We start from the raw sequence: 216,088 nt of genomic DNA, 5'->3' as shown, positions 1-216,088 counted from the left end.
CACGTAACAGATAGCAGCCAACAAGCTCTAAGTGATGTCTGTTGTTAGAAGGACAAATTACTTGTTGGAAGTACTGCATTATTAATTTTAGGGCTTGACAGGCTTCAATGACCTCAGATGCAGGGGAAGGTTACCAAAAATTGGGAAGATAGTGGACACAAAGAATGCAGAATCTGTGGGCCACCAGAAAATTTGCAGAGCTGACAAGATGAGGAAAAAATTAGTTAAGACAACTGTGCTGAATCAGTTTCAGCCGGGGAAAAGGTAATTCTGGTAGTGGGAGACTGTGACCATGACTCAGGGCCCACCAACTCCCAAAGCTCACAGCTCAAGAGAAGACAATGACTGAGAATCATTAACCAATGGAAGATTAGCACCACTATATAAGGATTCCTATACTGCAATAGGTCTGGTATACAAAGGCCTGCAGGGTAGGCAAGCCCTTGCAAATTAGCCCATGAGAGCAGATAGAATTTCGATTCTATATAAGGCACAAAATCATTATTGTGCAATTTCACTGATTTGGTAATGTCTGTTGCCATGCTGATCCTGTGGCAACATTTCCACCATCAAATCCAGACGAGTACATTAATGTGATTGTTCACCGAATATGTACCTCTCATAAATCCCCTTGCCTTTAAAACCAAGCCATTTCTAAGGCTTTGCCATCTTGGTTCTGTATTTTTCTTTTGCTTGTAAGAAAGAAGTTTTTATGTAGATCTCATAAGCTTGTAAATAAAACAAGAAGTTAAAACTGATTAAGTTATTTTGAAAGCTCTTGTGCCTTCAAAAATACTTTTACTAGCATTCTTGTGCTAGTAATTAAAGAAATGAAACTCATTCCATCTTTATAGTGTTATTAAACTTGTGTGTGATTCTTTCATATGATGAAATAGACCAGTATATGGCAAAATTTATGGATGTTGCTACTGGAAAATGAGAACATATATACCTTTTTCAGCATGTCACTGGTCACTGTACCAAAAAAGACCAGAAAATGCTGCAGTTATATCAATATAACTTGACTATATACTTGAATATAACTATACTTTTTTTAAATGTGTGTGTGCACGTGTGTATGTGGCCTCTAATGCCTTCCCTGTGGAGTATTGATACAATTTCTCAAGTTTTCATTATTCTTCATGAAAAAAATAAGTAATGGATTTCATAGCACAGTCACTTCTTAATGCATGGAAACTTCACATTCTCTGCAGTATGAAATACAAAGTCTGTGTGGTCCATTAACAGTGATAATTTGGAAGCGAATGACCAATGTAGTCACTTCAATTGGAACAGGAAAAACTTCTTCATTCTGCATCCCTTCAAGATCCCAGGGTTTTAGTTAGTCTGCACCAAATGTTTTTAAATACAGGTTGACATAATTAGAACAATTCAAGCACAGATTTACCCAGGAGAGCACCAAAGCGGCTGAAGTTACCTTGCTGTCATCATCAGTGTTCTCCACTGAAGAACTCTGCAGAGCACACAGTTCTTCCTTACAGGCTTACACAGACCAGCTATTCATAAGTGGCTGGATTTGGTGCCACAATAAAGGTAGCCAGGATGTTGTGTGGATGAAAGCTAGGAATGGAACAGCAGAGCTAGTTTACAGAAGAGCTGCTTGTTTAGCAGAAAGTCTCACACCACAGGAATGGGGTAGGCTAAATAAAAGCATTCAGTTTTGCATCGTTGTTTCTAATGAATTGGTGTTGCTTCTATTTGCCCACCTACTGAAATCATCTTTTACTACCAGGTGTGCTGGAAAGAATCCTTTGCATTCAGCCACTCTGTGCTGGTGCAATTCTTTTAATTTAATTCTTTTATTAATATACAGGTTTGGTACTTCAGTTTTTAATATGTTTAAAATCCTTCCAAGCTGACCTCTTTTGCCTTTGCACCAGGGCTGTGAAACAATAGTTGTCTGGGGAACTTCTAACACACACAGTCCTCAGCAAAGAGCCTAGGAAAGGCAGCAGCCTCCTCTCCCACATTGCTTACGCAACTCCTGGTAATGTTCTGGCTTCAGAATCTCAAATGTGTTACTCAGAAGCAGATTTACAGGTCAAAACTGAAACTGAATTAGGTAACATAACTATGGAGTTTGACTCCAAGGTTTGTAAATCTCATTCAGTTGCTAAATCCTTCCTTTCACAGAGTTCTCTCTCTCTCTCCTTCTTCAAGACCTCTGCACCAGTTGCAGGTGCAAATCAATGAACAGTTAGGTATTCAGCATGACTTCATCAAGGAGAAAAGCGAATCTTCTGGCTTCATCTCTCCTATGAGTGCCAGCAAAGGCCCCTGCATCACACATCATGGTCACAGTCATGTAATGCACACCCACTGTTTCCTCAGTTCCCCACATTAAGATCAGGACTAGAACTCCACCCTGCCAACATTGTAAATTTTCAATGGTTTCATTTGCATAGCCTTTCACTTCCATCACTGATAGTAGGGCCTGGAAGTTTCTATCAGACTTTCCAACTACAACTCCATTGCACTCTGTGTTATAAACAATACAATAAGTCCATTCTTATCTGGGGCCCAGCACTGAGGAGCTCTGCAAAAGTGACAGTGCGAAGCACGTTTCAGAGTTGTCACTTAAACAGAGTGATAACATGCTGCTGCCCTTTATTTAATACACTACACATATTAATTAAAGAGTTAATAATCCCATGGAAGGAAAAAAACACATGTATTTCCTGATATTACCTGAATTAGAATTATTAAAGATATTTATCTCTAAGGATTTATCTATACTGCTTATATATTTAATTTGTAAGATGGAAGGGGAAAAAACTACTTTACAAAAAAATCTTGTTCAAAATATAACCTGTATTTATAGAATATCCTTTCACATTAAGCATTAGGTATCCATTTCTCATTGCATTTAATTAAGTATACTTGATGAGAGAGTGAACATAAATAATTGACAAGACTCATTAAATTCCCCTTAAAATATACAGCTATGGACTTCAGTGGGAGTTAAATCAAACCCTAAATTAAGATTAAATTGCTTCAAGATTAAAACAACTTGTTTCAAAGCCTGGGGACAGTTTGTTCAATTTTATACTGTATTGGTATTCTTCTTTTATTGAGTGCACAAACAGGTGGGATGGGATTCCTCTCACCTAACTTTAGATGTAAACAGTTTACAATTTGGAGCTAGTCATACCAGATTCCCTTTATACTCAATGGAGAGAAAGAGCCTCTTTTAAGGCATGATTCATCTGCCCCATTTAAATGTCTACTTTAGAATGAGATAAATTGTATACTATAACTACTTGGTCTTCTTCATTGAAAATAAAAGTAACTAGACTAATTCATTTAAAGGGAGCTGTCTGAGTACAAGTATTCATATTTAATAAAATGATTACTTTCTTTGGCAGATGGAGGTATTTAGATTCATCATCAATGTATGTAGAAGAGGATAAGCTAGTCAGCTGAACTGAACCACAGACGTATATATTACCTGCTTTTCTGATGGAACTTGCTCGCTATAAACAAAGCAAAGGTAAAATATTTTTTATTCAACAATACCCTGTATTCTTCCAACCTATCACATTCATAGCTAACCAACATCAATAGTAACTGATACTTAGAAGAAGAATGTGTATGGGCTACTCCTTCCCCAACACTGTCAAGGGTATTTATGCAAATGCAAATGTGATCCTTTTCCAATAAAAGCACTCTTGGAGTTAAGTGCTAAAAATGATCACAAATTATCTGTGATATAAGTAAGTTTAAGATTATCTGCTGCTTAGCTGGAATGAAAGGCATTTTCATTCCATAATTTGTATTTATTTCCCCTAGCATATTCACAGAGGCATTCTGATTTAGCTATATCATAATTGCTGTACCTTGTTCTCCAGAGCATGTAAATAAACCCAGAGTTTTGTCTGGGGCATTAATAATTGTACTTGCTTCAGGGTTTAAACCGAGTATGATATGGTTTTAGTTCAAAACCAATTTTAATAAAGGTATCATTAAGATTTTCTCTTATACAACTTTATTATAGATTGTGCAATTTTTTTGTTACGTTTCATTTCTTTTATTTTTCTTAACTAAATGAAAATTGAAGTAATAATTTCCATAAAATTTATTACCTTTCTTCTCCACCTAGCACTGGAAATCATTAAATTGTAAGAATACCAATCACAGTTGCTGGCAGTTACTATTTCTGATAACCTGGTTATTCGTTTCTAGTAAAAAATGACCGATCTATATGATCAAACAAACTTCCTCACAATGGGTTACGTTAACATCTGACAGTCAGTAACAGAAGCAAATTGTGTCTCTGCAAATTTTTTATTTTGAAGAGTTAAGTGTGGCACATATGCTTATAAACCACTTGGAATCACAGCAGCATAAAGTAACCTAGATGGACTCTGGGACCTTGTCAGGTTGAATCCTCTCTCAAAACAAGGCTAATTCCAATGTTAGATGCTCAGTGCCTTCCCCAATCAATATTTTACATATCTGCAACCTTCCTAGACAACAAGTTATAGTGTTGAATCAACCATGATTCCATCATAGGAAATGTTCAAAGTCAGGCAGGGTGAGGGTTTTAAGCCACTTCATCTAGTGAAATATGTCCATGCCCATGGCTGGGGGGGTTGGACCAGATGATCTTTAATAGTCCCTTTCAACCCACATAAATCAAGGATTTATTTATTTTTTAATAATGATTAATAATTTTTTTCATGCAATTTATGTCCATTATTACTTGTTCTTTTGTGTTGGACTTCCAAGGAGATCTGTAACCATCCACTAAAAAGCTTTACACAAGTAAATCCTCTTAACCTTTTCTTCAGACTGAACAAACCCATTTGTCTCAGCCTCTATTCATGTGTCACAGACTGCAGCCTGCTGGTCAGCTTTATGCTCTTCCACTGGACTTGTCCCAATATGCTAATGTTTCTTGTATTTGGGATTCTGAAACTGGATCCAAAATTCCAGATCAGTCTCTTGAGTTCACAAAGGAATTGCTTTCCATGGCCTGCTGGCTACACTGCCCAACGTGCAGTTAGGCTTTGTTGCTGCAAGGGCACATTGCTGGMTCATGTTYGGGTTGTTCACCATGACCCCCAGGTCCTTTCCCAAAAGATTGTGTCCCAGCCTGTCAAATTGTACAGAGGCATAGTACCATACAGCCTTAGATGAGGTTTTCCTTGCCTTTTTAAACTTGCTTTTTTGTTTGTTTGATGTTTTTAATTTGCCTTTTTAAACCTTGAGAAGCTTCTGTCAGGCTATTTCTCTAGCCTGTTGAGATCCCCCTGAATAACTGCCCTGCCCTGTAACATGCCATCTTCTCCCCACAATTTAGTGTCACCTGCTAATGAGGATGCATTCCATTTCATCATTCAGGTCATTAGTGAAGAAGTGAAGAAGTTAAACACCAGGGTCACAATATAATTCAGAAGGATACCACTCCTAACTGGCTGTCAGCTAGACTTTCAGCCACTGACCAGAACTCTTTGAGCCTCACGGTCCAGTCATTTGTTCCATCAGCCTCATAGTCAACACATCCTATCCATATGTCTTAAATGTGGTTACAAAGGTACAACCAAACATGGTCTTCATAGTCTTGCTAAACTCAAAATAGCCAATATCAATCACTTGCTTTTCATCCCCCAAGCAGGCATCATAGAAGGCAGCCAGATATCTGTGGTAAAGCCATGCTGGCTGCTCTAAAATTGTATTAGGGTTTTGGGTTTTTTGGTTTTTTTGGGGTTTTTTTTGTTTGTTTGTTTTGTTTTGTTTTGTTTTTGTTGTTTTGTTTTGTTGCTGTTGTTTTTTTGTTGGTTTTTTTTGTGAGAAAACAAATATATTACCCTACACAACTAGAGCAATTCCAGGATCTAAAGAAGGCTTTATGATGGTGTCCTAGTTTCACCTATCCAGCAACTAAACTGACTCCCAGAGGCACAGAATCAAAGAGTAAAAGTGAGAAAACTTGTAGGCTGAGATAGAAACAGTTTAATGGGACAGAAGAGGAAGAAAAGAATGATAATTACCATAATAATAGGAATTAGAATATACAAAACAAATGATACACAATGCAGTGGCTCACCCCTTGCCAAGTGATGCCAAACCATTTCCCAAGCAGTAACCCCATGCCAGCTTTTGCCCTAGTTTATACACAGCATCATGTCATGTGGTATGGAATATCCCTTTGGTCTTTGGGGTCAGCTGCCCTGATTCTGTTTCCTCCCAACTTCTTGTGCCTCGTCTGCCTTCTTGCGGGTGGGGCACAAAAAGCTGAAAAGTCCTTGACTTGGTAGAAACAGTACTTTGAAGCCTAAAGACATCAGTGTGTCATCAACAGGTTACCATACTAAATCCAAAGCACAAGATACCAGCTAGTAAGAAAAAAATTATCTATCTGTCCCAGCCAAAACTGGGTCAGATACAGCAGCCAGATTTGGGCTAGCTTCTAAGTAACAACACATGCAGAGGGAAGCACAGGAACATTCAGGCTATGTCTTTACTGTCATAAGAGCTTTGACCTGAATTTGCATGCCTTGCCCATGTTCCTCGTGTGCTGGTTCACATAAACCTGAATCTAGCATAAGCATGAAAGCTGGTCTGATAAGAAATTAAGGTACAACTAGAAGTTTTAATCCAATTCCTGAAAGTAGTTTTGATGAAAAAATGTACAAGTCAATAGGATTGGCCTATTCCCAATCCTATAAAGTTGTCCCATCATGAAGAGCAGCCCTATCTATCCCTCTCTATGCCCTCATATCTTGACACAGCTTTGCTTCAACTCTGACGCCCCTCTTTTAGCTGCTGCTGGAGAACTGCAAAATTTTTAAGACATCAACAGTGAAGAACATCTGATATCAAGAGGGGATCTGTTGGCTTCTAAGGAAACAAGTGAGGACAGACACTCCAACAAAATCTCATGGCAGCTGGTCATTATCACATTAGCAGAACAACTGACCAGAAGGCATAAAAGAAGAGAAATCTTCAGGAACTTCTCATCTAAGACAAGGAGCCCCCCACAGCCACATGAAACACATATTCCTGATTACAGCCATGGATCTAGCTTCTGTTAGATCAATTTGATTCTTGTACTTGAAGAAATGCCGAAGTTAATTCCTTTYCAACATTTCTATACCACATAGAAATATAGACCATATAGAACTCCATATTCTAACCCCCTCATTTCTATGGAGAATATATATGAATTTATATTCAGAATATATATTCATGAATCTATGTTCATATGATACATGCATAAGTAATATCTATGTTTCATACAGAATTCCATGTTCATATATAAGCTGTAAGAAAAGTATGGGTTTTCTTGTTATTTTCTAATAAAATGTAATAAATTGTAATAAAGTCTAATAAATTCTAATAAATTCTAATAAATTCTAATAAATTCTAATAAATTCTAATATTTGGGTTCCTTTTCTGATGTTTTTACAAGTTATGCATATCATAAAGACCTTGAGTTGAAATGGTAATAGTCAGCTCAACTTGTGAAAGCTGCTCTATGTGAAGCCAAGAATTTTTTCACCGTATTTCCTAGTCATTCTGTCTTACAAAAGCCTCTTGTGGTCCCTCACAATATGCCTTTGTCCTTATTATCCTGAATACCTTCTGTTGTGGGTTAAGGTTTCTCCTTTTGTTTCCTTTCTTGGGGAATTTTTCTTTCCCATTTTTGTTGCTGGGATACACTGATTGCCAGGTCATCCTTTTGATGGCTGGGGGATCGGTAAAGATAATAAGACCTATGCCCCACCCAAACGATCTTCCTGAGCACTGGGAGGGTGTGTGTGTGTGTGGCAGGGGGGAACTTCACTTCCTGCCCTGCTTGGCTCAGAGAAGGATGTCAGCCTGCAACCTGAGAGGGGAGAGCTCGACTGCTCTTTTCTGCAGAGCCCAGCATCTCTGCTCATCTGCTCGTTGGTTCCTGTTTGCTGCACTGTGATCTTCTGCCCCTGTGCCTTGCCTGGGACCCCTTGATATTCCAGCAGCAGTGGTTGAGTTCTGCTGCATCCTGTTTCGCAGCCGCAGAATTCTGCTCGTCTCTTTGCTCATCCAGCCATTCTGTGGTTTCTTGTTATCCAGAGGAGCACCGAGATCGGCGTTTCCGCTGTGAGTTTGCAGAGGAACTTTTTCTCCATCCACCTCTGCCGGTTTGTGTCCGCCATTGGCCACTGGGAGATCTGAACCAGCCGGGACCCGCGCCACAGCGCCCCCTGCAGCCACCGGGGAATCATCGCACCTGCCCTGCCCGGCCGGGAGCCAACAGCGCCCCTGCCGGCTAGGACTGTAACTGCACCAAAGGGGAGGGTGTGTCTGTGTGAGGCTGTCACTGGGTTTGTGGCTGGGTTGGTTGTTGCTATCGTTGTTGTTATTTGTTTCACCTTGTTATACATATTAGTAAAAACTGTTATTCCATTTTACCCATATTCTTGCCTGAAAGCCTGTGATTTTCAAAGCTGTAATAATTCAGAGGGAAGGGGGGATCATATCCACCACTCCAAGGGGGGTCCCTGCCTTCATTGGCAAACACCTGTCTTTCAAACCTTCATATCACAAATTTTCCCACCACACCAGCAAACTTGCTCACCTCACTGCTCATTTCCTTTCCAGGTCACAGAGCTTTGGGAAAATCAGCAGTTACCAGTGGTTGTGACCAGTTGTTGCCAGTGACCTTCTTCCTCTGTAATAAGTAACCTGTCCTCTTACCCTCGGTTTCTCAAGTTGTAACCTGTTATTTACCCATAAAATGACTTTATATTTAATCTCATGACTATTAAGTTTCCTTGGAAGTTGCTGATGATGGTACTGTCAAATGTTTTCAAAAGTACAAGCAAATTGCATCAACTTGTCTGTCTTTGTCCAAATATTCACTGCCATTCTWCAAAAAGAGCACGGTAAAGTAGGAGTTTCATTTTTGGAAGCCACACTGAGTCTTCCATAGTGCTTAATTTACATACCTGCCATTGGTCAGCCTTACAGACTCTGATGAACCTCTTGATGTGCTGAAGAAAGATTGAGTCCTCGTTTAGAGATCTTCAGCAAGTTGCTCGTCCCAGCTCTTTTTTTTTTTTTTTTTTAATACGTGATCAGCAAGGATTCATTAATTTTTCTGTTTTCTTTATTAGGATACGACTTCAGTGTTTTTAAGGTTGCCTTCTTGCTTCTGATGACATCTTTCCATCTTGTTTAGTCATGCCAGGTTCTTTGTATCTTAATTCAAGCCTGTCTTATTAGGTTGCATGCACTGGCATATGACCTAAAGATATTCAATGCATAATTCTGCAGTGTCCCAGGCATTGGCCTCTGGTGATTATGTTTATGCACATATTAGTTAAGGAGGAAGGGAAGGTTACTGAGTTTCTGCCAAGAGAGCAGATGTTACATGTAATACTAGCCAACTTACGGCTTTGACAGTCAAGACATCAGACCTATAATAAAGCAGAAATCCTGTATAATTTCAACCAAACATGTTCACCCTCCCATTCCAAGCAGTAGTTTTACACTCCTGAGGTACAAAGGTAACTCTCTGTTTCATATGCCTCTCCAGGCTGCAGCCCTCTGCAGCAAGCCCCCGGAATCCCGATCTGTCTTGCCCTGTGAGGAATCCTACTCACAATAATCTCTTCTCTCCAGTCCACAGAAATTGCAGTCCCAATGAGTATTACAAATGAAATTAGTGATTAACTGAATCGTAAAAATAAGGGGGGAAGAAGGACAGACAGCCARTCATAAAGAAAAAGGGAAACACAGGGGTATCATGGAGTCATTTTCCAAAGCAGCACCAAATACACAGAAAGTAATGTCATGAAGTGCCAGGGTCAGACTGCAGCCACCATTTCAGASGTCTCTCTCATGACCACCTTTCCTTGCTGCTATGCAATGCTAATATGCTTTTGGGACATCACTTTTACCTTCTGCTAGGCAAAAACCAGATAATATTTTGCTATGATACCATTATGTCATTCTAAGGGACCAACAAGTCTATTTCAGCAGAAACAACCCTGCACAGGGAAAGAATTCAGGAGTTCATATTGACAATGCATGGGGTAGGAAAGTCTTGGAGCAAGAGACAGCAGCAAGCAACAGTACTTGTAAGGTGAGGAATTGTGCTGTGTGGGCAGAGCAGCRTCTAAAGTGGAGGAAACGAACAGCCCACACTCAAGGGATGGGGAGGAAAAAGAAGCAGGTGAATGACAAACTCAGCAAGAAGTGCTTGAGGAGATTGTGAAAAGGAGCATTTGCAGCCACACAGGCTGCAAGATGTGACTTGGGAACACAGTGTACCTGGAAGACTGGCTGTCCCTGTGGGAACAGCTGYGCCACCTGTGGCATTTACAGGGTGGTCAGTGATGGCCCATGCTCCACAGCCAGCTCAGCCTGGTCTTGGCTGCCTCCTTGCCTCACAAGAGGCTGCATAGCACACCAACAGCTACAAAAACACGAACGGCAATTGGATTTTGATGTCCAGGCAATCTTCAAAGTGCAGCACTTCACAGCTGAAATGCCTGAATGAAAGTCCAAAGCTCTCTTGAAGAGGGAGTAAAGGGCCTAGTGRAAGATGCTGGAGAACACTCATTGATCAATGGAAGTGTTGACCTGTGGCAGTGGGAACCATACACTGTAAGCCTTCATGTCCCCTGAAAATTAGATGGATCTCCAGATGCTATCACACATAAATAAATACTATTAGAGCAAACRGAGATATCAATGATAGCTTGTTAAACAGAGGAGAGACACTGCTTTTGTCCTTACAAGTATTATGATCCAACTATTTTTGACCTAGCTTAGTGTTAGAAATATTTATTTCAAACACAATAAACAGATTTAGTGCATTTTAAATGAAAGATGCTTCCTATTTATTCTTTGCCTGGTCATGAAACCATTCTCACTTAATGCAGGGAGTTAATTAAACCAGCCGTCACTAATCTGGCTGACAATTTGCACAGTAATTAGCTCAACAGGAACAGACAAGCCTTTACAGTTCTTTCAAGCCTTAAGGCTGATACCAGTCTCAAGGCCAATTGCTACAAGATTTAATCAACCATTCTGCACGTTCCTCTCAATTCCCTAGGTACAGACCAACTTTTTGAATCAACCCTTCTGGTTTTCCAGAACCCTACACTTTGAATTCCTCCACTGAGAGTAAGTGGAGTTAGCACCACCCATTAGTACAGCAGTATTTGTGAAATGCAATTTTTGAAGAATTTGCCCTATAATTAAGGTATGTATGTCAGCATCCTCTTTAGTGGCATTGGTAATTAACTTACTAATGATATCTCTTGTCTGCAGCCTCTCATAGGCTATTTTGGCTCTCTGTTTCAGGTTTTTARACTGGAAAATACTACTTATTTACAAGAAACATATCTTCAGTATCTTCCTGGAACAGCTGTTAGCTAAAACRCATGCATAGTATCTTATCTTAGGTTTATGGAGCAGAAATTAAAGCACATAAGGCGCTAGAGACTTTAAACACTGGAATTCAGGCAATGCTTTCTTGCCATCATGACCCATATATGGAAGAGACATAAATTTTAAGAAAAGTGGAGTAATGAAGAGACATTTGGAAAAGTGGTTATTTTTCACAAAATAAATTTCTGATAAAAAACTCCACAGATTTCTTTCTAGTCATTGTCCAACACACATTTTCTAATGCCTATGTGACATACCATGCTGTGTAAATTAAAGGTCTTTTTTATTATACAAATGGCCAAATATCTAAATAGTCTGGATAAAACCCATTAAAATAATAATCATCATGAAGGCTTGCAGAATCCATCTCAAGCCATCAGTGTACATGCTCTTCACTCTTCTAAACAATTCCATTGGTTTGTACAGAATGAAAAACATTTCTTCCTTATTATCTGGAAGACTATACATTGCTTATACATTAAATGAACATCTTGTCCCTGCTTCCCTTTGCACTAAAAATATGCCAACAAATATTTTAATGATGGGTAGAAAGAAGCACCAATTAATCAAATTTCTAGAAATGAAGAAAAAAAATGACAGAAACTTAGAAAAACAATTCCAKTCTTGACTTACATGCAGGATAGATACAGTTATAGATAGCCACCAAATTTGTGGAGGAATGTCACCCTTTATTTGTAAGAACTGTAATACCTAACTTCCTTTGCAAACCTGTAAGAAAACGCACAACCTTCCCAYATATTGTGTATGAATGTATTTATTTTTCATCATAGAATGGTTTGGTTTGGAAGGGACTTTCAAAGGCCACCTAGTCTAATCTCCTGCAATGAGCAGGGACATCTTATAAGTTGGCATGAGAAGTTAAAAAAACACAACTCACCAATAAGATGAAACATTGTTTTTAAGACAAGTGTGGGCATTGATGAGCTTCATTCCAACGGATGTACAGAAAAAACATGTTACCATGTTCTGCCCCAGCTCTGAGAGCAGATGTAGCAYGATGCAGAAGCACAGTGAGCAACAGTTTCCCATACCCTGCAGGTCAGAAAGTGAGAGTGAGGTCTAATTCACTGCCTGGGAGAGTCCTGGGGAGAACTCCATCCACTTAGCTTCTGCTGGCAAAACTCTATGTTATGGTCAGTGCAACAGAATGGGAAGGACAGGATGTTTACTGTTACAGAGTTCTCCTACTTCACTGGAGACAGCTGTGGCTCTTGTACCTTTAGAAACAACATGCTTGGACCTTACCCAGAAGCGTTTCCCATACACTATTAAAAATAGTCTTTTCTCTGTTGGAGRCACACCCTCTCCACATCATAATTCTTCATAATTTGCTTTTTTTCATTTTCATCAATTGTCTCATACCTTGCTTTTATTTGGTCACCAGGAATCGGGTAAGTTCCTCTTTGGATCTGATAAGTAATGACAGAAGCTCCTCCAAAACAAGAAGCCTCCTGCAACCCATTATTCTCACTGTGCTCTAAGGCTTTTATTTCCACATGCACCACTCTACTTCCTAGTGGGGAAACATTCTTCCGCAGCCCCACATCAGCCTGCTGCAGGGTGGGAAGGTGACTGTGTGCATCACAGCCCAGTTCTTGCTGCACACTGCCCTGCCTTTTTCCACTGACTTGCTTTGACATAATAAAAATAGTGTTTTCTTTCACAGAATCAGCAAATATTAAAGGTTTGGAAGGAACCTTAGAAATCATCCAGTCTCAACCACCCCAGCCACAGGGAGGTACACCTTCCATTAGACCAGATTGCTTAAGGCCTTGTCCAACCTGGCCTTGAACACTGCCAGGATTGGGGCACCCACAATCTCTCTGAGCAACCTGTTCCAGTAACTCACTACTCTCACAGTATAAAAAAAATATTCCTGATATCTAACCTAAATTCCCACATCTTTCAATTTGTACACATTATTCCTTGTCCTATCACTCTAGTTCAACAGAGTCCCTCTCTGGCTTCCCTATAGGCCTCCTTCAGACATTGGAAGGTTGCTACAAAGTCTCTGCAACAAACCTTCTCTTTTCTAGGATGAACAGCCCCGACTTCCTCCTTCTGAAATAAGTCTCATTCTCCATCTGCAGTTCAGCCCTGAATAAAGCTCTCATACGATGGAAAAATTTCAAAGGACCTTCTATAAAGTATTCAACTAATACAGTGTACTTGACAGACATACTCTGGATCCAGAGACACAGCAATTTGTGATGGTTCCACCAGCACAAAGCCGCATTAGAGCCGTTAAAATGGAATCGGGATGAAATTACTTCCGAGATGTGATTTTAAGCCCCAGGTYAGGAACTTATGTTCTACTCTACTATTTCTTCAGGAAAACCTTAAAGGGTAAATAGGAAACACAGAAAACACTGTCCCGTTCTTCCCTCGTGGAAAAGCGGCCGGTTTGCATCCACTCTGCAAGACTACGGCCATGTCCTCCTGCAGCAGAAGGACGCGGCGGGCTCAGCGGAGGGGCTGCCGCGGGTCGAGCGGTGTCCGGACGGAGTGGCGGGGCGGCACTCGGGTGCGGCGGGGAGCCGGGCAGAGGCGTGACGGGGCTGCCAGCTGGGAACCGCGCCGTCGCCGCCGTGGGGGAACCGCAGCGGTCCCCCCGGGCGGGCGTGTGGTCCCTGAGCAGCGCTAAAACAAACACCGCGCCGAGGGCTCAGCGCATCTCCCCACTCAACCGCGGGCCGCYCGCGGCGGGACACAAGCACCGAGCGAGCGTGGACTCCAACGCCAGGGCTCACTCCGCTTCCGGCTCCTGGTCCAGCCCCGACGGCAGTGCCACCGCCCCTCTCCGCCCTGCCCTGCCCWGCCCTGCCCCGCCCCGCCGGGCTGCGCTGCGGTCGCTCCGGAGGGAGTTGCCCAGCCCGCGCCAGGGCGGTGCTGTACGGGCGYAGCTCCTGCTGGAGCCGTCGAGGGGGACGCTTGTCCCGCGGTGCCGGTGTGCGCGGTCCGCTCGGCGCCCGGCCATGCTGGTGTGGCTGCACGCACCGCGGGGGTCAGCGCTGCCCGCCCGCCTCCGGCCGCCCGCCCGCCGATAAGCAAAGCCATGACCGCAGCGCCCCAGAGGCCAGATCTCAGTTTTCTGAACGAGGAGGAAGCCAGGGCGATTTTCCAGGTGCTACAACGGGACGCGGAGCTCCGGCGGGCAGAGAAGGACAGAGTCAGGTACTGGCTTTCACCCTYGTCCTGTCGGTGCCCATCGCGCCCGCGGGGAGGCGGAGGGCGCGGAACGCGATTTGCGGGGGGCACRCTGCCGCAGCCCGGTAGTGCAGGGAGGCGAAGGAGCCGCGGCCGCTTCATCCCGACKGGAAGAGCGGGTGAGGGGGCGGCGGGCTGGTGCCCAGCAGGAAAAGGTCTGCGCCGGCCAAGGCGCTGCGCGGCATGGAGTACTGAGCTCCCGGCTGTCCTGCCAGGAGCTGAAGCCAGCCGGCCGGGCACCTGAAGCATTGGGACGTTTGGGAAACACGTGTTGTGACAGAGACGGCTCTGAGTCACTGCTGCGGCTCCCCGTGGCACCTCTCCTTCCCCGGGGAGGAGGAGGAGACCGCTTCTGTGCTTCACCGTGCCGCTGGCATGGGGTGTAGGCTAAACACCGGTACCCGGGAGACCACGGCGGCGGGGAAGTTGTTCCGGACCTTGCAGGGAAATGTGACAGGTCTGCGATTTTTGAGTCGATCCTGGCAGCTTTTGCAGTGAAACCAGGCACTCGCCTGCCTGAAAGGTAGTTCACAAGACTCTTGAAAGTGACTTCGTCGAATTCTCTCTGCCTTGTGATGACCTTGACCTTGCTTCTAGCTCGTATTTCTCCTTTGTGCAATCATCAAAGCTATTTGTGTTAGTAGTGAAAGCAAAGGTCGAGGAATTGAAGTTATGCTGGAAAATGAGCTGCTTATTATTAAGGGTTATCGTTTCTTCCCACAGGTGTGACTTTTGGCACATTGTGAAGTGAGAGGCAGTGTCCTCTTAGATATGCAAGTAGGCATTTTTCACAAGTAATGCTTTCGTGTGAGATGTAGAAGGAATGTTAATGAGTAACACTTGTGTCAAGTGGATTTTTATACTGTGTATTTTTATTTCAGTAAAGTGGATTTTATGATGGGCATGGCTAAATATTATGTGTCAACACTGACTTACATCTGAAACTTGTCTTAGTTTTTATGGCATGTGAACCTGGACTGAGTTAGTTTTTGCAATTTCTTTCTTCCATTATTTGGTATTAATTTTCTTTTTCTGATTAATTTCTGTCCCATGTGTTTTATTATGACTCCCCAAAAAGGAGGAATATTTTGCTGGATATGGGGCATTATGTAGCCGTAAGTTTAAAACTCTGAGTGAGACTAAAGCTGAAGCAAATGCACTGAAACTTCCAATGCTTATAGAGCCTTGTGAAGCAGTAGCCTGCTATTGAGCTTGAGGCTTTCATCTGCCCCCAAATTTGTATTTGTTTCCTCATCTGTGCACTTAGGACTTTGTCAATAGAATAKGTTATGTATGTGAAAGCTGTCAAAATAAACATGGTATAGCAAGWTGTTTCTGGTGATGCTCTACTGAGATGTAGTCTGTTTAAATCTCAGCTGAAGAGGCATTCACAATTTGAGCAGAAGGTAGGTGAAGGGTTTATGACCAAGGCGCCATACTGAAAATCTAGGCTGAGTCCAGGATCTGTCAAAGGTATGTGTCCTTGGGCAAGTTTCTTAATCTCTCTTGGACCTAACAAAAGTACTTTCTTTCTCACTCCACTTGTCTACCTGGTCTTATTTAGACTGTAAGCACTTCAGGCCAGAAGACTCCCATCAGGAGCAGACATATTCCAGTCTGTGTGGTGTTGCCTTGTGCTACTATAATCAAAGTAATGACAGTGATCACCCTGGAGGACCAAATCTTGCAGTTCCTATATGACCACAGTGAGCTGCAGAGGCTCTAACAAAATTGCATTTGTTCTTCTTTGTCCCACATGCCTGCCTTCTTGTCATTCTTATTACTATTATTTTGATAATTAACTTCATAGACCTTTTTTTTTCAGTTTAAAAGTTTAAAAATARTGCTTGAGAACTGTGGCAGCCCACTCCTGGGAAATTTTCAAAGTGTGATTTTGAAGCTTTTTTATTTATGGTGTCAATCAATTGAGGCATATAGGAGATTATGTGGATTGGAAGGAGCAATTTCATTAATACTATTCTTTCTGCACAAAGTGACTGAAGTGAGTTGCCCTTTGAATTGCTCTTGAGCATGGTTTTGGAAAAAGCTAGATGGAGCTAGGCAGGACCAGGGATCAACTCAATAACAACCAGTGGTCAATAACAAACTGGTCAAGTTTTTTCAGTGATCTTCTGTATTTACAATATAGCATGTTCCTGTGTAGACCAATCTAGACTGGATTGACAGACGGAATGGAGCATTTGCTGGCAGATCAAAGTCAGGTTCTAATGATTGCCCTGATCTTCTCCATACTGCTTGATGTCACCCAAGCAAGTACATAGTTGTCTGACATTATCTTAAAAGATCAATGAAAAGTTGAAATCCATTTCAGATATAACTCTGGAATCCAAAAAGCAGGAATAAGCTACTTTTGTTATATTGAAAAATATTAACACCAGTTAATTTTGAAAGATAACATAAGAAAAAATATCAGAAGATGGAATCTGACATTTTCTGTGGTTTATTGTGACTTCCTCAAATGTGTTGAGCTTGCAATTGTTTCCCAACAATTTTTTTTTCATTTCTTATTGCTTATCTACACTGGGCAGAACCACTGGATCTCTCTTCATCCAGACAGCCCATGCCTGTGTGAAACTGAATGCATAACGGGGATATTTTCTGGGRAAAGGTTGCTTCATGCAACCTTTCTTATCTCCCTTTCTCTTTGTAGCTTTTGTGTGCAGCAGAAACATGTGAGTTGGGTTGTCAGTTGTGTGTAGTTCTCAGCTCCACCTGGTGCTTCGTCCGCCTGTTGCTCCTGATGCGCCAGCGCACTCTCTGGGTATCGYTTCATACCTGTAAGTCTGGCCTGGGAGACCTCTCAGTACAGCTTTCGATTTTATATAGAAATGAACTGTRTGTCCTGTTGGACCTTAATTTATTCTTGCTAGGGGCACGGAGCAGAGCTCTTCTTGCACTGTCCTGGCTTGCTGGTTCCCAGGACTGCATTTTTTGGCCTGTTCTCTCCTTCCAGTGCCCTCTCGTGGCTCCTCTCAGCAGTACCTTTGAACAGCCGCCGCAAATCAGCCTTACATGCCTCCTTCTTCCTTGAAATAGAGAAGCAGCAAGTCAGCTTTGGTGTAATTCATATGGCCGTTCACTGCAACAAACGCTGAAAATAGTTCAGAAAATTATGACTCACTTATTTAATAATTTAAAATTAAACTTGGGTAACCCTCGCTTTCAGGTTTCTTTGCCCATCCAATCCAGTTTCATTCCTAATATCAATTCAAAGAAAACTTCATTCATCTGTAAGCATTAGTATGGAAGAGAGATGGATTTAGGGTCTGTATATCAATATGCATGCATTGTTCCATAATAGTATTTGCAGTATTAAGGCAAGTCCCACTCAACTCCTGAAATGCTCTTTTAATAAGCCTGGTTAATGAAACTGATGATTTTACAGATGCTCATGGAAAGAGGTTCCTTGTCACAAGTATTTCAGCTACAATTAGCTGCCCAGGAGAAGATAGGGAGTAATATAGCAGGTTCAGTGCAGTATCTTGTTCAGATAGTTCCCTAACAATTCAGTTTCCATAMGAACACAGTGAATGCTTGCCCAGTTACTAACACCACAGATCAACTTTCCATACATAATGAAATCAGCCTGAAAATCACAACAGAAAAACATTCAAGATGTTATTTGATTTATGGTTTGAAGACTTCAGGGTGCACCCAGCTCATCTTCTCAAGCTTTGTTCTGCAGCTGCTGGGGACAGAAATGAAAAAATAATTGACAGCTCATATTTGCACAGAGAGGTCCAGTTCCCAAAGGCTAAACAAACCTGTAGGTGATTCGCTTTTCTGTCTTTTATCAGTGAACAAAATGGGCCTGGTGAAGGGAGACTGACTACCTTCCATCTCCTCAGGACAGCGCTTTAGAGCCTGGCAGGTAGCAGAGGAACTGGCAGAAAGCCCTGTAGCAAGGCTCAGCAGCATYAGGGCATGCAGCTATGAGATACAGAGGTGGAGCTACTGCCTTTTATCTCCAAGGCAGCTCCTCCCTCTGCAGAGTGAGGAGAGGCAGACAGTGCCCTAGCAGGTGTCATTCCAGTCAGCTTTGAGTCTCTGATGTGTCACAGCGTCTGAGCACTGGGTGTTGAGATGCACCTCCACCTCTGGGATTGCATCAGGGGCCAGCAGCTGAGATGAGAAGAGCAAGGAGATATGGAGCCAGCTACTTAAAAGAGGCAGCAGGTACAGGATGTGGCATGGGAATAGGTAGCTGGTAARGTTGCAGGTTGTCCAAAAAATGAACAGTTGGAAGATACAGTAGAAGAGCTATGGATAAATTGAAAATGCATGTAAAAGACCTCTGTATTCTTTAATAATTAACTTTTATTTAGGAGACTTGGCTGGTTTGTATAGTGCTCCTATTATGACTGCATACAATAGCCTTGTGTTGTTTTCGTTTATGAACGTTAGAGAAAAAGGGAAATACTGTTACATTCACTTTCAAATGAGACATTGAAAATAACTGAGAGACTGAACCACAGAATGGGCAAATTAACTTATCTCCCTGAATAGCAGTTTACTTTCTCGATCATGTTTTGACAACTAAGTATGCATGCATTATGTAGGAATTTTTTTTTCAGTAGAAAGAATGGTAAAAAATTAATTGCCAGCTCTAGAACGTATCTGGCACGTGAACCACTGTGAATTGGAACTGGGAAAAAAAAGGAAGTGGAAATGGAGCTTTTGGGAGAGGAGAGCACTCATTTGGTTTGGTTTAACTTGTTTTGCTCTTTTCCAGATTGTTTTRTGTTTTTGGGGGCATGGGGGTTAGTGGATTTATTTTGCAGATGGCAGTGAGACTAGATGGCAACAAAACAAAGGTTTGYTTTAATTTATCCTCAAATTTAAAGATGAAAAGCATATTGAATTAATTGGGAGGTACAGTCAGCACCACTCAGCGCTCTACTTTTGCTGACCCATTAACATGTGAGTGTTGTGGGAAAGATGAATCCCCTCCTTAGACTGCTCTAGACAGTCTCTGCAATTAATGATTAGGATGCAGTTATTTGTTACAGGCACAGARCTGTTCTTACTGCCCCACAGCAGATCATTTACTGAGTTCATTTGTTGCGAGTAATTCCTTATTGTATTCTCTTCACATTTGCTCTCACAGGTCTGGCAATAGAAGGTGGGACTAAAATGTTGTGTTGGAAATGTATTTTTTTTTTGTTTTTTCCATACTCATAAACTTGGGAAGACATGTTGCAGAAGTGCAGACATAGTCAGTTTTGTATACATTTGAGCATATTCATACTTGGTGCTTCAATTGTATTGTCTTACTTAAGTTTGAGGGGTATGCGATTGCAGGCTTTATTTTGTCGTATTCACAAAGGTAGTCCTGTTTACCTTCTTGGAGACCAAGAATTACTTCTTGGGTCCTAGAGAGCTCCATTTGGGGCTCAACTCCTCATAATTACAAAGAATTTTTARAATCAGCTCCAAAATACATAAGCTGCATGGGTGAGGAGAGCAGGCAGGATACCAGGACAGCACTACCTGGGTATATTGTTATTCCAGTGGAGCTCCCTCCTTGAGCAAAGCATTAATAAAGAAATTCTTTCATAAGAGATACTCCACCCGGGAATGTTTCAGGGTGCAAGTGTTCTATGGTGTCTTGTTTATGGAGGAGAAACTGTCATTACTTACCACTGGTACTGTGCCACTGGCGTGTTTAGTGGTTTGTCAACACTTMCAGAAATAGGTCCTTGAAGCCCTGAAGGGCTAATATGCTAAAGATGTACAAATACAAGCAAAAATGGCAGGGCACACTGGGGTTTAAAAAGCTTTACTCTGGTAAACAATTACTATCATGAGAATCCCATTTTGGGACTTCCCTTGCTTGAGTGGGGGTACTGTAATCAAACACAATTGGTAAGTTGCATATCAAGTTTTTTCTTCACTGTGTTTTTTTAACAGTTCTATCTTGTAGTGGGGTCTGGACTCTGTGACTGGACATGGGGTGAGGAAGAGCCAGGAGAAATGGCCAGGGGCAGGTGGGCACTATGTGTGCCATTTTCTCTGTCAGTTTTTAGCTCTGTCCATCTGGGCTAACTAGCACAAAGTCTGTGGTGTAACTCCAGTTTTACAGCTGCAGAACAGGGTCTGGAYCAGCGTTGCTGCCAGCTCATTGGTCTTGTCCTTTCATARTGAACTAATTTCAGTGTYGATCCTTTCCTCCAAAGATTTGTGYTTTTTGGCRTTTGAAGGCACRGGTTTTCCTMTGGTGTGTGTGGTGGCAGARGGAAGAACCTTTTGAATTGCATTATGTTTGGCAGAGCCTGTCTGTAGGGCACTGAAGCTATTTCTTTCTCCAGGTTGCTGGGGCCATGGTGACTCCCCATGGTGGCTCTCCRTGGGGCTGGCAGGGCAGGGAATGGGCCCCACACCGACGGGCAGCCCCAGCAATGGCTGTGGTGGCATGGCAGCGCCGGGGCCTGGCTGCGGGGCTGAGTCACACCCAGGGCTGGGCTCAGGCCGGCTGAGGGCACCCMGTGCACCACAGCCCGGTGGTCATGGGGCAGAGCCAAGGGCATGTCAAGAAGTCAGGTCAGGGTCACTGGTACCAGAGAGCAGGGTCAGCCATGGCCCCATGATGGCCAGGCAGGCCAGGGCTGAGGGGGCCGGGCTTGAGGCCAAGTTGGGGTGTCAGCCCAGGGGTCTGGGCAGTGGCCGTGCACAGATGGAGCTGGGGATGTGTCTGGGGCTGGAACTGGAGCACRGCCCAGGGGGACGGCCTCYGCTGACACACAGCTCCCWTGGAAAGGAGGGCTCRCCATTGCTGRTGCCTGTGGCTGTTGTCTTCCCGACACCTTCTCCAGGGACACAGCTCTGCTCTTCCCAAGCTGGTCCAGGGTCTAGGCCGCCAAACCCACAGCAATGGGAAGAACATACTCAGGGCACTTTCACCCATGCTCATTCCAACACAGGCCTTGTGCTGGGTCTTTCAGACTGTTGTAGAGACTAATGTTTGCATTTTAAAGTGATCAAACAGTGTAAATTTTTGTGATTTTCACCAAGATTATTGTTATGATTATTGAGCTCACTTTTGTTGCCACTAGGGCTGCCTAGTGAGATTAAGCAAAGACTCACTGTTAAATCATAGGCAGACATTTTCTAAGTCCAAGCTTACTGGTAAAAGTAGAATTTATTGAACTTTGTCTATATAGATAAATTGACCAGGCTTCAGGAATAAATGGGTCGGACACAGCAGAGCAAGCAAGCACTAACTGCTGGGTAGACAGTCAATATGGGAGTCATTCTGGAATAGCTAATGCAGAACAGTCCAATTTTTTTAGGTTTTCCATGGACTTGTGACCCAATTACAGTCTCATACACCTTGTAAGAAGTCTGCGCCTTCTTCTTCTTCTTCTGACTTCCCTGGTTTGATCCATAGTAATGTCTCTGCATTCTCAATACCGTCCRTCTCCTCCACAATTCAAGTGCAGAAGTTAAATTAATAATTGGCATTAGTTGGAATTGGAAATTGCCATTAGGTGGAAGAAGACAGCTTTCCATACTAAGCGAGCAGAGTCAGAGGTGCCTATGAGGAGAAAAGAATGATTTTCCCATGCTGACAGCTTCTACACGCTGTCTGAGTTCCAACACCTTCAAGTCCTTGTATTTCAGAAATAATAAATTGGTTATGCCAGTAATTGAAAAAAGTGTTTCACAGAAAYGTGTCTGGTTCAGAATGGCTGGATATCTCCCCTCACATACTGGCACAGTTGTGCTCCGGTGTGTCCTTAGTGTGTCATGTAGATCTGTCAAATACTGCAGCACCTGCTTGCTGTGTGAAGCCCAAGGCACTGGGGTTTTGTTGGGTTAGGTCCTGATGTACTCAAAGCTCCCATCTCCATCCAGACATGCAGCGCTTGCACCTCCTGCAGACACAGCTCTCSGCAAGGCCCAGCTAATGGCTGGGAGCAAAGCCACTTAGGCTGTGGGTCAGGACTCCAGCTGGTGTTCACTGGTTTCTGTCAGCTGCTGTTCTGATGGCATTTGAAAATTGTTGTGTGTGTCCATCTCCTTTTCTTCTTTTAAATTTAGGTTTTGTCAGTRGTTTGTGTATGCTGAATTCAATTATCCTTTAAAATCTTTTTGCTCTCTGAATCAAGTTTTCAAATCAAATGGAGTTTGGCCCACTGGAGTTTTGAATTTTAGGCAGGGAAACCCCATTTTCTTCTCTGTTCCAGAAGTTTAACCCAGGAGTATATAAACTACGGTCTGACCTCAATTTGGTCTTTCCTGTACTTGTTTTATATTRAAAAATTACTTATTTCCTTGGAGCTTACCATCTGAAAAAATTCACTACTTATGTATTTCATGCAAGAAATTCATTAAAGCGGTTAGGGAAAAATGGGACTTGTTTGAGGATATATGCATCTAAATTTTCATATAAAATATATTTCTAATCTTTCTTTGCAGCCTGAATATGTCTGCATTTTCAACTCCTAATAGATACTATCTTACTTTTTCTCAGTCTTACCTCAGAAATAAGTAAATACATGTACTGGTACCATATTAACTGTGARGAAATACATCAAAACCACAAAACAAAACTAAGCATAAATGATGAAAAGTACAATCTGTTTACACTTTCTAGCACATAAATTACATAGAATTTACTTTGTTGTTGGAATAAGGAACTATTGCACTTCTGCTTGCCATGTCTTTGGATTTTTAGATCAGTAGGGGTCTGAGTGCAGAAAGGTGCAGTCAGGAACAGCTTGCAGCTCTGAGTCTGGGATGCTCTGTAGTCTTTCTGCATTGTAGACTTGTGCATTCTTAAATACATATTTATATATGTATATTTGTGCATTCTTACATACATGTAAAATTATATACATGTAAATGTCATATTTAAAAGTATTATTATGCTATAATAGTTCTTTTTCCAGTGGAAGAGTTGTGATAAATTAGGAGATTCCAAGCTACTATGGCAGAGGGTCTCTGTGTAAGTATACGTTATATACATATATATAAGCATCACATTGGCAGGTGAAAAACATCCACTGTGTCAACTTTTAAAGCTTATATTAATTCTTATGACCTCTTTCCTTAATTGAAAGCAATGTAAATGAGGCTTTTGTAGTGTTATGGTAACACATAAGCTGTGTGCAGGTACAYTCTGACCTGTCTTAACTTCTGTTGTCCAGAGCTGTAAACTCTGCTTGATGTGAGACTCTGCATAATTATCTAAGATTGCAAAGGTGTATTTTGAGAGCCCTAGACTTCAGGCCTAGCTCTGTACAAAAAAATGTCTGAGCCTGCTTGGAGCCTCTCAGTTTTAGAGCTGTGTCCAGACCCATGGGCCATCATATACAAACCTGCTTGTAAAGGTGAGAATTGCTCTTAATTTGAAATCAATTCCCCTCTTTCAGAGTTCTCACCTGACCTGTGGGTTTTTTTCTTGTTTATTGGGTTTTTTTCCTTATATTGTTTGTTAGGAAAGGTTTTGCATAAAGAAAGTCAAACAATAACATGAGGAATAGTATCTGCATTGTGWATCTTTGTAAGGCAGTTAAGTTTATAATATATGGCTAAGCTCTAAATTACTTGCAATAGATGACTGTCTCTTTGCCRTATCTGTGGTATCAATATTTATAAAAGTTGATTGCAATCAACTASCAGCTCTACCCTGGAAGAGTAAATATGTCTGCTGTTAATCATTAGCTTCGGATTTATTGAGAGACTTGATCCTCAGCCATTCAACCCATCATGTGACACACGTGATATACATCTTATATTTCCCTGTAAGATTTCTGTGACAAAAATTCGGGTGCTTAAAACTTGTTCCTGGCATGCAATGTTTTTGGACTAAGACTATGTATATGACTGCAAACAGATCAGAATCTTCACACGGAGAATTATATCCACTGCCCCTATTAGCATGTATTAATATWAATAGAAATTCCTATTAATGAAGTAATCTCATTAGAGACATTAATTACTACTTTTCAGAAGTTATGTGACACACTTWGAAGATGATAGGTGGCTTTTCTTTCCGTTGCATCATGGATTTGTTTTGTTGTTATCATATAATATGGGTAGGTAGCTTGCAAGTATTAACAGCATRGTAGAGAAACATCCTTTTTTCTTGACTCATTTGTAGCCTGTACAGAGACATTGTAACTAATTTATAAAACATTCGCAGAATAGAGCTTTCCCCTGTTTTGCACATATTGTGAATGGAATGGCAGAGAGTCAGCCCAAGCCAGAGAGTCACCAACAGMTGTGACATTCCTAGTGGTATTCCACCTCATTCACTCTTAGTGACCAGCTGCCCAAAGGACTAAAAGCTTCCATTTTCTAAGTATGTATAACCACTAAAATATATGTATTCACAGACTTTTCTTTTTGTTCCAGCAGGGYTGAAATTATGTTTTCACTGTAAACCCAAGGGTAGCTGCTAAAGAAATAGTTTCMTGTTAAAAATAATGTTTTGAGGCATTGTTACACCTTGTGGTGCATGATTAATCACCCTTAGCTCCCATTATTTCAGTTTCCAATGCTCTGTGCTTTGAAAACTTCACTTTTTAAAGACAGTCATTGAACTTCCGATTTCAGAGTTTTAACTGAGAGTTCCTGATTCCTGAGCTGCCAGAACAGAGAGGAGTTGYGTTGTCAGTGCGAGAATTAACCTTTGTTCTTGCCCTTACAACATTTCCCAGTTTTCCATTTCAAAGGAAAGTGTCATTCCATGCTCTTGCTCAGGAAGGCAGACAAAAGCTTCAAGGGGAAARGAGCGTTGGACTTGATGAAAGAAAACGGCAGCTAGTGTAAGTCAGTATATTAATGAGAAGTTATTGTTTTGGAAAGCAACAGAGGTAACTTTTGGTCACTGTACAGAGGGTGCTGAAGTTAAAGAATTGTAGACACAAAGGACATTGTGACTTACAGAGTAGAATTATTCAATGTACAGTGGGAGCCCAGTGAGAGTGTTTCATGTCGGTTCATAGTCTCACTGTCTTTGTGGATTGTGTGTAACAAATGTACACAATGCTGCTGGACTAGGCTGTCTCAAAGCAGGTGATCAGCTTTAATTTAAAAGAATAAATTTGCTGTACAAAGATAGTGCTTACAGAGATGTAATAATGTAAGGTTTTGTGATTTATTCTCCTTTGTAATTAAGGACAGGTGGAGATGGAAGGGTTTTCCTCATAAGCAGACAAGGTAGAACTTTAGTAAGGGGTGAAAAGATGTTCTGTCTTTAACTCACATATTCCCCGACTGCACCCCTGGCACACACAGCACGACTTAATGTGTGAATCTGATACCTGTACTCAGAAGAGGGTTCTAAGAACAAAATTGTATTTCTGATTGCAGATATCTGGTTATGTAACCCTACTTGCTGCTTGAAAGGATACTTCASGGCACATATCAAAATCACAGAAGTGGTATCTTTGTGGTTTAAGTTCTGCCTATTAAATGTACAGTCTGGGAGGAAAAACTAGAGAAGATTAATTCCCTTTCCACTTTCTTCCGACTTCCATCTCCTGGTTTTGCACATTTCCAGAATATAAATATTTAGGTACAATAGTGAGCTGGCAACTTCCTGTAACCAACAAAGTGGAATTGGAAACATATCCATTCAGGTCAGTGCTGGGGGCCCCTGGCCTTCCGAAAGTGCCATTYCTTGGCGCTTCCAGTTGCTCCTTTCCATGCAGGGCTGTCACCACTAGGGGACTCTCCCGCCCGCTCCTGACCTGATGCCAGTTCAGGATAGTGAAAAGTCCTTCCATTACATTTATTGGTGTTTGGGCCATGGTCAAACACTGAACCCGTACACTCTTTGTTCGTCGTTGTTGTGGTTCATCCTCTTTGCCCATGCACATCTTTAGATTTATTGGTCACATACTCTAAATACACCCAAGGGCCACATAGTGGGGTTATGGGCATTATAAAATAAATACATAAAAACAAAAATGACAGAAGGATGAGAAGGATGAAGACTTAGATAGAAAACTAGCATTTCAAGGGAAGAGAAAATTATATTTGGGTGGTTGATTGGCAACCTAGCAGGTTAGATTCAAGCATTATTGCCACCATATTTTGTTCATCAAAATAGAGACCTTGATTTTCCAGACAATTGCTGCAGAAATGCTTAATTTTACAAATATCAAATGTTTTAAAAGTGTGTTTTCAGTTAGAACTTTTCATATTGCCTTGTAGTAAGTGCAACCAAAACAGGAGAGTAATTTTTCCTCTGTGATTCACCTGCTTGTGCATAATGCTGTACATGKAATAATGAGGCTGCCTTGGTTCATTTTCATTAGCCAAACAGACAGTAGTAAGAAAGAAAAAATAAACAAAAGATRCCTTAACGTGAGTAAAAGTATACCAGCTACTAAGAATAAAGACTGCCTTAGAGAACAAACCTGTTGTGTGTCTGACGTGTTAGGAAAGAGTATGTTGACTCTGAGTATCATTGTTTTTCTTCCTGGTAGGATTAACCTGCAACAGGAGCTTCTCTGGCACCTTGGAAACCAGAATGTTGTTGTTATTGCTATTACATGTTTCTAGGAAATGATAGAAATAAATGTTTTTTCAAGTTACTTCAGCTGTGGTAGTCTTCGCCTTTGTCAGTAATACTTCTTTCCCCCTTTTTTTCCATGTAAGATGACAACTTGGAAGTATGCTTTTAAATTATTATCATAAAATTAAAAGGAATTGTAAGTAAGAAAATACTCTTGCATATGGATTTTAGAGCTTCTTGTGGCTGTGAGAACAGGGAGTTTTCTAGAAAAATAACTGATCATAGAGATGATGGAGTTGTACAGTTCACCAGTACAGCATAATGTACAAAGTAGTGGGAAGGGGATAAGTTAAAGTAAAAAATTAGGAAAGAACTTAGGTTCTTTGGGCACTGTTTTGTAACATCTTTAGCCTTTCCTTGCTGACAAAGCAAGGAATCTGAACAGAGTAAAGAGAAGATCTTGGTTTAGGTTACTGTTTTTGCAAGTTACCTGCCTGCTGTAGTTTTTATGTAGTGCTTTCAACACTGTTTTTATCTGCAATCCTTTCAACCTTGTCTTTTCAGACACTGAGAGCTTTGAATCAATGAGCAACTTGAATTGCTTATTCTTCACCTGGTGCAATTCTTCAATCTCCATAGTTGCTGTTTGTTTGTTCTCTTACAAGGTGTGTGGTAAGAGTCCTTTAGGTCCAAATCTTGCTCTGCTAAATTAAATAGGAATCATAATTTMTGCTTTAGCAAAAGTGGGATTTAGTCCTCTGTCCCCTGCAAACAGCAGAGTTCTCCCCAGGTGTCCTATTTGGCAACCCAGTTTCTACTACCTTGAACATATGTGTTCTTCTTTATATTCAGGGTGAAGATGATRAAGAAAATGCCTTTCCTCTTACAGTAACAATTAGCTCCTTATTATCCTAACAGGAAGGGCTACACACATCTATCAACAGTATTTATGACAACCCACATGAATGTCTAGTGCATACAAACATTTAGGTTAACTTTTCCCTGGTGATGTCTATAAGATATACTGGGACATCCTTGTGCCAATAAGGAAGAGATGTTTTTTTAAACAGTGCAAAGAAAWTGCTCTTGAGTGATTCATTAGTTTAGATGCTATGTAGAGTAGTAGAYGGGAAAAGATAATGAGGCTGTGAGGTCCTTTAGGATTGCTGCCTGCTCTGGTTTATGRAGTGGTGTCCTGTAAGTAATCCTGGGAATTGACTTGCCTTCAATCCCAAAACAGTTTGTAAGTACCTTTCCCAGTCACAGTGATGTTGTCTCCTCTCAAAAGATGGTGACTCCAAGTGTACAAAAGTAGCTGCTGACAAATGAGGARTAAGGATAGATGGAGCCGATGGAGWAGCTGGATTGCTACATTTGGTTTAAAGGGCAAGAGGTGTTTTGRCACTCCTCTGAAGCAGTGTCTCAATATATAATTTGTAATCCAAGTAACAATAGTGCTGCCTCAGAGGCAAATTTATTGCAATACTGAGTGCAGATAGCATCTCCTGCTGTAATTGTTTCTTGAGACGGGCYTTCCTTCTGGCTCACAACTGTCGTTCATTAGCATCATGAGGGGGCACGTAAACTTGACAGAGCAGCTTTGTAGGAAAATGATGTGGTTTGGCTGGGAGTCATCGCGAAGGAGAAGTACTTAATAGTCATGCAATACTGCAGTTACATATTGCGTATCGTATTAATGTTATTTATTACTCAAATAACTATGTATATATAGGGTTCAATATATGGGCCTGCGTGCGTKCATAAATATAAATACATACTAGCCAGTTTAAAGGATTAATTTGATGAGCTGGGGAGGACAGCACAATTCAAAAGCAGCCCGTTCACAGATAACGACTACAGATAATGCCAAGCATGTATCAGTAAAGACTTTACAGTGTTTAAGCATTAAAGTCCGTGYTTGTGCAAGACTTACTGCATTTCTCAGTGCAAGGCACGTTGGTGCAGTGCCTGGTATGGTCGATGTTAGAGTGATTACGGGGTTTTTACACGTTCCCTTTGCTCTGGAATGCGTACACGTGCAGCAAGCAGCTGCTTCTCTCTCTCCCGTCGCTTCCCGGCCGCGGGCGCTGCCCCAGGAGCGGTGCTGGGGGTGCTGCGGCCGCTGGGGGGCGCCAGGGCCCCGCCGCCGGTTCCCCGGGAAYGGCGATCCCGCTCCTTTCCGCGGGGGAAGCGCTTCGGCCCGCTGGGCTCCCAAAGCCGCGGGGATGGAGCGCAACACATGCTCTCCACTTGCAGCTCTTCGGCAGAACCGCCCAGGCATTGTTTCTCCGGCAGTCGCTGTGGCTGCGGCCTCTCCCCAAGCAGCTCATGCCTTGCTCTCTGTACTTTTACTCCTCCCAGTATCTTGGATCCCCTTTRGTAAGGCCACAGGAGTGAGGTCACGAAACTGGCTCTTGAGAGCACATTGTTCATCCCCTATTTCACATCAGTGCTAGGCTGCGTTCCAGGCTGCACAATGCATTTACRGTGTTTAGTCACTCCCATGGTGCGGTAATATCTGTGATGATTAAGGTTTTTGCCTTTGTAATAAGTTTATTTGGAATGGCTARTACTCGTGGATGTGGCTGTGTAATCTTCTTTAAGGGAAATAGTMATTTCCCAAAAATTTCTCCCTCCGGCCTTCCTCTTCATCAGATGCCACCAGATGCAGAGTAGGTGCTAATATGGACAATGCGCTTTGTATAAATTCCAGGTCAAAATACATCCATTTCCAAACTAGATATTTAATTTCAAATTTGTTAAATTATGTCTCAGAAAATATTTATTATTATCTTATTTTTWAAATTTAAATTGATAACTGAAACAAAAAAAATTGTGTTCTCTGAGAGCATCTGTGTTCCTAGACATAGGTTTTATAACTGATTAAGGAGGCAGATTTAYATGAAAGCCTTGACCAAACATTGGTATTACATCTCCAGGCTGTGCATGAAGTCTCTTATTTTTGTTAGGAAAATTAATCCACAAGCACCAGAGGTTTATGTCCAAAAAGGAGACAGAGGAGTCCCRYAACTTTATTCATGAATAAAGGGAGAGSTMATGGRCATTTCCCATGGGGTCTTTCAAATTCATAGAGAACACAGCCTTTTTTTATCCTAATTTCCCGGCTGYCATTCCCTCTCTCTTTCCCCATTGGCTGACGTACTTGAGAGGTACAGGCTCCCCRAAACGCCTGATGAACCCCCCATTTCTATCATACATTGCCCCCTTTCAATATACATCTCTGTGTCTCTGCTCTTGTAGTCCATTAACATAGTCTGGGATAAGTCAATCAAAGGAATTCCTATGGAAATCCTTCCCATTGTTTCCTTCTATCTCCCAGTATCAGCCTTATCTTACCCCCCCCCCCCCCCAGTCAGTCTGTTTATACACTCCCTTCTCATTCCTTTCATTTTGTTGCCAWCAGAGTCAGTTGGTGTGTGGATTTGCTGCATTTACATCTGTACTATAGGCATTTGTGTAATGGAATTTGAAAACAAGTAACTTTGCATGTCCCTTGCACTGTTCCCACTCCTTTGCAACTGTACCTTGYTCTTTTATGTCCAGCTAAACAAGTTATTCCTGTGACCTCTTGGTCTAAAACTTGAACTTGCTTCTAAATATGTAAAAGCCACATGTGTGTCGGTTGCTCAGGCTTCTCCTCARTGTGGTAGAACATTCATATTCATTATTGCTTGCTGCCATGCATATTGAACGCAGACAGAATCACTATGCAGCAAGGAAAGACGAAAATGTGATAAACTTGTTTAACATGTTGCATGAATATCTATTAACTGAATGCACAATTTATTGTTCTCCTTTGCATAGGAAATKTGTAGTGGACACCTCACTGTCAGGGCATCAGTGATCTTCCCCTTGAAAACAAAAATAATCTTGTTATTGCTTCTACTAAAATGAGTGAATAAATATCTCAAAAACGGCTTTGTTTAGGGTGTTATTTATTCTAATTTGATTATTGGATCAACTCAGTCTTACTTTCAATTAGTTTTAGAATGTGTATAAATTACCTTATTCTTGCAAGGAAAAAAGATGCACTTCTTCAAGGCAGAGAACAATGCGAGTATATGAGTCATCCACCTAACCTTGTCACATAATCTCATTTTTTGAACTGTAGAATGTTGCTGTCACTAAAACTTTTATGTGATTGCTGTGAATGTATTGTCTCACTGACTTTGTAAAAGTCATTATATGTAGAGATATACGCTAAATACTTTAATGAACAGCAGGTAGAGATCCTAATGATGGGCCTGTAATATCTAAAATGGCTTACAATATTTTTTTTTCCTTTTTAGCAAACTTCTGAAGAGAAAGAAGTCTGAAAAAGGGCTGCAGGGAGTGACTGGAGAATGGTTTGAAGAAATAAAAAGAAGAAAATTTCAGAATTACATTGATGTCAATAGAATGTTAAAACCACCATTAGAGCATCAGATAAGGAAGAGCAAAAACACCCGTGAGTTGTATTTGTCCATTTCCTTATCTATATAATAATGATTACCAAACCTGTGTTTTACAGTATGTCAGAGTGTAATAGTTAAGGAGTTTCAGAAATTGCACTCCGTTTCATTCTCATATTATAGTTTTACCAAAGAGATATTTTCAAAATAAGTATGCTTCTTTAAGCAGATTGTCTTAAAAGTGGAGCTGGGATTCAGAACAGAAAATTCCTGATATTGTTATGCTATAGTCAGAATCACAGTATGGCCCAGGTTGGAAGGACATCAGAAGATCTTCARGTCCAACTTTTCATAGGAAAGGAAACATGGATGAGCTTATTTAGCACCATTTGCAGTCACATCTTGTAAACYTCCAGTGATGGAGACTCTACCATRTCCCTGAGGAGGCTGTTCTAGTGATTAATTGCTCTCAYTGTAAAAACTTGATTTATTAATCAAAATGCAGTTGCTGTAATTATAGTAAATACAGTGGTAGTTTCCCAATCAAAGCAGTGATATTTGCCTTGTACAAAAAGGTTGTGGTTTAACCCAGCTGSCAGCTAARCACTACACAGCCACTCACTCACTCCCYCACAGTGGGAYGGGGGTAAGAATTGGAAGGCTAGAAGTGGATTGGGATAAAGACAGTTGATAGATRAAGCAAAAGTCRCACACACAAGCAARGCAAAGCAAGGCATTCATTCACAGCTCCCCACGGTCAGGAAGGTGTTCAGCCATCGCCAGGGCTCCATCACRTGTAACGGTGACTTGAGGAGACAAGTGTCATCACTGTGGATGTCCCCTACTTCCTTCTTCCCCTAGATTTTATATACTGAGTACGATGCCATATGGTATGGGAGATCCATTAGGTCAGCTGGGGCCAGCTGTGTCCCCCTCCTGYCTCCTTRTGCACCCCCAATCCATTCACTGKTGAGKTGGGGTGAGAGGCAGAAAAGGTCTTGGCTCTGTTGTAAGTAAGGAAAGCARTAAGGAAAACATCCCTGACTTATCAATACTGTTCTCAGCACAAATCCAGAGCATTGCCCTGTATTAGCTACGATGGACATAATTGTCACAGCCTTCTCCTTGCCCCTTCTCCATCTTGGATTTACCCATATGCYGCAGTCTCTCAGGGGTATACATGCTCCAAGTAGAACCACAGTCTCTCCAGGAATTTACTTGCTGTGGCATGGACTTATCCACAGCCCCATCTGAGGTCTTGCACCTTTTGTAGCATGGCCTCCTCCATGGGYCGCAATGCCTTCAGAAATGCACCTACTCCAACCTGGCTTTACCCATGGCTGCAGTCCCTGTAGGAGAGTACCTCCTCTGTTGTGGTCTTATCCATGGCCACACACTTTTAGGTCCTCCAGCATGACCATGTGCACAGCCACAGATATTTTGAGGTGTACCTTCTCCAGTAYGGACTTATTCTTGTCCACAGTCCCTTCAGAGGTATACCATAACCATGGCACACAACCATTCCACCACGGAGCACTAGGCTTTAATGTACAGCCTRGCAAGCAAGCCCCATGGCAAGCACAGGAGCYTGTCTRTTAATAGCTAAACAGCAAGAACAGTGATAAATTCAGCCTAGCACAATCCACTGAAATCTGTTGTTACCTTCAACATTCCGAGCCCCACACTGGGCATCATAAAGGATTCTTGTGGTTTAACCCCAGCCATCAGTGAAGTACCACTCAGAGGCTCATTCATTGGGCCCCCATCAGGATGGGCAGGAGGCTAAAAATGAGAGAACTCRTGGGTTGARATAAAGACRGTTTAATAGGTAAAGGAAAAGCCTTGCAGATGAGGAAGGAAAGCAAAGAATTAAGTTATCCAGTTCCTGTGGACAGGCAGGTGTCCAGCCGTTCCCAGGAAAGCTGGGCTCCATCACACACAATGGGTGCTTGGCAAGACACACACTATCACTCTGAATGTCTTCCCTACCTTCTTCTCCCCTCAGTTTTATATGCTGASCATGGTGCCAYATGGTCTGGAATGTCCCYTGGGTCAGCTGGGGCCAGCTGTCTCAGCTATGTCCCCTCCYAAYTCCTTGTGCACCCTGAGCCTWCTTGCTTGTAGGGTRARGTGAGAGGCAGGAAAGGCCTTAACTCTGTGTGAGCCCTGCTCAGCAGTGACTAGAGCATCCCTATGTTACCAACACTGCTTCCAGCACAAATCCAGAACTGAGGCCATGCAAGCTTCTATGGAAAAAATTAACTATACCAGCCAAAATCAGCACCAAAAAAATTGGTTTTACCTAGTTTCCTTAAAAAACTAAAAGCACCTAAATGACATTTGRAATAAGTAGATGGGTTTGAGGGAGAAAGGTTTAAATATACAAATGGAAAGTTTTTTCTGGTAACACCAGGTTAAAGGCATGCCAGTGCTTATTATCAGGGCGAGTGTCAAAGCTGTCAAAGCCTGAAATGTTGGCCTGACCAGGAAGCAATTTCTTGAGATCTCATTTCACAGGTTCTGATGCCCATCCAAAATGAATATGCACAATAAACATGGTGTCCTATAAAAAGCATGATGTTCTGTACTGTCTTTCATCTTCCATCCAGATGGTTTTCATGCATAATACATGCTTTTATTCCATTCACACTTCTACATGTTTTTCATTGAGCTCTTCCTATTTGTGCTTCATAGCAACTGGAAGCAGAGTCATGCATTTCAAAAGAAAACTCAAACCCTAAAAAATTCCCTAAAACTACAGACCTACACAGAACAGATCTCAGTCCTTCCTGACCGTTTTCCCCCCTCTAGTCCACAGCTGCCTACTATTTTTCTCTTTCAGATATGGTCTAATTGATGGRTTAGCTAACTAAACTCTGTGTAATTGTTCTCTGGTATTTAGCTTTGAAASCTCTTGTTTCTATTTCAATCTGAARAAGGGGTTGTGTGCCTCAGAGRCTTGTCTGRTATTTCCAACTGTATAAATTGCCTAAATAAAAGGTRCTACTTCTACCTGTAMGYCTTGCTGTGTCTATATCCCTAGACCATCCTGGCTATGGCAGAGTACCATTACAACTCTCCTGATGTCACCTGCATTGTCAAGTCAATGCCACCAAGAGGTTAGGCTCTGAAAGGACTAAAGAATGTGGCATTTTGAAGTACACTTGATTGCCACTAAAGGGAAACCCATATATTTCACACAAGATTTAAATCACATTGCATTAATTATTCACTTCATTTTGCATAATGTCCCAAATGGTGCCCCTTGCTATTGTTATAAATGACACTTTGCTCTAATTTCTGGGTTTACTTTCTCCTATAGTCATCAAATAAGCCATTTTCAGGCTGTTGTATTGTTTCAGGCATGTGTTGTTTTAAATGGAAAAAAATCATGTCGTGCTGAGTGAAGTCTTGTTTCCTTATATCCTCAAATTCCCTGTGGTGTGTAGCAGACCCTGCAGTTTCTTTCCCTAATCTATGAGTAATACTCATCATGCTCACCTTCACACCAGATGCCAGCTGCTTTTCCAGGCAGACGGAGTTTATGTTGCATTTGAAGACAGCAAAACTCATAACCTTCCCARATAAATCATTCACCATATCTTGCATTGAAAATACAGTTCTGATATGCAGTTTGTAGCAGAAAAAAAAAGGTACTCCAGTGGCCACAGGAATCCCATCGTAAGGAATTCTATGAYACAGAAGACATGTTAGTCTGAGTTAATGTTATGTAGTTACATTACATTACTACATTAAGTAGTTGTATGTTCTGGGTTGTCACATTTGCTCAGTGTGTCATATTTCTTAAAAACGTGAAAAGAAAGTGAGTAATGATTGTGGGTGCCTCAATTTTCAAATGTTTGATTTGCCTATACTTTAAAACAGTTACAAATTTCGAGTGATTGAGTGCTGATTGCTTTCTGAAAAGCAGCCTCGTGTATCTCACGTGCATCATCCAAAACCAATAATACCTTTTGAAACTTTAGACCTGTTTATCTTTCTGTCTTCTAGTTAGTCATTATAAACCAGCATGTCACAWAGTCTGTCCAAAAATGTCAAAACTGGATTTTCCTGACATAAAAGGTAAGCAAAAGAAAATTGTATATGAAGACAACATTTATGTATATATTTTAATACTGTATTTATTAAGAACTTGAAACTCTTTTTCATGTTTTTAGATCATAAAGAAATAAAAATGTCTTCCCGCACAAACCCTCAAACACAAAAGARCACTTCAGCCTCCTTTCTGGGGTTCAGATCACCTTTTGCTTGGCTTTCCTCCTTTAGAAAATCAAGGAAAACGCAGWCTCAGAAGCAACCACGGTGAGCTATAATCAGAACATGTATTATTTCCAGCTTTAAAAAAGTCTATGAACTGTTCTGTGTTTTGCTTAGAAAACTTCATATTATTTTTCCAGTCTCTTGCTTTTCACCTCATTGGGAGGATTGGGATTTTACTTGGTCATGTAATGGGAGATTATTTGTATTTAGTCAGAAAAAAGAGGACCAAGTCACAACCAATAGGTAGAGTCTCTTGGCTAAATCTATTTTGCTCAGGTTTTGCATAAAGGCTTAAAGTATATGAAAGACCATAGACTTAGGAGCAGCTGCATGCTSTTTTAATTCCCTCTTGAGGACACGGTGTAAGGTGCATGGTGTGATCTGGTGCCCTGTGGCTCTGATACAATAGGAAAGCTCAGCTTTCCCAAGTCATGRCAGAGAGTACCAGCCCCAGGCAGCTCTGCTGCGTCAGTTCCCACCATTTCTAGCTTAGAGGCAKCTTAAAGGCAGCCCGGCAGCTTTGGCTCCAGCCAGGCAAACTGGACGGCTCTTGGCGCTTTTGCCTTTTGTGCTTTGTCAGTGCTTCATTTTCAGCAGGATCTGAACCAAAGAAGGTCTCATACACMACTCTGGAGCTGCTGTTTGAAGAGCATCCTTCTCCTTGGCCGTCCCCAGGGTTAAAGCTGCTGTTTAGAGGGAACAGGATGGGGGGAAGCTACAGTCAGGCTAGTTAGGCTCTCTTAACTTTCAGCCTGTATGGCCATATTGTCAGCAGCACGTGAAGGAAATCTCACTGTTYTTGTGTGCATCTTAGGGTAATGCTTGGCACTGGCAATCACAGGTACAGCTGCATTGTGCAGTGTTCTGAAAGCCCAGTATAAAGGTGCAAGGTCTTTGGTACCAGACTTTGATTTTCACTTGGTGAGTCTCAGATTGGTATTCTGTCTGTGCCTGGRGCTCCCTGCTGCCATGATGGTAAGACAAGGAGCAGCTGTAATAAACAAGACAGGGAATGCAAGCCTCTAAAGAAATTATGATTAGTCTGATRTGTAGGTTTTGTAACAGAGCAGCTTGCCATTGTGGAGTGTTTGTATCAAAGCAGGAGATTTAAGGAGAGGTTTGAGTAGAGGCCATGAGGATAGCTTTGTGAATGTTCACTGGCAACAATTCCCTTACATAACAACACAACATAGAAAAAGAAAATGCAAGTGTTAACACTGCTCCATACCTGTCATCTTCTTCCTCCTTCATGTGACCTGGTAATGCCCCTCATCCTGGAACACAGAAACACTGGGCCACAGTCTTCCCTGAAGAATAAAGGGACACTTGTGTAACCGAGAATCAGATTTCAAGGGTGCTTTATCCTGGTGTACAGTGAGGTAGCCAATGCACACATGAAGGCTTTGCTGTAGAATCTCAGCACTGAAATGATTTCTTAATTTAAGAAGGCAAAAAAACCAAACYGTGCCTACTCATTACGTCAGCTTTTTTTCCTGTGTGTTTATCTGGCTTTTCCATGGAAAATCTATCGTATCTCAGGCTCAGATGCCTTTGATTTCGGACCGAGCATAACTTGAAAAATAAACAAGTCAATCCTGACGTGTAACTGAGCTGATTGCTACATTTTCTAGTCACGCCTCTCTGTTGAAAACTTCCCCCACCCTCTTCTAGGTGTTGCCGTGGCATGTGGTTTGCTTTATGCATAGGCAAAGCACTGAAATAATCTGCCTCTCACCAAGTAGAGTTATTTTGGAGAGCTAGTGAARCACTGTAGGACGCAGCACTGTAAATCCTGTAAGTAAGCCTAGCTAGCAGAAGATTTTCAATGGCTAAACATTAATGGCTGGTTAGAGGGTCCTTTCAGTTCTGGAGAGACAGTTTCATCAGCTGCGGTGGTGTTTTACTGTGAGAATAAATTATGGAGGCTGCAAGAAGGAGTGCACTTACATGGAGATACAGAAGCTGCTAATAAAAGGTTTGTAACTGTAGTCTGAAGKCAGTGAAATGTTTGATCACTTTTGGTTCAAAGGTGTTGGTGTTATTGAATTCATTCTTATTATTTTCTAATATATAAGTGTGATTAATCCCGGACAAAAATGCTGTTTAAATGTGTTYTCAGCATATGTCAGTTATGCATTTGATTTTTTAGTTGGCTTCTTATGTAGTACTGATAAGAATAGTATCGAAAAAATGGATTTTAACTACATTAGACAGCTTGGAGGTAGCCAAGGGAAGACAGGTGCCATGCCTCTGTGGAAATACTAACTCACGGAAGATTTTAATTCATGGATTTTTATTATTGTTACCAGTAGTGATAGTTATCTTTTACTTTTAATCTTACATTTGATTCTCATTAAAATGATACATATGTATGYAAATGGAAAAGTATAAAATATAAATTCTTGTTTTCCATACTGAGTAGTATTTTCCAGATGGCGAGTCTTTCTAAACCTAAGCATCWATTTAGCTTCTTTCCTGTTTATGAATAATAGAGAATATTTGCAAGTGTGTGTGCATGCATTGTGTGCAAAATAAGGTAAACACTGCTCAATATCATTAACTAAAAAAAGAAACAGAATTACTGTTTCCTAAAATTGAGCAATATTTCTCTGAAAGTAAGCAAATTTAATTTTGAAATGCTGAAAAACTTTAAACTGTTGGTAGAAAATAATGAAGCAATTTGGGAAGTGGAGAGATTGGCATAGGGAAAAGATTAAAATAATGTGTAAATAATGTCTGTATAAAGTAGCAGGGAGAAAAGTAAAGCAGGATGCAGTGACCAGTTATTTCTGAAAGAACAGTGACAATAAAGACATGGATGAATTTGGAATTTGCCAGAGGTGCAAATGAAAATTTAAATTTTGCCTAGACTAGCAGAAGACATGTATAACTGACATTTCTAACATGTCTACTTCATGTAGGTTCGTTGCAAGGAGCAATTAACACAACATTAAGTGAGGAGAGCTGTAGAGTAGCTTTGMACAGTAAAGCTGAAGAAGAAAGCTTCTAATGAAGCTTTTGTATTTTGTTTATGCATATAACTAAGGTTCCTTGCTAAGCCRCAGGATTTTACTGAACTTAATTTGCAAGAAATCATTGTAAAAACTCTGAAACCTAAGTTTCGTTCTTAATTTGTTTTAGAAGGATTAAAAACTTATTCAACTTTATTTAACTTTAAAGAAGAGCTACATTTCTGAGTTTGGTTCTGTAAACTTCAKTCAACGGGGAAAGGTAACCCACTAATTTAATGGCTGTTTTTATTGAGTGCTACAAGGAAAAATCAGGAATTTCAGATTCAGACTGTCTAGCCAAATCCTAAGCCCACTGAAGTCAACAGTCTTGTTTGGTTTCAGTTGGACCCCATGTCAGAGAGGAATCCTGGTTTTACAGWTCACAATTACAGAAGCAAAAACAAATTGCACCTTTCAACTGTTCTTCCCTGCCTGCAAGCACATTGCAAACAAATGACAAAGCACTTCAGGAGGAAAGGCTGGGCCACAAAGAACTTGCCAACAAGCCGGTTTATACTTGCTGTTGAAGCACAATAAAGTAGTCTGCCTGAGCATAAGGAGCTTTWAAGAGCCTAAGAACAAGGTCATTCAAAAAGACTTTGAGATAAACAGGACTGAGCAGAACCGTGTTTCCCTACTTCATTTTCTCTCAAGAATTAAATTCCTGGGAAAAAACAGTTTCTGAGACAAAGAAGAACTGTCAATAAGCATAGGCTGAACAACATTTCCTTCAGGGCTTTTGAAGGGACTGGGACTGCTTAGTTATAAAATAAGGATCTGCAGACTCGAATAGACTTAGTGAAGTCAAGTCCTGTTCTTGTTTCTTTAGTTTATTTTGTATTTGTCTGCAAGTCACCCCGTTGAACAAAGTACTTTTTATGTTCACRGCTTCTCGGCTTGTTCTAACCACTGCATTACTCACAGACACTCGAGCCAGTTCTCTGCCAAGCCCTTGCAGTCTTAAGTAGCTTAGGAAAGCAGATGAACCTTCTACATGTCTTAAAAACTGATAAATAAAGGCTGTTTCAGGTGAATAGCATTAAGTTCCAAAATTCACACCAAAACCAATCTGCTGTCTTTCCTCCTTTGAAGAGGCAGGGCATAGTTCTGCATCTGAGCAGGGGGAAATGGAAGAGAAAAACAGTTGAATTGCAGATGCAAATCACTCAGAGATTTACAAGTATATAACATAAGCTATGAGTAATACCTACTAAATTGTTGTTATTTGGAAAAGGAATGAATACCATCTTACCAATATGCTGTTGCAGACACTGAGATGTCAGTAGGTTGAGTTCATTTTTGGCTGTGCAGTTATGAGCAAGYTGACAAGGCCAAACTGAATGGTACRTATTCCCAGCATTTTATTTTAGCAGGATTTTTTTGGGTGGGAGGTAAGGATTAATTCTTCATAGAGCAAGTTTTCTTCAGATGCTTCTCAATAATTGTTCAAATGAGAAACTGCTGGATATTTACTACCTGACAAAATTACATCAAGTTCCTTTTCAACACAAACATTTAAATCCTTCTGCCTGCAGATATGACAGTTCKGCTAGCCCAGCCTCAAAAGTGGAAGAAATGGCAACAGTAAGTAGCTTATCAATTTATTGTCTGAAATGTTTAAATACAGATTTTTCAAAAACTAGTTCCCTTGGTTTAGGCTGCTGTTTAAATAGTATTCTGGCAGTTCTTGTTTTAAATGCTGAGTAAAATGTGTTGTGAACTTGTTGCATGCAATAGAATTAACTTTCCTATTAACTATAAAAGTCCGAAACTTCCCTAGCTAGGCCCTGAAATCTGCCAAATTTCAGTTCTCTCATATTACAGAACAATTGCATGGATCCTTTACTTGGTCAAGACTCTCACATACCTTAGCAACTGGAACCAACCTGTGAATAGATCAAAACTCACKCTGAGCAATAATCTAGTGTATTTACTTTGTTTCATTTCATTTGCACAAGGGTGAAAAAGAGTAGCTGGCCTGGGCAAGCAGTAAACTAGAACCTCTTCTGCAACATTTCCATGCACAGTTATCATGTAAATGTAAATCTTGAAGTAGGAGGGATTTGGGTTTTTGGTTTTTTTTTTAATTTTTTTTTTTGGATGGATGTTCCATTCTATAAGCACAAACTCATTTTAAGGATAAAACAAACTGTTTATTTCTGGTGTCATTTAAGTGCATGATGTTGATATAACAGATTTTCTTCCAAGGATTATATTTTCTATTTTAATTACTTTATTACCCTGTATTACTAGCATGTTTTTCCTTGTCTTCAGTTGGGTGGTATAATCACAGAAGGGACTAAGAAGGTACACAGTGTATAATCAAAGGCATCGAGGATGTAAACTGGCCACCTCCCTTCTCTCATATTTCAAAAACAAAGGGATAATCTGTATTAATATATGATTGAGCAAAGATCTTATTGGGGATTCTGCCTGTTATATAAACATATTATATAATGCTATATTATAGCTAGATTAGTAAAATAYTATGAATATTGCAAACAAAATAGTTGGGCGGGATTTTTTTTGAAAAAGAGTGGAAGAGTCTTAGCTAAAATAATTCAGCAGTTAAACAGTTGTCTGCACTTCTGCCATTTGAGACTGTGAGCTGAGAGAAATATGAGTGGGATAGAACCTCTCCAGTTTAACATGTAATCCAAACACAGATGGGGAATAGGATGACATTTTCCCCACTTTTACTACTAAGTACTGTCTTACAATAAGAAAATGGACATTTAAATTATTAAATCTCTGTTGGGAGGTTAGTGTGTGAATTTTAAAGTACACTGSTCAAGGAAGAAATGATTGGTAAAAACTAATTTGAGAGATACCATGCAATAAGGAATACAATGCAATAAGGATGCATTTGGATAAAATAAGTAAACTATGCCTTTATCCAAAAAATGGATACAGTATGAGGACAAGGTAATTCTTCATATTATATGAGTAGAAATCTATAAAATGCATGCAACTTTACAACCCTCAATTGTGTATTTTTATAATACATTATTTAACGTAAATAATGTAATGACTGACAGAACTAGGACTTGTGACACAGTTTGTGATGTGACATGGGAAATGTGATTTGAACCCACATGTAGAGCTCATGTTACCTTACTATTTTTTACAGGCTGAAATATGTAATTCCCCAATGTCAACTGAAACAAGTGCTCATTCTTTTGATACAAACCAAAATGAAACGATGGAGAAAAGTACACTGGAATGGAATGAACAGCTAGAGAAGGAGATTTTCAGTGGTAAGTGCGTGTCCTTTGTTCTCATGGTATTGCTGCCAGAAGCAACTGCGGTTTTGAAAGAATTTTCTGCAAAAGTACATTACTTTCTAGCCGAGTGGCTACTTTTTGTTGCCTTTGTCTGACAGCAGAATGTCTACTCCAACATTGACTTAAGAGTCACTCGTCACTCTTAGAATGTATTTCATCTCATATTGATAGAGTTCAGAAGAATCACATGTAAGTGTGTGCAGTTATCTCTGCTGTTTCTGTCAGCAGCCCATACTGCACCCTTTAGATGCAGACATACAGTTATGTGAGAAGAATTCTATCCCAGTTTTCTGCATGCATAATTTTGATAATGATTAATTACTGGGCCTGGTTTTATAAACTTGTAAAGCCACAAACCACAGAAGCAAAAGGCATTATGGCACTCAGTTAATTTTCTGGGAGCTTTTATAGCACCAGTCAAGAGCTGCACGTTCTTTTTTAGATTGGCTGATGTCCTCCAAATGGAAGACTCAGAAACAACTCATCTTTTTTCTTGTTCTAAGCTGAGTTTYTCAGGAGTCTTCTCTTTTGTGTGCTGAAGAGAAACTTAGAAAAATGGAGAATTTTAGTRCTTTTGGATCCCCTTTTATTCCAACTATACATATTTATCAAAGTTTTCTTAATGATTTTGTACTTTTAGCATAGATCTGTAATGACTGATTCGTAAGTCTTATTTATTTAAGTGGATTAGGAAATTCTGTAACAAAACAGTCATATCCATTAGRTATTATGTGTGGTATTTTCAAAATACCAGAATAATACAATTAGCAAAGGTATAATTGGTTTTGACAATAAAAATAACTTTAATACAGTGCTGTCACTTAGTCTTGTGACTGTATATCTTGGTTGATTGAGCTATATAGTGTTTAATTCCAGTTCATGAGGTTGCCTATATATATAAATATGTATTTGTTGTCAGATTGAATCACAGCTTCCTAACTACTTCTTTACCCTTTTTTTATCCAGAAAATGCCATTTTCAGTGCTCATTTAAAAGTAATAGACTACCATTCAGAAGAGAACTTTYATGAATGAAACAAACAGTGGACATGGCAGATTATTGAATATCCTTGTTGACGGTTTTCAGGATTCTGTTTTCTTACAGTTACATCATAACTGTCCTTTGTGAACACACAGAAAGGTCCATGTTTGCCTAGTGAATTATTTTCAGGGATTTTTTTGCTTACAAACGGTATTTGGAAGGTTTATGCATGCATATACACATACACACACACACACACACACACACACACACACACACACACAGCACACACACATATATGCAGTGTGTGAGTGAGAACTCAGACTTCAAATTGTTTTGTTCTTTTACATAGCATAAAGACTAACATTTGCATAAAGAGCAGTCATGGAGGAGAGCATTTTTTTTCTTGTAGTCATAATGGGTGAYTGCTGAAACATCCTGTGGAGGAAGAATGTGTGGTTTGGGAAAGGTTTTGAATGCTGAGAAGCTGACTCCTTTTAAAGCCGGTTCTGATTATTAATATAGTACATGAAACTTCTTAACATAAACAGTCAGAAGATCATTAAAGAAAACAAAACTAAGTATCTTTTTTTTTTTTTTTTTTCTGTGCAGTTCTAAGTGATCTGGATGACCAGCTGGCCCAGGAACAAGCCCAAGATCCTTTGGACTGGACAGTTTCTACAAGTAGTACAACATCAAATGTCCAAAGCAGTAGTGCATTCCCTACTTCAAAGAGGCAGTCTGCTAGTAGGGGGCAGCAGAGAAATGACTGGATTGACAGGCCTAGCACATTTTTCCAAGATGGGCTGAGAACGCTAAGGGCCAAAGATGAACACAAGATTTTCATCAGACCAAGGAAGTTACACAGTGCATATATAAACTGGCAGACAGCCTTTCAAGATGATTGCAATTACGGTGATGCAGTCGATGGAAATCCTCACTTGCGCCGTCGGAGGGTCTCTTCCGTTTCTTTTGGACGTTCTTCAGAAGGGAGCTTATATCCCCCTTCCGTAACACAGAACAGCGGGTTTAGGCACAAGAGTTGTATGAACAGGGATACAGCCGGCAGAAGTTACTCTGTATGTTCCCTTGGGAGATGTCCATCATCAGTATCTTCTGGTCACCTGTCAGCATCTCGTTCACAGCATCCATTGGCAAGGGAGAGCAAGAATGGTTTTGTACCAAGGTTTGGTCGACAGAACCCAAAGAGAATTCCTCTATCTTCCATTGTATGGAACAATACACCGGACTCTTCTGAACAAACAGAGAAAATGTTTAGAACTCAATCACTGATGGAGTTTCATGCTACAGACCATGGTAGATATCCCAGCTCTTTACAAGAAACCAAGAAATACCCAAGTTACCACTCAAAACACCATTACAGAAGATCTATTTCAAGCAGTAATTGCTTTAGTAGAGTTAGTTGCACTGACAAATCTAATTCTCTGTTGCCCTTTGATAACTGGGAAAACTATCCTTTATACAAATCAGAAAATAACCTTTCAAGATCCTACTATAGAGATACCTCTTCTCATGGCAAATTGTATGCAAACAAAAAAAATTCCTCTTATGGCAGAAAAGACAGCTATGCTTCTTGGGCTGATATTCCTCCGTGTTACAGTGATGAAGTGTTTATTTCCCCTGATGCCAGCTTTGAAGAATTTATGGCTAATTTAAATGACCAGCAGTGGGCACATACAAAGAATGTGAAGTTTGGTTCACAGCGCCTGCAGAATGATTTTCACGCGTTCTCTCCAGAAAATACGAGTATCAAAAGGATTACAAGAAGTGCAAACAGAACTTTTTCAGAATTCACTGAGGGCTCTCAACCTTGGGTTAGTTGTAACTCTTCAGTTTCTTCATCTCGTATCAGAACTGATGAATCAGTCTTTCCTAATTCAATGGACCTAACAAAGCCTAAAGGACTGAACAGGAATTCAGTTGTCATTACCCAAAGAAGTACTAAGGCAGACTTTACACACCTGGAAAAGGCTGAAGCTATGAAACAGCCAGATGAAGACATGCTGTTAGAGTCAGCTCCTCAACAAGCAGATAAAAGCTACATCAACGCCCGGAGTTTTTCCTCTAACAGCCCTGCTTCTGCTGTGTGGCAAAGAGATGTGTCTCTCTTTAACACAGTGGCATCAAAGAGACAAACCCAAGCCACTGCCAGAGGACGTAACACAAAAATTTATACATCAAATGGTGATAAAAGAAATGCAGAAATGAAGGAAAATGATTGCCCACCCAACAGTGTGTTCAGTCAGCCTCCCGGTGTTTTGCCAGCTGATGAGAGCAGGAAGGAACCTTTTCTTCCAAATCAGAAAGAATGGGAATATARTCTGCATTATGCAGCACAAAGAGAGAGCTTTGCAGAAGTCCTTAACCAAGCTACTCCAAAGAGACAGTCCTGTCCTCCTGAGTGTTCATCTAACTTCTCACAAAGCTCTCCACAAGCACTTTCTCATAAAGACAATTCTAAATGCTTAGGAGTACTRACTAGCTCTTCAGTAAATTGCRCAGTTACTGAAGCTCAAGCAGAAGSGGGGAAAACAGCTCAAATGAGCAGAACAGGTGTTAGCAAAGAGATTTCACAGAAAMCACTGCAAAATGCAAGCACTTTAGTTACTAAGGACTGTAATGAGCAATTCATTGCTAGTTCTCTGCAAAATGAAAATTCTGRAAATATTTCTATGCATAGCTTTGATGGAGACCCCAATACCTCTGAGAATAATTTAAGTTATTTTTGCCTTGAAAAAGGAATGGGAAAAATGATGAGTACTTCACCTTATATGAGAAGGTTTCACAAGCAAGACAGTTCACCAAGACATATGAGTAGCTGCAGTATTACTGGCTCCCCRGGCAGAAACAGCTCCAAATCTTCTGACCCCCATGTTATTTATTACACTTTGCCTAGAAAATCAGCTAGCATTGCTGGTAGTATTATGTCTGATACGCCCATCTCTTTACCTAGAGAAACTCAACATAGAGCTGACACCTTTTATTCTAATCAAAGAGATGTGTCTTGTTTAGACTCAAAATGTTCCTTTTCAACATCAGCATCATTAAATGCTGCTACAGGTAACAAAGATTATGCCAGTCCTTTAAACAAAAGTGTCAATGATTCAGTAAGTAGTAGTACATCAGTTGATCTGMCAGACAGATGTAAAAAACTAACCAGAAGGGAATCCTCTGTGTTTTCAGATTATAAGGAGGGGGGAAATTTTTTGCAGAAATATAAAACCACAAGCACATTTACAGTTTGTGTTGATGAAGATCATGTCAAGTATCATGAGTTAGTTTCCATTTATTACACGCTACCRCGGAGGCATTCAAAAACATTTTGTAGCCTCTTTAGAGATAATCCAGAGGATGCAGATTTACCTTGTCCCGAAGAAAATGCTCAGTCACCAAGGATACAGAACAAGAAAAATGATGATCCTGTGAGTTTAGCAAATAGTTTTTTCCCTACTACTTCCAAAAAAAAGGTGCCTTCATATTCTTCTGACCAAGTATCTTCAGCTCTGGTCATACCTCAGAACTTAAGAACTGCTGTTGATACTCAAGAAGAGAATTGTCACTTACCCCCTAGCTTGGAGAAGTCAGTGAGTGTGGCACCTAACAAGGAAGACAATTTAGCATCTCTTTCATTAGCAGAAAATGTGCTTTCTGATGTGGTGACAAAAGAAACTTCTTTTGGTGGTGCACAATCCACTGGAGCAGAGGCTAAGTCAGGTAAGGCCACTTCTGATGCTTCAAGCAGCCAAAAGACATACATACATCTAAAAGAAAAGAAGGAAATTTTTCAAAGAGCCACACCACTAGTGTCCATTTTATCAACCCCTCCCAAGCCAGGTAGGCACTTAGAGAATCCTTTATATTCTACTTCAACAAATAAAAATATTATACAGAAGGGAAGCTCAGAAAGTAGCTCTCAGCCCCCAAAGGTGAACAACAAGAAAAATCTGAACAGTTTACTCCTCTGCTCAGGAGAGAAGAGTTCCCTTGGAAGGAATGGTAACACTGAGCATGCTGATGTGCCACTTAGTCATGTGAAGGACATGCACAGGGATAGTACCCAAGTCAAACAGAGAGCAAATTTCCTACACCAAACCACCCCTCTGTGTAATAATAAATTTAGTGGACTGCAATTAAGRGCTGACAGTACAAGAAAAAAAGAAAATGTTTTAAACTTTTGTAGCAAAGTGCTTCCAGAGTCTCAGAGCAAAGCATCTGAGGTAAGCAAAGCTTCCATTGCTGATCCATTACTCCAGGTAGACAAAGTGGCTAGCACAGACACAAATGTAGAAAAGAATTCAAAAATTAAAAAAGAGCAAAACGCACAGAGTACTCCTATAGGTAAACTTTACAGCATTTTTCGGGAATCAGAGAGGCRCAGTGAAGGCAACCTGAACACTAAAGTCTCCAGGGTTACACAAGATGAGAAGATAACACAGAGTGCAGAAGATGAGAACAAGCTTCTCTCTGACTGCACAAGAGACAAAGTCAAAGATATAGAAAAAAGGAAAAACAGACCTTCRATTAAAAATAAACTGGCAGCTGTTTACAAAACAAGTCGCAAATTTTCTAGTAAAAATTTACCCCCCAAACCACACATAAGTAACATTTTTTCACAGAATGATGGAAGTGCCACTTTAGAGGACAATGTGTCCCTTGACTCGTTGATTTCAGTGGATTCTCACCAGCCATTCCTGCAGCWGGACAATGAAAATCAGAATCACAATCTGAACTCTGATCAGAATACGCCAAGACCAAGAGCAGCTGAGAATAAGAAAACTGAAAATCAGAATGATCCTTCTTTGCTTGTTAACACCAAAAGGAGGCCTTTTACAAGCTCATACACCCAGAAGGAAGCCATCAGGCCTCAAAAAACTGCAGTGAAAGTGGAAAATAAGCCAAGACTCACATCCCTATTTCCAGATAAAGCAGTAACCACAAGAAGTAAGAATTCCACAACCTTTGATCTTGGGTTAGAAAGCAAAAACCAGCCCATTGCTCCCAGTGCTACTACCTCATACCCACTGGATGAAGAGAAAGGAAGAGCTAGCAGTTATGCCTGCACTCCTCTCTCGCCACTTTTAACTGACAAAAACTCAAACACCTACATAAACAGCTGCTTGCAGGCAGACACATGTCCAGAGCAAAACTCACCTTCCCAGACAGTGCTTGGTCAGCATCAAAATACCTCTCAGACTCCTGGCTTAGAAAATGCTAACCTCAATGGCTATCAGTTGTGCAAGAGCCATACGAAGAGTCAGCGTGAGCGTCACTTCTCGGAGGGCATTTGTGCCCGAGACTCCCTTGAGACCTCTGCCTCAGGAAGCAATRTTCTACCCAAGGGTGGCATACATGGGAAGAGATTTAAATCTTACTCAGAGCTGCTRTCTTGTGACGAGAATGAAAATTGGGCATGCGACGATGAGAAGTGTCAAAGCACTAGGAATTTAATATATCCATCTGAGGAATTTGGTATATTTGGCAAAGAGCAACAGCTGGCTTTCCTGGAAAATATCAAGAGGTCACTCACAGAAGGTCGATTATGGAGACCGTGTCTTCTTAATAATCCTGGTGCTTTCAGAGATACAGAGAACTCTCCAACAAACAGGGCTGAGCTTCTGAGCTCAAGTTCTGCTGGGAACGAAATGTCATCAGCTGCTTCATCCCCCCAAGAGCTGACTGGTATCTACGGGGAAGACCCAGCCGCCTATTCGGACTCAGACAGTGATACCACCACCGATGATGAGTATTACCTAGATGAGATAGATAAAGAATCAGAGCTATGAAAGGACTGTGGCCTAAGAGGGCACAATAGTGCGGTAGCTTCTGGGCAGGCAAAAACATGTCAAATACGTTGAGCCCGTTCTTGTGCTGCTGTGAATTGGTACAACTTCCTTAGTTTCAAAGGAGTTAGTATGTTATATTAGCTGAGCATTTGACTTTTGTATTAAATGTGTGGCTTCACCATTCCTGTTTCTCTTAGCAGGGAAAAACAATGTTAAAAAATCCCTACCCCAAATAATAGAAAGTTAACAGCAGTGGAGGTTTGGGCAGTCTAAGTCCAGGAATGGCTTTCCTCTGAGTCAGCAAGCAGTAGTTAGGCTCCTGCCAGCTACGTAGTGCTGGAATGGATAAAATCTAGCTTGAGCTGCTTTTTCTTACAAAACTTAACAGAAAACCAAGAAGTTACCTTGCTGATAATTTGCTGTTTCTCTGATCTGCCTCATTATCAGGCATGATAATGCTAAACCATCCCACTRAACAAATATCCTCACAAAATGAAAGCTCTTAAATTTTTACAGCGCATTCTGTCYGAATGTTCTTTTTCTGCATTCCTGGGAAGCGAAGCAGCAATGTCCCTGGTGGTGTTTGTTCTGCTGTGCTGCTGAGGCAGATTCCACACCAGGACTTTTCAGCATTGCAAGAGCGGTGAGCAATGTGAGTTGCAGGAGTGTTTCTAGAGCAGGAGAAAAAGCTCAACACAGGGTACAGCACTGAAAATCTGACCAAAAGAAAGACAGCTGAGCATGGAAATCTGTTTTCCAGACATGGAAGATTCATAACTGTGCACAACTTTGGTTGCAGTTGACATGATTGGCCAGATTTCTGGTTTAGATTTAGAAACAGATTAATTTGTATTGATAATCCGACACTTTTAATAAKGCAAAATATGAAAATATTTACCTTTTTTGGTATTTTTTGCCTGTTTCTGCTGTGACCACAGTACTTTTTGTCCTCCTAACTGAATGGCTGTAAATGTGTTTCAGTGTCTCTTGTTCAGCCACACTAATGATGTACTAGTATTACTCAGTAGCCAAAACTTGTCCCTGGCCATTAAATTTCTAACTAAGCTTTGTTCTCTTTTATGAAAAATCAGAAGTGGCTCACTGAGCCAGAAGATACTATTTTAAAATAATTATACATTTTCTTCTATTTTATTCCTAATTTCATATATGGTCTGAAATGATGGTCSATATTTTTAATATGTTTTTTAATCCAATAAAATTTCTGTAGGACATAGTTATATTTTTCTAACTGGAAGGACAGTATACCAGTATTTTAAAATAATATATTTTACACAAAAGAAKCAGTGCTTGTATCACTGACTACTCCACAAGAAACTAAAAGATGAAAATATTACAGTAGGTAAGAGGTATCCTTATTTTTTCATACTGTAAACTTCGTTAAAGAAGTGGGTCTGTAGTTCAAATCTGTACTGATATATAAATATTATTACTTTATGCTGGGGTAATTTGTCTTTTGTTGTACATAGAAGGACTAACATAAACTGTGTATTTATAGCCAGAACTGATCTCTAAAACATGCCTGTTTCACAAGGATATAAGAATATACTGACACAGGCAATACTGGAAGGAAATGACTACTGTATAATTGCRGTCTTGTAAAGTGTGATATTCTAAGAAGAAATTATGTTTTTGTGTACAGGATTCTGTTGTGTAAGACAATAAAACCAGCTGAGTATCTGTGCAGAATTCCTGTTGTACATTTCTGCGAAACACATTAATACAAAATTTGGAGTACCAGCCTACATAAGGTAAAGAATAATAAATGTTTGCAAAGGAAGTAAATGGTGATACAATTTTTCTTGACTAGAGGTGGATGTTTTGGAACATTTTTATTTGTAAATATTTTTTACCCATTCAACCGTAGTTAGATTAACTTCTCACCTTGCTTGCACAAGCATTTTTCATTTATGCTGTGCATGACAGGAAGTCAGGTGGCTTGATTTAATGTAAGCAAATAAAAACTTTCTGATTGTAAATCAGTTGTGGAAGACTGCAGCTTGTTGAGAATCTGCAAACTAGAATTTACACTGAATAACAGTATTCTAACAGTTAATTGAAATACTCTTGTTATACTCCCTATGAAAACATAGGGAGAAATACCTTTTGGATAGTAATCAGTTCCATTCTGTTTAGCAGAGCCAAATTTTGACAATTCCACTGCTCCAAGATTTTCTTTGGTAAAAATATATTCCATAGATATTGATAACTTATAGGGTTTTCATATTTAAAACAATTTGTTTTAAATAAACTCTGCATTTACATGAAAAAAATGTATTGGCACTTCATTAGTTTTTCACTTGCTGTGAATGCAATACATTATTTAAAAAAATAAAAATCCACCATCTTAGTCTGGTTGCCAACATCAGCAGGGTGCAGATGGCCAACAAAGCCATGGACTGAGCAGGGCAGCCAGCCTTGGTTCATCTCTCAGTGGTAGCCAGCAGTCACATCAGCTGCTGGGTTCAGGACTGCCTCCTGCACAGGAAGGACATGTTGCCTTCTCCTGTCCCGCCAGCTGATGAGTCTCCAGCACACAAACAGTTTTGCATCAGTGGTAGAAACTTTACAGTAGACAAATATTAAGCCCTTAGAGAGCCATATGCCTACAACTTGCCTTGAGGTGCTGGTAGTCCAGGTAGGGGCCAAGGGTAGTGTTTGATGAGTRCTTTTACAAGGTGATGAGCTCCACGTGAAAACCCTTTCAGCTGTMATTAGGCCTGAGTGGAACCTGGCTGCCACGTGTGTGAGGGTGTGCGAGACTCATCAAGCAAGACTTTCAGCCTTAATTACTACAGCCAGTATCTGCGGTACCTAAGCTGAGTGACAGTCCCTCAGCCTGGCTTTAGAAGGAAACATGGTTTATGAAACAAGGTGGTTTTTCTGTCTAGACTTCTGTCTGACCAGTAGGTCATGCACATACCCAGATGATCTTTGAGCATTCTACTATCTTGATGACATTTGAAAGAAGGGACAGAAGTCCCATGGTTTCATCAAAGGATAACTCTGGGTGAGTGTGACCTCAGGAGGTCTCTGGTCCAGCCTCCTGCTCACAGCAGATTGGCTTCAAGGTCAGGGCTGGCTGCTCAAGGCTTCAATCCACCTAACACTWGAAAATCTCTAAGGATAGAAACTGGATAGCTCTCTGGTCAACCTGTGCTTCAGTCTTTAATATGGACGTGTCACAGGGTGACCATCTCTTCTTTCAACTCATGCCAGTTGTCTTTCATCCTTCTGCCCTGCACCATCTCATGATCTTCCTGGGGGCTTCTGTAAGGTCCACCCCCTCATTGAAGGYATCTCTTAACAGGCTTAACAAGTCCAGCTGCCCCAGCTTCTCCTCACAGGGCCGGTGCTCCACCTGCCATTTCAGTGTCTTCCCCTGCATTTGATCCAGTTATTGATGTCTTGTACTGGTGAGCACAAAGCTGGATGCAGGATCTAGATGTGGTCTAACAAGTACTGAGTAGAGGTGGATAATGACTGCCCTCAGCCTCTGGTTCTGCCCCTGTTCATACAGCCCAGGCTGCTGGTGGCCACGTTACTGCCAGGGCTCATGGATGGCCCATGTCCCTCTCACTGCCCACCAGGACCCCCTGGGCCATTCTCTCAGAGTGCTCCCAGCAGCTGGTCCCATTCCATTCTAGGACAGGGGTGGCTCCTTCCCAGGGACGGGGCCCAAGTGCACCATCAGGCCCTGATGCCCCCACCTCCTCAGGGCTCTCCCTGGCTCTCCCTGCCCATGGCTCAGGACACCATTTCAGCCCAGCTTGGAGCCATCATGTCGCAGAAGAGATGGACAACACAACACAAATAACGAGCAAAAGACACAGACACACAGACAGACACAGACATACCACTTTATTGTGGGGCTGAGCCCCTTTTATCTATTTAGCAACAGGTGTATACTAAGTCTTCYGCATMAATGGCAACTATTTATTSGCTAATTAGCAGCCCCTTCTCTACTCATCAGCATATGATTGGTGTGTTGCAGAAGCTGCAGTGTCGTTAATCCTCGAAATTTTGCTCTGTCTTTGGCATCTGCCCTATCTAACTTCACTCTTCAACATTCCATTTTCCTTTTCCAACAGTCAAGGCCACTCAGTCACGTTCCTTTGGTAACATCCTCCTCTGCCTTGTCCTCCTCCATCCAGACTTTCAGACTCCCTTTTGTTTTTCCAGATCTCRGGGGTACACTATTATGGTTGAATTTCACATTCAGAACCTGCAAGGCTGCAATGCCGGCTTTCAGCCTCCACACCATCAGACCATACCCCGCTGATGCTGTAGGTCACAGTCTCCACCTCTCCACTGCCCTTTCTGGCCAGCCTGGGCCCTGCTGAGTCTGGCTCTATCTGCAGGCTGCCATCCCCAGGACCAGGCAGCTATCCCAGAGCAGTGTCTGACCCTGGCTCCCCTCATGGGGACTGATCCTGATCTTCAGATTGATGTCCCCACCTGACCTCAGCCCTGCCCTGTACCCTGCAACACTATACAAGTTTTCTCTCACCTGCTGGGAGTATCACACGTGGAATGTTGGTGGAGATCTGTGGCTATCTGAGGTGAGGGAATTGAGAAGACTCAAGACAAAAGCAAGGAGGAAAACAGACTTGATAATTCCTCTTTCAAAGAACCTGTTTTTCACGGTCTGTATGCACAGAGACTTGAAGTTCATGTTATTCAAAACCAGGTGGAATTCATTTGTGCTCTCATTGCTTTGCATGTGAAAGTCCAGACTAGCCCGGAAGCTTGATTTAATTCTCCGATAGCCTTGTAAACCCTCCCATCTCCTGATACCCTGAAATACTTCCTAGTAGCAGCAAATCATAAAAACGACAAAACAACCTTAGGAAACAAATCGTTGGTGTTTTACCCTCTTTACTTGTACTCCAACATTTTAAATCCATGAAATTACTTTTTGTAATTGTTACATTTTCTAGAGGATAATACTGTGATCCCTTTTTCCCCATCCAAAGCATCACAGCCCTGAGGAAGGCTACCTGCAGCATCTCACCCACAGGGCTCAGGAGCACCTGGGCATGGCTGCGTGCCTGAACGTCCTCTCCGGGACAGGGAGCAGTGTTTCWGTGTGTCCTAACGGGGTTCCTGCTCTGTCCTTCGCTTTAAATACAGTTGCTATGGGAAATCCTAGAAACAGAGAGGAATTTTAAATTATTTTAGGGTTTGGATTTTTTCCTTTTACAGCAATCTCTGATCTTCAGCTGACACAAGGCAGTAACAATAACCTATAGAATAGCGGATTGTTTTCCTCTTTAAATTCCAGGCCAGCTGCTCAGTTGCCGTCTGAGTTGTATCCTAAACCACAGGTAACATTATTCTGGGGGTGGGGGGAGGGCGACACAGCCCCCGATCATCTGTTCTGTAGCGCGTCCCGCAAAGCGCCCATCCATAGTCAGGGAAGAAAAACCTCTCGGGACAGGCAAGCGCAGACCAGCGGATCCGAGCCCGCTCYTCGCTCTCACCGCTGCTTTGCTGTATTTTCCGCGGTTCTCGGGCAGAGCACGGCTTCGAACCGCTCCCGAGCCTGAGCCCCGCGGGCAGGGCACGGTCCTGGCGCACACGGTCTGGGCTGGGGCAGCCTGTCACCCCGCCACATCCTGGGGACATCGCGGCACGGCCCGGAGGAGGAGGAAAGGCAGCGCCGGRTTCAGGCGCCGGAGAACAGCCCGTTCCTCCCCGCGCCTCCCTCCGGCTCTGCCCGGCCCCAGCCCCAGCCCCGKCCCCGTCGGGCCGCCCCGCGGGGCGGGGAGCGGGCGGGGAGCGCAGGGCCGGAGGAGGCCCGGGCCCCATCCGAGCGGGCACGGCGGAGCTCGGTGGGGGCCGGAGGGGCGATGGGGGGCCGCGGGCTGCCGCTGCTGCTGGTGTTTTTCCTGGGCGCCGCGGGGCCGCTGCTGCTGYCGGCGGAGCCGGAGGAGCCCGTGAGCGCCGAGCGGAGCCTGGCGTGGGGCCCCGGGCTGGACGCGGGGGTCACCCTGCCCGTGCGGTATTTCTACATCCAGGCGGTCAGCGCKGCCGGACGCAACTTCTCCCGCTCCCCTCCAGGTACCGTTCGTGTGCTCGGGCACGGGCGTGGGGTGGAAACCTTGCCCCGGGCTGCGATTTTACCGCAGGAGGTGACCCGAGCTGCACACCCTTCCCCTCTTCCCCTCCTCCTTGCTTCCTTCCTTCCTTCCTTTCCCCGTTTCGTGCAGTCGCTGTGCCATCGCTGTTCCCGGGGTGCCCCCGCGCCTGGTCCCGCACGGGCCGGGACACGCAAGGTCCGATGGCGAGCGAAGCACATGGTCAGAGCYTCCTTTCTTCTGGTCCTGCCCAGTGCCCCTTCTCTCACCAGCAGCCTGCTACAAACAGTGTGGAATTTACAGCAAAGAACCAGCAAGCTCGAAATGTACCAGTGCTTCTGGAGCTAGTGGACTTAAAATCCCAGTACACCGCTGGAAAGTGGTAACGCAATCGTTTCTAATGCCGCACACACTAGTTACTTAAAACTTCTGTCTCGGTCAGCAGAGCCCTCTGGGTTCTGTTATCATACTGCTGCTCCGTTAAGGAGTAATTTTCATCTGTTGTTTACTCAGCACAAGCACAAACCATCCCATGACACTTCTCCTGAGGGTGGGAACTGGGTTTGTTCTCGCAGGCCAATGATTTGATGCCAGTCAGTTGTTTGCTGCTGCAAGTTAACTCCGCACACTCTGTATTAATAGTTTAAATGTGGAATCAAAATTACTTTTGTGTCACACATTCCATAATCAAGATAACTCTGAGACAGCCCCAGAGGAAATCATCTGTTGCTAATTTATRTAGGGTAGAAGCTGCTTTGCTGTCTGTGTATTATTTACTGTTCACAGCGATGACACTGAGAGGGCAGATACCAAGTATGCACGGCYTCTTCATGTCTTGTTAGAAAGCTGCTGCTTGCAGAATCAAAGAGTAGTTATATATTATCCAGGGTATGTCTTCAGTCTGTCAGAACCACTGCTGCTGTTGCAGCTTGGTGCTGGATTGGATGTCAGCTGGATGCAGTTTTGTAATTGCAGTTAAGAATGCAACTGCACCCTCACTGCCAGCAAAGTGGAGGCTGGTATCAGCCACACAGGTAGAGCCTTGGGTTCAAACAACAGGTTGCTAAAGGTGAAAAGGTGTGAAGTTCAGTTGGGTTCTCGTGCTAGTTTAAATCCTGCAAGACAAACTGGTAGGATATGGGTACTGAGAACCTAGTTTTGATCTCAGTGAGTTCATGTGTGTTCATATTTATGTTAATAAATTCAGTGTCCCAGGAAAATTTCCAGGTCCCATTGCCATCTGGCATGGAGTGATCTCCATTCATCCCATGACCTGCTATGGCCTCCAGTCAGAGTATGCATACTTTTGACAGGGAAGAGCTATTGGCTCAACCTGTGCTGACTGCTGTCCCATGCCAAGAATTGTTTAGGAGGGTGCAAAGGCTCCTTTTAAAAATTAGCAGTAGAGTTGATCATATTCCAGTGCATGAGCACTGTTTAATGAATTCGTAGAAACCCTGGCTATAAACTTCTGTTCTTGAATGATTTTAAATGTTCAAATTTTATCATTTAGAATTAAAATTAACAATATTTATTCAGGCAYTGCTTTCCAATATAAACTAAATATGTCTCAAAAGATCCCTAATGAGATAGCAAAAAATCCACATATTCACCTCCATTGCAAAACAGGAATGCTGTGATCATAGCAGAAGAGCTACAGTTAAGGCTTCACGTTTGTAAAATTTGTCCAAATCTATTAAATGGTGTTTTGTGTGCATTACAATTTCAGTCAAATCAGTCACTACTTACTGGGATCCATTATGAAACTTGTATGGCATCATTAGTAGATTTAAAATGCAGATTTGTTTTCTGAATGTCCAGTCTGTTCACCAGATTTGCTATGCACCATTGGACATCACACTGTAATGTCAGCCCAGAGGCTGTAACTCTTTGACCTGCCTTTGTAAGAAGATGTCAAATGATGCAGAATTCATTCTTTCCCCAGAAAAATTATTTCAAAGATTAAAAAAATCCCTGCTGAAAATACAGAACTTTCTATTAGTGTAAATGCATTTTTTTTCTTTGGATACTTGGATACACCTTATCCTTGTCTGGAAGGTTTTCCCCTGGGTTTAACAACTGCCAACTGTCTTTATATGCAWGGTGATAAAATCTGCTGTTACATGTTGCTCACATGATCTGCATACTCTGCTAACAAATATTTTTCAAGGCCTCTCAGGTATTCTTGCAGGTTTCACAGAATGCTTTCAAAGAGCAGGGCMTGCTTCCTCCAGTTCTTGTTCCAGTGCTGCTAAGCAGAATTCTGCATCTTGGTTCACTCTCCTTCATAGCTGCAGGACCTCCCTTTGAGTCTTTGGTTGTCTGTGATCCCTGGGCTTTTGTGATGGTCACACACAAGACCTGTATTTGTTTGTTCCTGGATATAAGYTCTTGCATCCTCCTCTCTTAAAGGATATGCTGATAATCCAAATGCCTCTTCAGTGACTCCATTGCTTTTGAAATTTCCATCTGCAAAATTAACCAGCAATGATTTTTGTAATACAGTTGAAGAAAATCTTCTTTTCAGATCTTTCAGTTTCTCTTCAGCATATGTGTCAGAAATAGGGTGACTAGGTTTTTTGTTCTTCTCTAGAAACTGGCCTAAATCAATATCTTGTTAACTTTTCCCTCTTTCCCTGCATTTCTTCCCTGCACTTGTTCCTCCATGCATGGAGTCCCTCTTTTGCAAGCTGCACACRAGGAAAAGAAATGCATAAAGCAAATGTCATTATCTGGATTTCTCAAAGTATCCCATTTTGACCGTGTCCATATTTTAGTCTCTTTTCAGTACTGAGAAATTATTTTTTACTTAAAATTCTGTCCCAGTTGTGTTTATGYGTTTTCAGGGTAACAGATAAATACGAGTGGTGCTGATTGAACAGGGACATATTTTTCTTTTATAATTCCTTTAGACTGAGAGAAACAAAAAACATGAGTGAAAGTGCAATGGTAACTTCTTCCAATAAAAAAAAAAATTAAAATCAGCAAAAAGTTGTTACAATTAAATACTGTGGTAGAACTTAAGAGGCCCTGGCCCCATTACAGAATGAATGTTGTAAATCATAAACAAAATCTTTTTGCCTCCAGTGAATTACTTGTACTTACATGAAATAACTCAGTCTCCTTTTTCTTCCCCTTCCCTTTCAGCGGAGTTTTTCCCTCAAAGGGCTTTGTTATGGGTGATTTCCCTTATCAGATTGTTCCTGCATCTGAAGTATCACCAACTAAAATTAATACATCCTTTGGGTAGATCCAAGGCTGCTCATGTCCAGAGCAGGACTTACACCAGCAGGGAAAGAGACACACATAGTTATTTCCTGTAGATAAGGACAAGGATATGAAATTCAGTAGTATTTGACTTGTGATTTCTCAATATTCACTCATTTTTATGACAACTGAAAACTTACTTTTTCCCACTCCAGTGGGAAATCTCTGTACTCCATGAAAATGCTGTTTAATAAAATGGGTATAAAGGGACAAAGACATGATCCCAACAGAAAACTTTTTCTCTCTGATCTTCATGACATGCTCTGGGTTTGAATACTTCTTCATCCAAATAATACTAGATGAGAGTCATAGGGAGAGGGTACTTGGTTAAAGTCAGCTACTTTGAAGCAAGTTAAGAAGGGTGATTGCGACTGACAGTGACATTTCGAGGCAGAGATGTTCATTCATTAARGAGAGTCATTTAATCTGAGTACTCTTGCACAGTAATTGACTTTAATCCAATTTCAAGATCCAGTGATCTGAGGAAGATGTGACTGATGATTAAGACTGGTACCTTCCACATAAGTGCATTTATCTGTGGATGCAAAGTATAGAATTAACTGTAACATCTCAATCATTTAGTGCTGTTGGACATTCAAATTTTAGTCACATCTTGGTTTTATCTGAATTTTTTCAGTTTCATTTATTTTTATATACTACTTGGTGGTAACATTCACTGTATTTGTATACATTTCACAGTATTTAGACTGTTACACTTTGTGAATAATTTGGCCCCCCCTTTCTTTTTACAAATAAAATTGACAATGACCACTYGTGATAGAATTAAAGAAGATAACAGATTTATGTTTATGCATACCCATATTCTCCATAAATTATTCCATATCCAGTTAAAAAATCTTAGTGCATTAATGATGAAATTATGGTGGTCTTTAAGCACAGGTTAGGCAGATGTCCAGGGCACAYCTCTACTCTCATTTTCTTATCCCTGCTTTTCAGTAGCTGGGACTTTAAATGTGCCAGACAGTCAGCAGCGCAAAACTGAACAATTTCTGTGTGACTCCTGCATGCTGCAACTGCCTTTCCACAAGCTGGCAAGTATTCTTTCCTCCTGTTACTTTAACTTGGTTTGCTATCTGTCTTACTCTAGAGGAAATTGCTGTTCTGCAGAGCACTAACTTGAAAACTTAGTATTAAACCTAATCTTAGCTTCAAAGGAATGTTAGGCTTTCCTTCTATCCTTAGTCAGATATTGAACATTTTATCTCCACCTGCAGGTTTTCCATTTAGAGGTATGTGATGACCAAGAAAATTTGGTAGGATGATATTTGACTACTGAAAATTTGTTTTACCAGCTTGGTATAATTAAAAAATTGTAGTGAAAAAGTAAATTAAATTCCATTATCTTAACCCAGTAGAGTTTAGTCTTATTTACTAGATGTGATTCTAATAGCTTAGAATGCTTTTATCTGTTTTTATTTTCCTCTTCCCAGGGAGAACACAATTTAAAGTGATAATTAAAGCACTTTCTCCAAAAGAAGCCACCAGAATTTACACCCCTCGGCCTTTGGATAGAAATGATGGTACATTTCTCATGAGGTATCGGATGTATGGAAGTGTCACAAAAGGCTTAAAAATCGAGATACTCTATGGTGATCAGCATGTGGCTCAATCACCTTACATTTTGAAAGGTAAGGTKATTTTTTGATATAATGTGTCAAAGTTCTGAATTAGGCTGTGTTTGACACTGCAGTACCTGGGCTGTGGACAGCTCAAACAGTTCTGTGTGCTTGGCAGGTTCACAGCAATGGAGCTTCATTTAGCAGAATAGTTTCACCCTGATAACACAAAGTCTAGGATTTATGAAAAGAGAAGAATGCTGCTGTTTCCTCAGTTACACTGCTAAATCCCAGAAATTATAGGAAGGACGATTTCCCAGGAAAACTTTAGAAACATGGAAGTGAAAATGTCAAGCCAGTGTAATGTATAAATTATGACAACTGTAGAATCACAGATGTAGACTCTGGGTGCTTTGTTTCCACAGACCCAGTTTATCATGAATATTGTGACTGTCCTGAAGAAGACCCTGAGGCCTGGCAGGACGTTATGTCCTGCCCATCCCAAGAACCTCAGATTACAGAGGACTTCAYTTCATTTCCCACCATTGACCTGCAGCGAATGCTTAAGGAAATCYCAGCAAAGTTTAGCCAGACAAGAGGTGCTATTGTCCATTACACTATTCTCAATAATCGCATCTACCGCCGCTCCTTAGGGAAGTACACAGACTTCAAGATGTTCTCCGATGAAATGTTCCTGTCACTGGCCAGAAAGGTATCAGTTTTTAATGTTCCTGCCACTGGCCAGAAAGGGATCAGTTTGGATGGTGTCAGACTATTAAGGCAGTATCACAGAATCACAAAGTGGTTGGGGTGGGAAGGGACTTCTGRAGAACATCTAATCTGACTCCCCTGCCAAAGCAGGTTCACCCAGAACAGGTTGCACAGGATCACCTCCAGGGTGGGTTTTGAATATCCACAGCCTGTCTGGGCAGTCTGTTCCATGGCTCTGTCATCCTCACAGTAAGGAAGGTTTTCCTCATATTCAGATAAATGCTCTTCCTGTGTTGAAATGTCGGCCTGTTTCGCCCTGTCGTGTCTCTGAGCACCACTGGGAAGAGTCTGGCCCCATTCGTCTTGATACCCACCCTAAAGATATTTGAAARCACTGATAAGATCCCCTCTCAGTCATCTCTTCTCCAGGCTAAGCATCTTTAAATATGGCAGTCCTGCACTTGTTGTATCTTCAGTAAGATTTGATCCTTGTTTTTCCATCAAGACAGCACTGTGTGATAGGGGTAATATGTGGGGCCTGACCTTGTCAGTAATGAAAATGCTCAGAAAGCTGCAGGGGCTAAGGCCTGATTGCAAACTGTTTCCTGGCTTCTGGGTGTTCCTTTCATTCTCACTTGCTGGGAAGAAACTTGGAATTCATACCTTAAGCACAGCTAAATGTGTAACTATCCAGTTGCTGTGCTGGGTCTGCATGACATGAGAGAACTGAGGAGTGTATTTAAGAGTTACAAACAGCTTCTCTCTTGGTGTTGTTACCCTTTCTTGGGTATGCATTTAGGTTCGTCTTCCTGATGTGGARTTTTATCTTAATGTTGGAGACTGGCCAGTGGAGTATCGGAAAGCTAATGACACGCCTGGTCCTGTGCCTGTCATCTCCTGGTGTGGCTCTGTGGATTCCAGAGATATCGTCCTTCCRACCTATGATGTAACCCACTCAACTCTGGAAACCCTGCGTGGAGTCACTAATGATCTSCTCTCCATTCAAGGAAATACAGGTGAATCAGAGATCGTGGATTTAAGAAAAGTTTGTGATTTCCATCAAAGAAGCAAGTTGCATTCAAATAACGTGTTTGAGTCTTCAGTTCAGAGTGCTCTAGGAGATCCCTTAATACCAGAAGCTTAGTCTTCGCAGATTGCAAACACTTTGCAACCCTGCCACTAAGGAGTGTAATTTAGAACCAAAATTTAAGAAGTCCAGTTTACACATGTGAATTTTAACTTAAAGGGGTCCAGAAGATACCTACTGTGACCCAGCAAAAGAAAACTAAATATAATTAAAAGGCCTTTCTCCTCAGTGAAGGACTCAAATCTGTTTCTTCTAATCAAATAGTAACCCTTTTCCTGACTGTATTGTGGCCCAGTGTTCTGCTTGCAAAAAATGCATATGAATCCTGAAGAAGTAAGATGATACTGTGCTGCAGCCTCTTTCAAATGAGAAAACACTGTATAAACAATACCTTGGAGCGGGATCTCTTGACTTGTTTTTCTGGCTTAGAGAGAAGAGTCAGCTTTGCTGACAGGTGTCTTCCTCCCCCCAGGAAATTAATGAATACTTAGGGATCAAACAWATGCCATAAGCAATACCTAAGGAGTAAAACTTGAGTGAGAAATTATTTATTTTTATTTAATTAGTTCTCAGTTTCTCTTTATTAGTTTTTAAAATTAAATATTTTAATTAAACTATCAATTAGAGGCATTGTGTGTTTACTGATTTAGTACAGCTGCTTTTCCAATTAGGAGAGAATAAGAGAATACTCCACTTMGTGGGTCCTTTAGGGGAATTTTCAGCAGAAAGGTGAGGAAGGACATATTTAATGTTTTTAAAAGCCATTAGTAAGCAGAGGTTAAGTCTTCCAGGCTCTTGCTATGTATCTAGAGGAGACAACATCATCATTTAATTTCTGTTTTAAGGCATCATTGAGTGATTTCACAAGGACCTGACTAAATTRCTGGGTTACAGAAGTGAATTTTGCTAAGGACATTTGGTTATTGTGGCAGGCTTTATGGATGAAGAATTACTTTAATTGTTGGTATTTTCCTTACGTATTTTATTACAATCCCTTGTGTTCCTTTCACGATAGTTGAAGTTACTTAAATACAAAAYTGTAGAGTGGAAAAGCAATTCTCTGATTTCCTTTTATGAGTGGCTCAGTTTCTCATCCCAAAATTCAAACCAGAATTGGGAGTTCAACCCCATGATTCATCAGTGATTATGGGAAGCCATGCCTGTCTTGCCATGTCTCTGAGTGTAATGCCACTGTCAAACCAAGTTCCTTATTTGCATTAAACAAATCCTGAACATTTCACTGCTCTTTGCTTTTACCTTACCACTCACTGCTCATAGGTCCCATCTGGGAAAACAAAACTGAGCGGGCTTTATTCAGAGGTCGAGACAGCCGAGAGGAACGTCTCCATCTTGTCAAGTTATCCAAGGAAAATCCACAACTATTGGATGCTGGAATAACAGGATATTTCTTCTTCAGAGAAAAAGAAAAAGAGCTGGGGAAGGCTCAGCTGATGGGCTTCTTTGACTTCTTTAAGGTAACAAGCAAATTACAGTTTTGGATTAATTTTGCTGTCAAGTTCTTCCCAACTGAAAAGGCAAGGCTTACTTGTGTTAATTCTTTTCAGTAAACAGAACAATTACACTCTTCTGGGAGCCCGGGTCCATGCAGGGTAGATAAACCACCTGTAATCCATRTCCTAATGTGACACACTTGTAAAGAAAGACCTTTAAGAGACATCTAGGCGTATTTTTTATTTTTTAATAGATTGAAAAATTGATTTCTCACCATCAGGGTTTCTTTTATTTGGGGTAAAAATGAAAACAATGGACACAACTTGTATCCGTTGCAAGTACATTATGGATGTCAGAAAAAATCCCTGTAGTAAAAAATGAGAAAAATGGATGAGTAATGTACTTTAACACACAAATTCCACTGCAATAGAGGTATAAAAAATAAATGGGATGAAGTCCTATATAAAGCAATTGTAATATATAGCAATTGAAATTCTRTTCCAGAGACTGATGTATCAGAAATGCTGTAACTGCCAAGAACATCTGCCAAAGCAGTACATTCATGKTTACTTCTAGTGTAATGTTTTAGATTATTTTATTTAATAATATACTTCAGATTATTCTACAAAATGATAYGATTTTAAATCAGAATAAATTTCCTTTTTTAAATTTAAGTATAGATCTTCCTCACTGTAGCCCTTGCACTATCCCAGGACACTTCAATAGGATACCCATCAGGCAGTTCATGTGACACAAAGGTTCTTGACTGTCAACCTGGGGTTGAAAACAAATCCTTTTTCCATTATGCTATCCAGAAGACCATGAAACTACACCTGCTTAATATTAAAAACAAATTTGAAGATGAAAATTAATAAACATGATTACATCTTGCCTGTTAAAGTAGTATTTTACACTGTCAGTTTTCCCATTCTGATACAAAACATTTCGCCTTTTTTTCCCTCTCTTCACACTACAGTACAAATACCAAGTGAATGTAGATGGCACCGTAGCAGCTTACAGGTTCCCATACCTCTTGCTGGGTGACAGCCTGGTATTGAAGCAAGATTCCCAGTACTATGAACACTTCTATATTGGATTAAAACCTTGGAAACATTATGTTCCAGTGAAGAGAAACTTAGAGGACTTGCTAGAGAAAATAAAATGGGCTAAGGTAAGTTCCATTACTGATTCAAGTTCAAAGAGGTRAACAAACATGTAAATAATTTCTCTTACTAGTCTCTTCTTTTGTATTTTGTGTTTCCACATACATATTTTGCATGAACTCTTTCAAGATCCTGTAATAAATTAAGTACATTCTGTTGTTCACATAAGGTGGGGAGGCCTTAATTGAAGTAACCATCTCTATTTAGGGCAATACTTCAGAGTCCATTTTAGGTATGGGCAGAAAAGTTCATGAGTCAGAGCCTTAGATTACTAAGGTAATGGTGAAAGAAACAACCAGATTCCTAGATACTACTTAATTAATCCAAGAGCTTTTTTAGGCTCTAGAGCAGAAGTTACTGCATGTTCTGTTTGAATGTACGAAAAATTGCTGCTCWGTAACATGCTCAGAATGAGAGGCTRGAATCCTGTAAGCAARTGGATATAACTGTGTGATTGAAAACACCATTTGTGCTTTAAACAGTGTTAGGTTAAAAAACACAGGAGCACTTTTTCTTCTGAGAGTACTGTAGTTCTGCCTAAGGAGTCAGAGGAGAATACTAGAAGCTCTGAAATCTAAACCTAAAATGCTTGGGAATAAGTACATAAATTCAATATTTTTAAAAGGAAGACATGGAATTCCATTGCATGGGGGAGAAGAACAGCTGTAGATTTGTCTTCTGTAAAACTAGGTATGTCTGGGAGAATCAGACCTTATTTTGAAGAGGATTGTGGCTTGGACGAAACCGTAGAGCAGTATTCACATGAGTTTTCAGGATTGTACTSTTAGTCATGAAAGCTGTTATTGATWGCCCTAACATACCAGTAGTGACAATAAAAGCAATCCAGTATTTTTAAACAAATCTGCGTTTTTAACCATGCCTTTGCAATCTACCTGTAATATTTGAATAGCCCATCGAATAAAACTTATAATGCTAGCCAGGTTTTCAGTAGCTCACTGATTGCTCTGTTATCCATTTGTTTCATCTGAATTTTCCAGGAAAATGATGAGAAAGCAAGACAAATTGCTAAAGAAGGACAGTTAACAGCAAGAGAATTACTTCAGCCTCACACATTTTACTGCTACTATTACAAAGTGCTCCAGGTTAGTACAAGAGATCACTTCATTACATTCCCCCCARCTGCTCCTGCTGTTGATGCTACAGATATCATATGGGGTCCTTACATAGATCAATAGCAGACATGGTACCTGTTATTCACAGGAGATCAGTGTGAAGAGCTTTGCTAAACCCTGCTTCTTCATTAAAGAAGGAACCTGACATAATAGCTGTTTTACCAAATAGGCAGCTTTTTTTTGCCCCCATCAACTCTGTTGTAGTTGTCACTTGGTATTTGGTTTCYAATCTCTGTAGGAGATAATCTGTATATCCCATTTTCTTCATTTTTCCTTACATACTTCTCACACTTACGTAATGAGCTACTTCTACCACAAAACAATGAATAYATGGAAAAGAACGTCCAGAAGTGATTAGTAGAGTGGTAGGGGGTGAAACAGGCCCAGCAGTCATTTCTTCCCTGGAAAATTCAAATGTCTAGTGTAAGAAATTTTTCCTCTCTGTAAGTCTGGATTTCTTTTTCCTTATCTGCTGTGCAGTTAGATGTCAGCTTCAGCAGCTGCGGGGTGACACAAAGCTTGGAACTGTTCACTCTACAAAAATGACATTTTTATGCATTATCTGCGTGAAGTGGCTAGGCTTAAATAATGACAGTGTTCAAGTTACCATAATAATAGACAAAAACATGAAAGGAGGTTTTCAGAGGCAATGTAGCCCATTATTAGGTGTGGTACAAAGACACCTTGTGCAGATTTTGTAAACAATGACATAAGGAGCCTGGATAAAGGCAGGCTTCTGCGTGGAAGGGAGGAGGGAAATTCTKCTGCGGGAATTATATGTTGGTGCTTATAGCATTCTTAAGTGTTGTTTACATATTTCAGAAATATGCTGAACGCCAAGCCAGCAAACCTGAAATACGGGATGGAATGGAACTTGTACCTCAGCCTGATGACATGGACTCGGTGTGCAGTTGCCACAGGAAAAAGCCTTTAAGGGAAGATCTGTAACTGTACTGGATGGAGGAAATCACCCATTTAAAATGCAGGAATAGGAATTAAGCTGTGAAATCTAAGACACTTATGCACTAGCAGACATTCTTAGTTATGTATTCTTGTATTTTCATACCCTTTTTCATGTTCACTCTGATCTACAATGCTGGTTCCCACAATTTTGGCTCCATGACCACCACCAGACAGATACTGAGCCTGCAGTGGGGAGCGTCTGGGGGAGTTTTTTGATGTACTGGATCATCAGGAAAAAGAGCACAGAGCTGCTCGYGTTTCAGATGGGACCTATTTACCCAAGTTTTATGAGGAACCACAAAAGATCTKGCCATGAATCAGTGGAGCATTTGTGATACATTAAAACAGTGTTACAATTTCTTCATAMAGTTTACCTCAATGTTAGATTGTTTCTTGTATACAAAACAATTTTGTAACTAGACAGAATGAATATTTGATATTTACAGATACCAGATCTGGTTGTGTTTTCAGATTACTTGGCCTGCGGCAGGTAACAGAACAGATAACATGGTACGATACTCATCAGTTTTAGAGAAAAATGAAGAGGAGGGAGAGAGATTAGAATAATATGTTTATAAACCTCTTGGCCGTGAGTTAGCAGAATTAAATTCTGCTTTAAAACAGACTCTTTAACTATCACAATCACAGTGTTTTGAGTGCCAGTTCACCGCTCTGAAGACCTGTTCCCTGCTAGTGACCGTATCTGTGAAGGTAGGCACAAATCCACGAAAGGAATTGGGAATTTCAGGCCGTGGGAAACACTGGTGTCTCAGTTCAGCAATGCCATCTACAGTATTCTAGGCTACTGGAAATCTGAAATTTTTTAGCAGAGTTTTAGACCCCTAGGTTTAAATTTTAGGTAATAGACTAGGGGTTAGAGTCCCTGTGAAGCAAYTGGGAAGCTGGTTGTCCTCAGTTTGATTCAAAGCCATTTTCCAGAGAGTGCCTTAGCTCCAGACTGGACAAGAGGTCTTCAGGGCTTCCACTGAAGTTCATGTGCAGCCATAAAGTGAACAGTGCAAAATTCRCAAAACCACAAGGAGCTGGTAATACCTTTGTATTGATAAACTGTGCCTTTGGGTGGGGAGGAAGAACAACCCTGGATGTGACTCCAAATTTTTACCCAAGTTTGTCTACTTCAAAATATATAAGTAGTCCTAGAAAGAGACACCAATACTGAGACCAATGCCCACAAGCACCCATTTCTGTCCTCTGTGTTTTCACCGTGGTTAATGAAGCCTGGTGAAGGCCTAATGAGGCCTAATGAAGCCTACTGAGCAGCTCCCGGCTCAGTACAGGTCAGATAAAAACTTTCGTGGGTACCAAATTCTCCCCACACTGAAAAGAAAGGAGGTACCTTAGACAGTGGACTTGTCTGATTTGATGCACAAAGCTTAGTGCTCTACACCTCAAGCAGGTTTCATTCTTGGTTCTGTGCTGCAAGTTGCRTAAAATTTGTGCATTAGAATGGGARGGAAGGAYAGATTTTTCAGTGTGMTAAATATCGAAAGAACTTCAGGTTTGTAAAGAGATTAATGCAACTGTCCATCGGTCATTTATTGCATTATGCCAGATAAGAAAAAACCTGTATCGTGCTGCTCTACCCACAATCCTCTTTGTTCTGGATCTAACATACATATGTATAATGGTTGTATTCTTATTTAGCATGACAGTCAGTCCCAGAATTTCAGCCTATAAATATATGTTCAATTCATCTGACATAAAATTTTCTACATCAAAATTCAGTAATAGGGTTCCAYTGCTGAAGCTGACACTTAAAACTGAGTATAGGCTCCTCTTTCCTTCTATGTGTACAGTCATTTTTACTGTGTTATATGATCTCACTTTGTGATGTTACCCATTATACCATGTGCTTTTTATATGCACCAGTATTTATGGGGGTGGTGTGCTCAGCAAAGGTAATTAAGCATAAYAGATGGTTGAACAGCAAAGTTTTCCACATATTTCAAATCAAGAGTCCAAAAGTGATCCATTTGTATTTTTTAAATGGGAGAGAATAGGAGGAGTCATGGCACACACTGTATGGTTCTTTGAAAATATCTGTGTAGTAAAACTTGCCTGGCTTGAAASAGAAGTCTTTTAAAATGAAAGAAGAATCAGATAAAATTTTAAATTATGGATATAAGTAAATGTGAAAATTTTATCCCTCCTTTCTTAAACAATTCTTAGCCAAAAAAAACTTCCTGCCTTTGTAATAAGTGTCACTTCAAAGCAAAGACTAGTTTGTCAACAGAGTGCCTTACAGATACTTTTATATCTTACAGACAAGAAATACCTGAAAAATATTACTACATTAATCTTCTTGCCATAATTAAAAAATAGTAGAGAAATGGTGGAATTTTTAGTACAAGTCCATAGTAATTTGAGAAAATCTGTTTCAATTTATAACTACAGGTCCTCCAAAGATAACATAAGGTAAGGCAAAATCTCTGTTATTTCCATTGGTGCTATTATATGCAATTTAAATTGCAATGAAGAACAATCGTAACTATTGCCCCACCAGGCCAGAAATATGGCAGATCTGTTTTGAGTTTGATGAGAGGATGAGACCCTTTGGCCTGGTGTGTTACAGGAATTGCTAAATATTGAGTAAAACCTGTTGTTTCGAGTGAAGTGTAATGCATATATAAAATAGAATTTTTAAGTGGCATACTTAGATTAGACTTTGCATTATTCTGTGGTAGTTCTTGAACAGCACCTGTTCAAAGRTGTAAAAATCTCTTGGTGCTGGTAATTTTGAAAAATTTTGCTATAGTAATTCCAGTTTTTAAATACAGAGAGTAAAACCTGTCCTGTTTTCATCAGTGACTTACTATTGATGACAGAGACAGGTTTATTTGCTTGAAACAGCATGTCCTAAAGCCCAAGGACAAAGTTTTCAAACACACTAACCTGCAGAGAAGGTGTCTGACTTTCAGAAACGTTGATCAGGCAGAGCCTTTATGTAAAGTTCTTTATTTTCAGATTCCTGTAACCTTTACAGTAGCTTCATACAGTGAACACTGCTTTTRTGTTATGTCATATGTGTGTCCTAATTTATTTAGGCACCCACATTTGGAAACACCCAACCTCAATTTCAGCTTGAAGTGAGAGCTAGTAAATTCTGATCTGTTGAACACAAAGGAAATACAGTTTCATATCTATTTTAGACTGTRTTTTTTGAGATTTACCTCAAGATCACCAGTATTCTGGTTTCATGACAGAATTGTGCCTGGCCCGCCTTGTAGATTCATAATTAAAGAAACCCTGTAATCAAAGCTTGTCTGATGGAATGTTAGATTTAAGCATCCATGCTGGGAAGCATACGCCCGACATTTATTACATTACAAAGTAAATTATTTAGTTAGGGAGGAGAGCTGACAGGGAAGACACCTGTTGGAGCACGTTTGAGAAGCTTGCAAAGAAATTATAATAAAGAATAGAAGCATTATATAAACCTACGATATTATCAGCTCCTTTAGTACTGCAGTTACACAAAAGTTTTCTCTGTAAGGGCAGTGATGAAGTGCAAGATTTTATATTTTAATATATTACAGGATTTAACCACTAGAATCTTTTATAGCATTTTAATGAGTACTAATACTTGAGTTTTAAGTACAGCRCTTCTGTGTTGAGTTGTTAATAAGAAAATACATACTCAGACAGTTACGGCACTAATTTTGGATTTTGCTGTGAGAATAAGGGAAAGAGGATTATTTGCATGTTTGTTTGAAGTCATTTTAGACATATGTAGCACATGACTTAAGTCCCATCCCATGAGCAGAGATAAGCAGGAGGTGAATTAGCAGGAGTGTGGCTAGCAGGTCAAGGCAGGTTTGATTTATTCTGTTTGGCAGGTGGAGACCACAGCTGGAGTGCTCTACTCAGTTTKGGACTCCCTGTACAAGAAAGACATTGACACAACGGAGCAGATCCACCATGGACCACCAGGTGATAAAGGGAATGGGGCACGTGGTGTGTGAGGAAAAGCTGAGCGAGCAGGGTTAGGTCAGCCTTAGGAAGAGAAGAAATCCTAACAACAGACACAAGTGGCATCATGGGAAATTCCAATTAGATAAGGAAAAAAATCTTAAACTGCTGTCCCCAAGGAGATGACGTTTGGTCTACGTGACCTCCAGATGTTCATTATTCTATTAATTATATTTCAGTCATACAACAAGCATTTATCTAGTCACATAGCAGAAGGATGAATCCRGCTCTTGCGTGTCTCCAAGAGGCAACGTAGCCTTTCTGTGCTGACACTTTTGACACTATTCATKTTTACGTCTCCCTTGATAATACTGACAAAAGTTTTGCACATATTTTTATGTTGGCTTATAAGGCTATGAAGTCATATATTAATATTAATTCTACATTWAATGTATAATATTAATATTAACATGTATAATGTATTAATACTATACATTACTAATATATATTATCACAATATATCCTAGTCATGCAGTACACAGAAGATTTGACAGAAGTCAGATACATTGATTTGGCATTACAGGCCTGGACTGAAAAGTGCAAGACCTGCTATTTGGAGAGGCTGAACATACCTTACAGGTATGAGACAATTGCAAAATATTTTGAGTACAGTTATGAAACGTCAAAGTAATTGATTTTAAGCAGRCAATGGGAATATTAATGTATTATATAAGTTACACAAGTGATTAAATGCCAGCATACTCTGTAGGCCACTGGTGAATGAGCATGACCTGTTCCCATCCACTCCCAACACTAAAAAAAAAATCACTCAGGACTCATCCGTACCACAGKTTCACAGTGCAGTGTAGAGAGACTCAGGACAGCTCAACAGAATGCCAGAAGGATCTACCTGATCCAGGACATGTGAAACGTGAAAACCTTCCTGCTGAGAACCCATGAAATACTTTATCCTGGATGGAACCTGTCCCAAAGACGATCAGTTCAAGCTGTACCTGTGAGACTTTAACTTCCCCTGTAGCTTACGTGACTCAAAGAGCTCATTTACCATTAGCAGATAATTTTCTGTCTTTGGGTCAACAGTAGCCACACTTTCAAATATTCTGTGTCTCCCAAAATGCTCAGCCAAACTGTTTCACCACTCCAGCTGCAGACATCTCATACCCACGATAAACCAAAATGGTTGCTACCATGGTAATAAGGCTATRAAGGCAGCTCCAACACCTGATTTCATCTTGCATGTTACTCTCACCGAATTTTTCACTCTTGCAACAGCAAGATATTTGAGCATCTTATTAACTTTAACATGGAAATCTGCTCTCAGAGTGAAAAGAGTTTAGAATGAAAACTGGGYTTTACTTCCAAATGATTTTTTTTTGTTCAGGACCATCAGCTTTCACTTCAGGAAGAAGATAGTTTTGTCAGTACAGTTCATTTCATTTAATGAATGAGAAAAAGAAACATTACTATCCCAAACCAAGAAAAACACTCTACAGGTAAAAGTTGTTACTCTTTCAAAAACAGATGCCTGTTACAGATACTTGATGTGTTCTTTGTAGTGAAGGCAAAGCATGAGCTTTATAATCAAAATAAGTTTCAAGGAATACTTCAGGAATAGGCTATCCTGTATTACTGTATGCTAATAGTGATCTCTAAGATCAGATAATTCAAAACAGTGAAAGTAAGAGCCTGGGTTATTTAGTAAGATCTTATTTGCTTAAATGTGAGATACAGAAGAATCAAGARAACATACCTCTGACATAAGCACTCAAGCAAAATCCTACAGAGAAGAGATTCAGTTCCTGCCAAGTCTCCTAAAGTTTACTTAGGCTTTTTGGCAAGGTGAGTTATTTACAAAACATCAGGAATGTATGTTACTGATAGAAGCTGCGTCTCTGCCAATAAATTCTGCTTTCTTCTGCCTTAGGAACAAAGGCATTTTAATGGGGACTAACCCTAACTCCAGCATGCCCTTTCACACTACAACCATTCCATATTATTTAGACTTTGGTATTTCCTCTACTCCCTGAAAGATTTATTTGTGTCTACAAGGTAACCAATTGTCACACTGGTTCCAAACTTCCTGTAACTGAACCTGAAATGTAGGTGTAAATTTTAAATACCTGATTTGTACTAAATTACCTTTTGACTCTTTAAAAAATTCAAGCATTTAAAGGTGGTACAGATCACGTAGATTATGACTTTCTAACGATTGTAAATATTAGGCAATACTCACATGCAAGTAGTACACACATAAGATGCAGAATAATTCTGAGTGTTTCTTGTGAAATAGTTTCGAAAGTCTGATTGCCTGCAGGAAGGTAAATTTCCCTGTGACAAAACACTGTCTCAAATCAAAATATTCCCAGAGATCCAGAAAACCTGTGACTTTTTCCTGAATAATTATAATAGTATATGTATAGTGAATTGTTCACTGGAATCATTAATGGCTAATGCTATTACATATATGTTTAGATAGATATATATTACATATATATTTCCCTCATTACAGTTCCATTGCAGTCACAGAAACACACACTCACAACTGGATCTTTTATTTCAAAATGGAGAGAGACATGGGAGAACTGACTTTCCCCTGTAAAATGTGAACCCATCAACTCAGAACAGGCCATATGAACACATAAGATGCCAATTTGAACGAGGTCTCCTCCAGGTCTCCTCTACCAYCATATGCCTGTCCTGTGAACCTGACAAAATTAAATCTTCAGGAAGCCCTTTGTGAGCACACAGCTCCGAGTGCCATTCACAAACTCGAGCATTTGCTTGAATCTGATGATGACTGAGCTACCCTCACATGCAGTGGGGGTTTTCCCCATTCCAGTCCCAAGTCACCCCAAAGCCAAACAATTCTTCTGCTCAGAAGTTATTACCTTTAACCTTCTCAAGCAACTACAGTGCACTATCAAATGTGTTTGCTATATTTAATACCAAGTTCCACCCTGCCTTGATGACATGCAGCAGTGTGTAATTGCTGTCAAACTGGATCTGTTAARTAGGTTACTGGTGCAGCTGTCACCAGTTTGTTGATGGATTATCTTGTTAAGGAGGCCATTTAAAAAAATCACTTTTGATGGGGAATACAAATTTTGTTCACATAGAAAGGCCAGATTCTGGTCCCGKTGGGGGAAACGGCACTGGATTTTTGCTGAGTGCATTCAGATTTATAACAATAGATAAGGTACTGAAGGCCACCTGATCCAATGAAAAAATTAAGGGAAAAGCACCTACTGTTTATAGACAAGTGAAAAATTAGCTTGAATATCTTTAGGGTTAGGACACAGGACATCTAAACCCAGCTAAGCAGTTTCCAATTTCTAGGAACTTGATACCTTAACAATTTGTCCCCTAAATCAATTCCCTTAAATCGYTCATCATTTGTCAAGACTAGCTGAAAACCTAAAGCAAATCAGAAATTCTATGCATAACTGGCAAAGCTACGGAGATGAAAGTTTTATSCCTTGTCAGTTAGATTTATTTCTTATGGTTACACCATCAAGTACAATTTTAACAACCTCTGCCCAGATATGAAGAGCCCAATGAATGTGGATGATAAATTGTCATTTTCAGGGCAACAGAGGCAACGTCAACACTCACTGAACTCATTAAATTGGCCCTTGAAGATTGCACCATTTCAGAATGGAGTCTCTTACTTGTTTCTGAGAGAAAAATGGTCCATTCCAAAGAAATTTTAAATTCTATAGGAAAAGAGAAAAACATGTTATGATACTGGTCACTTAAGTACCCAATTTAATAAGTAAAACAAAATTCAGACATTTTATGTGGCTTCTTWCTTAAAATGGTTTGGCTTTTACTGCAAAACTGTGTTAATTAACCATCTTGTTAATTTTCAGCTTCTTGAAGTGGATCACTATGCTACATTATCCCMAGTTAATAAATGGTTAAAATATTCCATACTCATCAATTGCATGGGAAATAAATATTTTCTGATTAAATAAATATAATCTGATAGTGCTCAAAGACTTCAAGTGGTTGCCTGAAAAGAAGACAGAATAAAACTAAGCCAAGGCTCTCTTTCCCACAAAAATATTGTGTATTGAGTCGAGTCAAAGCCTATAAAGTTTCTCTTCCTCCTCTTCTTGGAAAAAAATCATCAGTTCATGAAGAATAAGCTGTTCATTTGTTGCTGAGATAGATTTTTCTTTGGGAAAGCAAGCAAGCAAATAAATAATGAGTTACAAAATTAGTGTTTTGACTTCACAGGAACGCTTCCTTCCCATCATGGAGYCAGCAGGTATTCCCTTGGCTGGCATTTTGAGATCTGAGAGCCAAGACAGCTCTCCAGGCATTGCACCAYGATCAAGAAGAATTCACTCATGGTAAGTAAACCAGCCCCTGTATTTTCAGTTAAACCAATGCTTACTATAGGGTCCTCTTTGTTCTTCCATGGAAAAATATAAYGTATTAATAGTTAAAGCTGCCTATTTGTATAATATTGTCAGACTAATACTTGTCTGGATTTAGCTTTGCATTTTAATTTAATATTAAATTACACGTAATTGCTTTCTGTAATAAATCTTAATTTGGAGTACTGATGAGGATGAAGGCCTCTGGCAAGAGCTGGCTCTTAAAACTGGCCTGAGTAGTTCCAAAAGTTATCTTGTGAGTACAGCTGGGCCTGCTTTCAAACAAAATTCACATAACTCTTATGGTTTTGTGATCACTGTTTCAAAGGCTTTGTCTTTGAAACTGAGTTGCAATATCATCAGCAAATCTAGGGTGTGTTTTCTCTTGTGCTTTATGTCCTCTTCTTCATTCAAGGATTTTGAAACTCCTTGTTATATAAAAGGCAAGAGGTTTTGTGAAACAGTATCTCCTGGCTTAATCAGTACAGGCATTCTCCTCTTTTATTTATCTGACTTTATCTATATGGCTGATCTAACAGCACTAACCATATATGAGATATTTATTTTAAAATAAAAAACACTTTAGGGTTTTCTTTTTCCCTGTGATAAAGTAAATAATACAGAAGAATATGCTAAATGGTARGAAGGATTAAAAAATGAAAATGAAATAAAGTTTCTTCTTTCTCTGATACATTAAAAAATTCCTGTTACCTGGGGCTGGATCAGCAGTGTGAATAAGATAGTTATCTCATCTCTCACGCCTTCACATTATTGACAAGGAAAGTCAAGGTAGTACACATGCTGCTGCCATATCTACCTGGTCACAGGCTATCCAGAAATGAACGGGTGTTTTTGGTRGTCTGGTAATCTCTGATTTAAGAAACAGAGATTCTGCTTACTTACCAATATGATGGACATTACATTAAAACACAAATGGACATACATATCCATTTAAAAAATTGATCCATTGGGCGATTCAATTGCATCTCTTCAACTGTTRTTGAAATCAGTGACCAAATCTGCTTTGTTGGCAGTAGGTATTACTTCCTTCTTCTTATGTTTTTCTTTAAGTAATTGAATTTTCAGACAGGGGGGATACTCACCAAAGCTCTCCTTCCTGAATGTTCTTGATGCAACTYTAATTTAAACTCTAGAACTGTTCAGTAATAGAAGTATCATACTCAACAAATATCAAATTTTAAAAAAATGACCGAGACTCACTCCCTGGAGCAGACAGGGCTTGCTGCAGGAGTGCCAGCTCCCTGTGAGTCACCCCCTCCTCCTGGCTTGATCCTCAAAGCAAAAGGCGAGTTTCTGTGCTCATTCCCAGCTGGTGGGAAGCACATTTGTCGTGTCAGGACACGAGTCCCAGCTTATGCTGCAGCTCACACCTGCCTGTCGGGCTGAGGGGGAAACCAGCACTGTGGAAAGACACATGGACTGAGAAATCTGAATGTGGGTGGTTTTAGTGTTCAGGCACTGGGATGGTTTTCTGTGGTCTYCATGGGAGCTGCCAGTTGGAAGGGACACACMGRGATCAGGGAGTCCAGGTGCCAGYCCTGCACAGGACACCCCAAGGGTCACACCATGTGCCCAAGAGCTCGAAAGCGTGTGTATCCCAACCTCAAGGATGATTACTGAATTATTCCAAACTTTCATTGGTGTGCTGGTCAGCCTCAGATTCACCTCTCATCTCTTTTCTGCTCTCTYATGGTACCCAAGTCTGTTTTCTGGACCAGCTCTTGTGAACAGCCACTCAAATCTGCTCCTGTGTGCTTTGCCTTTTGTTATTCTTGCTTTTTTCCTTCTGTGCGTGTCCTGTTTCGTTTCTTCAGGGTCATGTACTTGCAGAGGTCATTCTTCCAGAAGTAAAGACCTGTCCTGCATGCTTACTTGTCCAACAGATGACTCTAATTCATCAATCTTATACATATCCTCTGTTATTGCTTAAAAAAGACGATGAAATTATTTCTCAAGGGTCACAAGGAGTTACTTAWGGCTAGAAAAGAATTAAAGAAAGGATATTGATATCCTATATTTTTCAGAGTATCTCTGTGAATCTAAGGTGGAGAAAAAGAGCTGAGTTTCACTCRTTGATTATTTTCAGGAAAACTTAATTTAGGGATCTAGATGCTCTATAGCAACCCACTTTCTATGCAGTGAATGCAGGACTGTAGTTTATACTGATACATACTTCTCTCTAAAAGCTTTTTCACTATTAGCTTTTTCTGATATGGAAAGAAACTATTTCTTCTAAAAATGTGTTCAATTTATCTTACATGAATAGGATTTATTAGACCATTTCAAGTTCTTAAATTCTCTAAGGTTGGAATGGGAAAATCTGTTCACAGCCTTCTTCAACTAAGTTACAGAGGTCTGTTTTTTTGTTTTTTTTTTTTGTTTATTTGCATTTCTTTACAGGATGCACACAGATTTCTTTACAACAAAGTATGCAGAGGTTTTAGAAGAACAGATCTTCCTCTTCTGGTGAAGAGCATTTAGCCTCAGGAGACAAGGGCTGTGCAAGTTATGGAGAGCAATGCTAAGTAAGATACATTTTGCTTGTTGGGTTCTATTGCTGGCTGTCTCACTGCTTAGAAATTGTGGCATAGGGTTGTAAAATAAAGCTCATTACAGCATATAAACCAGACAGTTATTTTTAATTGCCCCCAGTCTTTTCTGGGTCCCACAGTTACGGATGCAYTGTGAGACTGAAAACAAAGCTGAACATCAAAGTAAAGACAAACAAAACTAAAGGGAAGGAAGAACAGAAGAAACCAAGCACACRGAAGGTAGCTGTCTTTTAGAATTAATTATGATAGACTGGAACTCATTTCTTACAAGCCATTTGAAAGCTGCTTGATAATTATAAAAATATTTATAGGCCAAGTTGACTTCCTTTGCTTATTTTTGGGAGACTGTAGATGGTGTGTTCTTTAAGCAGCTTTGTCTGCCTGCTCGAAACCTCACTATGTTTTGCAAGTTTTCCAGTTTCTCTGCTAAAAGGCTTAAACCTGATCAAGAGCCTGTTTCTGCAAGTACTGCCAAGTAATTGAAATAGAGTATTCACAGTAATGTACTTTCTGACCTAATTTCTCTGTAGGATGCAAGCAWTACAGATTATTATCTTTCCACTTGCAGACAGAGGTGTTGCAGCAGATACTGTCATCAAAATCGGGCGAGGTACTGTAAGCACCGTTTTACCATATGGGGTATTCTCTGTGGTGTTCMTTCTGGATGCACAAAATTGCCACTGCCTGAAAGCACTAAGAACATTTGCATTCATTAAATGTGTTCAGCAAAGCCAGTCCAGGTGGATAAAACTGGATTTTAAAATCCACCACCTCTGCAGTGCTCACCACTTGTCAGTGTTACTGACACACAGATTTGGGGGTGGTGGGTTAACTCCTACTACTAAAACACAGCCTTCTTTCCAACTCRGTTTTTCTGTTGATTTCAGCTGAACCCGATTCTTATGGCAGACTTTAGWGGGCAGATTTATTCCACCTGCCTTTGGTCCCTCAGCAGAGATACATCAGCAAGGAACAGAGCTGTTCAAGGTCCCTCTGTAGAAAAGAGRAAGAAAGTGGTATCTCTGCAGGACAATTAACATCCTGGCTGCTGTAAAATTGCTCAGGAAAGTACCTTTCTAGCTCTGGTAGCTACAGTCAGCCTGTGGTGTGTAGGCTTCTGACTTGGGTGCTGCAGGGAGACTTGAAAAATGGTATGAAATGTCTAATTGTTCTTTTACTTGAAATATCTTAATGTGTGTCTGCTTTGATTTGGGCATAAAATGATTGTCTCTTGATTTCTGGTGTTTAAATAACTTAAAAAAATCACAGTCCTGTGTAAATGTCTAATGCTTTTGAGGTATTTAAATAAGTATTATGGCTACCWCTCCTGAAACTGAGGAAGGAAGTTACTTTGTTGCCCAGCTGTCTGGCATTTTTACTAAATTTCAACTTTTCTTCCATAACTATTGTGTTTCTATCCTTCTCCTCTTCCTCCTTATTTAACTTTGCCTCATGCACAAAATGTCATTAGTACACCTCAACTAAATTCTAAATGAGGATGATGAAGCATTAGGAACTGCTTGGACTTCTGTTCAAATTGTRGTGTAAAGGCCAGGGTGGAAAAGTTACTTATTTTTCCTAAGATGATCCCTTTCAGTAAGTGYTCACAAGAAGTAAGGAAAGGCTGTGTAGGTAGGAATTGCAGAGTCCTGTCATACCTTACTAGAGAAAAATGCACATACAATCTGTGCAAAGTTAGAGCTCCCAATGAAAGTGCTGTGAGAGGCAGGTATTTTGTGCCAGACTCMTCTCTGCCAACCACGATTCAGGATTCATTTCTAAAGCTCAGGGATTGTCACTCCAGACTCAGGGRAGCTCATCTTTGAGAAAGTAAGTAAATGMTYGTACTCTTGTCATGTAGGCTGACAMTGTGGAAGAAAGCTTCACTGTCYTTACACAGCAAAGTGYYATCTGCARTTATTGCCATGSACCTTCTCTACAGCAGCAGTTAGCAGGGCAGTCACTCAGCAGAATCCCAAAGCCTTAGCAGTCCATTAAAGTATGGYTTGAAATGTGCAGCTGTTGCAGTCAAGATTTCTGAGTGTTTCACCTTTACTCTTGAATTACCCTAAGGATTTAACTGGTTTTATTGTCTTTCATTCTTGGCATGTGGTTTTGTTAAGCAAGATTGCAACATCACTGCACATGCACTTAAACGTTTTAGAATTAACTTTATTTTGGTTCTGACTGTACTTTTTGAAGAGAAACAATCTCATGAATGGTTGTAAATACAGTCCTTTGCAGCATTTTCTTTCTATTTAACATTTCCAGYATTAGGAAATAGTGTCTTGTACAAAATAAAGGCCACACATCAGTACATGGGAGTGGCCTCAAGAATCTTTCAAGAAAAGCAGCTGGTTTGTATTAATCCACAAGGATAAATCACTTTCAGATCATAAAAAATTGAGCAACTCCACAATAAGGAAGCCCTAATTTTCTTYTCAGTGGACGATAAAGCATTTCCAGTAAATTCTAATTGCCTCATAGAGAGACTTGGAAGACCAATATCAAAATAATGAGTTATTCATAAAGTGGATATGTTAAATGCATTGTGACAGCCAGCAATAAAAGTAAATTACTTACTTTATATAAGGAATATAAAACATGTTCTAACAGCCTCCTCCTCCAGCTACKAAATCCATTAAAATCCTTGGTGTATAGTCAACTGGATCACTTCCTCACTGAGGTATTCATATTTTTAGTAAAGAGTAATTGTAAAATGCAGTAGGAATGTAGAAATATTTTTAATACTRTCATATTAGTTTTCTTAAAATTATTTTATAGACATGCAATTTCTTAAAGCATTATTTAACTTTAAAAGCTTCAAGCATGCCTAGAATTAATGATGAGTAATTCTTTCACACCAACAAACTACAAAAACACCCCTCAGCTACAACTGTAATGCAGATGCTGTAAAGAAACCAGAAAGCAATGAGTGAAGAAGGGGAGAGACTGAAAGCTCTGAAGGGGAAAGGCTGAAAGCTCCATTCAGTGAGGGCTTTTGAAACTAAAAAAAAAAAAAAAAAAGAACACTGTATGACCTTTATAGCCATTAGAACCAAGAAAATAGTGTGAGGAGAAGGATAGCGAGAAACTGGCAGGGAGCCCACAAGCTGACTTCCATGCTTTACATGACGTGAAACTGGTAATTTGGAACTGAAKGATGACAGGACACTTTTGCTTTAAGTAATGGTTGTATATCCTGAGGAGAAGCARAGGCTCAGAGGTCTGTGTTTATCTTTCTGTTCATAATGTCTGCTCTAACACAACACCTCGTGTATTGTCAGGGCTTTCYGAGACTTTGTGTGTAAATGACAGAATTGAGGTAAACAGATAAGAGGTAATTACAATGAGGTGTGTGTCACATGGAGGTTTGCACCCACAGTGGTTTTCACAAACCTAAGTAAATTGATTTWAAACTGGTTTTAATTACACTGGTAGGACAGCTGTGTGCTGATAGGGCATCAGTTTTAGTGTTTTGACATAGCCAAGGGGCTTTTAGAGTGTATGATCTATTTACCCATTATGCAATGCTTAGGTGTGCTAACATAATCAACTGATTAAGGCAGTGAGGCAAGTCTAAAAACCAAAACAAAATCATATAAAGAACCAGATTCTCCTCTCCTTTACACTGAGATGACTGAAATTGTTTTCTGGAATTTAGACTTGCACTGCTCTCTTGAAAAAAAATCTGCTTACAAACTTACTCAGTGAGAAATAATTTTGTATTTTAAACAATGCAACATATTAAATAAAAATTTTTAAGTGAAAAAAAGAGCAAAACCCCAGAGCACTGATATTGGATGTGTCTCATAATTGCAGAAACTGGTTTGTTAGATGTACCATCTTAGGGAAAGTTAATTTGCTTCTATCTCCATTTCTGTAGCACAAATAGAACTGTCTCTATTTGATTTTATTTGGGGTTTTTTTTAGTTTTAAGTTAGTGTTATAAGGATTTGTATCAGGTATAGATATAGAGTGATTTTAAAGATGCAAATTATATCTTTACTCACATTGCCATGCTTTTGTTTAAACTTGAAGTTTATTAARTGACAGCATGGGATTGTACAAATTGACTCTGATTCCACACCGTAACTTCAGTGGAATAGAGGCTTTTATTCCCTTTCAAGAAAGAGAAACAGATTTCATAGCAGGACCAGATGTACACCACTAAGTTCACTTTTTCTCATTTTTTTTCAGCAGTAGAAGCTGACTAAACAAGCACTGCCTGACTGAAAAAGCAAATATCAATTGCTTTATAGTGGACTGTGCTGTTTATAAACACCAATGTCAACATTCTGCTCAAAATRCATTTGCAATAACTTTGTTTTTCAGAATGCATTTCTTTTAGAGCACAACACAAGGCTTTTGCACAGTGGATTGCTGAATTAATGAATTGAATTAATGCTCAAAGTTTATACTGAAACTGAAAAAGCTGTTACAAAGCRATCCTTTATTTTTAGCTCTTATTACCAGGAATTTTAATTTTYAACCTGTTTCAGTAAAATTTATTTAGATGCCTTTTGCCTGTAAAGTAATCCCCTCTAAACTGGGATTATCCCTTCTGTCTGCCCAAGCCTGTTTGCTCTTACTTCTGGCAGTTGACAACACGAAAACTCCTCAGGAGAGGATGTTGTGAGGGACATTTTGTTGCAGTCAATATTGCTTTTAGGGAAGATGAAGCCCAACCACAGGGCCTGCCTGAAGCATTAACCCTGGGTCCTCCTAAGGAACCACATAATTCACCYTGGATTTTGCTTAACTAAAATGTCTTTGTCTTTATTGCTAAATAAAAAAAGGAGTTAGGGAACCTGAGGGCCATGGGTCAAGCAAGCTGGRTCCCTGATTGTCCACACTGCTCAGGAATCACCTACTTTTATGGGCTCCGTTTCAGGCAGCACCACTTGGCTTTTTCTCAGCTTTAGTTTGTCAGTGAGTTCATTCCAGAAACGGTGCAAAAGTGTCAGTGGATAGCATTGCATGGGATTTGGCTCAACAGGGTTTACATGTGTTGGTCTGTGGGCACAGTCAGGGAGTCTGGCGGAAAAAGGAGATGAAAATCATGTGAAGCCAAGTGAAGAGATGCTAGCAAGGTTGGTTAGACATTGCTTCATTTTTTAAATGTCTGATTAGAGTAATTGAATTAACTTTTAATTTTTGAGTAGAGTGATGTTACTTTCAAACTAAAGACTTACATAATGTGTGAGCTATTTCAGGTATCTTGGCAAACCTCGTGGAATGAAAGCCTTAAGTGAGGAGTACTGGTCTAATCCTGATGTGCCAGCTGCCTGAACACAGATCAGGACACTCCAAGAGTCTCTCCTCCAGGAAGCATTTGTTTTGGGAGCTGCCCATGGGAGTACTCATATGAGCAAAACATCTCCTCTTGGTGTTATCCAGAACTTCCTCAGCATGTTTAAGGGCTTGGAAGCAGGGCTGGAGACTTGAGGACAAAGAGTAACTCCCTGTCCAATGATGATTGATTGTGTTGATAAAATTTATGATGTGTAGGACGTAACATTCCCTTAAAGAACAGGACAGTGGGTCAGGAAGGTGTGTGAAGGAACGTGCACATCACAAGCTTCAGCTGCTSTACAGCTACGTTATTTCAGGTTTTCCTTTGGCTTGAAGGGCCCAAATCCAACAGAAGTCCAGACAAAGGTAAGCCCAGGGGTACAGTGACTGGAAGGTGTCTGGAAATTCCAGGTGAGTCATAAGAAGTACAACTGCCTTATTAGTTGTTTATTTTATATAGTCTGAACTCTGTATAGAGCACTTTCGGACAGAGTTCCCAAAGCCAGCATTCTCTCTGCGGTGGCTTGAGAAACACCTACAGCTAAACATTTGATCTTCTAGAAATCAAATGGGAAATCTCAAGGACTCCCTACCACATAGGTATTTTGGGGAAAGTGTATGTGGAGGWAATGTTAACTTTGATGAGAATCTGAAAGATCAGTTTCTAGATAAAAAAAAAAAATCCTACAAAAGCAGGATCTGCTCTCTCTTTACTGAGGACATACTGTACAAAAATACTACAATGATTAATAAGAGACAGTAATACTTTTTGGGTGCAGATAGATATGGAATACAGTAACATTATAGATCACCCCAGGACAGTCTGTGTTGAAGAAAAATAGGACTTTTTGCTTAGTCCTTTCCTACCTGACATTGCTTGGTAGGACTTTTCTCCCTTTCCTAAATGCCCTTCAAATTTCACAAAAACAGTGCACACTCTGCCAGTTAGGTTTCATTTTCAGAGAACAAACAGATCACTGTACCCTGGGTGATAGCCCCTCCGCACAAAAAAAGCCAGGATGCACTTTTGGTTCCAAGACATCAACAGAAATTTATGTCAGCTTCATGAAAACATAGTACAAAAGACTCATTTTGCTATGTAGACAATACCTTATAAAACAAAGATACAGCATAAACATTGTGGGAACAGTGTACAAAAAAAAAAACAATCTATGAAATGCTGATTGGAACAGGARTTCTTCATTTATACTGCTGCAAAAACGCATGAAATGTAAACTAAGATAATGTAAGTGTACTCCAACCTTTATTCGTATTTTTAAATATAAAGATGATTTGGCAAGATTTATTATCTATGCCAGTCAGACCATTATTTGAATGGACAATTATCCATATTCACTGACTATACAATTTCTTATTTTCAAAAAGGAGCGATGTCTTCTCTAAAACCATGTGCACTCAGAATGAGATTTTTGCACTTGAATTACAACTTYAGTGTTTCTGATAGGTGTTCATTGCTGATTCAGAATGACACTGCTTTACAGGAGTTTCTGACACGCTAAGTTTCATTGTGTAGTCAATATATTGTGCCAAGGAAGTCTGAATAACAAAAGCTTTTTTTAATTGTTTTTATACTATTAGAGTAATATAAAAATAAAGTACAAACATAATTTAATTTACAACAGAAAAAATAAGCAGCCATATTATACTTGACCTAAAGTCTATATCTACATACAGAAGTATCCAATTAACTAAGCTTAAGAACCCCCAACCCCAAGAACCTTGATTCATTGCACATGAGATTCTCTAGTTTTCTTTTCTTTCACTGTGCAATTAAAGTATACACTTTTTGTAAGTGTACTTTAACTGGCTTTATCCCGAGTCCTGTTTTTTGGATCATCCATTCTACCAAGTTATGTTACCACACCAATTACCAGAGTCCAGCATTTTAGCAGATACACAACAGTGATGAATCTCATGTTTTAAGAATACAACACCTCCAGTCTGCCCAAGCAAAGTCCTCATGGGTCACAAGGAACTCAAAGCAGTGCTTGGTGGTTTAGACTGTAGGATGAACTTAAGCAGAACAATATTTCTCAGTAACAYGTTCCTGAAAAACACCCCAAACCATCCACCAAATGCTAATATGTATAAGGCTTTATGGCTGCACCTGATATAAATTTTGATTGTACAATACCAATTTGAAATATTAAGACACTTGCTGCAAAAAAAATAGGTTTCTTGGGAAGATCCTGCATGCTTTTGCAAGTCACACCCAGGGTTTCCATCCGGGAAAGAGTCGGCTCAGATTTTTAGGGTCCATGGCCTGTTGTATGAGGAGGTTCACCTGCCCTCCCACACTGAGCACTGTTCCTTCCTCAACACCTTTCAGCTTCTCCTGAAGTCTCATCAGAACACGCTCAGCCACCTTGTTAAAACTCTGGTCATCACTGCTGGCAGAAAAGAGAAAGAAAAAGAGGAGCTCTAGGTGTGGATCCTGAACAACATAAGTGTAATGCAGTGARAAAACCACAGAGCAAGGCAATAGTGCAGCAGGAGGAGGGTAAGAAAATAATCTTGCACCTGGCTTTTCTTTTMGGTTCCTGTGGATCAGTACCAAGTGTAGAGCTCATGTCAGCCTCATCCTCTGGCCTCTGCTGCAAATACAAAGCTTTCAAAGGGTTCATGGTCCAGTCGAAAAGAGGATCATAGAGCAATACCTGCACAGTAAATAAATCTCTTTTTAGTTAAAACTGTTAATTGCAGCTAGTTCAGTGCCCTAACATGGCTGCAAATGCTCACACTAACCACAATATTAGGAGGTTGAGTGGTTTGGTTTGGTTTTTTTTAACCAGTAGAATTGGGCTACATTGCTTAGTAAATCATCCATCAACAAAACTGCCTCGGGTCACTTGCAGGTATTTGTGTTGTTCATACTTCATGAAGTTTTGCCATCAGTACCACTTTCAGCAGTGAACAGGTCATTTTCTAACACATTGCTAGGCACTAACACTAGAATAATTAGCTTTTAATGCACAGTATAAGCTGCTTTCAGAAGTTAATTTCGTTCTCTTCTTCGTGACTTATGCAAAGAGGATTTAATTCAATCAGTATTACTCCTGCTGGGAATGYTGCACTATGGCTAGAAGTATGTAGGTGTTGAAGAGGGAAAACTGCCTGAAGGAAACTGTTCCCATAGAAAATGCAAACTYGTTATAAYTTTATCAAAAATTACATGAATTAACAAATCTGACCACTGCCACTGTGTTCTAATTCAGTACAAAACACTGTAAATGGGCATTTAGTGCAGTGATGCATAGGAAGACGAAGACAAGAAACTGAAGGCATTCTAGTAGATTTCTGTCCAAAAGAATGAAGAATTGGTTACCTCTACAATAGTCAACAAAGCTTCTTGAGAATTTCTCATAACAGCCATTGTTTTCTCACAGCATCTAGAAAACATTTTACAGTATTTTAGGTTCGTTTTGGTAAAATGAAATGGTATTTTTGTAATTTAAATAAAAGATATTTGTACTCCACATAAAGTTTAATTTTTAACATAGAAGTAACCTCTCTGATATTTCCACATGAAAAAAAAAACAATTCATGTTTTTCTGTATCATGGGACAGACGTTTCAGAAGTAATACAAAACTGTACCAGGAACTACTTATTAACCTTAATTGCTGCCTTAGAAAGGCAACATCTACACTATGTAGACTTTTAAAGACATGAAATTTGGGGGTTGCAAGCATCACGTTCATGAAGAATCAAAGTCTGGAATGATGGAAATGTCCTGCATTTTAGGAAGCCCTTGGGTCATTCACAGAAGATAGGATGGAGGTTGACAGAAACTCAGCTCCTTTGGGATTTTTGTGATTTGCTGTTCAGATCAATTAAGGGATTTACATTTTGTGCTTGCAAAATGATATTAAATATATGACCCAAAAGSTGAAAAAGACTCCAAATTACTTACATAAAATGAARTATAAATTAAGAGTCAAAACAAATWGGGTCAAAGAAATTTAACAGCYCCAAATATATAGTATAGCTCTGAGAGAAATACATAGTTCTGAAGGAAAAAAMAAAACAACCTTTCTGAATCAACAGTTAGCTGTGGAGCTTTTGGAAACACTCAGCCCTCCCCAAATTCCACAAGAGGTTGACAGTAACCCATTAACTAGTAACCAACATGAAACACTGAGCAACAATAATGAACTTGCAGCTGCTTATATAGAGCATATGAGCTAAAAGGTACTTAGGTTTGGGTGTATCAGCAGAAATCTGAATGTCTTCTCAAGCATCAGAACTATTTAAGCTGTAGCAATCATAATGCTGGCAGTACTCTGCTGCCTCCTTATCCCTGCACAATGCAGGAGCACTCACCTTCTGAAGACTCCTTCCACACCAGTGATACCCATTCCGTCCACAATGTCCCTGGTCAATCTAAATGGAACAGTCTCTGGTGTGGGAAGGATTTTACCTTGCTCAAAAGCAACCCCTAAAAAAAAACATAAGAAATGTTTAAAAAAAAAGTTGAAGTAAAGAAAAATTAAGGTTCTTTTGCTGTCCCACTTACCCAGATCTATATGCACCAGTTCTGCTGTTTGTTCATCTATCAAGATATTCTGAACATGTCTGTCTCCAAGTCCAAGAATGTAGCCAACTGAAACAAAAATSTAAGTGCTGAAACCATGTCATAAAAACCAGAGAAAAGCTTAAGAAWGATTATTGGAATAATTGTAACAGGTGCAAATAAATTAAAGTGAGAATATTTCTTATCCCACATATAGATATTACCCAAGGAAAAAGCAAACGCCATTCCRAAAAAGAAATGGTTGACTGAATGARATTGCAAAAGGGTTATTCTCATACAGATAACGCATCTTTTTATCCACTCCAAAGATTTATTGCCCATTTCTATTTGTACATCAAAGTTTATCAAATAATAATTCAGCTTTAAGAAAAAATTAAAAATGCATAATAAAATCAGGTTGTTATTACTATTGTTAGCATACCTGCCTCCAACAAACCAAACAACTTTTGTCTGTCAGTTTTAAAAATCTCCATTGATCCAAATTTTAAGATCTTTCATGTAAGCCTATTTCAGTGCTTTACTGTCCTTAAATGTAGAAAAATTCCAAACTACATTTCCCTTCCTGCAATTTACACCCATTACTGTGTTCACTGAATGGTCATGGACAGCAATAGTATTTCCTACAAAAATCTTTCATCTGAGTTTTAGTGAACTCTAGATTTTCTTCATTTTTTTTCAGTAAAAGGGGGGTGCATAAACATGTTAGCATCTAGAATGGGATCTACTGCGAAGTATCAATCTACCAACAAATGCCTTCCAGAGACTCGATATGTGAGTCATCAAAAATATCCACAGTATTTACATCTAAGTACTTCTATTTCTTTATTATGACAGGAAAATCCAAGGGAAAATGCCAGAACTTAAATAACCATTTCTGCCATGGATAATAATGCCAGTACAAAGACAGTAAAAGACTGAGCTTTTCAATTCAGCTAAAACATGTGAGGCTACACATGAAATGAATAAATGCTAAATCAAAACAACAGAAATAAAGACAGGTAAAAAAAAAAAAAAAAAAAAAAAAAAAAAAAAAAAAAAAAAACCTGCCAGAATCTAAGAATATAAACCATTATATAAACAAAGAAACACAGAATTTTACTCCTCCTTCTGCAGCAAAAACGGGGGGTGGGGAGGAACAAATCAGAAATCTTAATTACAAAAATAAAGCTGATGCTCTTGCTGGCCTTTTTTGCCCCCTACTATGCCTTTTCTGAGATGTGACAAAAGCATGACAGCCACTACCTCTGAAGTGGTATAAACTCTTTGGTTTTAAAAGCCACTGTAAATAAGCCAACACAATACCTATAGAAGATGTAGCCACACTACGAGTGTAAGCCAATCGTTTTTCAAACCACACAGCTGGATCCAGGAATTTTTCCATGCAGAAATACCGGAACACAGGTTGAAAATTCTCACAGACTTCCATGAAGATTCTGTATTTCTCTTCAGCATGTTTTTTCTGAGCATCCTTTAAACACRTAAGAAATTTTTTACCCATGAATAACTGCTTTGGAAGAAAATTCTCTTTCTTTGAAAGGAACAGATTCCTCCTTTCTGCCCACTTTCCTTCCATCAAATGCTATTCTCACTTCTTTCTCTTTCTGAGCTAAGAATTACTGTCTTTTTGCAGCAATCATTAATGCAACAATCAGTTTTACTAAACAATTCTATTTTCATACACAACTCAGAAGCTAAAAAACATGGGAAAACACACACTCGTATTTCCATGGTGCAGCAGATGCACATATTTTATAGGCATGTACAGGTAAATGGATCTTGTTGGGAGACACTTTGTTCCTTTGCACTCTATTCTGGTACCTCTGCTTGTCTGATGGGTTCATGTCACGGTGAGAAAGTCACTYTCACTCGTTCCCATGCAAAAGCTGCACAAAGCCAAAATTAAATATATTTTATCCTCTTACTACTATAGCAATTTGAGAGGAAATAGCTTCTTGCACAATGATGGGTATATAAAGTAACAGGTAGACCTGTCTGAAATTTTCTAAACTTAYGGCGATGTGGTCTGTGGAACTGAACTGAAAGTCTGAATATCTATTCATTCCATGCCACTGGTCATATTCATTATTACATATGAAATCATTATATACATATACATATGTATTATTACATACTAAAAGTATAGGGTGTACTCTGTAAATTCCACCCCCCTCCAGTAAATATTATCAACCATCTATTTTTTGGGGCATTTTTTAAAGTTATTTGGACTCACCAGCATTATTTTATGACACTGATAACCCGAGTAATCCTTTGGCCTGTATCTCTTGTGAGCTCCTTCTTCAGCATTCACGAGGAACTCCCCAATGGGARTTGTTCCTGAGCACCACTCCAGAACTCCACTTCTCTGGGAAAGAGGAACCACCTGGAAAAGTGTAACCATGAGGGAAGGCTGTACACACTAAATTAGRAATACACACCTGGCGGAGAATGGGTACACATTTCCCATTTTTTCCCCAGGTTTGTTTTAAAAGACAAAGAAGGCCAAATCACGTAGTTGACCACAATGTATCTTTTAAAGACACATGCATACAAATATAAAAATMCACTCAAATTTTCTCTACCACAAAACTGCAATTTTTTTCCTGTCCCAGAGAACCTTCCACTAGATACTTCAGCACCACTTAATGATTAGCTACTGCCTGTTTCCTTTAATTTTCTTTTCTTACGAAAGTCTGTTTATCTCATAATGCAAAGCCCAGTCTACTTACCCTTCTGTCGTTCATTTTTACACACATAAAAACCTGAGTCTTAATTGAAAATTATTCAAAGAATGTGACTCTAACTCCATCTGTGAATTCTTAAAACTACACTAGCAATTCAGATAAGCATCTTTAGAAATTCCATTGTGCACATTACTCATTTGTCAAATGAGAAGCTTAACTTTGAGAGTACTTATTCAGAAGTCACCTTCACAGCTATTATTATAATCTGAAGTATATAAAAAGGAAGGAGGAATGAAAAGTTCCTGATCAAATACGTTTTATGCATTCACAATAAGAATTTATCACTGTATTCCCAATTAAAAAAAAAAMCAGTTCAAATTCAGCATGGAAGACCCTAGATGGGACTTCTGAATCCAAGTGTAAGGAATACTGAAAGATTAAAATTAATTATTAATTAAGGAATATCACAAGGCAAATTAATGAGAATTCATAAACAAACTTGCATGCTCAAGTTTAATGGCTAGCAGCTTACAATTTAATGACAGGGCATTACTTAATTTCTTTTCAATTTTACATTCATATAAAGAAAGCTTTGAAAAGTATTTAAATATATATTGGGCATCAAGAAATTTATTTTAATGATTTGAAAAAAATTAAATGGTAATAAATAAAATATGTTKTTTATCCCATACCTTAGGGAGCAGTGACTATTTTAATATCACATAAATAAAAATCTTTTTATACTGCTTTTGGCTTAAAAGAAGAGGAGAATGGGGAAATATGCTTTATTTCTCTGCTGCCATAGCTGTTCAATGTTACCTTGTATCTTCGGATGTTTAATTTCCTCTTTCGTGTTTCAGTGTTTTGCTGGAGCAATGTATTGCACATCTGGAAAACTTGTTGCATGACAGCATCTTGTCTCAGGTCATCACGCCCCTTCAGCATAAACAGAAAAAGCAATTAAAAAACACCTCTCAGCATCCATTTTATTATTCAGCAACTACAAAAATTATTTTYAAAAACTGCACATACTGTAAGTTACCTTTCCACAATAATCACTTGCAATAAAATGTAATTAACAGTTTTTCTTTTTCCTCTGGATTTGATTTTCTATTAATGCTCAGCTGCTTAAACACAACCTCATTAACTTAAATCATCACCATTCCCTTTTTATTTTGACACATGGTATATGATTCAGCTTTCAATCAACCTACGTGTCTTATGGTATTCTTTTTAAAAACAGGTGTTTCATTCACCTTTATTTAGCAACCCAGCACACAGATGAAGCAGCATCAGTTGGCACTGCACTTCTGATTACTGGATGCAGATCTAGTGATTCATGCTTCTCTTTAAAGCTTTCAAAACTAACCCATACTTRGCAGCAAAACAGAATTCTCCCAGCAACTGCTCAATGTTTACATTCAAAGAGACAATGATATCRGCTGAGTCTAAGGAAAAATAATTTTTTTTAGAGTTTTTTACTTCTATGTGCAATGCTTTTGGTTGTCTCTGATTTTTTTTTAATAAGGAAAATTTAAAAGGAGGTATTTAATGCAGTATGTTAATGGTTTTTATTTATAGTTCACTTCAGGTCACCAGCTGAGACATGACCAGGCAAGTCACAGGTCTGGTAGTTGTCAGGTTAGCTACTGGATATTAATTACATTCACTGCTGAAAAATAATTACAAACATATTTAATGTCATTACTTATTTATACTGCTTATTAATACTTTGCAATTTTGTTTATTAAAGCATTCTTCAACTGAGMAAACTGAAGCGTGAAAAGTCTGTTCATGGTAGAGAAATGATACATGAAAAAACTGATAGGAGAATTTWAAAAAAATTCCAGCATGCCAAGTCTCTGAGATGCCATTACAACTGAAAGAACCCACCTTAACCAGCTGCCTCCTTTCTTTACCATCTGATCCTACACAATCAATTATTTTAGGCAGATTCATGCCTCCTGCTAAACGAAATTCTCGCTTGAAAGAACTTATTGTGACCAAATTTTCATACTGTCCTGTGGGATCCACCTGAAATTRGAAGTAAGGTTAAAATTAATATAAATATTACCTCCATTTCACTCAAAGTGGTAATGAGTTGTTTGCAAACCTCATCAGCAAACTATATGCTAAATATTTATATGAGCACTCCATCGTCTACAAGGATAATACCACAAAGGCTACAAAAATATGCTGAGCAAAGGAGTTTTTTTAATTCCTCCTTGTTCACCTCACTTGAAGAGGGGACATGGTGCTGCAGACTTTCACTAAACAAGCTGTGACACCATGTTAGCCTGCCCCAGCTAGCACTGTCYCAGAAAATGTTCACATATGGCTGGGGAGCATTAGGCTTAGACTAGGCTGCAAATGGACCCAGTTTACAGTCCCAAAGCTGCTGCAAGGTACAGAATCTGTATTTTCAGCCCCCCTCCATATCCTCACGCCCAAAGCAACCCACTCAGTCAGCTATAAGAGAATACTGACCCAGCAGGCTACATCACAGTCCTGCAGCCATTCCAGTCTAAACTGGAGACGAAGAAAGGCAAAGAAAAGAAAAATCCAGTTGTACAAAGGGGCAAAACCTGGGGCCAACAGGAGTCCTACARACAGATGCTGTTCAGCAGGGGTGGCAACTTCTGGTCTCTGAAGTGAAGCAGCTTAAAGCATTCTTTTCACTTATTCAGCTTTATAGACATAGCCTGAGGGATTTCAACATGAGGAATCCTGGCTTTGCAACATTCAAATTTAGATGCTGGCCCAAAAAGGTGACTCTACACTCCTAATACTGCTAAGTTTCCCAGATGGAATGTGTGGCATCAAAGGGTGAGTGCCTATGCGCCCATCCAAGCAATTGCTCACAATAGTGGGAATGGATCATTCCCCATTACTGAATGACAGAAACATGGGAACAGCAGAAGAGGCATGTCTATTAATTCTCAGACCTTTTGTGACATTCAGTGCCTCCCTGAAACTCTGAKCCAGCACCTGTGATACAGGAGATTCAGGCTCCCAATCCCCTGTGTGAGTTAGGCAGCTCACCACCCCTTTTGATAACGGGAGACTACTCAGTGGTAACAGTGGCAAAGCCAAATTTGTACAATAAACCACKATCTAGCACACACAGGCTTGGGATCAAGGTCTTCCAAGGAAACCATCTCACCCTGCACCTCCCACCTGACAAGAAATTATCCCCATAGATGGACCTGTAAAAACCATGGGAATTGGATGAACAGATGTATGYCCTCACTACCAGTACAAAAGCTTGAAGATGATTCTGTTATGTGGGATTATAGTGCGTGTTTATTTCAACTTCAGTCACCTTAATCTCCATGGTAGGAACAACAACATCCTCCAAGTTCTTCAGTTTAATAATTGGCTGGTCAGMTGGAATACTTATTGCTTCTGTAATTAAAAGAAATTAATATTCTTAAATTCAGAGATATAAAAATACATCCAAATTGACAAAACCCAGCTTGCATTCCTTTTGGGACCCACAACCTCACTGCATACTTTGTTGAGCTGATGAAGATAACCATAAGTGGTGATTTCTGGAGTTTCATACTAAGAGTCTGAGCCTTACAGTGCAAGTAATTATAATGACTTTTAATCCAGGCYACATTCCATACCTATCAAAAATAGGACACAATGCTAATATAGTACCTCTTTTAATTACACACAATTATTTAGAAATACACTTTTTAATCTGAGAAAATAAAACCTATCTTCACTATTAAAACAAAAGTAGTTTACCCAAGACTTACTTCTTTCAGATTTCCATGGATTAGCATCTAAATTTGCTAATGTGATGTAGGCATCACAAAGTGCTTCGATGTCTCTAACCATGCGAGGTCTCCTTTTCCTTACGATATTAATTATAGTGCTAGCAGCCTCCATTCTATCCTAAAAAACCCAATGGAATACAAACATCAGATCTTGTAAACTGCACCTTTTCATATTACATATGCATCATAACATGCAGTCAATTAGGTACAATTGAGATATGTCCTATGAAAACAGAGCAAGCTGCAGTACTGGACAACCCTTTCATGACATGACCTGAAATAATTCGAAGAAAAATTCTCGCACTGCCTAATCTGAGATATTGAGTAATGCAAAATATTATTGGGGATGGAGAGGGAGCAAAYCCAGCCAGGTAAAGTGCAAAAATAAAGAAAAAATTCTTCAGAAAAAAGGACAGGCAGGTTTAGAACACGTTCTTCCACCATCTGCCTGCTTCTGTTATTTCCTCCCAACTGAAGAAAAAAAATCTTGTGTGCAAAAGACAGAAACCTGTCCATGCCTTCCTTCTGCGCCTGGCTCTGAGAGACTTAGTTTAGCATAATTCCACTCCTGAGGGGAAGGAGGACAAAAGGACTACAGATGTGAGAAAAAGGCAAATGAAAAACCACATAAAAATGTGGTGAAAAAATGTATCAGTGTGGGGGRTAAGAGGGCAATGACAGCCAACCATGTCGGGTCTACAATGATGGGGGAAAGAACGGATGATTCCAAAGACAGGTGGAACAAAAATTAAGCAATAACAACATGAACACGTGGCCACAGTTTAGTATTATCTATCAGAATGCTTTTAACRTATCAAGGACCAAAAGATATACTGCACAAGGCTAAATGCTTAGATGGAACACATGTTACCACTCAAGGCAGGAAAAATACCCTATTCTTTTAAAAACAAACCCACTCAAGTCCCTGCATCTAAAATGCCTTTTACAGAATRGCACATCAGGGACTTTTATCATAAAAGTCTGCAGTAATGAGGGCTATTTGTGGCACAAAACGTTTACCATATTTTATTCAACCCCGTAATTATTTCTTTCAATAATAAAATTTCTATGTATGCACAATAGGGTTTTTTAAATTATGAAAAGTAGTTTGCCTCCTACTGTTTCTTAAAAGAAGTCTGCTGATGAGTTYTGTACTAAAATGCCCCTTTACATGYATTTTTTYCATTTTTWAATAAAATTAAACRATTTAATGTGATTAATAAAGATAGAAAGTTTTGCAGTCACCACATCAAGCTGGGAGATTTCTTTTGGTGCATTTTTAATTAACTTATTTCTTCTTATTGCATCTGGTTTTATGAGGAGTTCATCTTTGTTAGCATTAGCCAAAGCTAATATTATAAACAAAGTATGATGTGGATGATCCAGTGAAATTCGAGACATTAGCTGTCAACAAAAGAAAAAGATCCCATTATTAAAAACAGTACAGGAGAAAACCAATACTTAATTATCATTATTAATTCTTTTCAACTTCTATGGTTCCTAAGACRAAATGAAAGATAATACTTAGACAGTATTTCCACAACTGAAAAAACATGCAAAATATATTCCTACAGCTTCATGAGACTGTGCTTATTCTACAAGAAAATCAATTAAACAGAAATTTAAAAAGTCCCCAATCCTCATCCCCCACTACACTGATTTGGCATCACTCATTTTTAATATACCTTTATCGCCCACATAACTGGTTTAGCTGTAATTGCTCAGAGGAAGGTGGGTATTGTTTAGAAGTAGGCACTAYAAGACAATCAAGATATCTTTAGATGAGAAAAGCAAAAATTACATTATTCAGAACTTCRTGAAATCCTAAACCACCCATCATCTTAGTTCCCATCCGAGCAGCCAGCTGGTACATCAGAGGCAAAAACTTGTATGAAGGGATCTTCTGTGCATTTTTCTGTAGTAGAGAAAATTCAGTTAGAGAGCTGTACTCAATACCTAACAAAAACTGTAATCATAAAATACAATTTTTTTAAATTAAGAAAAGTCACAGCTGTGTGATCAAACAGCAATTCAGTGATATGACATCATGTTGGCCCATGTGTCCTAAATGGTACAAGTCCTTCATAAGAGAAGTACTATTTTCTATTCTACCATTCATGGCTTTTCACCTAAAAGTATATATAATACAAACAAGAATAATGTACCTAGGGATGTTGAAGGTGGATAGATTCCAAGGAATGTGAAGAACAAGGTGACCACAGTAAAAGACCATGAGATATGCTTAATCACACAGCTTGTCAATTAAAATGCTAATTTAAGTTAAATTAAAATGCACTGTGTATTACAGGTCTCATTGATAAAAAACTAATCAATAAGCAGTAACAACTGAAAGAAGCAAGTCTTCAGGAAAAGTTAYRGCACTACATAATTCATCTTCTAGAAATACAGGAGGAGAAGAATGATGGATATTTATCAGTCAAAGCATTAGGGAAAAATGGAGCCAACACATACCTTCATCATTTCATTGACTCTATCAACTCCAGAATTTTCAAGCCACAGGGAACAGAGTCGGAATATCCACATATCATGTTCTTCTCCACTTAGTAAACAGCTGATGTAGTTTTCCACTGCTTTACACAGGAAGCGTTTACGATCTTCAGTCAGGGCTTGTATTGCACCTTCATCCAGCTCAAGCTCTCGCTGAACCTTCACTGTGTATCTATGTGAACAGATGTCATTTTTAAACAACAAATTATTTCTTAATGAACTTACAGCAAGGCTGTCCCTAACTCTCTCATTTACTAATTTAACATTTTTTAAGTTGTTTCGTATGTACAAGCACAGTAAAATAAACAACTGAATTGTGGGAGCTACTCCCTTGCTGTGCACACAGACTCACTGCTCTAAGTAAACTTTCACTCAGTGTCTTCTCCTAAATGATTAAATCTCACTACTGATATAAATGTGAATACCTAGTAAAGATGATTTGTGTAAAGACTTTGGCTTCCAGCAGCTGAAATTCATAGTTTTCTGCTTACTTACAGTTGCTCTTACTAAATCCTTAAGAATTCTGTATTGAATTTAATTCTAGTCTCTCACTAAATGTGTAATGGATACAAATTGCAACTCATTTGTTTTCACTCTGTAGTTTTGTCAAATAAATGGAACAGATCCAGGGAATAAACATGAATTCYAGGCCATGATAATCCATACTGTTTAACTGTTCTACCAGTCTTTGGCTTAATTTTGTCCCACACTGTATCACGCCCAAGCACAGTTCAGACACCATTCACAGCAAGCACTATGGATTTGGCCAYTGCTTTGTGTAGAGGGAAAAATTCAGCTGTAGAGATGTGACCCATGGCACACCTGTTGCCCAGAGAGCAGAACTGTGACAGTTCCACAGTAACCAGTGTCTCCCTTTGAGTGCTCACCTGTTGGTCTGAACTCTACGCTCCCTGATGAGACCAACCTCCTCCTTGGCCTTCTTCAGCAATGCCTGCTTATTTTCAAACTCCGAGGATTTCATGTAATTCTCAATTCGCTGGTACTGAYTATCAGAGAAACGAGCCAAGGAGAGGAAAGCCTTCATCTTTCCTTTCTTCAGCTCATCACTGCTGTCTGTACTGTGGCTTGCAGCTATTTCMACAGCCTAAAGGAGAAGTTACAATAATGGTAAGATCAATAATCAGATAACTAGTGCTGTGTAATACTTGATGAAACTCTTTTATCACAGAAAAACAGAATGGTTGAGGCTGGAAGGTTTGTCTGGACCTCATCTTATTCATCTCCCTCGCTGCTCAGGTAGGGTCATCTGATTGAATACATTAGTTAATATTGCCTGTGATGGAGTACATATGCATACAAAATAAATCTAACAGGCTGAATATTTTTCTCCTGAGTGGATTTAATATTTGAGAAATGTTTCCATGCAAACAGCCAAAAAGATGGTCCTATATGAAACWACTTTAATAACAATAAGGAATTTTCCACACTTAACTATCTTTTACAGCAATGAAGCATGACGTTTTACAATAGTCTTACAGCCTTATATCGCAAGATGGCGACAGAAAAACGGAAGATGGTGCAAAAAGTGCCAAAAGAAAAGGAAATAATACATGAAAGTCATGGATGCAAATCATCAAAGTGAAGAAAGCATATGGATAGCAACAGAGAAAGTATCACAAATTAGTGTGAAATAAAGAAGTTCAGTGTGACCAATATTAATACAAATGTTTGTTTTACTAGCTAAGCATCTATTGTATTACTACTGCAGCATCTCAGGGGTGACCTTAYCAATCTCTACAACTGCCTGAAAGGAGATTGYAGCCAGGYGAGAGTTGGTCTCTTCCTCCAGGTWACAAGAGAAAGRACAAGAGGACATAGCCTCAAGTYGCACCAGGGAAAGCTGGACATTAGGAAGAATTACTTCACAGAAAGGGTGATCAGACATTGGAATGGGCTGCCCAGGGAGGYGGTGGAGTCACCATTCCCAGARATGTTTAAGGAAAGAYTGGACGTGGCACTYAGTGCCATGGTCTGGTTGACWTGGTGGTGTTGGGTCATAGATTGGACTCAATGATCTCAGAGGTCTTTTCCAACCTSACTGACTCTGTGGTTTTGTGAAACTGAAATACAATGGCCATACTGAAAACCTGGTCAGTGAATAATCTGTCCTGAAAAGGAAGAGAGGGACAGGGAACAGGAAAGGGAAATCATTGCGCTTCTAAGCCAATATAAGATGTTTCACTGTGATTTCTACAAAGCCATATTCTGAACGTTTTGAGATCACAGTGTTACACAATACAATGTGACAGCATAATACTTATATAAGAAACCATATTTTCAATCCAGCAAAATAAAGGCTGCACTGAAAAATCTAGTAAACATTTTAACAGTATTTTAACACAGCATCATCTCAAAGATTGCACATTTCAAAGACCAGATGCACCTTTTCTAAGTATTTCTGCATGATGACTGTAGGGTTTTCCAAGCATATTTCTGCTAACCARGTTCCGCAGAGCCTCAGGCACTCTGTATAAATCAGTTTCAGGTGAGGATCATTCTCAACCTTTGAAAAAGCAAATTTTGGGAAAAAAAYCAGTGAGAGGGAGGCACCAAACAAAAATATCCTTTACATATGAGGTAGGCAATTTCTACAGCTTAGAATAGAATGAATAGAATTTAATCACTGAGGCCTGTTACACAGAATGCATCAACAGAGTAATTTTCCATCCACATCTATAGTAGTGAATAACCTTAAATCACATTCACATTCTATGCAAGACTAAAGGAGAGTGAGTATTTTAAAATACCTGATAGTTTAAACAATGAAAAGCAAAATAAACCAATGACAGAATGCAATAAAAATTTTAAAATTTCACAGCATGTTTTCAGAATTGTATTTTATAATAWCCCCTTTTAGTCTGAAGTACTGCAAATGACTCCATAGGTAACAGAAAGGAATCACAAAAGCCATATGTGATCATTAAATTCTTCAGACAGACTTCTACATGGAAACTTGATTAAAAGTGCTCTGAGAYGGAGCAGGTTTCCAAAGGACTTGTCTCCAGAGTCGGGTAAGTTTGCAAAATACTTCTAGTATAGGGTACATATTAAAGACTGTGTGACCAAGATGGCAACAGTGACTGTGAAATACATATGTAAATATCACAGGCTGTGAAAACACAAATCCTCCTTACATATATATGAAAAATGTAAGGAAGGACTAAATTTTTGGAGGGCCTTATCAACTGATACATGGAGAAAWCACAAATCAAAGAGTGGCAACTCTTGATTTTGCCCTGATATGCACAAAGAACTTGGCCCAAAGTAATCCAACTTTTCTAAAGTGTGATATTGTTTAAGAACATACATGGATTCAAAGGAAGTAGTTTTTATCCTCCGGAAACACTCAAAAAAAAGACATAAAAACATAAAGGTACGGACATAAAGGAATTTTTATCACAGTAGTACACAAAGTYAAGTTCTATTCAAGCATTTGTAGATCATATTTTAACGAACATCATCCTGAGGGATCTGGAAAGGCTGGATTAATGGGCCAAGGCCAACTCTGTGAGGTTGACAAGGCAAGTGCCAGGTCACAACAACCCCAGGCAGCATCTGGGAAGCTGCCTGATGGATAARGACCTGGRGGTGCTGGTCAACAGTGGCTGAWCAKGAWCCASTGTGTGCCCARGTGGCCAMGAAGGCCAATGGCATCCTGGCCTGGRTCAGCAATGGTGTGGCCAGCAGGACCAGGGCAGTGACCGTCCCCCTGTACTYGGCACTGGAGAGGCCACACCTCRAATCCTGTGYTCAGTTCTGGGCCCCTCASTGCTGGAAAGACATTGAGGGGCTGGAGCRTGTCCAGAGAAGGGCAGCGGAGCTGGGGAAGGGYCTGGAGCACAAGTGCTGTGAGGAGCAGCTGAGGGAGCTGGGGGTGTTTGGCCTGGAGGAAAGGAGGCTCAGGGGGACCTTACTGCTCTCTACAACTGCCTGAAAGGAGGGTGCAGCCAGGCGGGGGTCAGTCTCTTCTCTCAGGCTACAACAGGACAAGAGCAAATTGCAACAGGGGAGGTTTAGATTAAATATTAGGAAAAATTTCTCCACTGAAAGGATTGTCAAACATTGGAACAGGCTGCCCAAGGAAGCAGTGGAGTCACCATTCCTATTTAAAAGGGATTTGAAAGACATGTAGAAGTGATACTTAGGGACATGGTTTGATGGTGGACTATGAACAATGAATTCTTACATTTGCCATACTTACAGACTCACTTTGAAAACCCCTAACAGGATTTGCTAACATAGGTTTTTTTTGCTTTCAGATATTCTGAGAGTACAAACCCAATTTAGTAATACTGGAGATGGGCTTTTAGTTTTCTTCTATGGAAAAACTTCAGAAAGTGGAATTAGGAACTTAAATATTAATTCCCGTAAGTTCACACACTATGTAACACATACCTGAAACCAATCTGCATCTAATTTTTTTATCATCGTTTTAAGTATATTCAGTGCAAGACTCTCTTCTTTTTTAGCCCAGAAAACCTGAGCTTCTTCTAGTTGCCATTCAAATACTCCATATCCCTTTGGATTGTGTTGCTTGATCTGAAACATAGCTCTTTCTGGAAGCTGAAATTGAAAAAATAATCATGAACAATTCTTTAAGTTTGTTCTTTGTACTGTCTTACATACACCTGTATCTCACAAGTTTTTTTTAGACTCCACYTCCATCTTCTCTACTTGTACAGCAYAGTCTGTCCATCCAATGCTAAGAATTTATTTGCAGCAAGGATATTAAATTGTTTTTCTATATACTTTCAGAAAATCCTGATTTGCAACAAAAATAAACTGAATCAAACCTTACAAACTCTTAAATAAAGTATCTCTGTTTTAGATAAAGTATCTATTTTAAATTGGAGGTAGAGAAATTCTATAATCAGTACCTCCKGAAGTAATGGATTTACAGCTTAGCATTTATTATTACATTATTACATGTATYACAGACATTATTACACACCAGAAAAAATAATTTAAAAATGGCACCACCATACACTAATTCTTTTGCATGACTACATCTTCACACATATCCCTGGTGAAGTACCATCTTCATTACTGAGTATGTAAGACCAAACTCTGTTTTTAACCAACTCAAGGCTCTTACAGGACACTCACTACCACAGTGTTGGTGGCTAGGCAGAAAAGAGACAAAATCATCTAAAGTATTTCTCCCCAACAGCTCCAGAGGCACTGAGTATAAAGCTAGCACATTCATGAAATCAAAGACAGCTGTTCTACGGATTTCATCATTATTCATAAAAAGAGTTAGAACCTTCCTGAAATCAAAGTTAATTCAGTTTCTTGTATGTGAAGTGTTCAACACCTTTCCAGGTTCTGTATTTAGCTGGAACTATTTTCTGCAAAGGGCCTTGGAGGATATTGTTTCTCTGTAAATTCTTGTGGAGTTACTCCTCCACATGCACTACCTAGAACAAACCAAGGCTGACTATGGACCTGAAAAGCATCCACAACTGAAAAAAACATTGATATTGCAAATCCCATTAAGTCACTCACAGAAAGAGATTTGCCACAGTGCAATGGTGCTTTGAGAACATRAAACTTTGAAGACAATACTAAATATAGAGATGCAATGAAGTTCTCTGCAGTTTTACTCTGGAACACTACAACAGTATAATGCAAGTGAAAGCCAGACATATAAAACTGCACCAAAATGAGAAACAGACCTAGAAGGGCATTCTTCACTAAAAGTGTAATTTTTATATTATCTACCTCATACAGTGGCTTACACTTACAAACAAAATACAAAAAGCATGCCCATAAACACAATTTATTATTAAATTCTACATAATTTAAGTCTCAGATTAATTGATTCACTGAATAAACTTCAACTACAGTTAATCATTAGTACTGTTAAAAAATGAAGTTCTTTAATAAAGTAAAAAAGCTAAACATCTGTTCCTGATKTTTCCTGGAATTCGTTACCTGTGTATTTTTAGCAGTTCTTGACAATCTAGAGAGCTCCACTARATGTTTGGTCAGGAGGTCTTTAATACATTCTCTTTTGGTATTTTCACTCTCCTTTTCRAGCAAGATTTCCAAAATTACAGTGCGCAGAGCCATGATAGGCTCCTGGAAATGGAAGTCACTGTCTTTAAGAAGCTGGGACTGTCTCTGCCATTTCAAATAAACATCATTCAGTTGCTGAGTAGTAACAGATCTGCAATTATTACCAAAAGAAAATAGAGTTGTTATTAATTCTCACTAAATATTAGTGAAACACAAGAAGAGTAGAACGCAAACTGGTGAGAAAGTTCACAATATACACTCCAAAACCAAGAAACAGTCCATGAACCCCTACAACGGTTTCTATATGCAGACTAAACTGGCAGCCTTCCAGTGATAGGRATCACACTCAAACATAGGGCTGCTYAAAAGACYGCAGGGTGACAATTAGSTACCAAACAGAYAGAACTACAGCASAGAAAATTCATTGTTAAYAGCACTACAGAGATAAATAACTTCCTGTGATTCAAAAGCAATCTTAGGAATTTAGCAAGAATATTGATGGYAATAGAGGTCCATAAGAAAATTATTCAAATTGAAACAGCTTCCAGTAAAGATATGCGTATCATTAAGGAAATGGAAAACATTTTCAGAAAAGAAACTAAAAGAGGATAACTCAGTTACTTAAGTAAACCAGAAGCCAGAAGGCATGACTGCTACCTTGGAGTACTAGGGAACTTAATACAAAGGAAAGAAAACAATTACTTAAAACACAATATTGGCATGATAYCAAACAGCTCAAACTAGACTGCGAATAAATCCAGTCTAGAAATAAAGAGAATCTAAAATTGTCTTCATGTAGTGAAGTTAAAATCCTTGTAATTTTYAACATGAAGTTTGAGATGTTGATGAATGAAATCTGTTGAGGTAATTTTAAGTTTTTTGCTATGCTTGATTACTAAAAATCCTGAAAACAGAAAGTGGTGTGAAACAATCTTAAGAAATCACCTGGAGAACAGCAGACCTGCATTTTCCARCTCTCCAATTAGCTGTAGTCTGCAAAGGGTTGGATATAAAGAATATACAGATTCAAGACTGCCCTTGCACAGCTCTTCTACTTCATTTACTCTATGGATTTAACAGAAAAATAGTAGATTATGTTTATTTAATATCAGCAAGTAATTCCAAATAATCATAAAATAGTTTCCATACAGTGAACAGAATTTAAACAGAAAAAAACTCTTCAGTCTGCACTTATTGCATATTACCATTAAAATTCAAAAAACTTAAGTTMATCAATAAATGAAAACACAAYAAGCATACAGAAAGCCYAAAGCCTAMSTGACAGCTCAGCTAAACAAGAGCASTCAGCACCAGAATCCACTTAAGAGGACCACAAAATAAGGAATGTATACAGGAAATGTATCTTCAATTAGCACACGAATTATATATGCACAGATGACAAGTTGAAGTTAAAAAACTTAAAGTTGCAGTCTGGAAGTATTAATTTTATTCTACAGATGAGCCTTCATTTGACCCCATAAAACCCCATGATAGTCTTTCAAACATAACTCCAGACTACAAACACAGACATTCTCTCCATTTCTCTCTCTCTCTAACATCACAATATYTGCATAAAATTTGTTACCTGGCATCTTTGAGACTGTCATGGAAAGCAGAGAATTCTTTATCTCGTAAAGACTGAAGAGCATCATACAATGATTCATGGTACCCTGGACTTTCTGCTTCATCTCTAACAAATAAAAAAAAAGTAACATAGAAAAAATGAAAATCATATTTCTCTACAAAGAAGTACATTTTGTCTTTGTAATGAGTATTTTGAGTTGTACATTTTCTGGAGTTGGATAGGTTGCTGTTTAGCATGATGAAAATAATGCAAGGCTTTGCATTTTAAATTAATTTACTGTTTTATGAATTCAAGCTGTTCTTGCACCTTGCTCTAGCTCACCTACACAGTTTGTTCTGATCATGGCACTGCACAGGTCCTTCAACAGGCTGTTGGTGAACTCCTCCAGGTGTGTCCAAACTATGATCTTAAGACAGTGCAGGAGAAGAACACACCAAGACTCGAATGTTCCCCAGACCTATGCCAGTGTAAGAGTCTTAGAGGAAAACTCATCTATTCTCCTGACTATTAACAATTGATGTAGGAGGAATTACTGAAGACCCCACCATATAACTTTTTTTTCTTTTGCAAAATATAGTGAGTCTATTCCGTATTTCTAACATGTGAGATGATGCAGCTGTACTAAAAAGGGACAAAGTTCACACCAGATCCTGGTCAGTCATATCAAACAACTGYTGCCAGGCATCCAGCAGTATCCTTTCTTCAGGACATAAGTCCTTATGAGGGAGTAGCCATGAATCACTACTGGTGTTTGCTTATCCAGGACTTGATAAYCTCTTGCAGCTTACTGAGTAATATTTTCCTCATTTTTTTATCAACAATCTCTTGTGGCTGAGTAATATTTCCCCCATTTTCTTATTAGTTAGACATTAAAATCTATACCTCATTTGCACTAGGATACATCGACTGTATCAGTCAAAAAATGGAAAAATTCAGTTTAGAGTTACGAACAATCAAAAAGAATCAMCCCCTGTGTATACTTTCCCAGGAAAATGAAAAGTGATGTGCACTGAAAATAGACAAGTGTAAGTGAAAAACACTGCTTTTCAATTCAATGATTAAGACAAACTARCTGACCTGCTTCACAGAAACTATATTCTAATCTTGTCTATTTTTGTTTGGATYTGACACTGTTGCCTTTTGCTTAAAGAATTAGCAAAAAGATAAGCTGGTATTACTTGACAGAAGAGATGTGGCTCCATTGCATATTCCTCCATGCTGCTTGGTAGCGTATTTCCTGGAGTTCTGCACACCATTCAGTGTTTTCATGTTCCAGCCCTTTCAAGTACATGGAAAGAGTGTGGCAAAGCCCAAAATTCTGCAAAGCCTGGAATTAAGAAAATTACTCTAAATTGATTTGCCTCCTTTATTAAACTGAACTGGTACTTTTTTAAGGGTTTTGTTTTACTTTTGGAAAAACAAGAACACTTTGCAAGAAAGACAGGACCATAACTATTTCTAAACTCTACATGATRTAAGATGAAAACTTTTTAATAAGACTACCAATCACACTATTGATATCTGCAACTCCAGGAAAATGGTTTCATTACWACTGTGGCTGGCATTCTTTGAAATAAATTTTCACACTGTGCTTCAAATTAACTATCAGCTCCCATTTCTCCATTCCCTCATTSCTGGGTAGCAAGTCAAAATGAATTTTACTTTTTAATGAACTGTTTCTCATGATGAGAATTTGAGAAGATTTCCTACAACTCCTATCTGTATGAAGACAGTAATCTCTTGATAATAATGACCAATTAATTAGATTACATGGGAAGCCACTATGAAGGACAAACACAATGGAATTTTAACAGTGATACTAAATAATTTGKGGTAAGAAAATGAAAGTACCATAGGAAAATTAAATGAAGGGAAACACATATATCTGTGCTACATTATTATAAAACTGGCATAAACATTTTTGGGCTAAAAAGCAACACATTCTAACGGTTCAAAATAACATAAATTCTTTYTATCTACTGTATCAGAAAACACATGGTTTCAGTATGATATTTGCCATAATGGAGAGTTTTAAAGAATGAAACAGCAAAAAAACCCAATTACATTATTTGCTATAACCTGTCATTTTAGAAGCTGGCTGAAATCTGGGAAAATATTAAATATATCAGTTCCAACACTCACTTCCTCTTATAAAATAAGATTACCTCTATTATTCCTGCTTGGCGAGTAGACGGAGAGAGGCTTGTCTCAAGGTCATATGTTACAAGGGCCTTCTCCCATACTGCTTCATGCTCATATGTTCTTATCCTGTTGTAAATGAAAAAAGTTTTCAATTACAGCTCCTTATGGAAACTTCATTTACTTACTAGTAAATAAAAGAAACTACTTTAAAGAACATAAGAACATGAATAAATTATACCGTGCTAATGGCTGTAACATTCTTCCTCCACCACAGCCATAAAGACTGTCAGGCTCTCCAATGCTTCTATAGACGTCCATGAGAAGGTCCTAGAACATGCACCACCACACAAGGAATTACCTTTTTTGGAACCAGTTCAAGTTAGTTTTACATATACCACATCAGTTTATAAATGTTTTTACATGTTACATTGTTGCTTAGTTTTCCTTTATGTAGTATCTGAGCCTGCTATCATGACAGGAGAAAAAMGTTATGCAGTGTAGCAAAACTCTTCAGGACTACCTACTTTCTCTGCTAATTTATTAAAAAAATCCAGAACTCAGCTTTAGGTGGACTAGCTGCAAAAGGCAGTAGGACAGAATGAGCATCAGACATAGCAGCTATGCAATAAATCTTAAAAGTTATACGAGCACAGTTCTGGAATAATGAACTATGGAAAGAAAGAACTTTGACCAGGCTACTGCATTAGATTTGATTAACAAATAAACTTGAGGGAAATAATACTACTTTGGTTTCGATTATCACAACTCCTACATCCCTTGCTGATTTCTAATGAACATATATCTGTCACAAAACAAACTGAAAAATGTTTGGCTGACTATYATCCTGAGATCAGTTCTGGGAAAAAGAGTCTGCTCTGCTGTAATTTAAAACTTGCCAGTTAGTTACTGGTTTAGGTGATCAAACACGTGGGTGGTTTAACTTGTCTGGAAGGCCATTGAGTTCACTTTGAATGAGGAGAACTTCAGAACACATTTTTTGAATTCTACTAGATCTACCTTCTGCTCAGATGAAACTTACTGTTAATTGTAATTACTCAAGAAAGTCTGTATTCAAATTATGAGGCACACACAAGTACCTGTAAACTTATGCCAGTTTCTTCTTTACTTTTTTCATTCAAAGCAGTAATAGGTATTCTTTGACTTTCCTCTTCAAATGTCAAACTCTTAGCTGCTTTAAAAGAAGATCTAAAAGAAATGTTTCAACCAGTAAAGTTAAGTTAAATGAAATTTCATATAGAGAACTAAAGAAATTCTAAGACAACACTCAAGAAATAAGGGGCACAAACAATAAATGCCTGTCATGTCCCCAGGTTATTCAGTATGGCTCTCCATCAGAATAAGGAAGTGATCAGTTGAGCTGGGAATATCAACAGCAAGGGATTTCAACACCAAGATGGTTTTTTTTTGGAGAACACTCCCTTTTCCCAGCCCTTGCAATATCTAATTTTTTATTAAATCAAATTGTTTTTGTGAATGCCTGAAGTGTTCTTTTTTCTGGGAAAGGATAAAAGTAATCAGTTAATGTATATGCTTACAACCCAATTTTTGTTATATTTTCACTATCTTACAGTGRTTTGTCACAAAACTTAAACTAGTTCCGTATTTTGATCTTGCTAGACCAGAAAACAAAGATAATTGTCCATTATGGAAGAAAATTCCTACAAGGATCATTTAGCTCTATTCACACATAATTCTGGCCATCATTCTGGGGTTTTCTTTCTTCTCTTGATTAACTTCTGACTGTAATTTAACCAACAGCACTATGATTACAAGTCAACATGACACTATTTTGAGGCTTGGATCACATTCAAGGACTGGCAGAAATATTTTCCATGTCCATATACACACCTACCTACAGAATATTTTTAAAGCTTCCTTGACCTTTCACATAACAAAACACTGCCTGGACACACAAAACACAATCCATTTTACCAGAAATGTCAAAGATCGGCATTCCTCCTACCTCTCTTGCTGCTTGTCCCTATTTATCTTGTCTGCATAGATTTCTGCGTAGAGCAAGGCTGTGAAGTGAGCAGCACAAGACTGTGCTGCCATAGCAACCTCCAGATAATTCAGATCTAGCCAGAAGCTGTCCTCAAAAACTGTACCTGAAACAGATCTGATTAAATAAAGAATTTAATACTGCTGTAACAGACTTTTTCTCTAACATTAAATAAAATAAACCAATTTTAACTAGAAAGCTTTCCAAAGGCTAATTTTATCTTAAGCCCTGGAAAACACGTACTACAAGAAATTTATCAGAAAGTTTTTTAAAAACTCCTGTAGCATACCCTTTAATGGTAGCCATATCACTTCTGTAACAAATGCAAGATCACTACTGTATCTTTTCTTTTAACCAACATGTTCTCTACCATGTTCTTTTTCTTTAGGCTAGAGTATCAACAGATCTTTGAACAGTCACAATTAAATTCAGGTGACATTTTGAAAAGCTTGAAATTCACCTCTTTTGTCTTCTCAAGTAATCAACAACAGCAAGCATGGCTCGTCGAGATACTTTATCCAAACTTCTAGAGTTATGGGTTTCTTGCTCTGGGATRTATATTTTAAAGAAAAGAATATAATGAACTTTTGTCATAACATATCCTTTTACAAAATAAAAAGGTCTATTTTATTAGTCAAGAAAATAAACAAAATCTTCCTTGAATTGCATTTTCAAAATTAAATTAATAATTTGTCACAGAATGTATTTCTTCTCCTTACATGATGTTAGTGACATTCTAGTAGTTTATACCACAGTCTTATGAAATTATCTTTGTATTACTAGTTTATGGATTCTATTTCTTCCTACAGAATTCACAGATAAACTAATACCATTGTAAAAAGCACTGTAACAGACCTCTTCCATTAGGCTTTTGCCATAAAAAGTTATTTCAACATCACAGAAATACCTATTATTAAATTACTTCATTGCAGATTTTAGAATGTGTATGGTTACACAAAACCCCTTTCTGTCCACGTACAGGCACATACTTTCAAAAAATCTATGTTTCCATGTGTTACTTCTGGATTTATAAAAACAAATCAGAAAGCTACAGGTTGTGTTCTGGTGATTCCAGTATCTGGTAATTTTTGAATTCTGGTCATTTTGAATGTTCTGGTGACTGCAGTATCTATGGTCATTTTTGAATTATCAATTACAAGAAGCAAGAAATAGGGAACATACAAGCAAATGTTTGATTACTACTACATTACAGTAAGATGCCAAAGTAGGAATTTCCCCTAGAGAAAGCAAAAGTCATAATAAAAAAGCATCTGGGCATGTTGTGTRTTCCAACAAACAGAAATGAATGTGCTCAGAAGCATTCAACTCTTTTATGGCYAACTGCTTGTTTTTTTCCAGTTTGGATCCTGAGGGATTGGAATGAAATTTATCTAGATTTTCTAGGAAGAGTTTTCTCCTTGTTTTCATAGGGTAACAATTTCTCCTTGAAGAAAATGGTGGTTACCAAATGATTAAAATTTTTGCTTTGAATACTGATGTTTTATTACTGATACCAATTTTGGAAATAACTTATCTTTGATCTGTTGACTACTGCACCTCCAGTTTATCTGTAAACAATCACTCATACAATGAGCTGTGTGCTACTTCATGTTTGTTTTTTCTCTGGTACCAGCACAGTTTTCACCTCAAGAGCTCMATTTGAAGCCTCTGTATGTCTTCCTTTTTTGTTTTTTCATTAACTACCTCAGTCAGATCCCYTGCATAGAATTCTTCTTAGGATTAATTTTTTCAGAGAAAGGGTAATTAGACATTGGAATGGGCTGCCCAGGCAGGTGGTGGAGTCACCATCCCTGGAGGTGTTTAAGGAAAGACTGGATATGGCTCTCAGTGCCATGGTGTAGTTGATGTGGTCAAGTTCAGCCACAGGCTGGACTCRATGATCTCAGCACAATCCAAACTCAGTGACTGTGAGTCTATAAAATGAAGGAACATCCATCATTTGCTCACTGATATCACTGAACTAACTGCAAGTTTATAAAATATGGAAAAATCCCTTCATATTTTGTTTACAACATTTTGGGTTACTCCACCCATCTGAGAATAAGTTTGTGCAGTATTTTCCCTGGCTGCTTACAGCGAGGAAATAGAAAATAGTTAATCCTTCTCTATCTYACAAAGTGAAGACAATTATGTAGATATCTGAATCACAGAAACAGCTTGTCACCTGCAGAATACTGTTCTAGTTTTTCAGTCCAGACTAGTCAGCATCCATAAAACGTACCCCAAAAGACACCTAGTATTATTAGGCTTATTTACACCACTCTTAGTAAAAACCACAATACTAAGGGTTCCTTTTCCTCTCTGGCAAGCTGAAGCTTSCATGACTTGTCTGTAAAGAGGCTGCAAGACATTGTACAGACATGGTGATTTGCCACTGAATAAGGGAGTTGGAAGACACAGCACAGTAGCTACTGCACAAAAAAACCCCAATCAACCAGTATGCCTTTCTCATACTCTGCTGCAATACTTTTGATTACTTTTATTGTAACTGCTGGAATGGAACAGGGCATCTGAATGTATAGGAAGACCATTTTCAACACTAGGCAGTAGTTAAAGCAAGGGTTAGTCTTCCCCAAGAGGAAAATCCATGTGAAAACTGCTTTTATTGCTCTTGTTTGTGTAAGAGAGGATTTTAACTGCTAATCAGTAATTTTAAAAGACAGTCCATGACTCAGTCTTTCAGCACACAAAACATATAAATTCAGCAAGTACTAAACATTACCCAGTTGTGAATAAGAAAAGAAGTTAGACAGAAGAAACTTCTTGGGTACTGCCAATGAACWGCTTCAAAACCACTGGTATCTCCATTGAAAAAGATCAGTTGGGCAGAAGTTTCTAAATTCTCCCTGCCTACAAGTGCACATCATACATTTGATATAATTAGATAGATTTTTCACAACCAGAATCCCTCTTTTAGCAGAAATAAAAACACTATGGCATTACCTGAATCAGAATTTGGTGTAGATCTACTAGATGAGGGAAATTTGCAACAGGCTGTAAAAAACTTCTGGATATGAAGYGACAAAAGATTTCTCCAGGATTCATCTGAGTCATGAAGAAGGATATCATGAATCAGGTACGGAAGCAAAGTTTGACACAAGTCTGTTTTCACCTAGAAAACAGTAATGCACAGCAGCTGCTAAGAAAGAAATGATTTTTGGTTGTCTTTCTCAGGTTACAACCAAACACGACAATTACTCAAACGAACATAGAATGCTTGAGAAAGAGCACGTAAACCACTCAAGAGGGTTAAGGTGGCATTCAGTTAAAGTAGCCACATAAAGTTCACCTATGTTTGCAATTATCTTTCAAATCCTGTATTTTTTTATGAGAGTATATTTTATGAGTATCTGCAAGATATGATTACAAAGATCCTGAATCATTCAACAGCAGAAATTACTACTTGCTATCAAGATGAGTAACCACAGTTTTTGTGCATCGCAGCACACATACATGTACATATGTATTATTTAGCTCACCTCACACAGTGGCTTCATTAACTGGAGAACTTCATTTTTCACACCTCCACTATCCAGTATTGAACTAGTTAGYTGCTTGATCCAGGTCTCATGACTTTCTCCCAGAGGAATCCACAGGTTYGTGTCATCCAATTTTTCTAAAGGAGTCTCTGTATCATTAGCAGATACTACAAGAAACTAGAACAGAAATACACATATTGCAAACATTAAAAATTCTAGGTCATTTAAAAAAGCCATACTGCAATGCACACATTAAACCAAATTAATATTAGTGGTGCTTCAAATGATGAACAATATTAACTTTATTCATGCAAATGTTAAGTTTTCCAAGGAAGTCTGATAATATTAAAAATAAAATTTTATTGATAACATCAACAAGGACACATTAGGCATCACATTAAATTTACAAATAAAAAGACTGAAAATTAGGAAATATCTAATTGATGGTTAATTATGCACTTTCTTCTGACTTATTTTCCACCCCTTTTGCATCAAATAACAATGGAGTCCTGAGAAAGAATATATTACATTATTAATTAGGTAATCAAAGATTGTCTGTCTAAATGAAAGCACACAGCTTTCTGATGTCAAATGAGTAATTTCCTATGTGAAGGGAAAGCTGAACCTGGTAAAATAGGAAGGAGAAACAGATGTACAAAAGCAAATCAGATCTGCAATCATATTGATATCAAATTTGGCATTTATCAAAATCTATCTCAAATGTATTTTCAAATTCACTTTTTAAAAAAGATAGATATATTTCTTTTTTCTCTACCCCATATGCCATGTATGTAAGGTGTATCAGAAGTACCTTTTTCCTAGATGTTCTGAAAGGCTGTAGATAGATTAACATGGGATCAGCTTTACTTTTATAAACTTCCCAGAAGTCATTGCCAGACTTGGTGGCTAGTATGTTTTTCAAACAGGATACAGCAGCAGCTCTAACATCAATACTGAAAAAGTAACATACACAATATCATTACTACKTATTTCATTCAGATTTTTGATTTTCAGAATCAACCTTTATAAATACACAAGACAAATAATTATACAATCTATGTGTGYATCAAAAGAGAAATTTCTGGAGGAGGAACATACCATTGCATATTTTATTACAAAACAAAGCCTGAGTATTTACTCCACAGCACTGCTATCCTCTACAACACAGAGGAGACCCTCTGACTTGCATCCTACTACAAAGTTTCTAGGAAACATCTAAGGCTGATGGGGTAAATAGTCTGAGCCTTGGAGAAGCACATGGTCAGACACGAGCAGGTGTTAACACTTTCAGAGTTATCCGAACAACATACAACTTAATGGCTCCTATTATGTTTTGARCTAACAAAATAAAATCAGTATACTCACCAGTTATCTGTTAAAGCAGTATTTATTTGAATTAACATTATGAAGACACATTGAAGTTTTCTATCTTCAAGTAAATCCGCTGCTCTAGAATCCAGTGCATTTTCAGCATGCTGGAGAGCTATAGTGGAGAAATCCATGGGGCCTATTTCTCCCAGGCAACTTCCAACAGCCTCTGCAAATGCATGTTATGTTATAGTCKTTCTATAGTCTTATGCACACGAAAACAAGGTCTCACCCTACTTTCAGAACTGGGGTTATGGGGCAAAAAGCAGCAAATATTTATAAATAATCATTTAAGGAGCTTTATAATAAAATTACACATAAACAAACCTTGCAGCTTAACAATCATTAATATTACAGTTACGCTTTTTAACTCAGCTTTCTAGGAGTGCCTATGGCTCTAGATTTTCCAACTTATATCAGATATGTAATTTATGTTTGCCTCTGCCAGAAATTGGAAAATGCAGGTCATCCCTAAAGGGTATGGTAAATACAAGCAGTAGCCTGTGTGACCCCAAACAGTAGACTGCAAATTTAGTAAGAATTAATCTACATTTTACATAAAAATGTGTATTAATATGTCCCTCATTTGCTTTCCAAACAAAATATTTTATCAAAACACACAACTACTAAAAAAAATAAAACAAAGCTGATCTTTTAAAATAATTTTTAAAAAGGGATGTTTAATGCTCATCAGAAAGAAAACAAAATCTATTTCCCGGCTCTTTCCTTCATATTCTGCAGGTTGTGTTGAASTGGGAAGCACAGTGGGAAGTAACACTGAGAACAACCACAGTTTCAGTCTGGTGTTTGCAATGACAGCTCTAATTAGCCTGTGGGACTAATTAACTTACCCAGCACTGCCTTTTCTCCTGTACGGTTAACTGCCATCTTGGACAGCTGCAGTAAGCTCACCACCAATTTCACTACTACAGAATCTTCTGGCTTTTCTATCATTCAGAAAGAAAAAGAGATGCCAACCATGTCAGTATAGTTATAATGTAAAATTATTAGAAGAAAACACTGCTTCAGTGTCTTTTATCTACAAATGTCAGTATGCWTTATTAATGCTGAAGCAAGTTGGTGTTAAACAGTACATCAACAAAGCAATTAATTTTTCTTACTCATCATGGCTTGGAAACAAGTTTTGCATCTGAAAAAGCAAAAAAATCCCCAAACTAGAGTGCACATATGCTATTATTTTCAGGGGTTTGATGCAAAAATGATGATACATGAAATATTAGCATAAGTTTCACTATTTGAAACAGAAACAGTGAAGTCATACTACGTGGCTCCTTAAGTTAATGTCATCATCCTGTTCGGAATCTGAATCCAAGGAATAACTCAAAATTAGGCTTTCTGCCAGGACTTTCTCAGAATTAGATTAGCTTTCAATTGCCGAATTAACACTGCCAAATTATAAACTCTCAAGATGGCTATGTCCTTACATATTTGCTCCCTGTCTGAGGTATTTTTTTTAAATAAACATTCCAAACAAAATGATCTAGGGAAAAATATGATGATTTGTCACTGTAAGGAAGAAAAAGTCACCAAGAAAGCAGTACTTTTTAAAAAAGTACGACTGGAATGCAGACTTGGAATTGGACTTTATGCTTGTTGACATCTTTATAAAAACAAATACATATAATAATGCATTTTTAAGGGCTGTACAGAATTTTATTACAAGGGAAAAGAAAGGCAACAGGCCCATCAAGCTTGCCAGCCTGTCTCCAGCAAAGCAAGTACTCAGGTTTTGCCTGAGCACATCTTCATACCTAATAAATCTCTRTAAAATATGTCCAACTGCTTTTAAGGTCTGTTGTTAATCTCCACAGTAAGTAGTAGTTAATTTCCATGGTGAATATATTTTGAGAAGGTTACATGGCTTCTCTTGTATAACTACTCCCAGATAATTTAATCTGGGACTTAATTCTGTGATTTAATCCTTGCACTATGATAAAAGTGTTAAGTACTCCCTACTATGCTTCATCATTCCATTCACTAGGTCATACACCTCCCTCTATTCCTACTCAATTTCTTTTCTCAAGAGGAGAACTCACAAGGCTCTCCTCTGATGGAAGTTGCTCCACACAAGCTTGTTGCCCTTTCACTAACTCTATTCAAACAGAGTTTGGAAACTAAAATTGTAAATGATATAAASGATGTGGGGGCCAAAATGCACTTGCACCATGGCCTTACATTACAATTTTTCTTCAAATTTTATTTTGCACTTATTTACAATCAATTCCATCAGCTTTTTTCATCTTCCCATCAAACACACAAGCCGATGAAAACTTGATGTAGAGGAGAAAAATGAAATGGTCTAGCACAATTATATGAAAACCAAAACAGGAAGTAACTGAGTCTGGACTGAGRCCTAAAACTCAATCCTGATGTGTCAAAATCAAACTAAACTAAATCTTACCATTTATTATGAGAGTTTTAATTTCTAACACGCCTTTAATAAAATGAAGCTTCATTACATTTAAAAGAGTAGGGAGATCCATATACAAGAAAACTCATCAARCAACCATAAACCAATATACTTCTACATTAGCCTGGTCACATACATGCCCCATGCCAAAAGCTTGAGGGGTATTTCATCCTCTCTGGCATGTAACACATCATCTGGTATTTATAACTATCTTTCCTAAAGATAATTATGATAAAGATATTTATAAATATCTTTGCTAAAGATAGTTCTGATGTTGCATAAATCATAAATGTCATTCTCCTCTGTGTGTGAAATTATAATATGATTGCATTTTAAAACATACAAAACCAAGACGAAAAGGAAAACATTAAATGGCAAATTAGAGTACATCACTAAACACCTAAAAGCAGGTAGAAAAGAAATAAAACACATAAWCAGATATCAGTACCCTGGCAAATTTTCAGGAGATCCTTCATCTGATCTTTATATTGTTCCAACTTTTTGTGTAAATCATACAGTCCCTCGAGCCATGTTAAGGGCAGTGAATCACAAATCCCAACAGAGAGAAAGTGATTGATTTCCTGCAAAACAACATTGTATTAAGCACACATAGCATACAAGTAAAGGCCTTCAGGTAAAGAAGTGGCTCTCAGCAGTTCACAATGTGGATGCAAAGTAAAAATGAAGATCTACAACTATCTCAGTGCCTGAAACGGCCAATAGAAGGAATCCACATATCTAATTTAAACTTAAACTATAATTAGAAAGTTCTTTTTCAGTGGAAAGTTTGCATTAGAAAAATACTATGTCATGAGATGTATTTTGAAATGTAATTACCTCCAAAAGAGAATATGGTCCTTTACTGTATTTTATTTTCTGTTGAGTTGCTCGCAAATCTTTAAAAGCTGGATATTCAGGAAAAGGATCTAAGCATCTGATTGCTCGGTACAGATTTTGATTATCCTTGTTATCTATCACCAGATACTTCAACAAACTTAGGACCTGAACATTAAAAGTAAATAAAAACAAAAAAAAAAAGACAGAGGAACATTTTTGAGCCATATTTCTTATTCAGGTTGTAACATTTGCATTTCTATAAGTTCCATTAAGCTGGTAATATAATTTATTTACACTGTTAAAAGTTGTAAGATGTTTAGAGGCTTGGGGACATCACAGACATATTCTAAAATGGTGGGGCATTTTTGCTCTTCCTCCTCCCAAACAGAAATCAAATCTTGTGCTATCACAGCCTGCAGTTTTATCTGGTCTTTTGATAGAGGTGATTTCAAATGCTGGCCAACATACTCTCCATGAGTATGTTATTAAATCATTGACAATGATTTAATAACACATCAAACACAAGCAGTTCTGGTGTTACTAGGACTTTACTATTCTCACTAAAGTGCTGGTAATTTGAAATTTAGACAATGGCTCTACATCATAACTTACCACCCAAAAAATTTGTATAACAACATATCTACAACTTGAATAAATGCTTGTCAAAGAGGTACCATACTTTCTTTGGAAAAACAATGCTTTTATGCTTTACCTAAAAATCAATGCAAGTGGATATTCAATCCAAGCACCTTTGAGGAGTTTTAAATCTAAATGATGAGGGTTTTATTTGAAGATTTGTATTTACCTGCAGATTATTAACTAGCCTTCATTCAATGYTAGCAGAAAACATAAAAAGAAGAAATTGAAAAGTGATCACTAGAGGGTGGGCACCCCTGCAGGAGTATCATATTTGATATGATAGAAGAAGAAGAAGGCTGCATACTTGACATCAGTTCCATTTAAGAGAAATTTCTGTCCTCCYCTCTTTGTTCCTGCCCAGGGATGCCCTAATATGCTTCCTTTGCAGATGTGCATGTGCAACTGTTTATACACACATATCRTAAATCTGACCACAATCATTAGGCTGTGAAATGAGATTGCCAGRTTATTTTCAGGYGGATCAGCACAGCCCACCAGCTGAACTGGAAGCACAAGGATGTTGACAGTGTAGGGCTGCATTGCAACCATGCAGATACATATAGTACAGTGGAATCAGATTAAGCCATGAAGACTGAAGTGCAACAGGGAYACTCTTCTCACCTTCAGCTACTAATTATAAGTCTCTGAGTCTTCTTGTATTTTCAGTCCCAGCAGAATGCACATAAAAATCAACACCAGGAGGAAAACGATGCTTATCACACAACAGAAACTGCTTTGTTTCCCTTTTAAGGCCCATGTGCTACATTTATTTTTAATGATCGTTTGTAAAACAAATAGCTGAACTACAGTAATCTATTCTCTGCACACATTTCCTCTTTTTCCTTTAGACACCTTCTTGTACTGAAGATCATCACATTTCCCAYTAAATCATCCACAGAGTTTTCTAAGGAATTGCTTAGCCACCCAATGTACTATTTAGCAAAAGACAAATACCAAAAGTGAAGTTGCTTTTATTTTAAAAAATTGAAAGCGTACTATTACATCCCAAATAATAGTTTTTATATAAATCTCCAAAGCATAGGAAAAAGGAATTAAAATTGAACACGAGCACAGATAGAGCCTTAACAGCTTGAACTGCAAGGGTAACAGATAAGGAAGAAGCAGATACACAAAAMTACCTGTTCCTGAATTTGAGACTGGTCCATGGCAAGAGGTATTAGGGTTCCYACAATCACATGAAGGTGGGTCTCCAGAGCATCACTGCAACATGTAACTGCTGTGTGGCAAACATGATGCAGAAGATCACAGCAGAGTGAAAAGCTGCGCAGGGATATATCTCTGATTATGATGGGYCTGTCACAGGAAACAAAGTGAAATTGAAGAAATACAAATGGTCACTGTCTCAAGTATAAGAAGAGAAAAGATAAAATCAGGAGGAATTGATTTAAACTTTAAAATGTAGCAACTCAATCAATCAGCTCTAAAGACTTTTCTCAGAAGACACAGAAAAACAAAAATACTCTGAATCACTTCAAACAACGGAATAAAATCTTGTAGAAAAATATATACCAAAGACAAAAAAAAATCCAAAAAAAGTTGYTAGATGATTATTTGCCAGGAAAATCTTGAAAGAAGCAGAACAAAGTGGAAAACAAGCTCTCTGAATCCTTCTCTATATAAAATATCCACTACCTTCAAAAAATAAATTAGGTCATAAAAGCCACCTGGAGGTTGTCTAGACCTGCTTCCACTCTGAAGCAGTTCAGATTCTCAGGGCTTTGTTGAGCTGAATTCTCTCATATTCCTTGGATGGAGAACCAGTAGCTTCCCAGAGAAACTTGCTTCACAACATGACTATTCTCACTGTGAAAATCCTTTCCTTATGTCCGACCACTTTGCCAAGATAACAATTCTTACCAGGTAAGAATGGTGAGAATGAAAATGTCAACACTCTTATTAAYGTGCTCTGTGCTTACTTTGCACTTTACTCCACATTTTGAATTTTTCTTCCATATGCTTTAAATTCCTAAACACCCTGTCATCAAAATCTCCCAACACTGTTTATTTCTACAATTTGACAGCCTGTTACAGAGATAAAACCTGCAGTGTAGCAAAAACATCTAAATACAAGGCTAGCACAAAACATTCCATATTTCAGTAAGTGTTCAAAATTTAAACCGTAAAATTATAAAAGCATGGCAATTTAATTTTTAATCTTAGAAAAATTTAAATTAATTTTACAGATTAATTAACATAGGCTAGCAACATAAAAATATAAGATTATGGGAGCAAGGGAGCACAGACAGGAAGAACTAGAGATAACCACTTTGTTTACCTGCTATTGATGTGGTGAATCAGAGTGTAAATTACATCTCGGAGGACAAAAGCCCAGGCTCCTCCTAAACCATCTTTGATCTCTTTAAGTAACAGACCAACGAACAGGTGATAAATTATAAGAACTCTGTGTTTCTTATAAATGTTCTTTGCATCTGATGCATGCTTACAAAGAGCCAGAAGGATTTTCTGGAATGAATCCTAAAAATAAATAAAATATGAGTAAAAAAATTATTTATGAGTCAATACAGATATCAAGAAAAAAGATAAAAAATTTAAAACCTAACATGGGCAAAAAAAGCTTCATTTTTTCATTGCTTCAAACAAACAAAAGACCTACAGAGAAACCAATTCTCCAAACGGGACTATACGCCACATATCTTTTCTTTTTTAATCCTTCCCATATGAAAAATGTTATACACATTTTTCAGAAAGCCAAACAATTATGGCAATCTTTACCAACAGGTAAAACATCAAATAAAAACCATTAAAACATCAGGTAAAGATTCAACGTACTTTTTTTAAACATCATATTCATGCGTGCAAAATGCACTGTTTCACAGGATGCAGCATTACCGACTACACTGTTAAAACTGTAAACTTAAAAATAAAAGTAATTTATAAATACTAGGCAGGTTGTGTGACATTTTAAAAAACTTATGCCACTGGCTGGCAATATTAACTTCTCCACTCAAAAGATTTAGAAGAACACAGTCCAGGAAAAGTTTTTATTTTTACTTTTAGATTATCTTATTTTTAGATTATCTATAGGTTGGCAAAGTAAGCTGTTGACAACATATGCAACAAAACAGCATAATATTACACACATACTTTAAACAAATAAGAAATAAAGTTATTAGACAGTAATATGTTTATGATTTATAGCAAGGGCTTATACTTTCCTATGTCTTCATAATTGTCTTTGACAAGTAAAATCAAGTGTCAAAAATATCACTGACTATAAAATTACTGTCAGTAAAGGTAAACAAACTTACATTTTAATGGTAGGCTGTGTTTAGATAAAATTGCCAAAATGTAATTATTTTAGAATGTGCTTTAGATATGTGACAAATATGCCACATTCTAAATTGTGACTGATATACACAGATTTCCCCAACATTTAAAATAATTCTCTCTACTTTATATGTATTATATAATTAACACAATGATGTAAGATGTATTATATAACACATATAATAATTGATACAGTAATATCATTATACAATGCACATAACTCTGTCCCTGAATTTAGGACAACTTCCATTACAGAAGGCAAACAAATGAACAGAAAAGGGTTGTTTATTTCCCTCACACAGAAATGATGAAAATGTCTAATTTAACCAAAATTTACCCATAAGAGAAATTTTGCATTCTACAGAAAAAGAAAATCATCATTACATACTTACAGGGCTTTTAGAAAGAACTGCTACAATACTTTTTAATTTGCTTTTATGACAGTTGCTAATATAGTCCAAGGTTGCCTTAATCATGTAAGATGGAAAATGAGGAGGATTAGGAGCAGGATCCAGCTCCCTAAATGAATAAAAAAGAGATTTGTATTTTTCATCCCAAAAATCAAACCCCTTGCATTTAATACAGCAAGTCTTAATGAATAAATACATTAATTCTTAAAAAAGATTTTCGGCTTTCAGTAAGAAGCGCCAAAAGAATCCAGAAAAGTGATATGCTCCCTGTTCAGTAGCTGCTTGTTGTCCCTCTTTGGAAGCTTTTTAAACTGTACTATCTTAACATTCTCTGATTTTTTTTTAAGGACCATATTGCTAAAACCCAACACATCTGTCTCATCTAATGTACTTTGTACAAAAATCTAATTACAAGTCATGGATAAGTCTTCYGTATTTTGTAATTGTGGGAACAATTTGGTTGAGGAAAACCAGGGTAGTGAACTTTTCTGGGGCCTCAAAAAGAAAAGAAATGCATCATGGTAGTAATAAAAGTGCATAATACAAAGTTTCGTCACTCTTACTATTTCCTTCTCAGAAAGAAGAGCTTTGTTTACAAGCAGACATCTGTTAATAAACTCACTGCAAAAGWAATCTTTAAAGAATTCTTAAATCCTCAGCCATTTCACTTTTGGCGCATTTTCCCAGAAATGCTTTGGTTTCTTTCAACTTACTGGTTTTAMAATAAAGGTATCTTCTTCAACACTTAAAAAAAATACAATGTTTTTCCAAAAATTTGTACCTGAACACAAAAATCTGGAAGATTATTATGCAAATAGGGATCTTTTTAGGACAACAACAAAGACTGAAAAGCTAATAAACATGAAGCCATTTATGGCACTAGACTATTTCTATTAGTTTATTTGTCATTGGTTAAGCAATCTCCTTACCAAAAACAAGAGCTGCCACTACAAGAACTGCTAAGGAACAGCTCACTTTACCTCTCTGTGTCTTCTAGTCATTAAAGACCGTTACAAGAATCACTTCAATTTGGAGACTAAAACCTGACCAATTTTACAGAAAGGGCAGTACATTCAAATTTGAACTGATCTAAACTGGAACTACCACAATAGTCCAGTTCATCAACAAACAGCGTTCTCTTGCCCCCAGTTCATTCCTTCCATTTGCTACAGTATTACAGAGCTTTTCCTTCCTGATTTTAGGGAGTAACTACSTGAGAAAGCATGACTATGATGTATCATTACTAATGACAATAAACCCTGTCAGTTCTCAGCCTCAGGGCTCCCTCTTYTTAAGCCCAAAGGGCACATTTTAATGCACAATGTTATACAAACACACTCAGCATTTAGAAAATCTAAGGATACATACTTCATATATTTACTTAGGTAAGCCCCTTCTTCTGCTGTGGTACCAGCTGGTTCATGTAAGGTCATCAACAGTTCAACCACAATCTCTGGTAAATTACTGTGAGATAAATTGTCAATTTGCTACGAGAAGARAAATARCTTTTTAGTAGGAAAAARTATTTGAGTTAAAATTTTCTAATATTTCTTTTGCTCCTGAGAAAGCCTATTTTTTCTTGTCAAGATTCCCTATTTGTTCCATTATCCATGACATACAATTAAYTCATAAATTAAGCCTGGTTAAGCTTCTCTTAACCATGGCAGTCATGGGTAGAAAAATTTACTTTCCTACACTATACAGGGAAAAAAATACATTTCATCTTACTACTAGTTCTGAATATAGAGTCTGCCTCTGAATAAGACGGCTCCTCATAAAGCATTTACAAAATATTTTAAGAGGAAAATGTGATGGATACATGACAGAGAAACTCTGGGTTATACAATGAATATGTATTGCATTCCGAAAAAAAATTATACTTCAATCAACTGTCTGCCTGAAAGATTCTACTSAATAGCTACTTGAAATCCTTGGGATAAAAATTTGGCTAGTTTGAATTTATTAAAATACTAATTTTGTATCTGTAAGTTTGAACTGTTTAAATAATATATAAATGTTTGTGCTCTGTTCAACACCACAGATATAAATTTATTTAAATGGATACCTCTTTTCCAAGACAGTTTTCATCCTTAAGCTTGTCATAGACTTTAGAAACCATTTCTCTTTGTTCTGCTACTTCACTTTTTCCATGGCCTTGGTAGGCAAAGTATGGGAGGATATTCACAAGTAACTTTGGAAAACAGTCTGCTAGAATTTGTCTCCAGTCCTTTTCAATCTTGTTGGCAAGTGATTTCACATCTTCAAACTGATTTCTAATCACCAGGTGAGGAACCAGTACTTTGTAACAGGACCTGCACGTGGTAAATACATTTCCAAAATRTCTTTAAACTAGTTATTAAAAAAACCTTGAGCATCATGTAGTAAATACTATCCCTCTACTGTATAACTCAACAACTAGTGCTAAACAAATAAAAAAATCAAAAATCTTATCTGCATAAATACAATATACGTGATGCCTGGAATTAATTTCAAAAGTTCCCAAAAACATCTCCTTACAACAAAATCCTGAATTTAAACAATGCTTTCACATACAGAAAACTTACCTGTAGAACTCTTCAAGGCTCGTATAGTTCAGTAGAACATAAGGAAAAGTAGACAGGCTGTATCCACTGTCATTTATTTTCAGCCACTCYATCACCAAATAATCTAAATGTGATGTCATGAAGTCTTCTATACTTTTATAGCCAAAAATGTCAGATACTTTTTTCAAAACCTGAAATGCATGAATTAATATTGCAAAATAGCACAGAGAGTCCATAGTACTATGGCAAACTGACAGAGTTACACCTCCTTGAGTACCCTCCAGCCTTTCGATAAATATTTGCGCAATTCAGCTCCTGTTTAGCATTAACTATTTTATTATTTGTATTGCTGCATCTCAGAAGAGTGCAATCAAGGAACTACAACTAACCCATGTGAGTTAAGAAATAATGGCCAATATGCATTTTGCAGGGTACAGGATGCAGTGAATAGAAAGACAAGATAAAAGGAACACTTAAAAAATGACTGGTATGAAAGGCTGAAGTATAAACAGGAATCATTTCAGTACACCCTTGGGAACTTCAGAACAGAACTCCACAAGATACATACCACCTTCCAATACTTTGCATTTATTTTACATRTTTTCCACATAGGAAAACTTGCTTCCACTGGGTAGAATGATTATTTTAAGTCTGCAATATTTATAATAAATATTCTAATATTTAGATCTGTAATATTCAATGTATAAAAATGCTATTTGTATTTCAGATCTATGCTTTGAACATTATATTTATCATTAAAATTGCCTTCTATGATGTCATTATTTCTATGTAAATAATTAAATATAAATACAAATTCATTCCGTTATGTAAGTACCACGTTAATCATACCTTTACAATATTTACCAAATTTAAATACTGAAAAAAAACATTTTATAATCTTCCAGTTTTAACTGAACCTTCATTTTAACTGAACCTTCATTTAAGCTAAAGATAAAATGAAATGTAAGACTTGCCTTTTTCACAAGGTGAGGTTCTAATCCATTCTCTTTCACAGACTGACATATAGCAAACAGAGCTTGCTTTTCACAGACTGGACTGCAGCACAAAACCATGGTTATAAGCATCAGCAAAACTGATTTTCCATTACACTGTTTGTCCAAAAGATCTTCAGGACTTGAATCATCCCTGACCTTCAATAAGAAATTATTAAGAACTTGGGCAAATATTCTGCTAAAGCAATTTCCTAGTTAATAAATGAGCATAAATAACTTAAAATTAAGGGCAATGACATAAATATTGCTGACCAAGTCAAGCCTCCTTTTTTTACTCCTTGATGCATATAGGAGAGAACTGCCTTACCATTCAAATGCAGCTCTCCCCCTACTAAGGCATGGTGTTGACAACTGATGAGTTCAAATGAAAGTAACAAGAAACGGCAATGAAAGGGGAAAAGCTAACAGACACCACCAAGCTGAGGGGACAGAATAAGGAGCCAAAGCAACACAGAAATGAGATGATGACAAAAAGCTGGAGGTGACAGTACAGAGAGATGAAACAAGATGACAGAAATGAGGCCTCAGCAGCAAGCCCAGGGTACAAGAGAGAAGGCAAAGGTAACTGAGGAAAATGCAGCAGAGATGACATGCACATAGACAATGGTGAGACAGAAAAAATGGAAAATGTAGATGAAGATGATTTAGCATGATAGCAAGGAAGGAAGAAAATCGAAAGACACTAAAAGAAAAATGAATAATTAAAGAAATTCCGCATACTATACCACACCATTGTATTTCCAGTCACTGCACTGAAGTATAATTTTTCCTTCACCTCAAGATTCTTCTGAATAGTTCAACTGTTCAATTGGTTTTTAAACAAATCTCTGTTGCAAAAACCACTGCTCTAATACCACTAGAAATATGATCTTTCTACAATTCACAAATCTGGTCTTATACTATGTAAACACAAAATTTATTTTACATTGCCTCATTTATTGTTTATATTTTTTTATACATTTTATGTTTATATGTTTTTARATTATTTAGGCTATGTTTTTCTATGATTCTTAAGTGTTACAGCAACAAGAGGCATGATACAGAAGAGCAGTCTGAAACAGACAGTGAAAAAGTTTACAAACTTCCAATGCGGGCAAAATAGTGAGTGACTGGGTGCAAAAGGAATTTCCTGAGTATCACTTTGTTTCACCATCTCATATTACCAGAAGTCCAGARAAATTAAGTCTTTGGGAAAAGTAAAAATGATCATGTTAAAAGTAATTTTATTCAAAAGATGAAAACTAGGGAAAACCAATGACTAGATGTTGGTACCAGATTGCTCATTCCTTCCTGAACTCTGAGATATGCATTCTCAAAAGCCTTTTGCTGGAGCTTCAGGGGAAGAGGTCTTGACATTCCAGAAGAATCTCTCTGTTTCACATCTTGAAACAAACTTTAAAAAAAAAGAACAATAATTATTAGCATTACACTACAGAAGTACTCTATATTGTGCATATCAATWAGATTCTCCTTTTCTGAATATAATTATTTTACTGAACTATAATTGTTTAATTTTCTTATACAGATTTTTTAGAATTTTCTTATAGAGCAGTTTCTTTCTCACATCATAGAATAACTTAAATGTTGACAAGGTTTGAACACTTCAACTAAATTTGGTAAGCTTTTATATTCTGTCAAGATTTAAATTCCAGAAGTATTGAAAAGAGCAGCTATGCAGTAGCAGAAGTGACACCTAGTTAAGTAAAATTAGGCATTATTCTTATTGAAAAAAAAAATCTATATTATCACCTGGTAATTGACTTTGCAGCAAGAATGCGAACTTGATGGTGAGTGTCYGCAAGGAAATGTGGGAAAGCATCACTCACAGGTAGATCTTCATTTTTCACATTTAGGATTGCCCACTTGCAATGAGGATCAACCTGAAGAAAATTAATATTGTGATTATAATGTACAGGAGACACACTGAAATAGCAAAAGATCTTTATACACTGTTTTAAAGTACATATTAAGTAAGTATTTAGTATGCTAATGAATGACAGAAAAACTGGGATTACCTCAAGAAGGGCTTTCAAGCAGTTTAAAAGGGCTACTCTCACTGATGCTGTGCATTTCCCTCCTTGAGATAAATGCCTGAAACAAGGAATACTTGATCAAAGGAAAAGGTTGTCCATAATTTTGAGGAACAGCCTAGCAAGCTAGCTTCTGCTGCTCAAGTTGATTCTTTTGTGCTCCATAGGCATGTTTGGAAGGATTTGACATTTTTAYTGGTAATTGTAAACAGTATTTATTTTTGATTGCTGAAGTTATCACTTGCCTTAACTACTGATGCAATTCAGCATAGAATCAGTCTTAGTTTATATACAGCACTGTAGTATTTGTTATTCTAATACTATCTTAAGGATGATTTTTTTGCTACTTATGTAGCATGATACAGAAAATCTGTGAAGTTAAATGCTGGATAAAGATACCATAGTACACAAACAGCAAGATACACGAAAGCACTACAGTCTTCTTACTGATAGCAAAGATAAAAACTAAAGATCAAAAATTCTATGTCCAACAGACTTCTGCATTAAATAACATACCAAAAAGCTCCAACAACTGTCAAAAAGTGTCCTTTGGCATGCCCTGTCTCTTCAGCATGTTCATCAAACTGGGACAACCCTACTGCTACAGGGAGCAAACTATTAAGGATTACTTTACAAACTTCTTGATCTCGTCGATACAAAGAACACACAGCACTGTGAAAGAAAGAAAGAAAAAATATCTTGAAATATCCACCAAACCYCCTGGAACAGATGTAAAACATGCTGAATAGTTTCTTTCTTACGGAAGAGGCTTAAGAAGCCTATCAACATCGACTGCAGGCAAGAAGAGGTTTTCTTCAGTAGGGAGCTCCTTCAACAGGATCAAGTACTGTGGAATAAAAATAAACAAATAGAATTAAAAAAAACCAAATAGAATAAAAAACCCAGACAAAACCAAAATGGAAAACAGTACATAAGAAAATAAGTGGACAAAAAGAATAATTAGGGAACTTTCTTCTTAAGTCTTACAGAAATCTTGCAGCAAAGACACCTATTGTGTGTTAGACTCATCCTCTTCTCATGCAAACATTGTCACACAATACTACAGACCACRAAATTTTTAGTTCTGGCAGCAAAAAATATTTTCTTTGCAAACTAAACCATAGACATTATTCTACTACAGAGACTGTTTCTAGTTCTTTAACAAATAACGATAAAGGTAAGATACTTATATTTCTYTTTATTTTCTCTGGCTTACAGATTCTAACTGCTGTTTCCTGACCAAAACACACTTGAAAAACACTAAATTTAGCCATTTCAAGCCTTCCCAGGGGACTGATGACAGGAGAAAGCCAATATATTAATTGAGAAGACTGTGCAAATTTAGTAACAGCAAATTACAGAAGTGGATCAGCGGTAAAAACCCCTCACACTCACCATGTGCAGATGCAGTGGCTTAGTGCTATCAAAGATACTGCTTTCAGTCAGCATCAGCAGCCTCCTCCGTATATCAGAGGCTCGGAAGCTCACTGTCTGAACTTGGGCTGTAGTTACACAAATACACAAGAACCTCACAATTTCAAGGAGAAGTAAATCCTGCTTCATCAACTGTTCTTCAGCCAATGGGCTCAAAGCACCTGGAAATAAGAYTTTGGTGTAAGAAATGCTTCTCCAAGGACAACAGAAAAGGTGGTAACATTTCAGGTCTTTWCAAAACTAATACAAGTTTTCAAAATAGACAGAGTACAGTTCGTCTGTTCTTCAGCAGTTAGGGGATCAGGGTAAAAGCTTCTTAAGTGGGCTTCCCACTTCTACAAAGACCCTCTCCAATGCAAGGGATTTTAAACTTATGTACCCATAATCAGTTGATTTCTCCCTCAGGGTTACAATGAACTCAGCAGAACCATCTGCAACTGTGTTTTTCTCTGCTGTTAACTATAAGGATGTATCTTAAATTAGAGATTCAAGCTTCCCCAAAATCGAAATGACACCAATTCCTACTATGTTAATATCCTCATTGAAATTTCACTTATAACCTAAACAAGATAGGTACAAATGCCATTTTCCTGTTACATTTAGAATTCTAGTAACTTTCTGCAATTCCTACCTTTATTGACTAGAATTATTTATCAAATGTCTGGAGAAGATACTTCCAAAGACACTTATTCAAGCTAATGAGAAACCAGACCAGCTGCTGTTTGTGAYATTAGTATAACACCCCAATTTCCTTTTCATTCAACAATAAACAGAAAAAAGTCCTGGTTAAAGACTAAGATACATAACATTTGAAACAAGAATTTGAAACAGAAGACAGCATAACTACTTGTAGCTCCCAACAGGAATAAACAGATCCATGCTCCTGTCCTTCTGAAGTTCCAGGTATAGTGTGAAGAATTATTAATCAGGAGGAGAAAAGTTAAATACGACTATTTTAAAGAAAATTAAKCACAATCTAATGAGAGACAAGTATTCTACCAACACATTTTCTGTCTTTTCTTTGCCAAAACTTCAGCCTGACTTTGAAAACGTTAGTTAGCTTCTCTTCTTGCATTATTTTATTTATAAAATAAAAAATAAACTTCTCATTTCTAAATGAGCTAGAATACTTCATTAACATCTTTAAAACACWGATGAAAATTATTAACGCTTAGAAAGCACCTGGTTTAACCATTACCTGCTTCAATTACTAATAAAGCATAATTTTGTACCTCACTACCTTTCAAGCAAGGAGATATTTGAAAAATAAGCTTTTGGAAGYAGTTTTGGACACAGAGAAGAACTGACCTGTTACAGTTTGCATGTCACCAGAGTCATTTGTATCACTGATGTCAATCACTGAATGATCATCAAACAGATCATCAGATACCTGGTTATCTACTTCCATTATATGGTCCTCAGGATCATTCCTGGGATACACTTCTCCCAGTAYACTTGGCTTTCCAGTAACTGTCATCTGACAAAAAACACCAGAGCCTTTAAAAGCTGGCTTTTTAGGGACAGAAGAAACACCACAGACATAGCWCAAGGACAGACACCGAAGTTTCCCAGTGAACTAGAACAGGTGAAGACAGCAAGGGCTACAGGAAATTGGTTCATTTCATCCTTTCTGATAAACCTATTTTCTATACCTGTCTGAACAATTCTCTTTAGGACAGAAGCTTCCTAGACAGATACTAATGTCCACATTTTAGATTGTACCAGGGACAATGTCAGTTTTTTAAAAACAGTTCTCTCTGTAAGASTCACCAACTTCTCAACTTCAGCCTGACTACAGAACAACGTGCCCAAAATAGAAGTTTTAAGAACCGTGCTAAACACAGCAATGTGCCWCACTTCTTCTTTTCCCAGCAGGAGAGTAATTTACAGTTAGATTTACTAYCCATATAATAAACACAAGAAACCCAACCACTTTTTAAGTGCATTAAAGTTAAATGTCATGGAACTTTTTGTATATACTTCTACCATAATGAARTATTTTAAAAAATGTAAAATAGATACATGTTTTTTTAATGTGAGCTGGAATTCTAACCTTGATCACATGTTATTCAACTACTCTTTTTACCTTAAGCCTGTATTCAAATACTAAATAAAAACATTTSCAGATAGGAATTCTCTATAAAATTAAACGTATTTCAATTTATGTTTTTTGGTAATATGTATCTTGTTTAGTTTTCCTCCAGATTATACTGCTGTAAAAACATTCTCTCACAGAAGAGCATTGCATTCAGAAACAGACAGAATGTACTTACCAGATTCTTGCAAATATCTATGAGATCATTCATAAATTTTGATGTRAACAGATGCAGGAATATATTAGAGAGCATCTTACTAGCACTGTTCTGTAAGGAAGCAAGATGTACAGACAAGTTAATTAATTTTTTTCAGGAATTATAGGTATGATACTCAATTTCCTGATCTCATTAATGAAGAAAGAAATTTAAATTCCTTTATAAACTTTACCTTGGTACAATTGCACAAACATTTTGTACACTGCATTATCAAAGTCCTCAGTGTGTTGATCTGGGTATCTGCATTTAGTTTGTTTTTAGACTGAGAAATGCTTTCTCCAGCATAATGAATGAGAGCCTAGTAAAAATACAATATGGTTAGAAAACCTCAGTGAAATGCTGTTACACATTGGCAGTTACACAGCACACACATAAAGACAAAAGGATATGATTCTCATTCATACAGCTTTGATACCCATAGTGTTCATCAATGAATCCACATTTTTTTGTGATTTTTGGTTTTGCTCATTTTGCTTGAGAAGTGACAAAACCATGGCCTAGATGGGCTTGAAACATTAATAWTTTCATCATAAAAGAAAAATACAGCATATCTCCATAAAGTGTAAGTTTTGGGTTTCTGTTTAAGCAAGAAATCACCTCGGATAGTAGTAATGACAAAAGTAATAGCAATAGCAATAGCTGTCATCATACTGATTTGAACCGTCAAATTAACCYAAATTCCTGAATACAAGACCTATAAATGAAAGGACTTGTTATCGTACAAGCAGTCCTTTGTCTATATGTCCATGACCTTTATTTGTTTGAAATGTGTGACTCAGAAATGTATCAGTATTTAGAATAATCTCCATTGCAAAACTCACATACTGGTGTACTGACAAGAATTTCAGTRACTCCTCTCAGCAGCAGTAATATATTTAAACCTATCTAAGCTGTCTTTTTCCTAGCAGAAACCTGTACTTTAAAAATGTGTCAACACGAACATGATTTTATGAATTAATTTATATTCCATGGATTATTTCATTTTTAATAGTTCCCAAATGCATTCCTGCTTACCTTAGCATTCTGGAACAAYGCTGACTTACAGGCATCCTCTTCTTTAAATATACCAGTGTAACAATAGCAACCCAGAACACCAACCAAGAGACTGGCACATCGGACAAGGTGTTCAGCAGCAACAATCTTAGACTAAATCAAACACACAGTATAAATATCAGTGATTTRTCACCACAAAATACAGAATCCATATACTTTGCTTTGAAAAGACATTGTTTGGGAGCACAAATGTAAGGATGTAACAATGATTTCTAACTTACCTTAGGACCACAGCTGCTTAAAAGTTTTTCTGACATTGCTAAAAGGCAGTTCTCCAGTGTTTCCCTAAGACTTTGGTTGATGGYAAGTCTTGAACCAGTGTCATTTTTATCTGCAACATTTACTGCAAAGTTTGTGAAAATATCCATTTCATCAAACGTTGTCTGCAGGTACAGCTCTTCAACATCACAAAATTTGTTTTTTTCTTTCCCTTGCACATGTTGCTCACTTGAAGAAGAGACAGAGTTTTTACTTTAGCAGCCAGTATACAACTTACGAATCTTAAAAGCAATTACTTAAATACAAGCAATATGCAAAAGCCAAGTAAAATATTTTATCTCTTTGTGCTTCCAAACCCTGGTTGATCTTTACTTTCTGAAATAATCTTCACTGCAGAATGGTCACACACAGATCATAGCCTCTCCTGTAATTATGGAGCAGCATTTGTTTTGTGTTACAATCCCTGACCTCAGCCTGCTTTACACAGTTATGCAGAAATCCACCAAACCTCTGAAACGACTATTTTTTACTTCTCGTAGGTAAGCCTTACATTCCATCAGAACAAGTTATACACATTTCAGTTTCATTAAAAGGAAACTAGATATAGTCCAAAGGSTTGAACACATGCATTGGTGAAAGGTGAGGCAGCATTTCTACTCTAAGTATCTATAATGATTCATTTAAAAACATACCATTTAGCATCATTTTGGAAAAAGGTCATGGTAGCTCTGCAGTTCTTCATTGTGAGGCTCACAAGAATTTTTTGTAATACAAGATGAGGAAAATCACTGTAAAAAAGAACGTTGGGTTTTTTTTTACTTTATAGCAATCAGGCAAGCTCTTGGGATTCCTGAAGCACACCCAAACATTAACTAGATTAACAGTGTATCTTCAAAGAAATGTAAATTTCTACTTAAGATTTCTAATGCATAGGTCACAAATCTGCTATGATATGGACAGACAACCAAATTATATTCCCAGAATGACATTCTACAGGAAGCTTAAAAACCCTAAATACTCTACTTACGCTTTAGTGTAATAGAATTCTGCACTAATATAACATACTTTCCCTGAAGAATTTTCTGTGTTATAGGGTGAGTTTACATGTAAAATTATGCCACAAAAACTTTACCTGCAGAGCACAGGAGGCAACTCTGCACATTCTTCCATTTCTTCCTCCAAATAGCTGGACAGGAGCCATTTCATTATTGCCTCCCTTAACACAGCACCCAGATTTCTTTCAGAATTATTCCGTTCCATTCCTATGTCCAAATTTTCTGGCACTGAATAGGCAGACATCACTAATGATAAACAACATACAGCAGAACTGCAACAAAAACGTAACAGCATATTTGTGAGAAACCATGTGATACTTATTGAGCAGCACTCTAAAACAAAGCCAGTATTTCTGCATGCATAGGAAGCATCAAGTACATAAGCAAGTTAACAAGCATGCATACTGGTCAACCCCTTTATTAAAATCTTCACATTTTTATTTTTCTTGGCTATTACAGACATTTCCTATCTATCTTAAAGACTGTTTCAGAGTATTTATTTCAGAATAAAAATTTAGAAGAAAACATATTTCTTAACTTCAAAGAATCAACATATATCTATCAGTCAGATTTTAAATTTTTTAGTCCATTTTAACTTGTAGTACATTCTAAATGTGAAGATGCTTGCCTCTGCTCTTYTGCCTCTGCTTTCAGTCTGATTATGTATTTATGATCATTTCAAATGCTTAGAATACAAATCTGTACAGTTCTTGAATATTATATATAGTCACAACAACATTGAGTAACACAGTGGTTTTGGTTGCACAGCAAAGAGGAATACGAATCAGACACAAAACACGATCCTTGCTTCCATTTTACCTTGAAGGTTTACATGCAGGTCCTGAAAATACCTTCCAGAGYTCTTTATCTGTTACAACAAGGTTCCCTTGAATCATAGCTCCAAGCAGTCCAAAGCTCTCCACTTCAATTTGCTGAAGGCTTACGCTGCGAATGGTAAGAGTCCAGATCTTTGCCCAAGTTCTCTGCAGCTCCAGCTTGTGGGTGCTTTTCAAATCAGTTTTCTGGTTTTGACACAAAGCTACCTCTGTGAGACAYTTCAGCACGTATGGGGTCCTTTCYCCCCGGCGCTGCTGAGGCAGTAGCTGGTGAAGGACACTGAGTAAGGCAGGCAGCTCACTGTTAGGGAGACTCATGGGATACTTYGATATTAACTGACTTGTAATCTGTAACCTGGAAAACACAAAGTGAGGCAATTAATACCAAACATACAGAGATTTGCATTTTCAGAATTAAATGAACACACAAACAAAGCCTTCTCCACAACTGCCATTTCTCATCTATACTTCCCAGTACTGAGATTTGTTTATTATGAAAAGTTAAAGTATTTCTACCATTTTTACTTGTAAAGACTACACATSTAGGCTCACTATCACTAACATTTTCTTACACCTAATTTCACTGATTTCTGAGTTCACAGATTTCTGACTACAAGCAAAGAAAGTTTTGGGTCAAAAAAACTATTTTTCCCCTTCTTCTGGATTAGCTTGTTATAAACTGCAACCTAGAGAAGGACCTCAAAGACGAAGTTACATAAATAGGAAACATCACCRTAACATCTCAGCAGACAGGAAAATGAAAATTTATCAAGTGAAAAAAATGTTGAGCTGGGGATGGTTAAGTTGAAAGGGTTTTGCTTATAGCAATGGTTGCGACTATATAGAAAAACATGGTGGGATTCTTGGGGCTGCCCTGTGCAGGGTYAGGAGCTGAGACTTCAGTGGACCCTCTGGKTCCCCTAAACTCAAGACRTTCTATGATTCTATGAAATTACAGTACTCSCAGTATTTCTTGGTAATTGCTACCTCCACACATGTTAACTTCTCAGCTGGATCCTACACAGACACTTTGCCTCRACACTACAAGCAATAAACACACCCTCACAGAAACCTGCCACACCAGCTCAGGACCCAACTCACAAGCAGCTGCAAGCAACTTCCAAGAAAAGTCAGARAGACYGAGAGGAAGTGTAACAGCAAAAAAYATTCAGTGCAATCTATTTTAGTTACATAAAACAACATGCTTGGACTTAGAATTATAACTGGTAAGTTCTGGAAGAGTCTATCTGTAGTCTTTCAATAATAACKTGATTCCCTGCTATGCTCTCTGCTATAGAATCCTCCTGCAACAGTCAGTAAAAGAAGACATGAAACTATACCTCCAGGCCAGAAGTCCCTCAGGGCAAACAAAATACCCCTCAATCAAGGTCCGAGGTAAAAAGACAAGCCTTGCCAAAAGTTTTCATGACAGGTATTACTGAAAACTGTGTGAACTAGTCTAAAATGGCCAAATGTTTAATGGTTACTGTACTATGGCACAGCCAGTTTAAAGCAGCTTTCCAAATGCTCGGAGAATCTAAAGTAAGTGCTTACATATGTGATTACAGCATATGCCCAACGTGATATACCCAACGTGAATGCACAACATTTTCAGGACAATCTTAAATGTAAAAAGATCTCTGGAATGATACTTTCTTCATGCAAAGATGTTCTTACCAAGGTATGACATCAAAATCCTTCTGGGATCTTTGCATGTTGTCTCGAATGACTCCCCAGCCAAGCTCAATCCTCCTGCGCTTGTTTGGCACAGTGCCCTCACTGGGCTGTCTTTGTGAAACAGCATACGACTGGCTAATTTCAAGGACTTTGGTATCCTCTGTAAAAACCTTTCATAAAGAGAAATTAAAAAGTATGCAAATTAAAAGAAGAAAAAAGCAGCACTATTTATGAGAAAAGTGAAATGTCARCCTAGACTAGTTCATTTTTTACTGAGTATAAAGCCTCTTAAAAGGCAATCAGAATCCTTATTTATTATTCTTTACTACAACAAAACCCCTGCTTGTAGCCTAACAAGAAACACTWGTGAAATACAATATATTTGTAAATTGTACAGAATTAACAAAACACAACAGAACACAGACAAAAGGTATGAATATGTCAGCAAATTATTTTGAGAAAATGCTTACGTCACATTACTTTAAAAGGTAATTTTAAAACGTAAATTTAAAACATACAACTTAGTAATTACACAGTCAACATTCAAATAAAAATGTTACCTGATGACAAATATCAGCCATTAACTCAATTAAATTTTCCTTCACAGCAATATTACGTGAGCCTGAAGAATACTTCCCTCTGCTACTGATGACATTTATTTCATTCACCAGCAGATCATACAGGTTATGTAAGATGCTTTGCCACTTTGTTAAGTCATATGCACCTGTAAATACAAAAACAATTAAAAGAGAACATATATCACCCACTTGATAGAATATGTAAGCCTACTAGACAAAGCAAAATGSAGCAAAAACAGAGTAAAGCATACAAAGTCCAACAAATGCAGAGTTGCAAAGCAAATTCTGCAATGGAGAATAAATAAAATTAAAAAGTGAAAAAGTTAAGATAACTTAATCAGCATATACAAATAATTAGCATAGGAATTAAGTTTCTAATAAACAGTTCTTCATCTAACTGGAAAGAATACAGTTAAATGCATCTAACTGGAAAGAACACAGTTAAAGGTAGTGGATAAATTTCTACAAAGTATTAAAAAAATTATGCTAGAACTAAAATAGGTCATGCATGMCAGACAAAYAATTACTGAGTTATATTCTCTGAGCAGTTTTATACTTGAAGTCAAATTTAAGTGACAATGGTAATTTCTGGGCTTAAATAGACTGGGTTCAGTTTACCAATGCATTGGTATTTTACCCAATCTAAACTATTATTTCCTTTCCCCAAAGACTTTATATTTTCATTTAGCAATCAAAAATGCCTTTTGATTAAAAGCAGCCCCAGCCTTTAAAGCACTTAATGCAATTAAAATGCTCCTAGTGCATACAATTTAAAAACACTTTTTCACTCTCACTCAATATTAACCTATACATAAAACTATTGACAAATAAACATCAGTACCATTAATGTTTCCAKGACTTAGTATCAAAATTCAGAGTTRGCACAAAAAACAATCGCATGCAGCAATTTAAAAAAAAATTGTACCTCTTCCCTGAGTTTTTGCACCCTTTGGATGATGAATATGAACTTGGAAACGAAATAACTCAATCATTGATTCTTTCAGAGAATCCTTTGGTCTATACTGAGTCCATATGTAAAGCACYGTAGGCAAAATTTCTTCCCCTACTTTGCAAATCCGCATGCGACAGTTGTCAGCAAACTTGTTGCAGAAAATATTCATTGCTCCAACAATATGATCCAGGCCTGCAGTATTCTTCTCCTGCCTGTAACATAAAGCTAACAYTCAAAACTTCCAAAAGAAATAATCTTACTTATTTTCATAAGAATTGTTTAAATGTAAAGACTAGCATGTAACTACAATCAGAATAGTATTTGCCTAACAAATACAGAAATTGTTAGTATTGTAGAGATGTTATTTAATTGACATTCAAAGACAGAAGAAAATATGTCTTAGCAGTATTACCTGTTGTTACTCAAGTCTAACCCCAAATACTTAAAATAAGTTATTTTCTAGCACACAAAAGGAGCACTTGCAACATACCKTGCAGACTGTATTGCTTTTGAAAAGAAGACAAGCATATCAGAACTCAAGCCATCAGTTTGGAAGCAGTACCCCCTCGTAAGTGTGTGTATTATCCTAGCCACCAAGACTCTATTAATACTCCCAGAAGGTTTGAGGTATAATTGGCTATACAGGTTCAGCAATTCTGCAAATGGATATTAAAAAATACAAAGAAATATAAACATAGATATTACAGAGATTTACATACAAAAAATCTTCACACAAAATATTGCATTAAAGACACAGAGACCACCGCTCTGTGGTCAGCAGCTGGAATCCATGTTCTTACTTTCATCAGCAACAGATCCCCGACTTTATAAACAAAAAACTGACTCTCTATTGTACCCCGAGTACATTTTCACGTGACACTAAACAAACCAGACTGCAAAACTTCTAATATGCTACTTTTCAAAACATTTTTCTCTTATATCAGCAAATGAAAATAGGTGAGTTGAGAGTTTAGTCCATGTTAAATAATTTAGAATACATAACCACTCTTCTCCATGCTAAATAAATTAACTGTCTTGGAGTCAAATCMAATCCACTGAAAAGTTAAAAATATMTTTGCATTTCCACTCACTTYAGGCTGCGTGCTAAATCATTATTCAACTTTTACATCTATTTTTATAGATTATTTCTATTTAAATCTTAGGCTTTCCAGTTTTTCTTTACATGCAATATGTGTGTACAGAGACTCAATRGCTTTTTAGGACTTCATAAGCCAACAAAACTCAAGACAATAATACCTAGCAGTAATACATTAACTGTATCAAAAYTATACCTGTAAGTTCTTAGTAACTTGCAAACAACTGCACACCAATAYCAGTTTTACTGAGGCTTTCTCCAGCACACATATTCCATGGATTTGGTGTACATGTTAAGCCCTGAGCAGACCATGCATGCATAACCTGACTGTATATAAGGATGTTTGCTTCAGCAAGAAATAGACAAACAGTACACAGGAAAAAAACCCCAATATTCCTAATTTTCATTGTTTTGTTTATTTCAAGTGCAAGCCTTCAAGTATGACGTTGCTTTACCTGTATTTTGTGTATTATCCCACWCAACAGGGCATCAAACAAATTAAAATGCATCTAAACATGTTTCTACAAAAGGAAAATACACTTTAAAGTRGGCTTAAAAATTTTACCTGACCATTGCTGCTGGGATAGCTCACACCAGTATTTTCTTACTGAGAGGATATCCTTTAGGAGTATACTACTACAGTCAGAACCATAAGCAGCACAACTTGTTGGATCTCTTATAATTTCCATGACATAAATCAGAAGTTCCTGACATTTCAGCCTGGGTCCTCCTACATGAAGAAACAATATGAGACYGTTTAATTAACCACAATTCTACCAAATAAATACGTAATTAATTGTTTGTAAATGTTACTTAATAAAAAAAAAAAACCAAAAAACAACAGTAATACCCCAAAACCTACAGTTCTGAAACAGTCCTATTAGAAAGTACCTTCTTAAACTATTTCTAAAATATAAATTAACTATGAGAAGATATATCGGTTACAGACACACTAATTACAAAAAGACACTGTGAGCATCAACAAGGTCAGAGAGGAGCACAACACACTGATACACATTAAGATACTTAAATAGTAAACATCTAGAAGCAAGTAAGAAGAACCCTACACTGCACCTTAACTTCCAAGTAAAAATACAAAGGTGAAAAGTAAAGTACTAAACCAAACCAGTAATTCTTTGAGATAATGCACATTACTGACTTTTATTAGCACATCTGATGAAATATTTGACCAAGCTTCCAACTTCTTGCATCTTTTTCTGTCTGGCAGTTTGGGTTGAAGCAGATGCATTTGGTTTTGTCAACTGTAGGTTTTTAAGCTCTTTCTGGAAATGCTTCTGCAAGACACTTCAAAAATTAAAGAGATATTAACCAAGGATCTGCTCACATACACATAAGTAAAATAGGAAAATGTTTTAGCCTAAAATGCCAGCTCCTGTCCTTCACAATTCTAACTATCAAAGACAAAAACCAACTGAAATATATTACAGTCCAAGCATGAAGAAAACAATTCATAAAAAGAGATATAAGTTTAAAAGATAAGTCAGAAGCAACTTGGAGTAGGAACTCAACTTTCCTTTAAACTTTGCATAAAGCTAAACATACAACTTATAATAAGGAAAAAAAGCAATGCTAAGTCATTTTATTTATGCTGAAACATTACAAAACAAGATAGTAAGAAGCACTTATCATTGTTTTTATTAAGGAAAGCCATGAAGTTCTATTTCTCTATCATTCAAAGTTAATGTATAGATTATAATTCTAGTTTATGGAAAACTTTTCACTGTCTTTGTCACAGTAATTACYGTAGATTTTCTGGCCTACTATATGAAATCAGTTTGGAGTCTCTATTTTTGTATTCCTCCTGTGTATTTCTAATATATTACTGTCTCTGAAGCAACATATAAAATTTATCAAATACTTGCTATTAAACTTTTAGTACACCTGTGAAACAAAAACTGTTCCAATGCTGTCCAATTAAAAAATATAAAGGAAAGCTGACCAGACACCATTCTATGAAAAGTACTAATTCACATGAACCTTTAACATAAAATTTAACCCTGGTTGAAGCTTCTCATGCACACTKATGCTGATTCCAATCTTACAGTACACCTGAAGCAGACTGTATCAAAGCCTCTACAAACCTCAGCACATCTTTTTTACATAACATGCCATAGTCCTTCTACTTCCTCTTGAGGAATTCAGCAACACAAGAAACTTCAGCAAACCTATCTGTAATCTACATAAGAACTATACACTGATCAGATGCAAAGGATAATTCTCAATAAAAGTAAGTAACTATTATTTTTGCAAGGAAAAAYATCCACCCAATTAATGATCAGTTTCCTAGCAGTTTTCTGTAAGCGTGTGGCACTTCTGGCCATTTTACATTTACTTCCTTTAGAGACTAAGGTAAGTAATTTCTTGTTTACAAGCTGACAAGAAGTCTAAATCAATATACAGAAAGGCAAGCATTAAAATAAGCCTGACAAACGAAAGAATTATGTTCCATTAAAGAAAATTGTGATCATTCACAAATGAAAACAAGAAACTACCTAAATACAGCATCCCAGTTGAGTTGCTTTCCTTGCTTAGAATCAGAATTCYGGTCCAGCTGGAGAACCGTTTCAGAATCACGGAGAAGTCGCTTGAAATTTTCAATTTCCTTCTGAAAACGTATTTCAATAATAATAATTTTTTATGATTCCTTTCATTGCTAACTGAGGTGCCCCAAATTAATTTGGCACCCCCAAAAGAAAACTTATTACCCTTCGTTCCACAGCTTTCTCATTTTCAAGGCGACGACAACAAACAAGCAGATCGTGTAACGCAAGACTCATGGTTCAGCTTAAAGCAGAGTCATTTGTATCTGCAAACAGAAGAAACAGATAAAACAGCAATTATTTAACACACAGCCAAGTAAAAAAACTCGGATTGCAATATACTGGGATTGCAATATACTGAAAATCCAGTATCAAACAGAACCACAATGTTCAATGTTTCACTGAAAAGTTCACTTGTGTCTGGGTTAGCCTAACTGATTGCAAAACCAAAGCAGTTTTATGGCAAGAATATAATCTGTTCCCACAGACAAGTCACAGAATAACTGCAGAGCAGCACTGCCTTCCTCCTTTTTTATGAGTGCTGATTAGAGTTGGGCAGACAGCTGAGAGTGGAATTATAGTAAGAATGACACACCTGAATGAATGCATTCTGGTAAGCAACACTAACTTTTGGTACCTTTCTTAACCTGATGCTGCCAGGAGAATGCAGCACGTTGAAAATGCTCTTCCTCTTTCACTTGTWCCTAGGTGTGCACTATCTATTGACAGATCCCTGGGGACTTAACATGTCAAAGGATGACTAAATATCAGTTATAAGAAGAAACAACTTTTTCATATCGTGATCACTTAAAATTATGCTTCTTCTTTGACAGAGGTTGGAATTAGTTAGATCTTGCATTGCATAGAACTATGCTGCTGCACAGTATCATGACATTCTATTTAATTTCCATGCTTCTACTTTAACACCTTTAAAGCAGAGCCAGGAGAAACCCTGTTTGGAAAAGACAGATCACATAAATTGCAAGTAACTGTAAGCATATGCTGCTGCTGTAATAAGCAACTGAGAACAGGCATTCATCACGCACAGCACTGCCTCTTGAGTGTTTATGTGGGAATATAAAAACAGCCCTTCAGATAAGTAAAACTTTAAATAGCTACTGTCTTAGTCTGTATTTATTTCCTTTGGCTTCAGTCAAGATTAGACTTGGACTAAGTATGATCAGAGATCTGGTGACTCATAGATGTATATGAAAAAGAAACATTTTAAGTGTGAAGGATGCCTGTACTCTACAACTGAACTCATTCAAATTAAGCGCTCCTTTACCAACTTCACAGAATATCCTGAGTTGGAAGGGACACATAAGGATCCCCAAAATCCAATTCCTGGCCCTGTGCAGGACACAAGAATCACACCACGTGCCTGAAAGTGTTGCCCAAACAACTCTTGAACTCCGCCAGGTTGATGCTGTGACCACTATGGCGATGCTCAACCACCGTCTTCCCCCTGGTGGCTGCGCAATGAAAAAAAAAAAACAAACAAAACCAACCCAGCAAACTTGCTGCTTTTGCTGGAAACGAAACAGAAAGGAACTTTCTAAACACTCATGGCTTTTGAAGTGCTCGATCGAAAACTGTGGCAACAGGGAAGGTCTGCAGTAGGGCCCGGGCATTCAAAGAGAAATCAAGTTCTCTCGTTTGTACTTTTAGGTATTTCAACAGCCGTAACAAGAGCAGTGAAAATTTCCCAAGACTGAATCCAGCTACTGTTTCTCGTACTAGTTACACGTTTTTCCAGTTATGTTTTCCACATGACGGCCACCTTCACTCACTACATAAACTACACATGGGGAAGAAGGTGCACCACATAGATTGAACCACGGAGAGAAGCTGGCTACGTAAACTACACACGGGGAGGAAGGTGCCCCAAACATGAATCAGGGCGAGGAGCTGGCTAAGCCGCTGCTGTGTGCCCCGGCACAGGCGGGCACAGAGCGCCCGCAGCAGCTCCGCTCCCTGGCAACCCCGGGCCGCCGCTCCCCGCGAGCCGCCCCTCACAGCCGCAGCCGGGGCCGCGACCGCCCCGCCCGGACCTGGGCCCGGCCCCTCACCTCGGCCGGGGCGCACACAGTCCCCGCTCCCGGCGGCGCGGAGCCGAGCGGGACTCACGTGTGAAAGCAGCGGCTACGGGCGGACCTGGAAGCGGATGAGCGGCCGCGGCGGGTTCCGGCGGAAGGGGCCGGGCACGGCGCTGGCTGGCGGAGTTTCCGCGCCTTCGCYTGGGTGGCGGGGCGGCCGGCTGCGCTCCGGGAGCTGCGACCGCCCGTGCCCCGCGCCGCCTCGGGCCATGCTGCTGCCGTCCGACGTAGCCCGGCTGGTGCTGGGTGAGTGAGCCGGGGACCGAGGGACGGAGGGATGGATGGGTGGGTGGGTGAGGCGCGGACTCCCGGCCGCGCCGGGAGGGCTCTGCCCGGCATTGTCAGCCACCCGAGGCGCGGCGGGACACAGCCGGTTTCGCCCTTGACCCTCGGCCGCGTCTTTTTGTCCCCTCCAGCCTGGCATTGTCATTGTCGGGACTTACCCCGGGCCCGGCGGTCCCCGAGCTGGCCCCCGCCGCYCTCCGGCCCGGTCTCTGTCGGGAGCGAACGCAGCTCTCTCCTGAGGGATTGATGTCCCCGGGGACCAGGCCGCTCCCCGGCCGTGCCTTGGGATCGCTTTCTTCGCCAGTCCAAGGAAACGCGGTGGTCTGTGGTGCTCACCTGCAGGCTGAGAGCTGCTGAGCGGTGCTTAAACAGTTGCTGATTACAGGAGGAGTTCAAGGGTGATGCGAAATCCCAGGGAGGGTTGTGTTAAGGGTCAGATGGTTTTTCTTTCCGCCCGTATTTCGCTCACCTTTGAGGGTGCACTGAGAGTTCAGAGTAATGGGAGTCTGTGGAAAGCACAGCGTAAATGTGTTCAGGACATTTGCAGCAGACAGTGGATTTTTCAAATGACTTTATGCTTTGGTGTATTTGGATACTGTCAAAGGTGAGAACAAATGGATAGTAAGCAAAAATATGACTCGCATATTTAAGTCCCACACATAAATATCTATTAGCACAGGTTGCCAAGATTGCCTGGCAGCTTGCCCTGTGAGATTCAAYTATCAGTTRTTCATAATTTTTTTAATCCAAAGCCATTAAAGCTGAATCTCTTCTTTAGTGTTYCTYCAGCAYAATTTATTTTTAARTATTACCTGAAATGTTTYTTACTACTGTCTTGAGAAAAAGTTAGWAAGAAATGCAATTTTTTTATTACTRTGAAGTAATAGAGGATTTYTAAAAACTCCATGCACTGTAAAAGAGTATCTGAAATCATACAGAAATCACACTCTTCCAAACAGAATTGCTGAAGTTACTAATTCCCAGGTGGAATGCTTATCTTTRTGCTTACTACAGACTTGCAGACATAGAACACAATCTTGGCAGAACCCTGTGAACTGAGGATGATCCATCCTATCTTGTGTCTGTAGTGGCATGGAGGGTGTGCATCATGTCTGGAAAACCTCTGAGCAACCTAAGGTTGTAGAACAGGATATTCCTTGTGACCATTTCTCACAGGGATTCCTCGTCTATGAAGCATCTGAATTGCAGTGGATAAACACCTGTGTAGCTCTTCCATCTTGCTTCCCCGATGCCCCCAAACAAATCTTTCTGRTGCTGTCAAGGTTGATAACTGTTGGTTTAAGAAACAAAACTGAAATGATAAGCTGAGCTCACACTTAAAAAATTACATTTCTCTTTTCCTAATTGATAGAGYGAATGTGTACTATAAGTTAGACACTTCTTAAAATAGAACAAAATACTGAATAACTTCTGAACATTCAAAATGTACAACACCTTTTGTGCCTTTGATTTTATTTTGGTGACCTTAGGGACCACATACTCATGTCATTATGCAATGTGTGCACAAGCAGTTTGGGTCAGTTGTACAGGTATTTTTAGCCTTTGGAATGCTTTATTAGCAGGAAATTGGTGTATGTAAAATGTGCCTGTATGCATCAGTTATCCCTTGTGATATTGTCATCRTAGATTCAAGAAATAAAAATTGCAGCTTTTGGAGTAAAGGTTCRGGTGAGTACACMGATCAGGGCTCCACCTAGCCTAATYCCCYRTCTTCTAGCCTGGACAACAGTGAGATACAATYGTGTTTACCAGAAATATGCTTTCAGCTTCCAGCAATTTGTGGCTTGAGATTTTTCTAGAAAAACATATTTGAAAAATAAAATGTTTTATCTTTCCTTTAAAATATTCCATGTTAAGTTCTGTGGAGGGCAAGAAAGAAGAAATATTTTCTTTGTGGTTATCTGTTCTAGAATCATTCAGATTGGTGTATTTCCATGTTTTAGTGTTTAAGGTGTTTGATGATTARAGCAGGATTAAAAAGTTTGATTTAAGCAGAACATACTTGATGAGGAATGGAATTCTGGAAAACTTTTTGAGTACATTTCCTGTTAGGGTAACTCCTGAGTCTTAGTGTGTGTAGAGAGCACAAGTTGCATCTAGTACATCTATCCTAAATGAAAATTACTATAAGTTATGGGAAAAAACCTTTTTATGTTATTAATTTTTGTACAATGCCAATATTTTTAATGAACCTTATGCACTCTGACAGCAGCTGTACAGGTTTTACCTAGTTTGAAACAGTACAATGTGTGGAGCATTATTGTTACGTAGCAATGCATTTTATTAAAATATTGTAGATTTGTTTCCATTGAAGTATCAAATAGGGTGGTTTAGCGCACAGGAGGGTTTGTTTGTCAGCCTTCTGAGCCAAGAATTTTTATTTTCTTGTCTGTACCAAATATAAATTGGATTTTTTTCATATTGGCTCACTTCCAGTCTTGAATAGTTTGTAAATACAGTGTAATTCCAAAATATGTATTTTGCTCTTCTGGGTTTTAACTACTAAATACATATTAGGAACATACGTTTGGTCAAAATAATTTCAATTTCCTTTTCTTACATACAAATTTTTATTTGTATGATTTATTTGCAGATTATTTCAACACTGCATGCAACTTTGATAACATATTGAACAGAAGTAATAACTGAAATAGCAAAATTTCCCATCTGATTTTTTGCAGGCTATTTGCAACAGGAAAATCTTCAAGCTACCTGCCATCAATTTATTCTGGAAAGCTCRGATTTGAAAGAATATGCAGAGCACTGTACAGAAGATGGTTTTATTCCAGCTTGCTTGCTGGTGAGTTTTTTGCAGAGCAGAAAGTCACTTTGTTTCTTGCATCTCTGGAAAAGAATATTGGGGATTTCTCAGTGTAACAATTACTTCTCAAATGCTGTTTTAAAAGTTTGGTTTTTCATGTGAATTGTTTGGTGTTTTTTCATCCTGTGATATTAGTGGTTACTTGGTTTCTAGCATTTAATCTTACTAAAAAGCATTTAACCATGAAATATGCAAATTGGTTTCAATGTGTTATGTTTAGTCTGCCTTCCAGCTTTGAGCTTGGTTTTTAGAAGGGCGCTGTCACAAGGGTTTTATTGATTACAGGGCTGCTTTTGTAATTTACTGGAGGTCTCTTACCTATTCTAGACATGGCAACAAATAATATTCCATTTTGGGTACATATTAAATATTTAATATGTATTAAGTATTTAATAATACTTAAATACTTACTTAATACTTAAGTAAGGCACCTCAGATTTATCTAAGTCTACCAAATTTTGTTGACAAAAACTGTGTTTATCTTCCTCTCTGTTCAGTATCACCTGCATTGTTCTGGGTGAAAGGTAGAATTTCAGGTGTGTATAGTGTGTAGCCACATCTATAGAGATTGCGTAGAGCTAGAGCATAATTAGATAGTTGGCATTATTAACATACACAATATGGGATTTTTACTATATTGTGCAAATTACAGGGTTTAGATATTKCTGTGTATCAACCATTTAGCATTTACATGTGTGTCTTCTTCATGTTTCCTGTTTCTTTTAGTACATTAGTTAATTTCATGGTCTGGGATTGTGTCCACAGTATTCAAAATTTGTGGAGGTCTTTTCTGAGATCCAAGGTGCACCTTCTTGATGCACCTCTTCAAAACAAACTATTGAACTTATTTTATTTACGAGTGTTTAATGTGTACTTCGGTGGTAGAGAGTTGCAAAYCAGCTATGCTGTGGCCAGCAAAAATTAGAAAGTCCAAATGTAAATACATTATCCAGATTAATAAAGCTTTTTAATTATCATCCTTTTCTCAGTAGAACCATTTTTCTTATTATTCATGGAACAGTGATGCCATAGTATTTAAGACAAAATTCTTGATGCAGCTCAAATACTTGCAGTAAAGGGCTGTATTTGTCATACCTTGTGGAGTTCCCACTAGTGAACAAGACAGGAGGGTACAGSAAATGATAGTAGTAAACTTAAAATCTTAATTGTCTTTGTGTCACCTAAAGTAGCAGGATAAGTAAACATGGTAAGGAAGTTAATTCTGTGTGAGTGTTAAAAATTTTACTTCAGACAGAGGTTCTCTTCACGTTTGCATCTTAGTGCATGTTGTTTTCCAGCATAATACTTACTCATTAGCCTGTTACAGCTGTTCATCATTCTACTTTCATGTTTTTATTGCATAAAACAAAGGTGAGTGAAAGTCAGACAGCTCTAACTGCTACACCAGTGTTGTGCCTTGAGATCAGGTACTTCAGATTTTGGGTACATAATAGCATTTTGTTGTATTTATTGCTCTCTAACAAGTACAGTCCCTTGTGTTTAGAGTCAGCATGGTGTAGACTTCTAAGGAATATAATGTGATGCTGCAGATGAAGTAGAAGTTATTAATGAAGGTTCTAAAATAAGTATTTTTTTCCAGTCGCTGTGTGGAAAAAACTTGACAACTATTCTTAATGAATATGTAGCCATGAAAACAAAAGGTAAGCCTTCAGAATGAGGCGGTGGGTTTTTTTTATTTACCTGGTGTTTTTATTTTATTGTTGTGAACTCCTTGAGGGAGAGGTATATGGTTTTATATAAGAGTGAGTATATGTAAGAGTAATCCCCTGTTTAGGCTACAATTTGGAGGTTACCATATTACACAGGCAACAGCCATTACATCTAGTGAGCAGAAGTAATTGATTATCTTCGTTTGCATATGCCAGCACAAGTTTTCACTTCAAATGYAAGCATTTTTATATCTCAAAGCATTGAGATATAATAAAGTGTTCAAAATGTATGGGTTTATGCTTGTAAAATCATACTGCTTATTGTTTATACTGTCAATAGGAGGGGGAGGTGCTTATCCGTCTCTAATGACAATGATCTGCGATAGAATGTGAGAAAATGGAATGAAGCTGTGTCAGGGGAAGTTCGGATCAGACWTTAGAAAAGGTTCTTCACTGAAAGGGTGGTCAGTCACTGGAATGGGCTACACGAGGGAAGTGATCATGGCACTGAGCCCTGTCAGAGTTCAAGGAGGGTCTAGACAGTGCTTTTAGTCACATGATTTAGAGTTGTGTAGTCCTGTGAGGAGAAGAGAGTTGGGCTCAATGATCCTTATGGATCGCTTCCAACCGGAGGTATTTGATGGTTCTACAAGGTTCTATCAGGGGAAGTCCCATGGTAGGAGATATTTCTTGTCTTGTTTTTAAGACTAACTAAAATAGTTTCAGAATTACTTAATATTTTATATGAATATTGTAGACAGAGTTAGTGTTTGCTGGTTTTGAAAGCAGTTATGAAGCTCCTATGTGTTGCCAAGTCTTACAGATTTTTTGTATCTGTTGTATGATCAGATTTTAGTGGTGCTTGGTTCTAAAATTTGCAGTTTAAGACATACCATGTATGGAACATTTCTGAATATTCCTTTCACACTAGTTTTGATAGAAGTGGTAATGAGGACACACAATACTTACTTCAAATGCATTATACTTGGCACCTTGAAAAGTGTATTAAATTGAACAGTTTACTTATTTTTTAATTCACACTTTGAATGCTCTGTGTTTGTAAAAGACCAGATTTTTTACCTGTTTCGGTAACATCATAAAATAAACTATTACTTTTAAAGGCCTGTCTGCCAGGTAATAATTTTCAAAGGCAAGAAGTGACTTGGGAATATGAATACCATTTCCAAAGGTGAGTTGGTGGGGTTAGCATATGTTTGCTGCAGAGTCAGCACCATGTGCAAATTCCACTGAGAATTATAATCATTAATTCAGTTTAATCTAGGCTTCCAAAACAGAGCTATATCCATATCAATCAAAATTCTTTAAATTAGGAGTTAGGGCTTTCTAATTAATGGAATATTAAGAAGGCAGCTAGACACCCAAAGTTAGAYGATGTCTGAAATCCTCCATAATAATTATGTTGGCTGTGAAATTAAATTTTTTATCAACATATATCAGTTTTGGGCATCAATTTTTTTTTTATGGTTCATTTTAGAAACAACAAATGAAGTTCCAGCAATGATGTCATCTCTGTGGAAAAAATTAGACTATACACTTTCTCAGATCAGGTAATGTAGTTTTGAAATCAAGAAAGTAAAATTTCTCTGTAAGAGTGAGGCCYTATGTTGATCAATTCCCCTTACCGTTGTATGAGAATGGTTTGGCTCTCTGTTTCTTCTTGGAGATGGTGAAAAAGATAGCTGAGTAGACATTTGAAGATTTTAAGGTGAGACTAGCAGATAAGGAGGGCATTAGTGTGAGCATGTGGCCTTCCTGCAATAAAACAATATACTATGACTCATTTAGAATCTGGTACCTTTGTGGTTACTTGATTAAAAATGCAGCAGTAAGCTTTATTTGAAGAATCTGTTACCATTGTTGGGAAGAATAAAAATACAAATCAGTGGCTTTTTCTGTAGGAATGTGTGGTTAGGACCAGACCAGACTGATATGAACCACATAGGTTAATAAGTACTGTCACACCCTGTAGCTGAGTGCTTCCATTATGCTTCATTAATTTATGTCACTTGCTTTATTTTTTAGGAGTATGCAGAATTCAGATTTCAGATTTTCTTCTAATCAGAGGAGTAAGTAACAAAGTCAATTCCATGGAATCAGTAGATTTTATGTTAAAATTACCTGTTCTGGCGAAAAATGGGGGTACTGCTGCAGCAATCAGTATTGCATTTCTGTTTTCTTCTGAAAGAAAGAAGTAGTCTGTGGCTTACTGTGTTGATCAGGAAAGGGAAATTAAAGCTGAGGTTTTGCAGGGTACTTAAATTCTCTGTATATAATTTTCTCTGCTGAAAACTTTTTAGAAGTTTACATGGTTATAAGGTTTAAAAACTGCTGCTTCACTSCTGAAGCTGTTAACTTAATTCGTGTTTCATAGTGGAACTAACAATGTAGTCAGTCTAATTATAATGCAGTTTGATTTTTGTAGAAGGGGAGCATAAAAGCATTTGTCTTGTAGCATTTGTTATGAATACAAACATATATCTAATCAAAATACAAAAACATACTTGTTCTATCTAGTGTTCTTTCTTTYATTCCAGAAGCTGAAAATGAGSTCTCAACAAAGAAAAATTGTTCTASTTAAAAACTCTGTAGTGTTTTTACTGAGAAACCTGTAGAAGGGAAGACAATGTGAGATCTATATGATTGTTCTTGGATCTGAGATTCACCAGATTGGGCGGTGTTCTGTTGTTTAAATTTCTCAGTTTTCATGGGATAAATAAATGCAGACTTATATTTGTTTAGCTATTTCATATAAGCTCAATTATATGAGTAATACATTATGTAGTGAAATCTCATTTTGGTATGATTTACTCCTGTAAATATTTAAGCAGGTGTACAAAGACAGTTACAGAGTCAGTGTAAGGTGACTGTASATGAATTATTTTGTCTTAAACCTGTAACACAAAGGACAAAGTTTGGTGTTGCTTACTATTTGGGTTTSAAGATTCAGTGTCTGAAGCATAAAAAACTTTCTATGGAGCACCCTTAATTAGGTTTTGGAATATCAGCAACCTTTWAAAATTTCTTTATCATATATTTTCATCTTGGTCTTTATTTCCAGCACGTACAAGAAGCGGCATTGTAGAAATGAAAAGACAGAGAATGCTTCAGCAGTCAGCTCCTACAAACTCAGGATTGTTGTCAGTAGCCCATCAGCCAGGGGCACAGAATTCCTCTTCTGTTGTACCTCCTCATGTAATTCACAGGCCAGCATTAAATCAAAACATGCCACAGGCAAGACTGACCACACTGTTTGTGAACCAGTCACAAACTCAAGAAAACAAGGTCAACAGTAAGTTGCACATTTTCTTAAACCTTTTTTTCCTGTAAAAATCTATGGCTATAGATGGAAGTTTTCTAAAATCAGGGCTAATCATCTTCCACCAAAAAGTTCTGGAAAATTCATGCATTGTTCCCCTAGCTCTCCAGACTGGTTCGGGTGATTAAAAGAAAAGAAGTGCCCAAAAGAGAAATGGCTCTTGCATATTTACTTGCCTGTGTGAGTTCAGAGATCAGAAATGCATTAATTTGTGGTTATTCAGTTGTGTGGTCTCAGCCTCACCCAAATAACTTGATTCGTCAGATGGGGATGATCCACTTATGTGAATGTTTATTTCAGGATATGTTTRAAAGGAATGGTCCTCATTTTCATGGTAGTACCAAATTATTTTGGATGACTTTCCAAGAATTGTTTGGAACATTGTAAGTAAGGTATTGGCGTCATGACTTCTTTTTTTTTCTGATTTGTTTCCCTCTATAAAGCAGGAGGTTTCATACATATTCAAGTTCCAACAGCMCAAGAACGAAAGCTTCATTCAAACTTGCTTTCTCCAGGAAGGCGAAAAAGGTAAACAGGGGTGTGGGCTTGGTTTAGTTGATTTGTTTTTTCTTTAAAATGATTTTGAAATTACACAGTGTTCTAACCTTTMGTGTAAATTTTCTTAAATGGTGGAGTGTTTCAAATTTAAGATCCACTGAGGGAGGCCAGTGTGTGATGTTTTCACAAAGGAAAGTCAAAGAGCTTAACATTAGACTGATAGGAGGCTACTTGTGCTTCTTTGTGTAGAGTCTGTCTTTACACTACTCCAGTATTAGACATAGGCAAATAATCTTGGAGCTGAGACTTGATATTCCTTTCAAAATGTCCTTTTCTACTATGAAAATTCTCAGTATGGATAAAAGTGTGAATTTAATTTTGCAAAATGATTGAGTAAATTTTGGCAGAAAAAAAATATTTGCACTAGAAGTTGTGTAAAAAACTGTTCTTGCATTAGTTTGGCATTTTTTATACTCTGATTCAGACATCCTTTTTTTGCCAAGTCTTTCCTACTCCTTTGTGGCTTTTTTAATGTAAGTAAGTGATTTTAGTGCTACTGCTGATTGATGTTTTCAGAAGAGTCTACACTGTAGAGTCAGATAAGAACATTACTTTTCCTGTTTATTGTCTAAATTCTTACAGAGCCTAACATTTGTTTTCTTCTTTGAAAACAAGTATTCCTTGAGAGATCTTTGTTTTCAGTGGTAATGACCAAATCTGATTTTGAGTTGCAGTTAATTAGGATCCCTTAACTGSTACCACCAGTTAAAGTAACAAGTAGTGAAGGGGCAGTAAATACTGAATCATGAGCGTGGAATCCAATTTGCCATTGAGCTGTCTATATTTGTTGTAACTTCAGAAATTGGACACAGTAGATGCATAAGAGCTAATAAAACATGTACCACCTTTTATTGTATTTTCAATATRTAGTTAATTATCTGGTCATTAAGATCTTTCATTTGCTAAGAAGGAAGAGAAGCACTTGATTTACTCACCATTATGTCTACTGTTTGCAATTTTGTCATAAACTAAATCATARATTTCCTGGAATGTTTCAGTGAATCACAGAAGAGGAAAAATATTGCAACATCTGGACCTCTTTCAGCACCTAGAAGTTCTCAAGACTCTGATGAAACAGTAATAGAAAAAGAAAGTGAGCCTCTRGAAGAATTAATAGATGGTAACTTCCCAGTGAGTATATGCTTACAGCAGGTATTTACATTTAAGAAACAAATTTAGACTCCAGAGAACTTGTCTTTAACATGTTGTTCATCTTATTTATTACCAAAATTAACTTTAGAAGATAAGTGTATTGGTTTGTATTTGAACTAGCTCTTGTGTGTACTAAACTCATAACATTGGCATGGCTATGCAGAGTTCTGCTTTTCTTTATTTGCTTTGCTGAGATATCTATAGGCTGTCAGAGTTTGGTAATGCTTTTGAGAATGGAAACAAGAAGGYACAATAAGCCTTGCTGTACTTTAGAACAAGCCTTGCTGTATTTTAGGAGAGTTGAAGTACAGGAATGTTTTGGATTGATTTTCATAGAATCTCATGCAGTCGCAGATTAATTTCTCTGTTACAAAAGTCTTTCTCTTTGAATTGATTTTTTAATAAGTTTTTACCAGTCAGTCAGAAATTCATGCTCCTTTTCTAGTGATGATAAAAATAGAAACCTGACCACTTCAAAACTGTTTTCCAGCAACTGGTTATTGAAAATGCCAGAGAAAAAATCTTGAGCAACAAATCACTTCAGGAGAAGCTCGCTGAAAACATCAACAAAATCCTGGGAAGGTAATAAAAGAAACATCTTAAYTTCATATGTATTCTTATTTTATTTATTTTTGCATTTTCAACTAATGACTAATGTGTTCCAGTGATGGCAGCGTTGCTCAGGCTCCTAAACAGGTAGACAGTGGTCCCACAGAACAGGAGACTTCAATTGATGAAATCCTTGGACTTCAGGTAGGTGTAGATTTCCCTGTTATTTTWAAGCCCAGGCATGTGGGAATGATCAGTTATGGGAACTATGCTGAACCTCTAACATCTGAGGATATTCTCTCCTCTTCCTGTCCTTTCTTTTTATTAGTTTCTATTAGTAGTTTTTATTAGTTTGCCAATACAGCTGTGCCTCCCTGATGGCTCCTCTCTGTGCAGGGGAGGCTCTGCAGCTTTCCTGGCAGAGATGTAAGCTTCAATCTCATTGTGTGGTGCTGGCAGGTTTGAGGAACTGAGCTGGCAGGACTGGTGCTCTTCTGCAGGAGCGAATTCTGAGCCAGTTTAGCATTCTGAATTCATTCCCAGTGCCTCTACAAGGCAGCATAAGCATGCAGCAGGGTCGAAAGCTGAGGGAGTGGGATTGCTTCTGGCAGTAATTAGCTACACTCAGATGGGATTTAGGAACAGTCACCAGCTGCCTGCTTCTCACTCCATCTTTCATACCAGTTAATTGGATACCAGCTTCTGACTGGGGATCTAATCAATAGCCGTAGAGAAGAAAAAACAATTTAAAATACCTTGCTGTCTCCAAATATGTTTAATCTGATCCGATTCTGTGATTTGCTCCAAGATAAGCATGGATCATTTAGTATAGCAAGAGAAATTATTTTTGATGCCCAAATAATGAATGCTTTTTCTCTAAATTTAGTTTTCTTGCTTTTGGAGTGCATTCTGCTTCTACAAACATAAACATAAACAGTGTTCTCCTTTYATTCTTCAAGCCTCAAGCTGGCAATCACAGATTAAGAAGGACTTTTAATGTGGGAAATTAAAATCTTCACAGCCCTCATGAAAAGGACAGGAGAGTAGAGGCAGTTACCTGTTTATGAAGTAGGCGTATCTGGTTTATAAATGCTATTCTTCTTTTTCTTGGTGATAGGTCAGTTGTGGTCACAATGCAGAGCTGAAAAGCTGTATTCCATTTTTCTGAGCAGAAATAAAACAGCTTCTTGGTTTAGTTAGAGTAGCTGARACAAAATCAAGGATATCACATGGAATATTTACCCTTAAACCCATCATATCAATGGTGGTAGAGTGCTTAGCTGGTCTCCAGAAAGGCAGGAGAAACTTTGTATTTAATCACTTGAGTACAGTTGGATCTCCCACTTATTTTATTCCTGGTCTGCTACCAAACAAGTCAGCTTGAAACAGAAGCCTTAGAGCACTGTCCCACGTAGCTGTGCTTTCCAAATACCTTCCACCAAAAAGTATTTGGAAGCTGTATTATAGAACATGTAATGGGCATATGAAATAAAACTTCTGTTTGCTTGGTGTTGGCTTCTAGATATATTCAAACCTAAAAAACGAGGATTAATTTGGGGATTTTTTTTAACAGTGGTTTGCCTGTACGGGCTCACAGCATCCATGCCATCTGCATAAACATCCAGTGTAGCCTGAGACTTAGTCCTTCCTTTTGGTTAGTGCTGGTCATTATGTGGAGAATACTCTAATATGCRTGTGGTAGGGGTGATGTCTGACAGACATGTTAGGGTTTTGGAGAACCTTATTTCCTAAACTTCAATCAATAAGATTTTTTTAACAAACATTAAATTTGTGCCAGAAATGTTTCCTGCATTAGTCTTTGTGTGCTGAGCAAAAGTGATGGAATTTAAAACAATCTGRAAAGCAAACAATCCTTGCCTGTTTTCCTTTTAAGTGGTGGAAGTAACTGTCTGACAGTTCTGTATATSATGTCTTTTTTCAGGGTGAAATTCATATGTCAGAAGAGGCTATCCAGGACATTCTGGAGCAGACAGAATCAGATCCAGCTTTCCAGGCTCTCTTTGACTGGTTCGATTATGGTAGGCTACATTGTACTCAATTGTACTGTTTCTGTAAAGCATCATGAATGATGAGCCTTCCCAAGCATTGCTTTGCAAAGCAAAGTAACTCAGCAGGCCTCTTGCAAGAGAAATGGCATTGGTATCCCTCAATTGAGATTTAAATTCTGAGATACGTTTGTGCACAGCTATAAAGTGCAGCACTTTCCTGTGTTTGGGCAGGCTCAGTGATTGTTTTATTGCTGTTATTTTTGACTCTCCAGGTCTAAAGGATGATAGTTTATGCTTGTTTRATGTTGTAAAATTTCTGTTTGTCTGATCGGGGTATCCTCACATTAACCATAAGGAGATTTTTACACTATGATTCATTTAAAATGTAGTGATGACGTGTGTGTAAAATGACATATTTAACCATTCTTCATGCTTTATTTTGAAAATAGGAAAGAGCAAGGTAAACAAGAACTTACCTCCTGGTATTTCTGGTCGGAATGGAGTAGAAAACGAAATCCTGGTGGGTGAGGATAGCCTGGAAACATTTGAAAGTTCTTTAGGAACAGAAGAAACTAACAGATGTAGGTTTTTTATTTTTTTGCTAAGATTTCTCTGTTAACTTTTCATTATGAAAATATTTTCAGACAATTTGTGCATTTCAAAATTATCTTTTTCCACGAGTGACTTGAGCTGTTTACATGTTATGTGTGTACTTACTAGTAATGTACAATACAATATTCCAGATTATCTAGTGTGTGTAATTGTATGTTTTATATAAATACTCCACTCAACTTGAATATAAGGATGAATAACATTATTTCCATTTTGTTTTGTGTGAAACAGTTTTCCATTAAACTGATAAGTTATTTCTAAAATGCTGTAAAAGGATCTTCTGTTCTGATAATTATGGCACTAGTTTCTTCTGTGTTTTCCAGGTGATAATTCTGGGGAACCATTGTCCTGTAAAGATTTTCAATTAGGGGAATCATCGTCTGCCTTGAAGCCTGGCATTAATGATGATGATATGGCTAAGAAAAGTACAACCAGTGAACATCTGCATGGAAATTGTGGAGCGGGGACACAGACTGAAGCACTTACAACCATTACCCCTGAACATATTGGAGAGCTTGAAATTGCTTTTGACTCTGTGCCTGGTTTGACTGAACCTAACAARAGACAGAGTTCTGATAGCAACTGTAATGAGCACTGTGCAGATACTTATGTTGCAAATGAGTCATCTGCTTTAGTATCTGAAAATGAAAGTGCTATGGAAATTGAAAAAGACCCCCCAAGCCATAGTTCTCAAAGTAGTCCTAATTTAGAATATGTKCATTCTGGGAATCCGCAGATTTCTTTGATTTCGTTGGCAGAGGATACTACAAGCAGTGAAAACAAAACTGATTTTAGAAGCAAATGTCCATTATCACCAGATACATCACTGTCTGAAAAAACACTTCCAGGAGGCCCTTCTGATGGGACTCCTGGCCACAGTGCACYGCAGAGAAAAAACGACTCCTCCATTCCTAGCCCATCAGCAGATGTAGGAAAAGAACAGACTGTAACCAGTGATGCAGCTGCCTTGCCTGGTGTTTTACAGGAGARCTCTACTGCCCCCTCTAACCTTCAGGACCAGAGCACACAGTCAGACTGTGCTGCGAGATCAACGGTGGACATCACAGATCTTGACAAAACGGAGCTGCAACTTGAAGTTGTTGATACTTCTAACAAAACTTACTCAAATGATCAGCATACATTTGATAAGACTTGTAAGAAAGATTTTAACCTGCCTTCAGAACTKTCAGACTCGGAGGGTACACAAGGGGAAATGCAAGAACCTTCGTCTTCTACAAAAGTAGATACTGATAATTTATTTTTCTCTTCTGGTGATAATGCATGTACAGAAATTTCTGCAGTATCCACTGAAAGTAATCTTACTACCTCTGAAATATGCCACTCTCCTCTCCCTGAAACTGCATCCTCAACAGATGAGTCAGGTACTGAGGCCAAAAGTATAAGCAGTGTATCTTCTAGTAGTCAACCAATGGATGTTGATCCTTCTAATATAATGTCCCTGAAGATCATCATCAGTGATGATCCATTTATTTCATCAGACACAGAGTTAAACAATGCTGTTTCCAGCATCACAGGAGAWAATTTGCCTACTATAATATTGTCGTCTCCAGCCAAATCCCCAACCAAAACTGCAGGCCTGCCCACGTGTCTGACTTCAGAAGACACAGAGAAGAATGTGGATTCAGCTTTGGCAGAGCAGAATCTTCTTGTGCTTAGACCTAAGGATCCTGTGGTCACCTCGGTTAACACTCAGAACGAAGACTGCACTGGTTTTTCAGCTGCAGGTTCAACTCATCTTTCCAACGAAGGGGGATTTATACAGTTGATGCCGGCCACAAGCGCAGCTTTTGGGAATTCAAGCAACCTTTATATAGCCACATGTATGACTGATCCAACAGCTTTGGGTGCAGCTGTAACACCATCAAATGTAGTTGTACTGCCTGGCAATTCTATGCCATTGGCTTCCCAAGCTCCAGCTGTTCAACAGTTACGGACTCCTCCCAGATCCAGCAGTACATTTCCAGCAAACCAGACTGTCTCCCCAAACTTTCCACAGGGTAATCTCATTATTAGAAAATGAATGAAAATGAGGTGTTTATGCGGTGATCTTGGGGATTTTTTTCCCYTCAATGCATTAAAAGTAAACAATTTTTAAACTGCTCTGTCTGCCACCTGAAATTATCCAGGAGTTACTTTTTTTTTTTTAGTATGTTAGTTGCTAGTAGAAATGAAATAAAARCTACCAGAAGTCATTGATCAGGCTACTTTGAATGAAAAAAAGCGCCTCATATCTCAGAAACTTAAATTATATAATTTTAGCAGCATTAAATTTAGGAAGCATATTTTGGTTTACACTGGAAAGGATTCCATTATTTTSGCTAAATAAAACAAAGTTTTATTTTAATAAGATTTGTGTTGTAAGTTCAATGCTTTTTGTTTTAGGTTTTCATATTTAGTTTTGATAACTGGGTGGATATGTCTAGTCCTTCCTAAATTACTTCCTTGGTTTTGTGTCATTTTTCAAAAACTTAGCCTACATTAGAAGTACTTCTAAGTAAATATGAAAGTATAGCATTATTTCTTTCCATTATATAAAATCTGGTACAAGCATTTTTATTACTAGAGCAACAAAAATTYTGAGTGCTTTCTGAAATGTTTAAAACAGCTATAAAACTGGTTTACCAGCTGGTTAACCACAGCCGATTCACCACATTTAGATGTCTTTCAAAAACTAAAAACTTGTTGCAGTTACCTTTGAATTTCTGTGTGTAGTCATTTCATTGAGGTCAGAGACCACTGCAACAGTACATGCCAGCCTTTTCTGTCATTATGATTTCTTTATGCAAYTCTTACTTATCTTCATTGATTTTTTCATAGGGAGGAACAGTTTTCATTCACTTTTGAAAATTTTCTTCCACTTTTCAATTAATGTCTGTGATAGTTTCCATATTTTGTAATTCCTGTGCATCTGGCATAAATAGCTAAATAAGCTATTTAATGTTACTTTTACTAGTTTTTATAAATAATTTTAATTTAAAGTTTGAATCTTAAGATAGGTTTATCATACTTCAASCTTTATTTTGGGCTTTGTCTTACAGAGGAAGACAGATTTAACAAAAGAATTCTGTATAAACTAAAAATAACACTGGTACTCAGCCTGTTTTTTAGTAGTGAACTACAGCAAGGACAGTGAATTTTTTCTTAAAGTCCAGAGCTTTTCTTGCCACATGTTTGACGACACATAATTTTAAGAAATTCTGTCTTGAAGTTTTCCTTTTCACTGACSTATTTTTAGTTTCTGTACAATCTTAACACCTTGGTGTTTTTTAGGTTCTGCCATTATAATTGCATCTCCAGTGCAACCAGTTTTGCAAGGAATGGTGGGAATGATACCTCTCTCCGTAGTAGGACAAAACGGAAATATGTTCTCAGCACCTGCCTGCCAGGTAGCACATCACAAATATTTTCAGAATTAAAGCTAAGTGAGAGGAAGTGCTCTGGTAAATTGTAATAGAATATTTTCATTCTTTCAAGGTTCTGCATATGCCTGTGGCTAATCCAGTGTGCAATGGAAGTGTCCCAAAGCTTCCCATCCCTCCCAAATCACAGAAGATTCCTGGACCTAGAAACAAGGCTAATACAGGTACCTGCCTTGTTTTCTTGAGAAGGGCAGAAGAAAAGCAGGGGTTTCTAAGGACAGTTTCTAAGTCAGTTCTAAGTAAAACAGTTTTAYAAATATCTCTGCTTTTCTGCTTGGTAGTTTCTGGGATGTCTTGAGACAGCTCTGTACCTGCAGTTAGTGACTATTTGCTCAGTTTACCAARAATTTCCAGCATATAACATAATTCTAGTTTTGGGATTAAGCTTATTACAGAARTTAATGCTTCAAGGCTCTCATGCATTTTTAAAAGTTTGGTTTACTTTATGTTTYAGGTTATTTTTTATCTTGTTGGTTTTAAGTAGTTTACTGCTGCCATTGAAACCAGGCCACACAGTAATGAAGATATTATAAGAGTTGGCAGTTCTAAACACTAATTAAGGAAAATTATTTAATAGAAGTGTTGCGTGTTAATACAAAAGATGCACTCTGCTATCTGTTTTCCTTTTGCCCTTTCAGGTATATGCTTCTGTATATTCTTTTCATTGAGACCTTGCTTGTTTAAATAGGTAATTGTTACAAGAGTGGAGTTATGTTCATTTCTCAATGTTGGAAAGGGGTAAAGAAAAATAATTGAAAATAAAAACATTGAGTTATAAGGACATTTTGTGCTTTAGCCTCTATTCCTTTTTACAAAAAAGTAGGCTTACACATAGAAATGAAAATAGAATGAAATTTCAAATTAAGATATAAACTAGGATTGTATAGTAGTTTGCATTCTGGTTTGCTGATGGATAACTGAGAGTTCCTGTGTTACTTTCCTTCTACTTGAAAATGTCCACTGTGCATTTTTAAGTTCAGGATAGTTTTGTCTTGCTAGGGCTCTGCAGTATGTAAATGTAGACAGCACTTGTTTATTTCTTGTATGTTCTTAGCTGGGTATCTTTGCTAGTCTACTAACTGTAAACTTTAAAGTTACAAAAGGTGGAAGTTTGTTGCTGGGTTTTTCTTCATTGGTTCTCTGGTTAAATGTTGTTGTGTTAACAGTGAAATTATTTACCTGTCATTTATTAATACTTCATCTGTTTCAGGAAAACTGGTACCAAATGTAGCTGAGCCTTTGAACCATACAAATACTCGAACACAGAGGTCAGTAGTGCTAGGTATTGAAACTTGCTTTCTTTTTCCTGTCATGAATTTCTTCATTCAGTATTGGTGAAGAGAGGAGCTTTTTTTAATAGTGGCATAAGCAGTAACACCTTTCTTGMTGCTTGTCTGCCAAGAGTATTGATACAAATGTGTGCTGGTACTGGTGCAGCCTGTGCTAGAATTGTCTTGTTACTGTTCCTGTGTTAATTTTGTATGGCTTTGTCTTAATTTTTTCCTGTCTCAATTGTCAAATAAAAACTGTTTGAGCAGAGTCTAAGCTAGGAGAATTGCCTGTTACGTTTACTAGGAGATTTAAATGACTAAAACCTTGGTTTTTTCTATTCAGAAGAGTGGWACCCATGGTTTTGTAGTGTAGCCTCATTGCCTTTACCATTCTCTGACCCAGGTCCAACAGAGTTTATTAGATTGGGTTTTGCATCTATGTTTCAGATGTGTGGATTGGAACACTGCTTAGTCATTTAAAAAGTGAGAACTGAATGCTAAGATGGCAAGAACARCAGATGCTAACTTTATACTGATGAACGTAGTTTAATTTCTTGTTAGGGTAGGTACTAGTTTTCTGTTGGGCAAATGAGAGAAGGAAGCAAGGCTGCAGTAGTAACTTTCCTTATCATTAATGGACTTCAGAAACAAAAGGATGTTGGAACGAGCAAAAGTGTAGGAGGAGATCAGAAGTTCAATTTAAGTATTAGAGGTGAAATGATCTTTTATTGTAAAAATAGCACATAYTTTAAAAAAAATCTGCCTATTCAGAACTCAGTTAAGATGTTGGAAAAGTGGAGAGAAAACAGAAACATTAAAGTTAACTTACTATAAAACTAAACCATATTCCAAGTTGTACACTCTACATGCCTTCAAAAAGTACTGTTTCTTAAAAAACCACAGAAACAAGATCTTGGGATRATACCACTTCGATAATTCAGCTTTCTGTTAACTTTAATTGATCTCTAGGTATATATTTTGCATAGCAAAGAGTGCAAATTGTTCCCTCCAGAGAGGTGTAATTTCTTATTTTTACTTTCTATCCTCTGTCTCATCTCAAATTTTGTGGGAATAAAACTGCTACCAGTTTTAAACTGGTAAATGAACTGCTACCAGTCAGACGTTTTGTACTGTTTCAAAGGTACCATGACAAAAATTTGACTTTCCCTCTTAGAAGTAATAGAGGTTTATGTGCAGGGAGAGTCTTMCAGGCACAGATGAATGATGCAGAAGTTTCTTTTGGAAATGCAGTGTAAGCCAGGCAGAGAGCACAGACAGAACAGTGGTATGAGCTGACCGAGCAGCAGTATTTTTCATTCCACATTGCTAGAGGGCAGTGGTGGCTTTTTCATTTGAATGGTGCTGGTTGTCAGGTGGAAACCACACCCCAGGGAGTTGGATGTTGTCCAGATGCCTGCTGGAAGCTTTTTGTCTTGCTCAGTATCTCACCACCCACAGCAAATGCGCAGGGCAGAGTACAAGGCATGCACATGATTATGTTGTCCAAAGTATTCTGGCTGCCTCTTAGGAATTTCAGCTCCAAGGACTTCCAGAGCCCTAAGTAGTATTCTGGGATRGGCTGTCCTGTCATGAATGTGCTCGTTTCTTTTCAAAGTCAAATAAATTACCAGCATCCACAAAAATCCCAAGGTAAAAAATAAGTCCCAGACTGAGTTACCTGCTCRGTTACATATAGGATCCAGATCTTCTTGTTGTGTTTTGAACTCAATACCAGTTTTACGTGATGCCCATTTTTTTTGACTGGAAGATACAGGAAATAGTTTCCTTTTGGGGGGCTTTCTTTATAGACCTTTGTTGCATTTCCCCTCAGTGATGTCTTTTTCCAGGAAGAAGAGCCCCAGTCTACCTAATTGGTCAGTGTACAGACTCTCATACCTTTTTGTTAAGAAAGCCTTCTCTGAGCTTTCTGTAGGATGGAGAGAGCTTTGTTAAGGGATGGGTGGGGACTTCCAGCCAGCTGAAATTAACTTGCCTAGCAAGAATAAACATGTTGTTGAAATGTTTTCATCTTGTTTTCAGGACTGGAAATTGGGACAAGCTTACCTGTGCAGAAGTAGGAAGGAAAGCAGAAGAGAACTTACCTGTTGCACCATTAGAGAGTACAAGTTCAAATTCAAGACAGAGTGAGAGTCATAGGAGGGTGCTTTGCTTTGATAACCTCCTTCCCACTGCAGGGGTAAACACCCAAATTCAGACTAGTAAGAGTTCATTCCAGAAAGAAAGAAATGAAAGCCCTTTATTTGCTGTTGACTCTTCATCCTCCTCTGCTAAGGCACAGGTACCAAAGAGAGAGAAAGACAAAACATTGCCCAGAATTCTGTGTAAGCCCGAAGTTGGTAGCAATAGAGGYGTATCTGCAAAGGAGCCACAGCCCGAGCGGAAGGTGGCAACTGCAGGGCTTTCATTAGATCCCTTCCACAAGACTACAGCAAACAAAGAGAATGAGTTACAAAGGGACACCGATGAAAAGCAGAAGAGCCAGGACACTGCCAGACTCTCAAATGGCCAACAAAGCGTTGGTTTGTGGAATGAGAAGACAGTTCCTTCAGTACAAGAGCTGAACAAAAAGCAGGGGTCGCTGTCAAATGGGGCTGGCAACAGTAAATCATTAGTGTCCGTTTCTTTGTCCTCGAAGGAGCCGAAGCGAGAAGCTGCTAAAGCTTCCACTCAAGGCATCAGCCTGTCCAGCCCGTTCAGCAAACAGTGTGTGGAAATGCTGCAGGACATGCAGTGGCAAAGCCCCACTGGAAAGACAGCTGAAAACGGAGACTTGCCAGTACCCCGGACACCATCAGGAGTTGGGGACAGGCACACAGATGACACCACAGACAGCGTCCGAACCCCGACCTGTCGGCGCTTCAACGAGGACAGCACCACCCCCCGTATCATGGTGCCCCCRGCCACACCAGACCTGCCTGCCTGCAGCCCGGCCAGCGAGACGGGCAGCGAGAACAGCGTCAGCATGGCTGCCCACACCCTCATGATCCTGTCCCGGGCGGCCATCGCAAGGACTAGCACTGCAACCCCCCTCAAGGACAACACCCAGCAGTTCAGGGCTTTGAGGAGCACTGTAAAGAAAAGGAAACTAGAGGACTTGAATGAGGGTGAGAAAAATTCTCGTTCTGCAAATAGAAAAGACCTTCAGAGCTCTCCAACACCATCCAAGAAAAAGAAAATAAAGGCAAGTACAAGCATTTACTTCTTTTATTTTAAATTACATGCATCTACATATATACTATTTGTAATGGAATCGTTCAGAGATGCTAGTGCAAATCCCTGACATCCAATTTATATTTGTCAGTTTTTCTAAATTTGCCTCTTGAACATACTCTGAACTAAGTTTCCTTAAGATTGTTTTAAGTCCTCGGATACACACGAGTAACTCTACCAACTCTCTAAATACACACCTGTGCAGACTACATTATTTCTCTTAAAACATGAATGAGTTCCTAAATTGTAACTAAGTTTCTAGGTGCCATGTAGGAATTGGGCTAAACTCAAAGTCTACCTTACAAGAGTTTAAACTGTTCTTGCATCCTTGTTTATCACCATGACTGGTACTCCCAGTCTCTGTAGTGTGCAGCACTGTGCCTTTGACTTGAGGATTTCAGGGCAAATGGCCAAGGTTTGAGACACAAAAAGGTGATAAATGTAAATAACCAAAAAGGAGGATAACTTTGTCATTCCCATACTTAGTTCTAGCATTTTCCTGAAACACCGTAACTGAAAAACGCTCTGTTCCACAGAGGGGGTGCACACATGAAGGGCACATGGCAGTGTCTGAGTTGTGGGGAAGCTTTGTGCAGGAACACCTACAAGGTGGATGGAAGGATGAGTAAGAAAGGAATACTTACAGGGTCCTCAGTTACCCCAGATTCTTTTTATTTAACACTGTTGTTGCTTTCCTCTCCTACAGAAAAAGAAGCTCCCAAATTCTTTTCCAGCAGGAATGGATGTGGACAAGTTTTTGTTGTCTTTGCATTATGATGAATGAACAAAAAGAAGTTGAAGTGGGACCATCTGAAACTCAGTGGAGCAGTGCTGAGGTTTTGCATGGGAAGTTCACTCTAAAGGGCAAGTTGCACTTTCAGTGCACTGAAGTTTCACTTTATAGCGAAGTCGTGCTGTTTCTGAAGCAGGTTGCAAAATGTACATATCATTGAGTTGCTATATGTTTATTTTTGAAAAAGCACTTGCGTAATTATAGAGCCATTTAATTTGCAAAATTGTAAATTTGTATAAAGGAAATGTAAGAAAGATTGTACATTTTCTGTTAGACCACGTTGTCTGTGTTCTGCTGCTTTCTCTACTTACCCCTCTGAACGGCTCAGTCAGTCTGGGAAGAGGTGGTGTTTTTCACTCRCCGTTGTAAGACATGGGCAGCTACCTTGGCCATTTTTCATTGTCTTGCCAAATCTGAAAGGGACTGAAATATTCAGATCTAACTGCCTTGTACTCACACTCTTCGTCTCGTACCTGTCAAACTCACCATGTAAGGCTTTGAATGAAATAACAAAAATACCGATAGCTAAACATAAGGCAAATAAAACCTCAAAAAGCATTTTTCATCTAWTGAAGTTTTCCCAGCCAGTCATTCAGACAAGAACATTAATCTGGACAGGGCTCCGTTTTTACACTATTTGCTGCATCAGATGTTATTTGAATGCAGAAGCTGTTTTCAAGCAATGTACTTTTGTGTGGGGTCATGCATCAGTATGAATACTTTAACTGAAGCAACAGCTAAACAAGAATTAGTGTCTTCTATTGCAAAAGTCAGTTTTCTCACCTTTCATTTGTACTGCTGAAAAGTTTGTTACTATCTGTCTCCTACATTTTTAGCCAGACATGGAAAAATTTGCATCTGATTTTTCTGTTTAACATAGAGGTTGTCATAGCTATTAGACAAACTCTCTCCAAAAGGGGTGCAGGAGAAGCTCAGCCTACATTGTACTGAATGAGCACACCTAGCTCCAGAACTGCAGAAATTTCTCCGCTGGTATTTCTTCCTTTGTTCTCACATTGTTGAGGTCTTCTTAAAAAAAAAAAAAAGGCAAGTTTTCTTGTAAGAGATCTGTACAGCAACAAGGCAATGTTTCAGACAGAATACAGATTCCTAAGGAACCAAGATTATGCAGTAGATGTTTATATTAAACCCATCCARTAACTAAATACTGCATAGCATTTACAGCTTGAATAAATATTTTTGTTTYTATTAAAAGTCGTGTGTCTTGCTTAATGTTTTTAAGTGCACTAAGCAGCTTTGCAGATATTGTGTAGAAAAATCATGTTGGTCAGTTGTTTTTGAAGACAAAGAGTCCACTATTAGAGACTAAGTTCTAATAGCAGTTGCAGGGGCACTAGGGCAGGCAAGGACAAACTGCCTTAAGCATAAAGTGCTTAATAGTGATGGTGACATTTAGAAAGAATTTGCTGTTTGRGACCTAATGTAACTCTTACATGGGACATCCAATACCCACCATAAGTTGAGTCTTTCAGCTTAGGCCCRGGTCCTACTGAAGATGTGAATTATCAGTTCACTTTCATAGGAAAAACCTATCCTCAGTAGCAAGCTGCTCTCACACAGTTAATAATTTTTGGGAGAAAACAGCCATTTTCAAGTAGCAGCACTCTGTAAGTTACCAAGAGATTTCCTTTTCAAGGGCCCTGTAGAAATGACACATCAGTGATAGAGGGAGCCACAGTTAACATTCTTTATTGTCAGGTTTCAAGCCAGAATTATAATTCAACATTTTTTATTTGTACTGTATAAAAACTTGCACTGATAAAGCAATAAAAGCCCAGTTGTCTGGATCAGTAATCATGATGCTTCAGGAAATTTTAGAATAGCAGTTACATCTTACTTATCAATCAGTGGATGAATGCAGTAACAGCTACCACTCATAATTTTGATCAGAGAGCATTTAAGGCTGTGTTTCTGATGCTCCTTGGGCTACAGCTTCTGTATCAGTATTGCAGAAGCACCTCCTCCTCCATTGCAGATCCCTGCAAGACCATATTGTCCCGCTTTCAAAGCATGGGCCATGTGAACAACGATTCTTGCTCCAGACATTCTAAATACAAGGAAAAGGAAAGGACATCGCTTAGTTTAAGGGAAATTCTTAGTTTGACCCACACAGGGCAGTTGGCAGAATATAGTACCAACAAGAAGGCCCAACCCTTTCATCTACAGGCATATGTGATACAGAGGAAGTACTGGAGCTAGAGAGGAATAAACACAAAGGTTCTTAAACACCGAGTTTTGTGTATGTGTATCTAAAATTTCTTCAGGAGAAAGAAATTACCTCTGTGTCAGCGTGTATGTTACGAAGTATTTCTACATCGAGCAAAGCTCTTTCAAAGGAGGGAATACATCTCCCACAACCAAATCTATAATAATTATTAAATTCAAACATACTCCTATTTGCTTAAAGCTCTGTGCAAAGCAAAACACAGTGCTTATTTTGCTTACCCTATTGGATGTCCAAGAGAGACAGCACCTCCATTAACATTTACTTTCTGTGGATCAATGTCCAGCATTTTAATATTGGCCAGCACTACGACACTGAATGCTTCGTTAATTTCCCACATTGCAATATCTTCTTTTTTCAGGCCTGTCTGACTTAAAATCTAGAAATAACAAAAAATAATTACTACTATGAAAAAAATTAGGAAACTAATTATACAAATAATTGGTCTGTTTTGAAGTCAATAACTCAGGCTGCTCATACTCTGTTTCACAAATTCACATTTTGGAACCTCTGYCAGATGGGAAAAAGCAAAACTGAGAGACTGCAGCACAAATTTGAGTTTTCACCAAAGAAGCAGCAGAGAGTAGCCCATACCAAGGATACATTTCCATCACACACCAAGATTGCTGCTACAGTAAGTCAGTTTAAACTGACACAGTACTGCCTCACACCATATGCTTCTCTTCAGTTCCTTTTAGGACGAGTCTATCCTTGCATAACCGTATTTATTTTGCTTTTTAGCCATATAAGCTGCAAACCTTCAAAGGTGTAAACATGCCCAAAGTTGCTAAAAGCAGTATAGAATAATACTCTCTTTCAAAATAGCTGTGAGAAATGTTAGCTCTGAACATCTGCATTCCAGCCTTGATCCTCTGAAAAACATCGGTTCTTYGTATTTATGATATTATTATAATGTCAATCTTAATTCATGAAGGCCCACTGAGGGATAAACCAACAGTGGAATGCTAGGGAAGTTTTTCTTTTTTTTTTTTTAAACCCATTCAGTTTTATTCTTACCTTGGGAACAGCGTATGCAGGTGCAATTGGAAAGTCAATAGGATCGACAGCAGCATCTGCGAAAGCTGAAAAAAAATAATAAAAAGTGTTTAAAGACCTCGTGTTTTTTACCATCCATTAATTCTTTCATGCAAGCAGCAAACCCTGCCAAGATAGAAAAATTCTGAGTACCATGGTCCATGAAATAGATGCATCAAAAATTTAGTGCCCTAAAAGTAAGGACACAATAATATTTTCAGATTTTTAGTTTTACTATATATAGGAAATTCTGTTTATGGTCAAAAGTCTGCTAGTGTAACACTTGAAATTACAAGGATTGTACCGAGCAGATGCAGCATAATGTCAGGTAATGAGCCAAACAGGACTCCCAGTCTGTGAGCTCACTGGGAACATTTTCCAGGACTGTCCCAGAGATRAGAAAGATCATACCTACTATCTTAGCCAATGGTTTGACTTTCAGTCTCTTGGCTGCCTCTGTYGTCATCAGCACCAAAGCAGCTGCTCCATCATTTAGAGTACTGGCATTAGCAGCTGTAACAGTTCCTAGAAAAGGTAAAACATTCCTTAGACAGAGGTGAAAGTGTTACACAAAACAGCCTGTATTTATTCTGTTAAGGATTATTTTTCCCTGAGTTCAATGAACATGAAGTCTCAATCATATGGTGACACCTGTTGCACTGAGTCAACTAAAAATGAGGTAGTTTTTGATACCTGTTTGATTTAAACAAGCACAGCCACAGGTATTTGTATCCTTATCCCAGTGCTAATTTAGATCATGCCTTCCATGGCAGCTGCATTGCTGGCATTTTCACTGAATTCCAGCTCAGAAGGGGTTGTTTGAATTCCAGCTCAGAGGGGCAACTGTGAGTTAGCCAGGAAGGTTTATCAATTACAGATTCAGGAAGCAATGGCCACTCTAAAGGCAACATAGCTGCCACTGCAACAAGAGCCTCTACTTGCCTAAGCCAAGGGCAAAACCAGTCTGGGTCAGTCGTTTTTTAATGGATATCCCAAACAGAGGTACCCACTGGTTTAAGGTTCTTTTAATCCAATCCATGCTGTTGTACAGAATATTTCTTTATCTCAGCAGACATTTAAAAATAAAGGGTCTATTGTTGGGCATTCAAGCTCTTGTGAACAGTACACCTGACCCTGACAAAGTATCCTTGCACTTAGCAGAAAATTAAGTTCGTTTAACGATATTTACCATTTTCTTTTTGGAAAACAGTCTTCAGCTTCGGAACCTTACTGAAATCGACACGTTTGTATTCTTCATCTTCTTTCACTTCAGTATCTGGCTTTCCTGAAATTCAGATTTGGTTTGGTATTTTACAGAACATTCTTAGGACAGTCTAACAGGGTACTTTGACTAAATGCTGCCTTATATAAATAACTTACTTCAGTAAAAAAGTGCAAATGAACGTAAAATGCTCATCAAGACAGATGTTGACAAAAACTGAAAAAAAAAAACTATTCCTTAATTAAATTTACTCACAGCAAATCCATTTTTATTTCCCAGTGGCTGAACAAAAGGGACGAAGAGCATATCTTTAATGTAAATTAAAACACAGATGTCCTTAAGCTGTAACTGAATTCAATAGCTCATCTTTCACTTAGMCAAAAAAGAAAGAAGATACAGCGTGTAACATTAAGGAAAAATTGAAAAACAAAARCCAGACTACAGGTCACTGACTTCTGTTCACCAGAAAATCTGGTGAACAAAAGAAAATTCTTAGGTGATCAAAATTAACGTTCCTGAGATTTGCATGTTTAAACAACACAATTTGCACTGAACACACCTTTCCACAATACCTTTTTTGGAAATAGTGACAGGAACTATTTCATTTTTCAATACTCCTGAGTCCCAGGCTGTTTTGCTTTTGGTGTAAGATCCTATGGCGTAAATGTCTTGTTCCTCCCGGGAAATAGTGAACTTTTTTGCAGTATTCTCAGCACAGTTGCCCTTGGGGAAAACCAGGCCTGTTAGGTTTGGTATTTCTGAAGATGCAAAGCACAACTACAACAGAAAAAGACTCAACCAGCAGATTTCTAGAACTGAATRTGACTAATATTTGGTGTCCGTTTCTGATTTACACAGTCATGATCAAATAGTAACCTCTGGTTTTGAAATATCTTCAGATTTAGCAAATGTTTTCTGGATCCAGATGATCAAAGTCATAGAGGAATTTCCCTTACAAGTTTTCTCCCTTACAAGTGCTTTTCTTTTCTCCAATTAAAAAACTGCATGCAAAAGTAAGTTTTAAAGTGCTTACAGACATTGGTGACATCATTTTCCTAGTGTTTTCACTCTGTTATTACCTTGCCTATTCCAAAGATTACAAGAATAGGTCAACACACAGAGCTTAATTAGCCTTCAGAATCTATAAAAACTGTAGAAATAGAAGTATGCATCCCTTTTGCATAATAACGAATGAAATCAGTAGAATGCAATAACCRAATAATTTTATATATGGGTAAACCATGATTGTATTTATACACACACTATTCATTATCAACACTAAATATCCAATGACAACATYTTTTAAAAATAATCCCTTCTGTGTAATTATTGAATTTAAAGTCTTCCCTTCCTAGCATCAGCAACTCAAGACTATTGCAAAACACTGACAAGAGTGAGTTCCTAAGGCCATCCTATGGACTTTCTCATAGATTCTCACACGGACTGTTAAGGCTTTCTAAAAAACCTACAGGAGCTATAAGAAAGACAAAAGGCTCCAAAATACTGTCCCAGTCTACTAAAACTTTATGTATTACAACCAACTACTAAAGTTTTTCCTCACATAAGGGAACTATCAAAGCCGCCGTTTAGATTCCCATAAAATCTTCACAATTCAAAATCCATTTTAGCTGAAATGTGGGAATGAGTTTCTACCAATAGCCTAAGCACTACAGTACAAAAAGAATAGATCTGAATAAATACACACAAGTAAGGTCTGTATCAAATCTATGGGTCAAAGTAAAAATTCTTCATGACATGTTATCCTGTACCCCATCAAGAACACWAACTGATCAATCAATAATGCCCTACAGTTGTCAATTACCATTGGTAAAGGTCAGAAATATTCATAAGCTGAAAGTAGCTATTCTCTTTTCAAACTTTTCTTCCCTGGTGATTATTCTTGACTATCTTTGCATCAGTTGTTTTCTAAACCCATCCTAAGTTTGCTCTTGTCTGTGCAATTTAAGTTACCCTGCTGATGAGTAAGCACACCAGATGACTGAAATCTTCCCACAGAAGATATGAGATATGTACATTGGGGGAGGGAAAAAACATGAGCCTGCTGGATCCTACAGAGCAGGTACTCTCCAAGATGCCAAGTAACTTTAATGCTCTCTTCCTCAGATACAGCAATAGCAATCCATCAGTAGCAGAATTATTTTTTCTCTTAATCCCTGCTTTAGGATATTCAGACTTCAGAGAGAGGTAAATACTAACACACAAATTGCTGTGCTATTTTGGTGTCCAGCCCCTCCATTACAGCTACTGCAGGAAACCTGGAAATRGAAGACTTTTTCCTCCTCATTTCCAGGCTTGCTTGATGAAGCAGCTTCTTAGCAACTACAAGCAAGCTCCTCAGAGCTTCATCAGGTCTGTAGTTGATATATTGGCACTGTGCAGGAATATTTACCATATGGATATGGTTGTAAGCATCTGTCAGCCCATCTTTCACTATCAGGTCTTCCAGCTTTACTCCTCCATAAGGTGTTGCCCCTCTGCTCATCGTATAGGGAACATTAGACATGCTCTCCATTCCACCAGCAACCATGACATCCTGCCCAAAGGAAACAAGCCAAAATTAACAATCTTGCAATGTGTTTTCCAAGACTTGTAGGAAAAAATACTAGCAAAGGTTTAAGCATGGGTGTTTCATATTTCTGAGGAGTCTTAGAGAAAGGAAAAGAAACCTTTTAAGCATTTAAAAAGCTAACAGCAGGAGTAACTGAAGTTTGTAATCTACCCTGGCAGCACAAGTGGACTGCCGTGTGGTATGCAGCTGTTGAAAGCAGCAAGACCCACGTTGATCTCTTAGACTCTTATGTCAAAAGATTCAAAAGATCAAATTAGAAATTTTATTTTTATAGGTTCTTTTTTTCCTGAAAGTTTCTAATTTTTCTTCTTCATTCCAAGATCCATATCCCTTTGGAACAAACARTAGTCAGAATATGAAGAGACAGGAGATTTACAAGTACCTGCAGTCTTACATAATACTGTTTCATCTTACTATGTAAAAACAGATGTCTTACAATATGGTTTTATCATCTGAAAAGGCCACAAAAAAAAGACACATTAGTATTTAATGATTACATAACTTGAATAATTATGGGCATTTATAAGTTAYTGTACTTTTCAAGTTAAACAAAGCAAACAGAACAGTGGAAAACAGTGGAAACAGGAAAGCTATAGGGACTATAGCCACTGTTCATCAGACTATTGCCCCAAAATCCCTAGGATTTCAGGATGTGAAGAATAGACACAGTGGTRTTTAATGGCATATTTGAAATACAAATAAATATAAGAAAAATACATAGAAGTGCAAGTCCTTAAGAGTTCCACAGTGCTATTCATGTAAACTAAAAAACATTTTACACAAAACAGTAAGAAGATGAAAACTTTTTTGTTTTTTTTCAAGTTAAGACTCAGAGAAACAATGGCTTAATTCAGAACAGATTATAAACTATGTCTAGGAACAGTGATATGAAGCAATAAAGAAGAGAAAGAAGGCTGGAGACAAAACTGAAAAGCAAGATAAATTGGAAAGAACTGGAGAGGGAGCCAATACAATTGTTTATAYAGTGGTGTACACTGACTCAAGACACTGGGAACCATCACTGACTGTCATTCCACAGATACCTCACAGTTCACAGCCAGGAAAAACAAACCAATATGAACTCCCCTCCCCTAATTTATTACTCTAAGACACTAAAACTGGCTGAGTCTCTGCTTTTGCTGAGATTGGCAGCACAGCTCATATGATTAATTCAGCTGAAAACTCCAGTTCTATTCAGAGCTCATGGCCTACATCTGTCAAACCAACCTAAGGCACAACCACTCTCAGAGTCATTGGATATAAATGACTAAATCCAAATGTAGCTGTTTACAAAGACATGCTGGACCAGGTTCAAAGTCTGGTGACAAGATTTCCACCAATTTCATCAGGCCCCAGATAAAGYGCTGCTCTCTGCAGGGCAAGGCCAAAGCAATATAGCAGTTGCTTAACTCCAGTTACACTGTGATTTCCATAGAAGGGACACCAGAACCTAAATATTTTAACTTTTGCTCCAAACACACACATAAAAGTACTCCTCATTTATGAGCCACTTTGTAAGCCAAAAATATATATTGAACTGATTATATTTTCACTTCCAGAACCAAAGATGCTACCAAAATGCTTTGGGTATGGAATTAAAAACAAAACTGAAATGTCTTCCTCCACATTCACACTTCTCCCACATTCTTTGCTGCACAGTATTTAATGACTTACTGCAAATGATGCATTCTCTTATCCTCCCATCAAGTGATAGTATTTTTCCCATTGTATAGAAAATATTGGAAAAAAGTTAACAGAGATGAGCAATTCCCCTTCATCAAGCTCTTTAATGAATACTTATTCAGCAACAATAAATTCCTTTTCTTCTAAAACTATATAAAAAGCCTGAAAAATCTTTAGTGTACTTGGAAACAACATTGCTTGAACAGGTGTACTGAATTCATTTCAGTGTTAAAAGTATCTGAAAGTCAGGTCTATAAAAATTTCTTCCGATTTTCAAAACTGAAAGCTTGAAAATTCCTTTCATTATATTTTGGGGGCTGAATTGGTAGGTGGGGTGGAGGTAGAGCAGTAGAGAGATGATGTGAATACCCCCCAAAAGAATCCACCCTGTTTATCAGCTCTAAAACATATTTGACAATTTTCCARTTAGAATATGTATTTTTTCTGGTTTAAACGAAAACATACTTAAATGACTACAAAATTAGGGTTGCATAAACAAAACAAACCCTTGCTAATTATTTATTATCCCAAGCCAAAACACAATCCCAAATCAAAGAGCACAGTCATTGGTAGGACAGGATCTAGAACATTAACTGTGTGKTTTTTCCACAGAACAGCACTAAAATCCACATACCTGACTCCCACACATCAGGCTTTGTGCTGCCATCATGATGGATTTCATCCCTGAAGCACAGACTTTATTGACAGTTGTAGTAGGTGTGGCGATTGGCAGACCTGAGTCAAAGAAGTTGTTTGAACAACTGTGTTATTTAAAGGGTAGACACTTAATATTTYATTGGTGTTTCAGCAACATTTCATATGGCACCAATTTTTATCTAAGCCCAGGAYGTCCAGCTTGCACTATTTAGCCTGCCAGGGCAGTTTATCTACCCTTCTCCATAGTTACCATCCTTCTTGGAGACTCCTGTTGTTTCACGCCTTCCAGCAACTGACTTGTGATAAAGGGGAAAGCAAGGAAATGGAAAATCAAGGAAGGCACTGCAGTACTACTCCTGTTCCCAAAACCCCGATCCCTGCCTCTAAGAAGCTTCCAAGGCTGAAAAAGCATTAAGAAGCTGCAGAATTTAGCAACTGGTAACAAGACAGACCACGGACCAGGCTGGGCAGGGCTCTGAGCAACCTGATCTAGTGGAAGGTGTTCCTGCCCACAGCAGTGGACTTGGAAGTAGATCTTTAAGGTCCCTTCCAACCCAAATAACTCCACAATTCTGTGAAAGAAAAGAACCATAYTTATCACTTTGCCTTACAAGGAAGCAGTTACTTCTCCCTCAAAAATATACAGGGACAGGGCCAAGAAAGTATACAGTTCTTCCCTGACCCCATAGGCTTTTCTAGAAACATGCTTAGGTATGGAATCTCATCCTCACAGAAAACAGAAGAGTGTAATGGCATACATTGAGTTGAAGGAAACTCAGTRACTCCTTATCCAGTAAGATCTAAGAAAAATTATATACTGAACCAAAAAAAGGCTGTTTGGTAAAAGATTCAGAACAGCATACACCATTAATGTAAAGTACTGCAGAATTACCACCCTGGTCTCCARTAGTCTTCTCCAGGTTCTGCAAACACTGTAGGCAGTAGCATCCTGYTTACGTGAGAGCAGCATGCATCCTTCACCCACCACATGGAAAAAAGCGTACACACATGGTCCTGACAAGGCTGCCCACCACTCTGCTTTAACTCACAGCAAAACACACTCCAGCTACGTAAGGACAGAAAGCCTTCACCCTCAGTGTCAAGAGAATGAATACCTGCACCCAAGACTGCCTGTCTTGCTGGAGCTTGTCCTTGTCCAGCCTGCAGGACATTGCCCATATAGGCCTCTTTCACTTCCTCTGCAGGKATACCTATAAAACAAAATTGTTTTAATTCAGGATCCTTTTGACAAAGGTTCCCACAGAAGTTTTTYATCAAAGACTAGTGAAACTTGCCACATCCAACTCATGTTCTAACAGCACTCAGGCTCCTGTGGGTGCATCCCAGATCTCTACCCTCTACCCATATTCACAGAATATAGTAAACTGGCAGCCCTCAGAGAAGAGAATTTCCTTAGCACCCTGCAGAACAAGCTACAGTTAGTTCACTAAAGTCAGCGTTTCCAAGTCTCAGTAACCACTGAGAAGCTAAATTTTCATTTCATTTTAAATACACAAAACCTTTTATGTGCTTCAATTGTGTCTAAAGAGAGTTGGTCGTTTGTTTGTTTAGTAAGGGCAAGCCAAGGCCACAACAAGTTGCCACCAGAGAGAAGAGGCCTGYTCTCCTGCTGCATCTCTTGCAACACCACTGGTGTCCAAATTCTTGTGATACTAACCCTCCTCTCTCCGAAAAAGACTTTTTTGATTTCTAGATTGAAACCATCAAAAGACTCATAAGGCTGTCCTTTGAGTGCATGTGCCCACATTAAAAACGGACAGGGAAAGGAAAGGCCACTGGTCTCAACAACAAGTAGCTTTTGCATCAGCTTACACATGTCATAAAAGCTCATCCCAAAAAAACAATTAGCATRTTTCAATCATATTTGGACTAGCTCAGATATCCCTAGGTAATATTGTACACCTAGAGGCAGCACTTAATTCAGATTGAACCAAAGCCTGACAGTCAACTTTACCTGAATGACATTTGTGGATAGACTTAAAAATGCCACAGGAGAAAAAAAACACAGGACATTCTGGTTTTTTTTACATTACCAAGCAATTGAAAAAGATACAGAATAATGCTGTTCTGAGCCACTTGAGGTTTTCTTCGTCACAGGATAAAAAATGAATATACATACCTGCTCTGTCAATTGCTCCTTTAATTGCAATGGAACCAAGTTTGGCAGCTGGCAAAGATGAAAGGGATCCTTGGAAAGATCCAATTGGTGTCCTCACAGCACTTGCTATCACCACCTCCTAAGGGCAGAAGAATGGAGTAAAAGTCAGTCTCTCTCACAATTGCACACATATACCACTATTTTTTAATGTATCCACTCATTCTTTCATTGATGTCACAGCTTCTCTTTTATGCTCCAAGTGTTTCAGAGCACTCAAATCTTTATTAATGCATGCAGCATGGAGAGTAAATGTAAAATCAGTGTGCAGCCACAGCACTACAACCTCAGGATCATGGAGCTGTGGTGACATGGCTCCAATGGCTGGAGCATTGCATGCARGGATAAGGGCTTTTTAGGAAGGACAGGCCAAGATGACAAAGAAGGAGGGGAAGAGGAGGAGGCTTGCCCTTTATGTGACAGAACAGCTGRAGTRCATTGAGCTYAGCCTTGGACTCGATGATGTTTGCRAGAATCYCAARCACCCTGGAGCAAAGGGGGAAAGCTGGTTAATGTCCAAAGATTACTCCTTCCAAGCTCCAGAGCAGTCCATTSCAGCAAGCAGTTAAGTCAGGTAAAAACAGCAGGATRGACACCAAAACTCATACACAAAAATGAACCATACAGGAGATGGAAATGGGGACTGCAAATCTGGCAYATGGGCTGAGCATGCAGGGATGAGGTTATGAAAGCCAAGAATTGAATCTGGCAAKGGATGTCAAAGGCAACAGGAAGAGCTTCCATGAGCACTAAGAAGCGTGGAAAATATGAGCCTGCTGCTGAACAGAGCACAGGACATGGTGACAAAGGACAAAGCTGAAGTACTGAATGCCTTCTTTGCCTCATTCTTCAAGTACTAAGACCAGCCTTCARAAATCCCAGACCCCAGAAACTGGGGAGAGCATGGAGAAAGGAAGGTGTACGCTTAGTGGAAGAGGAACAARTCAGGGCAAACTGGACCTACATAAATCCATGGTCTCTGATCAGATTTGCCCATGAGTGCTGCAGGAGCTGGCAAGTGACTTTTTAAGGTCACTCTCAATAGTGTTGGAATGGTCACAGCAATTGTGACAGGTGTCCAAGGACTGGAGAAAAGCCAAGCAGCACTCCTATCCCCAAGGAGAGTAAGAAAAAGGACCCAGGGAACWACAGGTTAGTCAGCCTCACCCTAAGCCCTGGAAAGGTGACAAAACAACTAATAGTGAAAACCATTTTTTACATGAACACAAACAAGAAAATCATYAGGAGTCATCAGCATGGATTCACCAGGGCAGCCAGGCTCAGACAAACTACCAAACCTTCTACAGTGAAGTGACTGGTTTGGTAGATGAGGGGAGAGCAGACATTGTCTGYCTAGACCACAGTGAACCTTCACCACTGTCTCCCATAAGATTCTCACACAGAAGCCAATGAAGTATGGGCTGGATAAGCAGAGTGAGGTGGATAGAAAATGGCTGAATGGCCAGCCTGGGAGWAGTGATAGTGGCACAAAGTCTGGCTGGAGATAAGTTACCAGTGATGTGCCCCCGGGGTCAGTACTGGGCCCAGTCCTGTTTAACATCTTCATTAATGAAGCGGATGATGGTACAGAGCACCCTCAGCAGGTTTGCTGGTGACACCAAGCTGGGAGGAACAGCTGATACACCAGAGTATTGTGCTGCCACACAGAAAACTTCAACAGGGGCACCTCATCCAGGTATATGAATACTGGAGAGAGGGTGCAAAGAAGGCAGAGCCAAACTCTTTTCAGCRGTGCCAAGTGACAGGACCAGTGGGCACAAACTGATACAAAGGAGCTCCCACTGAACATAAGGAAACACTTCTCCGCTCGGAGAAGTTCCCAGGTCCCAGCAGAACAAATCAGCAGTACTTTACGACACTGTATGATGTTCAGCCCTATACTAGTAGCCCCTCARAACAAATAACTCTTAATCTCTTAGCTTTAGTGTTGCAGCCACATGTCTACTTGAGAGTGAGTAGCACAAGAACATGTCAGACCTCTGGCTGCCCCGGGCAGCAGCAATGTATTGGTTTCTCCATCTGTATTGGTTTCAGGGGAAGTTAAGCATAAAACTTTACAGGGTTTGGTCGTGAGGTTTTGTCATTTAGACAGACAGACAAAGAAAGAAAACACTAGAAAAAAAATAAACAAAGACAAATGATACTTGTTTAAAACTAAGAAGGGATGCCTATTACTGTAACACCTTCACCATGATTGACTTCAGTGAYAGTAACATACTTGCCCTCATCTTTTATGTTGTAACAGCAAGTTGCAGGGTAACACRAACAATTTCAAAGGGATCAGTTTATATCTCCWGTCTTTTCCCATTCTGGGTCCATAGTTACATGAAGCTTACGTCAGCTGACAAAATTTCTATTTTTGTCCCACACTATCAAACACTTGGCAAATGAAAATAAAAATGGCAATCTGACTTCTATTACAGTTTTCTCAGTAAAATGTGGCTTGAACACAAGTGACATTGACTTTAAAGCAGTTCTTTTGTGATTTTCTTAAAAATGTCAGTGATTAACAAACAAATTTTAAATAGCATTTTATTAGTCAGATAGTGCTTTATACTTACATTTAAAGTACGCTGTGATGCATAGCCACGGCTTGTGTATTTCAGAGCCTGAAAATAAGAAAATGCTCAGAAATTCATATGAAGAAAGCCAATGCCATGATGTTTCAGTAATGTACCATTTTCATAGAAGTCATTAATATCTAAGAAACACTGAAAAAATATTAAAAAAATCGTAACATGACTTTTAAAAGAAGTGTAGTATAATACAGTCCCACCGTAACATCTGTGATAAAATGTTTTCCGAAAAATAACCCATACTCCTTCAAAAACAAAACCCAATTCGTTCTGTCCAAGTGTGTTATCTACAGCTACAGCATATGTGASTGGTGTTATCTTGAAAAAGTTAACTAGCCCCTCTGCTTGCTTCCCTGGACTTTGGGTCATTCATTCCTGTCATTAACTCCACTGCTTTTCAAACAGTGGCAGTTTGCATCTMCAGTTTCCATTCCCTYGGTCTTCCATGAACCAAAATGASGATAATGAATTCAGAACATCACACCAAAATAGGATAATAAAACCAAGAAAAAGGGATTATTTGAGCAGTCTAATTCACCAGCTAGTAGCTCCATCTAATCAAGCAGTGCAAAGATACAAAATTATATCTGCAGGCACAGTTTCGTATATTAACAGAATGATCTTTCCATYAGTGGTTTAAACCACTTTCTTCAGCCATTTCCTCAGACAACATTCCAGCACACTGAAAACTTCTGGTCATTACTGTATTACAACTAAACAAATACTAATTAAAAACAAATGCTTAAGGACACCACAAGAACACCACCATTTTTATAAATTAGAGAATGCCTTCTGGTTGTGCCCGCAACACGAAAGTTTAGTCTGTTTCTCCTAATCATTTAACAACTTCAACTAACCAAAGACTAATTGTTGTTTGATTATTGTTTTGTTTACAGGTTTGGGGACTTTTGTTYGTCTTTTTTTTTCTCCCTAGCTCAGGTTATAATAGGCAGCAGGAAGTTTTAAATTAAACTTCTCCCTGAAAAGGAATTATGTTCCTACAGGGCTTTTGACAGCAGTGCTTTCAATAGTTARTGTCAAAAAAACATAGCCAAACAAAAACCCTGCCGAGCAAAATAAATACCTATACTACCGAAAAATACCCTTACTGCACAACGTCTGAATTTTAAACCGGGCAAACCAGATAATTGTTTACCAAGTGCAACTGGCTTAGAAGTGTTCTGCTAGGAGTGCTCATGCCCCGTTGTCGATTACAGATTACTTAAAAAAAAAAAAAAAAAAAAGTCAAAAAAAAAGCAGCAGCGCCCCATTTCTACAGCTGGTAAAATGCAACCTTCAGCTTTGCATATGGCAATTCGGATGCGATCCACCTGCCCTCCTTTTCTTCTCAGCACAGCTTTCTGCCGCCGCGTCGAACACCAGCGCCCCAGGCAAGGCAGGCACAGCCRGCAGCTGCATCCCAGCGCCCAGCTGAGAAACAATACCTACAGGTGCAATTTTATATATTTATATTGCTTAATTAGAGAACTCCAACGCGCTTCCTGTCCCGCCTGGAGACAGCTGCTGCGCATCCCTATGGCTGCAGCGAGTGCCGGATGGTCCAAGGGCGCTGGATGGGGCAGCTGACTGCGCASGAAGGCGCTGGAGCGCCGGGAGAGGGCTCGGCACTCCCGGCGCCSACAGTGGAAAAAGCCGCGCTCTGGATCGCGGATAAAGGTTCCGCCGTGCTTACTGCGGGGCCCGGGCGTGCGAGGGCGGGACAGACCGCCCTTCACCCAGCAGCGGCTTCACCTCACCCCCCACCCGGCCCGGGACCCTCTCCCTCCCCTCGGCTCCCTCCCTGGGCCGGGGGTCCCGCAAAGGTGAGGGGATGGGGCGCAGCCGGCCCATCCGCAGGGGCGGTGTGACCTTGGCGGAGCCTTTCCGACCCGGCGGCTGGGTCGGGACTGCGCAGGGAAGGAGAAGGGAAGGCCGGGGTYGCCTCACCCGCAGCAGCCCCGCGGCCGGACGCCGCCCGCAAAGCATAGCCCCCGCTGCCGCCGCCATGTTCCCGCCGGCGCCCCCGTCACCTTCACCGCCACCCCCACCACCGCCTGCAGCCGGCGGGGCCACGCCCCCTCCCCGCTGCCATTGGTCCCGCGGCCCGGGGCGGTGCCACGCCCGCCCCGCCATTGGCTGCTGCGGAAGGCGGGTGGCGGCGTCAGAGGGGCTGGGCTGGGAGGGGCGGGGGTCTGAGGGGCCGCTGCTGCCGCGAGCGCAGAACTTGCGTACCCCGGGAACCGCGTTGGACTGGACATGAGGAGGAATTTCTTCACAGGAAGGGTGATTAGACACTGCAGTAGACTGCCCAGAGAGGCGGTGGAGTCATTGTCCCTGGAGGTGTTTAAAGAAGGAGTGGGCGTGGGACGCAGTGCCATGGTCTGGTTAGAATGGCGGTGTTAGGCCACCGKTTGGACTCGATGATCCCAGAGGTCTTTTCCAACCTAAYTGATTTTGTGATTCTGTRATTCCGCAACKCCAGGCRCGTTCYTTTCGSCGGCGGTGCTGCCGCTCGAGGGCCACACGGGGCGGGGAGAGGGACAGGGGGTGCGGGGGACGGCCCCGGGGCGCGCAGCCTGGGATGCCGCTCGGAGAAGGAAAATCCCTGGTGGCGAACCGTATGGAGACAGCGTGGAAGATCCTTGCGGAAAAAGAGCCAGCCCTCGGGGGTGTGTCCTCTCCAGCATGGAGGCTGCGCTCCGCCCCTCCTCGGTCCGGCCCTCGCCCGCACACGCTGCGGGTTAAGCGGACCTGAGCCGYGGACATTTAATCCCCACGTGGAACCCGTGTCGGAAACAGCCTGCGCACGACAAGGGCGGTGGGGATGCAGGTGCCGATTATTATTGGCTGAGCCCGGGGCACTTTGTGTCTGGCGTGCCCTTGTGCTGTAGCTACGTGCTGTTTCCACGAGAGCCAGCAACTTAATTCCCTTAAACTCCTCCCTGCCTGGCCATGGCAYAAACCCGTAACACTGCTATCTCAGAATTCAAACCCGGCTGAGAACGGTCTCGGCAGCTGCCTTCACAGAACGACTGATGCCAGCTCGAGCCCAGCGTTTGAARTAGCTTCCAAATGCCTGCTCCAAGAAAGGCAGGAGGTGTGTTCTTTTCCTCGATGTCTTCAGTAGTAGAAGYCAATGATGTAGATGACAAATCCTGAGCTGTATGTACATAATATTAGACCATGGTCTTAAAAGTAGAAGAAACCCACACTGCATTCCCTTAATTTTTTCAGCACCTCTTCTCACCAAGAAAACCTATAATGTGCTAATTTCAAAGTCACTAATTTTTGTGTTCAGTGACAATTAAAAACAGTCACACTTGTGCTACTCTTCCTTAGCTCAGAAAGTGGTATTTGCTTTGGCCGTGCCCCAGATCAGCAGAGGGATGCTGCCATTCGTGCCTACAGCTGTTTTTTCTTCCAGGTGTTTCAGGTTGCATACAGGAGCTGAAGCACAGTTATCCACTTGAATTTCCATAGTGGATCTCCATCACTAAAATAAATGAGGATCAAATTCAAGACACCATGTCTACCTGGAGATTTTGACAGGTCCAGGGATAGTATCAAGAGAACAAGTCCTATGAGGACCATCTGAGGGAGCTGGGGTTGTTTAGCCTGGAGAAAAGGAGGTTCAGGGGGGATCTTATAACTCTACCTGAAAGGAGATTGTAGTCGAGAGGGGTGGGGTTGGTCTCTTCTACCAAGTAACAAAATAATGGTCTCAGGTTGTGTCAGGAAAGGTTTAAATTGGATATTAAGAATTTTTTTTTTCATGTTAAGGGTGAAATGTTTCATGAACAAGGCTGCCCAGGGCAGTGAGTCACCATCCCTGGCCTTATTTAAGAGACATGTTGTTGTGGCACTGTTGGACATGGTTTAGTGGTGCACTTGGCAGTGCTGGTTTAATGGTTGGACTTAAGGATCTTAAGGGTCTTTTCCAACCTAAAGGATTCTGTGATTCTATGTTGACAGGTAAAGCAAAGAAAATAAAACCACATTCTCACTTTATCAGAAGARTGAACCAGATTTAAAGCCTTTTGTATTTAGGTCAATAATTCTAATTAAACTGTGATTAATTTACAGTGGTAGGAGTTGATTCAGCCAAAGAACTCCTGTGATAACTACTTTTTAGAGAACTCCTCCTGGAAAACCATTATGAAAGACTTTGTTGCCCTAACAAAGGGAAAAAAGTTTGGAAATAATGGCAACCTGCCACCAAGKTTCTGCCTGCAAGAACTGCCAATTGCCATGTGTAGTACTGAACAGTCACCCAAACACAGCTGTTCATTCCACACAAATAGTTCAAAACACAGTATGTACCAGAAAGCACAAAACACTGAKGTTAGCTGGTGAGCCTAAAGAAAGGAGCTGGAATGTAAAAAGAGATACACATTAAAAGGCAAAGACAACCAGAGAGGGAAAGCTATTACATTAAAAGCACTCCTTCAGGCAAGCAACTGTTCCCACATGACAGGATCCCACATCACATTTACTGCAGGATCAGCTACCTGAAGGTCCCAACTATCTAGTGGCAACACCAATAACTTTCAGTGGCATACAAGTTACTGTAAATAACTTCAGAGAYGAATCAATCAAAATATTCAGCAATCCAAGTTCATCCCAGTAAGTTGCACAGAGACATAACCCTTTTTACAAATGCCATAAACCAAGTCAGGCATTCCCAGCCACTTTTGGCATGGCACATGGCTTCGATACACTGAAATTGCAAGACTACAGCTCATCTTTAAATAGAATTTGCAAGACTAAATAGCTCTACATATAACCTTAAGTACTTAAAAAATTGTAACAAGAATTGGAAGTCTCCACTTTTTTAAAGAAGTATTCTGATCTTAACAGATGTTAAGATTTGAAGTCAGGCAAATTTCATACAGTGGCATTTTTTAGGAGCAGAACCTGAATTCAACTTTTGAATTTTGCAGAGTGAGACATCAAAATACCTTGCTAAATGAGTAGTCTTTTAAATTACATTTTTATTTTGCAAGAAAATAAATTATACAACTTAAAAAATAAAATTCAAAAATTAAGCAGTACATCAAAATAGTTCAGCTGGACTGCCATACAGAAACTACCACCATTCAAAATTGTACAGCATTATTATCTTGGTAGTGGCACACATTCAAAATTGTAAATACCATACGGAGATAGTTATTACAACTCAGGAACTCGAGTTCGCTCAACACTCCAGACTACATATAGTGTGTATATGACAGGAAAGCTTTCATGTATTGTTTATTTCACGAACATGACCTCAAAGAATTACAAAGATAGCATCCCAGTCATTTAGATGAAAATAGAAAACAGTTTGAGATAGCAAATCTTTCTGTAAAACTATCAAATCTTTTTGCCAATTGTATTTTTAAAATTTGCACTTTACAGGACAATGGCATCCCAATGCAGATAAATGCAAGATGTGAACATTCAGAACATTTATATTAATTTTAAAAAGGTGAAAAAGTCACACTGTCATTTGGAAATGTATCTGCATTACAGTCGTAACAAATGAGAGATAAATGAGTAAAAATAGAAGCTAGGAACACCAACTGTGGAAAGAGGAAAATGGAAGACTTCAGAATTGAAACTGAGATTCTCATCAAGTTGTTGGGACAGAGAAAGACTTAACAGTATTTCTTAATTAAACGCATGAAAAGTGATTTTCCCCCCCGCCCCTTCTATACCAGGTTTCATTCCGTAGCTATTCACCGTGGCAGAGTGTGTGGCAACGTGTTTTTCAGATGCAGCACCTCCTTAAACTAGGTCTTTGGACATATTTATTCATAGCTAAAAATTGCAGCCTTAAAAGTGCATTGTTGCCATATTGCAAGTGAAGAATAGTTTTCATTTAGATCTGAATTTTACCCTCCCCAAAAGAACAGCTTACCCTAGGTATCTCCCTGTGCCCCAGGTGATGCTAGTTTTAAGTGCATATTGGTGAAATGACCTGATGAAGGATACTAAACGTGATTCTGCATCTTTAACAAATCTGCTGGTGTCTGTCTCAGATTTCGTAAAAAAACCAACATCTGTTTCTGGTATACATTTAAAGAAAAATGACCATGTCATAGGCACATTACCAATTCTATGTCCATCCCAGATTTTGAGAAATATACAGGTAACAATTAGGTTGTACTGCATTAGTTGAGGAAACACACAGCTCCTTAGCTTTTAGCAACTTTTCGCTTTCTGCATACACTCCAGCTTCCTAAAGTGTTGTATGTGAGACTCAGTCTCTTCAACTTCTCTCTCCAATCTAAACCAATGGCTTCAAAATTAGCATTATCCCCTTGTAGATCTTTCCACGTGACCATTTCACACCTGTTCTCTGGTTAGGRGTTGGAATTTTTCATGTTGAAGAGTGTGCTTAGACTGTCATGCTCTCCCCCATTATCCCAAGTAAGCATTTATTACTTTTAAGTTACAAAGACTGGAAGTCTTGCAGCACAAATTTTTTTTATTAGAATTTTGTTTTCTAATGTTCAAATAGTTTCATTGGTTAACTACACAGAGCACCACTTGCTTTTGATTCTGAACTGCAATACYACAGGGCCAACATAAAAGATGCAATATTTTGAAACAGCATCTACTTTTGAGTATCAATAAAAGCATGTAACACAAGCTGTAGGATTTCAATCAATTGTAATTGGCCAGGCTTTGWTTTCTCTCCATCTCTTGGTCATGAAACCCTCACTACCAAAAATTTCTTACTCAAACAGATGTCCAAGTACACACTGTTCTCAGGCAGTCACATTGGCATTCACATTAGTAACAGAGCACACAGCCTGCTTAAGGGTGCAAACAGCCATCCTTGGAGAGTTTGCTTTTAAACCACTCTTAACTGCATACTTTACTGTAACCATGTGAAAGTAAAACTTCTCCTCTTTACTTACTGGAAGGCATTCTTTTTTGATTAAAGATAATTGTATCATCTTCCCCCTTTCATCATCAAAGAAGATGAGGCCTTTAGATGTTGTAGTTCAACTGGTTAATTAAAAAAGAAACTTCGCACACTTGTGTTTTATAGAAGAAATATTCATACAGAACTGARTAAAGCGCAACTTACCTTTGTCCTAAGACAGGCACTCTGCTCCTATGACTCATGGTATCGCTCCAGTACATGCTGGGACATTTCAGAACAGCAGAGAGTAGGGCAGTGCCAAATGACTACTTCAGATGATTGAGAATGGAAGAGGTAACATTAAGAAGTCAAAATTCCTGATGTGTGTTTGGCACTCTCTCTGCATATGCTAAACAAGGTATTTTTCCTTAGAATTTTATCATTTTCGTTAGAGGTGTATTTCCTACCCTACCAGTTACCAAATAAAAAGCAGAGGATTTTTCATATAAAGATGTTGACTAGTCCAATTGGATTTACCTTGTGTGTATATAAAAGTTACCACTGAGGAAATACTACAGGGATCTTCAAGTGTTATTCTCTTTCTGGGGGAGTTGTGCATAAATTATTCTTTTAATGCAACTCGAAACATGTAGTCATACTGAAATATTTGGAATATAAATATTAAATGTACAAGAAAATACACTTAATATTTCTGTTCATATAGCAGACCCACCTATTAAAACTGCTTTTAGAGTGAAGTATCATTCAAGAAACCTTTAYCTTGTCAAAAAGGATTGTAGCAAATCATCCATCCAAATAAGGTAACAACATATCCACTTGTTTACAGGAAGCAATTAAAAAAAAATAATCTCTTGCTTAGGGAAAAATATCACCCATGACTTGGAATTCCTTTTGTGTCACTTAATGGGTCAATTATTAAAATCCAGTTACTAGATTGAAGCACTGCTCTAGCCAACAGGTTTTAACTGTAACAAATACATATCAGYTGTGATGCATGTGTTTGTGTCTCTCAAATGTTATTACATGAAAGGATCAGAGGTGGACARTACATTACTCTGTTGATCCAAAACACAAAACTGAAAGTGCTACTTCTAGTCCTAATTGCATTAAAAAAAAAAAAAACCAAAAACCAAACAAAACAAAAAACAAACCCAAAACAAAACTAATAGCAGTTCCTCAGTGCATGACTATTTGAGTATTTTTTCCTTGTGCAAGTACTGGTCATCTAAAAACCCAAACCTGTATTCTTCCTGGTGGGTGTAAATCAAATCTACTTTAAAAAGTTCACAATGGGCTCCTCATGAATGCAAGTTTCCCACAAAACAGCATGCTGTTAAAAGTGTGCAACATGAAGGGAATGCCATCATGCTAGCTGAATGAGATTGGCAAAATATAGTCCTCTGTAAGGTAAGGCAGGGATTTTAATAYGTAACGAAAGTCAAAACAAGTCCTCCTGCAGCACAAATGTTGCAGCTGTCTGTCCAAGCACCCTTCCATTTATGTTCTCTCAGCATCCTGCAGAGTCCTCCAATTATGCCATGTATATAAAGGTGTTGATATCCGATTCATCTCTTCTGATATATTTGTGCTCTATAAGCCATTCGATTTGCTCTTTTATCATTTTCTTTTGTGGTAAGAACATGTTTTTCAATATTTCTACCAGTTCAGTCTGAAGCTGGGCATTAGTAATTTTCTTCCGCATTTTCATTATTTGGATGATAGCCTCCTGGTGGGGGACAAGAAGCAAAAAAAAAATTAAATACCTGGGTGAAGTGACAAAATTAACAGAGCATTAACAGGAGGCTCCTGGTAAGGCAAGACAGCAAAGGAATCTGTATTTTTCCTTAGWAACCAGAAATATGCTGCATTTTTTAAGCCTGTGTAGATCTAGAACTGCTTTTACAAAGAAGCTGATAAAGGAAAACWATGAAGCACTAGCAAGGTGAAAGATATATGTGACAATTCCAGTCAAAGGAGCAGTTAGATCCTATACCTAGAGTGTGAATTACTCACTAAAACCAAATGTTCATTCACTCCCTGAGCAGAAGTTACAGTTCCCTATGTGACTTGTGATATATCTTGTGAATACCTCACTCATTTTGTAAGTACAACTAGGCATTAATCCTGCTGCTGCCAGTGTGATCCTGTAATATGTTACATCAAGTGGTACAATTCACCATGTGCATGGCCTGCAATCCAACCTGACTGATGGAACTGACCTGAAACTCGCAGATAAAATGGGATTTTTCAGACTCCAATGTAGGTAGTGATTCCTGATGCCAGAAAAAATCATACTTTTCTAAAACTGTCAGCTCAAAAGGTGTGACATAAGTAGTTTGACTGATGGACAATCAACCGCAAGGCAGGAAGCTGCAGTTCGTACAGCTAAGATGGACTTCAACTTTTCCTCTAAGGAGAAGACCTATCCAAAGTCATAGTGCTGTTACTACAGTGTGATCCCATCCCCGAGATTATTCTCTTCACACAGACCAGAGAGATCTCAAGATCAACAATGTTGTTTGTYCATGGTGGTAGCCAGTGTCAGTCAACTTCATCAATCTGCTACTGTCACCCACCAGCACACTTTGCCTTCACCACTTGCTCAATATCTGCTTTGTCCTCTTTGAAGATGACGACCCGGTACTTCAGAATAGGAGGCTGATAATTACAAGTGCACGAACATACATGCAAAATCAGGTATTCACAAGGATCTACACTCATATAGCAAAAGGAACTTCCAATGGGATTCAAAAACACGCATTTCATACATCAACATCCAACTGTGGATGGCACATAATTATAACACAACAAATTACAGTAATGATAATATACTGAAAGAAATAGGGGAATTTTGTATTCCTCTGGCAGGTTACTTGCCTGGGTTCGCAATATTCTTAGCTGGACTATTCCTTCATTCTCCTCTTCTCGCATTCTTTCTGTAGTAAGTTGCAATCGACCAATCAAATTTATCTTGCCCCTTTTCTGAACTTTAGCGTTTTTTCTGAAAGAAATTGTATTGCATGAAAGTGAGCAAAAAAAATACCCTTTCAATTACAGAATTCCTGTTAAATTCATATTACAGCAGCAAGAACTACAATGACAGATCAGATATTTATAGGTTATTAGCATTACAGGAGCGAGAGAGCTGACTGACAAATCAAAACTCAATGCAAACATCTCCTCACAATGAAACCTAAATAATGCTAGAAAGCATTACAAGTAAATCCAGCAGCTGAAACAATAAAATTTCAGAAAAATATATTTCAATTTAATTACATAAATGTAGGGGTCTTTGGAGGAAGTTTTTACAACAAAGTTCAGCAAATTTGACTAGTTAATATTCTATGAAAGAACTGTCTGGGACAAAACCCAGCTACTGCAACAAAAGAAGCTGATGGCATTTGTCAGTGGTCACCCACAAACTTTCTCTACAGCCTGTATCGTATGTCACATCCTCTCATCATTTCTCAAACCTCAGAATCCTGATGATAAGAATAAACATTATGACCCTGGGCAAGAAACCTAAGCCCCAAGAAAGCAGACTGGTTGCTCATCTCTTTCTTTACAGATCCTGATGTTCAGCTGCTATTGAGAATCAGGCACAGAATTTGAGGTTACTAGCAAGGAGCCAGTTCTCATCACAGTCACTGACAACATTGTCAGGCAGAAGCACAAGAAAAACGTGCTGAATGTAGTATGTACCATTATCTCTTTGTGTTATCTTGTGCTCAAATGATTTCAAAGTATCAGTAAAAGAGCACTGCAATTCTCACAGAAATAAAGACACTGTTCTCTGGTGAGAGCCACACCAAAAATCCTGGCTTTTGACAGCCCACCATACTATTAAGCAGTTTCACTTCCTTTTTTCAACTTACCACTCTGTTTTTGAAACTGTGTGTGTGTGTGATAATCTRTACAGAAGTAGTGCTCTGATTACAGCCTATCTTCCATGAAATTTTATGGACTCATTGCTAACTGGAACATAGTAAAGCCTCCAATTTTGCACCTCATCCCTAAGTGTGGGAGAAATTTAATTTCACATAAATTAGAATTACAGAAACATTTGTGTGAAGGAGTTGCTGCAGGTCATCTAGTTCAATCACCTACTTGAAGCAAGCATGACTATTGCCAAAAGTCAGTGAGGACAGGGCAGCAAAGCATGTGTCTAGCTTAATTTTGAAAACTTAAAGAACAAAGGTTAAGTTAAAGTGAACTCCTTTAGTTATGAAATAGTACATTGTCATTTTACTTTTCAAACATCATCTTACATTAAACTGAACTCCTGGTTCACCGAGAAGAGGGTTCCTTCTGTAAAGTCTTTGGGTGAATTGACTTGAGGTTCATATAATAAAACCTGACGTTTCAGCTTTGGAAATGCTACAAGAGACTACAGAGAAAAGGGGAGGGGGAGAAAGAATGAAAATAAAACACCAGATTTTCCGAATGGAAACAACTACTTTCTAAGACCATAATTCACTGCTGTGCAGACAGTGGTGAGGGACCCATATAGCCTTGTTTAGGAATAGTAAAATCTGAGAGGGGATACAGTTTACTAAATCTCCTTCCAAAATGGGTTAGCATAAGCAAAATCATACAAAGTAGTAAAGTACATAACACCACTACTGTAGCTATGAGTTTAAAGTCAGACTTTGTGATCTCTCTCTTTATTTGTGAGCTAAATACTTAGAAGTTTGCTAAAGCAAACAATGCAGTTATTTTTAAGCAARATATATTTATCAGGTGTCACTAATTTACCAGAATTAGACCAGACCCACTTGACAAAACACAATCATAACACTTTGCTTTAGGTAGCATATGGTCTAAAAATTCTTGCAGTTTCCAAAAGTTTGTGAAGTGATACTGGGTAGAGAATGTAAAGACTATGTGTGCTCAGCAATAGTGCAAGGAGTCAGCATTACAACTGATTAATCACCAAGAAAGGCGTTCATATTTCAGTGTTATCAGAAAGTGCAGAAAAATACTAATCCAGTATTTCAGAGCACAAAAATTAAAAAGTAATTTGTTTCAAGAGAAAGGGATATACCCATAAAGTCCTCCTAAGTTCTGCATCAGGGAGCTCAGTTGCCAGTTTAAGATTTTCAAAGCTGATCTTCTCTCTGGGTCTTTGGTTCCACGCAAACAGCACAGCCAACTGAAATGTTGTTACCTCCAAGTCATACTGGCCAACCTCGTTCTTAAATGTTATCTGTGAAGGGGATGAAAATTTTACTTATAAGCCTGTCTGGACAACAAGCTTTCTTATGGTTATAAACACACACGGAGTACAATCATTGAGACTGATACACCAAAAACTACACTTACAATTCCATTGGACATGAGGTGGTGCCAGTGGAGTTTTCTACCACTGTGATTCTTTTTATAAAATTCTTCGACCTCTGGGATGAGATCTTCTAATTCGGTGGGCAGCGAGACAAACACTTTTTCAGAACTTCGGGACCAGGCGCCAGCATTTAAAATTTTAATATTCACAGAGTCAGCTGTAAGATGATATTGGATTATACGAAACTCCACATATAAACGAAAATGTTTTGGGGCTTTTTCCTACTCTGAACACAATTTTGGAGGATTGAATTTTTCGAAAGTTGCAGCATGTCTACCAACTCGAACATTAAGGTAATCTATTTATGCACCGTTGGCTTTCTGCCAGCTGCACTGATTGAAACCTGTTTTTTTGGCTTGCTACTGCAGAGCTCCTTAAACTCTGGTGCAGCTTTACAGCTGATGCTTATAAGCACTCCTTAAGGTTTTCAGCAGGGGCAGGTTCAATATTTTATGTCCCTCAGCCTCTCTCATCAGTGAAACAATCTCAGAATGTGATTTAAGCTCTTCATAGCACACATCTAGCTCTCCTGCTGGCAGCTAAAGAAGGAGCACAGCTTGGAGCATTTGAAGAATGATGAGGGCATAAAAGAAGGAGGTAGCTCAGGCATTCACCTGGCTGATGCCAATTCAAGCCCCTGCTTGCAATTTGTCCACAAGAGCAGGGAATCTGTATCTACAAGATTGCTCATAAGGAAAACCCACAACAATTCAGAGAGTGATATAGCTCTAGCATCAACTGCAGGAGAAAGCAGTCTACAGACACTTCCAATCTAGGAGCAACTATACCATGAAGACTGTGTTCAACCTGCAGTTGATATAATTTTTRACTTGAGATTTAACAGAGCTACTTTTCACTAACAGAAAGGAAAAACAGCAAATAATTATAAGACAATACCTGGTAAAGCAAGTTTATTATTTTTGTGCATTTCTTTGAAGGCTTGGTTCAAGTCTTCAGATACTTTGATATCCTGAAACATTCTAGCCAGCTTGTTTACATAGTCTGCTGGCATTCCCACTTCCTACATAAACAAAGAGAACAGTAAATAWGACACATAAAACTATCAACAAAAAGCTTAATTTTTAAAATAATAAGCTCAAATAAATGAAGAGCATAAAAGTATACACAGGTATGATCACTTTACAGTAACAGTGAACCCGCAATGCAATATAAAAGGTTTTTTGCATGGATCATAAGTAGTTATCCCTTAAGGGCATATGATGATTCTTTTAAAGAAACTCAAGTGCTGAAGACCATATCATTAAGGAATCCATGAGTTCTCAGTTTTGAAGGAACGTTTAAGGCATAAAAATAATATTCTAATTTATATAAAATTGAAAAATTAGAATTCCTCTCAAATGATTGACATGCCTAAACAAGTACATTGCATTTAACTCATTTGCATATGGAATCTGTGAAGCCTTTAGATAATTGTATGTGAAACATTTTAAAATCTATCACTTCCACTATAGAGAAGAGCTCAACTGTTTTACATTAATGAAGTACTGTGATAGAAGGGAAGTATAAGATGCYCTGAGTTGCCTGCTATTTAAGATAWAACTCACCCAAGCAAGAATGATATTTAAGTTCAAGAGTGGAATATTAATTAACCACAAGCATGAGGCACAAGCAAGAAAGATGTGACGCTACTTACTCTGAGCCATTCCACCATATTCTCTTCAATTTCACTATCAGCTGATATATCCAATATCAGACGTCTTGTTAAGTGAGCTTTGTGATATCGCATGAAAACATCTTTATTCTGTACATATTTAAGTACCAAAAGCTGTCACAAATAGAGTATAATATATTTATTTGCATTGTCAACCAAGTAAGTCTTTGAATGCTGATCTAAAGGCACTGAAGACTATGACTWGAAAAAGGCTACTTGACTTTGCCTTAAGAGCAATTGTGTTAACAGTACCAAAGGCATCAGCAATGAATGTTTCATAATAAAAATATCACACCTTCAATTTCATTTGTCAAACAAGAAATTCTCTTACATTAAAATAAACCCCACTGACACTGGTATGTAAAAATCTCCTTATTATTTTCTAGGCAAATATTAGTTATTGTAATATATTACAGTCTCATATAGGCCTTAATTTAGTATACCATTTTTGTTAACTGACAGAAGACATGAAACACTAAATGATTTACAGTATTTTAACATGCACACACACACACATACACTTAATAACATAATAAACTCTTTTCTCTACTATTACACCTTCCATAGCTGTTTTTGAAGATCAAGGTCTGGACCCACACAAGGAAATAAAACATTCATTCTTCAGAACAACTRAGAAATAGAAGGAAAAAACATACCACTTCTTTAAGCTTTGCTTCAATCTCTTCAGAGGTTAGTTTTTTGCTTAGTGGTGTTTTTCTTAGCAACATGTCACAATAATTAGCAAGGAGCTCAGGGCATTTGGATTCAGGCTGTGTTTTCAATCCAACACTAGATAAAAGAACAACAGTATATCTTCAAACCATACAGAATCCTGCTATTCTGGAGTAGTAACATTGTTAACAAGACCGRCCACTCTCTCCTGATCCCTTTGGCAAGGATCCTGGTGCTGAATTTATATCCTTGTTAAACTAATGAAAAATTAGGGATAACACCCTTTCTTCTTGAAAGAATAAATACTGCCAAACACTTTCAGACAGCTCCTATAGGTTCATCATTTGAACTAATTATAATTTTAGAACTGTAACAATGAAGGATATAGGTGAACTACAGGATACAGGTGAACTACTATTTGAAACAACTAAATAATGCACGAGAGGTATTCCAGTAAAGAATTAACAAATGCTACTGTGAAATGTTCCATTCATCTCCTCAGTATGCTGTAATGAGATCTCAAGAACAGCCTCCTGCACCACGCTTCACAGACTGCAAAACTCAACAAATCTACCACATAGCAACAGGATAAAATTTCATCACAGCTATAAAGAATGGACTAACAGCCTGGAGATTAAATGCAGACTACAGTTGAACAAGATKCTACAGTAGACAGACTGTGGTTCTTCAAAATTCATCAAGCACAGGTCATGTTCGGAACCTGTGTCTAGACAGTGAATAAAACTAAACAGCAAGGACCAATCCCTATTCCTAGAGTCAGATGGCACCAATTTGACCGCTACTCTGAAAGGTCCAAAGCAAGCTCAGGAATCCAGTTTTCTTGTTCATTATTTCACCCTCTCATCAATTTGTACAGACAGAGCTAAAGCACTTCAGACTCCTTGTCCTTCTTTTTTTTTAATTTGTGAAGTAGCTTGCAGACTAGTGTCTTCTGCCCTCCTAAAGATCATTTGAAGTATAAGCAGATCACAAGTCTTTTGGCTTTTACAAAAGACTAAGCAAGATGAAGTTTCACTTTACTCAAACCAGGCTGCATATCTTGACAACTTCAAAGAGCTGGGGAAGAAGAATGCTGAACAGAAGACCATCATAATCACAGTGGYTTCTAAGAAACCATTAGGCAGGTTTCACTTTAGAAGTGAAACAGTTTGAATGAGGTATTGATCTGGATGGTCCCAGGGGAAAGGAAAACATTAGAAGATACCTAAAAAACTCTTCTACCTTACCTACATCTATGCAAAGTATAGAAAGCAGGGATCCAGTCTTTTGTGACAGCATTCCTCCAATAAATAAAATACATTAAAAAAAATGGCAAGACTATTCAGTCTTGCCATTAGTCCGAAACCAAACCCGGAATACAAACTAAGATGCTGGACAGAGATTTATAACCATCCAACCCTAACCAGAAGCAATTGGAAAGGGAAGCTGGCAGCCTAGCTACATAAGCTTTRTTTCCACAATAAATCAGATGACAAACTATATATAAGCAATCCCAAGCACCTAAATATATACAAATTCCTACTCAAGTGGCACATCACATGGTAAATGTTAACAATCAATTAACTGACTGCTACCTTCTCTTGGCTGAGTTAGCAGAGCAGGCACTGTAAGCATGGTCCTTCTTCTTGAGTCACGCAGGTCTGCCTAATCTACTGGAAGCTGTTTAAACTAACCTGGTTAATCCTGCACTGAAACAAAAATGCAACAGCTGCACAGGTCACACTCACAACTGGCACAAGAGGAGGTGGAAAACAGCTTGTGGATGGTTATACCTTTTTCAGCCACAATTATTCCCATGAAGATTATAGCCTCATTTTTTCCCCCGGGACCTTTGCTGAAGTTGTGGCAGAGTTATACAGCYGAGGTTTTTGAAATTAATAATCCAGGAATCCATTAGGAACTTCAGCTAACAAACTGACTCATACTATAAGATAATAGATCCCCAATTACTACAGATAAATTTAAGTTGAACCAGGCTGCTTTTCAGTGATCTGCTTCCACACGAAGAGTCTTACCAGAGATCAATAAGCAACCTGAAATTCCATAATGCAAATAACACAAAGCCCTTTTAAAAACAGCATTACTTTTTGAAGAGATATTTTTAAAACCTTGATTACATAAAGTTTACATGGCTTACCCCTTTTGCTTCAATGGCAATTCAAGTTTAAATATTGTAGCATCATTCACAACTGCTTTGTATGCCTGAAAAATAATTAAATTGGTGTTTCACTCAATTTCTCTCTGATATAAATTACAAAGATGTTATYTCTTTTTACACTACTGTAACATTAAATTAATTCAATTTTTTTATTATCCCAAAGCCTGCAGATTCCATTTTCAATCCGAGAGTTCAAATTCTATGACTCAATTTCCCAATAAACTGATGGATTGTGTCTTCCTCTTTTTCACTACCATATGAGTTTTCCTTTAAACAAGAATTTAGGAAGGGATTACATGGAGCAGGTTGCACGTCTGAAGTCATGAGACAAATACATAGTTAAGTCTAAACACAAATTATTGCTGAATCACACATTAAGATTCTCAATACAAAGGTCCTCTAATATGATCTACAACACAACAAAGCTGAACACATGCAACTTTATGCAGGACTACAACAGAAATTAAAAGCTACTCAGTAGTAAGTTTCATCAATATTTTAGTTTGCATATTTAATACAGTAATAGAAGCTTCTAAATTTGACAGTGAATAGGCACAAGGGTTTTGGAGACGACGTAACACAAATCACAACAATTCTTACAGTGAACAAAAGACCTGTAGAAACACATACCTTATCTCTTGCAGTAAGAAATCTTGGATCATCTTGAAAAGCTTCTTTAACCAACTTGCTAAACCGATTAAATAGYGTGAGCAATTGCTCTACATACTTCTCAGAATCCTAAAGAGACAAAAATCAGATAAAAAACCAAAGCTACACAGAATTCAGTGGAAGCATATGTGTAATTCCCTAATCTGTAAAAATGCTGTATCCTCAAAAGCCTGCATACTATGAATGCACATTTTATCTAGAGTCTCTGTATTGAACAGCTCTATAGCATGTAGAGTTAGTTATATTGTTAAGTAAGTAACAACATGTTAGTAAGCCTAAACATAGACTTTCAGGATAGTATTTCTAATACACATAAAAAAATCTGTAACTTTCAAATATTATACAATAACATTTTATTTTAAAGGAAATTTTCAAGGTCCAATTAGAAAAACGCACCACATCCTAATTACGCAGACACCTAGCCCTCCTAGACCCAGAGAAAAAAAGATTGTAAGAAGCTGAAAAAATACAGTGGGGGAAAAAACCTTATAATTTCACGCTGAACAACCACTCTTAGACTGAAAGCAAATTTCAAATTTCATCAGGAAGTTAGAATTCTAGAAAAATTGATTAGGCTTTTTAAATTAAGATTATAACACAATTGTATTGTATGARCATCCCATGCACTTAATTTATAACCTTTATTGCAAATTAGATTAACTTTTTAGAGCTACAACTGAAAACATAAAGAAYAAAAAGTTAACCTAAAGACATTTACAACTTTCAGTGGACCAAAATTTGATCTCTAATCACAAAAATCTTATAAAATTATTTCCATTCACACATTTGTCTCACAAATAAAGAATATTTAACTTCTGCAAGTTGTTTTCCTGTTATTTTACTAAAGACCAATACACTTACAGTAGTAATAGTTTCAGCAGCTGCTACCATGTCTGCAAGTCCAGCACTAACAATATGTTCTTCCAAATCCTTCAGCATAGGCTCTATGCCATTCGGAACTTTATCCATCAGGGAAAACATTAAATGCAACTCTGAAAGATATAAGTACCGATGAAGCCACCAGTCAAAGACCCGTATAAACCCCAAATACACTGCATTTTTCCYAGGCATGTCTCAAGCAGAACATTAAATACGTGAATAACCCAATTAATCTCTTTAAAAGAAAGATATCTTGAGTACTGTTCTAAGTCTGGTTTCACAAGAAGATTCTTTTGGAAGCAAAGAAAGTATTGCCATGTAATACTTGCTTATGCATATCGTATGCTTCTATCTTACATAGTATGCTTATGCTAACAGAATCACAAGCTTGAATAAGACCCCCATAAAACCAGTGACAATTTGGTTTAAGTCCAGGTTCTAACTGCCCTCAAATTCCTGGCAAAAATGTCTCTCAGTTGGAAGCCTACAGGAGTTTATGCAGGAAATTGTATGGATTCAAGACATTTTTAAAYTTCAAATTAAAGCCAAACACATCTTTCTTTGTGTATCTTTCAATACCACTTACAATGCTTTGTTTTTGTTTAAAAACAAAGTTCTGAAGCAGCCAAAACTGACTAATGCAAAGAGGGAACTCCTTTTCCCAAAGTTTTAGTTTTTCTGAAAGTTGCCAGTTCAAACGTGATGTGCTTTATTTGTCTATTTTTTGTGGAGATATTTGAACACTTCTTAGGAAAAAAAAWGATTCTGAAACATCAGTAATCATCTTGACAAYGCTGTCCACAAACAACACTGAGATTAAGGTCACCAGATTGCTGTAAGGAGACCATAGAGATTTGAACTCAACAGGGCAAAGTACTCCATAAAGTAGAACAAATGTGCCCTGATTCTTTTTTTGACAGGAAAAAAAATTATAGATTCACTTAGTTCCTCCATGTTATGCCTGTGAAAGAGGAAAAGTCAGAGGCCCTGCCTTTGCCTTCTCTTCTGCATTACTTTTGTCAGCAGCAAACATCAAGATCCCMTCACCACTGAGGGTGAAATACGCTAACATCATCTGTATCTCAATAGCTGCTGCAGAAGCAAACAGAAAAGCAGAGAAGAAAAAAAATYCTTTTAAAACATAACAATGCAAATTAGAGAATAGAAACTACAAACAACCATGAATAAGAACCTGCAGTGATATTAGAATCAACTCATAATGGGCTGAATGACAGAATTTCAGGAACCAGAAAAAAAAAAATTAGTCAGAAGCATTCTCAGTGCTATTYAGACCTACTGTAAGAAATGGTAGCACTGTTTTACAAAAAGCTCGCTCAACTTTTACTGGATCTTTTAATCTGGGCTTTTGAAAAGAGTAGGAGGGAGGAAGAGATGGCAGAAAAAGAGAAACAAAAAGTTGTAGGGCTCTACATCTRTTTCTGTGCAGTAGTAATGGCATAAATAATTAAAGAAAAACAATCAGTGGTTTCTTTTAAGAATCAGTAGCAAAGAAGGACTCCAGGTACACCCCTAAGACTGCAGGGCGCAAAAATCCCATAAACTTTTCAAAGACAGATTTCAAAGTAACCGAGAGTATTTCACTGGAATTTCTCTCAGAATACACTATGACACTGAAGAGTAAAGAAATCCATACTGTACTTCTTGGGGTACTTAAAGTCTGCTTTCATTTGGTATTTGTAAAAGCCAATAGTACTTTTTATTTCTGTTGCACTCTGAGCGTAAAATTTAGGCTTCTCTTCTCCAATACTACAGGCAAACAAAAATACAATACATCAGTTCTGAAGTCTTTGTGAGCTACGACATTTTTGATAGTTTTTAGCTGGAAAATATTACTCCTTTCTGTCTTTGAACAGCATGTAAATATTACTTAATACAACAAGAGTATTTTACAGTAGTGCCCAGCTCATAGCCAAAAAACCCCATGAAAAAAGCCCTTTTTTGCCAGTAATGTTTAATAAAGAAAACTTTGGGAAAAGTCACATGCATAAGCGAAGCACAGCAGGCGACACTATCAGATGTATACATCACTATGTATAGCTCCAGTCTTTAATTATGTTTCAGTCACCTGCACATGCATTCCTCATTTAAGCATTTTAAACCGTTCTTACAAATGAAATGGAAGTGCTCTGCAACCAAGCGCGGTCACAGGACAGACACAGCCACAAGAGAGGGCTGTGTGAAYATTTCAACAGGTTTCTAAAGAAAGATCGCTTAGTGCCTGCAGATGAACCCTTCTGAAGCTCTGCATTTACATAAGCCTCCTGCAGTCTCTCAAACGCTGTAACATATCCTCGTAAGAAGTCTCACGGCTTTCCACATTTAGCTCTGGACTATTGCCACAAATCATGCTGCTAGATGAAGAGATCAGTATGACATAGTTTTGAAGTCAAATATTTTCTTAAATGATGGCTTTAGAAGTATTTTCTATAATATTCTAAGTCATAAAACAGTTTTCTCATTTCCATAGAAATGAAAACCTCGTAAGACATTAGTAAATATTCCCAGGCTGCAGGATACCAAGACTTCAAAGAAAAATTAACCTGTGATCTCAGCTTTTATTTTTCTCATTTTTCCTACCTGAATTATAACATTTTAATGACATAATCTAGGTTGATTTATCATACAGACACAATACTTATGTGTCTGAAAGACTCAGAACACAAGACTTCTGAATCACAGTAACCTCTCAACTTCTGGTAGCAGAGTTAAAAAAAACTTCTGTAACTTTCGAAAGGCATGCAGAGCTAACTTTCAATACTCATACAGGCTATAAAACCACATGAATAGCTTGCAGAAATCTTGTCTATTTGACCTGCTGGTCCTGCACCAATAATGAGAATAATAAAAATTTCTTCCTGCCTTTCAGAAAAAAAAAAGCTTTTTAAAAAGATACTTGACTTTTTTTCCAGGTGTGAAAAAAGATAGTGAGGTGAAAGGAAGAGGAAATGTTTKTATCTGATGTATTCAAATAGGACACACATACCAGAGTCAGTCAACTTGATGAAAGTAAGTGTAGGAAAAAATAAAGAAAACAGGGCACAAAATATTTTCTTTCAAGCAAGATGAGAGCTATCCACTCATTCAAATTAGGGTGTTGTGCATACAGATTTCAAAAGTGATAGAAAAGAATATAAAGCAATGACAGAAAATTTTTGTGGGATTGTTCATGTGCAATAGTATTTTTATATGAAACACTGCCACCATCTATTAAAAACAGTAATTTGATATATCTACACACAAATCTATTTTTATGCAGTTCATGTGGGGTTCACCCTGCACTGTTATTGAAGCTTCACTTACTTTCTGTTTCATTTCGTTTGATCATGCCTTGGCATTCAGCTAAAATAGTCTCTTTAAAAGATGTCACCAGGGCATTGACGCAGCATTCCATGAGCTGAAATATATGAAACACAGGATTAGCTCAAGTAGTCATCTGAAGGGTCTGATGTGTCCCAAATTTGCCATGACACATAATCTAACCTATTCTCAACAGTATGTTCTATAAAATAATTAAGTCATTCATTGATTCATAAAACTATGTGCAGTTTGAATAAATTCTATACAGGAACCAAATTTCTTCAAATTAGTTAATAGGGTAGGTTAGTAAATGTGGTAAAGTCTCCTCCAAAGCATTAATGAGCTTAGTATTTCTGTCGACTCTTTACTCTCAAGGGAGCCACCACTTCTGGAACAGTAACTATCCTACTTCATTTCCAAGTATACATCCAAGAGCTAAGAATAGTTCTCATTCCCAACATACCCTATTTGGACCAGGCTGGATGGCCTGAATAAGGCATTAGCTCTAGAACAGAAACTGCCTGCACAGTCTTTTGTCAGCCTCTTCATATGGGCTACGATTTGTAGCTGTGCAAAAYGAATGATTCACAACTTAACAAAAGGCATAAAGCACATTTTGATCCACTGCAAAAAAATCAGATTTTAAAGGTGTTTATCTAAAATAAACTGTTTCCTGAACTAATTTCAACACAGACAACTATGAACTGTTCATTGTAGTTAAATCTTCCTCTAGAAACTGAACTGTGTAAAAAAAGGGTAAAGAGGGAAGAAGAGGAAAGAAGAAAACCCATCTTTTATATCAAATGGCCATATTTCAGCCAAAGAGGACATATATATTACAGCTATATTGAAATTTCTATTGCTCCTTTTGATTGCAATGAACAATAACTCCTTCAGGTATTCTAAATGAGCACTARAAAACCTTTGTCAAACAGATTTGCCAGTTCATTTTCAAACATGATTCTCATCCACTATTAAGCATAGGAAAAAAGCCCACCATACTTAACTCAAAATGAAAAAACAAAAAACAATATGAATAGAAACCTGCCCTTCACTYTGAACTTTTCATCTACACGTCTACATGTACGATTAAAACATCTGCAGAAATTGTAGATTACCAGATTGGAAAGCAATGCATGTTCTTGCAACTAGTAATTTATGATTAAAAAAGCATAAAATATGAAGTTTCAATTTATTGCTACCAAATAATACTGTAACACAAAACTAAAAACTGCAGTATAATATTACATCAATATCAAATACATATTTTTTCTACACATTATACTCACTGCTTCTACAGAGTTACATTCACGTCTTGTTTCTAAATATCGTAGTGCTCTTTTCTCCTCTTCTTTTAGTTTAGCATCTGCCTGTGCAAAAGTAGAACAGCAATCATTTTAAGTACTAACACTTYCAGTACAAAGTTACAACATAATTTTTACTTACATATTTCATATAATTCTGTACACCATTTTGCTGTAAATAAGAAGGAGCCTGTGTTCTATAAAATCTCTCTGTTGAATCCAAATATGCCTTTTCAAAGTTATCCCGATATATCTGAAGTTTATCTTCAGGATTAGAACAAAGGTTAACTGCAAAGAGAAAGTCCAAACTTACTCTCAAGTCTTAAAAAGTTATATTGCTAATAATAAGCAAATCTCAATGAGAGAGTGAGATTTGTATTAAAAGGTTGCATTGAACAATTTGAAATATCTGATAAACAGACTCTGATCACAAAGATAACCAAATCTGGTCAATCTTTGCTCCCAAAAACATTCAGATCAACTATGGGAAACTGGAAATAACTTCATACTTAGCTCCAGCACTTCAGACATTTGAACATAGTAGCCATAAATACACATACAACTGCAAAACTGTAAGGAAGAAATAAAAGAGCTCAGCATAATGTCTAATAAAGTGAAAAGTTCTCCACCTGACTGAACAAAAAGCTTATCTTAGATACTGTTCCCAGGATCACAGTGTCTCCATTTTAGACTCTCTTTCCTGTTTTACAAGAATGGAGACAGTAAGCTTACTGCAGTGCTTTGCATTATTTGAAGAACAGTTTCCACTTTCCTCTCAACTGTTACAGAGAAATAAATAGTCATTAAATGGAATATGTTTAAAAAAGAYAGAACTGGACTTCAATAAAAAGTCATCTCAGAGAGTATTAGCCACAAGTTTAGGCTATCTAAAAGCTGGAAAAGGCTGGAAAGTATCAAAAGTAGCAGTCAATGGTGAAACATCTAAGAAGTTTCAGGTATAGATATCTGTTCTGTGATGAAGAAAAAGACAAAGTACTGAACGCAGCCTGTTTAGCTTTTCTTCTTCAAACTGTCTAAAGAATCAGAAACAGTATGTAGAGGGGTACAAAGTAAGTTATGTCTGCAACTACAAAAAGATAAAAAGCACTCTCCTCTTTGAAATGATTGATTTTGCAGTAATTGATACACAGGTAAATCACTTAGAAGATAAAGACCATAWACAAAATTTATTTGATTTCATGTAACTACAAGCACACCAAAAAAATCAATGCAAAATACTGAGATTATTAACCCTGCCACCATGACTGGCAACTTTTTATCAAGAAAATTCWTTAAAGTGAGGAGGAAACAGACCAGTGTACAAGACCTACCATATGATTCTCGAACTCCAATAACGAGCTGGGAGTCAAAAGCTTCTCCTAGTCTTTCAGCATGAACTAGCTTCATTGCACTGTCCTGAAGTCTATTTTTAATATTTGAAAATATGGATTCATTCCATGTATCTAGCATGAGCTGCATATCAGGAAGAAAAAAAAATCCTGTCAGAAAGGTACATGCAGACCTAAGTTTGTGAAAAAAAATACAAGAAATCAGAAACAAATCAAGCAATTTTTAATGTAATTTTCAAGTCATATACAGCAGTTCAGCTATGTTAGAACTTGATCTTGCTCTGAATTTGTTATAGAAGTCATATTCAGTTCACATCAATTTAATTTATGTAACTGGACACTAGGGGAATAAGTCTTGAATGCATGTATTCATTCCATATTCTGTATCATTTCCACATTTCTTGATAATCAMTCAACTTTTTCAGCAACACAGTGTGTCAGGAGATGCAATATCAGGGGATACTTTTGCGGCAAACACCCAAATACAGTTCACTGTTTGGCAGGTGCAATCGTAGACAAAACTAAAAACTCAACTGACACCACAGTTATGTGAAAAAAAGAACTGATGGGTTTAGATTGTATTTATCCAACAAGAAAGTTCAGTATGCAAGTAATTGCATATATAATTCATAAAAACCCCCAAATCTCATTTAAGCACAGCGATGTTTCAAAACTAGCTATGGAAAGGTGCTTCTCAAAATCCTCATCACTCAATGTGACCCTTTATATTCCATTATGTGAATTATTATTTTCGGTGATTGTTACTGATGCTGCTGTAAATGCACTGCATTACACCTGACCACCATACCTGTGCCCAACTAAGCCATTTTAACAGTTCACTAGTAAATACTTGATGTATGCTATACGTTTGTTAAAATCTTAGTTTTTGCCCTTAGACACTGGGTCCGGCTTTTTCTATATGGCACTGAATACCCAACAAAATTATGCCAAAGCTTAAAAGATAATGTTACTTTTTTTATCCAAGTCAGGCCAGTTCATTGCTTTAGAAGAAAGCTCAAACCTAAAGTATCTACAAACTTCACAGTAACTTGTATGAAAGTAATTTAAGCATATTTGTATGTCTACACAAACACAGAAAAGCAGGTTGGAATCATAAAATTTACTAATTCAAGCTTCACCTCACAAYTATGTATAAGTTTACTAAAAAAATGCTGAAGATGACTTCACACCACACACCATTGTGTGACAAAGTTAATAGTAAAGATTAGATGATCTTATTCCATTATTGCTTTGTAAATTTTAAAWACAGCTAGCACCTAGTAAGTCAGATTTCAAGAGACCTAAGTTTACTATGCTTCCCTCTTAATTCTCCATAAGTGTCTCTCAATTTCACCTAAATTTTCATTTCTGACACTTAAGTATTCTGTGTTGGAAGAGAATATTTAAAACACATCAACATTTGTAGAAGCAAAGCTTTATTTGATARCACTTCCTCAACTAATATTTTCAGTATTTTAACTTTATTGATATACACAATATATTGCACTGTTTAAAAGACCTGAAGTGAATGAAAACTGGAGAAGAAACAGTGAAAACATCAAGCAACCTGGCAGGCATATTAACAGCTTTCTCATGGTCAGAATGCTTCCAAATGTTATGGATAGGGAAATTTTACAGAGATATTTGAAGGAAAACACACGTCACTTTGCGTGACTATATGAAGAACTTCTCAAGCTAGGGAAGAGTTTCCACAAGGGACTTTTTAGAAAACTACAGAGAATGATGCCATRAACAAGAGGACCTTCAGCAGTGAATATGAAATAATGACATAGGTTAGAGACTCTGGGCATTCATGTCCCAACCATGGACTGATCCTAACGGGACATATGAGAGACAAGACGCCCCCATCAGCGTCAGTCCTGACTAAAACCTGAATTGTTAGAAACCAGTTCTTTCTCTCAGATTCTCCTCACTACTCTGTCCACTCCACCTTGTTTCTTCTTTAATTTCTTAGTTCTCCTACCTTCTGCAAAAAGCAGATTTCAAGTTTGCCAAATGCTCTGCCAAATGCTTTCTCCAACAAACAATGAAAACTAAAATGGTAATCTGAGGCAGCAATCCCTTGCTGCTGCTGYTCTCTCTTCCTGGTCTTCAAGAGGTATAGAGGACAAAATGCCAAAATAGGAGGGTGAATGGGAATGGAGAAATGATTAATAGCTCAAAACAACTAAAGAATGTGTTTGGGGAGGGTGGGTAGGGCAAGCTCTGTGAGGCTGGGGTGGTGCACTGCTCCACACTCACCCAATGGAGCCTGGAGCCTCTGGTCCAGCCCCAAAGAGGCACAGTGGAAGCCCCATCTGTGTTAATGGCCAAAGCAAAACTGGAGAAACAAAGTCAAACTATTGTGGACAAGGAAAAAAAAAACCCTGACCTTCCCAAAGCCAGACGATGCATCACACTGCATGATTGGTGCAATATCATCCTGAGCTCCAGAATCCCCTCGGTGCTGTTACTGAAGCTGTGMAACAAAGCCCTCTGGCAGTAACACTCACTCACCTTTCGAACAATGCTGTCCTCCACGTTGGACTTCTTGTTGCTGCCCTGCTTGCCCATCAGAGTGATCTCCAACTGACAGAATGGCTTGGGCAAAATGTCGCACTGCGTGAAGAACTTGCGCCACTCCACGATGTAGGCTTTGAGGAGGGCTGTATCATCCTGGTGACTCAGCACTCTCTGCAGGTGGGGGGAGCAGAGGAGGTAATATATAAATCAATTTTTGCATGAAATATGGGCTGACTTAGTTTATGCTGAAAATAACTCCCCATATAAAACTCTAATATATATCAGACTAAGAAAGTCTAYATACTGAAGTGCCATTTACTTTCCTGAGATAGTTATTAACCCATGTCATATGGGTCATTTCGAAAGGGCAAAGAAAGAGAACAGCAAACAAGCACTCAGTAAGTCCAAATTTTACAAATTAAACTTTTTTCTTCTCCTTTTAAGTCATCTGCAGGCAAAAATTTAAACCTTTGGTCTAAAGGCATGTACTGGTACAATCATATTAAAAAAAATTAAAGTAACATAAACCTGTAAGGACTACGCTATGTTCTACACAGTGACAAGTTTTGATTCAATGGTATCTACTAACTGTTCATTAGACCCAGACAGATAGTTAACATGTATATTCTACTGTAGCCTGAAAACTTAGCTATACTGTACAATGACTATCCTAATGCCAAAAAAACTGTCTGGCAAATAATAGCTAACACAGACCACATCAAAAGGCCTCATGGCATTCATACATGTAAGCAGGTTAGCTCTGGAACTTAAAAATCAACATTTTTATGCCGTGTTATTTAAAGGTCTCTCTAAAAAACTATTTTCCTTGAAGCAAAGTCTTAGTGGTGTAAATCACTTCACTACAGAAAGGAAAAAATAMAGCATATAAATCTTTCAAAACTTTTGTCATGGGATACTTTAATTTTTTTGTTTTAAATTTCACAACTCCCTCTTTTAAATCCCCCACAGCAAAAGATGTTTTCTGTAGCATGTATTTACAAACACAAGAATTTCCTTTGAGTCTATTGACAGCTCCACCCATTTGGAGGGAAGCCCGTAAAACCGGATAGCGAAGTTTCCTCAGTCAATAGCATGGATATTTGTAGAATGCTGTACATATGGCTTATTTTAAAGCTATGCATGAACATGTCAAAATAGCACTGAAGCTATACAAACTTATGTTTTTTCAGAGAGTAATTTCTTATGGAAAATTCTGCCTTTAGAAGTTTTCAAGTGGAAGAAAATTCTGTAAGTACTGTTGGATAAACAAAAATAATGCTGCTTTGGTTTTTAATATAACAAAAAAAATCACTGCCCATCCCATCTTCAAGCACTGTGAGAAAGCAGTGAATCAAGGCAAATGCTCAAGGCTCTTTTTTTTGTCAAAAGAAGTTTGTAGGGTAACTATGATATCCAGAACATCACAATATTTCAAACAAAAAGCAATGCATTTARATTCAATAAAAGTCAGAATTATTTGGCTATTTTTCTAGCAATGTGAATAGAAGTTATGAAATGTTAAGTACTTACTGCTTGTGCCTGTTTAATAAAATCAAGGATGTCTTCCTTCAGAGCCTGATGGATTTTTGCTGGACCTTTATCATCCCACAAGCAAACTGCATGTACATCTCTAGAAAACAATTTATCCACCTTTCAGTAATAGCTATTYAAAATTTAATGCTGCAACGTATGAGGCCTTAACAGTCATAATTTCAGTATGTCTAAGAAATTAATATACTTTTTATCTGCCATTGTTAAACAATACACAGTTAGATCCCCGTGATAAATGGGAGAAAACATGTTTGGGGAAGAGACCRAAGCTTTAAGAAAAGTCCTGGAAGCAAGTAACTGCAACATATCTAGGAGAAGGCTATGGTCAAGAAAATGTGTAAGACAATTCTGTTTTCAGTATCTATTCAATAATCCTTATTTAATTAAGGACATTTTTTAAAGCTTTTCTTCAACAAAGACAGAAATCACTTAACAGTAGCAGCATTACTACTCAGCCCATGCAATTCTAAAATACTATTAACATGCAGCCTTCCCCGAGAGTTTCACAATCCAAGCACTACAACATCCTATAAAGGAAACAGACCTTCCTCATGAGAAATTTGAACCCAGAGGGATCAGATAATTTTAAAGACTATTTAATTAGTTTAATAAGATCACTCAAACATTTCATGGCAATGGTAGCATTTTCAAGTGATTTGTTACTGGAGAAAAGCTACTAAACAGCATTGCAAAGCAAAATTCTATTACTGAGTTTTAGTCAACACTCAAATGAAATTTTCCCTAGCTGACAGCCCACCAAGTGTAACTTAACTCCTATTCTTTCCACACTGAAGACTAAATAAAGCGAGTTACACTCATAACCATACATCATACATAACATGGCTTAACAAGCCTTTGACTCACTACCATCCTCTGATTCTTCTTCCACTATTCAGTAGCAAGGCCACATCTTTGCAGAAAAGCACCTACGTAGTCTAAAGCTATTACTTTGCTCCTATTAAAGGAACACAGTTATTTCAATACAAAGCCAGCAATTTTAGTTTAAAAGACAAAAAAATTGAAAAGACAAAACTTACAAGTTGCTTTGACACAGATTAAAGGTGCTGGCCCACGGTTTACAGAGGTCTAACCTAACCGGTGAGACTCACACAACATTCATGGTAGAAAAGGTGTTACTGCATTTAGAATGTCATCGTTTTCTGACAGCAGTGCAAAAAAGCAGTACTGGATAATTATACTCAAAAGGTACATAGAAGACACCTACAGATTTTGCATTTTTATTAAGAAGCTTAACAAAGAGCATTGTCCAAAAATATAAACCTAGGGAAGTGGGATCCTTTCCCTCAACAGCTTTAATTTAACCATGAAGTTACTTAAGCTCTATTCAATAACTCAGCGACAAGAAAAAAAAAAAAATAAATATGAAGTTTCAGTTGCAATGCAGAATTATTGAACTAGTTATTAAAAATTAAAGTGATGACTCAGAACTGAATTTGTACCTTAACCATACCATGTTTCTGGCAACTACTACTGCAGAGACATCATAAGATATTAAAACCCATTACATGTTAGACTACCTTTCCCCTTGGCTGGCAGAAAAAGGTGACAGGTGCATTAAACTCAGTGTAAGAASAATCACTACATTGTCCTCATCAAAAACAGCAATAAAGACAGAGTGCAACAAGACTGCATTTGAGAAAAAAATATTTTTTTATCTGTTGTGACAGATCTTAAAAAGCAAACGAGATTTAAATTACAACTACATCCGAGAGAAAATAACCCCATTGAGACAAAGATAATTTTAGATATATTCTGATAAATCTTTTGTGACTCACTTTCATATCATGTTTGCAAAAATCACACAATGCATGCCACAAAAAAATCATCATCTAAAACTTTCAGCAAAGCAATTTCTGGCTTTTAGGAGAGAAGAAAATGGCAGGGTTTATAGAAAGCACATTAATGAAAACATTGTCTGAAAACTATTACATTTCATTCTTAGGGTACAAAACTATTCAAATTATACCAGTAAAACTGCACCACACTGTTACTTCACTTATTTTAGAAGAAAGCCATTCAAATCAAATACTGTAACATTTAGCAAACTGCCTTTAAGTGAATTTACTGACACAGCAGTAAATATTTTCTCTCTAATTCTAAAAAAATTGTGGGCAGGTATAAAACCTGTTTACTATGATCAGCTTAAGTCAAAAGCTCTGCTGTTCTTTCTCCATCCTGTTTGCAAAGATGTGAATTTCAGCAAAGCTCGACTTGCACATTTACAGTGATGYTGGCACACTTACCACTTAATAAAACTTCAACTAGCATTTTTGTTCAGTGTTTCTACACTATCTGTGTCACAGTAACTTTTGTATGAGGAGTAGTTCAGTAACTGTATTCCCATCATGCAGAAGGATGTAAGATACTAAAAAATTACTTACGAAAACAGATCAAACCATTGCTGTTTTGTAACAGACTCCTGACGAAGAAGTTTCAGAACGATTGGGCGCATGAAATCCCATTTGTCTTCAAACTGAAGTGAACCTTTATTCTAAAATGGACAACAAAAAATATTTTTAATAAACCACTATCTTAAGTTATCTTTAAGGATTGCAGTTTCTACAGTTAACAGAAAAAAAATACTTTCTCAGGTATCCCTCATAAGCTAGCATTTAAGCCACTCCACCACAGCTGAACACTGCTCACAGTAAGTATTATTTTTAAAAATGACAGAGATATTTCTTGTTTCAAAGAGACTGCCAAATTCTTCATTTAATCACTGCATTAGTTACAGTGCAACAAGTTCTAGCAAGTGTTTTTCAGTTGTTGATGGAATTACACACAGACAACAGGAATGGCACTTGGGTAAGCTTCACAGTCCCAACCAAGATACATGCAATGAAAGTCAGGAGGCAGCTGCAAACCTGTATTGAATAAATTACCCTGATCAAAATGGCAGCTAGGAATCAGGAATTGTATTGTTGATGCTACCATGTACCTTTTTTCTCTCACTATGCCTTTGGCATCAGCAGCAAACAGGGAGGAAGGAAGCAGCATAACGTAGAGGAGCTGCTGTATCATAGACTCCCTTCCTGTGGCTTAACTGGCCACATGCAGTCTGAAGGCCAAGACTACACCTGGTGCAGATAAAAATTATTTACAGCATGTTGAAAAATCTAATCCAAGGTGGATTTTTCAAACTWACAATACAAATTAAGAGGAAAGCTAAAGAAATGAAGTGCTCCCATATAATTCGGATTATTCTGAAAAATCTCATCACAGTATACAGGCTAACTTGCATTATTAAAAAAACCCCAAATAACACAGTGRCTTGAAGAGAAAAAAAGCAGTTTTACTGCATATGTTATGATTCAACTGGCTTAAAGTTCCACATTTTAAAAAGAAAAGCCTGCAATTAAAAGAATATRCTGATTTAAAGTTTTGTGGCAGAAAGACCACGCTAACTGGTTATCTGCAGGGTTATGTTCCAGTGCACTGTTTACTTTTGAACAGATTATTATCTTGGCTAGAAACACTACACTTGACACAATTCACTTCAAATACAGCAACTAATACAGTCCAACTACTTGAAATTCTGACAAGTGCACTGTTCTGCTACTAACATCTCTTCAGATAAACAACCACAAGCAGCACACCATGTTCCCTCAATCACTCATTTTGATTAATTTCTACATGGAAATTTACAGTTAAATTTGTTTAGTATTCAGAAGAAGCACAGGTTGGCAACCATACCCCTCTGTGCACCCCCCCCCCCCTCCCACCCCCCCCCCCCCCCCCCCCCCCCCCCCCCGGTGTTCTTAAGTGCAAAGATACCTCATATTCAAGCTATAAAGATGCAACAGACACCACAGTAACTGTTTTTACAGCAACAGCACCTGGAGGCCTCACAGGATTATCACACCATTGACAGGTAGTGAGCACGGCTTTCATGGAATCAGCCCCTGTTGTTAAAGCCTATAAATCTTTCAATATAAAGAATAGAATAATAAATTGTTTGTCAAATCAGAGACAGTTTAACCTATTCTTTCTCACTGAAAAAAATAATTTAATGCATCATCTTTGAAAATCTTAAATCCTAAAATTTGATGCGTTGCTCTAATTTTTCCTAGTCCCACAAATATTGTTAGCTTCTACTTGCAGATACTTCTGTTCCAAGTCCCTCTTTGAAGGATAACGAACTAAAAAGACCAGCTACTGAACAGATGTTCCAGAAGTTCCAGAAAAGACATTTGAAAGAAAATACAAACAACTTCCTCAAAAGTTTTCCTTTGGAATTTCAGAGAAGACCCCTTAAGTTTTCTAGAAGAGTTAAAAAAATCTGTTCTGCAACAACAGCTGAAGATAAAACCTGAATATTCTATCTTTGTGAAGAAGATCAGTTTCACTGTACAACGTGAGGAGGACGAGGATTACAAACACAACTGTTTGTATGATTGAGATTGTGATTACCTATTTAAATCTAAGAAGCACAAACAAAACAACTTCTGTTGTAAAAACKGTATGTCCACTCATAACCAGTATCTGCCTACTTTTAAAACAAGAATTCATCAAATAAAACTGGTCCTGAAATGCCATCAGAGAAGTTTAGAACTTTGTTTCCTATACATAGGAGCAATTTTTTTTCACATTTTCTCCTTTATGATTTCATTAAATCAAAGATGAAATGAAATTAATTGATGAAAAATCCTACTCAACTAAATTATTCTTTAAGTTCAACAAACAATTCACAGAATTACAGGTTAAGCTGAGTTGAAAGGGACCCACGACAATCAAGTCCAACTCCTGGCCRTGTACAGGACGACCCCAAGAATCACACCATGTGCCCSAGCACATAGTCCAYGTAGTTCTTGAACTCTGYCAGGCTGGTGCTGTGACCACTTCACAGAAAGCCTGTTCCAGTGCCCAGCCACCCCCTGGGTGAAGAATCTTTTTCTAATATCCAAACTAAACTAACCGTGACTCAGCTTCAGACCMTTCCCTCGGGTCCTGTCACTGCTCACCACAGAGAAGAGATCAGTGCCTGCCCCTCTTCTTCCCCTCACAAGGAAGMTGTGGACTGCAAAGAGATCTCCCTTCAGTCTCCTCCAKGCTGAACACTCCAAGYGACCTCAGMCATTCCTCATTCAGCTTCCCCTCAAGGTTCTTCACMATCTTTGTTGYCCTCCTTTGGACACTCTCTAATTGCTTTATATCTTTCTTATATTGTGGCACCCAAAACTGCCCCCAGCACTTGAGGTGAGGCTGCCCCAGGTCAGAGTAGAGTGGGACAATCCCCTCCCTTGTCCRGCTGCCAATGCTGTGCCTGATGCCCCCCAGGACACGCTTGGCCCTCCTGGCTGCCAGGGCACTGCTGGCTCATGTTCAACTTGTCATCAGCCAGGACCCCCAGGTCCCTTTCCCCAGCACTGCTCTCCAGTATCTCAGTCCCCAGTCAGTCCATACATCCAGGGTTGCCCCACCCAAGGTGCAGAATCCAGCAATTCCCTATCTTGGACTTCATACAGTTGGTTGTTGCCCACTCCTCTGATTTGTCCAGGTCTCTCTGCAGGGTCGCCGTGCCTTTGAGGGAGTCAGCAGCTCCTCCCAGGTTTGTATCATCTGCAAACTTGCCAGTATCCTTTTGAGTCCTGTGTCCAAGCCATGTATGAAGATGCTGAAGAAAACACAGGGCCTAAGACAGAGTCCTATGGAACCCCACTAGTGACAAGTCTCCAGTCTGATGTCACCCAATTCCCTATAAAGAACAAATTGCCCACTTATCACAYGATGTGTTTATGCAGCCAAATGCTGGACATTTTGTCCAGAAGGAYACTCTGAGAGACAGTAGGGAAAGCTTTACTGAAAACCAAAAATATTACATCATCATCATCTAGGTAGATTCAGACTTCCATAACATTACAATTTTGTAGAGTAATTATAGGAAAAAATGGTGCGTTAAATACTACCTATCATGGATCATTGACATTCATTAATTCCATCCCTATTAGTGCACAAGAGAAAACAAATTTCATAGAAGAAGTCAAATAGTGGCAATTCATAGTTGTCACCAAAGTCACCCATGCAATTTCTGAGCAGTATTTCCTGGGCAATTTTTCTTTTCTAGCTTGCTTCCAACCACAGCTCTGAACGAAAGATAAGCAGGACAGTAARGCACACCTTTGATGAAATAAAATTACTCCACTTATCAAATCTTCTCTGAAAACATGGACTATAGCTGATAGCCATACTCTGGCTAAGTAGCCATTCTAGAGTTTAAATTTTAATGCTTTGAAAAATAGCTCTACTTATGAAATAATTTGTTTCAAAAGTCACTTGATTAAAATTGTTCCTAAAGATTAAAGTTCCATTTTAACACTAAACTTTACCTGAAATACATAGTACTTTACGCATCATATTTTCCCCTGTTCAATTCTATGCATTAGCATGTAAACCTAATACATATAACAAGGCAAAGCAATACACYGACACCTTCATGCTACTCTCCCCCTGAACCTCAAAATGTCTATCTGGAGCTCCTCTTTGCTGTCTACTCTCTGTATTTCAAGACACACAGAAATTCAGATCTCATCTCTGCCAGATCCTCCAAACAGTACTTTAGAAAAGCAGACTCCTCTAGGTCTTACTGTACATCTGATCTATATATGAGTAACATCTTCACCTTTGACAGCCTCACTGTTTTCAGACAGTATTTATACCAAAGCCAGTTCACAGAGGGATAAACTAGGAAATATGATGCCCTACGCGGAAACAAACACTGTCTGATTGATTTCTGCTACAAGTAGCTGTAAATCAGTGTAATGCTTGTAGCAAGTACTCAAAGCAGAAAAGTAGCCACAAGAAAAGCGTTTGTATGTAACTAACYAGCCTGCAACACTCACTAGCTTCTTAAGGATATCCTAAATGGAAGCAGCCAGGAAGAGACAGATAAACCTGAAACACAGCTCTGGAAACTTGCACTTYATGTCGAAAATTTTAAAAACTTCAAATGTGTTTCTAGTTATCAGTGACAAACATGCAAAGGTAAATAATAATTCACACTTAAGTCCATAGAAAAAAACTGTTGCTTCCTTTGCTGCTTCTTTCCTAAGATCAGGCTCACGCTGCAGTTCATCTTGCAATGATAGACTCCTGCATTTGCTGGCAGCTCCAGTAAGGCTCTATAATAGTATAAAGATCTGCCAGCCTGGATACAGCTACAGGTTTTCTTTGTGCTACAATAAGCTGAGGTGCTTTCTGCTCCAGAAACTGTAGAAAAACTCAAGTGTCTTCATGTCATGTGAGTGAATTGGTTTAGACTATATCACCACTGCAAAGAGAACAAGTTACAAGTCCAACAGGGCCCCTGAAGTGAAGTACCCCACTTTAAATGCGTCATATGCATCACATGTGTCGAGACAAAAAACTCTAGCAGACTGCTGGAAATGGCTTGGTCACCTAGCAGAAAACCACTGCCTCAAGGAGGGAGAGTGGCTCTGCTACAGGTGGGGCAGACACCAGCTGACCCTGTAATGGCTCTTGCTARGTACTGCAGTATTTCCATCATATTACAGTTTGTTCTGTCTCACCACTATTCAACACGATTGGTCATTCTAATTGTGCATTTAAAGAAGGTTCTCCAAGAACATGCTTCTCACTAAAAGAAAGAATTGACAATTAGGAAAATTATGCACTAGTGAAGTTTAAATGATGCCCTTTAAAATTATGACAGCCAGTCAGATTTGGATCCAGCTAGTATCTGTTAATAGAATATGAAAGGAATATTTCACTTCATTTTCTGAAGGCGGAAAGCTGAACCACAATGGGGGAAAACAAAAGAAAATGCTCAGTTCCTGTTCATGCTGGCAAAATCAAGACCTATCTATACTCAAATCAGATTTGATTATGAAGGCTTATTTGGAAAAGATAGGGAAAAAAATTGCAGATTTTAACACCTGACTTACTTATCCTGGGATTTTTACTGTGCCCAGACATTGTTTTTTCCCCCTCAAAGATGAAAGCAGAAATATGTTGGACARACTCAGATGGCACAAAGCACTGCCAGGCAATACTGACCTGGAATCAACAGTTGGCTTCTCCAAGAGCACTCTGATGAGTGAAATTGGGGAACGAAGGACCTTACCTTTCTAAGGTAATTTCTGAGTTCTAATTCTCACACTAGTTTATTTGCCATTATAAACAAAATCAAATCACTGTATAATTTYTCCTTCTGTAATGTGGGAATTATCCTTTACTGTCACTGGAAAACTCACTAATTAGTAAGTTAAGCACTTAAAAACACTTTGAGTGACCAGAAAGTCCTATTTTAGAAGAAATAGCTCTACACCATTTTTATTAAAACACACTGTGCATATATATTTTGTTGTCAATACAAAACACTGATGACTCAAAGATCAGTGACAAAAACATGACTAGTTAACACAAAGACTTCCGTTTGGCAAGAGCCATCTCACCAAGTCGAGGCCTTCGACTCTGTACTGAACATTTATTACCCTTTCAAAATAGCTGAAGAGAATGCTGACAAATCTTACAGGTCTATGTTTCCCCTATCTGCTGTGAGCCATCCCAACATGTGTATCATCAAAGCAGTTGTCRGACTTTCCAGAAATTCTCAAATATACAGCAGGAGATGGTCTAAAACATTAACAAGTGGACAAAACTCTCTGAACACATGCTTTTCCACAAAATGGCTTCTTATGGGACATTATTTTTTTTTTGCCCATGTTCTTGGCTTCCTCTAATCTTACAGACATAAAAATATACAGGAATTACTTTAAAATAATTTCAATTATATTTCAATTTCAAGGAACATTTTTTAAACATATCTTTTTAATATGGAGTTTTTTTAAAAATCAGGAAGAAATAAGGGATTAATTATTTCTCATTTCTTCACATTCAATGTCTCAGAGTAATAAATAAAACCAGCAGATTCAGGCTAGATCTATAGATCCAAATTGGGTCAGGTTGCTAAAATGCAAGCAGCACTTTTTCAGGACCACACTGAACTATAATACACAGCGCTTAACACATGTTTATGCCTATATTCATATAGATCTTCATTTGCTAATGCCTCAAGTTAAGCAGAAAGCCTTTCTTAGGCCTATCTCACCACYGCAGTTACCTGGTGGTGTAGAAACACTTACTGGAGGCATTAATAATAGTGTTTCAAGTAGGCCCATCTTCCCTGTGCCGGCATGGCTTCAGAGGCCACACACAGTGTTCTCCTCATACATACCGCAAATATCAGAATGGGCAGTCCTGAGCTCAAACACTGGACTGTCCCACTCAAATCTTCAACCTGCAGCRGCTTGGGGTGACTGACATCTGCCATCAAACGCCGGGAAAGTGCTTGAAAACATATGACTACAAAACCAAAGCTGCTTAACATAAGCGWAAGGCCTCTGGGAGTTTTCCTTTGCAGGAAAACTTAGGTTAACAAAAAAACTGGAACACGGTGGCCAGCCCAATAACGGCACCTGCCCTCAGCGAAGTCATTTTCCAACTCTTTGTTCAACTTAAAACTCATTCTCCATACAGCCGGGTTTTCTTAAATAAACAAAGAGAAGACACCGTGCCCTGTCTATCCGCACGACGCAACGCTGTTTCCCAACGAGGCGTGTTTGGGGAGAGCCGGGGGGAGGGAGCGCGGTGCTGGCAGCTGGCAGGAGCGGCCGGCAGAGCCGGGCCGGGCCGAGGCCGCCGGCCCAAGGCCTCTCACCTGCGGGAGGGCCCTGAGAGCGGCAACTCCAGGCAGCGACACCCGCGGCCCAACTCTGCCCCTGCCCCCGTTCCCGCCGCCCTGCCCGGTCCGGCCACCCGCAGGGCCGCCGGGCCCCGCCGCCTCCCCCCTCCTCTCGCAGGACTCGGCCGGGCCCCGCTCTCACCTTTAAGAGATTAGACGTCGCCATGATCCCCACTGCGGGGCCTCCCCGGCCGGCAGCGGCGGCTTCTCTGCTCGAGCTCGGTTCGGCTCCCACCGGCCGCTGGCGCTTTACATGGCCCCGGGCGGG

At 38.5% G+C, this 216,088-nt stretch overlaps 6 protein-coding genes and 1 long non-coding RNA gene across 19 annotated transcripts; 4 read left to right on the top strand and 3 right to left on the bottom strand.

Annotated features, from left to right (window-relative positions):
- Positions 1-14,331: 14,331 nt before the first annotated feature.
- EXPH5 (exophilin 5) lies at positions 14,332-50,604 on the top strand. 6 transcript variants are annotated; one of them, XM_057372503.1, is made up of 7 exons: positions 14,332-14,601; positions 31,435-31,592; positions 35,548-35,619; positions 35,715-35,859; positions 40,364-40,412; positions 41,959-42,085; positions 43,706-50,604. In XM_057372503.1, exons 1-7 carry the CDS (start codon positions 14,483-14,485, stop codon positions 48,895-48,897), a joined length of 5,862 nt encoding a protein of 1,953 aa, XP_057228486.1. In that variant the 5' UTR covers positions 14,332-14,482; the 3' UTR covers positions 48,898-50,604. The 6 variants fall into 6 exon arrangements, with proteins under 6 accessions (XP_057228486.1, XP_057228487.1, XP_057228490.1 ...); XM_057372507.1 differs by lacking the exon at positions 14,332-14,601 and adding an exon at positions 15,053-15,157; XM_057372505.1 differs by lacking the exon at positions 14,332-14,601 and adding an exon at positions 18,690-18,831.
- Positions 50,605-54,767: 4,163 nt separating this feature from the next.
- On the top strand, positions 54,768-66,716 carry POGLUT3 (protein O-glucosyltransferase 3). Of its 2 annotated transcripts, none has more exons than XM_057372501.1 (8): positions 54,768-54,978; positions 59,714-59,911; positions 60,265-60,551; positions 61,350-61,566; positions 62,916-63,112; positions 64,066-64,260; positions 65,251-65,355; positions 66,208-66,716. In XM_057372501.1, exons 1-8 carry the CDS (start codon positions 54,768-54,770, stop codon positions 66,331-66,333), a joined length of 1,536 nt encoding a protein of 511 aa, XP_057228484.1. In that variant the 3' UTR covers positions 66,334-66,716. The 2 variants fall into 2 exon arrangements, with proteins under 2 accessions (XP_057228484.1, XP_057228485.1); XM_057372502.1 differs by lacking the exon at positions 66,208-66,716 and adding an exon at positions 64,382-64,394 and having other exon boundaries at positions 65,251-65,310.
- Positions 66,717-67,627: 911 nt separating this feature from the next.
- Positions 67,628-79,081, top strand: LOC130577268 (uncharacterized). 4 transcript variants are annotated; one of them, XR_008965747.1, is made up of 4 exons: positions 67,628-70,299; positions 70,806-71,792; positions 74,539-74,654; positions 77,103-79,081. It is a non-coding gene; the product is annotated as an uncharacterized LOC130577268 (long non-coding RNA). The 4 variants fall into 4 exon arrangements; XR_008965749.1 differs by having other exon boundaries at positions 67,628-70,917; positions 71,681-71,792; XR_008965748.1 differs by having other exon boundaries at positions 67,628-70,917.
- A 5,695-nt stretch (positions 79,082-84,776) lies between these two features.
- On the bottom strand, positions 84,777-141,895 carry ATM (ATM serine/threonine kinase). Of its 2 annotated transcripts, none has more exons than XM_057372500.1 (63): positions 141,846-141,895; positions 139,884-139,984; positions 139,671-139,783; positions 138,317-138,462; positions 137,723-137,887; positions 136,552-136,717; positions 136,035-136,273; positions 135,092-135,255; positions 134,532-134,701; positions 132,838-133,209; positions 132,096-132,290; positions 131,656-131,751; positions 130,966-131,191; positions 130,706-130,837; positions 129,864-129,989; positions 129,653-129,742; positions 128,688-128,856; positions 127,341-127,540; positions 126,707-126,792; positions 126,462-126,617; positions 125,931-126,006; positions 125,665-125,795; positions 125,188-125,308; positions 123,877-124,053; positions 122,924-123,093; positions 122,425-122,671; positions 121,728-121,846; positions 120,342-120,468; positions 118,937-119,136; positions 117,780-117,954; positions 116,002-116,166; positions 115,613-115,745; positions 113,585-113,680; positions 112,731-112,902; positions 112,177-112,318; positions 111,366-111,542; positions 110,830-110,998; positions 108,326-108,413; positions 107,827-107,982; positions 106,940-107,048; positions 106,081-106,169; positions 105,866-105,968; positions 104,879-105,027; positions 103,701-103,805; positions 103,061-103,180; positions 102,032-102,266; positions 100,493-100,660; positions 98,481-98,600; positions 96,964-97,181; positions 96,041-96,248; positions 95,370-95,483; positions 94,814-94,972; positions 93,548-93,686; positions 93,106-93,188; positions 91,677-91,817; positions 90,603-90,719; positions 89,333-89,482; positions 88,405-88,570; positions 87,085-87,171; positions 86,892-87,006; positions 85,896-85,959; positions 85,091-85,227; positions 84,777-84,957 (listed from the first exon to the last, which is right to left on the bottom strand). In XM_057372500.1, exons 2-63 carry the CDS (start codon positions 139,953-139,955, stop codon positions 84,777-84,779), a joined length of 9,201 nt encoding a protein of 3,066 aa, XP_057228483.1. In that variant the 5' UTR covers positions 139,956-139,984; positions 141,846-141,895. The 2 variants fall into 2 exon arrangements, with proteins under 2 accessions (XP_057228483.1, XP_057228482.1); XM_057372499.1 differs by having other exon boundaries at positions 141,788-141,883.
- Positions 141,896-141,922: 27 nt separating this feature from the next.
- Positions 141,923-165,210, top strand: LOC130577265 (protein NPAT). Of its 2 annotated transcripts, none has more exons than XM_057372496.1 (18): positions 141,923-142,060; positions 144,802-144,920; positions 146,542-146,602; positions 148,107-148,179; positions 148,655-148,698; positions 149,691-149,921; positions 150,395-150,476; positions 151,505-151,637; positions 152,149-152,240; positions 152,324-152,411; positions 154,150-154,246; positions 154,666-154,797; positions 155,152-156,846; positions 158,120-158,235; positions 158,324-158,432; positions 159,479-159,536; positions 161,580-162,741; positions 163,477-165,210. In XM_057372496.1, exons 1-18 carry the CDS (start codon positions 142,024-142,026, stop codon positions 163,552-163,554), a joined length of 4,407 nt encoding a protein of 1,468 aa, XP_057228479.1. In that variant the 5' UTR covers positions 141,923-142,023; the 3' UTR covers positions 163,555-165,210. The 2 variants fall into 2 exon arrangements, with proteins under 2 accessions (XP_057228479.1, XP_057228478.1); XM_057372495.1 differs by having other exon boundaries at positions 150,392-150,476.
- A 47-nt stretch (positions 165,211-165,257) lies between these two features.
- On the bottom strand, positions 165,258-179,803 carry ACAT1 (acetyl-CoA acetyltransferase 1). Its single transcript, XM_057372498.1, has 12 exons — positions 179,716-179,803; positions 177,754-177,801; positions 175,136-175,253; positions 174,111-174,206; positions 172,973-173,073; positions 170,476-170,619; positions 168,638-168,788; positions 168,033-168,128; positions 167,255-167,368; positions 166,826-166,890; positions 166,030-166,187; positions 165,258-165,631 (listed from the first exon to the last, which is right to left on the bottom strand). The coding sequence occupies exons 1-12, from the start codon at positions 179,773-179,775 to the stop codon at positions 165,511-165,513; spliced, it is 1,272 nt and encodes a 423-aa protein (XP_057228481.1). The 5' UTR covers positions 179,776-179,803; the 3' UTR covers positions 165,258-165,510.
- A 2,945-nt stretch (positions 179,804-182,748) lies between these two features.
- On the bottom strand, positions 182,749-216,082 carry CUL5 (cullin 5). 2 transcript variants are annotated; one of them, XM_057372493.1, is made up of 19 exons: positions 215,963-216,082; positions 208,502-208,611; positions 206,079-206,178; positions 204,543-204,719; positions 202,008-202,149; positions 200,819-200,964; positions 200,662-200,742; positions 199,376-199,469; positions 196,037-196,167; positions 195,137-195,244; positions 194,486-194,550; positions 192,312-192,444; positions 191,638-191,769; positions 190,881-191,004; positions 189,965-190,140; positions 189,687-189,848; positions 188,911-189,029; positions 187,520-187,643; positions 182,749-186,368 (listed from the first exon to the last, which is right to left on the bottom strand). In XM_057372493.1, the coding sequence occupies exons 1-19, from the start codon at positions 215,984-215,986 to the stop codon at positions 186,174-186,176; spliced, it is 2,343 nt and encodes a 780-aa protein (XP_057228476.1). In that variant the 5' UTR covers positions 215,987-216,082; the 3' UTR covers positions 182,749-186,173. The 2 variants fall into 2 exon arrangements, with proteins under 2 accessions (XP_057228476.1, XP_057228477.1); XM_057372494.1 differs by lacking the exons at positions 182,749-186,368; positions 188,911-189,029 and having other exon boundaries at positions 187,564-187,643.
- Positions 216,083-216,088: the final 6 nt, after the last annotated feature.

This window comes from Malurus melanocephalus, unplaced genomic scaffold, assembly GCF_030028575.1.
Source record: "Malurus melanocephalus ecotype Western Australia unplaced genomic scaffold, MMel_1.1 scaffold_172, whole genome shotgun sequence".
NCBI classification, from domain to species: Eukaryota; Metazoa; Chordata; class Aves; order Passeriformes; family Maluridae; genus Malurus; species Malurus melanocephalus.
Note: the sequence above shows the minus strand (reverse complement) of the source record. Positions and strands in the feature narration are given on the sequence as shown.